Source organism: Pleurodeles waltl, chromosome 8, assembly GCF_031143425.1.
Source record: "Pleurodeles waltl isolate 20211129_DDA chromosome 8, aPleWal1.hap1.20221129, whole genome shotgun sequence".
In the NCBI taxonomy this organism is placed as follows: domain Eukaryota; kingdom Metazoa; phylum Chordata; class Amphibia; order Caudata; family Salamandridae; genus Pleurodeles; species Pleurodeles waltl.
This window is the reverse complement of record NC_090447.1, coordinates 5,754,720-6,043,077: the sequence shown is the minus strand read 5'-3', so window position 1 is coordinate 6,043,077 and position 288,358 is coordinate 5,754,720. Positions and strand designations below refer to the sequence as shown.

General features: G+C 45.9%; 1 protein-coding gene across 1 annotated transcript; it reads left to right on the top strand.

Moving 5' to 3' along the window:
• Window positions 1-138,248: 138,248 nt before the first annotated feature.
• On the top strand, window positions 138,249-266,072 carry LOC138249658 (TRPM8 channel-associated factor homolog). The gene is made up of 8 exons (XM_069203618.1): window positions 138,249-138,414; window positions 163,971-164,606; window positions 181,558-182,534; window positions 207,830-207,924; window positions 209,048-209,261; window positions 212,805-213,044; window positions 221,222-221,556; window positions 263,228-266,072. The coding sequence occupies exons 2-8, from the start codon at window positions 163,990-163,992 to the stop codon at window positions 263,477-263,479; spliced, it is 2,730 nt and encodes a 909-aa protein (XP_069059719.1). The 5' UTR covers window positions 138,249-138,414; window positions 163,971-163,989; the 3' UTR covers window positions 263,480-266,072.
• The last annotated feature ends 22,286 nt before the right edge of the window (window positions 266,073-288,358 follow it).

Here is a 288,358-nt window from a genome sequence, read left to right as displayed (position 1 = left end):
ACATGTCTTCCAGTTCAGCCTAAGCTGCTTTGCCATAGCTACCTTCTATCAGCCCAAGCTACTAGAAACACCTCTTCTACACTAATAAGGGATAACTGGACCTGGCACAAGGTGTAAGTACCTCTGGTACCCACTACAAGCCAGGCCCGCCTCCTACAGAGTGGACAAGGTGACAGGGTGGGGCACAAGGGGACAATCAGGAGAGTCTCATTTCCTGGTGGTGGTCTTTGACTTGGCAAGTGTCTCCGGCTTCTGTCTGGGTCGCAGGGAACGTTTGCAGGGTGGTTCACCTTCTGCAGGGGGAGGGGTGCTGGTGGCCTGTGGGTCTTGTGGCGGGCCTCCTACCCGCTAACAGCAGGGTAAGTGGAAGGCTTATCAATAGACTGGCTAGTAGTAGGGGACCACTGGTGTGCTATCGATTCCCTCATGATGTTGGCCATGTCTTCCAGCATCCCTGCTATGGGATTAAGGTGTTGCAGAGGGCCTGCAAGTCCTCCCTGATCTCCTGATGGTGTTCCTCCTGCAGCCGCTTGTTCTCCTGCATGTTGATAAGGATCTGGCCCATCATGTCCTGGGATTGTTGGTAGGCCCCCAGGATGTTGGTGAATGCCTCCTGGAGAGTGAGTTCCCTGGCCTGTCCTCCCCGACACACAGTGGTCCTCCCAGTGTCCCTGTTGCCCTGATTCTGTGTCCCCTGAACAGTGTGCCCATTGCCACTGCGCCCAGGTCCCTGATTGTCTTGGGGGTGAGGTGTGGACTGGGGTCCCCATACAGGTAGGCAAACTGCTGATTGACGTGTCCAGGGGACAGAGGTGTGGGGACACTGTGTGGGTGCTGTGGTGTTGGATATTGATGTGGGAGGCTCTGTGGTTGACTGGGAGTGGGCTGGGGTGACCGACTGACCAGTGGTCCCTGATTGGCCGGGTAGTTCAACCAGATGCAGAAGTCCAGAGTTACTGTCATCACTGGGGGCATCTTCTGTTGGGGGACTGGTTTGTCGTGGCACCTCCTCTCCGCTGAGATTGGCTGGGGCACCTGTGGGATGTAAGTGATGTATTATGCTTCATGTCTGTGACATATTGTACATCCCTAGCTTCCCCTCTATCATTGATTTTGCCCTGCCACCTTTGTTTGTGTATGGTGATATATTGTGGGATTGTTAGTTCCCCTGTGCTGTGCATGCTTTTGTGATGGGTGTCCATGCAGGCCTGGGAGGGCTGTACATGCATTGGTATAGCCTGCAGGGCTTGGCATTGGGGTTAGTCATATGTGTACGTGCAGCATGTGGGATGGAGTGGAGTGACAGGAGTGAGGGTGAAATGGGATGGAGGTATGGGGGGTGATAAGTTGTAAATGTTGACTCACCAGTGTCCTTTCCTCTGGCTACTCCAGAGAGTGCCTCAAGATGCAGTATTGCCAAGATTTGCCCCTCCTATGCTGTGAGCTGTGGGTGAGGAGGTGGGGGTTCACCACCAGTCCTCTGGATGGTGAGCTGGTGCCTTGCTGTCACGGAACATACCTTTCACCATAGGTCATACTACCTCTTCCTGATGTCATTCCTTGTTCTTGGATGCTGTCCATGGCGTTAACCCTGTCTACGATTCTCTGTTATAGCTCCATCTTCCTGGCAATGGATATTTGCTGTACCTATGCTCCATATAGCTGTGGCTCTACCCTGATTATTTCCTCCACCATGACCCACAACTCCTCATTTGTGTAATGGGGGTGCCTTTGTGGGGATATGGATGTTGTGTGGTGTGTGTGTAGGTGTGTGGGTGTTGGGTACTGTTGTCGGGTGTGTGAAGTGGGATGCATGAGGGATGTATGGGTGTGTGTGTCTAGTTGTTGCAGTGGTCTTGGTGTCAGTCTCGTGGCAATAATTTGTATTCGTCAAGGGATGTGGGTAATGTGGGTGTGTGTTTTATAGTGCTGTTGGTGTGTGGGTGTGGTGTGTGTATTAGTGTCAGGTGTGCGTTTCTGGTGTTGGCCAATGTTGTGTAGTTTAGTATTTGGGTGTCCACTCTGAGCGTGCCGGTGTGTACGCCAATGGTTTACTGCCATTAAATGTCCGCCATGGTGATTCCTGGGTCATGATGTGGTGGGTGTTGTTTTGTTGGCTTAACGGTATGGGTGTTCATACTGCCACTTTAGCACTGACCTTTGGGCTGGTGGATTTGTGTGTGTGGCAGTGTTCTGTCGGATTGGGGTGTATGTGTGTGTCATAATTTGGCAAACAGATGTTCGCCTCTGCGGCGGTATGTTGGAGGCCGTAACCGCGGCAGTAAGCGGGATTTACTGCCAATGTCATGATGAGGGCCTAAGTCTCTTAACACATTTTTGCTGTTGCCGATATTCACAACTACGTCGTAACATTACACAGAGAAACTCTGCGTGCTGCGACGTATTCGCAATTATCACTAGCTGTAGTGAAAGACATTGTGAGTTGATATTATGACTTACAAACACTGTTACATGACACCCCTGGGGTCCTGGTAACTCCACCCTGGCCCCTAATGTCACTTCTCCTCAGAATGTTCAGCCCCGGGGACATATATATAGCATTTCTATAGCATGCCTGGTGGGATAACCCAAGAACCATTCAAGACCCATGATGACAGTGAATCCACCTCTCCCCACTTGGACGACACATATCTCTGGGTTTGCTTTTCCTCTGAGTGGCATTAGGGCAGGTGGGTGCATAGATCTGTCCAACAAGAAGCTTGAGAGAGAAGAATGATAAATGGGTCACGGACAGGCAAGTGATGGGAGAAATAAGTGGAGGGAGAGGGTGCATGACATTTTTCTGTAGTTTTTTTTTTTCATTTCTTCTCCTCTTTAGTAAATGTGAAGTTTTCTATCAACTAAGAGATTACTAAGATACCCACAAGGCAATTCATTTTTGGAGAAATGATTAGGTAATAACAATTCGGGCAAGGCCATACTAAACTCACTAATAAAACAAGTGAGCATTTGGTTGGATGACCCTAACTTACTGTCCAATCACATAAGTATTGTTATTGTAGATCTGAGAATACTAGATCCTGGTTTGTGTTATGGTTATTCCTGGATTGTGCTCCTCACACACAGCATGTCTAGTATCTGGTCACTGCTCCACGACTTATCACTTATAACATTGCGCTCCAGCAGTGTCCTGCTCACACACAGGATGTCCACTCCGTGGTCTCTGCTCAGTGATAAATCATTCAAAGTACTGCACCCCAGCGTCGTCCTCCTCCCACACAGAATGTCCACTCCTTCGTCTCTGCTCTGTGACACATTACTCATAGCACTGCACCCCAGTAGCCTCCTCCTCACACACAGGATGCCTACTGCCTGGTTTCTGCTCCATGTTGCATCACTCATAGCAATGCACCCCATCAGCCTCGCCGTCACACACAAGATGTCAACTGTTTGCTCTCTGTTCTATGAAGCATTGCTCATAGTACTGCACCTCAGTAGCCTCCTACTCACACACAGGATGTCCTCTGCCTTGTCTCTGCCCCATGAGTCATTATTCATAGTACCCCACCCCAGCAGTATCCTCCTCACACACAGGATGTCCTCTGCCTGGTCTCTGCCCCATGAGTCATTATTCATAGTACCCCACCCCAGCAGTATCCTCCTCACACACAGGATGTCCACTGCCTGGTCTCTGCTCCATGACTCATTATTCATAGTACCTCACCCCAGCAGTGTCCTCCTCACACACAGGATATATAGTGCCTGGTCTCTGCTCCATTGCTCATTATTCATAGTACCTCACCCCAGCAGTATCCTCCTCACACACAGGATATATATAGTGCCTGGTCTCTGCTCCATGACTTATTATTCATAGAACCACGCCCCAGCAGTGTCCTCCTCACACACAGAATGTCCACTGCCTGGTCTCTGCCCCATGACTCATTATTCATAGTACCTCACCCCAGCAGTATTCTCCTCACACACAAGATGTCTACTGCCTGGTCTCTGCTCCATGACTCATTATTCATAGTACCTCACCCCAGCAGTGTCCTCCTCACACACAGGATATATAGTGCCTGGTCTCTGCTCCATTGCTCATTATTCATAGTACCTCACCCCAGCAGTATCCTCCTCACACACAGGATATATAGTGCCTGGTCTCTGCTCCATTGCTCATTATTCATAGTACCTCACCCCAGAAGTATCCTCCTCACACACAAGATGTCTACTGCCTGGTCTCTGCTCGGTGTTACATCACTCACAGCACCACACCCCAGCGGCATCCTCCTCACACACAAGATGTCATCTTGGCAACGAGCCTCTAAACTGACATTTCAGTGTTTGTAGTGTACTTATCAGACATAGCTTTCACAAGTAAATATGTATATATGTAACATATCTATAGCGCAAACCTAGCCGAAAAGCACCAGAGTGCTGTACAGGATCAAGGATAAACATGAAGTTAAGTGATAAGAGTCGTAGCTGGTTTGTGGACAGTTAACACATTGTAATGTTGTGTTCTTTAAAGAGGTGTGTTGTCATCTCTTTCCGAATTTGGAGCCGTGTGGGGCAGTCCTGATGAATTGGGGGATGGTGTTCCAGATCCTGGGAGCTAGATGAAAAGGCCTGCTGCCTTGGTCTTTCTTTTCTACACTTCACTGCCTCATCTCCTGTCCGATGGTGTCCCGTAGGCGATGAGAACCAGTGCAATGGCACCAGGGCCTAGATGTTTGTAGACCCATTGCAACCTACATATGATTTGCTTACTACCTAACCAGGTGACAAGAGGTTCATTTTCCTTGCTTGCTTTAAATCCCATCTCACCACAGCCACGTCACTGATACTTATGTGTGACATCTCATGTACTTGCATGGCATACTTGCACAGGTTACTCAAGGAGAGTAAAAAAACAGCCATATTCTTGTAATGACAAACAACAGAAACAAACCATTTTTGTTAATACCACGATGACGTCTAATACTGTCTGGAAGAACTGTGTATAACAAGGGACTATGGCCAAGTAATCATACTATGTATTACCCACATTACCATGACTGTAGTAGCATATATATATATATAAAAAATATTTTCTTTTTTTATACATTAAGGAAGATTTTGATCTTAGTTAGAATTTTAATAATTTATGGCTAAATAATTACAAGTACCAGGGTTTAGGGAGATGTGGCTCCTTTGAATACATTATTTGTCTTAGGAGAAATGTTTACCCTTGTTAGTGCAGGAGTATTAATAAAAATATAATGAGTAATCATGTATTATGAGCAATGGATTTGTGAAGAAAAAGTAATAGCATAGAGAAAATAATGCACACATTTGAAAATGTGATCACGATGAGTGGCCGCCTATGTTCATGAAGTATACTTATTAATGGCTTATTAATATGAAATGTTGAGCATATGTTTGATTAATGTGGTAATATGTATTGAGGGTTATGCATTATGTAATAGCTTTTTTAATTGTAGGCCTTAACTTAGACAAGGTCTTTGCCCAATTGCATGGCCTCATGCCAAGCTGTATTTCTAAACCGATTAATAAAAAGACTGTTCAGAGAACTAAACTGTGATTTTCCATTGTGCTGACTAAATGTGCTCATAGCTAAAAGTCTTTCTCTTGAGAACCAATTGCTAGAAGGTGCTGTTCTTGCTAAATGCAACAATATGAGTGTAATGTGTGTAAGACTGACTTTCTCAGGAGGAGAACAATTGAGATACTGACTGGAGTAGAAACTGCAACCATATTGTTACCTGATGAGGCAGACGATTAGGACATTACAAGAGAAGACAATCAGCGACATTTGAACAGAGTAGCAGTAGAAATTACAGATTTGATGTGTTAGTTTCATTGGACAAAGTGTGAACATGCAATCCCTTGACCAAGAGGGACTTGGGAATTAGTTTTAGGAAATTTAACTTAACAGGACTGCACCAAGAGAAGAAAAGCCATTCTCTCCATTCTTCTTGAGGGTTTACCTCCATTCTTTCGAGTTGCTTAAAGACTTTGCCTTTTCTGAACTTTGATGCTGAGTCCTGATGCCTTACTGACTGAACTGTTGTCCTGATGACGAAGACTATCTTAGCTTGCTGATCTAGTCCATCATGCTGATGCTAATCTGGTGTTAGATAAGGATCCTCACTAATAAAAGTCTGCTATAGGGAATAACGTTTGATGTGTTTCTTTGCTGAATCTAAATGTATGTGATATCGTTTGCGCAATTGTTATTATTATTAACTTGCACTGTAACCTTAGAATGTGTAGTAGTTCAAGCTCTGATTGGATTGCGTTTCTTTCGCAGATTTGGACAGCCAGTAGTGTTTCTGTATGTTTATCATTTGATTTTGAGATTATTTTACTTGACATTAGCATTGTTAATATAGGGGAATAAATATTCTAACTTTACTAGAAGGTGCGGTTATTCATGACTGGAAAGTCATGTTGTGAGACAATTACTGACTCCATTGATTACTAATGTTATTGATTGTCATTGATTATTGGTGTTGATGCTTGATTACTGATCTCCACGTACTGAAGTTATGGTGGAAACATCTTAATTGCGAGTCAAAAGGTTCATTGACCTAATCGCGCCTCCTTGTGAGTTTACTTATCAAGGTCAGACGTGCTAACACCCTGAACTGTATTTGTGGTCCATTGGTCACCACCCTGCTCGGCTCCTCACTCCTAAACCAAGGTATCATCAGAGGAAAGAGGGTGCAGGCACCAGCAGTCCACAAGGTCCTTGGAGTGATGTCTCCCAGAATTTGCAAAGGTAAACATAGGCCAACAGTCTAGGGGCCTGACTAACAAAGGTAAACTTAGACCAAAAGTTTAGGTTCAGACCTAAAGTCTATGTCTAGACCTGAAGTATAAGTTTAGACCTAACGTCTTACTTTACTAGTAGCAAAGTTAGACTTCTGGACTAAGTTAGACTTCTGGTCAAAGTTTACCTTACTGAATCCAACCCTGTAAGTTCATTTTTCTATTTTTTAAAGGCTGGTTCACATATCCACAGGAAAATTCATTTATATTAGTCAGTGAGTCCATGAGTAGTGTCAGGTCAGTGCCTTAGCTTTCATATATAGATATACCATATTTCAGCACCTAAAAAACATATGCTTAAATGCAGCTTCCAGTCCACCACACCATTAATGGAGTATGTTCCTGATCTCTCACCACATGAGACACTTCAGATATGGATGGACCATAGTTCAGCCCTACACCCTTGCAGCCCTGCACTTCAGAAGGTCCTCCAAGGATGAAATCAGGAACTAAATTTACACACAGGGGAGTCTGAAACCCACCGCAAAATATTATGGCTGCTTTGTGAGGCAGTGATAAGGAAGACCTTAAATAGTGTATAGACAGGAAAAGGAAATGGAAATGACTTCCAAATCACGTGACAGGAGCCACAGGAAAGTGCGAACAAGAATTGCAAAAGAATAATGCGCCTCCATCTTGAACCTACAAGATGGGGAACGGAAAATCAGGACTGGTGTCACTTCCTTAAAATCATTGAGCAGGCCTTTAAACAAGTGATGGCACCTCATAATCCAAGAAGGCCAAAAAATAATTTGTGAGTGATGGCCTGCCCATTGCTTCACTCAGAGAGGCTGGAATACCAAATCGCACAGGCTGGAGGTTAAAAAGCAGAACAGAAGACCCACCCCCAAGGACTGCAGTTAAGTTGTACTCAGGGTTTAAGAAGCAGCCAATCAACAGACAGAACAGAGTAGGCCCACCCCGGAGCACCTGGTTTGCCGGGAAATGTCCGAACAAAATTGACAGGCAAAAACTGGAGCCTTGTCTGAGCAATATGGACCGCATGGTCTCCTTCCAGCTGGGTCACCTTTCCGATGGACCAGAAACTGCAGCTGATTTCTAAACCAGTGAGAGTCGCAGATTTCTCTGATCTCATAATCTCAGTGTCCATCTACAAGGTTTGGGGAGGCTGAAAAGAGCTCTGAAGGACAGCTGTACCTGGTCTTCTATGTGAGAAGATACAGCAGGGCTTCTGAGGGCTTCAAACTTGGATATCATCCACACCATGGCACCGAGAAGGCTCTGAATGATGCTTTAATGCTCGTCTATGTCCAGCCTTTCAAGAAATCCCTCACAGCGGGCACCACAGGAGCAGCTGCCGGAGCACAAGTTCATGAATGAAGGGGAAACCCCTGAACTAAGAAAAAGGGGGCTCTTTGGAAGCAGAATGGGTGGGCTCAGACCATTTGTTTTGTGTGGCATTACGAAAACATCATAAGTACTGCACCCGGCACTGACTGACTCCCTCAGTCTGGCCGTTGCTTGCTGAGTGAAAATCAGAGTCGACAGCTTGTTGAACAACACGAGGGTAAAGACAGCTTGCCGCAGTTGGGAGACATGTTGAGAGCCCAGATGGGCACTACCCTTTCAGGTAGTCGATGTAACTGGAAGTTAAGAGTAAACAGATGCTTTGCTGTGCTGGTGGCAGAAGGCAAAATATGAAATATTGAAACAAGCACAATGTTAGAAAAATGATTGTCATTATATTCGCATGACATCCTTCAGAAAGAGGAAGGTCACCTTGAGGCATGTTGAAACATCTTTCAAGTGATATTGAAAATCCTAACTACTAGACCTGAAAACCTGAGGGTGGTCATCCCCCAACATTTTGCCTGCCTCACTCAACTTTTCTGACACTGTTTTTGCTGGTTTTAGGACTCTGCACACTTTACCACTGCTAACCAGTGCTAAAGTGCTTATGCCCTCTCCCTTAAACATGGTAAAATTGGTTCATTCCCAATTGGCATATTTGATTTACTTGTAAGTCCCTAGTAAAGTGCACTATATCCCCAGGGCCTGTAAATTAAATGCTACTAGTGGTCCTGCAGCAGTGATTGTTCCACCCACATAAGTACCCCCTTAACCATATCTCAGGCCTGCCAGTGCAAGGCCTGTGTGTGCAGCTTCACTGCCACTTCGACTTGCCATTTAAAAGTACTTGCCAAACCTTAAACTCTCCTTTTCCTACATATGTCACCCCTAAGGTGGGCCCTAGGTAACCCACAGGTCAGAGTGCAGTGTAGGTAAAAGGCATGGCATTTACTTATGTGTTTTATATGTCCTGGTAGTGAAACACTCATACATTTGTTTTCTAGTACTGCAAGACCTTTCATAGCCTAGCATTGGGACTGCCCTCATATACTTTTGAGTGGCAGATTCTGATCTGAAAGGAGTAACTAAGTCATATTTAGAATGGCCAGAATGGTAATAGAAAATCCTGCTTATGGTGAGGTTGGATTTAATATTATTGTTTTAGAAATGTCACTTTTAGGAAGTGGGCATTTCTCTGCACTTTATACCATCTGTGCCTTACAGCCTGTCTCCAATTCACATCTGGTCTGTGCTAGTTGACAGCTCCCATGTGCATTTTACCCAGACAACCACAAACACAGTTTATCTTAACACAAACAGAGAGTCAGGGAGAAGAGGAAGACCACCCCATACTGTCTCCCAAAACCTGAACCATAAACACAAGTATGGGGTTCACTTATAAGATGGAACCGCTAGTAAAAGATTTACCTAGGGCTCTTCAGTCTCACACTATAAGTACCCTATTGAGTGCTGTTTAAAGTTATGTGGTAAGGGGAGTTTCCTTTACGGACTCAGTGGTCTCACACACTATATAGGCCCTCATTACAACCTTGGCGGGCGTCCCAGGCCTTGAAGAATGCCCCCAGACCTCCTTTGGCTCTTAGCAGTGGGCAGAAACATGTTGGCCAGTAACCATTAGATAGGTGACCCCGCAAGTCTTTACTCTAATATAGGTGTCCCATCTTCTGTTCTTAACCTCACCAGCGGTCACCACGAATAAAGGTGTACTATTACACAGGTGACTGACTAGGTGCTTTTATATTTTCCCTAGCATAGCTGGATCCCACATACTTCCAGATAATTTGAATTTCCGCACTCCCTCCTGTTCTTTTAAAGGCGAGGTTGAGTCCGTCCAGGTGGCATTGTCCTACATGGGTGGGGCTAGGTGGTCATATGATGAAGCAAGACACTATATAGTGTGTGAGACCACCTAGTCCGTAAAGGAAACTCCCCTTACCACATAACTTTAAACAGCACTCAATACGGTACTCATAGTGTGAGACTGAGGAGCCCTAGGTAAATCTTTTACCAGCAGTTCCATCTTATAACCCCATACTTATTGTGTTTATGAACCACAAACACAGGACACTCAGTCACATCTGCATTCATGTGTATACTGAATGGGTCTTCCTTGGGAGGAAGGGTGGAGGGCCTCACACCTACATTTCAAAGGCCAATGGCCTGCCCTCACACAAAGGACTGGTAACTCCCCACAGGGAGCCTGGCAGAGAGGACTGGGCTGAAAGGGGAACATCTGCACTTTAAAACCACTCTTTGAAGTCTCTCCCACTTCAAAGGCATTTTTGGGTGTATAAACTTGGTCTCTGACCCCCACCAACTCAGGCACTTCTGGATCTACACCTGAACTCTGTCAGAGGAGCTGCCTGGCTGACCAAGGGACTCTTCTGGACTGCTTTGCTGAGAAGGACTGCTGCCCTGCTGTTGCCCTGCTGCCCTGCTGGCCTGTGACTTTGCTGGAAGGACTCTGCCTTCCCCAAAAGTGCTCTCAAAGGGTTTGGATTGAGCTCGCCCCCCGTTTTGAAGTCTCAGGGACAGCAAAGACTTCACCCACTAGCTTTAAGCTAGTTTTCCGACTTTAGCGACACCAGGAACAAATTTAGCAACACCAGGAATGACTTCAGCGACGCCAGCATCGATCCCGCAGCCTGCTTCCGCTCCGTGGACATTGCTGCATGCAACGACCATGGCCTGCAACGCAAGTCCGATGTTGCTGCAATAGCGCTGACGTCATGCAGGGTCATTGCAGTGCTGCAGAGTCGACACATCACATCTTGGCCGACTGGAGCCATCAACTCCGCAGGGTCACAAGGGACCAACATATCGCCACCGATTCTGCACCTGTCCCAGCGACACCTCATCTCCCCAACTCTGTGCAACGTCTTTGTTTCTTCATTTTCAAAAGGTACTGTACCTGGGAGTCCATGCGACACCATGACCAGCACCTGTGGTGTCAGATTATTGGAAACGGCTCCGTCAACGACACCGTGATAGCCCCAGTTGGAGCTATTGTGTTTCTAAGCGCTTTAGTAGGATTTAATCTTTAAACATTCATAACTCTGCTTGTGTACAGCAGATTTTCATTGTTGTGACCTTATTTTATTCAGATAAATATAATCTATTTTTCTAAACCTGTGTGGTGTATTTTTGTTGTGTTTTCACTGTGTTACTGTATGATTTATTACACAAATACTTTACAGATTGCCTTCTAAGTTAAGCCTGACTACTCAGTGCCAAGCTACCAGAGGGTGGGCACTGGATATTTTGGATTGTGTGTGACTTACCCTGACTAGGATTGTGGTCCCTCTTTGCACAAAGGGTGTATACCTCTCCCAACTAGAGACCCAATTTCTAATACTAACTATAATTAATAAATTACTGATAGAGAGGATTACAGAAGCCTAAACTTTAGAGTGCATTGGATAGCATTCTACATAGGAGACATTCCTTACTGTGTGCTGACACTGTGGGTAAATATTCTGTTGCTGTCATAGGCACTGTATAGGTTGTGCCCACACCTGTAGACAGCACTGAGCTCCTTTGCTGCTCCACAGTGTCTGCCTGATATAGGAGTCAGTGCCCACTGCCGTTTGTCCTGACTGCAGTGATCACAGGTACTGAGTGTCAAACTAGTGCTCTAAAGCTTAAAGTTCAGAGCTTCGAGCCACAGGTGATCCTTCTAGGATGATGCATCCTGTTTGTTCGCATTAAATCACAAATATATTTGTTAATGTCCCAGTCTATGCCCATAGCTGCTTACCTCGTGACATTTATTTGTGCTGCGTGTAGCGCGTGGGTGGCCCACTGATGCTGGTCCTGACAGTGATCACAAGCCCTGATTGTGAAACTAGTGCTCTCAAGGTTAAAGTTCAGGGCTTTGAGCAACAGGTGACCCTTATAGGATATTGAAGGCTGTTTCTCTGCATTAAAACACACATATATTATATTTCTTAATGTTCCAGTCTAGGCACATAGCTGCTTACCTCCTGGCACTGGAGTCCTGTACACACACTGGTTGCTGGTAGCACCTCTCTCATGGATGGGTGCCCAGTGTGTCTTTATCTTTGCACTAAATATAGACTTGTTTTGATACATTAACACATTTTCCCATTTAATGCATTTAATGTCCTAGATATCCTGCCACAGACATCTGTGGGTTTCAGTTGTACAGTCATCAAAGATAATGCAGTTACTGAAAGCAAGTAATAAACAATAAAAACATATGTCTGAAGACACCAGTACACTAATCCCAGAGCAATTTAGTTGTAGAAACCATTGGTAGAGGAAGGAAGACATGGGCTGTAGTTCAGGCAATGCGCATGGGCCTTCTGATTACTGATTTGGTAAGTGATACAGCAATCTTCAGGGGTCAATAGACCCCATGCCTGCTGCACCATTTATAGCCACAGTCCTAGTTTAAATTGATTTTCTCCATACTGAGAGGCAGTTTCAATGCTTCCCCTAAGGTAGTTACACATATCTGGGCAACACTTTATGTCCCACCATCACGTGGGACTTGAAGGGGTGCACATCTAGTCCTTACTTAGGAAGGGACATTCTGTTCTGGGAGACAACATGCTTTTCCTTCCAAATCTAATGAACAACACAAATATAGGGCCTCATTAGGAGTCTAGCGGTCTCCAGACAGCCAGAATGATGGTGGTGGTCGTACCCTCGCACTCCTGGCAGTCAGACCGCCAGATTAGGACCCTGGAAGTCAGACTGGCAGAGGACAGCAGCCTCTGTCAGGAACATGGTTTCTGACGGGGGCGGCGGTCAGAGTCATGGTCAGCCATTGTAGCACTGAGTTCAGCACCACTCTACTCATCACAAGTCTCCTTTTCCCCAGCCTTCTCATGGCAAGAATATCATTTGCAAGAATATTGTTTTTTTGTAGCTCCTATCATTTTATGGAATATTACTTTTAAAACTTTTAATGTAGTGTAAATAATATTTTTTAAATTAATTTAGTATATATTAGTTATTATTTTAATGTCAGTTGTTAGTATATTAGTTTATTTGCTATAATTCTGTTTATTATTAGTTTGCAATTTTAAATGTGTAATTTCTTTTTTTTAAATGAGTTACTAATTTATAATATATTGACAGGTTGTTGAATTTGCAGAGGAGTACAGTGGGAAATTCATATTTTTTTGTTTATTTTTTAAATGTACTTGTTATGTTAATTTACATTTTTAAGAGAGAGTGGTAAGAGGGATTTTAAATCCACAAAGCATATGAACTTGCAGAGAAGACCTTATTACAGCAATCGACTCCTAGCACAGGCAACTAAACGTGTCATTTGTCAAATTCATAGCAAGCTTCAGTTCAAAAGTAAAAACCATTTGGAAGACTGCACATTCACCTTGATGACAGCCCGCCTGAAATGATGTAACACAAATAAGCATTGTTCCTTTAGCCCCTAAAAGTTGTATAGCAATGAGACTTTATCAATATGCTCACCCCCTCATACAACTATCCTTTTGTAGTCCGATCGTTTGTCAGATAAAACTTTTTTCAAGCACGTAACCTCACTTTAGTATCACTAGCACTTTATGTTCATTGCTTGGAATGCGAAATTATTAGATTGGTATGTTCAGCCATTTTAAGAATCATAAATTGTGTCTGATCACTGGAGGGGCAGAGTGTGCTTGATCCCATTGGCTGCACCAGTACTCACTAACTGCTGGCAAAGAGAATATAGGCACGCCCGCTATCTTTAGTTCTACAAGTGCGTACAATTGATTGTCCTTTCATTGTGGAAAATGAGTCTTTGGGCCTGATTACGAGTTTGGCAGTCCCGTGATGCCGTGTAGGTGGTCCTCCCACCCACAGGCTGGCGGAGCGGACCAACGGATTAGGAGTTTGGGAGCTGAGGAAATAGAAGAGCTCCAGCGCACTGCCACCACCACCACCAAGCAGCACAGACCGCCGCAGTCTTCTGGAAGTATAAACAGGCCGGCGGAGACCATGTTTCTGCCGGGCCTATTACAAGGTTGCACACTGCCAATGTGACTGCCGCAGTCCAATGACCGTGTACCTGAAGACGGAAATGAGCAGTTTATAAGAAGACACTCACCTGCAGACAGCAATACACGTCCAGAGCCACCTTGGAGCCATTCCTAAACATCATCGCCGAAAGACAAGGGATACAGTGCCGACGTGGACGACACTAACCGTAAGTATACACACCTACCTGTATTATTAACATCTATAACATTTTTTTACCCCTACCAAACACATTGTGGGGGTGGGCAAGGCCAGCAGAAACACCTATGTTTCCAGAAACACACACTTGCATAATGCAACTCAAACATACACACATTCCCAACACCCACACTTCAGCCAGAACACACACACACTGCACGGCAATACCACACATATATGCAGGGATACACAACACAGGCTCAGGGACATAGAAGGCCACAAACATACCCACGCACAGCAACAACAACACAATCAATGCATAAATACAAAATGATTCCACAAACTCACACCCAACTCTGGCCAGGGACTGCCCACACATACAATACACAAATACATCCATTTGCCATCGCACACACACACACCACATTTAAACAACCCTGCTATCGACACACACATCACACACACATACAACAATGTGCACAATTTAATATCAGGGACAAGCAATACCAATATCAATTGACCTGGACAGAGACACAATGGGGGAAGGGCATGGCAACAAAGCACACACATCTTACACTCCATGGGACATATCCCTACACCAACAATTTGCAAGGGACACACACCTGCATGGACACATGTGCACTCAAATGCAAAGCAACTACAACAACTCAACACACTCCAGGTCCGCACTGACAAAACTCAAGAACACACACAATACATGTAGACATTAGCAATATCAGGGGACAAGTCATTCAACATACATGCCCACACCGCACAACACAAAAAGATACACATACCACTACACACACAACACAATGCCATGACATCAACATTGCAGCAACATACACAAACCCATCACACAACACACACCCTTCCCTTGGGGGACACCAGCACTGCACACACACTCACATACTGCAAAAAATACCACATGAGCACAAAGAATCCCAGACACACACAACTACAGGCACGTAACCGATGTCAGCCAGGAAGAACAGACACCTAGAGAAGGAAAAGCAGTAAAAAGGTGTATCCAAAACACCTTCTTTTTCTTCTGCTACCTTCCCCGAATGCTGGAAACACGCTGAAGTCAACGCCCTACTAAAGAAACCTACGGCTGACCCGAGCGACCTGAAAAACTTCCGCCCCATCTCTCTTCTACCTTTCCCAGCCAAGGTAATAGAAAAGACCGTCAACAAACAGCTGACCACCTTCCTGGAAGACAACAACCTGCTCGACCCTTCACAAACCGGATTCCGAACCAACCACAGCACAGAAACCGCCCTCATCTCAGTCACAGACGACAACGGTGAAACAGTCGCCCTCATTCTCCTCGACCTCTCGGCTGCCTTTGACACCGTCTGTCACCGCACCCTAATCACCCGCCTACGCTCCACCGGGATCCAAGGCCAGGCCCTGGACTGGATCGCCTCCTTCCTCGCAAACCGCTCCCAAAGAGTTTACCTCCCTCCGTTTCGCTCAGAACCCACCAAGATCATCTGCGGCGTACCTCAAGGCTCATCGCTCAGCCCGACACTCTTCAATGTCTACATGAGCCCCCTCGCCGACATCGTACGCAAGCACGACATCATCATCACCTCCTACGCCGACGACACCCAACTTGTACTCTCCCTCACCAAGGACCCCGCCAGCGCCAAGACCAACCTACAAGAGGGTATGAAGGACGTCGCAGATTGGATGAGGCTCAGCCGCCTAAAGCTGAACTCTGAAAAAAAGGAAGTCCTCATCCTCGGCAACACCCCGTCCGCCTGGGACGACTCCTGGTGGCCCACGGCCCTCGGCACTGCACCGACCCCCGCAGACCACGCCCGCAACCTCGGCTTCATCTTGGACCCTCTTCTCACCATGACCAAGCAAGTCAACGCTGTGTCCTCCGCCTGCTTCCTCACCCTCCGCATGCTCCGCAAGATCTTCCGCTGGATCCCCGCCGACACCAGAAAAACCGTGACCCATGCCCTCGTCACGAGCCGCCTGGACTACGGCAACACCCTCTACGCCGGGACCACCGCCAAACTCCAAAACCGCCTGCAACGCATCCAAAACGCCTCGGCCCGCCTCATCCTCGACGTACCCCGCAACAGCCACATCTCCGCACACCTGAGACACCTGCATTGGCTCCCAGTCAGCAAAAGGATCACCTTCCGTCTTCTCACCCACGCACACAAAGCCCTCCACAACAAGGGACCGGAATACCTCAACAGACGCCTCAGCTTCTACGTCCCCACCCGCCTCCTCCGCTCCGCTGGCCTCGCACTTGCTGCCGTCCCTCGCATCCGCCGCTCCACGGCGGGTGGGAGATCTTTCTCCTTCCTGGCGGCCAAGACCTGGAACTCCCTCCCCACCAGCCTCAGGACCACCCAGGACCACTCCGCTTTCCGGAGACTCCTAAAGACTTGGCTGTTCGAGCAGCGTTAACCCCCCCTTTCCCCCCTAGCGCCTTGAGACCCGCACGGGTGAGTAGCGCGCTTTATAAATGTTAATGATTTGATTTGATTTTATTAAAGCACTTTTCATGTAGTCCAAGGCCATAGGGCAGTCCAAAAATGTTTGCCCAAAAAGCACAGCGTTGGGCCCCTACTTGACTCCTGACTGCCATGTAGCCTCTACAGGTAGGGGCATCAAGGGGGCAAGCAGGAACCTCAGAGATGATAGGGGCAGGGAAGGGGGTGTTTGGGTGTGGGTTTGGGAGTGGGGGGTTTGCGTTTGGGCTTGGAAGGGGGGCTTGGCTTTGAGCTTGGGAGAGTAACCTTCTCCGTATGGGTTGACTTCTTCTTGGTGGGGATAGGGGTATGGTGCTTGCAGGGCGGGCAGGGTAGGCCATGGAGGTTGAAGAGATGGCCTTTGGGATGGAAAATTACATTTTTGGGGTGGGAAGAACAGGAGCAAGGTCAAACTCACAGAGGATTTTTTGGACACACTGGGACAGCCATCAGAAAGGGGTTGGGATTTGGAGATTGAGGGAGTGGTTGTCTGGTGTGTAGGTGTGGCTGTTTTGGGGGCGTGTTTGCGTAAGTTGTGCTTATGTGTGGTGGGTGTCTGTTGGGTGGGTGAATGAGGGTGTTTATGTGTTTGGGGCTGAGGTGGGTTGGAAGTGCGGGGGTTGCTGTGGTGTGTGTGTGTGGGTGTCTGTTGGGGTGGTGACTGTGGGCATGGTGGATGTGATGCATGTAGGTGTGTCTGTGGTTGTGATGTCTGCAGGTGTAGTGACTGAGGTAGATGTCCGAGGGTCTGCTGGGGTGGTATTTATGAGTATGATAGGTGTGGTGGCGGGATCATCGGCTGGTGATGTGGTATCTGTAGGTGTGCCAGATGTTGTGTGCCAGATGTTGGGGGTGGGGGAGAGTCAGGAGAAATCGTGACTGTTGATGTGTCTGCAGGTGGATGTTGTTTGTGTGCGTACCGGTGGTGTGTCTTGTGGTGCTTATGTTTGTGTGCGCTAGCCTTGTCTGATGAAGTGGATGCATGGGAGTCTGTCTGTGAGCTTTGGTTGGGTCTGGGAAAGGGGAATTTGGACTGTGAACAGGAAGGTGGAGGGGGCATGGAGGACAAGGGATTACTGGCTGCCATCATCTCTGTAGGCCAGAAATTGCACAGTGAATGTCCTATAGGAACGCATTGCCTTGCTGATCTGGCATGTAAGTCCCTGTATGGCATTCACGATGGCTGCCTGATACACCAGAGATCAACCTCAGGAGGTCAATAGCTTCCTCACAGAGGGCAGCAGGGCTAAAAGGGGCTTGGGCAGAGGTGCCTGTGGCAAAGGAGACTCCCACCCTCTTGGGTGAGCGGGCACGGCCAACTTGGTGGGGAGCAACAGGGAGGGTGGTGATAAAATGGGGGGTGGACAAAGATGGTATTGGGGTGGTCCCCAATGGGCCTGCCACCATTAGGGAGTGGCCACTGGAGGAGGAATCAGATGATGACGATCCAGATCTGGTCTCCCCCGTGGCACTCCCCTCGCTCTCCTGGCCACTGGGTCCCTCGTTGTTGACGGTCTCGTGACCCGAGGTCCCATGGCCGGATGCTTCCCCATTTGGCTTCACCCCATCTCCTTTACCTGCTGGTGCTGATCTTGCCAAAGGAAGGTGATGTAAGCTCATAACATGTACATTATGACACAGCAATCACAACTGTGGGAGTCAAAACATACCATCATGTCAAGTGGCCCACTGCATAAAGTGACAGCAATACGACACCATCATGGTTCCAATACAAGACCATGCATCACATCTGGAGCTAGTCTTGGTCACAGATAACTACAATAGCATGAATGAGGTGTAACTAGCACACTAACCATTAACAAATACGTGCCCACTCCACATCAAACTTGTGCCTCATGCAGCCCTCCGCATGGAAAGAGTAGCCAGCAATTGGATACCATTGTTAGGTAAGCTACCAATTACATTCACACAAGCCTATACACGCATCCAACTTCCACTAATATGATGTCTCAACAATAAGTCATGTTGGTAAGCAAAGGCAAACAACAGTGGTGCTAACATGCCATGCCTGGATTAGGTGACATTGAATGAGCCATGTCACAATGGACACTTCACAACAATGTAAAGCTCCAAAACCCATGCCATTTAAAAAGTAGTCAAGGAGGTAGTAGCAAGGTCATCCAGATGTGCACCACATGTGGAAATGCATGGAACAACAATGAAGTCAGGTCCCAAAACTCATGGAGAGATGTCTCCAGATTACACACAAGAATGGCCCTGTTAGGCCAGGCAGATCTCCCACCATTATCTTAATCCCACGTCCATGTTTACTTCTGAGTGTGTTTGTAGTAGATAACAGGAGGAAACTAAATCATTGTATAATGGCAATCTACATCGCTACCCACATATGAGACATTCCGAGCATGGCATCTGTATGCGGATGATTCCCTGATCCCTAACACATGTCATGCAAACATCACTGCAAGCCAATCCATGATGCATCCATAGACTTGTCACAATTCCCAAACAACACACAGATGCTGTGAACCGACAACCATCCTACCACATGTACAAATCATCATCATGTGGATCAACAGCTTGCCCCTACCTGTCATGTCCATCCTAGCTACTGCAGTTTCACTTGACTTAAGACATACTATGATGCATTAATGTTCCTGCCCGACTACATATCATATTGACACAGTCCTGCCTGGGGCATCACAATAACTGGACAGTCTTTGCAGATGTGTCATAGCAACAACAAGGCCCCATGAACCTACATGTAAGAGTTTCACAACATCATCTCATATGCATGGATAGCCCATGTCATACATCTACTGGACATATATGTATCCTAGTGGGAATGAAGCACATGTAGACAGGTTGGCACAAAGTATGTATACTATACTACACTGATGACACATCAACCATGACAATGCACATTCCCCACTTACCAAGGGAAAGTAGCCGGCTACAGCTGTCAAAATTTAACCTATGCATGACAGATTGCCATGAGGCACCAGCACCCAATATACAATGGAGAAAATGTGTGGCTTGTTTGAAGATGTCAACCTACACATTTCCCCAGACACATGATATGGGACAATGATCCATATCCTATTTACCTTTGGACTTTAACATTTGTCAGAACTGATCAGTTGGTGGAAAGTAACAACCACCAGGGCAGTCAAACCAAGACATCTGAACAATAAACACAGTCATATCTACTCCATGCTGGGCATTTTGACTGAGGGTTCACCATAGTTTATTCCGAGGTCCCAGCTACAAAATGGATGAGCACATCAGTGTGAAACACATGGCACGTTCACACCAAATTAATCCCAGAAGACATGTGACACATGACACATGCTACATTTTAATGGAGAGCAGTCTGTTCCTCACTCAATCATCTGCAAAAGATACAATAATGATCATTCTATGTAATCACCCCCTTGTGACTGCTGTGCTGGCCCCACACCCATCCAAAGCTGGATAGGTCACAGCCAAAATGTGGGCCATGTGGGGTAGTCATGGTCCAACGGGCACCCTGTTCTCGTTGGGAGGATATTCCCAGCTGGGCCTCAGCGGTCTTCCCGGCCCAGAGTCTCAGGTCCTCCCACCTCTTTCAACAGTGGGCTCTCCGTCAGCGGTGGCCCCCAGGGTCCACACCTTTTTGGCATTGGATCTCCAAACCTCCTTCTTCTAATGGGCATTGACCTGCATGGATGCAAATGAAAAGACAGAATATTATGTCCACAAGTCCTGTAGAAATGGTTTAGTCACATACATGTCAGTGCACCTACTTAATTACACCCTGTCCACCTGTGGCACACATCATGCATTCGACTCAGTAACATGACTGCAAACACTTTAAATTATGGAGCAGTATACACACTCTCCAGCTCAGGGCCTACATTGACCAGGTAGAAAATCAGTGACTTAGATGGGACATGAGCTAATCACATGATATTAACCAATAACATGATGGGCCACATCTCACACTGTGGCAGTTGACAGGTAAAGCACACTGCAAACAATGCGCAAATACACCCACTACCACTAAATGTCACCCGCTCTATAAAGTCCTGAAATGTCACAGCAAGCCTACTTACAGACCCATTGTGCTTGGACCACATTTAATGGTGTGACATGCTGAGCACACAAAGAGGCAAGCCTGTCCATGTGTGGGCATGTGCAGATACAGATGCAGGCACCTGCTAGTTCTGGCGGTGGTGGTGTGTGTGTCACATCAACATTTAGGGAGACACACATCCACACGTGTGTTCACAAAACCTACAGTACTGAAAGTGAAACATGGCCCTCCATTGTACATGGTCAGCCTCATAACCATAACAGCAGAGTCCCATATCATGGCCCATCACTCTACTGCACACTGAATGCAGATGTGCAATGTCCAAAATATTATGTGCATGCACTGGACACATGAGAGCTGGATGAAAGAGATGACAGGGCAGTGGCATCAAGGGATCGGTCAAGGCTATGTGACACACATTGTCAGATGTGATATGAGCACATCAGTCACAGATTATGACCCTGCCCCAATTCAAATCACATAGTAATCAGTGGGCATGGCCTCAATAAGCTGCATATTGGCTGTAAGGCATGATTTGGCCCCATCACGTGCTGTCCAGGGATACAGGGAGTGGGCACTGTGCCACACTTGTTGTGGAAAAGGGAATCGATTCCAGCCCAGATGTCCATTTATGGAGTGACTGACAATACACAGGCCCCCTTCTTTGCAGGCTGTGCAGACATACCTACATAATACACAATGTCCAAAAACATCACATGTATCACAGTATCATGTAGCACACAGACAATTAACACTGGATGCCCATGTGCAGAGCTGAGGGGCAGAGAGAGTCATTACTTGACTTCAGAACAACAGTCCAATAAGGCAATTTGTGGCCAGCGATCACTGTGCAAACACAGAAGGAGCACAAATGGTAGCCAACCAACCCATACAACATGCATTTAATCCTACAGCTGTCATGCAACCACATGTGACTACACATTAGTCCAATTAGGTTGGGCATGGCTCTCAGAACACCTCACCTAGACATGTGCATCAAACGCAAGTTGATTCAGGGAACACTCAATGCACACTCACCACATTGTCTCAGGAATACAAACCTGTCAATTGACATAGCCCAATGACTCAACCATTTATGTACATTGACAGCACCTACAGGGTTTTGGAGACACAATCATGCAAATTGGGCTTAAGCCTGGGAGGATGAAAAGTGATATAAGTAGGGGTACAGAAAAAAGTGTGCACATGGTGCACTTACCTGCTGCTCTGGTGCACCATATAGCTGTCCATACGGGGGTAGGTGTAGGAAAGTACCCTCTTTTTGCCATGGTTACCCCCCTTTTCTGCCTGATGATAGTGTGCTTGACTGTGTTCACTGGGACCCTGCTAACCAGGACCCCAGTGATTATGCTCTCTCTCCTCTAAATTTGGTTGTGGCGTACTGGTAACACAGTATTTCACCCACAATTGGCATACTGGTGCCCCCTTACAAGTCACTAGCTTATGGTACTTAGGTATCCAAGTTGTTGGGGTTCCAGGGGATCTCTATGGGCTGCAGCATATCTTTTGCCACCCATAGGGAGCCAATGCAAAGGCTTCTGCAGGACTGCCACTATGTCATTTGTGTATGTATGCTATGTCTGCTGTTACTGAGACGTTGCTCTGAACTGATGGTTGCACCCATGTCTCATTTTCATACAGGGGATTCTGCCTACCCAAACAGTCCCTGACTGTTGACACCAGTGAGGAACCCAACTACACCAGGGGAAGTCCTTTTCAACGAGGCACATGGAAGAACACGCTGTGTTGTGAAGCAGGCTTTTGGGATCCTCAAGGCAATATTTCACAGCGTAAACACATCCTGTGGAGCCCTCTTCTACTCGCCCGAAAAAGTTTGTAAGATCATTGTGGCCTGCTTTATGATGCACAACATTGCCCTGATCCCATACATCCCTGATGAAGGGAGCTGGCAAAGACAGTGACGAGGATGAAGGTGGAGACATGCAGGCAAATCTCATCAATCCGTACTTCACATGAGTGCAAGTATGTGATGTTCTGTGATTACTGTGACTGCACGGGGTACCGTAGGCATCACAATTTCTAGAGAAGGGTATCTCTGTCACCCCAAGACAGGGCATCTCATTATATGCATCATACAGGCCAGATTTGCTGACTACCCCAGACTTGATGATGTTCCTCTCTTGATGACCTCCTGTGGTTGGGGCAGTCACTCTGCACTGTCAGAGGAAAAACAGCAGTTTAAAATGACTTGTGACTCATGTATGTCTTTGCCTGCCTAAACACCTTGTATGTCACGTTTTCTTTCCAGGTCTCTTCACCATGTCATCCTCATGTGGGCATTTCAGAGTTGTGTCATTGGCAGGGGACAGTAACTGTTCTGACATGTGATGGGGACATGTTATTGATCCAGGTATTGTTTGTTGCATATTTGGGTTGTGTGAGTTACATGTCCAGGCTGCCAGGACAGTGGGAGGGCAGTTATCTGAGCTGCAGAATAGACCAGTTTGCCCTGGTATGTTGGCCCATTGCTTTCATGTGTGTGATCATGTGGCCTTGTAACGTGTCATCCTGTGCAATCCATCTGTTCTCCCTCCACATTGTGTTGATAATGATCCTGTATGCCCTGTACGTAGATGTCAATGTGTTTCCTCATTGCAGGTCATAGGGCCTGTGCCACAACACTGTCATAAGTGTGTAACATGCCACTAGATGCTTAACCATTGTCATTGAATGGGCCTCTGACTAGGGACTGTTGTGCTGTCCTCTGTCTGTGTCATGGGGTATGTTAAGTTGGATAGACCTGGTTTTGGTATGTTATAAGGTTCAAGCTAGTGACAACACCCCCCAACCTGTTTGTTTATATTACGGGACAGGGTCTGACAAAGCCCTTTCTTCTGTGGACAGGGGGATGGTAATTTGAGATATGTAGCCAGAGGGAACAATATTGAATCATTTTTGGCAATGACAGTGCAGACATATTAGCAGCCTATGGGCTTTACAGTGTAAATACAAAATTTGGAGTGAGTGACCACCTGTGTTGGTGTGTTGCTAGTAATGCTTAGCCTGACGCTGCCCATGTCATATCACTCCTCACATTACCATCTTAGGAGTTCCTCATTTGCATCACATGAATTTCACACTGTACATCCCACAATGATGATAAATCACTATTAGGTATTGATTGTGTGCAAGCTCAGTTTATTCACATGTGCTCTGAAGATAGAGGTGGATTTTGATTAAACCAAAAATGCAGATAGTGAATGAATCAGTCATAGTGCTTCTATCACTGGAGTAGCTGCAACAACATTTGAAGTCCAAAATTCAGTGCCCTACTACCTTGGAAAATGGATAGTGTGTGAAGAACAGTCAACACTGTGATTCTATGGCACACAAAGGGGCTCCATCAGAAAAGAGTCACTTACAGGCACTGGTTGAGGTCTTGACATCTGCACCTCCTGGTTGTTTGGTTGGACAACCCCGCTTGCAGGGGTGGGGGGAGTGTTCTTCAGTTACAGAAGCAGGGGGGTCTTCGGCAGGTCCTTCCAGTGGCAGGGCCTCCCTTCCACTGGCTACAACCGAGGGGCAGATGTTCCTTGACCAATGTGAGTGGTCTGGTGTTGTCTTCGATCCCTGCTCATGGTGGTGGCCATGTCCCTCGGCACCTCTGTTAAGGAGGCCAAGGTGGCATTGTAGGCCTCCCACTGTTGCAATGTTTCATGGTGGTAATTCCTCTGCAGCTGCTTGATCACCCTGAGTTCGGTGAGTACCTGGCCCATCATGCCTTGGTATTGTTGGTAGGCTACCAAAACTTGGGTGATGGTGTCCTGGCCAGACCCATCCCCGGTAGCCTCATTCTGCTGGCCCACATCATCCCTCCCACGCACCTTACACCAACATGCCTGCCCCTTTGCACAGTTTGGCCCCCACCACCGGGTTCAGGTCCATCACTGTCAGAGCTGTCTAATTGTAATACAGGTACCTAGACTGGAGGGCACAAGATTGCTGAATCTGTCCTCTGGACGCTGGTTTAGGTGCGACTAGTTGCCTGAGATGTTGATTCAACAGGGTTTGGAGGAGTCGATGTGGTCAGGGTGAGGCTGAAGGGTATCATTTGACCAAGTTCCCCAGATGAACCAGCGCTGTCCTCAACGTCCACACGTCCAGTAGTGGTATACTCACTGATGGCTTTATCCATAGGCGAGCAGCATGGGGGGATAGGTGACTGTGTACCCAGTGGCAGGTAGACCTGTTGAAGTGAGAGACAGTATATTTCACTTTGCATTGTGACATGTAGCACCAACAGTTTACAGTGACATTTGACTAAGGCCATGTACACATTGGCTTTGCAATTTCCTTTATGTGAGAGGCACACCTGCTATCAACTGTATTTACCTGACATTTGGGGAACAGTCCAATTTCATTTCAAGTAACCTTACTAGAGGATGTATGGGTATCTTGGCACTTGGATGTCTGTTGATGGACTCCTACCTTTCCTGCAGTGCAGTCAAAACAGTGGATGTGCACAATGTGGCTTAGATCATCCCAAGACCTAGTAGAATGTCATGCTGTCAGACCTGGATCCTCGTTGTTGCACATCTTAGTTGTCATTATCTGGTCAGTGCACTGTAAATATATGTCCTGCAACAAACATTTAGATGATGCTTCTTGGTACCTTAGAGTTGTCCTTCAATCACTGGGCACATAGATTGAGCTGCCCTTCCTGTCCACATTATTTTCATCTTGGCTTATCTGCTCAAGATGTATGTAGTAGATTAGGCAGATCACAGAGGATACTATGATCTGTATGCTGGTCCCTCCCAGGTACGTAACCTGCATGTGTGATTTAACAGACAACAGCACAATGTCATTGTGGACAGTGTCCTGGTTATTGGAGTTAGAGGTGGATGATTTACTGTCATGTCCTACCCACACCCAATCCAGTTAATATCCCCATGGGTGAGTACCTGGCAAAGGCTGAGTAGAGGGGGAATGGTCCTAGTAGCAGTGAACACAGTATTGGCTGAGTTGAGTGACATTTCCAGTGCCTGTTGACCTTGGCATTGATGTCTAGGCCTGTCCTACCCACACCCAATCCAGTTAATATCACCCTGGGTGAGTACCTGGCAAAGGCTGAGAAGAGGGGAGTAGTCCTAGTAGTAGTGAACACAGTATTGCCTGGGGAGAGTGACATGCTGACCTTGGCATTGCTGTCTTGGCCTGTCCTCCCACCCGCTATCCAGTTAATATCTACATGGGTGAGTACGGGGCAGAGGCTCAGTAGAGGGGGAATGATCCAAGCAGCAGTGAACACAGTATTGGCAGAGTAGAGTGACATTACCAGTGCCTGCTTGCAGGAAAGTGGCCTCTTTCTAGCATGGGTATCCCCACTTTTAGCCTGTTTGTCAGTGTGTTTGACTGTGTCTACTAGGATCCTGCTAATCAGGACCCCAGTAGTTATGGTCTCTCCCTTAAATTATGGTTGTAAAATACTGGTAATCCAGTATTTCACTCACAATCGTTATACTGGTGCCCCCTTATAAGTCCCTAGTATATGGTACCAGGTACCCAGGGCATTGGGGTTTCAGGGGATCCCTATGGGCTGCAGCATATATTTTTCCACCCATAGGGAGCCCATTTAAAGGCTTCTACAGGACTGCAATTGCAGCCTGTGTGAAAAGGTGCATGCACCCTTTCACTGCCATTTACACTGCACCAGATCACTTATAAGTCATGCCTATAGGAAGCCCTCCAGCCCTGAGGGTAGGGTGCAGAGTACCTGTGTGTGACGGCACCCCTGCACTAGCAGAGGTGCCCCCATGACCACCAGGACCATTTTCCCAGACTTCGTGAGTGTGGGAATGCCATTTTACACGTGCACTGGACATAGGTCACCACCTATGTCCAGCTACATAATGGTAACTGCGAACATAGGCATGTTTGGTATCAAACATGTTGGAATCATACCCCAAGGTTTTTGCAAGCATTGGCTGTATGATTCCATGCACTCTGGGAGCTCCTTAGAGGACCCCAAGTATTGCCATTCCAGCCTTCTGAGGATTTCCAGGCAGCCCCAGCTGCTATCACCTCTCAGACGGGTTTCTGCCCTCCTGTTGCTTGAGCAGCTCAAGCCCAGGAGGGCAGAACAAAGAATTTCCTTCGGAAGAGGGTTGTAACACCCCCTCCCTTTGGAAACAGGTGTTACAGGCTTGGGAGGGGTAGCCTCCCCAAGACACTGGCAATGCTTTGAAGGGCACATTTGGTGCCCTCCTTGCATAATCCAGTCTACACCAGTTCAGTGGCCCTCAGTCCCTGCTGTGGCACAAAACTGGACAAAGGAAAGTGGATTGACCACTCCCCTGTCCATCACCACACCAGGGGTGGTGCACAGAGCTACTCCAGAAGGTCCCTGGGTTTTGCCATCTTCGATTCCAAGTTGGCAGGGAACTCTGGAGCATCTGAGTGGCTAGTGCCAGCAGGTGACGTCAGAGCCCTCCCCAGATAGGTGCTTACATGTGTAGCTGACAAATCCCCCTTTCAGGGCTATTTAGGGTCTTTCTCTTGGGTGCTTCTTCAGATTCAGATTGCAAGACTCCAGCAGAAATCCTTTGCATCCTTTACTTCACCTTCTCACCAAAGAAACTGCAACTGGACCCTCCGGGAACTCTATAAACTTCAACAAAGACAACTTCTACAACATTGTATCTTCAGCTCCTGCCAGAAACTGCAACTGTTTCCTGGTTGTGCATCCTCAGAGGACAGCCTAGCTTCAGCCTGCACCAGAAGAAAGAAGGAATCTCCCTTGGAGTGAAGGAGTCACTCCCCTGCTTCAGCAGGCACGTCTCTGCACAACAACCAGTGGTGTAGGTCCCCCCTCCTGGTGAAGTGCATGGACCCAGCATCACATGGTGGTGGACTGAAGTGGTCCAGATGATCCTGACATCTTACTGTCCAACTTTGTTGGAGGTAAAAGCTTGCCTCACCACGCAAGACAGAATCCCCATGCACCATGTGTTTTGCAGTTGCCAAGGCTTGTTGCCATCCTTCCAGAAAGTTCTTCATGCACCACGGAGCTTTGGCCCTCAGCACTCTATCCTGTGACGCACATCTTCCTGAGTGGTTCTCCGGGGGTGTGGGACCCATTGTTGAAGTGCTGCATGGGCCTTCTTTTACACCTTCTTTGTCCCCATGCTGTGAGACTCCTGTGCACACTGTCTAGTCTTCTTAGAGTTCTCCGAGTTGCTGAGAGCCCCCTCTGACTTTCCCTTCTGGGTAGAGTCCACCAGGACCCCGGCAGCGCCATTTTCTGCAAACCGTGAGCTTTGTGTGTGCCAAGTATTGTTGGCAGAATAAAGCAAACCAGACTGCATTCTTCCATCCGGCGTGGGATATCACTTGCACAAACCAGGAACCCGCATCCGTCTTCTTGGGTGCAGTACTGACTGTTGTTCTTCACCGGTGGTTCTTCTTTTGTACCTTCATCCGGGTAAGCAGGGGCTCCAGTTGTCCCCGGACTCATCTGTACTTCTTGGACTTGGCCCCCTTCTTCCACAGGTCTTCAGGTCCAGGAATCCATCGTTGGGGTCAAGCAGTCTCTGCTGGTTCTTGCATAATCTTCTTTCTCGTGTTCTTGTGTGTTCTAGGAAAGTTACTGTGATTTACTCCTGTTTTCCTGGGCTCTGGGGTGGGGTCTATTACTTACCTTTGGTGTGTTCTAATACTCCCAGTGCCCCTCTACACAATACACTTAGCTAGGTGGGAAACCGATATTCGCATTCCACTTTCTTAGTATATGGTTTGTGTTCCCACAGGCCCATTTCTAACTACTGTGATTTTCACTATTTGCACCATTTTCTACACCTGTTTATGCATACTAGTTTAAATATTTTGTGTAGTACTTACCTCCTAAGGGAGTACAGTCTCTATGGTATGCACTACAGTGCATGAAATAAATGTTTCTGTCGTAAATGTTTTAAACATTTCAGTTAGGGAAGGGATGGCAGTGGATTAAATTTTAAATTTTGGCTATTGTTTGTATTTCTTTTTTTTTTTAAACTGTATATATTGTGGGGGCAATTGAATTTGATGGCATAGGAGGATTTGGCTGCCAGCCATTTTGTGCATGCAGCCAGTGTCCTTTTGCCATAGGCTTGCATGTGCTCTTTGTTTGCCATGCCTCCTTGCTCCTTGTTGCTGGTGTTTGACCATGTGACTGGCTGGCAGTCATTTTGTCCATCCAGCCAGTGTCCCATGCCACAGGCTTGAATGTGTTCTTTGTTCTTCATGCCTCCTCCTTGATCCTTGTTGTTCTTGTTTGACCATGTGCCTGGCTGGCAGTCATTTTGTGCGTGTAGCCAGTGGTTCTTTGACATAGGCTTACATAGAAACATTGTTAATTATTGATCATTTAGTTAAGTTTCTAATTTAATTTAAATTTTGTCTTTTCTATTTTAATTTTTGTATGCAATTTTTTATTTCATTTTTTAATATCTTTTTCTTTTTCTTTTTGTATTTTAGTTTAATTTTTTATCATTTTTTATGTTTTTTACTTTTACTTAGTATCTAGAAGAATGTCGATGGGAAGTGGAATCAAAAAAGCCCAGTGTAATGTCTAACCAATTAATTCTGTCCGTGGAGGGTATTCAGCCCTATCTGGCAAATGTGGTAAATTATCGGAACCGTTTTGTTCTCACAAGACTAAGGTTAGATACCTTCCATCGTTTAGTAACCTTCCCGACTATGAATGATTGGAGTCCAATTTTAAGGGCATGTCCTTGTGACGCAACATCATTACAGTCTACGATTCATGTGGTTTTGTTCTGCAAATTTTATACAAAACAGAGAAAGACCCTCTTAGTTCCTCTTTTAAGATCGCTTAACTTACGTCAGTCCCGCAGTGCTTATATCAGCATATAGGTTTTATCCTCTATTGAAATGTGTGGAACCTTGGCAAATTTTTTATGCTCGGTACTAGCTGTAAGAAGGTCTATGGGGGCAGTGGTGTAAATTTAAATGAGGCCATATAGCCATATGTGAATGGAAAATTGACTCATATGTATTTTTATTTTGTTATTTATATTTATATTTTTACACTTTTTATTTATTTATTGTGTTATTATATTATATATAGATGTGTTTTAATTGATACTTTTATGACTTGCTGAAAGTTGAATAAAGTTTTTGTACTACTACTACTACTTTTTTTTTTAATTTCTTTCTTATTTGACTTTTCATATTTTACTGTTTTTTTTTATAATTGTGTATTTTATTTTAATTTTTCTTTCATTCTGCATTTTGCCTTGATCCCTCCATCCACATCCATCTGATCCATTCCTCCATCCATCCATCCATCCATCCATCCACCAAAGACACAAAACTGCACTGCAGCATTCAGTTTCTTAGATGTCATTCCATTTCCTCCAGGACACCCAGGCTACAGAGCATGGCAGACAAATCAACTGCATTATTCATTTTGTTAATGATTATTTCATTTCCACTGGACCAACCTGCCACCATACGTTATGTAAAGGATTATTCCATTTACCCATGCACCTCTCTCTGACTACCCCAGATCTCTCCTTTAAACAGGTGGAGATGAAGCAAAGAGCTAGATCTGCCTGTTGTGTTGTCTGATTTGAAATGTAATGATTTTTGTGGTGTGGTGCTGTCGTTTGTCTTTACAATGTTTGATTACATAGGTATATTTCATATGTAACCAACCGCACTGAGACTGTAATTCTCTGTACTATTTCAACCTGCATCAATGCCATGTTTCACTAACTACATGGTTGTTTTTAGCTGTACAACAGAAGAGACCCCACATCACTAGCATTACTGCCATAGAGAAGGCTATACAGTTACTTCGGTCCACAGGCACCAAACTCTTTCACTTAGTGCCACTGCCAACCTAGAGATTAAGATGGCCCCAAAGAAAGTGTCTCCCTAGAAAGTGGCCAGTGAGAAGAAGCAGTTTTCTGCATGTGGCGTGCCAACTGCAATATTTTTTGTGAGACATGTGCATGCCACACCGGCCTCCAGGGAAGTAATCTGGGAGAAGCACTCCTGCGTCAACAGCACCACCCCATCCTAAGCCCAGGACCATGTCTGTCAGTGAGCCAGCCACTGCAATCATGGAGACGCCGATGAGCAGTGATGTTAAATTGGATTTGTCCCTTTCAGAAAGTAGTACCCATTAATTAAAAAAAACATAGCAAAGTGGACCGCAAACGCAGCCAGATCTTCCTGAAGTGGGGGCAGAACAGGAGGTAGACCTTCCTTCTGAGCAATAACCTCCTCTTTTCGAATGAACAGCTCCCAGATCTACAGCATCAAAAAGGAAGGGGACTACTGCACCATCTTCTCCAAGCAACACTTCTGATGATGATGATAGGGTCATGGAGTGGACCCCGGCAGAGTCCAGGAGATGCTAGGAGAAGCAAGGGAAAAGAAATGTTCCAGAAAGCCCTCTAATTATGGAAGGGGATGGTGATGAGGAGAATGATGCTGATGAGCCACTCATTGTGGAAGGTGGCACAGAGGAGTCCATTATTACTATTTAACCTGCTCCAAGGTATGTGGCACAGAGAGCACCGCCAGCTCCCATATTTGTGAGGCCACAGCAGAGACCTGCACCAGCCCATACCTCAGTAAAGGTATGCACTGCAGAGAGGCAATTGACACACTCACCTACATCCAGTTCTTCTTCAGGCATGGAAGTGGCCTAAGAAGAAAGCACTCCTCCCCAGTTAGGGACTTTTTTATGGTTAGCAAAAAAGAGAACATTGCCATATGCTCCGTTTGCTACGCAAGTGTTCGCCGAGGTAAGCCAGGTCCACGACCCATATGAATAAAAGTCACGTAATCCAGTGGTGGAGGAGCACCTTAAAAAAACCTCTCAACTTGGTTGTGGTGGTGAAGGTGAGAAGAGCCAGGAAATATCAGCTACAACTGGTCAAATCACGGTGGAAGATGAGGAAGAAGAGGGTGACATCCTCATGCAAAGCAGCCCTGTCCCCAGCAGTGCATCAGAATCACCTGCCTCAGTGACATCACAATGGCTCAGGAAGACTCCGAATCAGATGGAGACACCAACGCATACGGTCACTGTACCACCACGACGTGCATTGAGTCTACTACCACCTACATCTCAAAAGTCACCTTTTTCAGTGGCCTCACAAAAGAATGAAATCTAGACTTCAATTACGGGCATGTTTATGCAGGAGGAGGCCTACGACCACAACCACCCAATGGCACATTTGTACAATGGGAAGCTGGTAAAAATGTTAGTCCTGGACATCCTCCCTTTTTCTTGTGTGGAAGGAGAAGAATTCTCAGAGTTTGTCCCAGTCCTCTGCCTGAAATGCAAAGTTCCAAGCCGGGCCTATTTTTCCAGATCTGCCATTCCTGCACTGTATCACGATGTCCTGCAATGGGTTACACAAGGTTTTCATCAAAGTGCTGTCCACGCTATCCACCTGATGACAGACATGTGGACCAGTTGTCAGGCGACTGATTACATGTGCATCACTGTACACTGGATCTCTTTTCTGGGTGTAAAACAAAAGCTATCTACTTTTCTTAGCCCTGAAGAATTTCTAAGAGCATTCAGTAGCATGCAACAGTAGCCAAATTCACCATGGAGGAATCACACACAGCTGCAAACATCTTGGAGGAAATTAATAGCAATGTGTCTGAATTGCTGTGACGCACAGGTCAATGGCAGTAACATAGTTAAGGCCACAACAGAAAATGGCTATTTCAGGGTCCTGTGTTTGGCACACTGCATCAACCTGGTTGTGCAAGACTTTCTTAAAAAAGAAGACATAGTCAGCAACATACTGACCACCTGCAGACGCATCTGCACTCATTTCATACACTCTTTTACAGCACATAAACAGTTGCAGATTATTGAGCATGATAGCAGAGTACAATCTAAAGCCCTGATACACAAGGTGCCAACACATTGGAACTCAACCTATTATAAGTTGCAACATCTGTTTGAGCAGTACAAGGGGGTTGCAATTGGGGAAGCTGTGTCCATGGATGTGGACAAATTGGGCTTAGTCAAATTCCTCACATAGATGCTGCTCTCTTTTGAGGTTTTCACCCAGGAATTTAGCAAGGAGGACATAACAATGGCCAAAGCTATGGCATCTGCTGCAGGAATGGCTAAAGAAGGTACATGAAAGGTTTGCATTCTGGGGTGCGAACGAAAACCCAGAAGTGCATGTCTTGGTTAATAGCCTAAGCTATTGCTTGACTTGTAGTGCAAGGTGCCAAAATAACATCATCTCATCCAAAGAGTACATCTGTGCTAGCCTGCTTGATCCACACTACAAACAATTATTTCCGCTATCATTCCTTTTTCTGAAGGGGATGTTTCACAATACAAGAAGTGGATTGTTGGGCAAGCAACAGAACTGGAAGAAGAACGTCTTGAACTTTGCAGTTCAGGGATTCTGCCTTCAATTTCTAGAGAAGGCAGTCTTGTATCACATCCGCCAACTCCACCAACAAGAAAACAGGCAACAAAAGAAACAGAGGAACCCAACCTCTGCATTGGCTTGGTGGTTTCAAGTGGCAGGTGTTAAGTCCAGTGCAGAGGCAAAGGAAAAAGTGGTTGAGAAGGTGGCAGCATCAATGACCATTGAGAGGATGTTCCATGAGCATCTGGATGACCCGAAAGAGGTGTATGTGTATCAAAACCCATGTTTTGGTATTGAAAGGTGAGCAAATGGCCAGAGCTCAGTCGGCTGGCAATAACATTTCTGGCTTGTCCTGAAGCCAGCGTGCCTGCTGAACGTGTGTTCACTGAGAAGGACCAGTCTCTTGCCTCAAAACGTGGAGAGATTGACCATGATCAAAATGAACCAGCATTGTATACCATCTAATTACACCATTCCCGAAACACCACAGGAGGAGGAAAAGGATAATTGATCAGATTCAAGCATGCTAGCTGACCAACTTCTGGAAAAACCACCAGAGTTTGAGGATGAACTCTACTTCCGGGATTGAGTAGGCCAGTGCCACCATATAACTTTTTAATTATTTCTTGTTTAGCTTCTTTTTCTCTTTCTTTCTTTGCAAAAATACTGCTAGTGCAGCATTATGTTTGTGTCTGATTTATGTTGCCACCTTCTTATTTCTGATAATTTGCAAGTTTGGGGGCTGATGGGTGATAATTTTTTGCCTGAAAATAATTGGCCTTTCAAAAGTTGTGAAATTTACCTGCTGAGTCTACTCTTTTTTTTAGTACCTCATAACAAACTAGCCACTTTAGTTACCAAACACATCTACACAAAAAAATACTCTAGTTCTGTTTCTCTATTTGTTCTTCAACAACAGTGTACTTCACAGGTCTACCTTCCTCGGTTTGAGACAGGGAAGGAGTTACTCTGAATCTGGAGGAGGAAGATGGCAGGACTCAGGACGAGACTACCTCAACGACTAGAAAGGAGAAAGTTATTGACTCTGAGGCCTAGTACTCACTGAGCTCTGTGAACTGGAGAGAAGTGCACTGATTTGGGAATGCTGCTGAGTGTATTTGCTGCATTGGTATCTCAAATGTGAAACTCCTCTTATGTTCTTGTTCTGCCTCTGAGGCTTCTTGGTACATTCCTGACTCCTCATGAAGTTACCTTGCTTTCTTTTATACTTTTCCTTTACCCTATAATACAGCTACTGTTTTTTTCAATACACAGGCCTTCTCCTAGTCCTCTCCTGCACAAACAAAACTTGGAAAGCTTAAGACTAAGCTCAAGACTCCAGCTTGCCTACCAGACAGGTTCAGACAGGCACTAAAGTGATGAACATTCCAAGACAAATGGAGGTGCATCACCCAATTTGGCAATACAGTATAATTTTTCTTTTAACAATTAAAAGTTTAGAAATGGGTGGGTTTCATTCAATCTTCCATATTTCAGAACTAGAAGTCATAACATTTAAGATGTACTGTCTGGAGTCTGTCTGGGGCAAGAAGACTGTTTCCAATTAATGTACTGGACTGCATCAGACTTACTTATCCCTTTGATTCCTTCCACAACAGATTGATGATGGTATGCTGTTCAACACCCCAACAAATATTGTTATTATTTCTTTTGTGTGGTGTTTGTGTTTTTCACACATTTCCCCAAATCCCCTTTTTCATCCATTCATTAAACCCCTAACTCTCTTACCGCGGGCTGTGTGATTTATTGAGGTGTGACCTAATTTTACACCATAAATAAATTGATGTAGTGAAAGCAACACCAACTCACTGCATGCCCTTCTACCTTCTATTACCTGAGAAATATTCCACACCTGCACTATCAACATCTTCATTCATGCCTTGTGTGTGTGTGTTCAGTATACGCTTAACCCAGTCCAAACACTCTTAAGCGCGGCTCCATGATTTAATTTCCTACGTTTTGTTTTATTGCTTCCCACCATGCCTCAAAAGAAACTGATATTGCTAGATTTTATTATCATATGGTCTTCTTTTTTGTAAGTCTAATGATGACATTGTGGTAGCTTGGTCTCAGTCTTCCTAAAGTTACAAAATATGACCCACAAACTCACTGTTTCCTTTCAATGAAGTTGGCAGTGATGGATAACCCTTTAATTAATCGTGCAGTTGGAGTTCCCATAGGAGGGAGTAGCACATACTGTCTTCCCTCTTAGTGTGCTAGCCTGCTACTGCTACCCCTACCACACCCTTAAGATGCCACCTTAGGAAAAAATCTACAGTAAGAAGACTCCCTTGCATCATCTATTCAGGTATGAGAAGAAATATGTATTCAAGTGAACCTGTTTAGTTAGTAATTAACTCCTACTGAAGAAGATGTTGTCTGTGTATACTGGGCTTTTGTCAGGCAAAAAAGGGCAATCATCCCCTAGTGGTCAACAATAGTGCAGAGGACAATAGAGGAAGGTTCTAAGTAAATGACATACACTTTTTTAGCAGACTGAAAATAACAAGCTACACTAAAAGACAGCAGTGCAAATTAAAAGTCTAAAACGCCAAAATAAAGATTTGAGACACAAATGAAGTAAAAAAAATAGCCCCTTTATTGTTACAAATAGAGAACCCTCCCTCTCCACCCACAACAGCCCCACCCCTCTCCCCGGACAAATAACTCCACCCCCAAAAAGTCCAATCAAAAGTCCAAAGTCCAGTCCAAATCTCTCCTAACCCTGTCCACCCTCTCCACCTGCAACAAGTCCCTCCTTCCAAAAACAAAACATTTAAATAAGGGTTTAAAAGAGGGCACTGTCAATATGGGTCTGAAGCTGGTCCAGGCTCTGCACAATGCTGGCCAGCCGGCTCTCCATCTGGTCCATCCGCTGCAGGATGCAACTGAGCAATGCCCTGTTGGAGTGGGAGGGTACACCAGGAGGTGCCTTAAGGGACCCTGACTGCTTGCGGCGGTATCAGCGGTATACTGGCTGGGAGGCTGGTGGCGGGCCTGCTGCTGTGCTGGGTCAGAGGCAGCTGTTCTGGCCTCTTCCTCCTCCAGGATCACCAGGTGCTGATATCTGGCCGAATGTTCCCTAGCATCTGCTGCCGCAGACAGGCCGCTACCTCCTGCCTGGTTGGTGGTGGTCATTGGGCAGAAGTAGCTATAGCGAGAAAAATAAATAAAAAGAAATTGTAAACAATGCTCTGAACAAACACTTCTTCAAATGATAGATAGTGGGTGGCACAGTAGCACCACAGTGATTGTCCCCTAGGAATGTTCACATTTGATGTCATAATGATTAGGAGAGTCACCCGGCCAATATTTTATATGTTTACCTACACACTCCTCACATAAAAAGCACTGAATGTCTGGTAGAAAAGAATTAAGGCAGAATAAGACCAGTTTAAAAAAAAAGTGGATTCATTTTTTTTTCCTAAAGGCTTTTGTAGTAATCAAACAGATACATTTAGTGGAAAAATAAAAATGATGTACAAGGCATTTTGCACTGTGGAGTACAAGTTGCTGTGCCAAAAAATTGGAGGCTTGCTAGCTAGTGCTTCAAGTACGTTGCTACTGTCTGCAGCTTGGGCAGCTGTAGCTGACAATTATCTATCTTTAATTCTAATGCCCCTGCTCTTTCCCATATGCCTTTCACTTAGTTTAGTTTCTACCCTGACTCCAAAAAGGTAGATGAATAAATAACATACATCACACGTCATGTATAAAATGCAGATATATTTATCCTGTCTGCCATAAGTAGATGGTGGAATAATGCAAAAACAACAAGTGATGGACGGAATGCTGAACATTGTCAAACATTCACCCCCAGTCACAGATCTGGGTTTAATCCATCGTTTTTTTGCTGCCCATGCCATTCCAGTTTGGACCCAGCCATATGCAAATCAGTCTTGACCCTGTTCCCCATGGGAACAGTCCAGCCCGAACTGCTAAGCCAGGTCTTCCCTGGACTGGAAACAAGCATCCTGGGACCGGTTTCGGGGTTTCACCCCTCATCAGCCAGGCTAGCTTGAATCCAGTGGCATGGGAAGCACGGGACCCACGTCTGGGCATACCCTTCCCACTTAGGGCGACAAATGCAAAATCAACAAGTGTTGGACGGAATGCTGAACATTGTCAAACATTCACCCCCAGTCACAGATCTGGGTTTAATCCATCGTTTTTTTGCTGCCCATGCCATTCCAGTTTGGACCAAGCCATGTGCAAATCAGTCTTGACCCTGTTCCCCATGGGAACAGTCCAGCCCGAACTGCTAGGCCAGGTCTTCCCTGGACTGGAAACAAGCATCCTACAGGGAAAGGTATGGGCTGTATGGATTGTATTTGGTCCATTTGTCACAGAGTGTCCCCTCTGCCCAGCTTGAAATCAAATCGGGCCCTACTAGTCCCAATTTACTCACAGGTCTCGCCCACCATCGCAAATTCTTTTCAACAAATTGATTTGCCGGGAGTAAGGAAAGTAAAGAATCTTGACCTACTCTACTGCAGAGTAAGGAAGATAGATTAGGCAGGTAGGTGGAGCTTTTGCTTAGAAGAATAGCGGGCGTCACTGATCTCTCTACAGAAGAACAGCTCCCTTCTTCATTCTTCCAAGCAATTATTCAATCGCCCTTTCATTCTTTCCCTTCATACACCAATAGCTACCATGAGTTAAGCTTCACTTTCCCTCATCCAGTCTTTCATCCAAATTCACAATCCTTTATCCATTCTTTCAGTACCCACACTAGCCACCCTTTCTTTCAATCATCCTTTCACCATTCATCCATCTGCCCAATACCAATACTCAACAATTCAACCTTTTTCATCCATCCATGCATCCTTTCCTTTCACTCTTTTCGTTTAACCTTATGTTCTTTCATGTTTCCATCAACCCATAATGTTTAGCGTACATTATGTGTGCTTTTGCTGAGTTGCAGATAGAAGAGGCCATGTGTAACCCAACCAGCACTGTAGCTGTAACGGGGGGGATTTTTGAATCCGACCACAACAACGCTCTTGAAGTGAGTTAGTAAGAGTAATTGTCAATAAGTAAGCAATGTGACTTACCATCACCGGTCTCCCCCTGTTCCATCTGCTCCTGCAGCAGTAGAATCTGAGCCACCTCCACTGGTTGGGATGGCTATAAAAAACAGTGTACAGTTTTTCAGATGCCAGGTACACCTACCATTTTTAATTTAAAAAATTAAAAAAAATGCAACTGCAATACATTGTTACAGTTCGGTTAGCACTGCAGTATCTTCTGTCAAATATATTACTCCGGGCACTTTATTGGAATGTTAGAAAAGGCAGGTAGTTAAGACAACCAAAAACTTTGGATAATAGGGGGGCAGAGCTATAGCCTATGTTTGGCGAAGACTCAGAATCATTAAAGAGCAAAATGGTCAATGGAAGACAGAAAAAAAGCTAATGCAGGGATAACAGGAATTAAAAAAACTTGGATAGGGGAGTTGGAAAAAAGGGTGACAGTATAAAAAAGTAAACAAGGCAAAATTAAAAGTAGTATAAAAGTGGGGAAGGTAAAAGTTAGGGAAATAATAATAATATTCAATATTAGGACTTACTGGGATGAGCGGAGCCTGAGCATCAGCGCTGGTGGTCAGTGCCTCCCCAGCTTCTGCCAGGCCCGCTGGTGCAGTGCCCCCCTCTAGCCCTTGGGTGCTGACGTAAGAATAGAAATAAAGAAGATAAAAAATACATTAGTGGCACCGTTAATCTCCACAAAATTATTATATAACAGGCAAATGCATTAACATTGTACTTAAATCAGATCTTCTATGGTACTATATACTAGTATGATCAACTATCGTTCAGTTGGCTATACCTTTAAAATCCCTACTCTAAATTTCCTTAACAAAACTACATTAGGAACTATTTCATTGCAATAAATGATTTTTCATTCTGTTCTCATTTCTTGAGATCCTTGATGGACCACCTCAGTCTCCCTTTTTTTAAATGCATGCATACTCCTATCACTGTTAAATGGTTTGGAACTGTACGAGCTATAAAGTCATAGAGAAAGCTAACTCACTGATATCACTAATACGCTTTGGAGACAGGAGGACAGAGGAGTCTGCTTTGCAATGGCTGCTTAAATGATCAGCCAAAGCAAGTGCCTACCTACGAGTACGATGATGTAGCACTGAGCACCAGCCTAGCTCTAACTGGACGATATAATAAATAAAATTCCTAACGTAAACTAAATGTAACTTACCTTTAAGTGGAAGTCTCCTGCTATTCTGAAAAAAAGTTAGCATTGTAGATCACAAACACAATAAAAACATAATACTCATCAAGCCCCGGGATCTTAATGCCTAGCAGGTCCTACTCATGGTCAATTATATCCGCCCTGTGGTGCATCAGCTGCTGGGTGGACGCTGGACCTCGATGACAGCCCTGACCAACTGGCATACCCTAGCCCAGTGCTGCCGATGCTCCCGCTGGGGGTCACCACTCCCAGGCCTGCTGCATGCTGCCAGCATGGATGGCAGGTGGTGCCGCACATACAAAAATAGTACTGCCACCTGCTCCTTGCTAAAGAACAGCTGAGGCTGCACCCCTCGACACCTGCGCCACCCACAAGGCAGGTGAGTGCTGTTGCCCTGCTCTACCATGGTGCTAGGTGGGGTAGGATGAAGAAGAGAAGAAAAGAAACAGGAGGAAAAGGAAGAAAGGAAAATATAGGGGAAAAAAACAAAAACTCAAAAAGTCACAAAAAACGCCGAAAAATTAAAACAACATAAAAATAATCAGACACAAAAAGACACACTGATAAAATGAATAGAAAATAGGGGTAAATTAAGTGTAAGGGGTTAGGATTACAAAGATTGAGGCTGGATTAAAAACTTGAAAACTTGAAGGCCCAGCACCATAAACAGAGTGAAAAACAAGATGGCTGCGCCCATGTGAACCGCATGGTGCTGTTCGCATTTTATTTTGATACCAAGTATGTACTTCACATTGAGTTTGACGTCAAACATAATGCAAACGGGTACAACCAAGAACACTGCCCACTCGCAGAGCTCTGTGCATCCAGTGGAAATCTTAGCCACTTTGCGGAGTTTTGTGTAGCATGATTCCATGGTCTCCGCCCTAGCCTTGTTAAAATAAATATTTTAAAAATCAGCCAACCAGCAAATCCGTTATGTCTAATTAAATGTTTTATTAAGATTATTGTGAAAGGGATAGCACATCGACTCCTGCCTCTGTTGCCATTGCCAATGTTACCACATCAGGCAGGGATTATCCCTGGGAGGACCACAGCTCGCAATGTATGTACACTATTTGCTGAAATGCACGAAATTGACCCTAAAACGCAGGCTGTAGCAATGTTTTTGGGTTCACCCAAAGCACGTATTCCCTCAAATGGCCATAAAGGTTCCTGATTCTAACTTGTATGAGACTACCTTCCTGAGCTACACACGGTTGCTGTATCAGTCCTTGACTGCTAGGTGCTACAGAAACTGTCAACTCTCAACAGCCATACAGGTGGTCCGCTGCATGTGGTAGGGATGCCCCCTGTCACCCTAGTCATTTGCCATGGCCTTAGAGCCACTGGTGGCTAAACTATGACAACACCACTCTCAAAAGACACTGGCATTCAGCGATAGACCTCTGATGATATCATAGTACGCATATGAAATGATATTATAAGCTAAATATCCTAATTACAGCCTCAATACCATACTTTGAGAGTGTAACAGATTCCAGGGATTGCTATAAAGTGGCGCATATCTGTGGTGTTCCCACTCACCCTCACGCATTCCCAGGTTAGACTTTGACTTCTAGTTGGAATTGTGTGAGACTCCAATAACTGGGATTAAGGATTAGAACATATATAGAAGACATTACTGGGCTTTACAATGGCCTGGCGGTCAGACAACTTGAAGACCTGATTGATTGATGGCACAAACTACCATTTGCAGTGGCGGAAGGATTGGTCTCATCAAAGTATCAGTCCTCTCCAAGTTTCTGTATTATTTTGTTTAAATTCTCATTATTTTCGACAAGAGCATTTTACAAATACTCAAAAGGCTGTGCAGCAAATTTATCTGGGGGGATGGAAACCCAGGCTCTGCTGGGACACTCTGACACAGCCTTATGAATGGTGTGGATATGCAATTCCCCACTTGGAACTTTACTACCTATGCGCTAAGGCACACTTTGCATAACGCACTGGATTTACCCTCAGAAATACCTAGCCCCATTTGGTGGTGGAGCATGATGTAGCACATCCTACTTTGTTGGAGACAATAAAATGGACGATGAGCACATCACGCTACAGCTAGATCAACACTGTACAGTGCACTGGGAGAGAGTCTGTAAAATGCCTGGAGCCCCCTTACTGTACACACCAGATATTCCTCTGATGTTCAAACCACAGTTCCTATACTTCAGGAAGCAAAGGTGACAGTTCAGCTGCATAACTTGGGTCTAGCTCAGTGGGGTGACTTGTACAAAGAAGGACAATACACTGACTATGGGCCTCATTACGAGTGTGGTGGTCCCAGGACTGCCACACTGGTGGTGATGGTTGGATGGCTGTAACTTTGGCAGTCCAGCTGCCACATTACAACCCTGGAATTGGGACTGCTAGGGAACCACCATCCCTGTTTGGAATATGGCAGCCAATGGCATGACGACGGTCTGAGTTGTACTCCACCAGGGTGGCGCTGAAGTTAGTGCCGCCTGGCTGATTACAACTCCCCTTGCCGCCAGCCTTTCCATGACAGTCGCCTTGCCATGGAAAGGCTGGTGGAAAGGGTGTGGTGGGGGCCAATGGGAGACCCCTGCACTGCCCTTGCCCATGGTAGACCACCTCTGTGCTATGGTATAGGACTCAGGTCCCTTAACGGAACCGAGTCCTATGTCGTAGCACTGTTCCCGCCGGACTGACAAGTGGGAATGCTCTATTACAATGTTCCCACCGGTCAGCCCGGCAGGATCATTATAGGTGAACGGGTCAGGCGGGCGATCTGGCACAGATATCTATGGACTGAAGCAGGGGCAGGTGGGTGATCTTGCACAGATATCAATAGGCTGAAGCAGTGCAGGTGGGCGATCTGGCACAGATATCTAGAGGCTGAGGTGGGGGCAGGTGTGCGATCTGGCAGAGATATCTAGAGGCTGAGGTGGGGGCAAGAGGGCGATCTGGCACAAATATCTAGATGCTGAGACAGGGCAGGTGGGCGATCTGGCACAGATATCTAGAGGGTGAGGTGGGACAGGTGGGCGATCTGGCACAGATATATACAGGCTGAGGCAGGGGCAGGTGGGCGATCTGGCACAGAGATCTAGAGGCTGAGATGGGGCAGCGGGCGATCCTGCACAGATATCTAGAGGCTGAGACTGGGGCAGGTGAGCGATCTGGCACAGATATCTAGAGGCTGCGGCGGGGATAAGTGGGCGATCTGGCACAGATATCTAGAGGCTGCAGCGGGGATAAGTGGGCGATCTGGCACAGATATCTAGAGGCCGCAGAGGGGATAAGTGGGAGATCTGGCACAGATATTTAGAGGCTGTGTTGGGGACAGGTGGGCGATCTGGCACAGATATCAAGAGGCTGAGACACGGCGTGTGGGCGATCTGGCATAGATATCTAGAGGCTGAGGCGGGGCAGGTGGGCGATCTGGCACTGATATCTACAGGCTGAGGCAGGGCAGGTGGGCGATCTGGCACAGATATCTACATGCTGAGACGGGGCAGGTGGGCGATCTGGCACAGATATCTAGAGGCTGAGGCGGGGCAGGCATTCAGGCACACAGACCGACCCAATTATCTGAAGTGGGTCGCACAAGATGAACAGAGGGGTGTAGGTGCAGGTTAACTTACACCACAATAACACTGATTTCCTTGCAACACTTCTGACATAAAATGTTGATTATCTGTATGTTTTATAAGGAAAAGCCATGATAAAAAAGTTTTAAAAAACACGCCTAGTGTGTCCAGTATTTCAAAGCTATTTTCACTGCAGCAAGACTGCCTGTTCCTTATGAATAGTCTAACATGCAATCTTAAATACTAACATTGTACATTGGGAATGGAACTAGGTAGAAAATGGATTAAACAAATGTTTTTAATAGTTACTAAAAATACAATTCATTGGTGAAGTTGGATTGGTTCTAAGTATTACAGAAATATACATTTCAGAAAGTTATCTTAGCACTGTCTGGCGTCCCTGGAAACTACATCTGCATTTTGCTCACCCATTTCTACCAGCGGTAATTAGAATTTAAATAGGTGTGTGAATGAGGTGTGACCTTGCCCCAGGAGCCCCCTTTTTGTATCCCCCACCCCAGCCAGTCAAACCCCAATTACAGTGGGCTTCTTGTTGTTATTACAGTGTAACAGCCTGTGCACCATTTGGGGTACACTTCAAAGGGCGAAGGTATGATGCCAAAACAATCATTGTTTACCCCATGTGTAAGAAACTGGGTGATTGGTTAAGAGAGCAGGAAGCCCTACTCAAGCAACAGCCACAGTCCTTCTCAGCGTGAACCACAATAGTCACTAAATTTACTTGTACATAACCATCTGATAGCTTGCCACAAATGCATTCAAGTTTAACTTAGAGGCAACGTGTAAACTATTTTAACAGCAGACAAACAGTAACAAAGTGAAAAGTCCAATCAGTAAACCTGGACATATGTAATTTCAACCTTAATAGTGAAAATGTCTAAAAGCATAGAGAACCATGCACAGTCATCTGGTTGCGCTAGACTGGAGGACAGTCACAAGTTCAGGCCATCCATGATGGAGCATGGGTCAGATATAGGTACCAGGTTAGTCCAGCTGAAAAGTCACCTTTAAAGTCTGGCCTAAAGAATTCCGTTTGCAGTGGAGGAGGATGCGAAGAGCAGGTAGAACATCGTAGATGGTCAGCGCTGTGGAGCGAAAAGCAGGCCAGGAGTAATGGACTGTCATCGTTGTAGCATGAAGAGCCGGTTCGTTGTCACAGGTGGTCAGTGCTGTATTTCTTAGGGCTTCATGACTGTAGCACAAACTGTAGCTCTTGCGTTGCAGATCATCGCTGGGCTTCACTGTAGCGAGAAGAGCATGTCTCATTGGAGCTTAATGTTAGCAGCCATTTTGGGTGGCAGAGTCTTAGGCCCATATTTATACTTTTTTAGCACCACGTTTACTCTGCTTTTTTATGCACAAATGGCGCAAACTTACAAAATACAATTGTATTTTGCAAGTTTGTGCCACTTTTGCATCAAAAAATTACGCAAATGAGGTGCTAAAAAAGAATAAATATGAGTCTTAGTGTGAACACGCCCGTTTCACAGTCATGAGGAGTCCAAACCTCAGGATTTGTAACTTTTATAGAAGAGGAGTACACTCTGATGCCAGCCAAGTGTCTAAGACCTGCAGAGGCACTTCTTCCATTAGCCCGCAATGAGGGTAAAAGTAGTCTTCTTTCTCACACAGCAAGGCAGTCTTCAAGCAGCAGCGTAGTAGAAATAGAGTTATTAATTTCAAGGTTTATGAAGTTTAAGGATTAAATTAGAGGCTTAAAGATTAAAGTGCCAACTCTGGAAATCTAGTCATCCAAGACCGGGTCAGAGTCATAAGTTAAGGCTCACCTCAATGGACCGTGGTTTGGACACAAGAGTTGGATTGGGTTCTATAGGAAGCCGCTGTCTATGTAGCATACCCATTTAGTTGCACACTATGCAGATAGCACAGATGGCCCTTACTGGGTTACAGGGGTTAAAGTAATGATCTCAAAAGCCCTGTTTTGTAGCAGTGTTGGCAAGCAGTTTAGCTTATCAGAGGGTAGTGCTTAGCATTTGTTGAATACAAAAAGCCAATAAATTAGACATACACTCTAGAAGGAACTCAAGACCAGTGTTTAGAAAAATATTGATACTTTTATCTAATGTTTCAACACCAGAAAACTTCACAGAAGATAAGTACAGTTGCAGTTATTTGATTTAGCAAGAAAGTAAAATTTTTAGTCAGATGTACTTTTATGTGATAAGGTCTGGTATGTTCTTTCACTGCATGGGGTCCTTACTGACAGGTAGGGGGTCCCCTGTAGTTTGAAGAGTGCTAGAAGAGCAAGATCACAAGCAAGACCAGCAAAACAGTTTTACCTGTCCTGGGGCATCCCAATGAAGTGGTGGTAATCGAGTTGGTGACAAGGGGGACCAGCTGGAAAAAGACACCAAGGGGGACATAGGGACAAGTACAGGGGTTGCAAATGGGGGCTCGGTTGAGGCATCCTGGGAGGAAGGGAACGCTGCCTGATGTTGTGGACCCAGCTGTGGAGCTCGAGTGCAGCAGGTCTTTGTCATCAATGCTCCTGCATCAAGGAGCCCATTATTCTTTTGTGGACCTTCAAGAAGAGGCGCAAAAGAGGGCAGCTGGACTACTCTTGGCAATGTCATCTACTATGCTGATGTCGCTTAATGGCTGGTTTTCGGATGTGATGTTGGAATCCAGATTGTACTTCAAACAAGATTTGGTTGCTAAAAGGGGTCCGGTACCCCAGGTATTGTTGCAGAACGGCTCTGGTTGCTCATGGTGTCTTTTCACATGGTGGGGAGATGGGTCGTGCCTCTTGGAGCAAGATAACTTCCTCCTGAGCGGTTGCTATTTTGGTGGACCCAGTGGTCGGCAGAATGGTGAGCCGGACATTGCTATTGGTGCCTGCGGGAAGCAGGGAAGTGGCTCCTCCACTTCAAGGGACATCCTCCAGCAATCCACAGTTCTCACTTCTTCGGCTCTTCTTGGTCCTTGTTCTTCTTTTGTCAGATGAATCTGTTCTTCTGGTGTCAGGGCGCCACCTAAATATAGGAGTGTAGAGTAGTAGCCTTGGATTGACTACACCCTCTCTATGATCACTTTCTTTGGGAAGTGGGCATAACCTTAAATCAGAATTCCTAGCTCCACCAAAAACGAAATGGTCAAACCTTTCCTCAAGTGTCCACTTGGGTAGCCCACCTTAGGGGTGTGACTAGCTCAAAGATGGGACATGCCTCCTAAATAACTAATTTCCCCCCTGTCCTTGTGTCATAAGGGTTTCAGGGCAGGGGGTAGCAATTCTGAAGTCTAGGAGAAGCTGGGGTAGCATATTAAAGGTGGCAGGGGCTTTGAAGCCCCTGGCACAGATAAGCTAAATTGCAAGCCATCACCCTAGAGGCAGTGTGATCACCTTCCTCCATGCAGGCATTGTTTCTGTCCCCTGTGAGCATGGGCTCTGTCCTCCAGGGGGTCAGAAACTCGTCTGTGGTGGCAGGCTGTTGAAGACCAGTCAGCTAGCACGCTAGCGGACTAGTAGGTTTTAGGGGACACCTTTAAGGTGCTCTCTGGGTGCATGTCATAATAAATCCAAGACTGGCATCAATCTGGATTTATTAAGACAAGGTGTTTGATCCCAAACACCATAGGTTTCAGCTGAGCCATTATGTAGCTGGGTAACTCGTGTTGACGAGTGCCAAGTACATATCTTAAGATGCCTTCCCTGTTCACTTGTAATGTCTAAGTAATTGAACTAGACACCAGAGGGCTTTTATGTCCTCACATAAAATATAATGCAACCTGCCTTAGGGCTCTAAGGCCTGCTGTAGGGGCGACTTACATGTGCTTAAATGCAGTGACTAGCAGACAACAAGAGGGGAATTCCCTATTACCCCACTGGATCAGGGACAAAAAGAAGGGATAGATATGTACTTAACTATCGCAGTGAAAAACTCAATTATTCACTGAAAAATAATTTATTTTATTTCCAATTAAACCAATTAAACTGTAGTGCCCACAAATTACCTGTGCACCCAAGAAAATCTTATATACAACTAATAAAAGCACTAATTATATATATACATATTACACATAACGCAAATCATCAAAGAACAGTTCCATTAAAGCACCGTGAGATATTGGAATTAAAGTGCGTACCATCCAAAGACCAGCAGTCACGAAAGAAGGAGATGACAGCTGTCCAAGGAACGAATCTCGCCTCAGTGAGAGAGAACCGTCACCGGGAAAAAGTCCGATACAATCCTCAAATTCTTAGATCTCATAGTTCGTAAATTCCGACAGTCACTCCTCGAAAGATACAGTCGACGCGTTTCGGCCTTAACAAATCCGGCCTCCTCAGGACAATAGAGACAGTGCCTGTATGTACAACATACATAAATTACCAAAACCATTATGGTTCATAACAACTATACACACAACCAGGTGGGAAAATACCACACCTGTTCACCATACAAACACCCTAGGTGCACAAAAACTAAATAGCAACAAGTGGAAGATTATCAAATTAATAAAAGTGCTGCCCAACACAGGACACTTAGCTTGTAAAAAAGTGGTTGCAAACAGATCACATGCAGTCCCAGAGATGTAAACAAAGCCAAGCTATTAAGAAATATATATCTTGTAAGAGATGTGTGAAATATACGAAAAAATAAATAAATAAATGAAAGAAAAATAAAAGAATGTATATAAAAACATATATTTGTAAATATGAAGAGCATAGCCAGAGGGACTGACCTGAATGGCAAAGGGAACGCAATAGATCAGTAAATATCGCAGACCAACTAGCAATCTAAAAGGACCGGGGAAACAAAGTTAAAAAGATCCATACACCGGTTATTTAAACTACAGTCCATAAACTCAAGCGCTACATCAAACGAATGCAAAGAGTAGCGCATACCTTTAATTAGGCGTGTGTGACCGGCGAGAGGTTCCAAAGGTCACGGCTGGTAGGTAACACGCGCTCACAAAATGTGAGTTTAAATGAAGCAGCCAAGCCCCGGCGAGGCTCTCTGGCTATGCAAATGAAAAGTAAACAGCGAGGAGGTGACTACAGAATGACACACTTCGTCATAATTGTATGGGCGCCATCTTGAAGCTCACAAATAATCTAACAAACAAACTCAAAACTGGCTGACCCACACAACACATGGGCATTTCATTACAAATGAAACTGTCACAAAATTAATTAATACCAAATCTTAAACAATGAAAAAACTAACGAAAACATAAACATACAAAATACATACAATGACCATAACAAAGAATATAAGAGAATATTTTAAATAACAACAGGCACAACTACAAACTATTACAAGTATGTTTACCATGGAAACCCACTAATATCCCCCTATCTATAGTATAGATAAATACACTATTTACAAAAATTATCATAAATTCAAAGTAATACCAGACAATTGCCTCTATTAATGCCAATGCCTGTATGTAGTATAACAAATATGCTTTTTAAGCTCATCATTACTACATATAAAGTAAAAAAAAAAAAACAACACTTAACATTCAAATTACTACAAGAAAAGAAACATAAACTCATCTCAAGGACTAAGGACACAACACATATGCTACTGAGAAGTACTGACAGAGCAGGCTGGTACTAGCCCAGTCACATTCATATCAGGGCCCACATTTCGGACAAGTCATTGAGGCCCCTCCTGGCCGTCCCAAATCTCTCAATCAGACGAGCTTCCATTCTTTTTTTTCGAAGATAAATGGATCTTGGAGACGGATTATCCCTTTCATACCCATATTAAAATGTGGTTGTGCTATATTGATGACATTTTTATGATTTTGGAAGGAGGTTTGGAGGCTCTTACTGCATTTCACCAATGGATCAATCACTTAACACCTGATCTCAAGTTCACTTTGTCATCTGATAGTAAACGGAACAACTTTTTAGATCTATGGATCCAATCGACTGAAGGGTTTATCTCGGTGAGTCTTTTTAAAAAGCATACCGATAGAAATACCCTCCTGCACTTTTCAAGTAATCATCCCCGGCCTCTCAGAGAGAATCTGCCCTATGGCCAATTTCTCCGCATTCGCTGTAACTGTACTAATAAAGAAGACTACTTCCAAAATGCTGAAGCACTGATATCCAGATTGATTAATAGGGGTTACCCGAAGAAAACTGTCAAAGGGGCAGCTAAATGTGCAGGGTATACTCCACGAGAATATCTGCTTGTACCCAAGCCAAAAAAGCCAGCTTGTCCCCTCACGTGTGTACTGACATACAACCCCAAAGCAAATCGTATCAGAGCCATTATTGAAAAAAATTGGAAGTTACTCCTCCCCGTAGGGATAGATAAACCCTTGTTTGCCTTTAAAAGAGGTCAGAATATCTAGTGCACGCTCCGTTCAGTTCTAATAAAAATAAAAAAATTAAAAAAAGACTGACCTGAGAAGCATGCTAGCTCTTCCCCCAATCATTGGACATTTCCAATGTACGAACTGCCTTGCGTGCCAATACACACAGAAGAGTAGTCAGGTAGAGCTAAATGGTAAAATACACTATCAACGCTGTTTTTCAAATTGTAATACTCGGAACGTGATTTATTGTATCACCTGCCCGTGTCCACTGACCTATATTGGTCAGACGACACGACTCGTGAAAACACGTATTCTTCAGCACATGTCCAGGATTAGATGTGCTGTTCGCGGTGCCCCAATGGTTGACCACTACATCGAACAGGATCATCGCCCAGAAGACATCTGTTGGTCCATTTTGTATGTAGCCAACAAAATAAAGATGGGCAACCTGAATGCTTCCGTTCTGGATAGAATGGAAGCTCGTCTGATTGAGAGATTTGGGACGGCCAGGAGGGGCCTCAATGACTTGTCCGAAATGTGGCCCCTAATATAAATGTGACTGGGCTAGTACCAGCCTGCTCTGTCAGTACTTCTCAGTAGCATATGTGTTGTGTCCTTAGTCCTTGAGATGAGTTTATGTTTCTTTTCTTGTAGTAATTTGAATGTTAAGTGTTGTTTGTTTGTTACTTTATATGTAGTAATCATGAGCTTAAAAGGCATATTTGTTATACTATATACAGGCATTGGCATTAATAGAGGCAATTGTCTGGTATTACTTTGAATTTATGATAAATTTTGTAAATAGTGTATTTATCTATACTATAGATAGGGGGATATTAGTGGGTTTCCATGGTAAACATACTTGTAATAGTTTGTAGTTGTGTCTGTTGTTATTTAAGATATTCTCTTATATTCTTTGTTATGGTCATTGTATGTATTTTGTATGTTTATGTTTTCAGAGAGCCTCACCGGGGCTTGGCTGCTTCATTTACATGCGCATTTTGTGAGCGCGTGTTACCTAACAGCCGTGACCTTTGGAACCTCTTGGCCGGTCACACACGCCTAATTAAAGGTATGCGCTACTCTTTGTATTCGTTTGATGTAGCGCTTGAGTTTATGGACTGTAGTTTAAATAACCGGTGTTTGGATCTTTTTAACTTTGTTTCCCCGGTCCTTTTAGATTGCTAGTTGGTCTGCGATATTTACTGATCTATCGAGTTCCCTTTGCCATTCAGGTCAGTCCCTCTGGCTATGCTCTTTATATTTACAAATATATGTTTTTATATACGTTCTTTTATCTTTCTTTCCTTTATTTATTATTTTTTTCGTATATTTCACACATCTCTTACAAGATATATATTTCTTAATAGCTTGGCTTTGTTTACATCTCTGGGACTGCATGTGATCTGTTTGCAACCACTTTTCTACAAGCTAAGTGTCCTGTGTTGGGCAGCACTTTTATTAATTTGGTAATCTTCCACTTGTTACTATTTTGTTTTTGTGCACCTAGGGTGTTTGTATGGTGAACAGGTGTGGTATTTTCCCACCTGGTTGTGTGTATAGTTGTTATGAACCATAATGGTTTTGGTAATTTATGTATGTTGTACATACAGGCACTGTCTCTATTGTCCTGAGGAGGCCGGATTTGTTAAGGCCGAAACGCGTCGACTGTATCTTTCGAGGAGTGACTGTCGGAATTTACAAACTATGAGATCTAAGAATTTGAGGATTGTATCGGACTTTTTCCCGGTGACGGTTCTCTCTCACTGAGGCGAGATTCGTTCCTTGGACAGCTGTCATCTCCTTCTTTCGTGACTGCTGGTCTTTGGATGGTACGCAGTTTAATTCCAATATCTCACGGCGCTTTAATGGAACTGTTCTTTGATGATTTTCGTTATGTGTAATATGTATATATATAATTAGTGCTTTTATTAGTTGTATATAAGATTTTCTTGGGTGCACAGGTAATTTGTGGGCACTACAGTTTAATTGGTTTAATTGGAAATAAAATAAATTATTTTTCAGTGAATAATTGAGTTTTTCACTGCGATAGTTAAGTACATATCTATCCCTTCTGGATATTTTTGCTTGTAGTAATAAATGCAGTGACTAGGCATGGCACACAATGTCTGTGACATGTCAGGTTTTCACTCATAGCTTGCACCATGACAGGCAGTCTGCGATAGCAGGCTGTATGCAGTTCACAGGAAGGGTCTTTTAGGGTGGCTCAATACATGCTACCAGCCCAGAGGAACCCTCTCTAGTACCCAGGCTGTAAGTACCAGGGGTACGATTTACTAGGGACTTGCAGTGGTACTGGAGTGCATGCCAATTAAATGTAATTCAGACAGACATTTTACCTCGCTTTAGGGAAAGAGCACTGGCACTGGGTACCCACTTAGCAGGGACCTACTGTACCTTAGTAGAAAAACCTCAGTGCCAGAGAGCAAAAAGTAGGGGTGAGCATGTCAGGGTGACCATGTCTAAAAGGGCACTTTCCTACAGGCCCGGTCAGCACTTACCTTCAGATTTAGAAAATTCTTGAAGAAAAATGTCTGATAGGGTAAAGTTCAATGGAACAAGGCTGCATTGGGTGTCTGAGGAGGAAGCATTGTTGTGATATGGCCTTGGGTTGAAGTCGCTGTGAATATTTCTACGTTCTGACTGGCCAAAATGGAAGTCAGAAAACTGCGGGAGGACAGATCCACGAGGCGGAATACCCCTTTGGCGAGTGTAGGAAGTTAGCGCTGTATGTACTATTTCAAAGTAAGAAATAGCATGCACAGAGTCCAAGGGTTCCCCTTAGAGGTAAGATAGTGGCAAAAGGAGATAATTCGAATGCTCTATTTTGTGGTAGTGTGGTCGAGCAGTAGGCTTATCAGAGGGTAGTGTTAAGCATTTGTTGTACACACACAGGCAATAAATGAGGAACACACACTCAAAAGACAATCCCAGGCCAATAGGTTTTTATATAGAAAAATATCTTTTCTTAGTTTATTTTAAGAACCACAGGTTCAAGATTTACAAACAATACTTTAAATGAAAGGTATTTCACTCAGGTATCTTAGGAACCTTGAATCATCACAATAGCATGTACAGTTTTGGCAAAAATGGCAATAAGCTATTTTAAAATTGGACACTGCAAAATTCAACAGTTCCTGGGGGAGGTAAGTAGTTGTTAGTTTCACAGGTAAGTAAAGCACTTACAGGGTTCAAAGTTGGGTCCAAGGTAGCTCACCGTTGGGGGTTCAGGGCAACCCCAAAGTTGCCACACCAGCAGCTCAGGGCCGGTCAGGTGCAGAGGTCAAAGTGGTGCCCAAAACACATAGGCTTCAATGGAAATAGGGGTGCCCCGGTTCCAGTCTGCCAGCAGGTAAGTACCCGCGACTTCGGAGGGCAGACCAGGGGGGTTTTGTAGGACACCGGGGGGGGGACACAAGCAGGCACAGAAAGTACACCCTCAGCGGCACAGGGGCGGCCTGGTGCAGAGTGCAAACAGGCGTAGGTTTCAATAGGAGACCCAGGGGTCTCTTCAGCAATGCAGGCAGGCAAGGGGGGGCTCCTCGGGGTAGCCACCACCTGGGCTAGGAAGAGGGCCACCTGGGGGTCGCTCCTGCACTGGAGGTTGGATCCTTCAGGTCCTGGGGGCTGCGGGTGCAGTGTGTTTACCAGGCATCGGGTTCTTTGAAGCAGGCAGTCGCGGTCAGGTGGAGCCTCTGGATTCCCTCTGCAGGCGTTGCTGTGGGGGCTCAGGGTGGTCAACTCTGGCTACTCACGGGCTCGCAGTCACTGGGGAGTCCTCCCTGTAGTCTTGGTTTTCCGCAGGTCGAGCCGGGGGCGTCAGGTACAGAGTGGAAAGTCAAACCTTCCAGCGGGAAATGTGTGGTCTTTAAAAGTTGCTTCTTTGTTGCAAAGTTGCAGTTTCTTTGGAACAGGGCCGCTGTCCTCGGGAGTTCTTGGTCCTTTTAGATGCAGGGTAGTCCTCTGAGGCTTCAGAGGTCGCTGGACCCTGGGGGTCGCGTTGCTGTAGCAGTTTTTCTTGAAGTGGGGAGACAGGCCGGTAGGGCTGGGGCCAAAGCAGTTGGTGTCTCCGTCTTCTCTGCAGGGCTTCAGGTCAGCAGTCCTTCTTCATCTTCAGGTTGCAGGAATTTATCTTCCTCGGTTCTGGGGGCCCCTAAATACTCATTTATGGGGTGTGTTTTGGTCTGGGAGGATAGTAGCCAATGGCTACTAGCCCTGAGGGTGGCTACACCCTCTTTGTGATTCCTCCCGGTGGGGAGGGGGTCACATCCCTAATCCTATTAGGGGAATCCTCCATCTGCAAGATGGAGGATTTCTAAAAGTCAAAGCCACCTCAGCTCAGGACACTTTAGGGGCTGTCCTGCCTGGCCAGTGACTCCTCCTTGTTTTTCTCATTATCTCCTCCGGCCTTGCCGCCAAAAGTGGGGGCTGTGGCCGGAGGGGCGGGCATCTCCATTAGCTGGGATGCCCTGTGGCGCTGTAACAAAGGGGGTGAGCCTTTGAGGCTCACCGCCAGGTGTTACAGTTCCTGCAGGGGGAGGTGAGAAGCACCTTCACCCAGTACAGGCTTTGTTCCTGGCCACAGAGTGACAAAGGCACTCTCCCCATGTGGCCAGCAACATGTCTGGTGTGTGGCATGCTGGTAAAACTAGTCAGCCCACGCTGGAAGTCAGGTATGTTTTCAGGGGGCATCTCTAAGATGCCCTCTGTGTGTATTTCACAATAAAATGTACACTGGCATCAGTGTGCATTTATTGTGCTGAGAAGTTTGATACCAAACTTCCCAGTTTTCAGTGTAGCCATTATGGTGCTGTGGAGTACGTGTTTGACAGACTCCCATACCATATACTCTTATAGCTACCCTGCACTTACAACGTCTAAGGTTTTGCTTAGACACTGTAGGGGCATAGTGCTCATGCACCTATGCCCTCAGCCGTGGTATAGTGCACCCTGCCTTAGGGCTGTAAGGCCTGCTAGAGGGGTGACTTATCTATGCCATAGGAAGTGTGAGGTTGGCATGGCACTCTGAGGGGAGTGCCATGTCGACTTAGTCATTTTCTCCCCACCAGCACACACAAGCTGGCAAGCAGTGTGTCTGTGCTGAGTGAGGGGTCCCCAGGGTGGCATAAGACATGCTGCAGCCCTTATAGACCTTCCCTGGCATCAGGGCCCTTGGTACCAGGGGTACTGGTTACAAGGGACTTACCTGGATGCAAGGGTGTGCCAATTGTGGAGACAAAGGTACAGGTTAGGGAAAGAACACTGGTGCTGGGGCCTGGTTAGCAGGCCTCAGCACACTTTCAAATCATAACTTGGCATCAGCAAAGGCAAAAATTCAGGGGGTAACCATGCCAAGGAGGCATTTCCTTACAGCGAGGGACCGCTGAAACAGATTTTTGCTGTAGAGAACAATGTAGCAGGAGAAGCCGCAAAGTCAATCCTATCAGTGATGCAACTTGGGCAGATAGGCAGGCAGACTGGTCCTGGTCTCTTTCTGTTTTTTCCCTTCCCTGGCTCCAAGCTGACTACAGCGACAATACAGGGTTGTTAGGCCATTTGTATGAAGGTAGAGCACAGGCTATACAGGTATAAGTGGGGCTGTGCTCCCACCATCCTGCCAGCAGATGGCCCATTTGGGTACCACTAATCCCTCTATTGTGTGACTGTCTGGGCGGAAATCACAAAGCCTTCCTTTCAGTTACACCTACCTATGTGACCCAAGACCGGCTGCAGGCACAAATGGCTTAAAGCATGAAATTGTCAACTTTCAGAAAGTGGTATTTTAAAAATTTAAATGAAAAATCTAACTTAACCACTGAAGATGATTTATCATTACAATTTCATAGATATAAAACATGACACAGTGCCTGCTCTCAATTAGGAATAGCAGCTTATTAAATGTAATAAGGAATCCCCAAGTTATTCATATGGGAGGAGTAGGCATGTTGTGTAAACTGAGTCTTTGGCTCAGCTCTGCAAGGTATGTTTCCACACCCACAGATGACACGAGTGAACTTAGACCAATGCGCCAGCTCTAAAATTGAAAGACAGGTTATGGGTGGAAATATTTTAAATAAAGTGAAAGACGTTTGCTACTTAGGACCATATTTTAACTCTTCCTTGTCATGGAACCCTTATCCAACAAATGGAGAGAAACATGGAAGCGATTTTTCGCTTTGTTCGTAAACTGGGGCATAGACCAGTCCATCAGATCATCATGCTCTATAAGTCTAAATGTGTTGCTGCAGCTACTTATGGGGCGGGTCTTTGGGGCTACACCAAATCAGTCCTTTTACAACGCACGAGAACACATTTTTGCACAGGCTGCTTTTGGTATCTAAGAATGTAGCAAACATCATCTGCCACGAGTAGTTGGGAGTATAGCATATTGAGGATTTGATTGCCGTTGCCCCACTCTTTTTATGGTTAAAAGTCTGGTCAGACCCAGCGGCTATCTTGGTACAAGACTGCCTACCCGACTGTATGCAATCAGCTAACCATAACAAAATTCCAAGGCTTACTTTTGTGCATAATTCTTTTCGGAACTTAGGGCTGGAGAATATGTTTACTAACCCAGGGTCGCTGCCTATCAATGCTAAGGAACTGGTTAAAACACAATGGGGGTCATTACAACCCTGGCGGACGGTGTTAAAGCGGCGGTAATACCGCAAACAGGCCGGCGGAAAAAAAAGGGTATTATGACCGTGGCGGAAACCGCCAACATAGACAGCCACTTTAACACTCCGACCGCCACGGCGGTACAGACAAGCAGCGCGGCGGTCACCGCCAACAGACAGGCGGGAGACAAAGTACCGCCCACAGTATTACAACAAGCCAATCCGCCACCTTTTCCGGGGCGGATTCACCGTGGATAAAAACACGGCGGAAACAGCCATTTCAATGGGAAAACGCTCACCTTAACACACTCCACGAGGAAGGAGGGCACCATGGAGCCGGAACTCCAAATACTCCCTGCAATTGTCTTCCTGCTCCTCTACAAACATCAGCAACGCCGGCGCGGAAGACAGCGGTGAGTACTGCACCTACGACATAGGGGAGGGGGGAGGCAAAAGTCAGAGACACACACATGCAACACCCCCACCCCCACCCGACCCTCGCACACTACAACACACATACCAATGCATATCCAAACATCACAGTAACAACCCCCAACCCCCCCGGAAGAATGCAAAGACAAAAGGAAATGAGTACAACCATTGTAATGTATCAAAATACAGTAAGCTAATATATACAGAAATATATAAACATGCCAAAAATATACATCACGATTAGTAGTGCAGGTATGCACCATTCAATGTCAATGGACCACTGGGCCCAAAATGCATGGGCGAGGCCCACACACGATACCTGTCCAGAAACGGAGAGAACACTGCCGGGGCATCAGATAGAAATACAACAGGCCCCTCAGGGGGAAGGGAGGGGTGGGCACCTCAGCCGGATGACAGCACCACGCCAGATCCACGACGGGGTTCCATGCCCATTGATGTATCCTGGGGAGTGCAAAGCCACAGTCTCTCAAATCTTTGCAGTGGGTGGGTTGCCCACTGTACCATCCTGGGGAGTTCAAAGCCACAGTCTCACAAGTCTTTGCAGTGGGTGGGTTGCCCACTGTACCATCCTGGGGAGTGCAAAGCCACAGTCTCACAAGTCTTTGCAGTGGGTGGGTTGCCCACTGTACCATCCTGGGGAGTGCAAAGCCACAGCCTCACAAGTCTTTGCAGTGGGTGGGTTGCCCACTGTACCATCCTGGGGAGTGCAAAGCCATTGACTCTCAAGTGGATAACAGTCTCCACTGGTTCTGGAGGGGGACTGGTGCCCAGAGTGCTTCATCCTGTTAAGGACTGAGGTAGTGGATGCTGTACTCCACTGTTTCTGGAGGGGGACTGGTGCCCAGAGTGCATCACTCTCCCCGTGACGGCCCCAGTTCCGTCACTGCCCCTGCCGCACATGGACTGGCAATGCTTGAGTTGGCGGTGCTTGCCCTGTTCAGCGGTGCTTGCCATGGCAATCTTTGCCCTGTTCAGCGGTGCTTGACTTTGCAGTTTCTGACCGGTTCAGCGGTGCTTGCCCTGTTCAGCGGTGCTTGCCATGGCGGTCTTTGCCCTGTTCAGCGGTGCTTGACTTTGCAGTTTCTGACCTGTGCAGCGGTGTGTGCCATGGCGGTCCCTCATTGCCCAGCGGGGCTGTGGCTGCCGGGGCCCTCCTGAGCACTGACTCCGGCGGTGGTCTCCTGACCAGTGACAATTGTGCTGCCCTCCTGGGCACTGACTCCGGCGGTGGTCTCCTGACCAGTGACGATTGTGCTGCCCTCTTGGGCACTGACTCCGGTGGTGGTCTCCTGACCAGTGACGATGGGGCTGGCGGTGGCATCCTGGGCAGCGGGGATGATGGTGGCCTTCTCCGCCGTGCTGCTCTTCCCAGACCTTGGCGCTTTCTTCTGCCCCTTCCCCACCTTGGGAGGAGTCACAGCTGACTTGACACTCCCCCCGGGACCCTTGTGAGCGGCTTTGCCGGCAGGAGTCTTCACCCTCTCCCGTCGGGCACTGTCCAACTTCTGGTGCTTCACAGGGGGGGGGACTGGCTGTGCTTTGGCTCCGTGTCACACTGGCTGCCCTGGTGCCCGGTGCACTCCACATACATCTAACAGCCACCACTGGTACTGGAGATTTTTTGGCTGAGGTGCTAGTACGGGACCTATGAATTGGAGGGGGGGGTGGTGGGAAAGAGGTCAACGTTGCTCAGGAAATGTTTCTGGCTGGGGGGTGTCTGGGAGTGGAGGAAGAGGAGGTGGTTGTAGGAGTTGTAACTTTTGATGATTTGGGTGCAGGTGCATGTTCTGGAGGCTGTTGTGAGGTAGATGGATGTTGAGTGTGTGTGTGCCCGCGTTTGTGTACTTTGGCAGGGGGCGTCACAGACACACTGGGAGAGGACACAGGGGACGTGTAAATGGTAGTGGGGGTGGTGAGTGCAGGTGAGCGGGGTGTGGTGCTGGGTGTTCTGGTGAGAGTCCTAGTGGCTGTAGTGGTAGTGCATGCAGGTGAGAGTGTAGACGACACTGGGAGGGAGGAGGGAGACGACGAGGAGGGGGACACAGTGGAAGCAGTGGATGTTGCTGTGTCTGTATGTGGGTGATGCTTGCGTGAGTGCCTGTGGGATGTGTGGTGCTTATGTTTGCCTGAGCTTCCTTTGTGTGTTGAGGTGTGTGCAGGCTGGTCTAATGGTGTGCTTGGGATAGGCAGAGGTACAGGGGATTGGGTCTGGGTGGAGGAAGTTGGAGTGGGGAGGCTAGACACAGGGACAATGGCTGCCATCAGTTCTGAGGCCAGAGATTGCAGGGTTCGATGATGGGCAGCCTGACCAGAATGAATGCCCTCCAGGAATGCATTTGTGTGTTGCAACTCCCTTTCTACACCCTGGATGGCATTCACAATGGTAGACTGCCCAACAGTGAGGGACCTGAGGAGGTCAATGGCCTCCTCACTGAGGGCAGCAGAGGTGACAGGGGCAGGGGCTGAGATGCCTGGGGCGAAGGTGATGCCCATCCTCCTGGGTGAGCGGGCACTGGGCGAAGGCTGAGGGGCTGCTGGGAGGGCGTGCTGGTAGGGGGGGTACCTGTAGAAGTGGGGGGCACAGATGGTGCCGCCACCACAAAGGAGCTCCCATCAGAGGACGAGTCCGTGTCGCTGGTTGCTGATCCAGTGACCGCCGTGAAGCTCCCCTCGCCCTCCGTCCCACTTGTGTATTCGGAGTCTGTGGTGTGGCCCTCCATGTCCTTGTGGGATGCAGCCCCCTCGTGCTCCGGTGCCACTGTACCTCCGCCTGATGATGCTGATGCACGAAAGAACAGGGAGAGCACAAAAAGGGGGGAAACGGAAGAAAGACAGGTTGAGTGCATGGCTTACAGCTACCGTTGGCGAACAATACAGAGACAGCAGCCCCCTGCACTACGCCGCGCTCTTGGAATCTACAGATTAAGTTCTTGGGATATGGCCTACATGGCTATGGTGGACATCAGCACACATAGATGACACAGGGGCATGTATACCTGTACTTGGCACTCTACAGAGGTGGGGTGGTGTGCCACATGGCCTGCATTACGGAGGGGCCTAGCCTACGGAACTCGCCCTGCCCTAGGGGAACCCACAGCCCTCCTCCCCCACCCAGACCCCTCCACTGTGCGCAAAGTCAGCAGAATGAGAGTGTACTCACCCCCTTGTGTCTGCTGTGATGCCCTCATGCGCCCATCCAACTCAGGGTAGGCCACAGCCAGGATCCGGAACATCAGGGGGGGAAATGGTGCGGCGGGCACCCCTTCCACGTTGGGAGGCCATCCCCAGCTGAGCCTCCGCCGTCTTCTTGCTCCAGCGGCGAATGTCCTCCCATCTTTTACGGCAGTGGGTGCTTTGTCTCTGGTGGACCCCCAGGGTCCAGACGTCCTTGGCGATGGCACGCCAAATATCCTTCTTCTGGTGGGCGCTAACCTACATGACATGTACAGGGGAAGAAGAGAAGTCATTACCAATTGCACCGTCGAAGTGAGTGGCCCACATCCCTGCCCTTGCCATGTGGCACATGCATTACACTCCTTAATGCTCGCAGAACTCTGCCCCCTTCCATCTTACATCCAGCCCTCTCCACCAAGGCATAGCCCATACAACTTGCACCCTATGTACTCACCTGTTGGTCTGGAGGACCGTAGAGTAGCGTGTACTGGGGGAGGACCCCGTCCACGAGCTTCTCCAACTCCTGTGCAGTGAAGGCAGGGGCCCTTTCCACAGACGCACGTGCCATTGTCTCTTCCAGACTGAGGTCACAGCAGCACTTGCAGTGTAGGTCCTCTCCTGTCAAAGATCAGGTATCGAGTGATTGAAAAGATAGAAAATGGCGGTCACGTCCGCGGCGGTGATGTCCGCGGCGGTGAGTATCATCACCGCCGGCGCACCTCGTCATTGGCTCCTGGGACCCATAGGGTCCAATGTTAACAAATGCAGCATTGCGCCGCGGACTACGACCGCCTACCGCGACGGTGTACAACGCCAGTGCAGTTACCTCACATCCCATTGTCCCAGTATAGAGGTCAGGCATCCGCCATTTCAGGGGCCCACATGGCTTCATTTTCAACTGCGTCACCCATACCTAGACCTGGACTCAACACACATACAGACAACTTTTTTGAGTTTGTTTCGTGTTCTGTGTAGCTGTGGGTGCATACCTCTGAATTGCTTGACTCTGTGGTCGCTGTTGTCCTTCCTAGGCACCGTCAGCTGGGACATGTGAGGAGATGGCAGAATCCTCCGATGTACCGACCGCTGGTGGACCTGTTGACAATGGAGGAGCGACATTTAATCATCACCTACAGGTTTGACCGTGCCACAATCCAGGGACTGTGTACCCAGTTGGAGCCAGACCTTATGTCACCAATCCGCCATCCCACAGGAATCCCCCCTCAAGTGCAGGCGCTATCAGTTCTCAATTTCCTAGCAAGTGGTTCCTTTCAGACAACAGTGGCCATGGCATCAGGGATGTCCCAGCCTATGTTTTCCAACGTGTTGTCCAGAGTGTTGTCTGCCCTGCAGAAACACATGAAGAGCTACATCGTTTTCCCTCAGGTGGAGGATTTGGCTACAGTTAAAGGTGACTTCTATGCCCTGGGACATATCCCTAACCTCATAGGTGCCATTGATGGGACCCATGTAGCTCTGGTCCCCCGCACAGGAGTGAACAGGTGTACAGGAACCGGAAGAGTTATCATTCAATGAATGTACAGATGGTATGTTTGGCAGACCAGTACATCTCGCAGGTAAATGCAATGTTCCCTGGCTCAGTGCATGACGCCTACATCCTGCGGAATAGCAGCATCCCTTAGGTGATGGGGCAACTCCAGAGGCACCGGGTGTGGCTATTAGGGGACTCTGGTTACCCCAACCTGTCATGGCTATTGACCCCAGTGAGGAATCCCAGCACCAGGGCAGAGGAACACCACAATGAGGCCCATGGGCGGACTTGGAGGGTGATCGAACGCACCTTCGGCCTCCTGAAGGCCAGGTTCAGGTGCCTCCATATGACAGGTGGTTCCCTATTCTACTCACCAAGGAAGGTGTGCCAGATCATCATCGCCTGCTCTATGATTCACAATCTTGCTTTGCGACGCCAGGTGCCTTTTCTGCAGGAGGATGGTCCAGATGACGGTGTTGTGGCAGCTGTGGAGCCTGTGGACAGTGATGAAGAGGAAGCAGAGGAAGAAGACATTGACAACAGGGACTCAGTCATACAGCAATATTTCCAGTGACACACAGGTGAGAACACTTTCTTTACTAATACATTTACTTTCACACTTCTACCTCTATCCTGTCTGTCAATTACAAGCAGTATTTGGTAATTGAGTTGTACATTTCCATTACGGTTTCACAGGTGTGGTTACCAACGTGTGTCATCTGCTTGCATCCTTCATGGACTTGTGATGTGTGACATAGGTATGTTGACATTACATTTTCGAACGGATTTTTGTCATTATCATAGCTAATACACATTTTCAAAATCACAGACTGACTCCAGATTGTTTTGTGCTTCAAGGGTGTTTATTGAAGTGCTATTTATTGGAGGGGTGGCAAAATGGTGATGGGTGATGGTGGAGGAATATCCATGTCAGAGTCCAGTCTATTAGTCTCACAGGTGCACTGCCCATATGGGCATAGGAAGTGGAGCTGGGGCAGTTCCAATATGGACAGGGTTACAAAGTGGGACAGTGGGATGACAATCAGGGTGGTCTCATTTCTTGGCGGGGGTCTTGCCATCGTGCTCTGTCCTGTTCCTGGATCTCAGGGACCGCTTGCGGGGTGGTTCTCCGTCTGCAGGGGGTGGGGTGCTGGTGTGGTGGTCCTGTGGCAGGGCGTCCTGTCCACTAGCGCCGGCAGAGGTGGCAGTTCATCGTCCAGGCTAGTGTCAGGGGCCCCTTTGAGTGCCCGGTGTCCCTCATGGTGTTCTGTATGTCCTTCAGCACCCCTACGATGGTGCCCAAGGCGGAGCTGATGGTTCTGAGTTCCTCCCTGAAGCCCAAATACTGTTCCTCCTGCAGGCGCTGGGTCTCCTGAAACTTGGCCAGGACCGTAGCCATCGTCTCCTGGGAGTGGTGGTATGCTCCCATGATGGAGGAGAGGGCCTCATGGAGAGTGGGTTCCCTTGGCCTGTCCGCCCCCTGTCGCACAGCAGCCCTCCCAGTTCCCCTGTGTTCATGGGCCTCCGTCCCCTGGACCGTGTGCCCACTACCACTGCCCCCAGGTCCCTGTTGTTGTTGGGGTGGTGGGTTATCCTGGATTCCCTGTAGTGGTGGACACACAGCTGATTGACGTGTCCTGGGTACGGAGGTATGGGCCCGCTGGGTGGGTGCTGTACTGGTGTTTCCAGAGGGTGGAAGGTCAGTGTTGGGCTGTGCCTGTGCGAGGGGAACCGATTGTCCCGAGGCCCACGATGGTCCGGGCTGGTCATCTGGATCCAGTTGGCCAGAGCTGCTGTCATCACTGTGGGCCTCTTCTGTGGGTGGGGTAGAGGTGTCTGGACCCTCCTGTCTGGTGATGTTAGGTAGTGGTCCTGCAGGGGTATAAAAGCATGATTATTGCATGTGTGTGTGTCATGGTGTGCAATGGGTGGGTGAGCGCGTACCCCAGTGCCTGTATGGGGGCTTGTGTGATGATGGTTAGGGGTTGTTACGGGTATGTGCAGTGGGCATGCTTTAGTGATGGGTGTCCATGCTTTGTTGTGTCATGCAGGGCTTGGTGTTTGGATGTGTGGTTTGTGTTATTAGTACATTAGTGAGGAGTTGGAGTGATAGGGGAGGGGGTGAGGGTGGGGGTGTGTGATAGCATGCAGGTAGGGTGGGGGATATGATAGTTAAGATTTGACTTACCAGTGTCCATTCCTCCACCGACTCCTCCGAGGCCCCCCGGATGCATAATGGTCAAGACTTGCTCCTCCCATGTTGTTAGTTGTGGGGGAGGAGGTGGGGGTCCGCCGCCAGTCCGCTGAACCGCAATGTTGTGCCTGGAGACCACGGAACGCACCTTCCCCCGTAGGTTGTTCCACCTCTTCCTGATGTCCTCCCGATTTCTTGGGTGCTGTCCCACTGCGTTGACCCTGTCGACTATTCTTCGCCATAGCTCCATCTTCCTAGCTATTGAGGTGTGCTGCACCTGTGATCCAAATAGCTGTGGCTCGACCCGTACGATTTCCTAGGGTGTCTTTGGCGTGCCGTGGGGTGGTGTAGGTGATGTGTGGGGTGGTGTATGTGGTGATGACTGTGGTGATGTGTAGTGGTGTGGGGTGTTTTGTGCGTGGATGTTGTGTGGGTGAAGGTGTCGTGTGCATCTGTGTGGTGGGGTTTGTCTATTGCTGTGCTCTCTCTGTCGCCTTCGTCTCTAAGTTTTGGTCGTAGGGGTTTGTGGGTGATGTGGGTGTGTGTTTTATATTGTGTTGGGTGTGTGGGAGTGGTGTTTGTATGTTTCTCAGGTGTGTGTATTTGGACTTGTCCAATGTGGCGGTGTTTTGGAGATGTGTGTGTATTTTGAGCGCTGCGGTGTGTACCGCCAATGGAATACTGCGGTTGAAAGACCGCCGCGTGGATTCGTGGGTCGTAATAGCATGAGCGTGTTTCTGTTGGCGTGACGGTGGAGGATTTGTTTTCGCCAGTTTATCACTGACCTTTGGTGTGGCGGACTTGTGTGGGTGTCTGAATTTCGGCGGATTCCGAGTTGTGTGTCATAATAGCTGTGGCGGATTTCCGCGTCCGAGGCGGTGTATCAGCGGTCTTCTACACGGCAGTAGGCAGCTTTTACCGCCAATGTTGTAATGACCCCCAATATATAGTATATATATACCTCAGATATCAAGGGGCAGCAAAATTGAGAACATTTGATTCTTACGTTCAGATTTCAACTTCGATTTCGATGGAACCATATCTAGCTTGGTTTCTGAGCTCCTCATCATCTTCTTTTCTTGTTTTATTCAGATTAAATCTGAAATATTTTAGAGTGGCTTTCCCAAAGAAATGTACATGGCAAAAAATGCTCCAGATTTGTCCTTGCAATAACTTTTCTAAGCAAAGTACTTGTCACTTTTTTTTCATTCTGCTCGCTCTACTTTGTTCCCAGACAAGTTTTTATATTGCCAATTTTGCACAAATTGCAAACTACGTCTTATAAGGAAGTGCTGATTAGCATTCAAAGACTCTCATCTATACAAATGTGTCATCCTGTTTTAAGTTTTATCAAATCTGCATGGCCATTAGGAATCAATATGAAATGGTCGAAGCAGTTACATATTAACATAAACCGGTAATATATGATTTTATCTTGATGTTGGGATCTTATTACATGTAAATTATTATATTTTTATATACATCGGTTGCTGGATAGACTGAAAAAGGCAATGTATTTAGCTTTGCAATTCAGTCAATTGAAGATGTTCTGTTAATATTGTCTTAATTTATTTGTATTGCATTTAAATTATTTAATTTTTTTAGCTTGAAATGCACATGTGCTTTTATGACATAGTGCCGAATAAAGATATTTTTTTTTGACTGACTTGACTTGAAAGACAGGATATTGTAGCCTTGTACAACCCCACTCAATACATAAATGCGATGTTGTCAATGCTTTTGGGTTACTAACACGGATCTGTGGTAATCCAGACAATTGTGCATTAATGATTTACACACTCAAGCTCACTAGAAACAAAATATATATTTCAATGTATTTATTTTAAAATAGTTATTTTGAATTCCCTGGATCCAGTGCACATAATATTGGTGACATCACAGAAGATAATATAAAGGAAGATGAGCTTTTTAACAGTGAAGACAGGAAATAATTGTAACATCACAATTTACAGCCCTTACACCCTCACTGTGCTATCGCTAAGCGCTATGCTAGTTCTAGCAGATGAATTACTATATATTAAGGTGTGTCTACCTAGACAACAGGGTTTGCTGTCTGTTTGAAATAGCTTGCCAGATATTATGAGCACAAGGCCAAGAGCTCAGAGATTTGTATCTATGAGAGAACACAATCCTGGCACCAGTTTGTGAATGCAGAATGGAATTCTTTGCAGAGCTTCTGGAAGTCTGCTTGAGGCTTCTTCTGCAGAGAAGGAATCTGGAGCTGTCCTCAGCTAGATCTGAGTCTGTGACCTGGGGAATGTCTGACAGACTACCTGCGTCCCACAGGTTTCTTTATGGACATAGAACCGGGAGGACGTAAATTCAGACTACGCTATTTTGGCTATGAATATTATATGACCTCGAAAAAGGCATCTGTCCCAGACTGATGTTGCACTGGGAGTTTTGTTGATGTCTGTATCTGAACTACTTGATACTTTCACAGTTCTTGGAAAGATAGGCACAGATGGCATTTGTGTCAAAAGCAGACATGTTAATGATCCTATATAATTTGAGGAAAAATGGCAGACTCAGTTGTCAAAGATGGCAGCCTCCATTACCTAGGATGGATTCAGGACCAAAGGTAAACAAACTGGGAAGGCTAACTAAATTGGAAACTATGGCTAAAATGGAATCTATCCTGTTTGTGTTTCAGAACCTAAAACTAAACAAAAGAAGCCTGAAAGCGTGTGAATAAAATAATAGACTTATGGAGGAGAATTGTAATAAGATTAATGACATTGCTGGAATAATTTCTAAGCTAAATAGTTACTACGTTAGCACTGAGTGTGTTTTTGATTGATCTTGCCTATTAGATCAGATATATTCATTATACATTTAAAGAATAAAATGCGCAAGCCAGAAACGTACATTTGACGAGATAGCAATTTATCACTTGTTACTAGGGGTGGGCGGACATTTTAGTACCGCTGACAGGACTGGAGATATTTAGAAATTCCACATTACTCATGTAATGTGGAATTTGTATTAAATTCTACCCCTATGTAAGCAGACATTGGCTCTCATTACGTGTTTGGCGGGTGGCGGAACTCGCCCACCAAACTCGTTTCGCCTGTGCAGTCTGAACCCTGCGGGCCCTATTAAGGGTTCGAAGCAGGGATGGCGGGCAGGATCAGTGTTCTCCCCACCGGCCCTGCGGTAAACAGGGCCTAAACATGGACGCTGGCGACAATGTGGCGGTTCGGTGGGTGTAGCAGCACCCGTCGTGCCTTCTACTGCCATAATTCGGGCACTGGAATGCACGATGGAGCTGTGCATGGGGGCCTGTGCACTGCCCATCCCAAGTGAATGGGCAGTGCACGGGCCCTCAGGGGCCCCTCGACACCCCCATTCCACCAACCTTTCCATAGTAGTGTAAACCGCCATGGAAAGGCTGTGTGATATGGGGACTCGTAATCCCCAGGGTGGCGCTGTTAGTGTTGGTGGTCCGACTGGGCGGCTCTGCCACGGTCACAATGTGGCAGTCCCACCTCCAGCCAGCTAGCGGTGGGACCACTCCCACCAGTCTGGCAGTCATGATACCGCCAGACTCGTAATGAGGGCCTTAATCAGCACTGTATTAGTTTTTTAAACAGTTCTGGAAGAGGGGGCAGTCCTTCTGTTTCAAAATGAGTGCAGATTAAACTTTAATCTGCAGTGATTTAAACATAGAGGGATTTCTCCCTCTTCCAGCCCTGTTTAAAGCACTGCAGTGCAATGTATACTCCTCAAGGCCCTTCTATAAGCATATAAGGGAGCTGAGAGGTATGCACCTGAGTGAATACACTTCAGTGCCCTTACATACATAAGGGCACCAAGAGGTATGCACCCATGTCGTAAAGTGCACAGAGTCCTAAAGCCAAAAAAAACAATTTCTGCAAAGCAGGAGGAGTGAAGGCCAACAATCTGGGGTAATACCACACCAAGAATGTCAGGTCCAAAAGTATGTATGTATGTATTTATGCATATGGCGCTTCGATAGCGTGCCTACTGGGATAACCCCAGAGTCTAATGTTGACATGGGTTTCCACCTCTGCCCATTTTACGGTGCTGGAAAGAATTGGCACAGATACCCAGTTATCATCAGACAAGTACTGCCTTGGCAATGTATACCTAAAACTTTGAATTAATCACAAGAATTGAAGTAATGTGGTCATCGTGTTCACACAGCAGCGCAAGCTGAATGTTTACAAATGCTGATCTTAGACTCTTCAGTTGTGGACATTCTGTGTCTCATGAAAGAGTAATGTCTATAAACATCACAAAAATCTTTAAGGTGTTATCCATTGGAATGTGACATAGGAGGACTCTGTCTTCCTTTGTAATGAACTGAGAATGATACACTGAAATGTATTAACACAGACGAGACCTTCATATTGCATTAAAGGTATCTCATGCTTGTACTGGCTGCATGAGATGACATTTCCTTTTAGTTTCAAGGTCAGGTTCTCTATCTTTCCTCTGAAACCCTCTCTGTTTTATGCCTATCCTCCTGTTTTTTCTCCACAGCTTGTCTTTCTCAAAGCCTTTGCTGCCCATCACTCTCTGTACTTTTATCATTTGAGTTTTCCTGGTGCACATATGGTGGAGTAAACACATCTCTAGGTCTGCATTTCTTCTAAAGGACATTCAGCCAGGTGTGTTTCTGGATCTCTTCAACAAGGAGCATCGGAGAGCTGCTCCTCATACCTTTACATCCATGATCACCCATGGGGATTTATTTATTGGGAAAGGCGGCCACCATATTTATGTTTCAAGCTTAGAGGTCATACTGGATTAAAAGAGGTGATGTGGTTTAACAGCACTTAGGTGCTTATTTGTGGGATACATTGTGTACCAAAACCTTAGATTGGTGAGTACAATCCACAGTTACATGTCATTTTCTAGGTAATACAGTACTTGAGTTGGCTATCGCTCCTATAAAACGTGTCTTTCCGTACTCGTTCTCAAAGTGCATCCAGTGACAGTCCTCACTATTTACTGTCCCTACAGACTGCACCTGTATTTAGATATCTTCCCTCACAGTGCTTTTAGTCACATACCACTTCTCCTCTACCTGCAATTGGATACTGTTCCGTACAGTGCTCATAGTGATATACAAGTTTTCACTAATTACATTATGTCAGACTTCCCCCAAACGTTTTACTTTTTCCTCCCCGTATTGCTTTTTCTTTTTTGTTCACCATGAGACTCTGTGCATTTTACCACTGCTAATCAGTGCTAAAGTGCATATTCTCATTCCTTAAAACATGGTACAATTGGCTTACACCTCATTGGCATATCTAATTTACATTTACCTTCCAGGTAAAGTAGTACATCATATACCTGGAGCTGGTTAATTAAGCACTACTATTGATGCTGCAGCACTAATTGTTTTACAAACTTAAGTATCTTCTTAAAACTCAGGATTGTCACTGAATCCTGCATGAACCTTAAAACTGTGAATTTGATTTGGCAAAATAAATCCTGTCAGATCTAAACCTCCTTTTTTACAACATATAAGGCACCTAAACAGCCCATACAGGAGGGGGTGGATTGTATTTTAAAAGTTGGACATGTAATTTTAAGTTGTCCATGTCCCAGTAGTAAAACACTCCTACATTTGTTGTTCACTGTTGTGAGGCCTACTTCTTCCATAGGATAAAAGTGGTTTGCTATATTATATTTAATAAGTAATAACGTTTGTTTGGGAACAGGTAGAAATGTCACGTTTGGTGTCGAAGAGACTGTAATTCAAAACTCTCTTCAATGGTAAAATTAATTTTAAGTCACAATTTTGAAAATACCACTTTTAGAAAGTTGGCATTTTCTTGCTGGTGTCAGCAGTCTTTCTACTGGGTATATGCCTAGAACAACTTGTCAGATGGGCTCTATGTTTTCTTTGCAGACATCTACACAAGGGAGGTGCTGGGTGTTGGTAGGATGGGCCATCTTAGCAGCATGGGGGGGTGAAACTGTGCACAGCTCCACTTACACTTAAAGGACACTGCCTAAGCATACACACAAAGAGCACACATTAGCTTTTTGTGGCCCCAAATCCCACTGGAGCCAGGACAGGGAGGTAGGAAATTTAAAACACATCTGTGAGGGAAACGTTCTAGACGTTTCTTCCACTTCAAAGGTGGCACCAGTTATGAAAGTAGAACCCTAAGCCCAACTCTTGAGTACACTCCTGGACCTGTGAATACTACAAAAGAAGGACTGCGCTGCCACCAAAAGACTGCCTGGCTGCCTGAGGCCTCCTTTGCTGTCTGAGAAGGAAGACTAGACCTCTCCCTTCATCCTAGGCTACCTCATCGACTCCAAGGCTGAGTTAGCTGGCCTACCGTTCTGAGCTACAGTGACTCAAGAAGCTCCGGAGGCCTCTCTGCAGCTGCCTAGCTGACCTGCTGCACTGGACCTGCCTGGACCTGCAACTGGACCTGCTTGAGCCCTGTTGGCCTCTACAAGAATGCATTCCCTTTTCCCCAGGAGGGGCCTCCTGATGTCCAAATATATACATAGATATATAGATATATAAATAGTCATTCATTAAAAAAGTGATTATTACAGGATTATAGGGACGTTATAGTTAGAGTCACATTTTACATTTTAAATGTACAAAACCATACAAATTCACCAATTATAGTTAGAGATACGTCAAGTAACTATACCTCATGCCCTAGGGTAACTATAACTCGCGCCCCCTCCAATGAACAGTTTTTTCATCAAAATTGTTACTGCAAATATTACTTTGATTTTATCAGTGATATTATAAAATATGTCATGAGTGCTGTAATTTGTAGGGTGTTGGAAGTGTATTATTGGTAAGGGCTGGTAAGTGCCTACACTTAGCAATAGGCCACTAACCTCCACTAGGTCTAGTTAGGTCTCAATCAATTAATCCCAGCTCAACCCTTGGTAGCTTGGCAACAAGCAGTTAGACTTATTTTAGGAAACAGGTGTGTAAAGCATTTAAAATCACTCAACAGTAAATAAGTAAAACACCAAAACACAAAACACAATAAAAATCAAACACCAATTTAAAAAAACATATTATATTTTTATCTTTAAAATTATACTAAAATGACAAAAATCCAATGTAGGGGACCAGAGATATGATTTTTTTAAATTAAAAGTAATTCTAATGCTTAGAAGCAAATAGCGCTCAAGGAGTCAAAAAAGGTCATACTAGACAGGGACAAAGTCCAGAGTTCAGGCCGCACACAACGTAACACTGTTACACTTACTTTCAGAAGTGTGTATTGATACAGGAAAGTGGTCCACAGCACAAGCCAAGGGTTCCGAGGCTCTAATTTGCTTCTTGGGGTCTAGGACTACAGCTCCCACAATGCACCTCTCCAACATATTGAACTGTTTACAACAGTTACAACAAATGTCTCCAAAGTCCTGGATCTTCTTCCAGAGGTCCTTTTTGGGTCCTTGAAGTGTCCACAACTTGATCCAAGGTTCCAGAAGCTCTTAGTTGCTCCTTGGGAGTTGGGACTACAATTCCCAGAATCCACCTGGTCAGAATCTGCAAATGGCTGCTTTACACTGGTCAGCTGGGCTCTTCTTGCAGGACTTGATGCAGGGGACTCTGGGCAGCTCCTTTGTACCTGTAGCTTAAAGGGAGTTATATTTACTTAAGGTATCTCCAACTATAACTGGTGAATTTCTATGATTTTGTACATTGAAAATGTGAGCCTAACTATAATGTCCCTGTCGCGCTGGATGCTTGTTGCTGCTGCCGTTGCCAAGGGGCGGGACCCTAAGGCCCCTTTAAATTTCATTGCGCGCCTGCATCGCGGGACGCGCCCGGGCCAAGGGCTGCGCCCGTCAGAGGCCGACTGAGGCTGGGCTGGGCCACCCCTCTGGGCCCTAAGGTATGATATTGGGCTCTCTTGCTATGTGTTGTCCAAGCGACACCTGAGTGCTGGCTACTTCATTTAATATAACTAAGTCATTTTGTGGTGGTGCTAGGCTCCTTAAGCACCAGAGGCTTAACAAACCTTTCTACTCTTCTTCATAAGAGAAGTACTTTGGGCAATCTCTACCACTTCTGGTGCTGTTACTTGCATATTGCTGGTAACCTGCAATGGGAAAACCCAAAGCCGTGGATGTTCCACCGCGACAAAATAGCATCAAAAAATCAAAAAAGCATACTAAAAACCCAGCGAGTCCTCCTAACAGCAAAGGTTTCAACCCCCTCAATCAAATTGACAAGTTATTTAAGGAAGTTGATGAACTTTTGAAAAGTAATCCCCATCCACCTACAAAAAAGTGTGCTACCTTGGGGACGGGGAAAATACCAGAAATCTTCGTCAGGAAGAAGAGGTCACATCCAACACACTCTTCAGATTTGACCTCTCCAATTGAAGATTTTCCTGCCCCTAGGGGTGAAACAGCCCACATGACATTAGCTACTCTCCCCAGTACTGTGGATGTTCCACTTAGTTACTCGGATTTCCCCTCTATGGGTACTACAGCTATCCCCCCCACTAAGCCCTGAGATTGTAATGATTCCTAATATCCCATGTTCTAACCGATTTGGGCTACTGGAGGAAGAGGGAGATTTGCCTACTAATATAACACACATTCTGCACGGAGACGCTACTGAGGATATTAGTCACCAATACAAAGTGTTCATTTCTGACGGTGCTCAATCCTCGCATGAGAATGGCAAATTAGCCCTCGTTTTACGAAAGGTGGACGAAGTAAAGTCTCTGGTTGTATCTTTATTAGGGCTGATGAGAGAGAACTTAGGGCCAGATGTAGGTAGACAGCAAATTGCGAGTTGCAATTTGCGAGTCCGAGCGACTCGCAAATTGCAACTCGCAATTTGCTATGCGGAACGGTGTCTCAGACACCTTCTGCAACTCGCAATGGGGTCTGGGCACTCACAGGGATGGTGGCCTGCTGGAGACAGCAGACCACCATGTCCGTGACTGATTTTCAATAAAGCAGTTTTTTTTTTTCATCTGCAGCACGTTTCCCTTAAAGGAAAACGAGCTGCACTTGGAAAAAAATACCAAAACTTTTATTTTGTTTTTTTTCAGAGCAGGCAGTGGTCCATAGGACCACTGTCTGCTCTGAAAAACTATTTTTGTGTTCATTCACAAAGGGGAAGGGGTCCCATGGGGACCTCTTCCCGTTTGCGAATGAGTTACCATCCACTTCAAGTGGATGGTAACTGCGAGTTCATTTGCGACCGCGAACTTGCATCGGGTTGCGAGTCGCAAATAGGAAGGGAACACCCCTTCCTATTTGCGAGTCAGAAACGCATTTTGCAAAATGCGTTTCTGCATTGCGTAGAGGCTTTTGCCTTGCTAATTCTGGCACTTAGTGCCTAAAAATGGTTGTAGCTGCCAGATAATAAAAATGAAGGAGGGGCTGGGAATGGGTGGGGGCAAAACTGTACCTAAGCCAGGAACACAACCAGTTATTTCTCCCCCTAGGATGGCGACAGCCCCCCTCCCATTAGATCCAATTCCACCCCATGCGGACAGTGATCGAATCGAACCTCTAAGGTCACACCAGAAGGGTACTGGAGCCTCTAATAACACGGGTGCCCGGGGGGGTGTTTATACTGCAATATGGCCTAAACCTGCGGAAAATGCACTTGAGGGGGCTGTCACATCCAGTGAGTTAGGTGGAGCAGCTGGCCCCATGGGACCCCTATTTGCTCTGGCAGTTCCACGATGGGGATGCCACGGTTGGCAAGACAGGCACAACACCAGGGTCAAATAAGTAGAGCCAGTGTTATTTTCCTGACTAATGTTCACAAACTGCTACCTTGCTCCTTCGAAGACCATGATTCCTTGACCAACAAGGTTACCCATTGGTTGCACTTTAGATGTGATTGTCTTTCGGTTATTCGTTCTGATATCCATAAGGTAGGAAGATACAGTCAACCAGGGTTAAAGCATGATTACATCTCTGTCTGCTTTATCAAAAAATCCACAGTGGACCACCTCATGGAATTTATAACCCGAACACGTGATCTGTGGGTCACGAAAAGGGTTGGCATTAACCACTCTTTAAAACCACCTTGCACCCATACAGGAAGGATTACTAGTGAGCTAGCCCTGGCCCTGGAATGTGAATCCCCTGTGGACCACAAGTCTTCCCATTCTCTGAACGCAATTGATTGACTAAATGGCAATCGGGCTGTGCGGTCAGATGTTATCACTGTGGACACCTGTATGGAAGAGGGTCCTAGCCCTAATAACGACAGCGATTTAGCCAATCCCAAGCTTTTAATTTTAACATGGAATGTAGCTGGTCTCCGTAAGAAGCAGGAGGACTTGGAGTGGGATACCTTTATTAATAATTTTCATATTTGCTTGTTTCAAGAGACCTGGGCTGATGAGCAAATTTTTATTGATGGGTTTTATTCATATAATATTCCTGCCCAGCCAACGGAAAAGGGTCAAGGTCATCTTAAAGGGGGCTTATTAATGCTTATTAACAAGGACTTGCAATGCGAAAATTGTTGGTTAAAAATAGACTCTGTGGATCTAATGGGAGTTCTATTTACCTTGCACCGGGAATTCAAAATTATTGTTATTAATATATATGCAAGATCTGCTCCTAGAGAGCTTGAGTCTCAAACTCTGTTACAGTTGACAGAATTTCTTGACCCCCTAAATCCCCCATTTTATTTGATATTAGCCAGAGATTTTAACTGTGCTTTTGAACCCTTCGATATGATTATTGGCTTAACAGACAAGGAAGACGAGATGTGGGTAATCCCACAGTTAACTAACAACTACCTGTGTACTCGCTCTTGTGTAGCCCTCCAGCTAGCTATGTTATGCTTAAAGTACAGCCTCAGGGCTTGCAATGGACGCACACCCTCAGACCTAAATCTGGCACCTACTTTTAAACGAGGGACATCCACAAGTGTAATAGATTATTTTTTACTTGATATTAGGCTATGGCCTCTATTAAAGGACATGAAAGTGGAACCTCGATGTGAAAGTGATCATAACCCCTTGTTATTATCTATGGATGGGGATGTTTTTAGAAGAACCTTGAATTTACAACGTACAGAGGTTCCCTCTCCATTGCTGAATAATAATTACACTAAGGTCTCATGGCCAAAGGCTTTGTCTAGTTCTCACTCAGTGGCTGGGATTTACAAATTGTTCGTAGATGAGTTGGCAATCTATGAGGAACATGAAACTGATAACATCTCTATCCTAGACATTCACCAAGGAATGCTTAAGGGACTGCAGAGGTTTTTTTTCAAAAAGACTAGAGCCAAAGGGGGTGATGTCTTTCCCAAGGGCGACAGAGGATGGTATAATGAGGACTGCAGTAGGGCCAAATCTGAATTCAACAGTGCCATTCAGTCAGGCTCCCTTGTAGAGATTCAATCAGCCAGACAATCATATAAGAAGGCTCAAACACTGGCAAAAAAGTTATGGGAAGATTCGATTTGGCAGGGTTTGATTTTTGCCTCGGAAAACAATAACAATATGATGTTCTGGGATCTACTGTCAGAGGGCAAGGAGGGGGCAGGAGGCGCATAAGGAATCATATTCAACCTGAGATGTGGGTAGAACATTTTACCCATCTCTATGCTGCCCCCAGTAATCCATTAGTTGGTCATTCCCCAGCACACGATTTAACTACCGCCCAGTTGGGCAATCTGGGTGACTGCTCTGAACCACTCGTCTTCTCCTTAGAGGAAACTAAGATTGCAATCAATTCACTAAAATCAGGAAAAGCACCGGGCCCGATAAAATACCAGGTGATCTATATAAATCTTACATAACTATTTGGTCCTGGTATATTAATTTGATTTCAAATAGAATCGCTGCTGGTGGCTCAATTCCAAGCACTTGGAAGGGTGCTGAGATATTTCCTATTTTTAAAAAGGGTATTGCAAATTCTCCCGCAAATTATAGACCCATTAGTCTGATTGATAACATGCAGAAATTTTTTGCCAAACAACTGCTAGAGAGGTTAACAAGCTGGGTACAAGAACATCAGGCCCTTTCCATGCTGCAAGCGGGCTTCCGTTACAAAACTAGCACGATAGATCAGGTTTTAGACTGACCCTCCTGTATTGGAAATATGTGGTCCTCGCAAAACAACCTCTTTGTGTTGTCTTCGTAGACCTCAGATCTGCCTTTGATTTGGTTTGCAGAGAAAAGCTTTGGGAAGCATTACTCCAGATGGGCATCCCCACCAATCTAGTTTTTCTGTTACAACGTCTACATGATGACACATATGCACAAGTGAGGTGGGACGACCAAGAAGAATTGACTGATAAGATCCCTATCCGGTGGGGAGTTCGCCAGGGTTGTGTCTTGGCTTGGAATGGAACGTTAACAAAACAAAATTGATGGTGTTTTCCCCTGGCAGTAGCCGAAGATGCAGCATCAATTTGGATAGGGCCCTATTAAGTAGAGTAAAGACCATAGACTACTTAGGCGTGAGGCTTTCAAATAACTTGCATTGGGAGGAGCAAATCGGTAAAAGCCTGGGGCTCCTTCAGCATAAAGTGGCTGCTATCCTGCGCTTTTATAAGAATTCTGTCTCCAAAGCCGTATCTCCAGCTATCAAAATCTATCTGGCAAAGGCGCAGGGTGCAGCCACCTATGGTGCCGAACTATGGGGATACTCTGAGAGCAAAAGATTGGCAGTAGGAGAAAACAACTTTGCCAGGGCCCTACTTGCGTGCCCCCAGAGTACTCCTCTGATCCCTGTGTTTTTGGACCTAGGCTTTAATCGTATAACCAATTTGTTAGCCCTAAGACCCTTGTTATATTGGGTAAGGATCTGGACTGTTCCGGAACTTATTGTATACAGAGATTCAGTACTGGATATTCTAAGGAGGCCAGGAGCAGCTACCATACCCTGGGTCATGCATGTGTCTAATTGGTTCTCTGTTCTGGGTCTGTGAAGGTTTTGGGAAGAGCCACACAACTTGGAGAGAGCTGACAAGACCCTCCTAAAGACGGTATATTGGTCCCATATAAAGAGTGACCTGGTCCGTTGCACATCCTATGGTAGATTGACCAATCTGTTCATCAACTTCAAGTGGTACCCCCAGTTTGAACAATATCTTGACCTGATTCCTGACCTGCTGGGGAAGGGTCTTTACGCATGCTTCCATTTTGGAAGCCTCCCGCTGTTATCTCTAACTAAGAATTGGGGCGGGTCTTCATCTGCAGATCTTTGCCCACCTTGTCTTGTTTGCACAGGAACTATTGCACATTTTATGTTCTTTTGCCCTGTTTATACAACTCCCAGAGCAAAATGGATCCATGCAACTTGTCGAAACCTGGGTCTGAGACAATGTTTTACAGCTATCAGGATTTTAAAGAGTGACACTTCCATAAATGTTATCCAAGCTGTGAACAAGTTCCTTGCGACTGCTTGGCGTATACGACATCACTCATTGAAATGAATCTTTTATTCCATGTTAATATTTTTTAGGATTTAGCAGGTATGAAGAAAAGGGATGTCTTTTTATTGTTACATTTTAAACCATGTATATGTACATTGAGATTTTAGGTCAATCTTATCACTTTATTGTTGTTTTTATATGTTGTTATTATTGCATTTCTTTATGTTTTGATGGCCTCAATGACCGAATAAAGCTATTTATTTTAAGTGACTTTCTATGTTTTTTTTTTTATTCTATTGCCTAACTATAATGTCCCTGTAATTTTTTTTTTTTTGGTGAATTTCTATGTTTTTTTTAACATATAGTAATTTTCTTTACTATACTTTAAATCAACCACCGCTGTGCATGACTTCAGTAGGCCACATGGCTGGGCCTGTGGCCAGGCCCTGAGGCTAACCCCCATAATCACCCAATCTTACACCATGCACGACCTTCACCTCTGCGCAGTAGGGGTTTCCCGCAAGGGCTGGCCTGCAGCCAGTCCCTGCAGACAACCCTCCTAACCATCCAACCTCATGCTGGGGGTGAGAGTGCCTGTGACAATGTTTTTCTGGGAGTGACTGTGTGTGTGAATGTCTGAGTGGGTCTGTGAGTGGGTGCATGAAGGTCTGACTGGGGCTGTGATTGGGTTCACAAGGGTCTCAATGGTCTGTGAGTAGGTGCGTACGTGTCTCAGTAGGTGTGTGAGAGGAAGAAAGAAAGAGAGAGGGAGAGGGATAGAGACTTTTTTAGGCTTTGATGTATGATATACTTAGAATAACATATTTCTGTTTATTTTTTTTTAAAAATGTATTTCTTATTTTAAGAAAATAAAATCATCTTTTTTATATTTAAACATTTGTAGTTTAGAAAAAAGAGGAAAACAAGTCTGGCTGGACTCGAATGTCTAGTGCGAAGGTCCTTGACTTTCACTCTGAGCTATTGTGGTGTTTTTTTTGGCCCACTTTTTTTTAGCCCTCTGTGGACCATCTGGGACTATAGGGGAGACCTCAAGGGCTCCCCCACGGTCCCTACAAGAATATTATTTTAACACAAGCCCTTTACGAGCTATCTGGGACAGCAGGGGAAGCCTCAAGGCCTCCCCCATGGTCCCATTGCTTCAGCAACCACAGAGCTGATTTAACTGGACTGTTTTCTGTCAAACCACATCAAATAACTATTTTCCAGGGGTGGGCATCCAGGGACATAGCAGGAGACAATTCTAGCAAGTGGCGGTCCCTAGGTCAATTATTGGCTCCAGGAGTGGAGCTGTCTGGCCCCCCTGTAACATTTTACGTTAGCCCTGGGGAGGTTGTGGTCCCCGGGGGTCCACAACAGACTTACTACATCCTTTTATTTCAGCCACAGGGAGGTGGCGGCCTCTGGGGCTGCAGCAGGTTTGCAGAGTTCCCTTATTTGCAATTAATTGCCCAGGGGAGGTGGTGGGCCCAGGGCTGGGTTTCCTTAACAGACCCATTCACCATTTTCTTTTAGCCCCAGAGAAGTGGCGGTCCCTGGGGCAGAGAGGGGGGTAACACAGCCCCCAGCATATAATTGAAACAGCCCTGTGGAGCTGGCAGTCCCTTGGGTACTATTATAATTTTGCCATGGGGTGGTGGTGGTCCTCGAGGCGCGTGGGCTGCACGGTCCCACGCACACTATTGAATTTAAGCCCCAGGTAGGTGGTGGTGCCAGGGGCTTTGCTAAAACAAGTGCAGGAGACCATACTTGTTCTTTTTTCATATTAGGGACATGGATTTGTCACACTGTTGCGAATTTGTAGCAACATTTTTTTTTAAGTGCTTTTTTGCCCTGGGGCACCAGAGCTAAAGGGTTAGGGTATCCCTACCCTGACCCGTTTTCTTATTTATTTGTCATCTATTTTTCCAAGATGGCTGCCAACATGTCCCTGCTGAAGTGTTAGCAGCCAATCAGATCTCATCATGAGATCAGGAGGATTCGCAGAGCCTTCACGTCCCTATATTTACAAACTTGAATTTTCTTCAATATCTCAAAAACTACTGAACGATTTATACAAAATAACAAAAAGGGTGTTTTCTGGACCAAGAGCTACTTTTCTGCCAAAGGACCACTGCCTCCCTGGGGCCATCTGAATATTGGACGGGGGTTGCGCGGCCCCCCTAATGGAGCCACAGATTGCCCTGGGGACTGCCAGCCCCGAGGGCCTGCTCCTCCTATGCTATTGAAAAAATATGTAAATAAATAAATGTATAGGTACTGCGGGGAAGCCCTTGAGGGCTCCCTTGCTGTCCCATATAGCCCATAAAGTGCTAGAAAAAACCCCATTGCTTAGTGTGAAGGTTGCAGACCTTCACACTGAGCACTGGGGTTCAAGGCCAGTTGGACTCGTTTTTTTTTTAAACTCACTTGTAACCCCATATCGACAAGCACACTCACACACATCCACAAGCACACCCGCACATACATGGTACACACTCTACAGCCACCACACACAAACGTCAAAAACACACACCATCCCCTAGATAAACAGCACCAGCACAGTCACACACAACAACAAGCACCACCACCAAACCACACAACTACACCACAATTGCTATATCATCAAAACATTGTCAAGGACACACAATAGACACAACCCCATGACAAATCATACATACAACACCCAGTACCACCACCAGGGACCGTACACACACAAATACACATACAAAAAAGGCAACACATAACATACCCCGCAAACACATTACACAACGTGCCTGGCATACCATTCTCCACATACACTCACAGTCACCACAGATGAAACAACCAACATCATGAATAGCACCCACTCTGGAGCCCCCTCGGACCCCTGCCAGCACCACATATACATCAGAGCCAGTGCATCCATTATCCCCGAGCTTCGTAACACAATCAACTTCTCCATCAGCACAGGCACTTTCCCGGAGGACTAGAAACATGCCAAAATACGCCCTCTCCTGAAGAAACCTTCGGCCGACCCATCAGAATGAAAGAATTTCCGGCCCATCTTGCTGCTATCCTAACCTGCAAAAGTACTAGTGAAAGCAATCAAAGTACAACTATAGAATTTTATCAAGGCCAACAACTCCCTAGACAGCTCCCAGTCTGTCTTTCGCAGCAATCACAGCACGGAGACAGCACTCCCAGCAGCCGATGACATCCGATTACTCCTAAACCACGGCCACACCGCAGCACTCATACTCCTCGACCTCTCAGCAGCTTTCAACACGGTATCCCACAGCACTCTGCACACCAGACTCCACAAGATAGGAATCCGTGGAAAAGCCCTGGAATGGATCCACTCCGACGTAGAGGGTCAGACTCCCCCCCTACACCTCCGGACCCACAGGAGTCAACTCCGGAGTCCTCCAAGGAACCTCACTGAGTTCTACACTGACCAACATATACATGGCCGCTCTTGATGCCATCATCAGAAGCCACGGTATGACCATTGTGTCATATGCCGGTGACACACAACTCATCATTTCCTTCACCGAAGACCCGGACACGGCCAAAAGGAACTTTCATGCAAGAATGGAAGGCATCCCACCTGGATGACAGAAAGTTGCCTCAAGCTCAACTCCAACAAGACAGAGCTCATCGTCTTCGGAAACGCCATCTCAGCTTGGAATGACTCCTGGTGGCCCACATCCCTCAACAACCCCCCTGCACCGGCCGAGCATGCATGCATGCAACTTAAGAGTCATCTTCGACTCCTGGATTCCAGCAGACTGTCACAGGACAGTCATCCATGCCTTAGTCATGAGCAAGCGCGACTACGGCAATGCCCCCCTTGCCGGCACCTCAACTAGGAACATCAAAAAACTTCAACTCATCCAGAACGCCGTCACCAGACTCATTCTGGACCCCCTCGCTGAGAACACATCTCCCAGCACCTGGGGACTCTCGACTGGCTACAAATCAAGAAGCAAATCAACTTCAAGTTTCTCACCCACACGTACAAGGCCATACACAATGCAGGTCCAGCCTACCTGAACCAATGCGTCTCCTTCCAGATCCCCGCCAGATCCATCCACTCTGCCCAGATGGCTTTGGCCACCGTCCCTCGCATCCGCAAAACCACCGCCGGAGGACGATCTTTCAACAACACGGCAGCAAAGAGCTGGAACAACCTCCCCCTGCACCTCGGACAAAGCCCGTCGCTCACCATCTTCAGGAAGAACCTCAAGACGTGGCTCTTTGGATGCAGGCCCTCCCCTCCCCCAGCACCTTGAGACCCTCACAGGTGATTAGCTGAGCTTTACAAATACTGATTGATTGATAGGGTGGAATTGTGTCAGGGTGGTCATGCTGGTGGTGGGACTGCTTCTTTTCTGTCCTCCAGTGTCCTGGCAGTTTCGAGATTTTCCAGTTTTTTTGGTGGACTTCACATTGTGACTCTTAATCAGATTACCGCCTACATGGTGGTCTTTTGCCAGCCGCCACCACGGCAGTCTTCCCAATAGACCTCCAAAGTCATAATTAGGCCCATAGTAATGAAAATTACTATACGTTAAAAAAACATAGAAATTCACTGAAAAAAACAAAGGTGACAGGGATGTTATAGTTAGGAAAGAAAATTTTAAAAAGGGATAGAAATTCACTGAAAAAACAAAGATTACCGGGACATTATAGTTCGGAAATAGAAGTAAAAAAAACAGAGAAATTCACTGAAAAAAACAAAGGTTACAGGGACATTATAGTTAGGCTCACATTTTAAACTTACAAAACAATGGAAATTCACCAGTTATAGTAAGAGTTACTATAACGCGTGCCCTAAGGTAACGATAACTAGTGCCCTTGCCATGCACTGCTAATTACCCAACAAATTTCACAAAAAAACTGTGCATGGCGGGGGCACAAGTTATAGTCACCTTAGGGCACAAGTTATAGTTACTTGAGGTAACTCTAACTATAACTGTGAATTTCTATGGTTTTGTATATTTAAAATGGGATATAGATTTAGGTACAGATAGATCTATGTATATACACACATGTTTATATATATATATATATATATATATATATATATACATGTGCCTATATATATATATAGACATGTACATATGTATATGTATATATATATATTTATATATATATATATACATATACAACCACACACACACATACACATATATTAACCACTTTTGATTAATGTTAAATAATAGAAAGGAAACTGGAAACTGTACATCATACAATAGTATTTATACTTAATTTGCATTGTTTATTTAATAATACAAATATAATAAAAATGCTTTTATTTATCAATATATAAATGTTCTTATAACTAGAAATATATATTTTAAAATGTGAAAATACACATTAGCTAATTGAAAAAATAAATACGTAATTAAAAATGTGTTACAAACCTTTAGTCTATGAACATATGTAAACAATAATGTTAGCTATTACAAATAAACAACCAGCTTCTGTTTTTGATTATCATTCTAAACACTAATCAAATTTCATAAACTCCTCCAATTACATAGAAACACGTTTTAACTATGGAATTTAACACTAAAGTAGTTGAATTAAAATCTCACACTAAAACTAAACAATTTTGAAAAAAGTGTTGGAAACTAAAGGGGTGACATTCTCTATTCCCACTCCAATCTAACCATTTTGGAGGATGGTGTTGGCTACTAGAGGGGTGACATTTACTGTTCCCACTCCAATCAAAGCCATTTTGGGGAAGGCGTTGGACTCTAAATGGGTGACATTTGCCTTTCTCACTCCAATCTAACCCATTTTGGACAAGGTGTTGGCCACTATGGCGGTTATTTATGAGAGGCTAGCACGGCCTGAGCATTACTTTTTCTGACGCTCTGGCAGAGCAAACCTCTCAACCATTTCCATGAGACCAGGCAGAGCCACGATACGTGACTCTGAATGGCCTCTTAGATATGTAGTAAGACAAAGCAGCACAAGTAGCTGCATTGTCTTGCTCTGTGCCAGCGAGGAGTTCCATGGGCATTGCAGTAGGTTTTCCCATGGAACACCCATGGATTTTGATGCTGCCTTAGATTAACTCAATCACATAAACCTGATGGAGCACCAAAGCCTTACGCCTGTCCAGACAAGGTGTAATGAGGAGATATATTTTTATTTCTCCTTGTTTTTGACTCTTTCTTGGTGTGCTGCATTCTGCAGCACTCATGGAAAGAGGAGAACACCTCTCTGGCTTGTTTTTGTGCAGGACGGTGCCTTTTCCTGCACAAAAACAATCCTGCATGCAACGCACCTACCCTTGCACCATAGTGCAAGGGTACCTGCATTGGCACTAGGCAGCAAATTGTGTGCTAGTGCAGGGGGAAAGGACAGGAATGCACCATATTGCATAAATATGGTGCATTCCTGCCCTTTCACATTGTCGTAGGAATCACAGAAAAAGGACTTGTGGCTCTGCCCTACATCAATTCCCCATAAAGAAGCCCCTAAAACGTTTGTATATACAATCAGCACTCCATATTCACACATAATTTTAGATGTATATAATAAAATAAAAATGACTTGGAAGACACAAAAAGCCAAACTAAAAGTCCATGTATTCAAAATTAAAAAATAGCACATAGAATAATATGTTAATCACTATTTATAAATAATATAGTTGTATTATTATTTATTAATGTTTCTAATATGTAGCATCAAAAAATCACAATCTAAAACTGAGAATCCTTGAAATAACAAAAACACATGAAAGTCATTTTCACAATATACATCAAGAATACTTAATATTAAATTCTAATTAGTATATTTTTAAATATCTATTTCCGAGATCTGGAATTCTTCAAATAATAGAAATATTACAAATGCAATTTTTAACATTTTATTTCATATGTTTTAAATATATAAACCTACAACATTTAAATATAGGAATTAATCATAATTTATACATCATAAATAATACCTATTTATTCTATTTTCATAATTTAAGTATACATCATTACACATATTTTTAAATAAACCTAAAAATAATATTAAACACATTTCCAGACTAGTTATTAACAATTACATTATAATTTTAAACATTAAAACAATTCATGGATTTTAAACCTTCAAAGAAAACTAAATTAAAAAAACATTAAATTAAAAATCTTGAATAAAACAATTTACAAAATGTTTACATTATTAAGTGAAAATTTCATACATTTTAATGTTCTACAAATATCTATAGTTACAATAATTATTTAAATATTTACAATAGAATCTATCAATACATTCAAAATAACTGTGGACTTTTTTCATAAAAATTCATAATGAAACAACATTGATTTATAAATTTTACATTAAGTTGTATAACATTAACATAATCAACATTACAAAATATTCACTTTTTAATTTTCCCTTCACCCTTATTTCCGAAAATCCCTACATCCTGCTACTAAAAAATAATTCTGAATATTTTGGGGCATATTTAGCAAGGTTTTACATAGGATTTGTGCCAGGCAAGGGGACGCAAGTGTGAAGCAAAACCTAAATGAGATTTATCAAGCCTCGCAAGGCCACCTTCTGTGGCCCTGAGTAGCTTGATAAATCTAGAGTAATATAAACACAAATTACTGCTTTGCATTACTCTGTGGTAGGGAGGTGTTCTATGGGTGGAGTGTTGGTGTTTCCATGAATCCATCCATGGTTTGTAGCTCATTTCCAGATTTACTATTAGTGGTAGACCTGTGAATGTGCCAAAATGCTATGCCTCCCAGGTGAGGTCTCACAAGGAGAAATATCTTAGGGCCTGATTATTAGTTTGGCAGTCTGACCACCAGATCGCCATGTTGGCAGTCCTAAAAAGACCACCACAACGATGGTCCCAGACCACCATAGTAGAAGTTATAGGACTGCAACCAGCGGCGCAGCAGCTTGGATATTGCCGGTCTGACCTCCAGTGCCATCAGTGCCACAGCCGACCACTGAGTTAATTACAAACACACTGATGCTGTGGCGGTCCCCTCGTTGTCAGCCAATGGTAGTCAACCTCCGCGGTTCACGGTCAGCAAAGTAGCAGACTAGTGCACATTGGATGAACATAAAAACAACATAGATGACACACACTGACCAAGTGAACACACCTACAAAGGACATTATAAAACACACCCCTTCACAGACCACAATCCTTTGCATTTCTACTGCAGCCCAGTAAGACAGATCACACATTTTGTCATCCATTTTGTTATCATAAGGAACCTTTTTTTCCCATCCCAGTTTATACCCTAACACACACATTGTCTATTTATTTCCCAATATTGACTTGTCTTGTTTAGTTAGTCACCATCACCCCATTTAATTTCCAGTCATGTCACAGACCAAAAACCCATAATTTTCAGAGGATGAGCTGAGATTTATGGTGGATGAAATCATTAAAGTAGAACCACAGTTGTTTGGAGACCAAGCCTAGCACACGCCTCTGAGTAAGAACGTGGAAATGTGGGACAGGATGGTCAATAGAGTGAATGCTGTAGGCAACTGCCTGCGCACAAAGGAAGACATCAGGAAGAGGTGGAATGATTTCAGGTACAAGGTCTGTTCTCTTGTCTCCAAGAACCAGCTGCAAACCAAGAAGACTGGTGGTGGCCCTTCCAGTGCCCCATTACAATGCTTTCCCTGGGAGAAGAAGGTCTTGGACCTCCTGCATCCAGAGGGCTTGACAGGAATACTTGGGGGAGTAGAGTCTAGTAAGTTAAAACAAAAAAACTGTCACAGAAATTTAATATCATGCATGCCCACAGCTCAGCTTTTTCCACTGTTTTGTTCATTTTGTACCTTAACAACATTCAATACACAGAGGGCCTCAGTACGACATCACACTCATGGTGGCGGTCAGGACCGCCGTTGTTGTGGTGTTCCGACCTCCACATTAACTCCCTGGTGGTCAGACCACCAGGGAACCGCCAGCACTGCCAGGACCATGATCCCAGCAGGCTGGTGGTGGAAGAGATCGTAATCCACCAGGGCAGCACTGCATGCTTTGCAGACAGTGAACATTGCGTAGGTGCTGGTGCACTCTGCGGACTACAGCATTACTGACAGCTCGATTACGAGCCGGAGATAATGCTGTTGCCTATTTCTAGCAGGAAACTCTTAATAACTCTAGAGGTGTGGTTGTCACGAAGGCAGCGGCCACCCTGTCAGCTTTCCCATCCACCAAACTCAAAATGAGGCCCGGGTATCTGAGATTTAACATTGTCAATCTGTATAATTGGATCCAGCATTACAACTGCCAAAGCCCATCCCATGCGATATGTCCAAAGGATGCCTGGAAATCTCACAATAACAAAAACACATTCCAGGATTCATTGTATGTCCCAAAATAAACTTATGCTCAAACCTAAATGCAACCTGCATATAGATATGTACTACCAAACATTTGTCAAGTGTGGGGGAGTAGAGGGAGTGACCTGACTACAACTCCCAGCAGGCTCTGTTTCAGCAACTCCAATCACCAGCCCAGTTGTCACTTGTTTAAATGTCCCTGTTTGTAAGCTCATAATTGACGTGCGCTCACATGGGGGGATACCATTGGTCAAGTGTTGTGGAGTAGAGAGTGGACTGACTGCACCTCTCAGCAGGCCCTGTTTCAGTAACCCCAACCACCAGCCCAGTAGCCACTTGTCCAAATACCCCTGTTTGTGAACTATCAATTGAAGTGTACTCACCCCAGGAGTGGTCAATATACTGATCATGCTCAAATCAGAGACATGTCTGTCTACCTAACTTCATCTTGACTTGCTAAGCCAAGATGAAACTATGGAGAATAGGTATGACACCTTACCTAATGTGTAGAACAAATATGTCTAAGGAATCAAGCTGCATCATCAGATTGGTAGCAGCAGCAGGCACATTGACACAGCACTGTGCACATAATGACTCCTGTCACATCTACAACATAGCCGTGGGTCTGCCTGCATCCCACTCAACTAGGCCTTGAAAGGGTCAAAGCCATGTATTGCCTCTCCACTGTGTTGGCTGCATTGGTGGTAAAATGTAATTTTCAGACCATCCTCCAAAGTGCACCTGATCTGCACATCTCATCACCTGCTTGACTCCAATTGGGTTGGCATGCTTCATACATGTCATGTCCAACCCCCCAATAAGAGGGTTACTTGGCACAATTGGATTACCTACACTTTAACTTTGTCCAAGGTCTCTGCTTACTATAATTCAAAATCTTTAGAGTTAGATGTCACAATTCAACAAGTAACAATGTATACGTTTTACATCAACAGATGGATCTGCTACTGGACACACGGAGGCCATGGAACAGGCTACCACTACCCCGCTTAACCCCTCAGTGACGACAACACTGCTGGATGTAGAGGATGGTTCTGGCCAATCTGGGCAACCTGGTCTGATAGCAACTGTGAGACTCACTGTGGCTACATCACCTCCCAGCTCTGTTCTATCCACGTCATAGGAAACAATTCACCCCCCCAACCTGTGTCCCTAGCACAGTGTCTACCATCTTGTGCCCCCCAGTCCTGGACCCTGAGTTGCAGCACAATACTTCAGACAATGAGGGTCCAGAGATTAGCTGGAGAGGGAATCCTGTGGCAAGGGCACAGGCCTGTAAGGGTAGGGTGCGTGGGAGGGATGAGGTGGGCCAGTGGGCTGAGGCCACTAGGGCTGCTCTGGCCAGGACACCATAAGCTACATCTAGGGAGTCTATCAGGAGGCCCCAAGGCATGATGGGCCAGGTGTTGACCGAACTCCAGAAAATCATGCAGGTACTGAGGAATATGCAAAGGGACATGCGTGAACAGATGAAGACCCACAATTTCAGTATGACCTCCCTAACAGAGGTGTTGAGGGACATACACACCACCCTAAGCAGGGCTTTTCAAAACCTTTGGCTCATCAACAGAAGGCCTTTAAACATTGGAGGCAGCCACAGGAAGGAAGTCCCTGCCAGAGGAACAACTAGCCACAGACACTGTGCTTTTGTATAAATTCATCTCACCCGCAAGCGAGGACATCCAACAACGAATACAGGAGGTGCTGATGGCAAGACACCCACCATTGCTTGCAACAATCCTCTTTTTTTTAGGACTTCCTTTGTGTGTTACACAATCACCTTCTGGACTGAACCTGAACAACCTCCCATTTCCAGTGGGAGGAAAACTCTGGACTTTGGATGTCCAGTGTTGTAACGTCTACTCAAATTATTTAATTCACCATGACTAACCCCTTCACATTTTCTTTTGGTTGATTTGTGTTGTGGATTTTCTGTTAGTCGTAGCTTCACAATAAAATCACCCATCACTGATTCATTGTCTGCTGATTTCTCTTTCATAGTTTGCCGTGTGGATATGTCAGACCCTGTGAACCATACAATGATTATCCATGGTACTTGTTCAAGATGGGATATTGCATGTACACAGTCTCCAGCTCAGGAGTACAACCATTCCACACAATCACATGCATACAAGTGTCTGGTCAAAACAAAACATGTATTACAGTGTTCAGCACATAGACTGTCAATATGTTTAAACAATTGGAAATCATAAATGATAGACTCATATTGAGTAAATGAACACATTTAAAGGTACAGACCTCCAGACCACAGAAGGACAGGATTTGTCAGACATTGTCCTGTAGAATAGGCAAACATTGAAGTGGTTGATGGCATCAGCTTCAGCCTTATCACATACCACAGCAAAGTAATTAAACACACATTATCAAAGATTCAAACAGATGGCAGTACATCAGTCCCTGATCACAGGACCATTATAATCCAATGCTCATGCATCAGGTGGTAAGACACAAACAAATGTCAGTGTTGTGGCACAGGCACTGTGGTCTACAATGGTGAAACACACCTACAGCTACATTCAGGCCATCGAAAAAGAGGGTTTAGCCAACGTGAAGGGAAAATTACTTGGTCGCAAGCTAGGACTACATATTTTATGACCGCATGAAGACACACATGATGCATCAGGCTCACCATAGGACACAAACAATTCCAGTGGGCACTTCTGACCTTCCATGCAAACACTGTGCGAAGGTTTCATGCACCCAAACTATGTGACCAACATTTCCTCGAACAACCCATGTCACCTTCATATCTGAAGAGCATCACATTGCTGGCAATGTCACAGCTCTAACAATGCCCACATGAAGATGTCATGGTGAAGGTACCTGTACAAATAACAAAACCTGAAGTATAGCTTGTAAACCATACATATGCCACAAGTCACATAGCAAGCATTTGGAAAACAAAGGGGCGTGTTTATGCTCTGCTTGCGCTGAATTTGCTTAATTTTTTTTAACGCAAATTCAGTGCAAACATAATTTCATATTTATATTTTGATGCTAGACCTGTCTTGCGTCAAAATTCTGGAGTTAGCGCCATTTTTTGGATGCGTGAAACCACCTTTCGTCAGTGTGATGCAAGGTAGGCATTCCCGTCCAAAAAAGGACTCAAAGCCCCTATTGCCTTATTTATCCTCCCGTGCAAAAAAGGTTCACGGGTGGGAAGCGGGCCTAAATAATGGTGCTGAGCCTGGTTACCACCATTATGTAACGCCTGGGTCAGACCAGGTGTTAGAGGACCTGTGGACCCATTTCCATGGTCAAACACCATGGAATGGATCCACAGGTGCCCATCCCAAGCCCCAGGAACACCGACACCAGAGGGACACCATCCCAGGTAAGCAGTGTAAGTATAGGTAAGTATTTAAAAAAAAATGTAAGTGTCATTGGGGGCCCTGAAATGGGCCCCCCTACATGGCACTGGGTGCAATGGCCATGCTCAGGGGTCACTGGTCTCCTGTGCTGGCCATTGGGGTGGTGGGCATGACTCCTGTCTTTTATAAAACAGGAGTTATGTAATATGGATGGTTTTGCATTAGGAAATTACGCTAGGCTGGTTAACGGCATTTTTATTGCCTCTAACCACCATAGTGTCATTTTTTGAAGGAAAAACTCCTTCCCCCCTACCGCTACGTCATTTTATCTGGCGCTAGCCCATCCTGAGCGCCTGCTTGCGGGATTCCATAAATTTGGAGCCTGACTGGCGCTCTGGACTGATGTGAGCCAGAGCTATACTTTTCGACGCAAAACGGAGTTTGTGCAGTTTTGCCTCAAAAGTATAAATATGGGCCAAAGTACACTGCAAGGAAACCAACACAAACAAAGCAACATCATCAAGGTGGAGATGTGTCAAAAGCTATCCTGTCAATCAGCCTTTGGCTGATTTCTGCAGAGCACCAGCTCCCTAGCTGTTTCAAAAAAATAAACTCCACACATTCTCACAACTACAGTTCATTGTACAGTCACACTCATGTCACATGACATACTTACACGCATGAGAAGTATCTGTGGATGAGATCTTATCTCAAGTCAGCTCATTCCCCTTCACCACTATCTTCACCTGCCATTTCAGGATTCTCACCCTGTGGCACTGCAGGCTCCCCCTCCTCTGGGATGTATGGGAATATTCCTCTGCAGGGCGATGTGGAGCATACAGCATGCCACTGTGATCTAAAACACTTTTTCGGGTGAGCAGAGGAGGGCACCTCCAGTCCTGTTCAGACAGCAAAATCTAGCCTTCAGAAGCCCAAAAACTCGCTCCACTGCCCGCCTTGTTTTTCCATGAGACTCAATGAAGCAGACTTCCCCTGATGTAGTTTGATTCCTCAGCAGCGTCAATAACCAAGGACAGTTTGGGTATGCTGAGTCGCCTGTTAAATAATGGGACATAAGTGGAACAATGAGTCACTCACTTCATGATTGTAGCTCCTGACTTTGCTCACACACAATCACACACACAATCAGGACAGATGTGACTTACCAACCATCCTAGACCTCTGGTTGCAGTTGTGATATCAACTGGGGTATGGTGGTGTTCGGCATTACAAAAGAATCATGGGCCGATCCTGGAAAACGATCACACGTATTTGAGATGTAGTGATCTGCCAGACAACTTGCATGTTGATGGAATGGAAGATTTTTCTGTTGCAATAGATTTGTTCAGTGGCCTGTTGTGGCACCAAGCCAACATACCTGCCATCAATGGCTCACACCACATGTGGGAGGTTGGAAAAACCATATATGTCAGCCTTCACAATGGCTAAATTCTCACGTCGGGGGAACCTGCTATAGCTGTCAATGTGTTTCAACAATGCTGATAGGAAACCTTTCAATACCAGACTAAACATAGATTGGGACATACCAGCAGATAGGATCACTGTATGTTGGGAGGACCCTGTGGCCAAGAAGTGCAATACTGACATGACTTGTACAATGGGAGGTATACAGTATGGATTACTGTTAGCTGGCATCAGATCTGGCTCCAACTGATGGCATAAATTCACTATTGTTTGCCTATTTAGACAGTACAGCGGGATGACGTGGCGTTCCTCCATGGTGTGAAGGTCTGGCAGTGGACGGTAGACAGGAGGTTGTCACATCCTCCCTCTCTCAGGGTACCTATGTATGAAAAGACATGATTTGGAACATTAGTCACTGTGTCCACAGCAACATACATGATGTATGCCAACAACATATTGTGACAAAGAATTTCTGACTGGATGGACATGACACCCAGTACACATCACAGCTGGCAACTACACAAGGGTCAAATGTGACACTCATGGTTGTCAACACATTGTCCACAACATGGACAAACAACTATCTTCCACACAATTGCCCCGCGGAATGTGGCTGTATTTTCTCACTGCCAAAAATACGATCAGCAGTGGTCTCCCATGCACTGCCTTCATATACCATCTGTGTCCTGCAACACACTACATCGGTTGTTGTGTAGTCAGACCTACACAGCAAGACATATTGAGGACGTTTGTGATGATATTAAACCTATATTGTTGTTATGATGCATTTTACAGGGCCTTTTACAGTATTTCAGGCTGCCAAAATAGCGGATGCCTGACCTATTTCACTGGATAATGGTTGGAATCATGCGGTAGGTGGTTCCAACCGTAGCAAACACAGCCATAGGCTAAAGTTGTTGCCTGTGACGGTCACAGCCCAATAGCTGTATCAGTCTGTGGTGATGTCTGAGTAAACAGCCGACATATACGCCGCATTGTGCAAAATCATTCATTTGACTCCTGACACCACTGCCAGCAATACCTCCAGCAGTTCAGCTGCTGTGTGCCACATCTGGGAGAAATCATGTCATGTCCAGCAGGTGAAAGGGCCCCTGCCTTGTGAGTAAGGTCTCTTTCCTGTATGGACAGCTCTATGGGTCACCAGAGGCGCAGGTAAGTACCACATTGACACAATTGACTTTGTGCAACACCATCCTTTCCCTCCTCACAGGCTTCAATGTGCCCCTTTGTGCCAATTAGACTTCTTGTGTGCCTGTTGCTGCAGTCTGTGTGGTATCAAGGGGATGTACATGATGCCGGTATTGGTGACCAGTACTATATGTTGTGTTCATTCACATTGTGTTGTTTTTTGGGGTCCTAGACCCTCCTTGTGTTGGATGCACATAATTAGGCAAGAAGACCTTACTGCCATCCAATTACATTTCTTTGTTTTTGACGGTTGTAAATGCTAGACAACATTTACATGACAGCGTGAGCTGTGTATGCATGTTATCTGAGTCATTTGAGGGTCTTGTAAGCAATGTGTATTGTGCCACAGATCTTTCACCCCCACATCTGGCCTTGCCAAACTGTTGTCTGGAAGGCATATCATGACTCGCTGTGTCCTTCAGGTTGTCACACAAGCCACATTGCTGATGGCCACATGATGTAATGCATGGAAGTGATGGTCAGCCTGCAGGGCCTGTCAAACATATCTCCCAGTATGGAACATAGTTTAGGCTGGGGGAGAGTAACTGTGGCCATGCAACTGTGGCACTGTGCCTACTCCCTGCAGACCCGCAGAGCCTGACATGTGGCCAATATGAGGCGCTAGTGGTAACACGTACCCTGAATGCCTCAATCCATTGACTAGATTAGGAATGGGTACTTAGATAAATCCCAGAACAATGCCATATGTGCATTTTGCAACATTGTCAATATGTGGCTTTGACTCATGACAGATCCCTTACTCCCACAGGTCTGTTGTCACCTTCACAGAAGTCATATTTGTCCTGTACAGGCTTAATGCACAAATGGCAGATCCACAATACAAACAGTGTGTAGCTTTCTGGGAGGCCATGACATGGGACTCAGTAGCTTGGTTACATAGCAGAAATAATACAATACATACCTTTGTATGTTGGATGCCATCTCTGTAGGTTAGAAACATATGTCCAAAGTGTTCTATGGTATTGGTACATACCATGGAGACCTACCCTGAAGTGATATGAGTCTGAATTTTGTAGGCCTCATGTCCACACATGCACAGGGAAGACACTTTCTATACCCACCATGCCAGCCCTTTCATTGTCATTCAAGTGTAAGGGTGAGCTCTGCACTATGGTAGTTGCCTGTAGGGACTCTATGCAGTGAGTCACTCTTGCAGAGTGTAAATGTGTTGGTCTAGTCAGGCCTAAGGAGTTTACCGTTCAGAAGCCACATTGGTATGCAGTGTTTCATTATGGCTCCCATCACAGTACATGTTGCTGGAGTATGGGCTACCTGATGTCAGTAGGCTTTCTTAGTTATTGTAGGCCATGAGCAGGGTAGTCGGTTAGTATGCAGATGAATCCAAAAATGTGTAGTCATATCCCCGTACTTATTGGCATGTGTGCTTTACACGTGTGGTATGTTGACAAATTGCCCAATTTGTGCTTGGTGTTTCTGGCATGTGTGTGACACAAACATTTGTGCAAAAACATTTCTTTGTATTAGCTTGGTTTGTCTCTTGCATCCATACAGGTAAATGCCCATCATAAGAAGGAGATTTGGAGAGCCATCACCCAGAAGGTGCGGTCCCTGGGGGTCCATAGCTGGTGGAGCTCCTACTGTCTCAAGAAGTGGGAGGACCTGAGATGCTGGGCCTGGAATATCATGAAGATCAAACTAGGGTTGTACTTCCAATGTGGGTGGGGTGCACATCGGACCATGACCCCCCTAATGGCCTGCAATCCGGTGGTGGTGTATCCGGACCTTGATGGGTGTTTGAGGGGAGCACAGCAGCCACAAGGGGACGAGTACAGGGGATATCCATGCCTATCACATAGCCAAGTCAATGTGTTAGGCTCTGACATCTCCCCCTGATGTTTGGGGATGGGCCATTTGTGACACACTAGATGAGTAACTGTTTGTGTAGATAGGAAATGTGGTGCATACTGATGTGCCTTGCCTATTAGCCCAGGGACATAACTGGGTACAATCCACAAAACAATTTGCTTTTCAGGAGCAACAAATGGCTATGTACATTGATCAATCAAGTAATGTTTGTTGCTGTAAAGGGTATAAATTCTGCGTAATAGACCACTACTCCTCAGTGTTACAGGCCAAAGAAAAAGAAGCAATGCATCACTGTCATCAACCATGTGTCAAGTAAGTAAATTGGCATCTGCCCCCAGAGGCCACTCGTCTTCAGTGTGTGACGACTGCTGGAGCCTCACTACTGTCTGTCATGTGAAGGTGGACATCATACATGTGACAAAGCGTATATTGTTATTTCAATCAATCAATCAATCAATCAATGCTTGTAAAGCACAGCTACTCACCCGTTAGGGTCTCAATGCGCGGGGGTGTAGTGTATACCGATAAGGTGGATTAAAAAAGCCAAATCTTCAGTTCCGTCGTGAAGCTGAGGAGAGAGGTGCTTTGTCTGATGTTGATAGGTAGGGCGTTCAATGCAGTAGCTGCGAAGTAGGAGAAGGTGCATCCTCCTGTTCTGGTTTTCTTGATGCGGGGTACTTCTGCGAGAGAGAGCTGGGCTTCGCTTAGCCCTGTGGAGTACGTGAATGTTGAGTCACTGGTTCAGGTAGGCTGATCCGGTGTTCTGGAGAGCTTTGTGTGCATGGGTACGGATTTTGAAAGTGATTCTTTTCTCTATGGGGAGCCAGTGCAGTGTACGTAGATGTTGTGATATGTGGCAGTGTCGGGGTAGGTAGAGGATCAGTCTGGGGGAGGCACCGAGGATCAGTCTGGCGGTGCAGCCTTGGGGGCAGCTAAAGATCACAACTTTCCCCTGGTAAGTGGAGCATATCCATTGACATGAATTATGTGCTATCACTGTTGCCAACATTCCTTGTGCCTACATGTTAGCATGTGTCCCTTTCTCTTTTCACAAAAAGTGTAAACTGCTGTTTCATGAATGGTATCCCTGTGTTCATGGGATGATTTCTGTATACCCTCACATATATGTGCCTGCTAACCTGTGTTTGGAATTGGACAATGCAATGGTGTTACATTTCATGTGGTGACACAGACAGGAGTGTGTCACCATGGATTGTGGGCTTACACATACCATCAGCCGTCACTGCATGTCATTTGGCATGTACAACTGTAGTAGCAATGAGGAAAATGACAGGTAGGACAGGGTTTTTACACACAATGTGCATGTCCATGCCATTGATGTGGCATCATGTGGAAAAGTTCACTGCACATGTGCAACGGGGAAGGTTCATTACCTGACTACTGGCATGCATCATGGAATGACTTGCAATTATGTTGGAATCACATGTGGTTGGCACATCCACATACATCTGGGTTTGCAGAACCAAAATGGAGACAGTGATTCAGCTTCCCATTGGTCAACATGTTGAGGGCCTTCTACAAGAACTTGCAAATCTCTGGGCCTCTCCAACATACAAATGACTGATGACTTCTACTGATGCAATCAGTGAATGCCTTTGTAAGGGGTGCCAGACAGTAGTGGTGATTTCCCTGGGGCTTGCCGATTAATTATGCTATGTATTTTAGAGACATATCTCCCCTGACATTTTGTCGACGGTGTACATTTCCATGCCAAATGTGTAGTATATCTGAGCACCATTAGTTCTTCCTCCATGACTCCATTAGAACACATTACACATAGTGAAGTGTGCATTGTTGATATGTTTCCAGTGTGACATGAGTATTTCCATGTCACCTTCCTCAGGCTGCTGTAAGCAACATGGCAGGGTTTTGAAGCACAATTTCTTGTTGCTGTATTATTGTGAATGACACAAAGAGATGTCTGCATGACCTTGTGTGGGATCTGTGGGAATGAATTTGACATTGGCCTACAATTGTATGACAACAGGTAACTGAAGTATGCTCCATGATTCAAAGCATTGAAGGTGATGTGGTCTCCTGCTTGTTCAACGGATATTGTGATTGCAAAACTTCACCCATGCAATTGGACTTGTCCGAGATTCTGATTTCCTGTGGGCAACTGTGTACAGTTCAGATGGCATGCCTGCATATGGCATGGTACATGTAGGAACCACTGTGATGTAGTTTGTTGCTGGGGACTACTTGTCATCATGGTAATGTTTGACAATCACAGCTGTTGTTCAAGTGTGATCAGGAACATGTGATTACCCTTTTCTTCTTTGTATTTGCAGCATCATTCCAGGCAAGTGAAGGAGACAGGGCACAACTAAGTGGGGAAGAAACTGGCCCCAGTACCTCCAGTCATGATACTACCGACACGGAGGGACCAAGTAGCCCAGAGGGTGAGGGGAGTGCCACGGAGGACACAGGATCAATGTTGTCATCATCGGATTCTACGTCAAGTGGCCACTCCCTAGCAGTGGCAGACCCATCAGGACCTGCTCCTGTACTATCCCTGTCCACCACCACTAATTCTATTGCCACCCTTCCTTTTGCTCCCCACCGAGTTGGCTGTGCCCACTCACCCAAGAGAGTGGGCATCTCCTTTGCCCCAGGCACCACAGACCCAGCCCCTGTCACCCCTGCTGCCCTGAGTGAGGAGGCTATTGACCTCCTAAGGAGTATCTCTGTGGGGCAGACTGCCATTGTGAATGCCATCCAGGGGTTGGCCAGCCAACTTCAGCAGACCAATGCTTTCCTGGAAGGCATTCATAGTGACATATCTAGCCTACATAGCACTTCTCAGGCTCTGGCTTCCTCCTTGATGGTAGCCAACCATCCTTCACATTCCTTCCTCCTCCACCTCCCTATTCCCAACCTGAATTCTCTATTTTCCTACCTGTCCCAAGCACACCAACACATTTTCATGCAATCACACACAAGCAGCACACATCGACACAAACACCTCAAGACTCACCAGCACGCAGGCGCTCAACATTCACTCACAGACACCACATCAGCCACCACTTCAAAAGACACCCCCACCACCTCCACCGACCCACACACCACATTCAGCATACCCACAAACAACTCCACAACACCCAGTGACACATCCACCACACCCACCATAAACCCAGGCAACAGCTCACAACCCACACACCTCAGGCACCATTCCCCCAGACACCGGCACAAAACTCACAGACACATTCACCACATCAACCAGACTTGCAGATACCATCTGCCACATCCACCATATTCACAAATACCACCCGACACACACAGACACATCCACAACATCCACCATACCCACAGACACTACCCCAACAGGCTCACATGGCCAAAAGTCCCACATCACCCAGCACCTCTGTCGTGTAGGTTCTCATTATCCTAATGAGACTGCTGGATTCGGGCGGCAGAGTCACCTGTACTGTAGGGGACTGAGTTGAATCCCGCACGATGTGACACCTGTCGGCCTAATACGGGTTTTTTTCTGGCTAACTAGCAGTGCCTCATCTCGACCCAAGAGCAGGGATGATTGGGGCAACCGGGCACATGACATACATGACTCCTCAGAGGAATCGTGGTCACTCAGATCGAATCCGTTTCTCAAAGGTACATTTGTCTCACATATGTAAGGACAATCAGAGGCAGAGTAAAGTTCAATAAAGGTTTTTATTTAAGTAACTGAATCTTAGATAATAAAGCATGTATTGCAATAACTAGGACGATGAAGCACAATAAGATTAAAATTGTGACAAGGAGAGTAAAACTCAAGAATAACGCTACCATACTGTCACCAAGGTCTGTAGGGTGAGTTCCTATCAGAGCTATGTTAGAGCACAGCATGTTAAGCGCTTGCCTTTCAGGGTCCCCCTGGGAAGACATCATCCCTCATACTTGGGCAAGAGGCCTGTAGTCTACATAAGCAGCTGTAGTGAACCGTTCAACGATCAGCATACAGTCGTGGTCCTCTGGCTGGAATCCCCCTCTAATGTACACGGGTCAAAGTAGTGTTTTTATAATAAAACACCTGATGTTCCAAGAAAGGATCCCCCCGTAAGAGTGTCTATGTTTCTGTGAACATTGGAGACAAATGTACCAATTTTTTGCCGGCAACCTATCTTACTGCAGGCTTGAGAAAAGAACAGAGTGAGAGAACTGTCTTGATTAAGAATGCAGTGCTGGCTTAGGCAAAGAACAGCTAGATAGGGAAATTAAAACAAGCCCGCAAATGTGGCCAATGTTAAAATAATGTAACAAATCTGAATAAAATATATCTAGGTTAAAGTGTGCAGCGGCAGTTCTAGTTTGCTAAAATAACGTGTATAAAATGATAGCTAAAATAGCTACACAACACCTCCACCTCCCAGTCAACCTTGTGTACTCCCTGCTGGCAGTGAGGCCACAGATCCTTTTAAATCCATGCCATACATCACATCACACATCCTGCTATTCATGCATGACCTTTCCTAACAGACTCTACTGTGCATTTTTAGTGCCTGAGTTGAAAGCCATTATTAATTGACCAGACAATGAGTTCATCAAAGGACCTTATAAACGAGGTTTCTCGCCAGCTTTGCATTCAAAATGTAAGGCTTATGCAGTGATATTATTTGCTAATATTTCAGACTGATATTGCACATATGACTGTCTTTTAAGATATTTCACTAATATGGATTCGTAATTCAAGACTGTCTGAAAGTTGCTATGCATTGCATAGTAATTTGATGTAGTAACAATTTAGAATAACATTGCACAAACAAGTGTCCAAGATGCTATCTATGTTGTCACATGTTCTTAATTTGACTAAGTTTACTAATCTAATGAATGACTCTATGAGAGGTAACTGAAAAAATCTGACTCTATCATTTCATCAGTTTGGTTTCCGGCCACCTTTGAGAGGTCAATAACTAGTATTGATCCCTTAGCCAACAGAGAGCTGTACAGGGTCTAGCATTAGGTGTACATTAGTGAATGTGTAAATCTTACCTCACACCTGCTGTGTATTTAGTAATAGTACTTGCAGTTACACCCCACTAACAACAATACTTGCTGTCACCTTTTCCTACAGTTCTTGTGCTACTTTGACATCATTTCTCACACTCCCCTCAGTTACTAAGTTACTAAGTACACCGTGTCGAGAACCACTCACCTCATCTCTGGGAGGTTGTTCTTGGATCACCGCCTTGCACTGCAGAGGTGAAACAGCTCCATCTGCCCCCTCTTACGTCATGGGACCAGGGCTGATGCTGCAGATGATGCGGAGGGAGAGGGGTTGTGAGTTGAGAAAGAAAGGACAACACAATCTCTTAAAGAATTCAAAACACAACTAAATACATTGTTGACAAATACTTTAAATCTGACTCAGGTTCCAGAACAATGAAGGTCGCCCAGGATCCCAAAGCGCCATGGAACCACACAAATGGTAGAATGGAGCATTAGAAATACATGCAACGTGACATAAACACGTCTATGCTTTTCAGTGTTCATGCTATTGCAACACGCTAGCAAATTCAAAATAGAAAATAAAGCTTATCAGTGCAAACAGATAAACACCAAAAAACAAAGATTAATGACAGAAGTGTGTGCTCCTACTGACATTTACAAAAGGGACCAAGTTTGGAAGCAAAGCAGCATTGTACATGATCCACCAAGGGTCAGTGGCTGAGGCAGGGCACAAGGCTCACTTCCAGGGCCCCTCTGCTGCTTCTGCTGGGACTTAATTATAGCTTTACTGGCAGCTTAAAAAGGGAGCAGGCCTCCAGACCTTCTCCCTAGCTGTGAAGGTAACCTTAGATCAATGGCCAGAGCCAACAACTAAAGAGTGGCATCCTGTATGCTCCTGGAGACATTATGTAGCCACCTTCAAAGCCGTTCACTCCCTGTGGGCTTGTGAACTGCCAAAAATGTTGTCACAAGCTTTGTTACATCCTCTTCACTGGGAGAAGGGTCTCATGAATGAGGAGGTCCATGTCAAATCACTCGTAAAGATCTAGGTAAAGGTGGCCAACCTTTCCTGTAAACTCTGTACCCTAGGCATGGGAACTGACGGATCAGCTCCAGAAGGCAAGTACGCACCCTTGATTTCTGCTATTTGTGCAGTGGATTCACCTAAAATGTTAGCGTGTCTGCATAATGTTTTGAAGTAGCAATCTTCAAAAAGTCTCTGCACTGAATCTCACGGTATGGAGTACCTTTGCTTTGTGCCAAAAGCTGGTTACGCCTCGCCATCCATAGATAATACTGGTATAACCATGTATGGGTAAGATGTGGGTGTAATGGGCCATGACACAGAATGAACAACAGTTTGAATGTGATCCTGCACTTAGGAAATAGAAATGTATGCAGTATAAGCAAATAAGGACACAAAGTGCACACATCTTAAGATAAGCAATCTTAGATTTCTAAAAATGTATCTGTATCCCCATTGAGCCAAAAGAGTCATTGTTCTATCTGAACTTTCTAGGAGCTCTGTTAAGTCGTCATCTGTAATGTGTATGTCATTGATAAATGATTGTTGGACCTGGCCCTTTTTACAAGTTCATCCCCAGACTTTTTGCCTCCAGCCTCCTATTTTTTTCTGACCTCTTGCTGTTGGCTCTAGGACTCTGAGCACTTTATTATTGCTGATCATTGCTAAAGTGCAGGTGCTCTCCCTTCTAAAGTTGATATGATTGGCTTATACCTGATTGGCACATTTAATTTACCTACAAGTCCCTTCTACAGTGGTACACCTATACCCAGGGCCAGTAAATGAAATGCTACTAGTTGGCCTGTAGCGCTGCTTGCACCACTCGTAGAAGTAGCCTTTGAAACCTGTCTCAGGCCTGCTAGTGCAGGGCCTGCGTGCGCAGTTTCTGCCACAGGGACCTGGCATCAAAATTTATTTGCCAGGCCTAGAACTCCCCTTTTACTACATGTAAGTCACCCTAAGATACACCCTAGCTAGCTCTTTCGGTAGGGTACCATGTATGTAGAAAGAAGGACATGTGCCTAGTTGTGTGACCTGTCCTGTTAGTGACAAACAGCCTATATGGTTTCTAACTTCTGTGAGTGCTGCCTTCTTATAGGATTGCATAGGAAATACACTGCCTTATGTCTAGGGGTATTGTATGACTTATCAGGGGTAGCGTAGGCATGTTTGGTATGCTTGTAAGCTGAGAAATGCTGCTTACTATTGTAGGTTGATTTTCTATTACCATTACAGAAATGTCACTTCTAGAAAGTGAGCATTTCTCTGTGCTTATGACTCTGGTGTTTTGATGATTGACCCAATCCATGTCTGGGCAGAGTGACAGTTGGGCTTTGTGCATACTTTTCAGACAGCCTGTACACAGGGAGGGTGGAGGTGTCACAGAGGTGCATCTGCATTATGAATGGTCTCCCTGGGCTAAGAGAAGGGGAGGTGAGACCCACATGCATCTGTAAAGTCTGTGCCTGACCTCACACAAAGGGCTTGTTTACCCCCAACTGATGTCTGGAGCCTGTGCTGGAAGAGAGAGGGGACACTCCCAGAACTAGTTGTAACTGTTTGGAACCTCCTCTCTCCCTCTTTGTTAAACCTTTGCACAACTGAGTATAGGTATAGGCGGGTTTTCCCCATGAAAATGAGACACACTTGACACTGAAACATACTTGGAACTGGACACAGAATGCTGCTGGAGGGACTCATCTGGAACCGCTTTGAACTACTGCTGCTGTGTTGTCCTGTGACCTGCTGGGTCACTAGGAGGAACTGCCAATGTCTGCAACCCTCTGTGCTGGCCTGCTGCTGGGCCCTGCCGCCCTGTGCTCCACTTGTGTCCCCAGGCGGTGGGTGCTGTGGCACCTGAGCCCTTTAATTGTCTGCCTGAAGCACATGAGGAGTGCTTCATTTCTGGTGCATAGAGCCTGGAGAGCGCTCTCTTTAATTGGCTTGAAGCGCCTTCAGAGCGCTTTTGTTTCATCCAATTTAGCACCCTGAGAGCGCTTCTTCCATTGAGAATCAATGCTGCGACGTGTTTTTTGATTGACAAGCGCATTGAAAGCACGCTCCTTGAAGTGCCCCTGGGGCATGAGTGAAGTGAAGACTGGAGCGAACGCGCTCAGAACAGTGCCCCTGGGGTGAAGCAAACTCTGAGGAGTGCCCCCGGGGCACCAACCAGCTCAAACCCGTGCAAGGATCACCGCTGCGGCCTGGGCGGGCTGGATTTGACTTATGCACCAGATCAGGTGCGGGCGAGTTAAGGAGCTGAGAGGACAGGTGGGAAGGAGGCGTCATTGGAGGCTTCCCCACTCCACGGAGGCCCCAGTGAGTGTTGTGAGGATGGGCGGAGAGGAGGCCTCATCAAAGGAGCCCCGCCCCAAAGGTCCCCTTTTTCTCTTGTGGCTCTGTTCCCCCCAGGAGGGCCAGTCGTGGCCCCAGTGGGAGTTGCAGGGACAGTGGCTGCCCAGTTCATGAATGAGCCACAGGAGGGACCCCAAAATAAGAACGAGAGGGGGTGCATGTCACCCCCTCCCTCAACCATAAAATGGACCCCGTTTTAGCGCTGCGGAGCGCCGAGGGCTAATGTTTTCCTTTTTGGCATTTAAGGTGCCTTCATGCTAAAAGCAGGTACATTTGATGTTCCTTTTTATGGACATTATGAGAATGTTGTGCCACCCTGTTTTCTTTGTGTGACGCCATACATTCTTTCTAATGTTACTACTATGGGCATTTATGCTGAGACATTTTTATGACTTGCCACGTAGTTCCCAATTGTTAAAAATGGGGTCTCTAGTTGGCAGCGGTAAACACCTTTGTCTAAATAGTGATCACAATCCTAGTCAGGCTAAGTCACACACAATCCAAATTATCCTGTGCTCACCCTCTGGTAGCGTGGCACTGAGCAGTCAGGCTTAACTTAGAAGGCAATGTGTAAAGTATTTGTGCAATAAATCATGCAATAACACAGTGAGAACACTACAAAAAGACACCACACAGGTTTAGAACAATTTAAGATATTTATCTAATTAAATTAAGGTGAAAATGATTAAGATTTGATAATCACACGTTGAAATATCACTTTTGTAATGATAAGAAGAGTCTTTAGTTATTAAAATCAACAATTGTCTTTTGAAAGCACAAAGTACCTGTTTTGCGTCAAAATTACATGCACGAAGACCGCAGAGGAGGAGTTGCGTGGAAAACAAAGGGTGTGTGTCGGGTTTCCGGGCGCACACAGGTGATGCGTCGATTCCTTTCCACACAGCAAGTGCTTTGCGTCAAATTTTGGCACGCAGACTGGAATCCACTTTGCGATGTGGGGTCTTTTGACGCCCAGGGACGATGCTGGGAAATCCTGTGTTTGCTGGACGAATTCACAGGTTCGCGTCGATCCAGTGGGTGATGCGTGGAAGTTTCTGGCTCATGGCAAATGTTGCATTGATTCCTCTTGGAAGGAAGTCAGGCTGCATCGTTCTGGCTCGGCGATGCATCGATCCGGTGGGCTGTGCATCAATGTTATGGTCACAACGCTGGCGCTGCATCGATCTCCACTCGGGGAGCTGGCTGCGTCATTCCAGTTCAACGATGCAGTGATTCTTTCACCGCTAGGCAGGCTCTGCATCATTTTTGGCAGGCTGTGCGTTGATTTTCACCACACAAGGAGTTTCTTTGAAGAGAGGAAGTCTTTTTGGCCCTGAGACTTCAGGAAACAAGAGGCAAGCTCAATCCAAGCCCTTGGAGAGTACTTCTCAGCAGAGCCAGAAGCCAGCAAGACAGCAGGGCAACAGCAAGGCAGCAGTCCTTTACAGCACAGCAGTCCAGGTGAGTCCTTTGGGCAGCCAGGCAGCTTCTCTTGGCAGGTTGCAAGTTCTGGTGCAGAATGTTTTCCCAAGAAGTGTCTGAGTTGGTAGGGGCAGGGACCCAGTTTATGTTCCCAAAAGTTCCTTTGAAGTGGGGGTGACTTCAAAGAGTGGTTTTGAAGTTTACAAGGTCCCCTTTCAGTACAACCCTGTCTGTCAGGGTCCCAGTAGGGGGTTGGCAGTCCTTCGTGTGAGGGCAGACCACTGTCCTTTGAAATGTAAATGCCAAGCCCTCCTCCCTTCCAACCTAGGAAGACCAATTAAGTATGCAGATGAGTGCAAGTGTGACTGAGTATCCTGTTTTTGTGGTCATCTGGGTAAAATGCACAGGGGAGCTGTCAACCAGCCCTGCCAGATGTGGATTGGAGACAGGCTGTAAGGCACAGAAGGATTTTCGGTGTAGACAAATGCTCACTTTCTAAAAGTGGCATTTCTAGAATAGTAATTTTAAATCCAACTTCACCAATAAGCAGGATATTCTTTTACAATTCTGGCCATACTAAATAAGACCTGGATATCCCTTTCAGATCAGAATCTGCCACTCAAAGAGTATATGATGGCCGACCTAATGCTATCCTATGAAAGGAGCAGACCTCACAACAGTGGAAAATTAATTTAGGAGTTTTACACTAAAAGGACATATAAAACACACATGTACATGTCCTGCCTTTACCTAGGGCATACCTTAGGGGTGACTGATATGTAGAAAAGGGGGAGTTAGAGCTTGGCAAGTACTTTTAAATGCCAAGTCGAAGTGGCAGTGAAAATGCACACATAGGCCTTGCAATGGCAGGCCTGAGACATGGTTAAGAGGCTACTTATGCGGGTGGCACAGTCAGTGCTGCAGGACCACTAGTAGCATTTAATTTACAGGGCCGAGGCACATGTAGTGCATTTTACTAGGGACTTACAAGTAAATTAAATATGCCAATTGGGTATGAGCCAATGTTACCATGTTTGTAGGGAGAAAGCACATGCACGTTAACACTGGTTAACTGTGGTAAACTGCAGAGTCCTAAAGTCAGCAAAACTTAGCTCAGAAAAAGAGGAGGAGGAAAGCAACAAGTTTGGGGGTGATCCTGCAGAAATGCCATTTACAACATATCCCCTTTCCAGCCTAAAGCCAGGGTAGGCTAATTAATACTCTGATGGACGTCCCTGCTTAAGGTGATAAACCTGGACAATGACCCACTACTGCAGGGGCATTTGCCAGTTCTATGGCTTTCTGAACCAAGTGAGGCTTCTCTGTCTATACTCTCTGGCACAATTGAACTGACCCAGGGGGAACCCTTCTCCTCATCTGTGGACCCCATCTGTGAAGCTTCTAACCTTACTTTGCTCACAAATACATCCCAGCAGGCAGACAGTACCACCATGGCCAACAAAGTGATGTGGACTGTTCCCCCCTTGGGTCTGACTTCTGTCCCCAACCCAGGGAAAGCTCTGTCCACAAGGACAGCAACCAAAATAGCTCACTGACAGCTGTCAGTGCCAGGAGCCAGGCCCCAGACCATCCACTGCTAAGTGGAGGTCCTGAGTAGGACTATTGGGTGAGTTTCTCCTGCAGCCTTGGGGCTGGCAGGAAGTTCCCTGTGGGCTCCTGAGGAATCTCAGAATGGGGACAGTTGACCCAGGGGTCTTGTACCCCTTCTCCACACCACCTCCCACCAGTTCAGGGGTTTTATCCTGACACTGGTTAATCAACCCAGGGTCTGTATCCTGAGGTTGAACAGGGAACAGGGGTGAGTCCTCCCTCACCTTGCCCCTACTTCTGGGCTTCTGTACCCTCCTCTGAAGAGTGGTACTGCCAGATAACAGAACTTTCAGGGCACCCTTAGGGGTCACCGCTCTCAGTTCTCCTGCCACCAGGGGTAACTCATTCCCCAGAATGCAGTCAATGGGCATCTGGGGACTAACTATGACCCTTCTCTGGGTCACCTCCCCACCTCACTCCAGAGATACGAGAACCATGGGGTGGAAGAAATCCTCCCCATGGGCTGGAGTCACCCCACACACCTGGCCAGTGTACTCCTCTGGGGAAAACCAGACTCTCCACCATCATGGTATGACTAGCCCCTGTGTCCCTCAGAGCGGTGACTGGGACCCCATTCACTCCCACCTGTGGAAGTGACAACTCTCACCCTCAGGGATCATCAGTTTACCCTCTGAGTCTATCTCCCAACTGAAGGAGATGAAGGCATGGTCTACAACCTGCCCCTGGGGACTACTTTCCCCTAAGGCCACGTTGGCCACCCATGTAGAAGTCCCACAAGTGGGTGGTTTATTTGGACAGACAGAGTCCCCCTTCTTGTGTCCTATCTGGGAGTACTCAAAGCAGCGGGGTTGGGAATGGGGTGCCCGGGGCCACCACCCATCAGAACTACCACCCTGTTTCTCAGATGAGGTATGGGAACCCTTCCCTCCCCCTGACTCTGGGACTTCTCTGGTTCATCTTTAACTTCCCCCTCACCCTGTTGGGGGGAACCGGAACAACCCATCTAGGGGTCACTCCCAAGTACCTTCTAGGACACTCTGGTGCTTGCCCAGTGGTTCGCTTCCTTAGCAAACTTTCTAGGATCAGTCAGCTTACTGCCAACTAGGTGCTGGCGCAACTCTGTAAAGCAAACACTGAGCATATGCTCTCTCACGATTAGATTATGCATCCACACATAGGCGGTCATTCCAACCGCGGCGGTCAATGACCGCCGGGTTGGTGGACCGCGGGAGCACCGCCGACAGGCCGGCGGTGCTCCCAAGGGCATTCCGACCGCGGCGGTAAAGCCGCGGTCGGACCGGCAACACTGGCGGTCTCCCGCCAGTGTACCGCCGCCCATAGGAATCCACCAAGGCGGCGCAGCTAGCTGCGCCGCCGAGGGGATTCCGACCCCCCCTACTGCCATCCAGTTCCCGGCGGTACGCCCGCCGGGAACCGGATGGCGGTAGGGGGGGTCGCGGGGCCCCTGGGGGCCCCTGCAGTGCCGATGCCACTGGCATGGGCACTGCAGGGGCCCCCGTAAGAGGGCCCCTACAAGTATTTCACTGTCTGCTTCGCAGACAGTGAAATACGCGACGGGTGCAACTGCACCCGTCGCACAGCTTCCACTCCGCCGGCTCGATTCCGAGCCGGCTTCATCGTGGAAGCCTCTTTCCCGCTGGGCTGGCGGGCGGCCTGAAGGCGGCCGCCCGCCAGCCGAGCGGGAAAGTCAGAATCACCGCCGCGGTCTTTCGACCGCGGAACGGTATTCTGGCGGCCCCCGACAGGCCGGTAACGATTTTGGGTATTTTGGGTATACGAACCTTCTTGTTACCCGCAGATCCTGCATGTATGCTGCCACCATTGCTGCTGGACTCAGACGGCCTAGCCTTGAAATCCAGCTCTTTGGACACTCAGTTTGTGAGCCAACAGAAGTTTTTTCTCAGCCAAAACTCTCTCAGCTTCTCTCTCAGCCTTCCTCTCTTCAGCCTCCATGTTTAACCTTGCCATTTGCAGTTGAAATTCTCTCTCCTACCTCCTTTCCTCTGCAGTCAGGCCATGGCTGGAGACACTGCTCCCTGGTTTAGCAGGGGGCACAATTCCAGGGGTAACATCCTCCACTGCTGGTGGCAAATCCTCTGAGGGGCCATCCTCTGGCTCTTCCATCTCATTATCATCTTGTGAACGGGCTTCTGCCCAGGCCCTCAGCGCCTTTTGGTGCTCTCCTTTCTGGATGCACCCTGGGTAGGTACTCCCATCCCCTTGCTTAACTCCTTCAGCTGGCTAACAGTATATGTCTCCAGCTTGGCTAGGTCAAACTCTCCAGCTCCTGCTTGAGACCCAGCCAGAGACATGTTGTATGAGGATTTGATCAAACTGGTAAACAGAAAAATGAAATTAGAGAAAAGAGAATAAAAATCAAGTTCACCTTCAACTGTGGGTAGGTAGTGTACACATAGCTATTGTATGTTACTGCACAAATACAAGACCTATCCTCACCGCTGATCACCAATGTTAGAAATGGGGTCTCTAGTTGGCGAAGGTATACACTCATGTCCAAGTAGGGACCACGGTCCTAGTCAGGGTACATCACTCCCAATCCAAATCATCCTGTGCCCACCCTTTGGTAGCTTGGCACTGAGCAGTCAGGCTTAACTTAGAAGACAATGTGTAAAGTATTTGTGCAATAAATAATGCAATAACACAGTGAGAACACTACAAAAAGACACCACACAGGTTTAGAAAAATATATGATATTTATCTGATTAAATTGAGGTCAAAACGATTAAGATTTGATAATCCAACATTGAAATGTCACTTTTGTAATGATAAGAAGAGTCTTTAGTTCTTAAAAGCAACAAGTGTCACTTGCAAGCACGAAGTAGCTGGTTGCGTTAAAATTACACACAAAAAGACTGCAGAGGAAGAAATGCTTGGAAAATGAAGGGTGCGCGTCGAGTTTCCTGGCGCACACAGACGATGTGTCAATTCCTTTCCATGTGGCAATTGCTTTGAGTCAAATTCCGGCACGCAGACTTGAATCCCCTTTGCGATGCAGGGTCTTTTGACACCCAGGGACGATGCTGGGAAATCCTGGGTGTGCTGAACAAAGTCACAGGTGCTGCGTTGATCCGGTGGGCGATGAGGGGACGTTTCTGCTGCGTGGCTGGCGCTGCATCCATTCCTCTCGCAGGATGTCAGGGTGCATTATTCTGGCTTGGTGATGCGTCAAAACAGTGGGCTGTGCGTCAAAGTTCCAGTTGGAACGTTGGCACTGCCTCGATCTCCATTCAGGGAGCCGGGCTGAGTCGTTCTGGTTCAGCAATGTGGTGATTCTTTCACTGCTAGGCAGGCTGTGCGTCATTTCCGGCAGGCTGTGCTTCGATTTTCACCACACAAGGAGTTTCTTTGCAGAGATGAAATCTTTTTGGCCCTCAGACTTCAGGAAATAGGAGGCAAGCTCAATCCAAGCCCTGGGAGACCACTTCTCAGCAGAGCCAAAGGCCAGCAAGGCAGCAGGGCAAAAGCAAGGCAGCAGTCCTTTACAGCAAAGCAGTCCAGGTGAGTCCTTTGGGAAGCTAGGCAGCTTCTCTTGGCAGGTTGCAGGTTCTGGTGCAGAATGTCTTCCCAAGAAGTGTCTGAATTGGTAGGGTCAGGGACCCAGTTTATATACCCAAAAGTGCCTCTGAAGTGGTAGAGACTTCAAAGAGTGGTTTTGAATTGCACAATGTCCCCTTTCAGTACAGCCCTGTCTGCTAGGGTCCCAGTAGGGGGTTTGGCAGTACTTTGTGTGAGGGCAGGCCACTGTCCTTTGAAATGTAAGTGTGAGGCCCTTCTCCCTTCCAGCCCAGGAAGACCCATTCAGTATCCAGATGTGTGCAGGTGTGACTGAGCATTCTGTGTTTGTGGTTGTCTGGGTGAAATGCACAAGGGAGCTGTCAACCAGCCCAGCCAAACGTGGATATGAGACAGGCTGTAAGACACAGAAGGATTTTCAGTGTAGAGAAATGCTCATTTTCTAAAAGTGGCATTTCTAGAATAGTAATATTAAATCCAACTTCACCAATAAGCAGGATTTTCTATTACCATTCTGGCCATACTAAATATGACCTGGTTACCCCTTTCAGATCAGAATCTATCACTCAAACAGTATATGAGGGTAGCCCTAATGCTATCCTATGAAAGGAGTAGCCCTCAGAGCAGAGGAAAACACATTTAGGAGTATTTCACTACCAGGACACATAAAACACACATGTACATGTCCTGACCTTTACATAGTACCCTGCCCTAGGGGTTTCCTAGAGTTTACCTTAGGGGTGACTTATATGTAGAAAAAGGGGAGTTAGAGCTTGGCAAGTACTTTTAAATGCCAAGTCGAAGTGGCAGTGAAACTGGACACACAGGCCTTGCAGTGGCAGGCCTGAGACATGGTTAAGGGGCTACTTATGCGGGTGGCACAGTCAGTGCTGCAGGCCCACTAGTAGCATTTAATTTACAGGCCCTGGGCACCGTAGTGCACTTTACTAGGGACTTACAAGTAAATTAAATATGCCAATTGGGTATGAGCCAATATAACCATGTTTTTAGGGAGAGAGCAAACATGTACTTTAGCTCTGGTTAGCACTGGTTAGCAGTGGTAAAGTGCGCAGAGTCTGAAAGACAGCAAAAATGGGGTCTGAAAAAGAGGAGGAGGAAGGCAACATTTCCTTTGTGGTGGGGATAGTGCGTTGTGTGTGTTGTATGTGTTGTGCAATCGCTTTACACATTCCTTCTGGGATAGGCCTGACTGCTTCTGCCAAGCTACCAAGGGGGTAAGCAGGTGTTATCCGGGGTATGTAACTCCCTCCCCTGACTAGAGTGGGTGGGTTCCGCCTGGCTTAGGTGCATACCTTAGCCAACCAAAAACTAAATTTCTAACAATGTTACCACTTCAGGATCTTCTTATAACATCTCCACAAATCTTGTATCACCAAGCCTATGGATATTCATATACCCCTGGGGCAATCTCATATAGGCACTCTGAAACCTCCTGAATGAGAAACTTGTGAGATGCTGTGATTCATGGGGCAGTGGGGCGAGGGGCACTGTTACTGACTAAAAAAGTCACCTAAGATGTCAACGTCATTTTCTATTTTATCCGAATAAAGTTTGTCCTCAGACCAATAAAGTGAGCAGATGTGCTTCAACTCTAGGAAAAGGATGTTGTTCATGATTGAATTACAAGGCACTATTACTTCTTCATATTCTGGCTGATCTAGCATGAGCCTTATATCAAGCCAACTTCTGGTTTTAATGGATCAATCCCTAAGGGAATCACAAAGTTCCTATCCCACCCTGCTTGATTTCTGTTCATTGTCAGAACCCATTTGAAAACTCAGTCACATGCATATTATTCCTTGAGATCTTCTGGTGCAAAGGAGGAAAATTATTCAATTTTTATAAGGTGTGTCACGGTGGGCCTCTTATGAAACATGTGGGCCTGTCATCCTCTGCAAGGATGTTGCCATAGGCATCTGCTAAATGTGACCAAAATACTGCTTTTATTTTGGTCAATATGTGATCAATATATTCTCTTTAATCTGCATTTCTATACCATAAACCCTATCAGGAGAGTTCACGTGTCCAACCGATGTTTCTACCCGAATGTCTCCTTCAGTTGGAGTCACCACCAGGTGCTCTGTGAGAGTCTGGTGAACCATATCTGCTTCCGCTGTGTCATCCTACTGCCACTGCCCCATTCCGCAGGGGAATTCACTGTTTTGGAGGCATGGTTTTTCTTTATCAGTTCAGCAACTTTTTTCCCTTAAAATGAGCTCCCGAATCTCTTCTTATTTCACCCCAACCCCATCATTGCATGCTTGTCCTCTCTCTCTCGTTGTCTGAGGTGTTTGTCTTTTCTGTGATATTCAGTCTGTCCTGCTCTTCCCAGGGTCTCAAAGAACAGTAACAATGGCCATCTGATCTGTGTTTTATTAATTTCACTGTCCTTTAGAGTGAATGCATTTCTAGCAGACCTTTGCTGCGAGGGAGATCCAGTTCTGGTTTTCTATTTTGCTTTCTTCCTTTTCTTAATTTCCAATGTTGTGTCTTTCACTGAACCCTCAGGCTCAAGTACCTAAGATACCTCACTCTGCAGTGGTATATAATTTCAAGATCATTTTTGGAAGTTGATGATCCTGAAAGACAAGAGCAGGCAAACGCTGGCGTACAGCTACTTCTCCTTGAACGTTACTAAGAGCTTTGCGACACACAGTTTCAATGTTGCCAATCAGCTTCATACCCAAATCAACTTCCAGGACAGCTGCATGCTCAGTTGGTATTCGTTTTAATATCTTGAGTAACACCATAAAAAAGGTTGCAACATGCGAAGTAGTGTAATTGCTCGCAAACATAGTTCCCCATGTAGTACAATCATCTACAGGTGAGACATTAGCTATAAAAGGACACATATTCAATATTCTGTTTGTCATGGGGTGTAGTATCAGGATGGGCCGCTTCCAGATGATTTGTTTTGTAAGCACCCCAAAATGGAATCTCATCTCACTTTGTGGCTACTCATTTTCTGCACTAGAGCATGTAGTTGTACAGTAGCAGGAACTCAAATACCAGTCCCTCCCATCTGTAGTATGTATTGTTGAAATAATCTCTATAAAGTCACTCATTGATTAGTAAATACTTTAATTCTGGACCAGTCAACTGTCCTGTAGCCAGATGAGGAGTGTAACCAGCCAGTACAGCAGGAAGCTCCTGGAGTCCCTAAGTGATCCATTCTAGCATTGTCCACTACATGTGGTAGGTATCCACCAAACCATGTCTGATGTGTTGGAGAACTTTATGCAGTTTCTCATTTTTGATAAGGTTCATATTCAGCAGGAGGGAGGGAAGCTTCGTGTGTATGAAAATCCCTTATATGTGGATTCACAGGTCACCTGCCAAACACTTTGGCAGAGAGGAAGCTTCTATCTGAAGAGAGGGAGGTAAACCAATATTACAAATTATGTCTTTAATTGAACATTTAGTGGTACAATCGTGTGTGTGTCACCCCGGGGTACTCAAAGCTCCTCCTCAAGGTGGGCACCATGATATCTGTTTTGCAACTTTAGCAAAATATGACTTAGTTATCAAAACCATCAACTCACTGGCAAAATACAGCCTGATCCAATTTAACAATCTGAGACAGGAATCTGGTGGACTCTAACCCAGGTATATCTATGTATTACTTGCATTTGGTGAGCTCTGGGCAACTATCAGTCCTGGGAGGCTATAGGATTGTTTGTCGTATTGTGAGTTCTGAAACTCTATTCACCAAGGCTGCACACACATACAAGAAACCAACACTACAGGCCTCATTACGAGACCGCCAGACTTGCAGTGGCAGTCAGGACCACTACTGCTGTGATAGTCCGACCACCACATGAAGACCCTGGCGATCAGACCGCCAGGGTTCCTCCATCCCCCCCGTGATCGGTGATCCCGACGGGTTGACGGCAGGTGGAGATCAAAATCAGCCAGGGCGGAGCTGCATGCATCATCTCCCTGCTGATTACGACCTCATTCTCCACCAGTCTTTTCATGGCTGTTTTACCACCATAAAAAGGCTGGCGGCGAACAGGTGCAAGGGTCTATGGGAGGGCCTAGACTGCCCATGCACTTAGCATGGGCAGTGCGGGGATCCCCCCTGCCCAGCCCCATTGCAATGTTCACTGCCTGCTTTGCAGACAATGAATATTGCGAGGGTGCTGGTGCACCCTGCGGCAGCAGCATTGACGACGGCTCAATTTCGAGCGGAGACAATGCTTCTGCCAGTTAACCGCTGTGATGGCGAGTGGAAACTCGTAACGGAAGTTCAGAACTCCTAATGAGGCCCTATGTATTTTAGAGATTTCGTTAAAATCAATTATCTAATCTAGAGCGGACTATAGGAACAGATGTACCTATAACAATAAATACAGCAGTTGGAATGAAAATGACTAATAAACAACACATTAAAAAGAATTGCAACATTGTGATGGGTTTTCAGTATATCAATGCATCTAATGATGAATCGGTCCTCTGTGACTAACCCCTCCAGCCCCTTGCTAAGATTGTCCTTTCTCAGCTTCTTAGATTGTCTCTAAAATGCATACCTCACTTGAACAACATGAATGTTTTTAATTGGCTTCTTTATCTGTAGAAGGTCATTCTCTGCCTCAGTTATGACATTTCAGAGCTGATAGGAACCTTGTGGCTCTGAGGAGACGGTGCCCTTCACTAGGAATGTTTGTAGCATGGTCTTTGAGAAACTCCCAGGAAGCTGAAGATACCTATATGCCTAGTGTAAGTACTTAACAGGTTTAAATACACTTTTATGACTATTTTGCAAAAGACCATACCTCATGATGAATAATGTAGCTTATGAAGTCTGTTGCACATTTCACATCACATAAAACCATAAATATGCATTATTGATAAGCTGTCAACCTGTAATAATGCAAACAATAAATGTACATGTGCCATCAATACTAAATGCAGCATGCAGCATGCTTTTACAACTGAAAAAATTTGCCCTGAGGTACATGAATATTCAGAAGAGATTAAATGTGGGTACGTAAGCGGAAAACTCAATGATCAAGTCAATAGTGGTACGGGCATGTCTTCAGTATCAAACATGTCTTGATGCCTCACAGAAAGTCCTTAATTATAAATAATAATAAGCTGTACAATGCATGGATCCTTGACCCCCCAAGGGGACAGAACCACCAAATCCAGCAGTTAGTCTACCCTTGAACCATCTACTTGCAGCTTTCAGGTAAGGAATAGAGACTAACACATCGGTCCCAGAATTAACAGGTCCTTTACCAAATGTGCAATTTTGATTCTGTTCCTGTTTCTATACAGAATTTCCCTTTTTGAATGCTGGTGAAATTTCTGCAAGGAAAGACTGGGACAGACATCAGAGACAACTCAATCAGTGTTCTAGCTCATAATCACGACCACATTTATTGTAATATTGCCATATTCTAACAGTCTCATCTGGTTGCTATATACTAATGTCCCTGGGCCTGATTTAGATATTGGGAGATGGGATACTCTGCCACAACGGTGATGGATATCCCGTTCGCCGAAGTCTAAATCCCGTTATACATCCAATTTCTAAATCGGGCCCAATGTCCTTTTAAACAATAGTGCTCATGTCTGATCAAAAAACTGTCTCCACTCGTCATTATCTCCCTTTTCAAAAATCATATATGGATGGGAGCGTGTGTTTCTATGCAGATATGACACCTCTAAAAGATGCTCCCAAAGAGAATAGGATTCATCAACTGCTACCTAGAATTTGGAAAACTAATAACAATGTGGCTGTTCCCAAAAATATGACTCAAAGGAATGGACAGTTATAAATACGAGCTTGTGAAGTATGTTTCTGGGTTTTTAAGGAAGCCCTGATGGCCAGCAAAGCTGGATGCAAGGCATGTATCATGCTTATCACAGAGGTGCTGCACCTACAACAGCTGAAAGCACAGACATGCGTGGGCAGGCCAGGGAGCAGTGATGGAAACACTGACTTTCTCTCTTTCTCTGCCACCACTTTTCAGACCACTCCACCTTTCATCTCTTATTTAGTCTAGCACTAGTCTGCTCAAGACACACTTCTTCTGACTCTTGAGACCCATTGCTGGTATTTAAATATCCTCAGAGAAAGGTAATCATGAGTAGACTATCGGCAAGCAGCACTGTTTGCTGCTGACCATGCATCAGGACACCTAACACTTCAGCCACATCCTGGAGGAACTTCTCCTGGACCACAGCCAACTGCCAGGGATGCCAGAAACAAGAGGGTGCAAAGGGCCTGGTTGGTGGGATCCATCTCCTGGGGACGTCTGAAGGTCACTGTGAAGATGCCAGGCGATGTCTTTGTTGGGCTAGAGGTGGGGGAGAAGAATCCTGCCTGACAGAAGCCCGGGGTCCAAGAGACCCCAGCAGATTTAGAAAGGTTATGTCTGTGGGGGAAGTATGACAACTGAGATGTTTGGACAGCAACATAATATGTTTAACAGTAAGTTCACCTCAGAGTCCCCCATCTAAGTGTGCGCCTCTCCTCCTGACATTGACAGGTCGGTAAGTTTGGCCAATGAAGAGCAATTCAAAACCAGTGTTTAGGAAAAATGTTCACATGAGAGCAATAGAGAACGAATACTCAGGTTTTGTCTTTGTATCCTTACTGTCCACCTTGAGGTTGTCACCCCCAAGAATGAGAGACTCCCAAAGTTGGTCGAAAGATTTAACATGTTATGATCAAGTGCTTTCTGTATAATACCTCAGATTCATTAAGGTTTGTGAAGTCATAGTTGTAGGAGGCTGGCCTGGCTTATAGTGGGTACCTTGGGGTAATTACACCTTGTGCCAGGTCCAGTTATCCCTTATTAGTAGATTAGGAGTGTTCTAGCAGCTTAGGCTGATAGAGGTAGCTATAGCAGAGCACCTTAGGCTGAACTAGGAGACATGCAAAGCTCCTACTATACCACTTATATCATATAGCACTACATCATAAGAATCACAATACTCAGAGTTACTAAAAATAAAGGTACTTTATTTTACTGACAATATGCCAAAAATATCTCAGAGGATATACTACCTTAGGAGGTAAGTAATATACACAAAATATACACACACAAACCAAATCAGATAAGTAAACAGTTAAAAAAGTAGTGCAAACACTGTAAGACACAATAAATTGCAATAGGGAAAAATAGACCTAAGGGTAACACAAACCATATACTGCAAAAGTGGAATGCGAACCACGAATGGACACCAGGCATAGTGTAGTGTGTAGAGGGTAGCTGGGAGTGTAAGAAAACACTAAGGGTGTCCAAGATACCCCACCCCAAGACCCTGAAAAGTAGGAGTAACGTTACCCTACTACCAAAGAAAGACAGTAAAGTCGAGATAGGGGATTCTGCAAAGGCATCAACTGACTGCAAAGCACTGAAGACCGATTCCCAGACCTGAGGACCTGCAAAGGAAGGGGACCAAGTCCAAGAGTCACGCAAGTGTGCAGGGAGGGCAGGAGCCCACTAAACCCCAGATGAAGGTGCAAAAGTGCTGCCTCCGGGTGGAAGAAGCCAAAGATTCTGCAACAACAGAAGGTGCCAGGTTCTTCTCCATTGGTCAGAAAATGCCCCACGGCATGCTGGAGGATGCAGAGTTGTTTCCACGCAGAAAGACCGCAAACAAGCCCTGCTAGCTGCAAGAGTCATGGTTGAAGGTTTTGGGTGCTGCCAGGGCCCAGGAAGGACCAGGAGCTCGCCCCTAGGAGGAGGAGACAAAAGGGGCGCTCAGCAACACGGAGAGTCCACATAGAAGCAGGCAGCACCCGCAGAAGTACCTGAACAGGCGTACAGAAGATCTGAGCATGATGGTCGACTCAGCACAACAAAAGAGGGTCCCACGAAGTCGGAGTCCAACTCAGCAAGCTGGGCAATGCAGGACAGAGTGCTGGGGACCTGGGCTAGGCTATGCATGAAGTAAGTCTTGCAAAAGTGCACAGAAGCCCTAGCAGCTGCAGTTCACGCAGTGCACAGGATTACTGTATGGCGTGGGGAGGCAAGGACTTACCTCCACTAACTTTGGACAGAAAGGCCACTGGACTGTCGGGGACACTTGGATTCAGCTCCTGTGTTCCAGGGACCATGCTCGTCAGGATAAGAGGGGACCCAGAGGACCGGTGATGCAGACGTTTGGTGCCCGCGTTGGCAGGGGGAAGATTCTGTCGACCCACAGGCGATTTCTTCTTGGCTGCCAGTGCAGGGTGAAGGCAGACAGCCCTCAGAGCATGCACCATCAGGAAGCAGTCAAGAAAGCCGGCAGGATGATGCGCTACAATGTTGCTGGTAGGCTTCTTGCTACTTTGTTGCAGTTTTGCAGGCGTCCTGGAGCAGTCAGCAGTCGATCTTTGGCAGAAATCAAAGAGGGAAGTGCAGAGGAACTCTGGTGAGCTCTTGCATTCATTATCTGGTGAGATACCCACAGGAGAGACCCTTAATAGCCCTCAGAGGAGGATTGGCTACAAAGAAAGGTAAGCACCTATCAGGAGGGGTCTCTGACGTCACCTGCTGGCACTGGGCACTCAGAGGTGTCCATTGTGCCCTCACACCTCTGCATACAAGATGGCAGAGGTCTAGGACACACTGGAGGAGCTCTGGGCACCTCCCATTGGGAGGTGCTGGTCAGGGGAGTGGTGACTCCTCTTTCCTTTGTCCAGTTTTGTGCCAGAGCAGGGCTGGGGGGATTGCTTAACCGATGTAGATTGGCTTATGCAAGGAGGGCACCATCTGTGCCCTTCAAAGCATTTCCAGAGGCCAGGAGAGGCTACTCCTCTCAGGCCCGTCACACCTATTTCCAAAGGGAGAGGGTGTAACACCCTCTCTCAGAGGACATCCGTTGTTCTGCCTTCCTGGGACTGGGCTGCCCAGGCCCCAGGGGGGCAGAAACCTGTCTGAGGGTTGGCAGCAGCAGTAGCTGCAGAGAAAACCCCGGAAAGTTAGTTTGGCAGTACCCGGGCTCTATGCTGGAGACCCGGGGATGCATGGAATTGTCTCCCCAATACCAGAATGGTTTTGGGGTGACAATTCCATGATCCTAGACATGTTACATGGCCATGTTCGGAGTTACCATTGTGATGCTACATATAGGTATTGACCTACAAGTAGTGCACACGTGTAATGGTGCCCCAGCACTCACAAAGTCGGGGGAATTTGCCCTGAACAATGTGGGGGCACCTTGGCTAGTGCCAGGGTGCCCACACACTAAGTAACTTTGCACCTAAGCATCACTAAGTGAGGGTTAGACATATAGGTGACTTATAAGTTACTTAAGTGCAGTGTTAAATGGCTGTGAAATAACGTGGCATTTTTTCACTCAAGCTGCAGTGGCAGTCCTCTGTAAGAATTGTCTGAGCTCCCAATGGGTGGCAAAAGAAATGCTGCAGCCCATAGGAATCTCCTGGAACCCCTATACCCTGGGTACCTAGGTGCCATATACTAGGGAATGATAAGGGTGTTCCAGTGTGCCAATCAGAATTGGTAAAATTAGTCACTAGCCTGCAGTGACAATTTTAAAAGCAAAGAAAGCATAAACACTGAGGTTCTGGTTAGCAGAGCCTCAGTGATATAGTTAGGCACCACACAGGGAACACATATAGGCCACAAACTTATGAGCACTGGGGTCCTGGCTAACAGGATCACAGTGACACATATCAAACACACTGACAACATAGGGTTTTCACTATGAGCACTGGGCCTTGGCTAGCAGGATCCCAGTGAGACAGTAAAAACACCCTGACATATACTCACAAATGTGGGGGTAACAATGCTAGAAAGAGTCTACCTTCCTACAATAGTTTTTCACTTTCTACTTTCCAAATAAAGGAGTAGAGTGGATTTTGTTCAGCTAACACACAAATTGCTTAAAACTGAAAGTTGTTTTGGCTAGCCATGTCATTCAAGTAGTTTGCCCATTAAATATATCCACTCATCAGTGGACCTCTCCACCTGCAGGACGTGGCTTCCTTTATAAGCACCTATGTCTGTTGTGTTCAGCCAGCTCAGCTTGTATCATTATTTGAATTAAGCATTTTTCACGTATATCCAGTTCTTGCATTGCTTTTTCATTCCCTAGCTGCCTCCTATCTAACCTGCCAGTTTCAAGTAGCCATTTCTGCTGCTTCAGCCAACAGGACTAAACCTACAGGAAAAAATACACATTGAGGTGGGATGATGTTTATTTAAAGTGCCTTTCTCACCTTACAAACCATTTGCATGAAGTGATGTTTCTCGCAGCAGGAAACACCAGGGTTGGCTCCAATTAGGTGCACCCACAACATGAGCACAAGGAAGTATGAGATCTCTGCACATAGTTGTGTCCATTCTTCCCCAAACAGCCCTCATGGACAGAAAAAGGCCAAGCCTGGCCTACAAACTTCCTCATCTTGAAAAACAGAAACTGCAGTCACACCCCTGACCCCTGCCATTCACTGAATTACATTGTTCTGGAAGACTGACCTGCATCTGCTTCTCAAGGTTCCTCCCTCCAGCTGCAGGAGTGCAGGGGATACATGTCCACTGTTTGGGAAGCTATCCCCACCCCTCTCCTCTGCCATGCTCAAGGAGGGCATCCAAACTGATTCCACTTTGCTTTGGTAATTAATACAGTTAGGCAAACCTAAAGGGTAAACATCAGAAGACAATGCTCCAGCATTTGCAGAATCTCCTTTCCATTGTTTACATTACTTGCATTGCACAGTTTCTCACACTGCTGTGGTCATGTGGTTACTTTTGCTATTCCCATATTGATGTGTGAAGCCATTACTTTACGCTTCCAGCCCCTGAGCTGATCATCTGTCCGCACAGAAGCACTGGTCTATCAGTAGCCCAGCAGCGGGCACACTGTTCACCTGATTCTAGGGCCCACCAAAGGTACCTATCATCGCTTGTCTTACATGGAAATAATGATGTTTCTCATACAGTTTTGCATTCTCGGAGGGCATGCTATCTCTGCCTTCCATGTTAGACTTTTGGTCTAATTTTGCTTTTGTAAATCGGACCATTTGCTCCCAAAGCCCAGCATGAACATTTTGACAATTAATTAAAACATCAGAGTGTCACAGTTCCTTTTGTCTTTGACTGACCCTCTCTTTTCTTTCCAAATGCTGTGTACCTCCTCTCCCCTCGGTCAGGCTACTCTACGTCTTGTGCATGTGTGACTTCATCTTTATCATTGTATTTCTAAAAATTGCCCTCAACTCATCTAAAAGTCCACAACCTGTCCTGCGCTCCGCAGTATCTAATCTCTTCTAGCTCATCTCCTAATCCCACCAGCCATCTGCATGAACTCACACACCCTCCACTAATGTTCACATCTGACTCCTAATAATTTGATCTACCACACAGAGTGGTGTGAATGCAAGGACTGGTCTCCTTGAGAACACAAGACTAATCCCAATAACCAACAATAACCAATAATCACCGGTTTAACCAATAACCACAGATTCAGGAGCAGCGTGTCCCCGGTGTATTTCAACGCCTCATCAGATACGGTAAGCGCTATATAAATTAAATCACAATATAACAGAACACACAGTCCCGTAGGTGCAGGTGTTGGGCCTGTTCCTTTTGAAGCAAGAGATGAAGCCTGCTGCCTGGGAGCAATAAACATTGCTTGGGCCCAATACAACCAGCTTGGAAGGGCTTGTCTTGTCCATCACATTGGATTGAGCAGGTGATGCAGACCATGATTAGAAGAGTCCTCAAGGGTCGGGACAGTGCAAGAGAGCTTATTAGTCAGCTCTTATTACAAATACTTGCCCCGTTTTACCGGTTAGTTGTTCCAGGGTTTCTCTTTAATCCATGATGGAGCTGCACGTCAGTGTGGTTGAAAGGCTTCAGCTCTGCTAGTGACTGTCCTCCTTCACCAGACTGAGGCTACGTTTGCACCCTACTCAAGAAAGAAGAGTGGCTGTGATGCTGAAGAATGCTCCCTTTAGGGAGAGATACAGTGCTGCCCCTTGTGAGAAGAAGTGCTCCTTGCCAGAAAACTAGAACCCAGCTGTAGTGAGGAGACCTGTGGAATATTTCCTGGGATTGACCTAACCCTGGAAGACTAGTCCTGGTCGCTGAACCATTGGAGGATGTCATTGAACTCGAGCTGCCTGGGTCACCCAGGAGCCCAGGGTAAGAGGTGTCATCTTCATGGTCTCTTAGTAAGCCTGCTTTGTCCCTGACCTCATCAGTGCTGCAGGAAGTTCAGCTGTGCTCTTCTTGATTACAGGAACCTCCAATCTCCCTCAATTCGGTCTCTAGGCCTGAGGAAGTCAGAATGGTAGCCAGAGGCTACGCGGATTCAATACAACTCCTCCAGTCAGTTCCCAAAAAGACATCTTGTGAACCCCTTGTCTGTACCTTGGGTATTAGTGAGTTTCCAACTTTCCTTTGGCTTGTTCTTGGTCTGGCCACCAATGGTTGTTCAGATATTAAGAAGGCAAGAAAGAAGGAATGGTGGGGAGCCCCTGTTGTTGCCGTTCTCTGCTGCCGGTGTTAATACTCCCCTAGATGGGTTTTTCAGGGTATTTGCTCAATGGGCTCTCCTTGCAGAAACATGCTACCTTCATCTTTGATTCACTCTGCAGAGTTTCCCCGGATGTTCTTTTCATGGTGGAGACTTGGCTCTGTAGCACATCTACGCCTGTGATTGAAATGTACCCTACACATTATAAGATGCATTGTCTGAATCAGCCCTGTGGGAGGGGTGGAGGCATTGTCACTGGCCATAAACTCATTCATAATTGCTTGTTTTTTTATCTCAATGGACTGGCAAATGCTGAGGCTTGTGTCTTCTGTTTGTCTCTGTCCCCTCAGCAATCTGTTGGCGCTGCCTTAGTTCACGGTCACCCCCCCTCCTCCCGGCCAGATTGGAGCATCTCTTGCTTCTATGGTAGATGCTCTTTGTCATTTAGCAAAAGAATTTTGCACTTTATTGTACTTGGGGATTTTAATATTCATTTAGGTTCCACCACAGACAAGAAGTCGGTATCCCTTTTTGGGACCATGTCTTCACTTAATTTGACACAATTTGTCACCCAACCAGCTCACCATTTGGATATTATGATCAATTAGTTTTTTTCCAGCCATATATTGTAGATGCGCGACCTTCTTACCCTCCCATGGACTGATCACTACCTGATTAGGTTCAGTTGGCTAGCCTCCTCTCAGAAGGCTGCTCAGGCAGGCATGATTCAGGGATGCTCCTCACTCCTTGGACATTCAAGCTTGTGGGCAACATTGAGATAGAGACATCTAGGCTTTATAACTGGATACGGTCAGCAGTCAGTTTGCGTTCCCCCTACTAAGTCCAGAAAATCTGATAGAAGCAGACCTTCTGCCACCTAGTGTACTGAAGATCTCGCTGCAGAGAAAAAACCTTGTAAAAAGGCAGAGAATGAGAGTAAGGGGGTATCAGAGAGAGAGACATATTTGAAAAGTAAGATTGAAGGGGCAGGTAATGTGTCCACTGAGGGTAGTGAACAAATGTATGATCCCTTCTGCTTGCACCAGAGGAATATTACCTTTTTTAGAATGGTGCAATAAATGTTCCCTTTTCTTTCAAAATTGGATTCTTGATATCCGATTCAGCCTGGCGGCTTCCGTCCTGGGGCGCGGTAGCCTTCCCCTTCTCAAACAGAAATGACCAAGGAGGGGCTTGTCCCCTCTCCTCCATTAATTCCATCTCCTTGGAGGAGTCTCTCACAGCCATCCGGAGTCTTAAATCTGGCCCCCCACCTGGCCCCGCCCAGTTAGTCTGTGAATTATAGCGGCAGAGACAATCAGCTGGTAAATAAACTGCTCAATGATTTTCTTGCATCTGCCGTGGTCCCCACAGTCTGCAAACAGGGACAAATTCTTCTACTCCTGAAGAAGCCATCGGCTAACCCAATATACCAAGTCCCTATAGACCTATTGCCTTGCTCCCTCCAGTCTCAAACGATCTGCTGCGTCCCAGTTGTTCAGGTTTTAGGAGGAATCTGAGTACTGGGACAACCCTTCTCGATGTTCATGAACACATCAAGTGCACTTTAGCTGCTGGTAACAAGGCTGTGCTTTTTGTTAGATCTATCAGCAGCCTTTGACACAGTACCTCATCACTGGCTGTTGGACCACCTTCTGAAGCTTGGAGCAAAGGGGTTGACACTTAATGGATGGCCTCCTTTTTGGGCAATAGAGAACAGGAGGTATGGCTAGCTCCTTTTGCATACGTTAATAGGGCATTTTTAGTTGGGGTCCCTCAGGGGTCCACCCGCAGCCCTACTTCGCTCAATTTCTATCTTTCCCGTCTCACCTCGTTGGCCGAGTCATTCAGTGCCAAGACCACATCATATGCAGATGATACCCACATCCTCTTCTCCTTTGAGGATGGCAAGGATCTTGACCCTGACTCAATCAAACCTTGCCTGACTATTGTGTTTGCTTGGATGCTTCAGAAACACAGGATTTGTAACACTGACAAAAGGTAAATACTCATTTTGTGGTACCCCAACTCCTGTCAACTGGCTCCTCATACAAAGGCAGTCCGGAATTTAGGAGTTTATTTTGACAGTCAGGTAACCTTCTAACCGCAGATTGCTTCTGTGACTGGAATGTGTTTAGGGCTCCTAGGGGCACTGACAAAGTTCCTGTATTTCTGTCTTTCCCTGCCAGGAAAACTGTTTTCCAGACTCATTATTTCCCGCTTGGATCACACCAACGCTTTGTATCTTGGACTTCCGGATTATTCCACTTACAAGCCTCGGATGCTACAGAAGGCTGTGGCACAACTTTTATTGACTCTTCCTGGAGAACCAGGACGGCTAAGCATTGTTACTCTTTGCACTGACTCCCTGAATTTTGTTGGAAACATTCCTGCTGACTTCCCATGCTCTACATAATCCTGGCCCAAGCTACCCGGCTCTGAGAGTCCACATCAAGCGAGCCACAGTGAATAAGGTAAAGGCTGCTGGGCACTCTCGGTCCTCTCCAGCTCACTCTGGAAGGAACCAGCCCCCACTGCGGCAGAGCCCAGAGAGTTCTGAGGGACTTTTAAACCAAAGCTTTCCACCCCGTAAGAATCGGCTTCCTGCTGGACCAGCAGTGGGCACTCCTGGGAGCACCCGGCGCTCTATACATCTGGTTCACCATCACTCATCATTGTACTTTGAAGTAACCATGCTCAGTGCGGGATATTCTGGTACCTGGGCCCAGGAACCACCTGCAGTCACCCAACACGGCTGTAGGACTTCTGGGCTCATATAGAGCTGGCCCAAGCATCCCCTCTGAGTGAGTGTTTAGTTTGCCAGGCTTTGGTGGGCTCTTCAGGACAGGTTTTAGAAGCCTGAGCTGTTACATACGAGATACAACATAAAACTTGAAAACAGATAGTGAGTTCCATCAGTAGAATGAGTCTCAGCAAAGTAAAGACAAGAGCCCGTTTCCATCCATCAAGCTGCACGGCCTGGCGGATGGACACATTGCACTGTAGTGGGTGCAGCCGCCGATCTTGCATTGGTGCAGCTGGTGCAGTGACACTGGGGCTTGGAGGCCTGAGGGTCCAGTGACCCCTGCCTATTGCTCTATTTCAGAGTTGTTACTGAAGCCAGGGGCCCATTTCTTGACTTGCACTAGGGTCCGTGACACTCGTGGGGCACCAGTGAACGAGTGTGGTGTTCACGTTGCAACGTGCTCTGTCCACAGTGGAGCAAGCCACGACCCTGCTGTGTGAACGGTTCCACTGTGCACGTGCTCATGATGTCTGAGCTTCTGCACGTGCGAAATCCATCTGGGTCTGGGCTTGGGAAGTCAAGAAAGGATCAAAAAACATCCCCAAAGACTTGCATTTTGCATACAACAATGGATGTTAATGGACATTCTGGAACACACTGCCTAGGCGCTGTAATCACATTTAGGAATCCGTAATTTCAGGTGGCTGGGATCTTCCACCGTAAGATCGCCGACATCTACAACAGCTTCACGACCACCAACATGAACCCGCCCCCGGAAGCCGCAAACGACATCTCCACCATCCTCGCCTGGAACCCTACCACCACCGAGGAAACCACCCACGTCATGAACTCGATCCACTCGGGATCACCCTCCGACCCCTGTCCTCACCACATTTACAGCAAGGACGACAACATCATCGCACCCCACCTCCGAGACGTCATCAACGCCTCCCTCACCACCGCTACCTTCCCTGAAAGCTGGAAACACGCAGAACTCAATGCCCTCTTAAAGAAACCTACAGCAGACCCCACCGAACTCAAAAACTTCCGGCCTATCTCTCTCCTACCGTTCCCCGCCAAAGTGATTGAGAAAATCGTCAACGCTCAACTCACCGCCGCCCTGGAAACCTCCGACTCCCTCGACTCCACTCAGTTCGGATTCAGGGCCAACCACAGCACCGAAACCGCCCTCATCGCAGCCACGGACGACATCCGAGCCCTGACCGACAAGGGTGAAACCGTGGCCCTCATTCTCCTGGATCTCTCTGCAGCCTTCGACACGGTCTGCCACCGCACCCTGATAGACCGCCTCTGCAGCGCCGGCATCAGAGGCAAGGCCCTGGAATGGGTCATCTCCTTCCTCTCCGGAAGGACCCCGAGAGTCCGCCTCCCCCCCTTCAGATCCGCAGCCACGGAGATCATCTGCGGCGTACCCCAAGGATCCTCCCTCAGCCCCACCCTATTCAACGTCTACATGACTCCCCTGGCAAACATCGCACGCAAACACGGACTCGACATCATATCCTACGCCGACGACACCCAGCTCATCTTATCCCTCACCAACAACCCCACATCAGCAAGGACCAGACTGCACGATGGCATGAAGGAAGTAGCGACCTGGATGACAGACAGCCGACTGAAACTGAACACAGATAAAACGGAGGTCCTCATCCTCGGCCCTACCCCCTCCGCATGGGACGACTCCTGGTGGCCCCCCGCCCTAGGCAGCACTCCCCAACCGACCAACCACGCACGCAACCTCGGCTTCATCCTGGACTCCTCCCTCTCGATGACCAGACAGGTCAACTCGGTGACCTCAGCGTGCTTCAACACCCTCCGCATGCTCCGCAAGATCTTCCGCTGGATCCCCATCGACACCAGGAAGACCGTCACCCACGCCCTCGTCACCAGCCGCCTGGACTACGGGAACACTCTGTACGCCGGCATCACCACCAAGCTGCAGAGGAAACTTCAACGGATCCAGAACGCCGCAGCACGACTCATCCTGGACATACCTCGCCACCACCACATCTCCGGACACCTGAGAAAACTCCATTGGCTCCCGGTCAACAAGAGGATCACCTTCAGACTCCTCACCCACGCACACAAAGCCCTCTACAACCTCGGACCCAAACTCATCAACTCCCGCGTCTCCTTCTACACTCCTCCGCGCACTCTGCGCTCCACCGGTCAGGCCTTGGCAGCCGTTCCCCGCATCCGCAAAACCACCGCCGGAGGAAAATCCTTCTCTTTTCTGGCAGCGAAGACCTGGAACTCCCTGCCCAGTCACCTTCGCGCCATACCCGAACACCTCCCCTTCAGAAGGCAGCTCAAGACCTGGCTCTTCGAACACTGACCCCCTCCCCCCCAGCGCCTTGAGACCCTTATGGGTGAGTAGCGCGCTTTATAAATGTGATTGATTGATTGATTGATTGGGACGAGGGCGCGCACACTTTTAGCCACCACTGTAAACACGGGGTGTCATAGAAACTGCTCATGAGTGTCCCTTGCTCAAGAAGGAAAAAGAGCCACTGTACTGGAAAAGTTCAGACGTCAATCAAAAACTCTGAGCCACCTAAACAGGCCCACACTTTGTTCCTGATATCAAGGGATCTTTATTGTCATATTGTTGAATCACAATTTCCCGCGCCAACACGTGTTTCAGCAAATGCTGTGAGGGTAACTGAAGACTTCTTCAGGGCTGAAAGTGGCACATCCTATTAAAACCCTGTGTCTGTATCACGCTCGCTGTTTGTCTAGGCAAAGTCTCCTTCACATATCAGTGTAAGCTGGATAATACGTCCCTCTTCCATATGGTACCTGGCAGAGTGCTCCCGTGTCCCTGCAGCTTCTAGCAAAAGGAAAGTGGCGTGGCAGGTTCAGATCTGATGTGCATGTCGTGTGGTTACACTGATGTGCATGTCTTGTGGGCACACTGATGTGCATGTCTTGTGGGACCGCTGTTATGCATGTCTTGTGGGTACACTGATGTGCATGTCTTATTGGTGAACTGTTATGCATGTCTTGTTGGCACACTCATGTGCATGTCTTGTGGTTACACTGACGTGCATGTCTTGTCGTGTCTTCTGGGTACAGTGATGTGCATATCTTGAGGGTACACTGATGTGCATCTCTTGTGGGCAGACTGATGGGCATGTCTTGTGGGAACACTGCTGGGCATGCCTTGTGGGTACACTGTTATGAATGTCTTGTGAGTACACTGATGTGCATGTCTTGTGAGTATACTATTGTGCATGTCTTGTGTATACACTGATGTGCATGTCTCTTGGATACACTGATGTGAATGTTTTGTGGGTACACTGATGTGCATGTCTAGTGGATACACTGATGTGCATGTCTTGTGGGTACACCAAGTGCATGTCTTGTGTATACACTGATGTGCATGTCGTGTGGTTACACTGATGTGCATGTCTTGTGGGCACACTGATGTGCATGTCTTGTGGGACCGCTGTTATGCATGTCTTGTGGGTACACTGATGTGCATGTCTTATTGGTGAACTGTTATGCATGTCTTGTTGGCACACTCATGTGCATGTCTTGTGGTTACACTGACGTGCATGTCTTGTCGTGTCTTCTGGGTACAGTGATGTGCATATCTTGAGGGTACACTGATGTGCATCTCTTGTGGGCAGACTGATGGGCATGTCTTGTGGGAACACTGCTGGGCATGCCTTGTGGGTACACTGTTATGAATGTCTTGTGAGTACACTGATGTGCATGTCTTGTGAGTATACTATTGTGCATGTCTTGTGTATACACTGATGTGCATGTCTCTTGGATACACTGATGTGAATGTCTTGTGGGTACACTGATGTGCATGTCTAGTGGATACACTGATGTGCATGTCTTGTGTATACACTGATGTGCATGTCTCCTGGATACACTGATGTGAATGTCTTGTGTATACACTGATGTGCATGTCTCCTGGATACACTGATGTGCATCTCATGTGTATACACTGATGTACATGTCTCCTGGATACACTGATGTGCATGTCTTGTGGGAACACTGATGTGCATGTCTCTTGGATACACTGATGTGCATGTCTTGTGGATACACTGATGTGCATGTCTTGTGGGTACACCAAGTGCATGTCTTGTGGGTACACCAAGGGCATGTCTTGTGTATACACTGATGTGCATGTCTCCTGGATACACTGATGTGAATGTCTTGTGTATACACTGATGTGAATGTCTTGTGGGAACACTGATGTGCATGTCTTGTGGGAACACTGATGTGCATCTCTTGTGTATACACTGATGTGCATGTCTCCTGGGTACACTGATGTGCGTGTCTTGTGGAAACACTGATGTGCATGTCTTGTGGGTACACCAAGTGCTTGTCATGTGGAAACACTGATGTGCATTTCTCGTGGAAACACTGATGTGCATGTCTTGTGGGTACACCAAGTGCATGTCTTGTGTATACACTGATGTGCATGTCTCCTGGATACACTGATGTGCATGTCTTGTGGGTACACCAAGTGCATGTCTTGTGTATACACTGATGTGCATGTCTCCTGGATACACTGATGTGAATGTCTTGTGGGTACACTGATGTGCATGTCTTGTGTATACACTGATGTGCATGTCTTGTGGGTACACCAAGTGCATGTCTCGTGTATACACTGATGTGCTTGTCTTGTGGATACACTGATGTCGTTGTCTCCTGGATACACTGATGTGCATGTCTTGTGGGAACACTGATGTGCATGTCTTGTGTATACACTGATGTGCATGTCTTGTGGGAACACTGATGTGCATGTCTTGTGTATACACTGATATGCATGTCTTGTGGGTACACCAAGTGCATGTCTTGTGGGTACACTGATGTGAATGTCTTGTGGGAACACTGATGTGCATGTCTTGTGGGTACACTAATGTGCATGTCTTTTGGGTACACTGATGTGAATGTCTTGTGGGTACACTAATGTGCATGTCTTGTGGGTACACTGATGTGAGTGTCTTGTGGATACACTGATGTGCATGTCTTGTGGGTACACTGATGTGAATGTCTTGTGGATACACTGATGTGCATGTCTTGTGGGTACACTGATGTGCATGTCTTGTGGGTACACTGATGTGAATGTCTTGTGGATACACTGATGTGCATGTCTTGTGGGTACACTGATGTGCATGTCTTGTGGATACACTGGTGTGTATGTCTCCTGGATGCACTGATGTGAATGTCTTGTGGGAACACTGATGTGCATGTCTTGTGGATACACTGATGTGCATGTCTTGTGGGTACACTAATGCACAGGTCGTGCTGCCACATGTAAATAGTAATTCCATTTTACTGTACAATGATAACTTTTATGTTTTAACCAACTCGTGACAATATCTGGGTAGCTCCAATAGCCTCAATGCCCCATCGCCACACACTTACAGCCTCATCTTGTTACTACCTAATAAAGATCTCTATTAATTAAACACACTTACAGGCATGTCTTTTTTCCACTCACTGACTACTGCAGCTTGCATCAACACACTACATACCATTGGTCCTATCTTGTACCACACACTGACAGACATGTCTTGTCATACATTATTTGTCATTGTGTCTTTTTTGTAACACATTGCACTCAATGTTGTGATACCACACAAATGTCAGTGTCTTGTCGGTAGACACCAGCAGCCTGGTGTGGGTACACTTAAGTGCATGTCTTGTGGGTACACTCTTGTGCATGACATTGGATGTGTGATGTGCACTGCAGGACACATGCAACATGTTTTTTCTAAGAAATTAACATATTTTGCCTTGGTTATTTGTTGAGGCATTAGTTGTTGATCTGGATTTGTGTCAAAACCTATGGGTGTTTGTGCTGATATACCCCAGTAATGCCTCCTTGATGCATAGCCGCTCAAAGCATTTTTCTTGCTGTGACAAAGGCACACCTTTCAAGCACAAATCCATTTTTGGATTGTAAATGCCACAAGTCAATTTGGGCCAGTGAAAGCCTTAGTAATTCTGGGCATTGGTGTTGTTACGGCTGGGCACGTTTTATTGGCAGTGATTACATTTTATGTCTCTTCACACACTGATGGTCATGTTTGGTTGGAACACTCTGATGCCCATATCTAGAGTGATACTTATCAGAAGACATTTCTAGCAGGCTTTAACACAGATTTCTTCTTGTCATGGCTGCTATGTCTTTAATTCAGCATGATCACCAGTTTTTATAGAAATCTTATCAATATTCTACATAGTATCAATCAATCAATCAGGTATTTGTTGAGCGTGGCTTGTTCCCGCAAGGGTATCCAGGTACTTGATGTGGGCCTCATTCAAAGAGCCAGGTCTTGAGCCCCTTCCTAAATGCAGTCAGCGAGGGTGTGTGTGGGGGGGAGGGTGTTCCAGGCTTTGGCAGTGAAATGGGAGAAGGAGCGTCCTCTGGCGCAGCAGAGACATGTGCAAGGGATCTTTGCAAGGGCTAGGTGAGCAGAGCGGAGGTTCCTGCAGGGAGGCAGTGGAAGTCTAGGTACTGGTTCAAGTAAGCTGGTCGTAGGTAATGGAGGGCTTTCTAGGCATGGGTCAGGAGCTTGAAGTGGCATCTCTTATGGAGGGGGAGACAGAGGTTTTTAGGTGCTAGGTGATAGGGGCTCTCTTGGGCAGGTAGAGGATCAGTCTGGCAGCTGAGCTCTGGATTGATTGGAGCCTTTGCACGAGTTTGGTGGAGGTGCCATCATAGAGTGCTTTGCCATAGTCTAGCTGGCTGGTTATGAGGGCATGCATTGGTTGGTTGGTTGTGTTGGTAGGGAGCCACTTGAAGAGTTTATGGAACATGTAGAGTGCGTGGAAGCAGGCTTGAGCAGACAACATTGACCTGGTGTTTCATGGAGAGCTCGCTGTTTAGGATGTTGCCGAGGTTGCGGGTGTGGTTTTTCGGAATGGGGGTCAGTCCGAGCTCTGATGGCCACCAGGAGTTGTTCAAGAGGGTAGTGTATTGCTAAAGATGAGAACTTCTCTGTTGTCTGTGTTGAGTTTTAGGCAGTTGTCCTTCATCTATTTTGAAACATTCTTCATGCAGTTGTGGAAGTTTTTTTTAGTTGAGGTGGGGCCAGCGGAGACTGATAGGACGAGCTGTGTATTGTCGGCATGGGAGATGATGTTGATGATGTGCTATCTGAAGATGTCAGCGAGAGGTGTCATGTAGATGTTGAAGAGTGTTGGTGTAGGAGGCTGGCCTGGCATGTAGTGGGTACCAGAGGTACTTACACCTTGTGCCAGGTCCAGTTATCCCTTATTAGTGTAGAAGAGGTGTTTCTAGCAGCTAAGGCTGATAGAAGGTAGCTATGGCAAAGCAGCTTAGGCTGAACTAGGAGACAGGTAAAGCTCCTACTATACCACTTATATCATATGCACAATATCATAAGAAAACACAATACACAGAGTTACTAAAAATAAAGGTACTTTATTTTTATGACAATATGCAAAAAGTATCTCAGTGAGTATCCTCAGTAAGAAGATAAGATATATACACAAGTTATATGTACACAAACTAAAATTAGATAAGTAATAGCAAAAAAAGTAATGCAAACAGTGTAGAATTACAATAGATTGCAATAGGAGCACATAGGTGTAGGGGCAACACACACCATATACTCCAAAAGTGGAATGCGAACCACAAATGGACCCCAGACCTATGTGAGTTTGTAGAAGGTCGCTGGGACTGTAAGAAAACAGTGAGGGTTAGAAAAATACCCCACCCCAAGACCCTGAAAAGTAGGAGTAAAGTACACCTACTACCCCCAGAGAGCACAGAAGTCGTGATAGGGGGATTCTGCAGGAAGAACAAACACCAGCAATGCAACAACAGTGGATTTCTGGACCTGAGTATCTGTAAGACAAGGGGACCAAGTCCAATAGTCGCGACAGTGTCGAGAGTGGGCAGGAGCCCAGGAAATGCCAGCTGAAGATGCCAGGAAGCTGCCACTGGTTGGAAGAAGCTTGGAGTTCTGCAAGAAAGAAGAGAACTAGAGACTTCTCCTTTGGGAGAAGGATGTTGCACGTCGCGATGAAGCTTGCAGAGGTACTCCCATGCAGAAAGACCACAAACAAGCCTTGCTAGCTGCAAGTGTCACGGTAGAGGTTTTTGGGTGCTGCTGTGGCCCCGGAGGGACCAGTATATCGTCACTTGGAGGAGGAGACAGAGGGGGTGCCCAGCAACTCAGGGAGCCCTCACAGAAGCAGGCAACACCCGCAGAAGTACCCCAACAGGCACTTAGAAGAAAAGTGAACCGGAGTCCATGCGAAGTCACAAAAGGGAGTCCCACAACGCCGGAGAACAACTCAGAAGGTTGTGCACTGCAAGATGGAGTGTTGGGGACCCAGGCTTGGCTGTGCATGGAGGAAATCCTGGAAGAGTGCACAGGAGTCGGAGAAGCTGCATATCATGTGGTACACAGCTTTGCAGTCTAGCATGGGGAGGCAAGGACTTACCACCACCAAACTTGGACTGAAGAGTCACTTAACTGTGGGAGTCACTTGGACAGAGTTACTGTGTTCCAGGGACCATGCTCGTCGGCTGAGAGGGGACCCAGAGGACCAGTGTTGCAGTCGTTTGGTGCCTGCGTTAGCAGGGGGAAGATTCCGTCGACCCACGGGAGATTTCTTCGGAGCTTCTGGTGCAGGGTGAAGGCAGGCTACCCCCAGTGCATGCACCACCTGGAAACAGTCGAGAAAGCCGGCAGTATTAGGCGCTACAATGTTGCTGGTAGTCGTCTTGCTACTTTGTTGCGGTTTTGCAGGCGTCCTGGAGCAGTCAGCGGTCAATCCTTTGGTAGAAGGTGAAGAGGGAGATGCAGAGGATCTCTGGTGAGCTCTTGCATTCGTTATCTGAAGAATTCCCCAAAGCAGAGACCCTAAATAGCTAGAAAAGGAGGTTAGGCTACCAGGTTAGGCGGATTGGCTACCAAGAGAGGTAAGAGCCTATGAGAAGGAGCCTCTGAAGTCACCTGCTGGCACTGGCCACTCAAAGCAGTCCAGTGTGCCCCAACACCTCTGTTTCCAAGATGGCAGAGGTCTGGGACACATTGGAGGAGCTCTGGGCACCTCCCCTGGGAGGTACTGGTCAGGGGAGTGGTCACTTCCCTTTCCTTTGTCCAGTTTCGCACCAGAGCAGGGCTGGGGGATCCCTGAACCGGTCTATACTGGCTTATGCAGAGATGGGCACCATCTGTGCCCATCAAAGCATTTCCAGAGGCTGGGGGAGGCTACTCCTCCCCAGCCCTTCACACCTATTCCCAAAGGGAGAGGGTGTAACACCCTGTCTCGGAGAAAATCCTTTGTTCTGCCTTCCTGGGCCAGGACTGCCTGGACCCCAGGAGGGCAGAAACCTGTCTGAGGGGTTGGCAGCAGCAGCAGCTGCAGTGGAGACCCCGGAAAGGCAGTTTGGCAGTACCCGGGTACTGTGCTAGAGACCCGGGGGATCATGGAATTGTCCCCCCAATACCAGAATGATATTGGGGTGACAATTCCATGATCTTAGACATGTTACATGGCCATGTTCGGAGTTACCATTGTGACGCTATACATAGTTAGTGACCTATGTATAGTGCACTCATGTAATGGTGTCCCCGCACTCACAAAGTCCGGGGAATTTGCCCTGAACAATGTGGGAGCACCTTGGCTAGTGCCAGGGTGACCACACACTAAGTACCTTTGCACCCAATCTTCACCAGGTGAAGGTTAGACATATAGGTGACTTATAAGTTACTTAAGCGCAGTGGTAAATGGCTGTGGGAATAACGTGGACGTTATTTCACTCAGGCTGCACTGGCAGGCCTGTGTAAGAATTGTCAGAGCTCCCTATGGGTGGCAAAAGAAATGCTGCAGCCCATAGGGATCTCCTGGGACCCCAATACCCTCGGTACCTCAGTACCATATACTAGGGAATTATATGGGTGTACCAGTATGCCAATGTGAATTGGTAAATTTAGTCAGTAGCCTGTTAGTGACAAATTTGGTAAGCAGAGAGAGCATAACTACTGAGGTTCTGGTTAGCAGAGCCTCAGTGAGACAGTTAGGCATCACACAGGGAACACATACAGGGCACATACTTATGAGCACTGGGGCCCTGCCTGGCAGGGCCCCAGTGACACATAGACCAAAACAACATATATACAGTGAAATATGGGGGTAACATGCCAGGCAAGATGGTACTTCCCTACAGTTGGGCTGAGAATGAGCCCTGGGGAATGCCACAGATGAGATGATTGGCTTGTATTGTGAAAGGAGGGAGGTGGACTTTCTGTGTGCAGCCTGTGAGGAAAGAGGCCATCCATCTGACTGTGTTGTCAGTTATTCCAATCTTGCACAGGAGGTCGACAAGTGTGTGGTGGGAGACCATGTTGATGGTGGCAGAGAGGTCAAGCATGATCAAGGTGGTGGATTCTCCCCTATCGAGTAGTGTGGCAATGTCATTTGTTGAAGCGATCAGGGCTGCCTCGGTGCTGTAGTTGGTCCTGATTCCAGATTGGGAGGATTCTAGTAGGTTTTTCTCCTCTGGGTTTTCGATGAGTTGGAAGTTGATAGCCATCTCCAGGACTTTGGCGGGGAACGGGAGCAGCGAGAAGGGTCAGTAGTTCTGGAGTTTGTGGGGTTTGCTGAGGGTTTCTTGAAGAGGGGTCCATCCTGTGTGTCAGGGAAGGTGGCCGAAGCTAGTGAGTGGTTGAAGATGGTGGTGAGTTGACCACTGATGTCATCTTTTCCAAGGTTGGAGTGGGGGCAGGGCGTGGTGGGTGCTCCAGAGTGGATGGAGTTCATAAAGGGGGGATGTGTTAGATGAGCTGAGTTGTTTCCAGTCGGTGAGTTGGTGGACAGTAGCGGTAGATTGGAGGCTGGGAGTGTTGGAAATTTTGGGAGCGAAGTTCTTATAGATGGTTGCTATATTGTTGTGGAAATTGTTGGCTAGGGCATCACAGTGTTAGTGTGAAGTGGGAATTTAGTTTTTTGTGGCTGTGGAAAAGGTGAACTCTTTGACAATGGGGAGGATTTTCTTTGTTCAGTAGACACTGGTGTCGATTTGGGAGGTCAGGACCTTCCTCTTTGTCGCTCTGATCTGTCGATGTGGGGTGGCTTGGTCGGCTGCACTGGTGATCCAGTCGTTCAAGTTTTGTATTGAGAGGTCTAGGTTGGGAGAGTGTTTGGGTTGTGTGGTGTCAAGGGGGTCAGTCAACTGTTGCTGAGTGACCTTAGACCATCTGCGGAAGGGTGCGCTGTGGTGGTTGGGGACAGTGTGGGCATGTCCAGTAATGGAGAAGTGTAAAGGGGAGTGGTCTGACCTGGTGAGGTGAGAGGTTTGGGAGTATTTGATTCTGTTGCTGGATGTGAAGATGCAGTCCAGCGTCTGTCTAGCTTTGTGCAAGGGGTTGGTGGCTAGCTGCTTGAGGCCGATGTTGTCCAGGCGTTCAAGGGGGACAGTGGAATTGGTGTCGGTAGGGCCATTTAGGTGGAAGTTGAGGTCTCCCAAGAAAACACAGTGATCGGATTCGATGTCGAGTGCGGTGATGAATTCAGTGATGGCTCTGCTGATTCTGTATGTTGCCAATGTCATAGCTTTGCGATTGCTTTGAAAGTCTTTGAGCATAGTCAACAATTTACCTTTATTTAGGATGCATATCTGTTGAAGCACAAACAGTTCTAAACAGTGATGCCCTCAATATTTTGTGCAGGTGGAACACAGAGGAAGGGACACCACCATGCCTGGTGGGCATGCATTCAAACCTTTACAGAGATTGTGTGCCTGTCTAGATCATAGGTACATAGGCTGTGGCTGGAATGCTCCAAATAATAATGACGTGCTAGGTTATGGATACTTCTCAATATGTGGAAATACCAAAGAGTCAACATAAACATTAGGTCTCAGAGTGACAGCATCAGCACTTTCAAGATGCAGAAGTAAAATATCACCAAAGTGACAATGTTTTCAAACGTTGCATATTTACTCACTCACCCAACTATAATTCTTGTCAGTGAGTTATGACTCCACTACAGAGATCTGTCTATAAGCTACAAGTCACTCATGCCTTAACTGTGTATATTCCCTCTTAAATGAAAGCGTGTAATCCGACCTGATAAATGTGATATACAGGGAAGATTGCACTTGCTGTTCACTATGACAGAGGGAAACATTCTTTGCTACTGCCATGCTGTACCTGCTCTGCGGGAAGAGACTGCACTGATGCTATCGATTTACCATTGGTGTGCTGCGAAGGTTGGTATAAGACTTTCCACTCAACAAAATCCAAAATAATTTTCATTGGCACTGCCTGTTTAAACTGAAGATGTAAGTGAAGGACTGAACACTCACAAAGTACATGATCAGAAGTGACTCGTGGTTACACCTGTAAAACGAGCAATAAAGGATAAGAGAACTTAGGGCCATATTTATACTCTGTTTGCGCCGGATTTGCGTCGTTTTTTTTTACGCAAATCCGACGCAAAACGAACTCCATATTTATACTCTGGCGTTAGACGCGTCTAGCGCCAAAGTTCATGGAGTTTGCGTCATTTTTTAGCGTGGACACCTACCTTGCGTTAATGATATGCAAGGTAGGCTTTCCCGTCTAAAAAATGACTCCCAGGCCTGTGCGCCCTATTTACACTCCCGTGCAAAAATGACGCACAGGAGTGGGCGGGTAAAAAAAAATGTAGTCTACTCGCGTTAGCGTCATTTTTTAACGCCTGCTCAGGGCAGGCGTTAAGGGACCTGTGGGCTCGGAAGGAGCCCACAGGTGCCCTCCCATGCCCCCAGGGACATCCCCTGCCACTCTTGCCCACCCCAGGAGGACGCCCAAGGATGGAGGGACCCACCCCTGGGACATTAAGGTAAGTGCTGGTAAGTATTTTTTTTTTCTTTGCTAAGACAGGAGTCATGTTAATGGCATCTGGGCGTAAAAACAAAATGGCGCAAATCGGGTTGAGGCGATAATTTTGCCTCAGCCTGACTTGCCCCATTTTTTGACGCCCAAGCTCCATTTTCCCCTACGCCGGCGCTGCCTGGTGTGTGTCATTTTTTTTGACGCACACCACTCCGCAGCGCCGGCTAACGCCGGCTAACTTCATTGAATAAATACGGCGCCCGCATGGCGCTTCAGAATGGCGTTAGCCGGCGTTACATTTTTTGACGCACAACTGCATTGGCGCAGTTGTGCGTCAAAAAGTATAAATATGGCATTGAAGGGCATTGTTATCACCCTCCTGACAGACTAACCCCACACCACTGTTATTTCTTACAGTCATCATGGTGGTTCCTTTCAGTGTATAAAAAGTTTGGTGGGCGGCTGTTCACCAGATTCATTCCATTTTTTGTTTTTCAGGAACAAAATTCCAAAGAGCTGAAAGCAGAAATCTAATGACAGCCTTACCATGGGAGTTCTCTTCCAGTGTGGGGTTCATTATTATACTTTTCTGTTTTTTCATTTTTTTCTGTGATGGACAGAAAAAGGAAGTTACCCTATCCACTTTAATTATGGTGGTGGCATTCCAACACCCCCTGCACCAGACAACAGGGGCTCTGTAGATTGCATAGTTGGACCCCTTCATTTCTAAATGAAGCAAGTGGACTGAGGGTTTGGGGGGCAGTGTACTTCTTTGTGGTTGTGATAGAGTACCCTGTCCACCAAACTCTGAACTGGGCCCATTGAAATATCTTAAGACTGAGGAGTGATTCCATATCATGTACGACACCTTTAGCCAGTTCTGGCATTTCAGATACAGGACTTTGCTTGCAGGGGCTTTGAGCCCAACTTAATGAGGAGGGCAGGCAAACCAATAACAGCTGATGAAGAACACCAAGGGATAAACAGGAATATGGATGATAGGACAAAGAAGACCTTTCAAATGCAAATACCAGCACCTCGCTGCTACTGACCTAACATTAGCACTCCTTGGATAAAGGAACGAGCATGCTAAAAGACCTCACACACCAGAAAAGTGTCTGAAAAGACACTCAAAAAGGAAAAGACTGAAATACTGTGTCGATACCGTCCTTCATGAGTACATTCTCAGCCTAGATGTTGGTGTGAGCTGGTGGAGCCCAGCACAGCAGTATGCTGCACCATCTGTGAACAGGTGATGCCCCACGAGGGATGCCAGTGCTTTTGCAATTGTTTGTTATCAGAGCTTGTATTAACGTTCTCTCGCACCCCAGGCTGTTGGCAGCCGCTTTGCTGCCACGAGGTTGGATGCCAGCTTGAGTTTGCATCTCGAGATTGAAGCAAACATGGCTTGTCCTTTTACTCCTGCAAACAGACGCCACAGGGAGGGCTGTGGGAGGGTCTGAGAAGCTGCTTAACATTCTTTACTCTGACTATAAATGTTATCTCCTTACTGACCACCTCTGCACACCTGGCAGCTCTACACTGTCCACCATTGCCCACAGCAGCTTCTCCCCACACTGCCCACCACTGCACACAGCAGCTCACAAGAAGCCTCAGTCTCATCTCCTCACTGCAGAGCACTGCACATCAGGCACTTTACTCTCCACATCCCAACAGGTGAGTTTGAAGGGAGCCACTGTGAGCGACGCAAAGAAGGAGTGCAGCCACAGCACTAAGCACATATTTATGAGCCCCTTGCGTAGTTGCAGCGTCACTTTTTGTGATGCTCCGAATGTGTGCAAACCTCTCAACCATATTTATGAAGCCACACAAAGCCACTTTATATGGCTTTGAATGGCCTCATAGGTATGGAGAAAGGCAACACAACGCAAGCCGCTGCGTTGCCTAACCCTGTGCCAGGGAGCGTTTCATGGGTGTTGCGGTAGGTTTTCGTACACAACGCCCTGGATTTTGACACTGCCCCAGATTTACAAAATCACAAAAACCTGAGGAAGCGCCAAAACCTGATGCCTCCCGAGGTGAGGGATAATGAGAAGAAATATTTTTATTTCCACTCGTTATTTTCCTCTTTCCATGTGTTCTGCATACATCAGCACTCATGGAAAGAGGGAAACACCACCCTGGATTGTTTTTGTGCAGGAAGGTGTTCCTTCCTGCACAAAAACAATCCTGTTGATTACACTGGCTCTCCTGCTCCATGATACAAGTGTGGCTGCATTGGCGCTAGGCTCGCTAGGCTGCAGAAATGGCACCAGTGCAGGGGGAAAGGACAGGAATGCACTGCGTTGCATAAACATGTTGCATTGCTGACCTTTCACTTTGGCATAGGGCAGCACAGCAAGAAGTCTAGCTGCGCTGCCCATGCCAGATCCCCATAGGTACAGCCATAGGTGCTAATTCTGCTCAAGTGATCCTATGTCTACCAGGGCCCATCTTATTCCAATGGATTTTCTACAGATCGCCAAACTTTTTACTTTTTGAAAATTTTGGTTGGTGTCATTGTAAGTATTGCTGTTATTCCTACTAACAGTATTAAGCTATTAGCATTCATCGATAAATGGCGGGCATTATTACAATAACAATTTTTTTCAGTGATCACAGTTATTGTAATGAGGATAAGATTTTTTATTGTCTAGTTTTTTGTTGCATTCATTGTACTGTGTTGTATTGTACTGTGTTGCATTGTACTTTGTTGTATTGTACTTTGTTGTATTGTACTGTGTTGCATTGTACTGTGTTGTATTGTACTGTGTTGCATTGTACCTTGTTGTATTGTATTGCGTTGTATTGTACTGTGTTGCATTGTACTGTGTTGCATTGTACTGTGTTGTATTGTACTGTGTTGCATTGTACCTTGTTGTATTGTATTGTGTTGTATTGTACTGTGTTGCATTGTACTGTGTTGTATTGTACTGTGTTGTATTGTACTGTGTTGTGTTGTACTGTGTTGCGTTGTACTGTGTTGCGTTGTACCTTGTTCTATTGTACTGCGCTGCATTGTACTGAGTTACATTGTACTGTGTTGTATTGCACTTTGTTGTATTGTACTGTGTTGCATTGTACCTTCTTGTATTGTACTGTGTGGCATTGTACTGTGTTGCATTGTGCTGTGTTGTATTGTACTGTGTTGGACTGTACTGTGTTGTATTGTACTGTGGTGTATTGTACTGCGTTGCATTGTACTGAGTTACATTGTACTGTGTTGTATTGTACTTTGTTGTATTGTACTGTGTTGTATTGTACCTTCTTGTATTGTACTGTGTGGCATTGTACTGTGTTGCATTGTGCTGTGTTGTATTGTACTGTGTTGGACTGTACTGTGTTGTATTGTACTGTGGTGTATTGTACTGCGTTGCATTGTACTGAGTTACATTGTACTGTGTTGTATTGTACTGTGTTGCATTGTACTGTGTTGTATTGTACTGTGTTGCATTGTGCCTTCTTGGATTGTACTGTGTTGCATTGCACTGTGTTGCATTGTACTGTGTTGTATTGTACTGTGTTGTATTGTACTGTGTTGCATTGTACGGTGTTGCATTATACTGTGTTGTATTGTACTGTGTTGCATTGTACCTTGTTGTATTTTACTGCGTTGTATTTTACTGTGTTGCATTGTACTCTCTTGTATTGTACTGTGTTGTATTGCACTGTGTTGCATTGTAATTTGTTGTATTGTACTGTGTTGCATTGTACTGTGTTGCATTGTACTGTGTGGTATTGTACTGTGGTGTATTGTACTGTGTTGCATTGTACTGTGTTGCATTATACTGTGTTGTATTGTACTGTGGTGTATTGTACTGTGTTGCATTGTACTGTGTTGCTTTGTACTGTGTTGTATTGTACTGAGTTACATTGTACTGTGTTGTATTGTACTTGGTTGTATTGTACTGTGTTGTATTGTACCTTTTTGTATTGTACTGTGTTGCATTGTACTGTGTTGTATTGTACTGTGGTGTATTGTACTGTGGTGCATTGCACCTTGTTGTATTTTACTGCATTGTATTATACAGTGTTGTATTGTACTGTGTTGTATTGTACTGTGTTACATTGTACTGTGTTGCATTGTACTGTGTTGCATTGCACTGTGTTGCATTGTACTGTGTTGTTTTGTACTGTGTTGTATTGTACTGTGTTGCATTGTACTGTGTTGCATTATACTGTGTTGTATTGTACTGTGTTGCATTGTACTGTGTTGCATTGCACTGTGTTGCATTGTACTGTGTTGTATTGTACTGTGATGTATTGTACTGTGTTGCATTGTACTGTGTTGCATTATACTGTGTTGTACTGTACTGTGGTGTATTGTACTGTGTTTTAATGGCAGTGGCTCCTGATGACCTTTGAGAATGAGGAGGTTAGCATGTCAATGAGGGAGTGCAGAAGGTTCCTCAGAGAAGCTGGGTGTAGGGAGGGTTTGAGGGTGAGGGGTCCACCCCATCATAACATATTAAAAATGTGGACTCGGCCTTTGTATTTCTGAGACTTCCCTCAGTTCTTTCACCAACTCTATCACCCTCTTAACACCCGCTGCTCTCCACTCCCTCAGCTCTTGTGCTCTTCTGGTGCTCTCAACCCTCTTCATTGACCAATAAACCTTGGAGCATCTTATTTTACCCACCCTTCACCAAATCTGTAGGGTCCCTTGATTAGGAGAATTACTCTACTGTGTCCCCCACACCCTCAGCCCCAGCACACTCACCTACTCTGTGCTCCATCTCTCACAGTAATGCTCTCTGCTAATTGTCTCTGTCACTTTCACAGCAAACCTCTCTCACTCCATCGCTCTCTCAGTCACTCCCTCTCTCTCCCTATCTCTCAGTCACTCTCAGTGACCATAGGCCTCATTTACACAGCTTTTTTGCGGTCACAAAGGATGCTACTTGGAAAGCTACAGCCTCTGCATCTGTACAATAAGGAGATTCCATGCTTTCTTGTGTGGCTTATGCTTGCAAAAAATATTATAAACGGTAACAATCATTACAGCTTCCAAATGCAGACCCATTGGCTAAGTCATTACAACTGCATTTCTGAAGCCCTTACTTCCCTGGCAAGGGACTGAAGTGCTTCATGCCGGGCAGCGATTCATGGTTTGTCCAGTGGTTATTGCTGGTTATTGCTTTCAGCAAACCATTCCATGCATTTACTCCAGTGTCCTTGTGTTGGATGACTTAACAGAAGTTAGGTTTGATCATAACTGGGGGTGGGCACTGTATGGGAATTCATGCAGGTGATTGGTGGGATTAATAGAGCAGCAGGAAGAGATTGGGTATTGTTAGGTTGCAGAGTATGACTTTCAAAAAGGAGAGATAGTGACTGACCTTTAACACAGGGTGTGCGAAATTTACAAAAAATAGAGATTTCGGCAAACATGAATGTGACTCAGAATAGGCTGGGCTCAGAGAAAGGAGGCATGGGGGATGGAAAGTAAGGCGAGGGTTGTTCCAAAAAAAGGATAGTTTAAAAACAAGGTCAGATTTTCATGCTTCATTTTAGGATGAAAGAGCACATAGTTTGAGATAACATGCTATCTGAAGATGCAAAACTGTAGAAAGAATCACCAATATTTACATGTGAGCTGGTATGAGGTCAGGTGCTTATTATAGGCGCTAGGATCAAACTAGCAGCCTGTCCACTGCCCTGGACACCACTTTTCACAGGAGAGTCGATCAGCTCAGGCTTGGATGAGTAAAGGATACAAGGTAAAAAATGTACAAATCCAAAGAGATTCTCGAAATGTTGGAGCAAAGGTCTTATGATATTCAGCCTTAACGTTTGCCTCATAGTACTTATAATATTAATTGCAAAGTAGGAAGTGTTTGGATGCTGCTGGTTTAGCATGTCACAAGGTGGAGACATTCCTGTGACTGGAGAGAGGGGATCTGCACACTGAAGTAAAGAGGATGGAGACAGGTCTGTCTTAAAACATTTGATGGAGCTCTTTGTTAGCATGGGACTGCTGAGTAGAGCTCCTGAAGCTGTGCTCTTAATAGATGGTAGGGGAAAGGGATGGTACTGCAGCCTCCATTGAGAGAAGTGAGGACGTTTCTATGCGAGGCCAGGACTTTTGTCTTTCCCGTGATCACTCTACAGGTGTCTCGATAAGTACTAGGAACAGAAAGCACACACCTCTTTGTGCCTCTGCAGTAGGTGGCCCAGCTTGGAGACATCCTTGGTGTTCACTGTCGCGACAAACATCAGTTTAAACAAAGGCTGTCCCTGGGAGGCAGCCTGGGGATGTCCCAACACAGCACTATGAACAGCAGCTTCTGGAGCTATTTTATGAGATCTAGGGCCAGATGTAGCAAGGCTTTTGCGCCTCGCAAACGGCAAAAAACGCCGTTTGCGAGGCGCAAAAGCCCTCACCCGACTCGCAAAATGCGTTTCCGACTCGCAAATAGGAAGGGGTGTTCCCTTCCTATTTGCAACTTGCAGTTACCACCCACTTGAAGTGGATGGTAACTCATTCACAAACGGGAAGGGGTACCCATGGGACCCCTTCCCCTTTGTGAATGATCACAAAAATATTTTTTGGACCACTGCCTGCTCTGAAAAAAAACGAAACAAAACGCTTCAATATTTTTTCTAAGTGCAGCTCGTTTTCCTTTAAGGAAAACAGGCTGCAGATAGAAAAAAAAAAAACTGCTTTATTGAAAAGCAGTCACGGACATTGTGGTCTGCTGTCTCCAGCAGGCCACCATCCCCGTGAGTGCCCAGACTCGCAATGGGGTCGCAAACTGCGACCCACCTCATTAATATTAATGAGTTGGGTCTTTGCGACCCCATTGCGAGTCGCAGAAGGTGTCTGAGACACCTTTCTGCATAGCAAATTGTGAGTAGCAATTTGCGAGTCGCTCGGACTCGCAAATTGCAAGTTGCAATTTGCAAAGTACCTACATCTGGCCCCTATTTACAATCCAGGGGCAGATGCACAAAGGCCAAGTTGCCCCTATGATATGTGCATCCTAGAAATGAATATGTCCAAGGTGTCGGTGGCACAGAAGTAGATCATCACCTGCAGAGCAAACTAAGAGCAGAAAGTATGTTTTTTATAACTATGTTTGTAATTTATAAAGTCCAAGCTGCCCAAAGAAGTCAAGTTTTTAGCTCTTACCTTTCAGAAGACACTTTTGATGGTCTGTGAGGGACCATGACTTCGGCAGGTGCAGCAAAGGCAGGCCATTGGCCTCTTTGGATGAAGTCGCGGAGGCTAGAATTGATTCAAAGAGGTCTGATCCAGACACTTCCATTCACAGGTCCACATTTATTCGGCCTGAACTTGATGAAATGGCACAAAAGGCAGCAGAAGGTAAAATAATTCTCAAACAATTCAAGCTGATCTCTGGGAGAAATCTTTCATGATCAAATGGCCTCCCCTAAATGTACAGGATGAGCGTCCATTTCATTGGTGGGCCCGTGGTCATGGGGCAGAGTTTAGAAATAAATTCCAGTGTCCAAGCTCAATCCCAGAAATGACGACTCAGGATTTGGGGCAAGTGTAAGACTTTTCTCTAATTGATGGAGACTTGCATAATTCATCGTTGAGTGCTCATCATAGTAAGGAATGCATAACAGATTCCTTTCTTTCAAACCCCATCTCATCATATGTTAAATGTACCTCATTGCCACAAGAAGTTTTGCTCCTGGTAGTTCAAGCACTTGTAAAAAAGAGAGCAGTTATCCTGGTGCCATAGAACTAGAGAAAAAGGATTCTATTCTATTCTATTCTATTCTATCTTATCCTATTCTATTCTATTCTGTTCTATTTTATTCGAATCCTAATCTGTTCTATTCAATGCTATTCTATTCTATTCTATGCTAGTCTATTTTGTTGTATGCTAATGTATTCTATTTCATGCTAGTCTATGCTATTCTATTGTCTGATAGTCCATTCTATGCTAGTCTATTCTTTTCTATGTTATGCTAGTCTATTCTATTGTATTCTATTGTATTCTATGCTAGCCTATTCTATGCTATTCTATTCTATTCAATTCTATTCCACGCTAGCCTATTCTATGCTATGCTATTCTATTTTATTCTATTCTATGCTATTCTGTTCTATTCTATGCTAGCCTATTCTATTCTATTCTATGCTAGCCTATTCTATTTTCTTTTATTCTATTCTATTAAATGCTAGCCTTTTCTATTCTATTCTATTCTATTTTCTTCTATTCTATTCTATGCTAGTCTTTTCTATTCTATTCTATTCTATTCTATTCTATTCTATTCTATACTATTCTATTCTATTCTAGACTATTTTATTCTATTCTATCTTATCCTATTCTATTCTATTATATTCTATTTTATTCTAATCCTAATCTGTTCTATTCAATGCTATTCTATTCTATTCTATGCTAGTCTATTTTGTTGTATGCTAATGTATTCTATTTCATGCTAGTCTATGCTATTCTATTGTCTGCTAGTCTATTCTATGCTAGTCTATTCTTTTCTATGTTATGCTAGTCTATTCTATTGTATTGTATTCTATTCTATGCTAGCCTATTCTATGCTATTCTATTCTATTCAATTCTATTCCACGCTAGCCTATTCTATGCTATGCTATTCTATTTTATTCTATTCTATGCTATTCTGTTCTATTCTATGCTAGCCTATTCTATTCTATTCTATTCTATTCTATGCTAGCCTATTCTATTTTCTTTTATTCAATTCTATTCTATTAAATGCTAGCCTTTTCTATTCTATTCTATTCTATTCTATTCTATTCTATTCTATTTTCTTCTATTCTGTTCTATGCTAGTCTTTTCTATTCTATTCTATTCTATTCTATTCTATTCTATTCTATACTATTCTATTCTATTCTAGTCTATTTTATTTTATTCTATTCTAACCTATTCTAATCTATTCTATTATATTCTATGCTAGTCTATCCTATTCTATTCTATTCTATTCTATTCCATGTTATTCTATTCTATTCTATTCTAGCCTATTCTAATCTATGCTATTCTAATCTATTCTATTCTATTCCCAAAGCTGGTGGAAGACTGAGACCAGTTCTGAACCTAATAATTATATGTGATAATGCTACATAGAATTACATGAGTTACGCCCACCTCTAGTCTTCACCAAGGTATTATGTGCTGGTTGTTGTATACTTTCTGCTAGGTGGTGTTACTATATTTCCATATCTTGATGACTGCTTGTTGCCTACGTTCTGCCATCTAAAGACTCAAGAGAATGTGGAATTGGTGATCAAAGTCCTTTAAGATCTGTTTCATCATCAATGTCCAGAAATCTAGCCTAGAACCATACAAGAGAAGTTATACATTGGGGCACAATTCAATGCTCACTTGATGCAAATTTTGATCCCTCTACCAAGTATTATGGCAATTCAACAGAAACTCACTCGATTCCTCAGTCAACCAAATACAACTTCAAGAACGTGGCTCAGAGTTCAGAGACTAACAGCAGTCTTGACAGCTATTGTTCCTTGGGGACAATATAATCTAAAGCCTGGGTAAATATTATTCTCAGCTATTGATCTCTGAGTACTCAGAACTATGGAATCCAGATTATAATAATGGGAAACATATCTGAGAAATGGGAGTGGTGGTTAGTGGAAGGAAATTTGTGGAAAGGTGTTCCACCACAATGCCTTCTCCTTCCCAGGTAACAACAGATGCCTGGGGTGGTATATGGTAGGTGGGTGGTGAAACTGGGATATCAGGAAAGGGAAGGCCCATGGTTAAAGGAAGAGAGCCTCAACTCCTCTAACTGGTGGGAGTTGTTGACAATATGGCAAGCATTGCAACTCTTTGCTCCCTCGTTGGAGGGGAGGAGCTTCTTGGTATTGATGGACAACCAGGTCACAAGATGCTACCTCAACTGCCAAGCTCGTGCGAGGAGTAGAGGGTTGAATCAGATAGCAGACCAGATCTTTAACAGGCTGGAAATCCACTTACACTGGGAGCAGTATACACATAGGTACATCTGAGCTTTTGGGCAGACAGCCTTAGCTGGGATAGTCTATCTTCAGTATCTTACCATATGTTAGCCCACAAATTCAAACGGATATGTGCCCACTTCAGGCACCCTGGATAGATCTTTTTGCATCACAATGCAATATTATGCTAAAAAAAAATCTGTTGAGAGGAGTGGTACCTGCAAGCAAAGGCAGTGGATGCTCTATCAGTCCCCTGGTTCCAGGCCGCACTGTATGACTTTCCACCGATTCCCCTTCTCCTGAAGCTGTTTCAGAAGATTTGGGAGAGGAATATGGTGATACTGATTGCAGCTTCTGGATGCAGTGTTTGTGGTTCTCTCGCCTCATGTTCAAAAGGAGGTTTTTGCATCTCTTGTTTCATCCTACTCCTTTCCAGTTCCTTGACTGCCACCTCTTTAACTCAGTTGACTGAAGTCGACAGCTTGGTTCTTAAAAGGGTATGTTTGGAAGGTATATTAGCTTTCCATAGATTCCTAAGCTTTAAGAAAACCAGCAACATTACCTTCTTGTCAGAAGCATTGGTCTTCATTCATAAATAGTGCATTTTGAAGGGACATAACTGCATCTACTATAGATCCATTTTTGATTCTAGAAGTCCTGATGGAGGGTTTCCTAAGAAGACTAGTTCCATGTCTCTTAGCTTCTCAAGGAACAGCTATCAAAGCTCTTAAAGTGAAGGAAGACTGCTCAAAAATCTCCACTTTGGTAGCAAGACTCCTAAAGAGTTTCCATTTGAAAAAGCTACAGGTTCAAAACCCTGTACCTATTTGGGATCATTTGATTGTTTTGAAAGGTTTACAACATTATCCTTTTAAGCAGCTAAAGAAAGCAAGTTTACTTTGACTTTCTTCTAAAGCAGCATTTCTTGTTGCAATTACATCCGCAAAGAGATTGGGAGAGATTGGAGCCCTGGTTAACATATTTTTCTTGATGGGGTTGTTCTGAAATTAGACCCGAAGTTGGACCCAAAGGTTCAATCGTGTTTTCATTTGGCACAACAAATGCCTGTTTTTGCAGACTCTAGATCGGGTATACTATCCCATGTGAATGTCAAGAGAGCTCAGGACACTTATTCATACCACACTAAGAAATTCAGGTCTTCTAATTTGCTCTTAGTCTGTTAATAGTCAGCCAATAAGGAAAAGAAAGCAGCAAAACAGACTATAAGTAGATGGGCCCAACAGGCAATAACTCACGTCCAAAGCCATTCAGGTCGACTGGATTCAGCTTCCTGGACCTTTCTTCAGAAAATATTTAGGGTGTCAACATGGACATCAATCCATTCATTTGTTAAACCCTACACACTTAGGCCCATATTTATACTTTTTGCCGCAAACCTGTGTTAGTGCAGGTTTGCATCAAAAAGTATAGCGCCGGCTTGGCATCATATTTAAGCTATGACGCTAAACGGCACTAAGGCCCAGGAATGCATATTTGATGCTAACCGGGGTTTTTTGTAGGCAAAACTGGAGGTTGTGCGGGAAAGAATGGCGCTAGTCAGGTTAGAGTAAAAAAAATGACTCTAAGATGACTAGCGTAATTTTTTTTACGCACAACCCCATGGACATGACTCCTGTCTTAGTAAAGACAGGAGTCGTGCCCCCCAGCCCAATGGCCATGCCCAGGGGTCTTATGTCCCCTGGGCATGGCCATTGGGCACAGTGCCAAGTAGGGGGGCCCAAGTATGGCACTTTAAAAAAAAAATACTTACCTGATCTTACCAGGGATGGGTCTCCCCATCCTTAGGTGTCCTTCAGGTGTGGGTGCGGGTGGGTGGGGGTGTCCCTGGGGGCAGGGAAGGGCACCCGTGGGCTGTTTCCATGGTCTCTGACCATGGAAATGAGCCCTCAGGTCCCCTAAAGCCCGCCCTGACCCAGGCATTAAATAATGGTGCTAACCAGCCTTAGCACCATTATTTAAGGCCCTCCTCCTCCTGTGCGGGATTTTTGCATGGGAGGATACATAAGGCGCTAAGGCCTTTGAGTCTTTTTTTGCCCAGGAACACCTACCTTATGTCTCATTGACGCAAGGTAGGTTTTCACAGTAAAATAATTACGCTAACTCCATAACTTTGGCACTAGACGGGTCTTGCGCCAAAGTATAAATATGGAGTTAGGTTTGCATCGAATTAGCGTTAACAAAATGATGCTAATTGGACACAAACGGAGTATAAATATGGGCCTTAATTTATCTGATCCACTTGATTATACTTTTTGTTCTATGATCTTAAAAACATAAATTTAGTAATTGTTCATGATATTAAGGGCCATATTTATACTCTGGTTGCGCCGAATTTGCGTCGTTTTTTCCGACGCAAATTTGACGCAAAACTAACGCCAACTAACGCCATATTTATACTATGGCGTTAGACGCTTCGGGCGCCAAAGTGCCCGGAGTGTGCGTCATTTTTTAGCGTGAACCCCTTCCTTGCGTTAATGATATGCAAGGGAGGCGTTCCCGTCTTAAAAAATGACTCCCAGGCCTTTACGTGGTATTTATACTCCCGGGCAAAAATGACGCCCGGGAGTGGGCGTGGCCAAAAACGGCGCATTTGCGCCGCTTTTTAACGCCTGGGTCAGGGATGGCGTTAAGGGACAAGTGGGCTCAAAATGAGCCCAGAGTGCCCTCCCCTGCCCCAAGGGAACCCCCTGCCACCCTTGCCCACCCCAGGAGGACACCCAAGGACGGAGGGACCCATCCCATGGACATTAAGGTAAGTTCAGGTAGGTATTTTTTTTTTTTTTTTTTTGTGGCATAGGGGGGCCTGATTTGTGCCCCCCTACATGCCACTATGCCCAATGACCATGTCCAGGGGACAGAAGTCCCCTGGGCATGGCCATTGGGCAAGGGGGCATGACTCCTATCTTTACAATGATAGGAGTCATGTTGATGGGGGATGGGCGTCGAAAAAAAATGGCGCAAGTCGGGTTACGACGATTTTTTCGACGCAACCTGACTTGCCCCATTTTAAGACGCCCATACGCCATTTTCCCCCTACGCCGGCGCTGTCTGGTGTACGTGGTTTTTTCCACGCACACCAGGCAGCGCCGGTCTGCTAGCGCCGGCTAACGCCATTCAATAAATACGGCGCCCGCATGGCGCTTCAGAATGGCGTTAGCCGGCGCTAATTTTTTTGACGCAAAACTGCGTTAGCGCAGTTTTGCGTCAAAAAGTATAAATACGGCCCTAAATTCTTTCTGCCAGCATGTATTTGTTGATACATTTTTTGTCTTTAGCTTGATAATTCCCCGAATTGTAAGGACTGGGACAAAGAGGATGAAGATGAGGTGGTGATGATTATATTACTTATAGTGGGTACCAATGGTACTTACACTTTGTGCCAGGTCCAGTTATCCCTTATTAGTAGATTAGTAGTGTTCTAGCAGCTTAGGCTGATAGAGGTAGCTATAGCAGAGCATCTTAGGCTGAACTAGGAGACATGCAAAGCTCCTATTATACCACTTATATCATATAGATACTATATCGTAAGACAGACAATACTCAGAGTTACTAAATATAAAGGTACTTTATTTTAGTGACAATATGCCAACAATATCTCAGAGGATATACTCCCTTAGGAGGTAAGTAAAATACACAAAATATACACACAAACCAAAATCAGGTAAGTAAAACAGTCAGAAAGTAGTGCAAACACTGTAGCATACAATAGGATGCAACAGGCCTAGGGGCAACACAACCCATATAATAAGAAAGTGGAATGCGAACCACAAATGGACCCCTAGGCTAGTGTAGTGGGTAGAGGGTCACTGGGAGTGTAAGGAAACACTAAGGGTGTCCAAGATACCCCACCCCAAGACCCTGGAAATTAGGAATAAAGTTCTACTATTTCCCCAGAAACACACTGAAGTCGTGATAGAGGATTTTGCAAAGACCACAGCAGACTGCAAAGCACTGAAGACGGATTTCTGGACCTGAGGACCTGCAAAGGAAGGGGACCAAGTCCAAGAGTCGCAAAAGTGTCCGGGGGGGGCAGGAGCCCACTAAACCCCAGATGAAGGTGCAAAATGGCTGCCTCTGGATGGAAGAAGCTGAAGATTTTGCAACAACGAAAGGTGCTCCCTTCATGCAGAAGATGTCCCATGGAGTGCTGGAGGATGCAGAGTTGTTTCCTTGGCAAAATACCGCAAACAAGCCTTGCTAGCTGCAAGAGCTACAGCTGAAGAAAAAGGGTGCGGCCTTGGCCCAGGAAGGACCAGGATGTCACCACTTGGGAGAGGAGACAGAAGGGTCCCTCAGCAGCGTAGAGAGTCCACGCACAAGAAGGTAGCACCCGCAGAAGTCCTTGAACATGGGTTCAAGATGTCTGAACACAGTGGTCATCGCAACACTGCAAAAGAGGGTCCCACGACACCGGAGATCAACTCAGGGAGCTGAGCATCACAGGACAGAGTGCTGGGGACCTAGGCTTGGCTGTGCATGGAGAATTTTGTGGAAATATGCACAGACACCCTTGTAGCTGCAGTTCATACTGTGCACAAAATTACTGTCTGGAGAGGGGAGGTAAGGACTTACCTCCTCCAAATTTGGACAGTTGGACCACTGGACAGTCTGGGTCACTTGGGTCCATCACCTGTGTTTCAGGGGGCCACACTTGTCAGGATGAGAGGGGTCCCAGAGTACTAGGGCCGCTGACGTTTGGTGCCTGCTGAAGCAGGGGGAAGATTCCGTCGACCCACGGGAGATTTCTTTGTGGCTTCCAGTGCAGGATGAAGGCAGGCAGCCCCGAAAGCATGCACCACCAGGAATCAGTCGAGAAAGCCGGCAGGATTAGGCGCTACAATGTTGCTGGTAGTCTTCTTGCTACTTTCTTGCAGTTTTGATGGCGTTCTAGAGCAGTCAGCGGCTGATCCGTGGTAGAAGTCGAAGAGAGAGGTACAGAGGAACTCTGGTGAATTCTTGCAAGTCGTTATCTGAGGAAAAGCCCACTGGAGAGACCCTCAGAGGAGGATTGGCCACCTAGTCAGGTTAGCACCCATCAGGAGGGGTCTCTGATGTCACCTGCTAGCACTGGCCACTCATAGGTCTCCGAAGTTCCCTCACACCTCTGGAAACAAGATGGCAGAGGTCTGGGACACACTGGAGGAGCTCTGGGCACCACCCCTGGGGTGTTGATAGACAGGGGAAGCATTTCCTGAGGCTAGGAGAGGCTACCCTCCCCAGCCTTTATCACCTATTTACAAAGGGAGAGGGTGTAACACCCTCTCTCAGAGGAAATTCTTTGTTCTGCCTTCCTGGGACTAGGCTGCCCAGACCCCAGGAGGGCAGAACCCTGTCTGTGGGGTGGCAGCACGGTAGCTGCAGAGAAAACCCCAGAGAACTGGTTTGGCAGTACCCAGGGTCCATTGTGGAGCCCCGGGGATGCATGGGATTGGCACCCCAATCCCAGATTTGACATGGGGGGACAATTCCATGATCTTAGACATTGTACATGGCCATATTCGGTATTGACCTATATGTAGTGCACGCGTGTAATGGTGTCCCTGCACTCACAAAGTCCAGGGAAATGGCCCTAAACTTTGTGGGGGCACCTTGGCTAGTGCCAGGGGGCCCTCACACTTAGTAACTTTACACCTAACCTTCAGCAAGTGAAGGTTAGACATATAGGTGACTTATAAGTTACTTAAGTGCAGTGAATATGGCTGTGAAATAACGTCTGCGTTATTTCACTCAGGATGCAGTGGCAGTCCTGTGTAAAGGTTTGTCTGAGCTCCCTATGTGTGGCAAAGGAAATGCTGCAGCCCATAGGGATCTCCTGGAACCCCAATACCCTGGGTTTCTAGATACCATATACTAGGGAATTATAAGGGTGTTCCAGTGTGCCAATTGAAATTGGTAAAAGTGGTCACTAGCCTATAGTGACAGATTTAAAGACAGAGAGAGCATAAGCACAGAGGTTCTGATTAGCAGAGCCTCAGTGGCACAGTTAGTCACTACACAGGTAACACATACAGGGCACAAACTATGAGCACTGGGGTCCTGGCTAGCAGGATCCCAGTGAGAAAGGCAAAAACAAACTGACACACATGTAAAAATGGGGTTACATGCCAGGCAAGATAGTACTTTCCTACACTGACCAATAGCTTTTCTTATTCTGATTCATAGCCGCCCACCCCTTTATCCCAGTCCATATTCCCCCCAACAATCCTTATTGCCACCTTTAATAAATTACTTGAAAGGTACTGTAGGGGGTGAAGGGTATTTGACCTGTTGACCTCCAGTGGAGAATGCTTGCAGGAGATACAAATAAGAATCAAAATGAAACATTCATGAATTCACCCTTAGAGTGAGTGGGGGTCTTAAGCAGTGAGTTGGCAAGTGGAGCCCTCAAGCAACCACTCAGGCCTCCTCCCTTTCATCCACGTTTTCATGACTAGATTTCCACCCTCCCTTTCCCTTAGTTCCTTTTAATCCTTCCCCGCCCACACCATGAAAATCTCCCCTTTCTGACTGCGACTTGCAGCTCACACTTAAGCTGATTTAACAACTGCAGCAAGTCACTAGTCAATGTTAACTGTAATTCCAACCTTTAAGGTGTCATCTCTCTTGCTGCATTGCATTAGTCCCATCTGAACCCATGGTCTGCAAGTTAATTGCTTTTATCTTTAACATGCGCATAATCCTGTTGAGCTTCCTTGCTGACACTAGAACATGTCATGGTAGACCGCAGGTCATACACATTTGGTTAGCTATTGCATATACCTACTGAGTTATCTCACTAGGATTTGTCACTGTGTACTGTGTCACATGTGTGAGCCTTTCAAGGACAGGGCCCAGGTTGCCGGACTCACCTGCCCCAATAACGCACACCACACAGGATGCCTATTTATCTCCTCGGCTGTGTCTGGCCTCAGAGTGCATAGTGTAGGAAAGTGCCCTCTTTCTGGCCACCACTTTTTGACTGTTGTCAGTATGCTTTGACTGTGTTTCATGTGTTCCTGCTAACCAGGACCCCAGTGACTATGCTCTCTCCCTGTAAACATGGTTGCTTGGACCCCCCCCCCCCACATTTGGCATGCTGGTGCCCACATATAAGTCCCTAGTATATGGTTCTTAGATACCCAGGACATTGGGTACCAGGGTCTCCCATGTGCTACAGCATGTATTATGTCACCCATGGGGAGCCCATGCAAAGTGTATCTGAAGGCCTGCCATTGCAGCCCGTGTGAAAGGGCATCTTTTTTCACTGCAGGTCACTGTACCAGGTCAATGTAAATCACCCCTACAGTAGGCCCTCCTAGCCCAAAGGGCAGGGGCTGTGTATGAGGGCACCCCTGCATGAGCATGAACCACAAACTCCAGCTCCATTTTCATGGACTTCGTGAGTGCGGAGACGCCATTTTACACCTGTACTGGACATAGGTCACTATCTATATCCAGCTACATAATGGCAACTCCAAACCTAGCCATGTTTGGTATTAAACATGTCAGAATCATACCCCAAAACTGTTGACAATATTGGAAGTATGATTGCATTAACTCTGGGGGCCCTGAGAGGACCCCCAGCATTGCTCCTACCAGCTTTCTGGGGTTTTCTGGGCAGCCCAAGCTGCTGCCACTCCCAGACAGGTTTCTGCCCTCCTGCTGCTTGATCAGCTCAAGCCCAGGAAGGCGGAACAAATGATTTTCACCTGGGAGGGGGGTAACACCCTGTCCCTTAGGAAATAGGCCTTGGGAGGGGTAGCCTACCAAAGCCACTGGTATGCTTTGAAGGGCACATTTGGTGCCCTCCTTGCATAAACCAGTCTACACTGGTTCATGGACCTCCAGTCCCTGCTCTGGTGCGAAACTAGACAATGGAAAGGGGAGTGACCACTCCCCTTTCTATCACCACCCCAGGGGTGGTGCACTGAGCACCTCCAGATGGTCCCTTGATTCTGCCATGTTGAATCCAGGTGGACAGAGGTCTCTGGGAGCATCTGAGTAGCCAGGTCAGGCAGGTGACATCAAAGCCCCCTCTTGACAGATGGTCACCTGGCTAGGTGGCCGGTCCCCGTTCCAGGGCTATTTAGGGTCTCCCTCTTGGATGGGTCCTCAAATTCAGCTTGCAAGATTCCAACAGAACTCCTTTGCAACCTCTACTTCTACTTCTGGCCACTGGAACTGCAAATGGACCTTCCAGAAACCAACAATCTGCATCCACAACGAAGACTCTGCTTGTAACATTGTTTCCATGGCTTCTTATGGCTTCTGCAACATTTCCCCAGCTGTGCATCCTCTGAGGGCGGAAAGTCTTCAGTCTGCATGAGAGGGAAGAATGAATCTCCCTTGGAGTGAAGGAGTCACAAGGTGCATCTTCAGGCACCAACAGCAATGACCGGCTGCGTGGCTCTCCACTCATCCTGAGCTGCGTGGATCCTGCAACAGGTCTCTTCATGCTTCTGCTGCGGCGTAGGTCCCTTCTTCAATTGTACTGCGTGGTCTCCTCTGTGACTCCTGGGACCTCTTACAGTGGGTCTCCTGTGGGGGCTGCCTTTTTTTCTGCGGACTCTCTGCATTGCTGAGGGTACCCTGAGACTCCCCCCATGGGTTGAGTCCTCCTGGACCTTGCTGGTCCCCAGCAACTCCCCTTCTCTTCTACCACGACTCTTGCCTTTGCCAAGGCTTGTTGGTGGCTTTTTCACGCCACAGACAGACTGCAATCACCCATCTGGCATGGAACGTCAACTGCATCCTACAGGAACTCTTCACTGACTCCAGGGCTTCATTGCTGACAGTCTTCGCCCTACCGTCGACCAACTCCTGCAAACACAGATGGGTGGGTAGTGGCTCCTGCCACCACTGGACACTCCTACGACTTTGGACTTGGTTCCTTTCTTTTGCAGGTCTTCCTCTTCAGGAATCCACCACTGTTTTCTTGCAGTCTTGTCTGGGTTTTGCATTATCTTCTTTTCAGTCCCTTTGGGTTGTTTGGGGAAAATTCAGTAACTTACTCGTTTCTTCCTGGTCACTGGGGGGCACTGTGGTACTTACCTTTGTGGTTTCCTAGTTCCCCCAGCTCCCCTCTACACATCCCACTTACCTTAGGTGGGGGTCCTGCATTTGCATTCCACTTTTTTAGTATATGGTTTGGGCTCCCCCTAGGGTCACTATTGTCTAATGCCATTTGAACTGTTTTCTACAAATTGTTATGCCTATTTCTCTATTTCTGTTTATTAGTGTACATATATATATATATATATATATATATATATATATATATATATAGTGTGTTACTTACGTCCTATTGGAGGCTTGCCTCTTTAGTACTTTTTGGTAATTTGGTAATTGTGTCACTAAAATAAAGTGCTTCGCCAGGTTCCTACACAGTGCATCACAGCATTGACAGTAGAGGGTAGGTGGCACTCAACATCCCTTCTCATGTTGGTTGCCAAACACGCTGGCTCCTGGACGATAGGTGGGCAACCACTAAGGGCAGACACCTGTTGTTTGAGGGCTTGGTTGGGAGCAGGGTTGGGCCACAGATCGTATTACAGTAGGCTTCCTTCTGAACACTCATGGCTCTTACTGTTCAACCCTCTTGGGCTGTTAGTGTCTTTGGCCTGAACGTGAACTAGAGTCAATCAATCGTTCAATCAATCAGTAATTTGTTAAGCGTGCTACTCACCTGGAACGGTCTCAAGGTGCTGGGGGGGTGCTACTGCTTGAAGAGCCAGGTCTTGAGGCGCTTTCTGAAGGTCAGGAGGTCCTGGGTCAGACGTAGGTTGACGGGGAGGGAGTTCCAGGTTATGGCGGCAAGTTGGGAGAAGGATCTGCCGCCAGTTGTGGTCCGGATGATGCGGGGGACGGTAGCGGTGGTGAGGTTGGTGGAGCAGAGCTGGCGTGTAGGGATGTGGAATTTGAGCCGCTCGTTGAAGTAGGCAGGTCCAGAGTCATGGAGAGCTTTGTGAGCGTGGATCAGGAGTTTGAAGACGATCCTTTTGTTGATGGGGAGCCAGTGGAGGTTTCTGAGGTGGGCTGACATGTGTTCGTTGGCGAGGGAGGTTGAGGATGAGACATGCTGAGGCGTTCTGGATGCGCTGGAGTTTCTTCTGGAGCTTGGCCGTTGTTCCCACACAGAGGGCGTTGCCATAGTACAGTCTGTGGCTGAGGAGGGCGTGGGTGACCATTCTTCTGGTTTCCACGGAGATCCATCTGAAGGTCTTGCGGAGCGTGCAAAGGGTGTTAAAGCGTGAGGATGACATGGCGTTGACTTGCTGGGGCGAAGAGTCAAGTATGAAGCCGAGGTTGCGTGCGTGGGTGGTGGGCGTTGGGGCAGACCCTACGGTGGCAGGCTACCAGGAGTCATCCCATGCTGCTTTGTTGGAGCCGAAGATGATGATCTCGGTCTTCTACGAGTTCAGCTTGAGGCGGCTTGCCTATATCCAGTTGGCGATGACGTGAAGTCCGGTGTGGAGGTTGGTTTTAGCGGTTGCGGGGCCCTTCATGAGAGAGAGGATGAGCTGAGTGTCGTCTGTGAAGGAGACAATGTTGAGGCTGTGGGATCGGAACGGTGTTGCCGAGCAGTGCCATGTAGACATTGAAGAGTGTGGAGCTGAGTGAGAATCCCTGGGGGACTCCGCAGATGGTCTTGGTGGCCTTGGACAGGAACGGGGGGAGGCGGACTCTTTGGGTTCTTCCAGAGAGGAAGGATGTGAGCCAATCCAGGGCTCTGTAGCGGATTCCGGTGTCGTAGAGGCGTGTGCGAAGGGTGTGGTGACAGACGGTGTCAAAGGCTGCGGAAAGGTCAAGGAGGATGAGGGCAACGGTTTCACCTTTGTCCAGCCTGCTCCTGATGTCGTCGGTGCAATCGATGAGGATGGTCTCGGTGCTGTGGTTCTTGCAGAAGCCAGACTAGGAAGTGCTCCCTTCCACCCTCTGCTGGGATGTGACAGGGGCTCCCAGTGTGTCCAATCAGGCTTGTGAATCAAAACGTCATGTCGCAACTCTCAGACAATTGTTCTCACACTTGGACGCTTGGTGTTGCTGTCTCAGTTGACCTTTAGTACCAGGACACATTCCTGGTTTCTCTCTCTGCACCTAAAGCAGTAGTCAGCATTGTGTCCTTTATCTCTTGCTCATGCCAGTGTTCCCTTTTGAAAGGCGTTTAGAGTTTTCAGCCTCGGCCCCAGTCTAGAATGACGACATAGTCCCCAGCACCAGAAGCTTGCTTTTTATGTGCATGACCTCACTGTTCTACATCAGCAGCACTCATCGCACTCAAACCAGGACACAATAAAAACTGCAAGCAAGCATCACCAGCTAACACCCACGGTCCCTTCAGCTGCCTCCGCTGCCACCAAACTTACAACACCACCAAGACCTTGGACCCAGCACAACCCACCCACAACAACACTCCAACCCTGAAAACTCTGAAGTGCATTCTCCTCAACATCCATGCCCTCCATAAACACACTACTGAAATCTGGGACCTCCTTGACAGAACCACCCCGGACGTCGCGTTCCTCACCGAGACCTGGACCTACACCACCTCAGGCCCAGACATCGCCATCGCCATCCCCATCCCCTAGGGATACAAGATCACGCAGAAAGACCGCCCCAGCCACCCTGGGGGGTGGGGTGGGAATCGCTATCGTCCACAGGTCCAACCCCTACCTGAACCCGCACTCCGAAGACTCCAAAGAATCCACAAGCCTGATGGAACACCTCCACTTCAAGCTACAAACCAGCCCGATATCCACCATCAGGGGAACCCTAATTTACCGTCCTCCCGGACCACGTACTCCCTTTGCCGACTCTATCACGGACTGCATCTCTGTCAAGGCACCACAGCCACCAACTACACCCTGCTAGGAGACCTCAACTTCCACCTCGAAACACCGCATCCCTCCTAGACAACCTCCACAAAATAGGGCTCCGACAGATCGTGAGGGAGACAACACACTCAGCAGGCCACACCCTCGATCCCACCTTCAGTCACAGCACAGACCTCCCATGGACAGACCACTGATGCATCCATTTCACCTTTAACACACTCACCGTCATCAGACCAAAAGAGCAACCATCACATAGAAACTGGACAAGAATAACCGACGATCAGCTCACCGCCGCCCTCGCCGCCCCCACATTCGCACACATCAGTGACCCAAACACTGCAGTAAGCACCTTCCACAATTGGATCCCCGACTGCGCCAACACCATAGCCCCCCACAAACAGCACCCACACAAAGAAAGCCAGTAGGTTCACTCCAGAACTCTGAGAATCTAGACGCACTTGTCGCTGCCTCGAGAAAATCTGCAGAAACACCAAATCCACAGAAGCCCATCGCAACTACAGAGCCGCCACCACCACACACCACAACTCATCAGAAACACCAGAAAGAAAGCTATACACAATAGAATCTCCTCACGCACACAACAGCAAGGAACTCTTCAGCATCATCAAAGAGTTCGCCCAACCCAAAAGTGAAACAACGGACATCCCACCCTCACAGGACATCTGTGACAGACTTAACACCTACTTCCACCACAAAATTAAGACCATCTACAACAGTTTCAACAAGGACAACCTACGCGCAGAATCCCCTCTACCAAAACTCAACACCCACAAGCTAACAATCACCACCTGGACCCCCCTCACCACCGAAGATACGCTGAGAACAATGAGGTTCATACATTCCGGGGCCCCCCGGACCCATGTCTCCATCACATTTTCAACAGAGCTGCAGACACAATCGCCCCCAAGCTCTGCCTCACCATCAACCGCTCCCTAGCTGCCGCCACCTTCCCCGACGACCAGAAACATGCAGAGACCAACCCCCTCATCAAGAAACCCTCAGCAGACCGCATCGACCTCAAAAACTTCAGGACCATCTCCCTACTCCCATTTCCTGCGAAAGTCATCAAAAAAGCAGCCAACAGCCAACTCGGCACGTTTATAGAAGACCAAAACATCCTCGCCATCTCCCAATCTGGATTCAGGAAAAACCATAGCACCGAAACAGCCCTCCTGGCCCCAAGAGACAACATCTGCTCCCTGGTGGACAAGGGAGAGACGGTGGCACTCATCCTACTAGACCTCTCAGCAGCCTTCGACACAGTCTCCCATCACACCCTGATAAGAAGACTCTACGAAGCCGACATCAGACACAAGGCCCTCGACTGGATCCAATCCTCCAATCTTTCCTCTCCAGCAGAACTCAATGAGTGAGACTCGACCCCTTCCTCGCAGACCCCACACCCACCACCTGCGGAGTGCCCCAGGGATCCTCCTTCAGCCCCACATTGTTTAACGTCTACATGGCCCCGCTAGCCACCCTTGTCAGAAGCTACGGAATCAACATCATCTCCTAAACCGACGACACCCAACTCATCCTCTCCCTCTCCAACAAACCCAACAAAGCCAGACACAACTTCCATGAAGGCATGGTAGCAGTCACCAACTGGATGAGAAACAGCTGCCTTCAACTCCAAGCAAACAAGACAGAAGTACTCATCATGGGCCCTCAACTCAAGGTGTGGAATGACTCCTGGTGGCCACCCACCCTCCGAAACCCGCCCACCCCCACCAGCCAAGCCCACAACCTCGGAATCATCCTGGACTCCAACCTCAGCATAAATCATCAAATCAACTCAGTAACCTCCACCTGCTTCAACACCTTCTGCCTCCTATGCAAGTCCTTCAAGTGGATCCCCCTCGAACATAGAAAGACCGTCACACATGCCCTCATCACCAGCAGACTGGACTATGGCAACGCACTCTACGCCGGAATCAACAAGAAACTCACCCGCAAATTACAAAACATCCAGAACGCCGCCACCAGACTGGTCCACGACCTAACTCGACACTGCCACATCTTGCAACACCTGCGTACACTGCACTGGCTTCCCATAGAGAAAAGAATCACGTTCAAGATCCTCACCCACGCACACAAAGCCCTCCACAACACCGGACCAGCCAATCTGAACCAGCGACTCAACCTCCACGTACCCTGCATCAGGAAAACCAAAACATGAGGACGCTCCTTTTCCTACCTCGCAGCCACCGCCTGGAACACCCTTCCTCTCCACATCGGACAAACCACTTCCCTCCTGAGCTTCGCGAACTAACTGAAGACATGGCTTTTTTAAGAACCACCTCACCGGTAACGCTACACTTCCCCCTCCACCCCAACCCCCCAGCGCCTTGAGACCCTAACGGGTGAGTAGTTGCGCTTTACAAGCACCGATTGATTGATTGATACTTGTCCTACATTCAGTATGGTCGGTTGCTAAGTCAGCCCAGTGGGCAGGCAGTTGTGGACAGGTCACTGAAACATCAAGAAGATGGGTGCACGTAGGGCTGTGCTCTATGGCGTCTGCCGAAAGGCTCTTAGAAAAAGGTGCAATCAAGGTGTTGCTTTGGTTTACACTGATCTGGAGGGCCTTTTAGAATTTCCTTTAATGTTAATGTCTATTTCACTGTTTGCCTCAGGCCATTAGGGTGTGATCTTCTTGTGTTGGATTCCTTGAACTCAGACTGAATAGGAGGCTGATTGTCAGGTTTTATTTCCACAGGGAGGTCGCAGTTGGTTGCCCAGTGGGGTCAATGTGTAGCTTGACAGGTGGTCTCTTGAGGCATCCTAGCCCTTGGAACAGTTGTGGAAGCTCTTTCAGGATTCCTCTGCTTGAGTTTCATGTATTTTCCTGGCAAAGAAGACCATTCCCAGGTGTTCTTACATTTGGCATTTGGAAATGGACTGCTCTCAGAGTGTCCTTGTTCTTGGCAATCACTTCTATTACTCTGGACAATGGAAAGATGTCTGCCCCCCATACTTGTTGATTGTCATAGTTGTGAGCCACAGGGGTTATCCGGGATTGATCACTCGGTATTATCACAGGTCCATGATGTTGGTTGAAGCTCCTGTGTTGATCTTCGCCAGAATGTCCTTTTCCTCCACCGGGATGGTGCACATGGGAGGAGGCCGGTTCCTTCTACCATTCAGGCCAGCGTACAAAATCATGAAGACATCATCATCCTCACTGTTCCCCTCCTCCCTGGCTGTGAATGTCCTGGATGTTATATTGTCACAGTGATCCTCCCCAATGCTTACTTGCCATCATGTAGGAGTGGGGTGTAAACACCCTTTGGTTTCCTCCCTTTTCCAATGTTCGGGCCTACCCTGGCAAAGTGACTGTCCTCCTCACATCAGGAGCACATTTTCCCTTCTACTCAGCAGCAATCGGGCACATGGGCTTCAAGACCACATTTTTTGCACTGACCCTAATGGTATTCCTACACCTGTGTCAGTTAATTTAGAGGTGGATGTCTCTGTACTGCATCAACTGCTTCAACTTTAAAGTTCACTTGCCTGGTTGGGGCTGTGGAAGCTAGCCTCTTTCCTACAGCTTAGTTCATTTTGTCAGCATGGCTGGTAGAGAGTCTGTGTGATCTCACCAGAATGAGAATGTGATCTAGCTTGATGCCTGGCTGTTGTAGGATCAGGTACCCCAACACCAACGAGCAGCACCCTTGAATCAGTTGGGCCTTCATCTCCTTAATCTGATCATTGTCAGCACAGGTGTGCGCCAGAGTCCTGAGGCATCCATGTAATCCATTGATCATCTTGCCGTCACCTTGGTGGGCCTGGCAAAGCTTGAAAAGCTCAAAGTTGGGGTTTAGCAGTGAATAGAAAAGTGCTTTGAGCTCTGTCACGACAACATCATTGTCATCATCTTCACCTTTACCTGCAAGGTTGTCGAACATTGTGCACACTTCCTCCCCTCCAAAATGGAGAGGAGGGACCTCTTGACAAAGTCATAGGTCTCGCCAGTGGTTTGAAAGCAATTTTTGAGTCTCTCCAATTATATCTTACCAACGCAAGGCTGCTATTGCAGGGTCCACCAACTTGCAGAAGGGGGAGAGCGCCATCACTGATGTACGGATGTTAGCTGCTGTAATAGGCCTGGCAAGCAAGAGGACAATGCCACTTATGGGCTTCAAGCAGCCACCCCTATTAGGCATGGTGTCATATCCTGTGTCCCCAGGGTATGCAGGATGATGGCATATCTAGGTAGCCTCCCACATATCACCAGTGCATGCCAGGGGGCTGATGGGAGGCCTGGGAGATATTTGGCTTCTCACACGAGGCATACCTACACACATCACAACAACGTTCACCACACAACAACACTCACCTGAATGTTGCGCATGCCAACACAATATACAACACACATACATACACAAACACATCACCCACTCCAGGTCCCTCCACTTCAACCAGCCAATCCAATTGCACACACACATACATATATGACCTACATACACAGTAGGACTCATAACCTTGCCACTACAGGTCCCCTTGCAATGCACACACATGAACACAGTTGACAAGTGTGATTGAACCATCACTGTGGTGCCACCATTCGTCTGACAATGAATAATGACACCACAATGACAGTTGTGCATGTGTGCGATAAGTGTGTTGTGCCGGTGTGTCCCCATCCATGCCAAGCAGATGCATGCATGTCACAGTGATGTAGACAAATTACTGTCAGATGTAAATGCCTGCAGTGTTCCCAACTTCACATGCAGCGCCCCCCCAACGTACGATGGCAATGCAGCATCCTACCTTCGAGTCCGTCGACGCGGGCTGTGTTTTCTCCAAGGGCCCATGACAGCAGCGAGGGAAGATGTTGTTCAGTCATGTACAGTCAAAAACTGAAGTGGATTGCGAGAAAACTGACATTTTTAACTCACTGTCCCCAACCCAATCGGCCAACTCAAGTATGGAGGGTGAACTGCCTCTTTTTGCCTGTCGGTAGGGCACATCTAAATCTGTATGGTGGGAAAGGTGGCTGGAGTCCCACTGGTAGCCAATATAGCCTATGGCATTGTTGAAGCGGGTGGTGTTTCTTGGTGGAGACTGGGGGGCGAATGCGGGCACTTGCCTATGGGACTGCCAACATCTTAATTCGGTGGGCAGATCACGATTGCGGCGGAGTGGGATTTAGTCAAAAACGTTACTGCAGGAATGTTACCGCCAAGATTTAAATCAGGCCCTGAGTATGGAAGAAACAAACATTCCTATACATCTGTCAGAGCAGAAATTGATGTTATCAAAACTTTTCACTTCACAGTACCCCTAGACACAGAAGTTGTTAATTGTCCCTCAGAAGATACTTATTTGCTTTTATAAAAGGGAGAGTAATGTATTTAAACAAATTATCTCTATATACAGTTTGTTTAGTCAAAAACCAGTACACTTCTGGTGTTGTCAGGATGATTATTGTTAATTCTTTTTTTATGTACTTTCAGGAACAAGAACCACGTTGAAATGAGCCTCACAGAATGTTACAGAGCCTTGACTAAAGGAGTTGACAATTTGGACTTTACAGGGAGATCCATTCCTTGTGAACTACTTCTGATTGGGGATAAAGCCTTCCCTCTGATTGTGAGTACCTCTGGCCAAGTTTTGATTGCAGCTTCTCACTATGGGAAGGGTCGGATTGTGGCAATCCCTCATGAGTCCTACCTCCAAAACAAAACGTTCTCACAGCTCCTCCTCAATGCTGTCCATTGGCTGAATCCTTCAGCAGATGCTCTGGTTGGTGTCCAGTCTAACTTCGGCTCCCTAGTGAAGACCTTCTCTGATCATGACATCAAGGTGAAGTCTACTGGTGAATTTCAGGATTCCTTTGGAGTGTATTGCATGGATGCCTATAAGGCCAATAAAAAGAATGAGCTTATTACATTTGTGAAGAAAGGAGGTGGTCTCCTCATCGCAGGTCAAGCCTTGGATTGGGCCTCCGAACATGGCACAAAGAAGGTCTGCTTTGAATTTCCTGGAAATGAGGTGATTAATGTGTCTGGCATCTATTTCACATCTAACCGCGTTGAGGGAGGAGTTTTCTCAATCTGCAACGAAGTTCCAATTTGTCCATTGCTTGTCGGGTAAGTGAAAACAAAACCTTATACTTAAAATTTGATAATTGGCAATGGATATGCTACTAAATCAATTATGCAATTGCTCTTTTCTATGTAATATGTAGACAGAATTATATATGTTATAAGGATGATGAACTTTAATACAAAGGAAAGAAACAGCGCCACGCTGGGTAGATGGAGAAATCTTCACACATTCGACTTGTGCATTGTTATTATGATGTCGATAATGTAGAAGGTGAGGCGGAGGGTTGCAAGTGATAGATGTGAGGAAGTGGCAGTGGTGCAGGGTCAATTAGTAGTAGTTTAAGGACTGAGAGATGGGTTTGGGGATCGAGAAGTCATCTTGAGATTGTGCAGTCTAACAGAAAGGGGTCCAAGAGGATCACTTTGTTGGCCAAGGTTAGAGGTTGGTCACTTAATCCTGAGGCATCTGATGCTGGTTAAATATTTTAGATGAGTAAATAAAAATGAGTTGCTTGGGGATTAAATGAATCTAATAGCCATCTGTTGTCCACTAGATATCATACAGGGCTAGCCTTCAATGAATTCTTAGAGTAAACCTTCAATATCAGATCTAAAACCTGAGAGATGAGATGAGAGAAAGAGATGATTGGGTAATTGTTCTATTTACCCCTTTTCTGGACAATTCTAGGCAATAATAAAATCATGCTTATGATGCCACCAGTAGAGTATACAGTGCCCTCAACTGTCTTTTTCCTGGAGTGAGGAAGTCAGCAATCCCCTGCCGCCCAGCAAAGCCTCAAATCAGCCTCACCACTGCCTGTCTGAACCCTAGAAACTGGTTTCAGTTGGTGTGTTGGGGGAAGTTTTTCAAGTGGTTTTGTGAGCTGATTGAAGTATCTACAAGGCCTAATGAGAGTGGAGAGAGACAAACATCACCAGTGGAGTTGCAGACTCCTGCATCAGCACCATCAAAGCACTCCAGCTAGGCCTTGTCCCCTGTCTGCACCATAACAGCTTTCTTGAGCAAGCAGAAGGTCACATGCTGTGTCAGGGCTAATCACTGAGGCCAGCTTCCAGCCTTCACTCAAGCCCCTGATGAGGTGCATATGTTTTGGGAGGCATTGCCCTCAATAGCAACATCTTAAGGGAGGGATGCAAAATGCACCTGCCCAAGGTTTTTGCAGGGCATAATAGACAATATTCAGATTTTAAAGTGTATTAAACATTTTACGAGCAATTTTATCTACAGCATATTTTGAAAATTGGCAACAAGAATGCACTTAAAGCAGACTTTCCCAGCAACATTAAATAAAACTGCACATAAGTTAGTTCTTATATAAATCAAAAAGTGATGGATGGAATGCTTGAATTAATCTCAGCCACTTGCAAATTGCTTGGCACCGCATCTCAATCCATCTTTTTCGCCCACCATGCCACCGTAGTTTGGACTCAGCCATATGCAAATCAATCTTGACCTTGTTTCTCATGAGAACAGTCCAGTGTACACTGCGAGACATGATCATCTTGGAACCAGATAACAAGCAACACAGGACTTGTTTTGCCCTTGTTATGGGCTGTTTAGCCGGGTATAGCTTGGTTCCAGTGGCACAGTGAACCCGGTACCACATCTGGGCATACACAGCACACATAGGCTGTCAAATGCAAAACAACAAGGTGATGAATGTAATGCTTGAATGAATCTCAGCCACTGGCAATCACTCGGTTGCATCCCAACCCATCATTTTTCACCAACTATGCCACCTCAGTTTGGACCCAGCCATATGGAAATTAGTCTTGACCCTGTCCCTAATGGGAACAGTTCAGCTAGGACTCTGTTCACTTCACCACTACTAACCAGTGCTAAAGTCCTTGCACTCTCTCCCCTAACTGTGTAAATATTGGCTTATCCCCAACTGGTTTATGTAATTTACTTATAATTCCCCAGTAAATTGGTGCTGTGCATACCCAGGGCCTATAAATCAAATGGTACTAGTGGGCCTGCAATGTTGATTGTGCCACTCATTTAAGTGGTTCCATAACCAGGCCTCCCATTGTAGAGCCTGTGTGTGCACTTCTACACTGCTATGTTAACCAGGCAAAATGCCCCTTTTGCCAATCCCAAACCTTCCAGTTTATGCATATACCTCACCTAAGATAGGCCCTGGACTGCCCAGAGGGCAAGGCGCAACATACTTGAAGGGCAGGCCATGTACCCTTACATGTTGCATGTCCTGGTGTTAAAACTCCCAAAGTTATTTTTCACTACTGCAAGCCCTATCCCTGCCAAAGAATAACATTGAGATTAGCTTATTATATTTTATACATATAATTTCCAATTGTGAAGAGATAGACTTTTCAAGTTTGGTGTCTCTGTGATCACAATTTAAAATCCAAATTTATGGTAAAATTGGATTTTAAATTGCAATTCTAAAAATGCCACATTTAGAAAGTTGACACTTTCTAACTTTAGCCATGTGGTGCCTGCTGCTTCCCTCTGATCGAATGTCTGGGGTGGGTGACAGCTGGGCTCTGTGTATTCCCCTTAGACAGCCACACACAATGGGAGCTTAGGTGTGTCTGGATGAGCCATCCTAGGAAGATGGGAGGGAGGAGCTTGACCCAGCCGCACTTACACCAGAATATGTAGTGTCCTGTCCCGACACAAAGTGCTGTATGCCCCCATGTAGTGAGTCTGCAGCCACGGCAGGAAGGACAGGGCCTCCGTGCACTTCAAAGGTCTGTCTTTGAAGTCTCCCCACTTCAAAGGCACCACTGGGTATAAGAACTGGACCTCAAACACCACCACTTCGGTACAGTTCTGGACCTGTGAACACTCTGCCAGGAAGAAGGACTGCTGTGCTGCTGAAGGACTGACACTCTTCTGGACTGATACTTTGCAAGATTCCTGCCTTGTTGTGCTGCCCTGCTGCCTGCTGTTTCCCTGCCTGGGTGAGAAGGACAGAACCTGCAACACTTGAGCCCAGAGTGACTCCAAGTGCTAGCTGACTGGCCTCCTGATCTAAAATCTCAGGCACATAAAATACTTCCAAACACCCTGCTTCTGCACCTGGACTGCCTACCCTGCCAAGTGGTGCCACTCCAGTTCTGGAACCTTGGAAGTGGGTCTAAGGTGTTTTCCTAGCAGATCTGATGGATCCTCTTTTGAGCAACGCATCCCTGGCCAGAATCGACGCACCTACTCGGCTGAGCGGCAAATCCTCTAGCAGAACTGACATATCACTCCTGTTCTGTGGACTGGACCTATCGCAACAGACTTACTTCATCGCTAATGAGGCATTTCCAGTGCAAGCTTCTCACAGCTTCCATTGACGAGAGCCTCCACAACAATGCCACAAATCTGCATCACAGCTCTACTGCTTATCAGAACCAATGCATGGTCCCTGTCAATAGGATCCTTGACATCATTGCAACAGGACCATGCAGCGCAGCCTTATTGAATGTTGGAACCAACTCATTGCCTCTGCTGCATGAAGCACCCTTGGTGCAGAATCACACAATGGTCTGCATCCACTGTTTAGGTACCTTGGTTCAGCTCACCTCACTGGGTCCCAGTAGCTAGCTGGGCCATGCTCCATCGCAGTCCTCTGGAACTTTTGACTTTGTCCAGGTTTGTCTTGACTAGATATCCCCAATAGCGCTTTGTGCTTCTCGGTGCCCTTTTTATTTAACATTTTGAAATTCAATATCTCCAGTTTTACATATTGGATTTTTGTTGTTTTGGCCTTGTTTTATTTATTAAATTCAGAGAGCACTATTTTCCTAATCTGGTGTGGAATGTTTTTGTGTGGTCTTTTCACTGTTTTACTGTTTGAAGTGTTGCACAAATTCTTTAAACATGGCCTCCAGGTTAAGCTTTACTGCCCTCTGCCAAGCTACAAGAGGGTGCGCACAAGGGAATTTGGGGTTTGCTTTTGCCCTACCCTGACTAGGATTGTGGTTGCTGCTTGTCCAGGGCTCACACCCCAGTAAACCAACATGCCAGTCTCTTACAATTTCTAACATGGGCGCAAAGTTTGTTTTTATTAGGTCACTAATCTTTGCTGTAATATGGCCCTCTGCTCATTTAAAGGAAAGGGTGTCTGCTAGTCTCTCTTTTTCACCTGCCGATAGTGATATTCAGAAATCTGATTTCCCTCTGGTTATTTTATAGCCTTTCATGTCCACAAAACCTCCCAAGTGCAGACATGCAGCTGTGAGTGGATGGTATGGTGCTCCAAGTGCTGGCTGTGCATTACTGCTTGGGGGGGGATCTCCTGCACCCAGGACTGGGACGAGGAAGGCTCATGAGGAGGTAATGACCCAGTTACCTAACATAAGTTAAAATTAAAGGCTTCCTCCTCACAGTCCTGAGTTTCCCTCTCCTCTCCATCTGTTTTTTTTGTAGGCGACCAGCAGGTTTATTCATGATAAATTTGGTTTTCTTACGTATGCTTCATGCCCCAGGAGGTGCTGTAACAGCTTCTTCTTTTTTCACATAAACAAAAGCACATCAGGAGGCACAATGGCTCTCTGTAGACTCATTTAAACATTACTATTGAAAATGATTGTTGTATTATTATATTATTGCTTGTGAGTTGTACATTCACCTGTGGATAGTGCTGACATCCAGAAGAAAAGAAATGATCGTTTTTATGGCCAAGGATAAGTAATCAGTAGTCTGCAGTGGGAAACAATTACTACCAAAATAAAAACTGAGTGGCCCAAGGCTCGAACTCAGAGCAAAGAAGATTACCAACAAGCAGTGGGACACGTTTCTGCTCTGCCTTCCAGTTATCGTAATTACTTAGCATTTTCCATGATAATAAACTTATGTATTCTGAAGCATCCATCCAATGTTGAGAAAGGGTTCCTTCTCTTCCTCTCCCTCTCTCCCATGTGCATGTGTGACATTTACATGTTTTCAGCATGTGTGACATCTGGCACATTATGAGTGACACCCTTTGTGATGTTACCCTGTACCCTTGTATTCTTATAATTCTCACCAGGCAGAACTAAAATCCCAAGGTGCTGGGTTGAACACCAGAATTCTTCAGCTTCTATACCTTTCATACCCAACATGAGCATGAACCTCCAAAGTTAAAAATACACATCTGCTCCCCAGAATCTGCTAGGTGCACATCGGCCGGTGTACACCTCCCCACTCTTTCTCTCCACTTTCTTTCCTCCCATTTTCTTACTTTTCTTGCTCTTTCTGCCTTTCACCTTTCTTGCACTCCTCTTACAATCCACTTTTCACCCTTCTGTTCACTGTCCTCCCCTCCACTCTCCTTTCTTGGTCCCCAATCCTCTTTCCTTGTGATCTCTCTCACTACCCTATCTAACCACTTTTCCTTTTTCCCATTTATTGTCTCCCTTCTATTCTTCTTTCACTTGCAACCTCTCTGTCACTTTCACCCCTGATCTCTTGCACTTGGCAGGGCTGCTCTCGCGCCACTATTGTTCCAGTAGTTGTCCTCCCATCTGGATGATTATGATTGTTAGAAATGGGGTCTCTGGTTGGCAGTCAGTCTACACACTGTCCAAGTTGGGACCCTCACTCTAGTCAGGATAAAGGAGATACACAGCTCAGATAACCCCTAATCACCCCCTTGGTAGCTTGGCGCAAGCAGTCAGGCTTATCTCAGAGGCAATGTGCGAAGTATTTCTACAAACACACACACTAAAGTAGTGAAAGCACCACAAAAGGACTCCACACCAGTTTAGAAAAATAGTCAATATTTATCTTAACCCCAAACACAAACATCCAACATACACAAGCCATGATATGATTTTTTAAAAGATTAAGGGCCTGATTATGACTTCGGTGGAGGGGATTACTCTGTCCCAAATGGGACGGATATCCTGCCCGCCGTATTACGAGTTCCATAGGATATACTGCACTCGTAATTCGGCGGGCGGGATATCCGTCCCATTTGGGACAGAGTAATCCCCTCCGCCGAATTCATAATCAGGCCCTAAATTCCAATAAAACACTTAGAAACACAATAGCTCCAACTGGGGCTATCACAACGTCGTTGGCGGAGTCGTTCCTATGCCACTTGCAGGGAGTGCGGCGCCAGTCACAGAGTCGCACACAACCCGTGGTACAGTACCTTTGGTAACGAGGAAAAGAAGCCAGTGCACACGGGTAGGCAAGGTGTTGCTGGATCTGGTGTTGCATAAGCTCCTTTCTGCAGAACAGGGGAGGTGATGTGGCTTTGGGACGAGGCAATGGTCCCTTACCATCCTAGGGGTGGGGGGGAGGGCCGATGAATCCGACGGGTTAAGACATGGTGGGGTGCCCTCTCGAGGCTGCGGCCAAGCCACGGGCTACAGGCATCGCAGCAGAGTCCGGTGTCATGGACGCTGGTGACACGGCACTCGGGACTCACAATGTCACAGGACTTCAGCTGGGCTGCGGCAGCATTGGATCTGCGGTGTCAGTGAGATCGTCGCACTCCATTGAGGACATTGGCTTCGGGTTGCAGGCAGCGGCGCGGAGTCATGTAGCGGCGCCGGTTCTAGAGTCTTCTGGAGCTGGTGTGCCTGGTTTTTATTGTTTTCAGGCCAGCTTTCACTTCCAGGTGCCCAGGAACTGGACTGGTGGCACCACTTGGCAAGTCTGGGTCCTCAGCAAGAGTACCCAGGTGATGGCAGATGATGTCTTTGCTGTCCCTGAGACTTCTTTACATGAGTCAAGCTCAATCCAAGCCCTTGGAGAAACATCACAAGCAGAGTGCACAGCAAAGTCCAGTCTTTGTCCTCTTAAAGGCAGAAGCAGCAACTGCAGGCCAACCCAGCAAAGTACACTTAGCAAAGGGGCAGTAATCCTCCTCAGTTCTTCAGATCTTCTCCTTGGCAGAAGTTCCTCTTGATCCAGAAGTGTTCTGGGGTTTTGGGTCCACTACTTATACTCATTTCTGCCTTTGAAGTAGGCAAACTGCAAAGGAAAATCTCTGTTGTTCACAAAATCCAGGCCTGGCTCCAGACACTCTCCAGGGGGTTGGAGACTGTATTGTGTGAGGACAATCATGGCTCTTTCAGGTACAGGTGTCAGCTCCTTCCTCCCACTGTAGCCCAGGAAGACCCATCAGGATATGCAGGACACACCTCAGGTCCTCTTGTGTCACTGTCTAGATGGAATTCACAAGCAGCCAACTGCTAGTCTGGCCCAGACATGGATTCCACAGGCAGATAGAGGCACAGAATGGTGAAGTAAGAAAATGCCCACTTTCTAAAAGTGGCATTTTCAAACTAACAATTTAAAATACAACTTTACCAAAAGATGTGTCGAATTGTGAGTTCAGAAACCCCAAACTCCACTATCCCCATCTGCTCAAAATGGGAAATTACACTTCAAAGATATTGAAATGCAATCCCCATGTTAACCTATGGGAGAGATAGGCCTTGCAATAGTGAAAAATTAATTTAGCAGGATTTAACTACCATGACATGTAAAACACACCAGTACATGTCCTACCTTTTAAATACACTGCACCCTGCCCACGGGGCTACCTAGGGCCTACCTTAAGGCCTGGCAAGTTGGTATGCTTGCCAGGACGCATTGGCAGTGCAAAACTGTACACACACACACACACACATTGCAGTGGTAGTACTAAGACATGTTTACAGGGCTACACGTATGGGTGGCACAATCAGTGCTGCAGTCCCAGTACCCCCTAGTAGGATTTGATTTACGGGCCCTGGGCACCTCTAGTACACTTTAGTAGGGACTCACTAGTTAATCAGATATGCCAATGATGGAAAAGCCAATTACCAATACAGCTTAGAAAGGAAGCACTTGCACGTTAGCACTGATGTGCAGTGGTAAAAGGCCCAGAGTACCAAAACCAGCAAAAAAGAACTCCAGCACACAGTCAAAACATGGGAAGCAGAGGCAAAAAAGACAGGGAAGCCCTTGCCAAGGATGCTAGGTCTAACACGTGTCCCCCCCTAGCTGAAAGTGGGGAAAACTACCCAGCTTCAAGAGAGTTCTCATCACTGAGGCAGAAGCATGGCGTGTTCTAAAACAGGATGGTTTTCTAGCATAAAGCCCATTCCCTGTAGTGAGATGGACCACCCCAAACATTTTGGGTTCTCACCCCTCATCTGCAGTATCCATCTCAGGGACCTGAGGTCTTCTGAACCGGGAAGTGAGTCCCAAACAAGTGGGGTCTTGGCTTCTTCAGTGCCCAGACCACAGCAAAAGCTTCTCGCTCACTTGTGCTCCACTATGAATGAAGGCTACAGGGTGGTCTAGGCCATCTTCATTTAGCTGTGCTAGAACTGCCCCCAAACCATGCTCTGAAGTATCAGTCTGCACAACGAATTCGTTGGAGAAGCCGGGTACTTTCAGCACGGGTTTCATGCACATGTTTGCCTTCAGGGCATTAAAAGTGGTCTGACAAGCGTCAGTCCAGATCACTTACTTGGGATGCTTTCTGGAAATCAGCTTTGTCAAGAGGGCAACAATGGTGTGTAGGAAAGTAACCTCTTCTTGGCATGGTTTCTCCCTTTTTTCGCCTGATGTCAGTGTATTTGACTGTGTTCACTGGGATCTTGTTAACCAGGACCCCAGTGATTATGCTCTCTCTCCCAAAAGTCTGTATTTCACCCACAATTGGCACACTGCTGCCCCAGTATAAATCCCTAGTACATGGTACCTCGGTACTCAGGGCATTGGGATTCCAGGGTATCCCTATGGGCTGCAGCATATATTTTGCCACCCATAGGGAGCCCAAGTAAAGGGTTCTGCATGTTTGTCATTGCAACCTGCGTGGAAAGGTGCAAGCACCATTTTACTGCCACTTTTCACTACACCAGGTCACTTATAAGTTACCCCTAAGGCAGGCCTTCCAGCCCAGAGAGCAGGGTGCCAAGTACCTGTGCGTGAGGGAACCCCTGCACTAGCAGAGGTGTCCCCACAAACTCCAGGCCCATTTTCCCAGTGCATTCTGGTCGTACCATTGTTTCATGTCCTCCAGACTTGCTTCTAGGTTCACCTAAGCGAGCTTCCTGAAGCGTGCAGTTTGGACCCTGAATGCCACCATTTAGCTAAGTACATCCTGGGGGGCCTACTAGGAGCTTTCTTCCAGCCTTCTTTCACCAGACTCAGAGATCCTCTCACAGGGTGCCCATATAGCAGTTCAAAGGGGCTCAAACTAAATCCCTTCTTTGGTACCTCCCTGAAAGCAAAGAGAAGGCATGTCAAGAGGACGTCCCACTTAGTCCTCATGGATTCTGACAAACACATAATCATGCACTTCAGGGGGCAGTTGAACCTTTCAACCAACCCATTCCCTTGGAAGTGGTAAGGAGTAGTGAACTTGTAGGTTACCCCACACTCCTTCCACAAAGACTTCATATATGTAGATATGAAGTTGGTACCCATGTCAGACACCACCTCCTTCGGGAACCCCATGTAGGTTAAGATCCCCATCAATGCCTGTCCCCCCACAGGGGCTGTCACAGACCTCAGAGGGATGGCCTCCAGGTACCGGGAGGCATGGTCTACCAAGAACAGGATGAACCTGTTGCCCATGGCTGTCTTTGGGTCCAAAGGCCCCACAATGTTGATTACCACCCGCTCAAAAGGGATGCTCACAACAGAAAATGGTTGGAGGGGAGCCCTGCCTCTCCCCCTACTCTTGCCACTTGCCTGGCAAGTCTGGCAAGACCTACAGTATGCATCAGAGTGGCTGCATGTTTTGGGCCAGTAAAGGTGGGTGACAATACTCTCAAAAGGTTTGTCCTGCCCCATTTGTCCTGCCAAAGGCACATCCTGAGCTGGACCCAGTAGGAAGGTTCTGAAGCACTCGAGTACCACCAGCACTTGTGCTGTCCCAGGCTCAGCAACCTTAGGCTCACTATACAGGAGGTCATCCTTCCAGTAAATCCAGAGTGACTCCTTCTAAGCTGCCTGGTTTGAAGCCTGCCCCCACTGACCCTCAAGAGTAGGGCATCTCGTCTGCACCTTGCAGACTTCCTCCCTAGTGGGACCCCCTTCCTGCTGACAATGGGTCAGCTCAGGCACATCCCCCAGTTAAGCCATTTGTTCACCTATAGGCTTTGAGGCGTCCCACTCAGGTTCAACCTCCTCCCGGACCGTGGGAACTTCTGGGGCACGTTTCCAGCACCACTCACCATTCCTCTTCCTGGCATGCACCTATGCCACTCTTTCAGGCTCTGGGTCCTCCTGATTACCCTGACTGTCTGCCATAGACAGGGTGATCACACATGGCCACTCAGGCAGACCAAACATGTCCAAGTGCACCAGGCATTTCATCTTACTCCATGGGGAATCCTCCAGGTCATTACCTAGCAGACAATCAACAGGCATGGCTGGACTCACAGCTACCCTCAAGGACCTGAGATCCCCCCACTCAAATGGAGCCTGCACCGTCTTACACAGGTTACTCAGAGTTGTCTATAGCAGTGGTTCCCAGCCTGTGGTCCAGGGACCCCTCGGGGTCTGCGTAGCCTCCTATGGGGGTCAGTGACCGCTAAGAATATTAAAAGTGAATATAAATAAAGTGGCTAAAGGTACAATTGAAAATTTCAAGACATACTGTAACTGCCAGGCATTTTGAAATTGGAGGCTAAAAACTAAATTAGTATCCTCAGATTGATTCATGGGAGCAGAGCAGATTCATCAAACAGAATATACTATGGACGACGTGTTGCTTCAGTTGAATTTAGAAAATCTCCAACCTTCCCATTAAATTTAAGTTTTTGTATGTTTTTATTTTATTTGCTTTCAAATTAAATAAAATGTGTTAGCATTTGTGTATGTCTGATGGAATGTTTGTTTCTGTATGTTTGTGTATTGTTTTGCAGTTCAGATTATTGAGAATGTTTAGGCTGGGATCTCCAGCTTCCAGTAATAATTCAGTGTGGGGTCCCCGGATTCTAATAATTATAAAGTGGGGTCCATAGACGTTAAAAGGTTGGGAGCCACTGGTCTACAACAACTACTTGCTGAAGCACATTGAGAACCACTTGCTCTTTAGACACCAGGCGACACCTGACAATAGACATACTGGACTCTGCCCACTGCATCACGGCAAAAGAGAAGAACTCCGTCCCTGAGGCAGCAGACTGGGTACTGTGTGATTGACCCTCATTCTTGGCTGACACTCATCAGTCAGCTGTGGGAGCCAGAAGCACCCTCAGAATCCCCTAGATTTTTGGCACCAGTCCTCTGCAAACTGCAGGTAAAAACTCCCACAGAATCTAAAGTTTCGCTGGCCATCGGGCCGACCGTAGGATTGTCGAAAGCCAGGTTTGGATTTCTTTCATGTCATGTCAATAATTTATCGTCCATGTTTGAACTGTGAAATGCCTAACACATGTTCCACTAGTAAAGCCTGACTGCTCTTTGTCACACTACCAGGACTGGGCTAAGGATGACCATCTTTGGGATATTGTGAGATTATTGCATGGTGAGGACTGTAGGAAAGTAGCCATTGTCTAGCTTGGCTAACCCCCCCTTTTGGCCTGTTTGTCAATGTGTTTGACTGAGTCTACTGGGATCCTGCTAACCAGGACACCAGTATTTATGCTCTCCCCCTTAGATTTAGTTGTTGGTTACTGTTGTCACAGTATTTCACCCATAATTGGCACACTGGTGCCCCCTTATAATTCCCTAGTATATGGTACCTAGGTACCCAGGGCATTGGGATTCCAGGGGATCCCTATGGGCTGCAGCAAATACTTTGTCACCCATAGCGAGCCCATACAAAGGCTTCTGCAGAACTTCCATTGCAGCCTGTGTGAAAAGGTGCAAGCCCCCTTTGACCGCCATTTTTCACTACACCAGGTTACTTATAAGTCACCCTTATGGTAGGCCTTCTAGCCCAGAGGGCAGGGTGCAAAGTACCTGTGTGTGAGGGCACCTCTGCACTAGCAGAGGTACCCCCACAAACTCCAGGCCCATTTTCCTGGACTTTGTAAGTGTGGGGACTAAATGTTACACGTGAACTGGACATAGGCAACTACCTATGTCCAGCTACATAATGGTAACTTCGAACATAGGCATGTTTGGTATCAAACATAATGGAATCATACCCCAAGGCTTTTCAAGCATTGGTTGTTTGATTCCATGCACTCTGGGGACTCCTTATTGGATCACTAGTATTGCCATTTCAGCCTTCTGAGGGTTTCCAGGCATCCCAAGCTACTGCCACCTCCTAGACAGGTTTCTGCCCTCCTGTTGCTTGAAAAGCTTTAGCCCAGGAAGGCAGAACACAGGATTTCCTTTGGGAGAGGGGTGTTACAGCCTCTCCCTTTGGGAATAGGTGTGGGTTATCCTCCCAAGCCACTGGAAATGCTAGTAAGGGCACATTTGGTGCCCTCCTTGCATAAACCAGTCTACACTGGTTCAGGGACACCCAGTCCCTGCTCTGGTGTGAAACTGAACAAAGGAAAGGGAAGTGACCACTACCCTATCCATCACCATCCCAGGGGTGGTGCTCAGCGCTCCTACAGAGGGTCCCTGGGTTTTGCCATCTTGGATTCGAGGTTGGCAGGGAACTCTGGGAGTTTCTGAGTGGCCAGTGCCAGTAGCTGATGTCAGAGCCCTCCCCTGATAGGTGCTTACCTGGTTAGGTAATCAAGCCTCCTTTAAGGGTTATTTAGGGTCTCTCCTTTGGGTGGTTCCTCAGATTCGGATTGCAAGACTCCAGCAGGATTCCTCTGCATCCTCCACTTTGACTTCTGACTGAAGAAACTGCATCTGGACTCTTCAGGACCCTGCAAGCTGCAACAAAGAAGCAAGATGCCTCTTGAAACATTGTATCTCCGGCTTCTTCCAGCAACTGCAACATTTCCGTGGTTGCGCATCCTCTGAGGACAGCCCGTCTTCAGCCTGCATCAGAAGAAAGAAGGAAACTCCCTTGGGGTGAAGGAGTCACTCCCTTGCTTCTGCAGGCACCAACTGCAACGACGACCAGTTGTGTGGGTCCCCTCTCCTGCTGAGCTGTTTGGATCCTGCATCCCGGGTGGTAGACTGAAGTGGTTCCGACGGTCTTCTCTTCCAGCTGTCCAACTTTGGTGGAGGTAAGACCTTGCCTCCCCACGCAAGAAAGTACCCTCATGCACTTCATCTTTTGCAGCTGCCAAGGTCTGTTGGCATCCTTCCTCCAAGATCTTTGTGCATCTTGAAGCTCCGTCCCCCAGCACTCTATCCTGTGATGCACTGCTTCCTTGTGGGAGCCTTTGTCGTAGTGCTGAATGGGCCTCTTCTGCAACATTCTTGTCCCTTTTCTGTGGGACTCCTGTGTGCGCTGCCTGGTGTTCTGCAGGACCCCTTTGACTCCCCCTCTTGGATAGAGTCCAACTGGTCCTTCCTGGTCCCCGGCAGCACCATTTTCCACTAACCACGAGCTTTGCATGTGCCAATGCTTGTTGGCAGACTCCGACGACGCAAACCCAACTGCAATCCTCCAACTGGCGTGGGACAGCACTTGAACCCTCTAGGAACCCGACTTTATCTTCTTGGGTGCAGTGCTGACTTTTCTTCTCCACCTGTGGGTCTCCTTTTTCCCCTTCATCCGGGTTAGCAGGGGCTCCTACTCATCCTTGACTCTTCTGTGCCTCTTGGACTTGGTCCCCTTCTTCCACAGGTCTTGTTTTCCAGGAATCCACTGTCAGTTTCTTGCAGTCTCTTCTGGGTTTTACATAGTTCTTCTTTTCTTCTCTGTGTGTGATCTGGGACACTTACTGTGATTTACTCCTGCTTTCCTGGTTGCTGGGGTGGGTTTTGGAACTTACCTTTGGCCTTTTCTAGTACTCCTAGCTCCCCTCTACACACACTACACTTGCCTAGGTGGGGGACCGACTTTTGCATTCCACTTTCTTATTATATGGTTTATGCTCCCCCTAGGCCCATTTTTAACAATTGTGATTTTCACTAATTACACTGTTTTCTAACTATTTTTATGCCTATTTCTGCATACTAGTGTATATCATTTGTATTTTACTTACCTCCTAAGGAAGTATAGTCTCTATGGTATTTTTGGTATTTGTGTCATCAAAATAAAGTGTGTGAGTACTGTGTGACTACAGTGGTATTGCATGAGCTCTGCATGTTTCCTAGATAAGCCTTGGCTGCTCATCCACAGCTACCTCTAGAGAGCCTGGCTTCTAGACACTGCTTACACTACAATAATAAGGGATAACTTGATCTGGTATAAGGCGTAAGTACCATAGGTACCCACTACACACAAGGCCAGCCTCCGACAAGGACTAACCCCCACACCACATAACACTCCACTTTCCTTCTACAGGTTTATGTTGTGGTGGAAATGCATAATCCATGTTTGCATATGACTACACAAATCAGCATTACATCTCTAGTCAATAGTTCAGATCAGCACTCTTGGAATAGGTGCACATACCTAACGATGCAGATGACTTTTCCATCTCAGCAACAGTCATACACTCTTTTAAACACAAGGAAATCAAACCGCTCATCTAGAAAAACCTTGATCCTGTAGAGCTAGCCACCACTTATAAGGAAAGATGATTGAAGGAGATCCATTTACTTAAATATCTAATTTCCTGGAAGAAACCTACTTATTTTCAGACCATCAACCAGGCTTTGCCCTCCACTCCATCCGAGCCAAATGGCAGACTGTGAGGGCCAGAAACTCAGTTGCTGCACTTTTACCTCATCACTTCTGAGGCAGCCACCATCCTACTGAGGCTTGATGGCGTTCAAGGAACCACCCTGTTATCTCTGTTAGATGTGGTATCTCACTCCCATTTTTATATCCACCTGTTTCAGAACTGACTCTGGCCCACTTCAAGGATCAGTCACCATACCATTCTGCTTCATCACCGTCCTGCGGGACCTTAGAATGTCTTTCAACATCATGTGCATCAGCTATGCTCACACCTCTAAACTAGACCTTTCAACTTGAATCCTAGGAGGCTTTTTCCTCTTTCTGTGTGTGGTGGAGAATGGAGTAGAAATGGAAAGAGAAAGCAACAATTTGAAATAACAATATTTTCCCTTGCTGCGCTCAGTGGCAGCTGCATGTATTTAGAGTTGTGGGGCACTTACCTTTTTGAATTGCCACAACATCCTCCTCCCTTCGGTTTCTTTTCTCCTCGATGCGCTGGACCCAGGAAACTGCACTACCCAATCCTGATTCTGCTCTCATGCAGCTAACAGCAAAAGGAAGGCATCAGGATTGGAGGGGGCGGCCTCTCTCAGCGCTCTTAAGAGCACTGGGGGCTTGTGCTTTCTGTAACACAGCTGTCTTAAGACAGCTGGGGTAGAATAGTTTAAACTTTGCATGTCAGGTTGCCCGTCGCAAGTCAGACGGCCAAAGAGACATGCACAATTTAAACATAGTGCAAAGCCCCCTGCTGTCGCTCAGCAGCAATTACACTGCCCCACCCTGACACTCAGTTGAGGATGGGTTGCTGAAAATAAAATGGTAAATAAGCTTTATTACCATTTTATTTTTCAGCTGTACAATTTTGACATATTCTCAGGTTTACCAGTTTTGGGAAATCTGGGAATGTGCCAAAATCTGTTGGTGGATGTGTGACAAAAGCCACAGTCCACCCATGGAATGCCTTCCCAGGGCAGAGTGACGCAGGGCTGCGACTTGCTCTGCCTTGCATTACTCCAGATTTACTAATCCAAGCAAGGTGGCCTCAGGTGGGTTGGTACATCTGACTTAAGGATTTTGTTACCCCTGTGACACCTTGCATGATGCAAGGGCAATGCAATCCTTTGATAAATCTGGTCCTAATTGTGTAAAACTGGGCAATGGCAAGAAAACAAGCGATCTGAACAACTGAAATACAATAGCTGGACAGTGGAAAGATCAGTGATTCATGTGAACGGATGGTTGCAGGTGGGTCATACCCACATTCATTTTTGGGAACCAGCACTGATTTTTCCTTATTAGATTTGATCCGAACACAAGAGAGACAAAAATACATAAGACGGAAAGAAGGAGGAAGGGAAAGACAGAAAAACCATGACAGAGGAATAAAGTAGCAGCAATCTGCAAGAGTGAGATAAAGGGGAAGGAGGCGTCTGTGCTGCTTAAAAGAAACATAAGATGGATTTACAAATGAAGACCTTTGGTGATTGGCGCATCGGCATTCAATAGTGCTGGCACTTCTCCTATTGTCAGTGCTGGTAGGCCATTGGTAGCCATGCGCTTTGTACGTGCAGTACAGACTACAATAGATTAATCACAGGAAAATATGCAATTCATCCAATCAAGTGCTCCTGGCTGGGACTGAACCAAAGTGCACTCTAAATCTATGCTAACATATTAGAAACAAAGACCTGTAAGAGGTGGCTCAAGGTGTCTCTGGCAAGACCTGAAATGACACCAGACCGTTTGACCTTGGCAGGTGGTCAAGGGAGGTTCCTGTCCTGCAAGCTACAAGTAAGGAGTGCCTCTCTGCTCAGGAGAAGGACTGAAAAACCAGCACTGGCATGACAGAAAGAAAATGATTCTTCTGTTCTGCAAAGTGTCCAGTCTGAAATAATTGTGTTGCTGTTATCTATTAATTCAAAGCTGAGCTGATTTGGTTGTACACTCTGACACAATTAACTTGTTATTTTCCATAGCACAGCCACTGAGACAGCTGTGGCATTACTTTCATTAGTGCACACTCTGGGATGATTGTGTTGTTTTTTACCCTTTAGTGAGCATTCTGAAATGATTTTATTACTATTATTTTTCACAACGTATAGTCTTGTTGTATTCTATAGTGCGTATTCTCAGATGATTTTATTACTATTATTTTTCACAAAGTATAGTCTTGTTGTATTGTATAGTGCTCATTCTCAGATGAGTTGCTGGTCCTTTACACAGGTTTCATTATGCATTGATTGTGTTGGTGCTTTCAGCAGTGCACACTCTGGAATTAATATGTTGTTGTTTCCCAAAGCACACAAGCTGAAATGAGTGGTGTTGTTTCCCACAGTGAACACTGACATGATTGTGCTCTTGCTTTCCAGACATGGGATTGACATCATTGAGGATATAAGGCATCTTCAAACTAATGTCATAGACCTGAACATCAGTAATGGAGGACAACCCTCCCAACTGATGGTCCATGGCCAACTTGCCTTCCCAATTGGACTGGATGATTCTCATCAGTCATTTCTGGCTGCTGCACACTATGGTAAAGGGCGAGTTATCGTGGCGACACATGAGAACCAAATAAACACTCCCGGTCTTAAGACCTTCCTCCTCAATGCAATCTCCTGGCTGGATGCAGGGAGGAAGGGGAAGGTTGGCATGGCGAGCAGCCTGAAGGGACTCCATGATATTCTTAGTCAAAACAATGTGGCAAGTGAATATACTGACCTGACCCCAAATCTCAGCGTCTACTGCTGCCTGGCATACAGTGATAGAGAGGTGCAGAAAATCCAAGAGTTTGTGGCTGAAGGAGGGGGCTTGCTCATTGGAGGCCATGCCTGGTGGTGGGCATCCCAAAATCCAGGCAAAGATGCTGTAGCACAACATCCCGGCAATAAAATACTAAATGCATTTGGAATCTCCATCCTGGGCCAGACCTTGAGTGCTCGTACTTACAGAGCTATGGATCCCGAAGAGGTGCCAAAGGTGTATCACTTCCGTAGAGCTCTTTCCAAGCTCCTGCAAGACAGCAGTGAAAAATTGGATAAAAAGCCATCTCCACCATCTCGTATCAAAAAACTGGCGCAAGACTGTGCTGAAATGTTGAAGCTCTCAGCAGAAGGCTCTGGAGACGTCCACTCTATTCACCAAATGTTGAAGGATCTGCTGCGACGCAATGGGGTTCCCGAAGTGAGCAAAAAAAAGCCAATTAAAAGCACCTCCAACAAGTACCTGCTGATCGGGTTGGCAACACCTCTCTATGAGCGTTACCCCGATGTGTTTGAGGTCTACAAACACCCTAAGACCGACGAAGTATGTGATGTCACCGTGTCCATAAATGCCAACAATAAAGGTATGGCTAAATCTAGATGATTTTTGCACAAAACCTATTCAGTTTTCAAGGGGTTGGTTTTGACTGAAAAACCTTAGGAAAATAGGCAATTACACTCAGCCACTGGACATGATGGTTTTATAATATAATGCAAATATTTATTTTTCATGCAAATAATGCTTTCATTCAGAGCAGTTGGTGCCCTGGCTCTTTGGAGCTTCTCATGCTCCTGACTACCAACTAGACAAATGCTAATTTCGGTATGGTCTCAGAAGTTTAGTAGGGGTGGCAAAGCTACCATGATTCTCTCACGTGTAATTACCTGTATTTGCTACATAATTTCTTGTAAATTTGCATATTTGTCTGAGAAGTGTAATCCAGCATTTATCACATTTATTTTAGTGCAAAATTCACCCTTGAGTTCAAAATGGGCGAAGGATGCATTTTGTGCTAAGAAGGCAGCAATAGATGCTACAGGACACAAACGGAAGTGGCCAGCAGATGCTCACTCGCCTGTGCTCCTGCGATGGCGTTTTTGCCCGAAATTACTCATAATTACTCAAGCTGGCATAATTGCATAATTTCGTTAAATTCTCATGGGAGGAATCCATAATTGTTGAAATTGCTCTGATTACCTTGACCTAATAAAAACTTCTCTGGGGCCTAAAATTTAGTCACAATAGTGAAAGTTCCCCTTGGCCTTGGTTGCCCAGGGAATATTGCACGGGATATCCCAACACATGGCAGGAAGCCCTGATCTTAGAAACTGTGAGCACATGATGCCAGAGAAGAAACTGTCCGGGTGGCAGGGTGGGAAGCAGTGTTTACATCTACCCTTCTAGTAAATACTGGGACCAAGCTGCAATACAGCTCACCTTGTGGTTATGTCCACAAACATGCCCGCCCGGTAGCGAGGCATGACACAGTCACCAGCGGATAGTCACTACTCGTTACAGAAATGAATAGTCTGTGAATGACAGATCACCAGCAAGTAGAACCCACAAGCATCAGTGATGGTGGTAGGCTTCCTGGTCTACATACCCATCTAGGCACAGTTTTAGTATCCATTACAGGATATGTTTACCTCTGGGAGAACAAGCAGGGGCCTGGCTCAGCTCAGAAGAATTAGAAGATGGCCTTCTCGAGTGACAACATGTTAATGAGGGATGTTCAGATATGTTAGGCTAAGCTGGTGTCACAGAAAAACATGCAGTCACAGGTGACAGTCACAAGAGAACAGGTAAATGTGTTTACATTCTTCTACAATACCCTTCTCATGAACTATTCTCTGTTGCAACTAAGGCTGCTCAATGTTCATTAAGGAAAACAATACTTGACATTCCCAATCTTCTCCGCTTCCCAAAGGATCATCATTAAACTTTCCATTGGTCCCATAGTCGTTGTCATCGGTATGGGCTGCTAAGGCCTCAGATGAGGGGTAGCCTGGCCTCGAATGATCCTGGAGATGGAGGTAATACAGACTTGGATGAGAGTTTACATTAAAAAGGCAACAATAATAGGGATTAAAACAACTTCGAGTATTTTCACAGCCCACACTCCAAATATGCTTTTCAACTATCACCAGAGGTCCCAACATGATAAACCTTCATCAGTTGTAAGCATGTAAGCAAGCCTTTACCCCTTCTACGTATACTTTCAGTTTGCCTGTCTAAAGCAACTTCAGGGTTTTACGTAGAACACTCGCCTCCAATAATAAGACATATTAAACCATTAATAACAGTACAAAACCAAGAGTCCTGCTAATCTGAGCCACCTCCTCCTGTACTTTATCAGTTCAAATCTCAAATAATGCCCATGCCATGCCTGTGAAATGTCTTTCTCCTTTCTCCTATGCAAGGTGGAAGGCCACATGTGAAATGTTTCATGGAGGTGCACAATATACATTGCATTGCAGGAGCCGCCCAGTCTTTGGGCCTAGTTTTTGGGTAGCCACACATAAGCCCAGTTGGCACAAACATAGGGGCATATTTATACTCCGTTTGCGCCAAATTTGTGTCGTTTTTTTCGACGCAAATTCGACGCAAAACTAACTCCATATTTATACTTTGCCGTTAGACGCATCTAGCGCCAAAGTTCATGGAGTTTGCGTCATTTTTTGGCGTGAACACCTCCCTTGCGTTAATGATATGCAAGGGAGGCGTTCCCGTCCTAAAAAATGACTCCGAGGCATGTGCATGGTATTTATACTCCCGGGCAAAAATGACGCCCGGGAGTGGGCGGGGCAAAAAACCCCGCATTTGCGCCTCTTTTTAACGCCTGGGTCAGGGCAGGCGTTAAGGGACCTGTGGGCTCAGAAGGAGCCCAGAGGTGCCCTCCCCTGCCCCCAGGGACACCCCCTGCCACCCTTGCCCACCCCAGGAGGACACCCAAGGATGGAGGGACCCATCCCAGGGGAGAAAAGGTAAGTTGGGGTAAGTATTTTTTTTCCATTTGTTTGTGGCATAGGGGGGCCTGATTTGTGCCCCCCTACATGCCACTATGCCCAATGACCATGCCCAGGGGACATAAATCCCCTGGGCATGGCCATTGGGCAAGGGGGCATGACTCCTGTCTTTGCTAAGACAGGAGTCATGTTGATGGGGGATGGGCGTCGTAAAAAAATGGCGCAAATCGGGTTAAGACGATTTTTTTGTCTCAACCTGACTTGCCCCATTTCTAGACGCCCATACGCCATTTTCCCCTACGCCGGCGCTGCCTGGTGTACGTGGTTTTTTTTCACGCACACCAGGCAGCGCCGGTCGGCTAACGCCGGCTAACGCCATTCTATAAATACGGCGCCCTCATGGCGCTTCAGAATGGCGTTAGCCGGCGCTAATTTTTTTGACGCAAAGCTGCGTGGGCGCAGTTTTGCGTCAAAAAGTATAAATATGGGCCATAGTAAGTGTGAGTCTGATCAGAAATGCCCCTGAGGGCGAACAGCATCCTAGGCATAAAAATAGTTCTTGGAATCTCACATTGTGTAAATGCTTGAAAAGAGATTAGTCCAGTTTGTTTAGCTATAATCACATTGTAGATGCTGCCACATCCTTCTCTTCAAGGCTGTTCATTGGTAGTTTAGGCTAAATGGATAGCAGCAGCTGCAGTTCTTGGTTGGTGAAGGGCGCAAGCTAATCATGAAGTATAGCACAGGTGGTGTCATTATCTCATCCAGGTGCCCATTTCAGTCAGTGGGATCAAGGGAGCACAGCCTGAATGGATAGAGATTTAAGTCCTACTTGTACCAGTCCAGGCCCTGCAGAGATGTAGTCTATTTGTAAATAGAATATTTGTTTCAGAAGTGGGTAGTGGTTTTATGTGGGTGACATCTTCCAGCACAAAAGCCGGTCGTCTCCTGGCACAGTCACACAAAGAATTAACCAAGCTGGCTTGAAGTACAAAGTAGTAGGTCTTTCCCTTACTAGGGTCACAGATTGTAGCCCCAAGCAAGAGGGGTGGCTGCGTCCCAGCAGTTCCTCTGCAATGTGCTTAGGGGGGCATGAGCTTTTCTGTTAGTGGGTCAGGTGCCTCTTGGCTTAGTAAGTCAGGTGTCTCTTGGCTTAGTGGCTCAGGCACCTCTTGGCTTAGTGGGTCAGTCGTCTATTGGCTTAGTATGTCAGGTGCCTCTTGGCTTAGTGGGACAGGCGTCTCTTGGCTTAGTAGGTCACGTGTCTCTTGGCTAGCTGGTGTGCTTTCAGTATGACGTGCAAATCCAGGTGGGAAAACCTCAGCACCTGATGACAGCCTTGTTAGCTGATGAGCAATGAGTGAGATGAGTGTAGAGAGCACATGATGAGTTCATAGACTGGGAAACATAGAGGGTCACCTTAGAGTTATGGCATAAAGCAGCAGGAATTTAATTTTGGGTAGATTGATGGGCACCGCACTTAAATGTCTTTTTCCTTTCTCCTGTGCAAGGTGGGAGGCGTCATGTGAAATGTCGGATAGAGGCGCACAATATAAATTGGGTTGTATGTACTTTCATGGCAGTTGGAGGTCACAAAGGAACCCACTGAAGTAAGACCTATTTTTGATTGGGTTTCAGCCAATATGAGGAACCATTGCGGCATCTGGAGGAACTAAAAATGAAATGGCACTAACTCTTCCATACTCTGGAGAGAACAGGCTTTCTGGATCACTTTATTCAATTGGTTAAACTCCTTTACACATCTCCTTGCACCCAGATCAACTGCAAGGGCTTCCTCATGGAACAGTTTCCTGTCTGCAGAGGGACACGGCAGGGTTGCCCTCAGACCTCGGGCGTTCTGACCCAGGTAGGGAGGTTAACCCGCTGCTCCATGCAAAGGATATCCTCATGCGTCAATCTTAAGTGAGCACCTCGTTTCCTTCACTTATGGAGCTGAGAGCAGCCTTTGGCCATTTCTTATGTACAAGGTTAATTGGGGGGAGGGTTACCTTCCCACTGAACCTGCATACACCCCTGTCTCTGCTGGCCGGCCCACAGTGCCAATGAACAGACAACACAAATACCTATTTGGAGATCCAAATTAGCAAAGATCTGTCCAGTGCAGCTCGTAAAAACATGAACCTTCTGCTTGCTGCCGTGGCCCTGGGCTTTTAGAAATGGTCCCATCTGTGCCAAGCTTTATGGGGCCAGGTCCAGATGATTCACATGGTCATAGCACCATGCTCCAACTACTGATTTGGCGATGATACCTAGATGAACCCACATCACATCCTACCTCAACAAGCTACACTGGTTCCCGATTTACAAGAGATGCCAGTTGGAGATGTTGATACACACTTACAAAGCCTTGCCCAACAAAAGGCCACCATAGACCAATGAAAACATGACCTTCCACCAGCCAACCAGACACCTATGATCCCCCTCCCTTTTCCTCGCTGCAACCCCACGGATCCGCCGAAGCAACAGCAGAGGATGCTCTTTCTCACCCGAGACCTTAATATAGGAATACTCTGGATGTGACCAAAGGACCATGATAAGTTCTAATCTGTGTAATCATAAACACTGAAGGACAGGAAACAACCAGTGTATCACTATCCCCCTCAGGGGTAATCACCAGTTATGAAAAAAGTGCCCTCACCCACACATTTGTGACATGCTTCATCATCGGGCTACTGCTAACACACTCCTATATAATCACAAATCGGAGTGGAGCAGAAAGGGTATGGGAAACATAAAAGTACACACAACAAGGGACCAATATTCAACAAAGGGATCAAGAACTAACAACAGACTTGTAAAACTGTCTCAGGACGGTCACTCCCAAACCTTTATTATAGTACCGTGTTATGCCGGATCAGCGTGTGAGGAACCCCATTAGGTGCTTGAAACAACTCCCTTTTTTGGATGAACAATAAGTGGTTTTCTGGATACTTCACTACTCAAACATATCTCTATGAACTTTACTTTATGTGAGCAGCTACTTAGATGTGGATGTTGCTGGTTTCGCTGTCTGCTGCAGCATATTTTTTGCTAATTGTTGCCTTGAAAAACTCACATGTTGTGATGAAACGCGTGTTGGCTGTTGATGAGTTGTTTTATGAAAGATTGGTCTTCCTTGATTGAAACTGACGATACCAATTGAATGTCTAAGGAGAATATGGCATTCATCCATTACAGAGACTGGTTCAGACTGGAACTTCTGTGACGTTTTTGATTGTACTATATTGAAACGACATCGTTCCAGTTTGTTTATTGTTCTGTGTGTACTGGATCAGTACATGGTTATGCCTTGGAGTAGTAAGACATTGGTAACCATTCAGCACCTTTCCTAAAAAAGTTTTGGATATACAATATTGTACACCATATATGTACTGTTTGGCACTATATAGGATGTGCAGTCAAGATACTACCACTACCCTTCTTGTTTTGGTATCAAATTATAAATGTGTTTACATTCAATAATCGGGATTAGTGATGTGTGTTTTCAATATTGTAACACAGCAGCAGCAACTCACTGATATCACTGCAAACGCTCTCTGTGACACCCTCCCATTTCTCATATCTGAGGTCCTGTTCTGATCTAAAAGAAACTTGTTTATGTATGTTTCATGAAACACAAACACAACAGTTCTTCGCAAACTGTCTGTAATATACTCTCTCACATCACCCACATCAAAACTTGATTAAAGGAAAATAGTATTCAAAAAAATCTGTGTAAGAATTATTCAAGGTCATCAAGGCAAGCCTCTTTACAGAGCAGAGCTGGCTCTATCAGGAAGTAACCTGAAAGCCTGGGCCTTGGGACAGAGCCATGGGACTATTTGCATCACTGGTGCGCCTACATTGGAGTGGTCTCAGGTCTAGATTAAACACTCCTCTACTACCACCATTCGAGGCCTATGATTGTTACTGAAGGAGAAGTGATGCAGGAGACCAACTAAAGACTACCAGGATGAGGATGAGAGGAACTCCTAAATACCCATGATCTGGACCTACCAGAGGTGAGTCTAAAGTTGAGTTTTTTCAAACAACTGCAAGCCTGGCATTGGAGCCTCCCAAGCCTTTTCCCATAGATGTAATTTACGGGTTACCAGGGGTTACAATTGCAACCCCTGGCTTGCCTCTGGCAATCCCTGCACTGACTTTGAGACCCCTGGCCTCAGATGTTTCGAAATCAGTGCCAGGAACACATCGGTAGCTCGTCCTCATGGACCTTATTTTTTTTATTGCATTAATAGTGAACAATTTTTTATTATTCACTATTAATGTAATAAAAATTAGGTGGAATATCAAATGAAATCAAATCAAATCAAAAACATTTATAAAGCGCCCTACTCACCCGTGAGGGTCTCAAGGCGCTAGGGGGAGGGGGTTACTGCTGCTCGAAGAGCCAGCTCTTGAGTTGCCTCTGGAATGCGAAGTGGTCCTGGGTGGTCCTGAGGTTGGTGGGGAGGGAATTCCATGTCTTGGCCGCCAGGTAGGAGAAGGATTTCCCACCTGCCGTGGTGCGGCGGATGCGAGGGACGGCGGCGAGTGCGAGGTTGGCGGAGCGAAGTTGATGGGTGGGCGTGTAGAAACTGAGGCGACGGTTGAGGTATTCGGGTCCCTTGTTGTGGAGGGCTTTGTGTGCGTGGGTGAGGAGCCGGAAGGTAATCCTTTTGTTGACGGGAAGCCAGTGCAGGTGTCTCAGGTGGGCGGAGATGTGGCTGTTGCGGGGTATGTCGAGGACGAGGCGGGCTGAGGTGTTTTGTATTCGCTGCAGGCGTTTCGGGAGTTTAGCGGTGGTTCCTGCGTATAGGGTGTTACCATAGTCCAGGCGGCTCGTGACGAGGGCGTGGGTCACAATCTTTCTGGTGTTGGCGGGGATCCAGCAGAAGATCTTTCAGAGCATGCGGAGGGTGAGGAAGCAGGAAGATGATACGGCGTTGACTTGTTTGGTCATGGTGAGAAGTGGGTCCAGGATGAATCCGAGGTTGCGTGCATGGTCTGAGGGGGGTTGGTGCGGTGCCAAGGGCCATGGGCCACCAGGAGTCATCCCAGGCGGACGGGGTGTTTCCGAGGATGAGGACTTCCGTTTTGTCTGAGTTCAGTTTCAGACGGCTGAGTTTCATCCATTCTGCAACGTCTTTCATTCCATCTTGCAGGTTGGTCTTGGCGCTGGTGGGGTCCTTGGTGAGGGAAAGTATCAGCTGAGTGTCTTCGGCGTGGGAGGTGATGTTGATGTTGTGTTTGTGTACGATGTCGGCGAGGGGGCTCATGTAGACATTGAAGAGAGTCGGGCTGAGCGAGGAGCCTTGTGGGACGCCGCAGATGATCTCGGTGGGGTCTGAGCGGAACGGTGGGAGGTAGACTCTTTGGGAGCGGTTGGAGAGGAAGGAGGTGATCCAGTCCAGGGCCTGTCCTTGGATACCGGTGGAGCGGAGGCAGGATATTAGGGTTCAGTGGCAGACGGTGTTGAAGGCAGCCGAGAGGTCGAGGAGGATGAGGGCGACTGTTTCTCCGTTGTCCATCAGAGTTCTCATGTCGTCTGTGACTGAGATGAGGGCGGTTTCTGTGCTGTGATTGGCTCGGAATCCGGACTGAGAGGGGTCGAGTAGGTTGTTGTCTTCAAGGAAGTTGGTAAGTTGCTTGTTGACGGTCTTCTCTATGACTTTGGAAGGGAAGGGGAGGAGCGAGATGGTCTTCCTTGGCAACTGAGGCAACTAAAAAAAATGGTTTTAAGTGCGAGTTGTGTGCATGCTTGTGGGTGAGTGTGTATTCACATGAGAGATAGTATGTGTAAGTGTGAACATGCATTTGTGTACGCTTGCGTGCATGCAGTAAAATTGAAGATCAAAGGGCATGTGATGTCACTTCCGCTGCACATGGCATTTTGGTGAATTGTCCTTCATGACTGTTCTCAGGCAGTCTGGTCCCCGCTGCTGCTTACTGGCGGTGTGCGCATCCCCAGCACTTCCGGTAGCCACCATGGACATCCATCCTCAGACAATGGAAGCAACACCTACCTCCTACGCACATGGATTGAATGTGCGACATGGCAGTCACTGCTTCCAAAAAACAAATCATCCATCGAACGGAAGGCCAGATGGACATCTTCAAAAACATATTGCCCACCTGCACTGACTGCGCCTGCTGCCTGTCATCCTCGCTCTGGGACCGCGCCACCCAGACCCGAGCAGTTGTAGACCGTCTCTTTGGTCAGAATGGGTATACTAGGGACACTACATCCTTCAAATGCTTTCACTGAACCTGCTACTGTCTCAGACTGCAATTGTTGTGGCATATATTCCAAGAATTGTTCTGTGCTTTTCCTGATACAAGGGCGTCATATTATGTGTGCCTTGCCTTGGATGGAGTGTACAGATTGCATGGCAGCAATGCGTACAAAGAAAAGGGTGCATGTACAGTGTTTTCTTAATACACTATCCCATAAGTGTAGAACCATGGAAAAATTCTCCATCAGAAAAAGATGCCAAGCTAAAATGTGCAATTTAAATAGAGACTCAGCATGGGCCCTAACGTGCTTCACTAGAAAAGCATATTGACCTGCTGAGGAGTCTCCAAGCGTTTCTCCAAATAATGTGCCATCTCTATCTGTTGTGATGGATAAATATAAATTGGGGATGGATAATTTGAAGACTAAGGTGCCACAAAAAGAAATAAATTGGGTGAAAATCATGAGAGCCACACAGGAGCCCAAGGAATTAGTGAATGTGCATCATGAGAGATTTATGCAAATATCCAAACAGTACAGTAAAGTTGATGATGTCTCGAAAAAAATGTATTAGCACATTTGTTTCAACTTTTGTGTTAGGTTTGTGTGCATTAATTAGTTCCCATATTCAGCAAACTATCATGTGTTTGCAACTGCCTGGATGAATTTTAAAGTGTGCCAAAAATTACACCAATTGCTGTCGTACAAAGTGAAAGAAAATTATGATGAAACTCATGGTAGGTCAGTCAAAGTATTTAAAAAAAAAGTGGCAGAAAAAGTTCTCATATGTCTGACTCTCTTTTGGCTCTGGTTTGGTGACAGGTGCAATTTTGCCATGCGGGGAATCGGTGTATAAAGAATAATAATTCTCAATTTGAACACAATAGTGTAAGGGTTCCACAGGCTGTTCCTCCAGGTAGAGGTAGGGCGTTTGTTGAGGATTCAAATGTGTTAAATGCAAATATTAAGAAGTTGAGGAAATCCATATCATGCCATTTCTGTGCGAAAGCTGGCCATTGCAAACAAGACTGTAGGTCTCATCCAAATAGAATGCCAAATGATTTACCAATGATTCCTTAGATGCAATGGAACAAGCCTCATATGATGCAGAGTGCAGAGTCAAATGCCTTACTGGCACCCCTGTAGAGCAATCAAAATCAAAGGCAATTTAATGGAAAGCACAGAATTTGTAACAGAATCCTGGTTTTAAACAAAATGTCACATGAACACCGAATGTCACTCCCACTGGACCAAGTCAAATGCAGGCACATTGACAGCGCCTAAGAAGGGAGTAAGACGTCATACTTGGTGCAGTCCAAGAGGTAAGCCAGCGGGGCCCATATATAGACTGTGAGGTGAAGGGCCACCCACTATCATCCTTAATTGATACAGGTACTACTCGCTCCATGGTTCCTCCAATGGAGATTCCCAATCTGTCATAAATTGCCTCCTGGTTTACGGGGCATTGTGAAAGAGGAGGTTTGGGATCGCCCAGGGAAATAAATTGGTTTAATAAAAAGTGCTGAGCCAGAGCAGATCAAAGTGAAGCATAATGCAATATATCTTCATACTACTCAGTGCAAGCTTACTTGTGAAACTGAGGAAGGAACGACCCCTGCTACTGAGAAAATGATGAGCAAGGCATATTAAAAGAGGTGCTAAAAGGTCCTTCCAACTCCCTAATCATGAAAAATAAAAAAAGAAACAAGCAGAAAGTGGAAAATGGTAGAGTATTTAATCAAAATTGATAGTATTGGAGTTCAATGCTGTCTAATGGTACAGAATCCAGCTGCCATATTATTTCATTTCCCTCCTGACGTGGAGTGGTTTGCGATAATTAACTTGTGACATTCATTCTACCCTACTCCACTTCAAGAAAGTCAGTTTCTTTTTGCATTCAGAGTTTTGAATAAAGTAATGATTTGGTGTTGTATCCCACAAGGCTGTACAAGACTCTATTTTCTCCCAAATTCTGTAACTCTGTGCAGGTGTAACATATTGATGACTGGATAGTCGCAACTAAAACAAGAGAGGGCGCAGACTTTGTACAATTGCACTGCTTTATCATCATGCAGAGCACGGCCATAAATTGACCCCCAACAAAACTCAAGTATTGTCAGCAAGAAGTTATTTATTTGGGTCACACTATTAAGAAAGGAGTGAGAAAGATTTCTGCAGAAAGCAGCTCAGTGATTATGAAAATGAATCGCCAAAGACCCAAAGGAAACTGAGGATGTTCCTTGAAATGGTTGGCTACTGTAATCAGTTGATTTTAGTTGCAAAGCCTTTAGAGAGGCTTACTCACAGTGATATGAGTTATCATGTACCCTAGATGAGGATGATATGCTTTTCTAAAGTTCAGACATAGGGCCTGATTTAGATATTGGCGTATGAGTTAGTCCGTCACAATCATGACCAATTCCGTCCACCGAAATCTAAATCCCATTATGTCCTATGCAATTTAGATTTTGGTGGATGGGATATCTATCACCGTTATGATGAAGTAACTTGACGACCAATATATAAGTCACGCCCAGAGTCTCTGTACTGCATCCATTCTTTAAATTTCTAATTATGAAAAAGATTTGTAATTATTTTGCCATGAAAGAGAGTGGTGCTTACTTTCAATATTTACTCAGCAACAAGGAGAATCAAAGTGGCCAGCGCTTACAGCTTCGGCTGTATTAGACCCAGTAGTTGCTGCACCTCTGGGCCACAGCCTGTCTTGCAAAACAACAGTGTGAAGGGAGTGTGATGGATTATAAATTCATTGTGCTGCTCAATCATTCAGCTGAGAGTTTTTTTGACTTGTATCAAACTCAGTATTTAACGATTGGTCGCTTGACGGGGTATTAACAAATTATTCTGTTGGCTGAAAACATTACTATCAGGTCCTGTCATTCTCTTAGGAAAGATTGTAAATTGTGGCCTATTGAGTGATACAATCTACACTGAAAGCCAATATGATTATTGCACAGCCCATGATTCTGGCCAGTTATGGTCACTGGGGCATTTCTTAAGTTCTTCTAGTTCCCCCATAAGAAGTGGGCCAAAACAATTGGAATTACTGAAAGCACATTAATTGGGAACAGAAGTTGTAGTTCTTAAATGTGCATCACATAAGAATGGAAATTACATGGTTAGACTTGGTAACAGATATGCAGAGGTTGTTGGAAAATACTATTATGTCCAGCATATTATGATGAAATTAATGTAATCCTAAAAAGGGAAAGAGATGGTGAGGCACATGCATGTTATAACATATGTTGGGGCATAATGGCATGTCCCGTACCTTCAAGATGTTTTGGTTTAATCCTTGTTTCAGAGCAGCTGAATATTTTTGTCAGCTTTGTGTTACTTGTCAATAAGTGAATGATGGCAAAAAAGACTGCAGTGACTTTAAGTCACATTAGTCTGTCTGAGGGTCCATTCACCAGAATGAAGTTGGACTTTATGGAGATGGCACAGTATAATGGATTGGTGTATGTTCGGTTGATTATTTCTTTCCTAAATGGGTGGTGGCATTTCCTACTCAGAGAAATGACAGCTTGACTGTAGTAAAGCTCTTACTGAGGGAATTGATCCATAGTTTTCTTTTGTCAACTTATTTGCAGTCATAATGAGGCAGTCACATTAAAAGTGAACTGATGAGGAGCATACCTAATGCCTTAAAAATTGCCCAGCGTTTCTATGGTAGTTACCGACCAGAAACATTTGAATTATAAAGAGGGTTAATGGCACTCTAAAATCAAAGTTGCAATTCAACATCTCTAAAGTGACCAAAAACCTTGCCATTGGTGTTAATGTGTACGTGGGGCACACATAACAGAGTGACTGGTCTCTACCCTCCTGTCCTGAAATAATGCAAGGGCTTAGCTGATGAGGAGCACTCTATCTCTCAAGTATCAAAATTCCTGGAGCAAGTTAAACTGTTCCAGTAAAGACTGCACCGAAAAAGTGGCAAGTGAAAGTGAAGATGCAGCAGTCATCATAAGGTGTTGGTGAAAGCTGGCTTCAGGGAGGTTTTTTTGACAGTGTGAACAGGAGGAAGAGAGACCCAAAAAGTACCACGACCATAGGGGCCACCTTCACAATGATGGATGTGCAGGCGATGATGCAGTAGAGTGCCAATATGAACATATCCTGGACAGGGGCCATGATATTGAGTTTCTACTTCAGAAAGTCATGGACCTGGAGGACAGAGAGAGAAGAGACAGATTCTGAGTGGAGTAGGAGAAATCGAATATGATTGCTACCTGCAGCCCCCCTCCCAGAACTCTTTTTTCCTGGAGCTGCTGGAATTTCAGGAAACACATAGATTTTGGTCATACCCCACATCTGAGAGCAATACTCCGTTCCCCATCATTGCAAGCATGTTGTGCCACAAGCACACCAGGACCATTCTGCAGGCAGCCAGTAGTGCAAAGGAACCTCTCCTCATGAATGGAACATAATCTCCTTCTTGGCAGACTACAAACACTAGGGGGGGTCATTTCAACCCTGGCGGTACAGGACCGCCAGGGCTGAAATGACAGAAGCACTGCCAACAGGCTGGCGGTGCTTCCAAGGTCATTACGACCGCGGCGGTTGCGCCGCGGTTGCACCACTGGGGCCGGTGGTTTCCCGCCACATTTGCCCCGGCGGTGATAATCCACCTGGGCAGTGCTTCTAGCAGCGCTGCCCACGAGATTACGAGTCCCCGACCGCCAGCCTTACGGGGAGTTGTGGGGCCCCTGACAGGGCCCCATGTGGCTTTTCACTGTCGCGACGGGTGCAACTGCACCCGTCGCACAGCCGCAACACAGCCGGCTCCATTTGGAGCCGGCTCCCATGTTGCGGCCCACATCCCTGCTGGGCCGTCGGGCGAAAACTCGGTTTCCGCCCGCCGGCCCAGCGGGGATGTCAAAATGGGCACCGCCGGGAGTGCGGCCACATTGGCAGCCGCACGGCGGTTACAACTTGACGGGCGGTGATTGCCGCCCGCCAAAGTTGTAATGAGGCCCTAGATATCAGACGTACTAGCACTCCGCCGTGAATGAAACACAGAGATATTAAATAGGCTTGCTGGACCCTACCAGGATGCCGGTGATGGTGGATGGATGGACCAAGTAATTCTTGAACCCTGGCAATAAGTCCTGGACTTACTTGAAACTCGATCACCTCCCAATGGACATGACTTCTCCAGCTCCCATTGGCCATACCCATCCGGAAGACTCCTTCCCCGTTGGGAATTCTCCTAGGTACCAGCCTAAGTATCAACGTATGGGTGGAGGCCCCTGGAGAGAGTCGGACCCAGCCAGGCTGCACCAGGTGGTGGAGTCACTGCAGTAAGACAGAGACAAGTCAGATCTCTGCTGAAGCAGCTGGTGAGGGAGACTGGAGCGACTGCGGAGGGTCGGTCATCCCATATACTCATGGTTGCTGCTTGTTTTAGGATTGCACTCCTCCTTCATCCCCATGCTCTCAGCCTCATACCTTTGGGGGCAGGATGTGCTTCCAGTGCTACCACCTGTGTTTCATGCTGGGTAGCCACACCTAATCCTCTCTCCTGTAGTCTAAGGGTGAAGGGGGTGTCATCCCTCCCCTTTCCTATCTGCCAGGTGGTTCTCCTACCCCATGTTCTGACTCCAACACTAGGAGGCTACCAAACACTCCTGTCTGATAGGCATGTACTATAGCCTGCCTCCTCTCCAAGCACACATGGATCTATCCCGTAATTCACATCCCCGTGGGTGAGGAGGACACAGCACAGTTTGCTTGGCACAGGAATGAACTTAGGACTAAAAAACTGATAGTTGTTCCCCTTTATGTTTTTCCTTCAGTGCACTAGAGGGCCCACTCTTCCTTTACCTTTCCATTTCTCTATACCCACTGGGGCCATGTTCACTGCCACTTCTTGTCTCTCCTAGCAGAGTCCCCTCCCTTGTGGTATGTGAAGCTCTTCTTTTGCCCTCCATTCTTTTGAGTAATGTCTTTGCCCTTGACGATATCGTTCCTGAATGCCAACAGTTTGGCTCACTATATCAAGTGCAATAATATTCTCTATGCCCCCACAAAAACACACATTCATAGCAATGCTTCAGGGGATGCACCTGTCCTTGCCAGAGCTGCTCAAACTGAGGCTGGAATAGGTGGGTACAGTTGTTAGCAGTAGTAGGTCACTGCTGATAATGATGATCATTCCAGTGGGCTTGGTTGCTCTAAAAGTTGCAGGGCCTCTACAGCTGAGATAGAGAGGATTCTGGACACTGTGAACCCTGACCACTCTTAAGGGGGAGGGCTGTGACACCCTTACGGGGTTTTCACGTTGGAAGAGGTGGCTGGTCCTGACTTGAAAGTTCCATGGAGAGGACAGGTTCCCTGAAAAGTTTTACAAAACAAGAAAGGTTTTCATTGCGCCCCTTGTCACCTAGGCCTTCAACGATGCAGTGGAAAATTTCCCCCTTGGTCTTATATCTAAGAAGGGTGTCATTACTCTCCGTCCTGTGGATAACAAAACAGACCCTGGACTGTGCCAGGTATCATCCAATCTCTCTCCTCAATGGAGATTTCAAAATTATGGCTAAATTACTGGCAACTCACCTGGGGAGGGTGATCTCCCATCTAATTCACTTATCATAGGTGGGCTTTGTCTAGGACGCAGCTCCCATAATCACCTTGGAAATCTTTCCCACCTTCCCCAGAGTAGAAAAGATGACCTGTTGGAGATGCTGGCACTCTCTTTGGATGGCCAAATGGCATTTGACCCTTTTGGGTAGCCTTACTAATTCCGTGTCTTGTCTTGAACAGGACTGGGAGATGGTTTCATTGCAATATTTAGCCTCCTGTAGGATATCCCAGCAGCTGAAGTCTCCTGCAGAGGGTTCCTCCCACACTCTTTTCGGATTGGTCACAGTACCGTTAAGGGATGTCCCCATCCCACTTTGCTTTTTTCCCTCACAATTGAGCCCCTATTAGCAGCAATCCATTGGACTCCAGACATTGAAGGGGACCACACAGATGTCAGAGAGATTAAGATTTTGTTCTACACAGACACAATTTAGCTTTTTAATCCTGTCCACAGTCTTCGATTGCAGCTGTTAAGACCATCATCAATGATTTTGTTCACTCTGTTGTGTTATAAAGTCAACTGGTCGAAGAGCAAAGCAGTGCCAATGACCAGGAACACCACTTGTGCTTGTACCCATGGCTACAACATATTGTGAGTGCCAGAGGAACTATGATACTTAAACAGTACTATTAACTAGGGGCTCTCCATATGGTGAAGGATAACCGTCTTCCTCTAACTGAACATTCCAAACGGGTCTTTATGAAATGGCCACACCTCAACTTATCACTGTGGGGAAAAGTGCAAATTATTTCAGTATGTTTTTATTATGACTGCCAGGCGGAAGCCTGGAGGTCAGTTGGAGGGGCCGGCAGTATGGCCGTGGCTAATGCGCCATGGTCAGAATTCACTGCCGGTACACCACCGGCCTGTTTGCGGGGTTACCGCTAGTGTACCGCCGGCCGCCAGGGCCATAATAAGGCCCATAGTGTGTTATAATTTGTGGAAGGTTTAAATTGTGTTGTTGTTTAGTGTGATGATTTTAAAGTGTGGTTCTTGCATTTTGATTTAAATGGTAGGTACTTGAAATGCTAGGATTCAATGGCTTTCTTTAGGTTATTTAGATAGTTTGGGATGTTTTTGGATTAGGGATTGCTCCATGCTTATCTACTGGAAACATTGCTCTTTTTTAAATATTTCTAAAAAGTGCAAGGGGTTTGGGTGGCTCCTTCCAAGGGGTTCTTGGAAGGAATTGTGCCACTCTTACACTGCATGATTTCTCTTTGCCTCTGGGAACATAGTGCTGTTGTAGACATTCCACCATGTGATGTGATACTAAGGTTGGCGTCTGTGTCCTGACTGGTGCAGATGACAAACCAAAGTATCTTCAAAATATTCCATTAGTCGGGTTAGCTTTATTTCATGCTTTTGGTAATGGTGCATTCAATAAGAATGTTATAATGTTTAGTGACTTTTGTTATAGCGATATAAATTGAAGCTATTCGTTTTTTTTAAATTTCAAGTGTCAGTTCTGGATTAGTGGCATATTCTATACTCAGGGTGGATTTTTGTAAGTACCTCCATGTCCTCTAGTTAAGGTGCTAGTAGTGGCTCTGAGATGCAGGGTGTCAATCAATCAATCAATCAGGATTGATAAAGCATAGCTAATCACCCGATAGTGTGCCACCATCCATCTTCTTGCAAGCTTTAAATCAAGATCTAGCTGTTCTTGTCTTTCCTGAAAGTTCTACAGTGGTCCAGTACGCTCATGATTTGTTACCTCCATCATTGTATGGTCTATTGTACGGTTGGTTCATAGTACCTCCTCACTAAATTGGCTACAACAGTGGAATAAGTGTTCAATAGAAAAATGTATGTTCTGTGTCGCCCCTGTTCAATATCTAGGTCACAACATCTTGCTAGGGGAGTACCATCTGTCCGCCAATTGGATGTGACCCATTTGTAAGTTACCACATGCGGTCACGGTCTCTTATGTATGCTAATTTATGGGTATATCAGCTTACTGTAGCTAGTGAAATATGCAATGTGCTCTACAGAAAGATACACCTATACCCTTACATTGGACCAAATAAGAAGTAGTAGAGTTCGAAGGTGACACAATGAAAATCCACTTTTCCTTTTCCTTTCACCAATTTTAAGACTTTATCATTTACATTGGACTAGGTATTCAAAGCAAGTCTTTCTGGGGAGAAAACAAGCCATCTCAGCTACTAGCAATTACTCGGGCTGCATACTGTCCCATCATTATTTGGCACACCATACCACCTCAGTGTGAACCCAGCTATCTGCAAATCAGTCTTGACCCTGCACCAGTAGGAACTGTTTGCGGTCAGTGGCAGCACCTGACCACCTAGTCAGAGCCTCTGCAAATATTGTCCTTAGTCCCATCTTCCTTGTGTCTTGACCCTCTCTATGGCTGCCCCTTTGCACATCACTAAAATCCACCATCTGTCCCATTGTGATTTGTTTTGTCTACTTCCCACATCACCTTAATCCAAACTCCATTCTGAACCTGGCCTGTTTGTTGGCAACTGCACAAGAAGGGAACCACAATGACTGTCACATGGGGATTGCGCTCAAAGACATGTCTGTTTTACAAGAGACTGAACCGTGAACTGAGAAGCAGATGTGGAAGAAGCAAAACTGAAAAAAGGACGTACACATAGGTCAGGGGCAATTTTGCGTTTCCAAAAGTCTAATACTGCGAAAGTTGTTTCCCAAGCTATTAAAATCTACCTAGCAAAGGCTCAGAGCGCTGCGGTTTATGGCGCAGAGGTTTGGGGCTGCATCAAAACTAGTAAATTATCTGTGGGGGAAAATAACTTCGTAACATCGCTCTTGGCATGCCCTCGTAACACGCCCTTGGTTCCAGTGTTTCTGGACTTAGGGTTCTCCCACATTTCTGATGTAATAGCCCTAAGGCCCCTAACCTTTTGGGTTCGTATCTGGACCACCCCTGAATTAGTAGTATATAAGGAGTCTCTGCAAGATCTATTGGATAGACCGAACGTACTTTCTATCCCTTGGTTTAAGTATATTTCGGATTGGTTTCATACCTAGGGACTTAGTGACTTTTGGAGGCAGCCCCATAATTTAAGGAGGGCTCACAAGGAACATTTGAAATCAGTTTACTGGTCCCATGTTAGGAAAAATTATCTGTTATGCACTTCATATGGTAGGTTGACATCTCAATTTCAAGTGGTATCCTCACTTTGAACCCTTTTTAGATTTGATTACTGATCAACTAAGCAAAAGTCTGTATGTTCTGTTCAGGTATGGATGCCTCCCCCTGAAGTCTTTTACTAGTTCAAGGTGCTCTACTCCGCTAATCGATCAATGTCCAAGTTGTAATGGCCCTGCAGAAACTGTAGTGCACTTTATGTTTATTTGTCCTGCCTATGGCCTCGTTCGGCGGAAATGGCTCCGTCCCGCTTGCAGGAATATGGCGTTGAGAACGTGTAAAGATGCCCTAAGGTTGATGATGAGAGACTGCTTCCCCTTTTTAACTTGTGCGGTCAGCAAGTTCCTTGCGTCCGCATGGTACATACGTACACATTTCTTTAAAAAACATAGTGATTTGTTATTAATTGAACCTCGATCTTAACTTAGTTAATTTAACTATTGTTTATATAATAGTTTTAAGCTCAATTAGTCTTTTATCAAATTATCAATGAGGAAGCTAAAGGAAGCTAAAATTCGACGATTCCTCCTCACATAGAGGATGGGCCCACCTCCTGGCTCAATACCAATTAGAACTTAACCCTTCCTCTTGATGGATTTGCACTCATGTGTCAATTGAAGCCCAGGGAGGTGACCACCATGGTCCATTTCCTTTAATGATGAAGGCTTGCCTTGGTCTGCACTTTCTCAGGCACTACCCTGAGCATTGAAACAACATTATTATACTGGTGTTCCTGGGCAATAGTAGCTTCTGATTCCCTAATCAGACATTTTATCAGCTGCCACACATCTTGCAGATATTGTTGGTGGAATAGTTGTGAATCCTAAAATGGTATAATCTCCATATGACGTACTGACTCTGACATTACTGTTCCAGCTCGTCCGGATCCTGAGATAAATCCTTATCATTTTGAGGTAACCTCTAGAGTTTTGTCCTGTAACATCCAATCTAATGAACAGTACCTACATTGATTGAGGTGATAGGGTACATACGTGGTTGACTACTGAATGGCCAGTATTGTGCTACCCCGCTCACCTTGCCCCAGCTGTTTGTCAAACCCAAATAGACTCCCCCATAGTAAAAGACTACTTAGAGCCGTTTCAGGGACCGCTTATTTCTTTGCTACGCGGTTACCAATGCACTGATAGGACTTATCATTACAAAATATTTTAAGGTTAAAAGTTTTAGAAATTGTTGTATTGTCTCGTTGAACTCACATTGTCATCTGCCAGGGAAGCAAGTGCAGATCTATAACATGTAGAGTAGCCATTGATGTTATATTAATCAGTAGCCCATGTTTCCTGGAAACACTGGACCACACAATCCTTAACAAAAGAGAGCCAATTGGTTATGGATTTTGTTCTTAAAGCCAGCTACATTCCAAACTAAGAGACTCATTTTGTTATCATTATTAGGAATTGATTTAGAGGTGTAAGAAGCTGATTGTTTTAATTTGCTTATACCACACATAATTGGGGACTAACAAAGGTCCTGTAGGATTTAAAATGTCTACATTAGAGCTAAAAGGCTCATAATTATTAGACACAGGCTGCCTCACTATTTCATCTGCAGAAATTGATAAACCAGAGTGACTTTGTTGCTCACTAAGTCAATTGTTTACATCCAAATCCCACAGGGTATCAAAGCGATTCATGGTAGGGACCTTATATAGATAGTTATCATATTTCTCTGACCAAACATATGCTTTTTATCTCGATCTTTTGTCTCAGGAGGCTTCCGGAAACAAGCCTAGAGGTACAGCAGTGATCTTTGTATTTATCAGCCACATCTTGCTAGGACAACAAAAGACATGGGTCACTGAGTCAGGGGAGCTAACATCCATTACAGCACGGTCCCCTGAATCAGTCTTGGCACTCCTGCCCAGCCAGCTAACCCTATAAACCATGGTTAAATCATTAAGAAGCTGGTTAGTGAGGCCGGTTGTCTGACCTAAGAAGTTCATGGATGTGTTACTGAGATCCTCTCAGGAATCTGTTTGATCAGACTCAAGTGGCAGAACATTCCTCAAACTAATTACAAATGCCAAAGCCTCTGGAGGCAGATCCCATGTAACTTGGTTAGTAGTGGAGACCTGAGCAGACTTTGTAGGGTGCACCAAGGTGGGAGTCTCAACTCCCTAAGACATATTGCCCCCCCCAAACTAACACACTGTAAAGTGAAAAACTCACCTTCACCCACCACTTCGATTGTGTCGGGCCAGCCTCACCTGACACATCACAGTAAATCCTGCATCCCCCTGAGACAGGCTCTGGCAGTGCTGTCAGCCACCTGAAGCCTCGCAGAAAATAACTCCAAAGAATGTTTGACCAACCCTTGCAGACCCTCCATTGCCATCATTAATTTAGTTATATTCTCTGTAGAATTACTGTGCCTCTGCTTTGGATTTGTCTTCTTTATACAGCCACCAAAGCTTCCTGCCTGCTTAGTATTAGTAACTTCTTCAGGTATTTCAGACTCCTTTGTGAGTCATTTCGTCCCTTCTTTATTCTTCCTTTTTGGGGAAGGGCCGCATCGGATGCATTTACAGTTGGACTCTCGAATGTCAATGGTTCATGAACTACACGTCGATGCATCAGAACCTTCTCCCTCCAAGCCTCCACACTGCCCAGAACATTGAAAGCAGAGCTCGTGGGAGGTTTCCAGCACTTCTCTTGCTGGGTTTGGCATCACACCTAGGCTCTCTTCAGTGTTGTTGATCTCTCTTCCAGTCCTGCCCATGACATTAGTCAAATAGGAAGTAGTAGAGTTTGAAGCTGAGATACTGAAAATCCACTTTTTCTTTTACCAATTTTAAGACTTAATTATTTAGACACAACAGGTAGATCTAAGTAAAGTGGGCAGGAAAGTACCAACAGACCAGCCTCGTCTGGCCTCTGGCGGGCACAGACGGTCCTACTCTTGGTCCAGTCTTCACCCAGGCACAACACTGGGTGTGCTCCACGCAAGTCCCAAGCTGCAGGAGCACCTGAGCCCTTTAAACACCCACCTGGTGCACTGAGCAATGCTCCTGCACCCCCTGCTGCAGTGAGTTCTGGGCGAGATAATCCGAGCCCCACCAGCACACCAACAGCACCTAACAGACGTCCCACAGGGGTATAGAGGTATACAAAGAGTTGCGTAGATTTACTAAACACTGTTGGAACTCAGCACAGTAACCAATGTGGTTGTGTTACGTGAGAGGGAGAACAGGGCAGGGCCATAGCTACTAAAACTTGTAACACTTTAGATGTGTGCTGCACAGTGCAGTGTGCAGCACAGTTGACAAGTTGGAAAAAGGTTACAAAAACAAAATCACCTTTCACCTTTTTAATGCCTGCCTAGAAAATACTCTATTTTTCACCCAAAGCCATGTCTACCATTGTTAGGAAAGATGGCTTTATGTAAAAAACCATTGGAGTTTGCATGGAAATGCCCATGTACCCCACAGTTCACCCACTTGACTGAAAAGCAGCACATTGAGCAGCTTTGCAGTACTTTCTGGCATCTTCACAGGGTATGTTTTGCTTTGGAAAGAAAATTCAAAATAAACATTTTGCAAGCTTTGCAAAACCTGCAGCAAACTGTTACTAAATCTGACCAAGAGATGCCGTAAATATTCTCCCCAAAGGTGTGGAAGTAAAAAGGCCTGTAATCCATCTGCTATTGATCAGTTGCCACCTACTGGTAGTCAGTTCACAGACTGCTCAAAGAGGCTGTAATCACCCATGACAAAATGTACACATTTTTGGTGTAGTTTTGTTTCTAACACTGTATTGGTGGAAATCATCCAAAAACAAGAGGAGCATCTGTAAGGAGAGTTGTGACACAACTCACTTGCATAAGGTGGGTCCTCCACCAGGGACCTTTGAATCTACCGCCATACTATTCACATAATTTATTTCAGGGCCAGCATCATATCAGAATGGGGCACCTCATTTAATGAATGCCCATATTATGGCAAGAATTACCCCAATTGTGCCAGGGCCAAAATTATGCCAGGGCTGAAAACAGCACATCAACCCACATGTGTGAACACAAAAAAGCATTGTTGTGTTAACACCCACAAATGCACACAAACTCATACACAGACACCTGCTTCCAGAATATCTCTCCGTGCCCCATGCATCACCTAGATTACATTACCCCAGCTTCTAGTTCTCCCCATATCATATGTGTCGGACCTGGCCTTCTCTGCAAGGCCACCCCCAAACATTTTTGTTCCCTTCCTTAATTTTGCTGAACTTATTTTTGTTGGCCTTAGGATTCTGTGCACTATATCACTGCTAACCAGTGCTATAATGCTTGTGCTCACTCCCCTAAACATTGTTTGATTTAGCATATTCCTAATTGGCATATTTAATTTACTTGTAAGTACCTTGTAGAATGCTATACCATGTAGCCACGGCCCTTAAATGTAATGCTACCAGTAGGCCTGCAGCTACCATATCAACTTGGCAATAAAACCTCCTTGTCAAGTCTTAAACTGCCATTTTATTACATACAAGTTACCCCTAAGGTAGGCCCTAGGTAGCCCATAGAGCAGGATGCTGTGTAATTAAAAGGTTAGACATATTTTTTTTAAGTGTTACATGTCCTGGTAGAAAAAAAATCCTAAATTCATGTTTCACTATTGTAGACCTACCCCCCAAAAAAGAAACATTGAAGATTCATTATTATGTTTAATATGCTGTAACTTTCAATTGGGAGCATATAGCTATATCATGCTCGGTCTATTTTGATTTGGAAAGTAAAACCCTTTTAAATGGTAAAGTCAGGTTTTGATTACAATTTTGAAAATGCTACTTTTCGAAAGTTGTCTTTTTTCTGTCCTTAGCCCTTTTATGCCTGTAGCCTGTCTTGGGTCACATGACTGCGTGTAACTGACAGACTTTGTGAATTCCTCCAATACAGTCACATAATAAAGGGATTAGGTGTGCCTTAATTGAGCAACAGCTGGCAGGATGAGGGGACGGAGCTAAGCACAGCCCAACTTGCAGTTGAATAGGGCATGCTCTGCCCTCACACAAAGGACCTACTAACTCCAGATTCTCACTGCAGCCAACTGTTAGCCAAAGCAGGGGAGTCAGGAATGTCCGTGCATCTCAAAACCACTGTCTAGAACCTTCTCCCACCTTCCAGAAGGAGGGAACTATAGCAAAAAAAAGGGGTCCTAAGACACCAACTTTTTAGTACACTACTTGACCTGTGGAGACTCTGCCAGGAAAAAGTATTGCTGTGCTGCTGAAAGTACTGCCACTCTGCTCGACTGGTGGCCTGCTGCTGCCTTGCTGAATTGCTGCCTTCTACACTGCTGCCCTCTTGCCTGGAGAAGAAGGGCTGGACCTGTAACCTGTACCCTGATCCACCAGAGTGTCTCCAAAGGGATAGTTTCTGACCTCCTGATCTAAGCCTTAGGGACACAAAAGGCTCCCTTCACATTGGACCCCCACTGGAACCCATCCTGAATGAGTCCTGGCCCTTCAAGTGCCCCCCACCCAGTCCTGGACCCTCAAATGAACGTGACTATAGGTAGGCAACATCTAAAAGTGGGTTTAGGGTTAAAACTTCTGGACTGGGACCGACCTGCTCACTGATCCGCCCGAGGTGCATCGCTGGCCAAATTGGTTTCACAGCTTCTCCAGCTACTGTCTTCTCCACAGCAGCAAATCCTTTTCAGTGATCCCTTGACAAAGGGGTATCCAGCTTCGTGAAACGGTCTTTGGCCACTGCCCTCTGCCTCGTCCCACTGGAGATTTTTGACTTCCATTTCAGAGACAAAGACTGAATGTATAAATCTTCATAGCAGTTTCAAATCAAGGCTGTCTGACAAAGATGCTTGCTCCTTAGACACCTTTTGCAGACTTGCCCCTCTGAACTTTACGCAGAAATTCTTCTAGGTCCTAAGGTAAATGCTGATTGGGCCCAATCCATTTCCTGTATCCAAACCCACTTCATTGTGGTCAGCCATATTTTTTATTTTTTTTACTTTGACCCAGTCTCGCATTACTAGATGTCCGTGGTTGGCACTTTTATCTTTTAAGTTCTAGTTTTTACTAAAAACTCAAAAGATTCATAACTCTGCTTCTACTGATAAGATGTTTGTCGGTTTGATACCAAATAATTTATTTAAATTTGTACTATTTTTCTAAATTGGTGTTGGGTTTTTTGTGTTGGATGTTTTACTTTATTACAGTTTGTGTGATGCACAAATACTTTACACATTGCCTCTAAGTGAAACCTGACTGATTTTTTGTGCCAAGCTACCCAGGGTTAAGCACAGATTAATTTGGTGACTTTTTGTGGTTCATCCTGCAAGGGATGTGGTTGTTTCTTGACAAGGGCTCACACCCCAGTCAATCAAAAACACAATTTCTCACACTATGCATTAAATTTCCATAAGATTTATAGAGCATGTAATACTTCTTGCTTGTGCATGTTGTGCACTATAAATGATACGCAGAAAGGGTATAAATAATATATCTTCTACATGCATGAATCTAATATTAAAATATGTAATGCCTAGCTATGATGACTCATAAATGTCATGTTTTCCTGCTCATGCTAACTCTGCTCATTGGATGAGCCTTGGCACCCAAAAATTTAATTTGGAAAGCCCAGCTTGTTGAGTGGCTTCAATGTTGTTTCTTATAAAGTCTGCACTATCTTATGATCTCATCAGTACAACTGTTTGTATTCCTGGTGAGAATATATTCATGTGATTGATATTAGAAACATCTGTGATTCCATATAAATGTACATCCTGCCTTACATTAGGGAGCTTTTCTTCAGGTGCAGGGGATCTCCTTGTAGGTCAAATCTGTGACTCATAGATTTTAACAGAATCTTCAGTGTATTTAACACTCAGTTCTAGGGGAGCTATTAGGGACTAATCATGAATTTCCTTTTAACCATGTGTGAACTATTGCAGGACCCCGAGCTTGGAGAAGCACAGGTCTTTTCCTCTACCCAAGGCAGAAAGCATCCATTGTATTCCCATCATCAGCCATCAATGCACAGCTGCAGGTAGGACACTACGTGTTGTGGAAAGAGCTGCTATTGTGTTTTATAGCAACCATGAGGTCTGTTACATACTGTGGTGCTCCCTGGTCAGGGTATGCCCCCTGAATATTGAAGCTAGAAGATAGAGAAACACAAATGTCAAGGACAAAATGTTGAATTCAAAATACTGGAAGGTAAGTATAGATTTTATATCCCTAATTACACATACATATTACTTATATGTAAAATTAAGTATATGAAATCTATAACCATATATATTTTCAAGGTACATAGATATGGAGGTAGGAATATTAAATCTATACTTCCTCTATATAATCTTACCTTAATATATTTTGTCCATGATATTTGTGTATCAATATTATCAGTCTTGAAATTCAGTGGTACAATCCTAGTTTGGATAAATGCAGTGAGAAGTCCATCAAACTGCTATGAGGATACTACTCTGAGAACAGAATCTTGGATTCACATGGCTGGATGAAGCCCATTGGAGCTGCCATTATTTGTGTGTGGTCTGACGGCCCATGCTCATGGCTATTCATGTGAAATAGAAGCTGGCCCCCTTTGCACAATATGACTAATTATCCTCACTATATATGTGCCCCCAATCAATCATTCAATCAATCAATCACTTGTTAAGTGCGCTACTCACCTGTTAGGGTCTCAAGGCGCTGGGGGGGCTCTTACTGCTCGAATAGCCAGGTCTTGAGACGTTTCCTGAAGGTCAGGAGGTCCTGGGTCAGGCGTAGGTTGACAGGGAGGGAGTTCCAGGTTTTGGCGGTGAGGTGGGAAAAGGATCTGCCGCCGGTTGTGGTACGGTGGATGCAGGGGGCGAGGGCGAGGTTGGCAGAGCGGAGCTGGCCGGTGGAACGTGGAAGCTGAGATGCTCGTTGAGGTAGGCAGGGCCCCCACATCCACACTGCCCCAAGATGTCTGTGATCCAATGGTTCCCACTTGCATTGATAAATCTAAATTACAATCATGTGTGACTCCTACACAATGGCAGAACTTCTTCATAGAGTTCATATTAAAGAAATAATGTGGTCACTATTCTTCTCTCCTGATGATTCATAGAAAATATAGCTATGTCTTATTCACCCATGTTAACTGAACTTACCTAACCTCACAGGTACAAATTGGATGCCATACGGATAACCTCAGTGGTAAAGAAGAACTTTTTCGCCCGCCAGTAGTCACTAAGGTCTATGATGTTAAAAGTGAGAAGATGACCATCGGCAGCCTGTGGGGCGGCCTCATCTATATTCTGGTGCCAGAGAAATGCCAGCTTGGACTTTTGCCAGTCACCATATCAGGGGCATTGCGAGCACTCTACTACAAGCATGGTGAGTACTGTGCTCATTACTTGGGTAGAACACAAGGCATAGACACTGTCACTATGAGCAGCTAATGGAGCATTAGCATTATGTGATCTTAGTACTCAATGTTTACTACAAGGAGGGGCTGCTGCATGTAGGTTGGCGTTGAGGGGCAAGATTGTGGGTTTAGGGAGATTTGCCAAAATGCAGTTTTTTCTGTCTATATGTGAGAGCTCACACCGAAGGTCTAAATTCTTCTCAGGGATTGGTGTTTTTCTTTTTCTTAGGATGTGCAGTTGGGATGTGGCTAGTTGTGTTAGATTATTGATATGATCAATGGAATGTATGGAGCTGTCAACTGAAAACACTAAAGATCTGGCTACTGGTACTAGATTCAATGTGGTTACCTAGGAGGCTTATATAGTTTTGTACAGGTGGAAAGGCATTTTAGAAATCAAGGAGTAGGAACTCCCACCGTAGAGTTCAGATTCCTTATGTTTGAGGGATTGAAATCTCTGAGGTAAAGCTGAGTCTTGTCAGCATGCCAGTAGAATATAATATTTGCATTGTGCGCCATTTGTGACAAGGGTTCTGTGTAAGGGTTAAATGGTTGTAGGGAGAAGGATTATCCTGGTGCTACACAAGAGTTTAAGAGGTAAGTTGACAGTAAAAAAAGTCAAGATTAATGAATTGTGTTTAGCAGACTGGAATACTTAGAAGTAATACAGTACTGGTTCTCCTACCCCCAATCTGTTCTAGATGATGGTCAGCAAGTTCATATTGTTTACAGTCTTGAATGATGCCCACAGCTCTTAAAGTGCAAGAAGGCAGGGATCACCTTTGTTAAGGATTTTGAGGATATCCTTTACGGTATAGAGAGTGGATGATTTCTGTCTGTTACGTTCGGAATCCAGAGTGAAGTTTATTTAGCGGTTTGCTCCTGGTTCTATATGGAGTGAGTGCAGGAAGTTACCATTTTCTAAAAGACTTTGCTGTCAAACGGCAGAATTTTTACTGGTCTTCCATTCCGTAAGTGTTGAGGGTCTAAGTTTGCATTTGTTTGCATAAATGTCCTAATCAGTAAGATATCTTTCACTGATGAGATGTTACAATTTTGAGGTGTATCATAGAATATGTCCCCCCAGGGTTTGATCAAGCATTTTGGCAGATGTTTTTCTCTATATTGTGATGGATTTGGATTAATAGAAATCTTCAATTTTAAGAGGTTAAAAAAGATGACCATTAGGGCACTGATGGGGGGGGTTGATATTTACGCTGTAGGGAACTGAAATTTTCAATATAGGTGGGCTGAAAAAAGCTTTCGTATAAATCTTTGAGCATCATATTGATTTACATTATGAAGAATTAGCCTATGCCTGGACTTTTAAGCTTGGAATCTAATGTTGTTTGATAAGCTCTCATCCAGGTGACGACGGCTGCAATTCCTGTGTGGAAGTTCCTCTTGGCTTTGTCCAGGTCTTCAGCGAGGGATATGATGAGTTGTGTGTCATCGGCGTGTGACACGATGTTCATTCCGTGGCCTCTGACGATGGCTGCAAGCGGGGCCATGTAGATGATGAAGAACGTTGGGCTCAGGGAGGATCCCTGAGGGACTCCGCAGCTGACTTCTGTTGGTTTGGATATGAAGGGTGGGAGCCTGACTCTCTGTGTTCTTCCAGAGAGGAAGGAGTGAATCCATTGCAAGGCTTTTCGGCGGATTCCTGCGTCGTGAAGTCTGGTGCATAAGGTGCTGTGGGAGACCATGTCGAAGGCTGCTGAGAGGTGGAGGAGTATGAGTGCTGCGGTGTGGCTGCAGTCAAGGAGTGTGCAGATGTCATGGGTGGCTGCAAGAAAAGCTGTCTCCATGCTGTGGTTGCGAGTTGCTGTCTTCAATGAATTGTTGCAGCTATGAGTTGATAGCTTTTTCCAGTATTTTGGCCGGGTAGGGCTGGAAATTCTTTATCTCTGAAGAGACAGCTGTGGGTTTCTTCAGGAGGGGGCAGACTTCGGCATGTTTCCAGTCTTCAGGGAAGGTGGCTATGTTGATAGAGCATTTCAGCGTCTTGCGGAGCTCAGTGGCGATGGGCGCGTTGGCTCTGTTGTAGATGTGGTGGGAACAGGGGTCTGTGGGAGCTCCGGAGTGATTGCTGTTCATGATGCTTTCGGTCTCTTCTGTGGCGAAAGAGGGTCAGCTGTGGATGGTTTGGGTGAGTTCTGGGGGACTGGGAGGGTTCTCCTGGAGGAAGCTGTCATAAATGTCCTAAATCTTGCAGTGGAAGAAAGTGGCGAATTTGCGCAGAGGTCTTGCGATGGGGGGATATTGGTGGCTTCAGAGAGAAGAATTAGTGAATATGTTGATTACTGTGAAGAGTCCTTTCATGTTCTGCGTGGATCAGTTGATGCATTTGCAGAGTGCGGCTTTTTTTGCTTTCTTGATACGTCGGTGGTGGGAGGCTGTGGCGGCTCTAAAGGAGGAGAGGTCTACGCTGGTTTTACTGCTTCCATTTTCATACACTGTTCCTCCGTGTTGACCGTGATGCGTAGTGAGGACTTGTGTACGATGGCCAGTCCTCCAGCCGGTCCTTCCTTAGTATGTTGTAGCTGTCGGTGGTTTGGGGTGTGGGGTGTTCCGGCTGTTTGTTGTGGCTCAAGCTGAGGTTGCAGTTCCGGCAGGAAAAAGGTCTGTGGGTGTCCTTAGGAGATGCAGTGCACCAGGTGCTGAGACGTCTGGTGTTAAGGCGTTGGAGGGTCTTGGAGTCGTAATGGCGGGTGGCCAGGGAACAGCTTATCGGAGATTCAGGGTTCCTGGCACTGGGCGCAGTCTAGGCGCGGACGGGTGCAGATGGGCTTGCCACCATTAAGAAGGGAAGTAAGGCGGGGTTTCGGTCAGCTGAGAGGTGGGAAAAGCTCTTCGCTGGGGAAGAGGGGTGGGGCTGCAGGGCAGCAGCGGGGCAGGAGGGAGATAGGCAGAAAGAGACGAGGAGACTGAAAATAAAAGATTAGAAAAAATATTAGAATTAAACATTAGAAAATGAGTGAAAAGGCAGGAGTAAGGAAAGAAATAGAAGAGAGACAGGAGATAATTACTGATGGATGGCCAGTAGGCCACCAAGGATGAGGCGCAAGCAGGAACCCGCGAGTGGAGAAGGACCTCGAACTGAGAGTCAGGCAGGCTCTCAGTTCGATCCAGAGGAGGGGCAGAGGCAGCTGCAGCAGCTGGAGGAGCGGTGGAGGGCAACAGATGGTGACCAAACCTTGGTATGCATCAAAACCCAAGGGTGTTGCATGGGAACACCCACTGCAACACCCATGGTATGCCTCTCTGATGCAGTGTATGGCAAAGCAGCGACTTGCAAAGTAGATTTTGCGTGGCCTTGCAGGTTTGGGTCTACACTTTGCACCACTGATGCATCACAAAAAGTGACATATTGGCAGCACATGGGGCTTTTAATAAGTCCCTTACTTTGTAGGGTATGTAGAGAGCACCTCAGATATATGCCTTAGTGCTGGCTAGCGCTGGTGCTCTGATTTGACAAAAAGTACATTACATCATCTTTGATTCTGCTACAGGAGAAACCTCTGAGTCTGCCTGGATGGATGCAATCCAGCACCACGCACCCCCTTGGGCAGAGTTTGCCAATGACAATATCATCCTCACTGTTCCTGTGGAATACGCTCAGGTGGTGGAGAAGCCCAGTGCCTTGATGTCTTTGTGGGACCAAATGATGGCAGCGGTCGCTGAGCTGGCTGCCATCCCTTTCCCCTTCTTGAGGCCAGAGAGAATTGTGACAGATGTCCAAATATCGGCAGGTGAGTACTGGAGCTTGGCATTTTTCACCTGCACACTACCCGCTCAGTTATCACACAAGTGGCACTAGTGGTAGGACAAGTGCATGCCATACAGCAGGGCCAGTTTAGAGTTCACATTGACTATTCAATTGTCTAAATTTTACTTATTACCTGTAATCAAAATGAGAAAGGCAGCATTAAAACATTCATCTAAATTGAAATAATGCATCAGTCCACCTTGCACGAACACCTTCAATTTGAGCTCTACAGGTGTGGGAGGAGTCCCTGTATTGGGAATCGGTTTGATTATTTGTAATTATACAATGTGCATGCACCCACAAATACAGATTGCAGTAATATCTTTGTTTATCCTGACATGGCCTTGAGGGTACATAGGACTAGTATTTAACTAGGAACATTACTCTGGAATCTATTTAGACAGGCTGCATGAAAGGCTGTGTTGTAATGGTATCAGGTGCATGGAGACATTCTGTTGTTTAAGTTGTTTAAATCTCACAAACTGCTTCTTTGCTGTTCCGACACTTTCTGTTCTAATCCAAGCTGGTGGGGGAGAAGTTAATGCAGAGGGAGAGATACAGGTGAGTAGGGGTAAGCAATGGAGTGTTGAGCCTTGAGCTCTGCAAGTTGTGCAGTGCAGTCCCCTAGGGTCTGCATGTAACTATGTTGTGGATGGAACTTGCCATCCTTCATGTATCCACTCAGCTATGCAAGCGGCTGAATATTGACGTTTGGTGCCTATAGTTGGTTGGGCAGAACCATCAGTGTACAAAATTGTCTGATGTTATTCAATAGGCACTGTGTTTGCTGGCATTGGATATTCAAGTTCATATTGCAAAAACTCCTGGGTTTCTAATTTTGAGTCAAAAATATTATCAAAATCATTGGTCATCAGAGGCGTTGCCCATTGGGTCTAATGTGGATGTAATGCTTTAGCGTTAGGAATGCTAGCTTTGGTTACAGCCTCAAGGGCTGGGATGCGGTGTACGACAATGATACGTTTCCCCTGGGCCAGAGGTCTCTCTTTAATGACAGCCATCTGGACAGCAGTGAGAATTTTCTCAGTGGGAGCAAAGCATTGTTCAGCTGTAAAGATGTGATTTGTATGCAATCAGGACGGTCTCACCCTCCTTGATGGTTATGTAGGTGAAACCAATTGCACCAGCGATTACTCTGATGACCAATTGTTTTTTAGTAGTCCCTTGTATGTAGGTGTTTTGCTTGAAGCATGTCTCTTTGTAATGCTATAAGAATGCGTGTGTGTTTGATTGTCCAATTTGTGCTGGTAAAGTTCGGGACGTATTAAGGCATTTAAAAAGCCCAATAAGGACTGAAGCTTCTTTTTTGTATTTGGTGGTTGTAATTGTGTACATTTTCCTAAAAATTGGGATGTAGGACACTAAGGAAGGCTATCTTTGTTTTTTTTTCCAATTTAATTTCTAGCTAAATTTGGCAAATCCTACGACAATGCGGGCTACCCATCTTATATGTTGCATGAGACTGTCATCCATAAGTTAGATGTCATCAAAGTATGACAACGCTTCAGGGTCAATGTCGTGTAAATTTGATATAACACGAGCTGAGAACAGTCCTAGACTGCTCTTGTACCCTTGTTGGAGTCAGCAGAATTTTTTCTGAGAGCCTAAAGCACTGAAAGTTGTTAAGTCCCTAATTTCAGGCACTAAGTTTTGGCAGAAGAACCCACTGGAAATAGCCAGGGTTGTTTTTTTTTTGTTTTTTTTGCTCACTATATTGTTCATAAGTGCTATGTACATTTTGTATCGCATATGTGCATGTATGACTGTTTAAATGTCTGTAGTCTAAGGCTATTCTATATGAACAGTGGGCTTTAGCGTCAGGGAACAATGGATTGTTCATTGGTAAGACACAGGGTTCAATTACGCCCCGATACTCTAATTGTTGAGGATTTCCCTCACGGGTGCTTTAGCTTCATGTTTCATTGGGTATTAGGGTTAAGGTTGAGGTTGGAATTTAATTGGAATTACATGATAGGAGGAATCTTTAACCCACCCTATGTGGTTACGATATGATGCAGGTGCCTGCGCCACAGCCCAATCAATGGCGTGTATTTCCATGAGCTTTCTGGGAACCACAAGAGAGAAGGATTTTTCCATATGGGAGATCACGACAAATTCCAGTACTATATCATAAATGGTGACGACGCGGTCCCAAAAGATAGCGTCTATTGTGCATTCAATGTTTCCCTCGAACTGTTTAGTCACTTTATACACCCTGTCGTGTGTGGAGACACGCATGTCCGCAATCTCAACTTGTAAGGAGTCATCAGTTGCTTTCACCTCCAGATGCTCTTGAAGATCCCGGAAAACTATTGTGACCTCTGCTGCACTGTCAGTGCCAGTGCCCACTTCCTGTTCTTCAGTAAAGCCCCTTTCCTGAGTGGCATGTCGTATTGCAACTGCTGGCACCTTTTCTTTTTAAACTGAGGTTTTTGTTGGGGAAGTTTCTCTTCTTTCTTAACAGAAACTTCAGAAGAGTGTTGTGAGTCCTTTCTCTGTTTCGTGTACTCTGTTTGCTGCTCTGACTACCCACCTCTCTCACTGCATTTTTCCACTGAGACCAGAAAGGAACGAGATTGGCGTGTATCAGTATATTAATATCTTTCAGGTGTTTTTATATTATCTCTATTTCTAAGATTATGGGGGTCATTTTGACCTCAGCGGTCTTTTGTCAAGACTGCCGAGGGACCGCTGTGCGGAAGACCGCCAGTGGTGGCGGTTTCCCACTCAGCGTATTATGAGCTGTTGGCAGCTCTCCGTCCTTTTTCGGATGGAGAACCACCAACAGCCATACTGGCGGGCTGCGGGAAAGTGGAGGTTGCTCCACCTCCACCGCCACGTCAACAGAACACCGCCCACCGAATCACGTCCTGTGATTCGGCGTGGCGGTGTTCTGTTGATGGTGTGGTGTCTGCGGAGCAGCCCCCATAGCTCCTGTCCCCTCCCGGCGGATCGTTGGACCAGGTAAGTCGATCGTCCGTGAGGGGAGGGGGGTGGGGGGGTGTTGTGTGTTGTGTGCATGCATGGGGGTGTGCATGTGTGTATGTAGTGGGGATGTCTGAGTGCCTGTATGCTTGCGGGGGTGTTGTGAGTATGGGAATGAGTGCGTGTATGTCTGTAGATATGTCTGCATGGTTGTGTGCGTTTATGTTTGAATGTGGATGTGCGTGTCTGATTGTGTGTGTGGATGTTTGCATGTATGTCGGTGTGTGTGCGTGTATGTGTGTTGGTGCCTGCGTGCGTGTCGTGTGTGCATGAGTGATGTGATGTTGGGGTCGGGGTGGGAAGGGGGGTCCTGCCACCTTTGGGGGTGGCAGGGGTGGTGGGGGTGTAGGGGAGGGAGTTGGGGTGGGGGGTGGGGGAGACCCCTATCAGTGCCAGGGAAGGAATTCCCTGGCACTGATAGTGCTTACCGCCATGGATTTCATGGCGGTTCCAACAGCAGGAAATCCATGGCAGTAAGCCGGGTCCAAATACCGCTGGCGGTATAGTGACGACCGCCGGGCTGGAGACCCAGCAGTCGTCTCCACCCTGGCGGGCAGAACGGAGAAGCGGCGGATGACCATGGCGGTAACCGCCATGGTCATAAATCCCAAATAAAGACCGCCAGTCTGTCGTAATGACCCCCTATATCTTTTTTGAGGGGTCTCCGAATGCGGAGATTCTCCCCTTTCTTTTTAGGTATTTGTTGTTTTTATCCCCATGCTTTTTTAAACCTTCAGGTGCTTGCTTAATAGGGTCTTTTTTAGATCTACGTTGTAATTGTGGTGCAACAGTGATAATATTTGGCAGCTAGCGTTCTTGATCCTGTGCAGGAACATCACAGAGCTGCATGCGCACTTTTAATACAACTGCTTCCCCTTTAAGGTTACTTAATTTGATTGAGGACACCTGGTAAAATTGCCCATTAATTGCATCCCCAATTCTAGGGCCGGGGCAGCCCCGTATTCATCTTGAATTTGTTTCAACACCTCCGGAAGATTGGCAAGTGTTGTTGTACCATGTGTGATAGTATAGAGCGTGGCAAATTCAGTGCCCCATATGTAGCAGTTATCTACAGTGGGAACCATCCCAAATGGCAGGCACAAAGTGATGATTCTATGTTTATCCTGAGGACCCGTATGGGGAAAAACTGCTTTCAGCGCGTTTATTTTTTGAGCTAACCAAAACTGAATTTCCTCCTGCTTGGCGGGTACCTTACCAAATGTCCGAATGGACAGTTGCAGGGTTAATGCCTGCAATAACTGCATGTGGTTGCGCTGGGGAAGCATGTGCTGGGTTTGTATTTAATGTTTGTATTACAAACTGTACTCACAGTCTGTATATTCCAGTGAGCTCTGTATATAAGCTAAGGTTGCTGCTCAGGGTGTGGTGAATATGTGGCCAATAAAAGCCAGGTCGGGCTGTCGTTGCGCAGAGGACCCAACCTAACGTGTAATATGCCATGTGGTAGGGTGCCATTAAGCCAATAATTATGGTCTTGATAAGATAAAGGCATTTCTAAATATGCATAAGCTCTGTATTGTGCAGGTATGTTTGCAGGTGTATAGTAATGAAATGTGTTTGTGTTCCCGTCCACTGCTGGAAATGTAACTTGACCCCACCCCCGGGCCATTAGGCGATTTGCCAGTAAGTGTGCAGTAAGGGGCGGTCAAATATTTACTGCACTTGCTACCCGTTGCGTGTTCGCCATGTTAATGGTAAAGTTTTTGTTCAGAGATAAGGACACCATGTGTGGATTGGTCCTTTCAAGCTTGAACAACCTACATCATTAGATAGGAACTACCTACTTTAGCGGAGGAGGAAATCCTCAATACCGCAGACGTCTCCGTATGTAGTATCACGGTGTCTTTTAGCCTTTAGTGAGACTGAGATATTTAGGAGGATTCGAAAATTTGTACCTGACCAAACGTTGGCAAGCGCCATGTCACGTAGGTTCTCATTATCCTAATGAGGCTACTGGATTTGGGCAGCAGGGTTGCATAGATTGTGGGGTACTAAGTACGATTTCACACCATGTGACACCTGTTGGCCTAATCCGGGTGTTCCGGCTAACTAGCAGTGCCTCATCTCTATCAAGAGCAGGGATGATTGCGACAATCGGGAGCATGACAAGAAATACTCCTCAGGGGAATTGTGGTCCAATGAGATCTTATCCCTTTCTCTCAGTTACATTAGACTCAGACAGGCAAAGACATACAGAGGCAGAATATGGTTCATAAGGGTTTATTGAAGTAAATGCATCTTAGGTTAAATGGCATGTATTTTAATAACTAAGATGATAAAACACAATGAAAGCAAAATTGTGACAAAGAAAGCGAAACACAAAAACGGTTGCATCATACTGTCACTAGGAATGATATATAGTCCTCGTATCCAAGCTATGTTAGAGCACAGCACAATAAGCCTAATCCACCCTTTAGGTTCCCCCCCCCTTGTGAAACATCATCCCTCATACCTGAGTAAGGAAGCCTCTAGTCTAGAGAGACACCATCCCCATGTAAGCCAGGGGTTCGGCAGTCTAAGCAAGCAGCTGTAGCGAGGCAATCAGCAATCAGCAATCAGCATGCAGTCATGGTCATCTGGCTGGAATCTCCCCCCAAACATGTATGGGGCAAAACAGTGTTTCTATAATAAAACAGTAGACATTTTAAGAAAGGGTCCCCATTTAGGAATATGTGCGTTTCTATGAATGTTTGAGACACAGCGTACCTCTTTTGCCAGCAACCCTATCTGACTGCATCCTTGAAGAAAGCACAAAGTGAAATGAATGTCCTACTGAGAACGTAAGGCTTTCCTAGGCAAAATAACATTAGATAGAGAACAATAAAACAACACCGCAAATGTGGCTATTCTTAGAAAAATGAAGCAATGCTGAATGAAATGTAACTGGGCTAAAGTGCAGAATGCCAGGCCTAGTTCGCTGAAATACTGTGATAAAAATATGGCTGAAATATCTATACAACAAGAGGAGCAGGGAGGGAGTTAATGCAGGGACAGATGGACGTGAGCAGGAGAAAGCAAAAGATTAGCAGGTGGGGGGACGTTAGTGCAGAGGGAGCAATCGAAGTGGGGATGGGGGCAACACAACAGATTGAACCTGGACCCCCATGTAGTGCTTAAAGAAAAATACATATTAGTTCCTGAATGTGAGCAGTGAAATGATGCAAGCATACAATCAAAAGAATAGAAAAGAAGCTGTGCTCCAGGGAATGGAGCAACACAAGAAGACAAAGAAAAATGTTAAATATGAAGTAAGCCAAAGAGAGTAACAAGAAAGCAAACCAATGGCTGGCAATTGGTTGGCCAAAATCCCACAGTAAGTATTTACATTGTCCACAGTAGGTCTTCTGTAAACGACTATGAAATATTATAGGCAAGACCTAAAAAGAAAGCGTCTGCCATTAGTAAACTGAGCACACAGTACACCGTGAGACAATAACGTTTGCACAAGACAGCTGGTCTACTCGCACAGAATGTCAGTGGCCTTAGCAGCCCATGTTACTGTGTAAGTACTTACAATTTTATTTTGAGGTCTTATGTCACTGTTAAATGGTGAAATGGACTGCCTGGTTTTCTGTCTGATTGCCAAATGTACCTTAAATACTTTCCAACAAATAAATTAAAATACTTAGGGGGTCACTTAGAAGTAACAAAGTAACAGTTCCTTATTAAATTGTCAGCTCCATCTAACCACTAACTCATGGTACCCTACATCATTTTGAGTTGAGATGAATCTTGATTGACTACCTGTTGTCAATCATGAACTTCAGACCCCACCCCCCCCCCCCCCACCGCAGGGTTGCTGCTTCTGGTGTATCAGTAGCCCCTCCCCAACCCGTGGTGTAAGGCAGGCCTCCTAATGTGGATTTTTCCCACACAGGTCATCAGTGCCAGGTGCAGCAAACACCCTGCATCTGAAGGTCATTGTTTATTGCATTGGAGTATGTTTTTGAAATTTACAACTTTTATCACAGTCTTTCTAACTAGGCAAGCGAGGATCTTTCATTGCAAATGGTGGTCTACTGCTGGGGGGGGTGAAGGCAATTGGTCTTCGACAGCTGCTAAAAGCTATACCACCAACTACTTATTGAATTTATTGAACACAATTCCTTGCATCAGACACTTTTGGAATGTAATTCCTTACAAAACCTGTTTTGATGGGAGCTGAACAATAATTAGGAAGGTCCGTGAAGACTGATATTCATTAGATTATACAGGAAGTACTCAAGCACCTTCTTTAAGTAGCCTGGCCAAAGACAAGACTGGCTAGGGGCAGGAGGTACCATGATCCCGCTTCTTCATACCTCATACTTGTCTCAGCCTTTTGTGTTAGGTAAGTGAAATCATATGGGTTTCACTTTACAAGTATGAGACCCTTGACTGCTGTACAAAAGGTCTCAGGGGGCCTCACACCTACTAACTGTACTTTGTGTTATTTAACAGATATGATACCACCCACTTCCAATACTCCTAAAATACCAGGTGGGGTACCTTGGCTGGTCTATCTGTATTTGGGGGCATCTTACACTAGACATACCCTTATCAAGGACTCTCTGCAGTCTCTTATTAGTAAAGATCATGATGTGCCAACAGGGTAGAGTACTTCATCGTACCCTGTGGTGGTCGCTCATTCAGAGGAACCAGGAGTTATCAGGGGCTAGCTATACCTGCTTTATCCAAGACTCAGACCTGCCTTTTCCATGCTAAGCTAGTCAGGTGAGGGATTCACCCCGGTATCTCCATGCAGATCCCTCCACTAGTTGTTACTACATTTGTCTTTGCCTTTTATTCTGATTACAAAAGAAAGCTCAAAAGATTAGTTAGTTTTAATGCATACAGCTTCCAGGTGAGTGTTCCTCTAGAGTACCATCAAACCAGTTTAAGGAGATCACACTTACAAAACATGCAGGACCAAACATGATTTTCATTGTTGAAGCCGGAGAAAGTGATGGGTGGTTGGTACCACGGATATCATCTGTTACTTCTGACAGCAAATGGGTCTGCCCCTCCACAGACTCTCACAAAGAGACACATCAATGTATTCTATTGCATGAGTATAAAAAGCTGTTGTTCATGCATAGTGTTTACGTGTTTCTCTGCGGGATGCAGTAGCTGTCAGCTTTTGTCTTTTTTTTGCAGGCTGGATGCATGCTGGCTATCCCATTATGGCCCACACAGATGCAGCTAGAGGCCTCCTTAATGTAGACTTAATTAAGGCAGGCAGCTGGGGTCCTCTCCATGAGTTGGGGCACAATCAGCAAGGCTGGAAATGGAACATCAGTCCTAACACCACAGAGGCCACCTGCAACCTTTGGTCAGTATATGTGAGTGAGAAGGTGTTGGGAATCACAAGGAACAAAGCTCATGGTGGCATTCTCCCAGAATCCAGAGAGCAGCGCATCAAGAATTACATCAAGAATGGGGCCAATCTGGAGGAATGGAGTGTCTGGACGGCTCTGGAGACATATCTGCAGGTGAGCCTTCAGAGGAAATGATTGAAATCATATGCTTTCTGCAGTCTGTTGATGTAGGAAGGTAGCCTCTTTCTAGCATGGGTAAGCCCACTTTTGGCCTGTTTGTCAGTGTGTTTGACTGTGTCTACTGGAATCCTGCTAATCAGGACCCCTATAGTTATAATTTCTCTCTTAAATTATGGTTATAACATACTGGTAATCCAGTATTTCACCCACAATTGGCATACTGGTGCCCCCATATAAGTCCCTAGTATATGGTACCTAGATTACCAGGGCATTGGGGTTCCAGAGGATCCCAATGGGCTACAGCTTTTCTTTTGCCACCCATAGGGAGCTCATGCAAAGGGGTCTACAGGACTGCCATTGCAGCCTGTGTGAAAAGGTGCATGCACCCTTTCACTGCCATTTACAATGCACCAGGTCAAGTATGAGTCACCCCTATAGCAGGCCCTCCAGCCCTGATGGCAGGGTGCAGAGTACCTTTGTGTGAGGGCACCCCTGCACTAGCAGAAGTGCCCCCACGACCTCTAGGACCATTTTCCCGGACTTCATGAGTGTGGGAACGCCATTTTACGCATGTATTGGACAGAGGTCACTACCTATGTCCAGCTACATAATGGTAACTCTGAACATAGGCATGTTTGGTATCAAACATGTGGGAATCATACCTCCAATGCTTTTGCATGCATTGGTTGTATTATTCCACACACTCTGGGGGCTCCTTAGAGAACCCCCAGTATTGCCATTGCAGCCTTCTGAGGTTTTCCAGGCAGGCCCAGCTGCTGCCACCTCCCGGACAGGTTTCTGCCCTCCTGTTGCTTGAGCAGCTCAAGCCCAGGAAGGCAGAACAAAGGATTTCCTTTGGGAGAGGAGTATTACACCCTCTCCCTTTGGAAATAGGTGTTACAGGCTTGGCAGGGGCAGCCTCCCCAAACCTCCGAAAATGCTTTGAAGGCCTCAGATGGTGCCCTCCTTTCATAATCCAGTCCACACCGTTTCAGGGACCCTCAGTCCCTACTCTGACGCAAAACTGGACAAAGGAAAGGGGAGTGACCACTCCCCTGTTCATCACCACCCCAGAGGTGGTGCTCAGAGCTTTTCTGGAGGGTTCCTGGGTTTTGCCATCTTGGATTCCAAGTTGGCAGGGCACTCTGGGAGCATCTGAGGGGCCAGTGCCAGCAGGTGACGTCTTACCTGTTTTGCTGACCAATCCCCTTTCAGTGCTATTTAGGGTCTCTCTCTTGGGTGGTTCTTCAGATTCGGATTGCAAGAATCTAGCAGGAATCCTCTGCATCCTTTACTTCACCTTCTTACCGAAGAAACTGCATCTGGACCCTCCAGGAACTCTACAAACTGCAACAAAGAAGCAAAGACGACGTCTGCAACATTGTATCTTCAGCTCCTGCCAGCAACTGCAACTGTTTCCAGGTCATGCATCCTCTGAGGACTGCCTGTGATCATCCTGCACCAGAAAAACGAAGGAGTCCCTTGGATTGAAGGAGTCACTTTCCTGCTTCAGCAGGCACCCCTCTGCAGCGACGACTGGTGGTGTGGGTCCCCTCTCCAGGCGAAGTGCATGGATCCAGCAACACGGCTGGTGAACTGAAGTGGTCCCAACGGTCCTGATGTCCAACTTTGGTAGAGGTAAGAGCTTGCCTCCCCATGCAAGACAGTACCCCGTGCACCTCATGTTTTGCAGTTGCCAAGGCTTGTTGGCATCCTTCCATTAAGTTCTTTGTGCACCGTGCAGCTCCAGCCCCCAGCTCTCGTTCCTGAAATGAACAGCTTTCTGCATAGTTCCCCAGCGGTGTGGAACCCTTTGTTGTAGTGCTGCATGGGCCTCCTTTTGCACCTTCTTTTCTTCCTGTGCTTTGGGACTCCTGTGCATGCTGCCTGGTATCCTGACAGCTCTCTGAGTTGCTGAGAGCCCCCTCTGACTCCCCACTCCTGGGTAGAGTCCACCAGGTCCCTCCTAGTCCCAGGCAGCACCATTTTCCACTAACTGCAAGCTTTGCATGTGCCAAGGCTTGTTGGCGGAATCCAGCGACGCAAACCAGACTATAATCATCCTTCCAGCATGGGACATCTTCTGCACCAACCAGGAACCTGTATCTTCCTACTTGGGTTCAGTACTGACTGTTGTTCTTCACCGGTGGTTCTTCTTTTGCACCTTCATCCGGGTTAGCAGGGGCTGCTGTCCTCCCTGGACTCATCAGTGCTTCTTAGACTTGGTCCCCTTCTTCCACAGGTCTTCAGGTCCAGGAATCCATTGTTGGTGTCTTGCAGTCTCTCCTGGTTCTTGCAATATCTTCTTTCTAGTGTTCCTGTGTGTTCTAGGAACGTTACTGTGATTTAGATCTGCTATCCTGGGCTCCGGGGTGGGTTCAATTACTTACCTTTGGTGTTTTCTAATATTCCCAGCACCCTTCTCCACACTACACTTACCTAGGTGGGAAACCGACTTTCATATTCCACTTTCTTACTATATGGTTTGTGTTCCCCCAGGCCCATTTCTAACTATTGTGATTTTCACTATTTGTAGTTTTCTGTTTTTACAGGTATTTCTGCATACTAGTGTATATAATTTGTGTATTACTTACCTCCTAAGGGAGAATAGACTCTATGGTATTTTTGGCATTTGTGTCACCAAAATAAAGTACCTTTATTTTTTTAATACTGAGTATTTTCTTTCATGTGTGTGAGTACTGTGTGACTACAATGGTACTGCATGAGCCTTGCATGTCTCCTAGTTAGGCCTTGGCTGCTCATCCGCACTACCCCTAGAGAGCCTGGCTTCTAGATACCGACTACATTTCACTAAAAAGGGATAACTGGACCTGGTATAAGGTGTAAGTATGTTAGGTACCCACTACAAACCAGGCCAGCCTCCTACAGTTGAGGTCTAGAAATAACAGTGTAATCTCCAGAATAACCCTTTGGCTATCCTTCTACAGAGAGACATTGTAAAGATTGTGGGGGCCCTTGGCCAAATGTATTTTGGAGGCACACTCACTTGTTCAAACTCTAAATATGTTTACATCTAATATTCAGGGATTGTGAGGTGTGTTTTCAATATTGTAATACAGCAGCAGCTCACAAATAATCTCGGTGACACCATCCCATTTCTGCTATTTGAGATCTTGTTTTGATCTAAAACAAGTTTTTTTGTGGATGCTACAGAGCTCACTTTACCCATACCTTAAAATGTCTTTGCTTCTATATCCATGACATTCTACTCCTGAGAACTCCACAAGTCACTTTATCACCAATACAGCTTAGACATGATCAGTGCACACATAAGACCTTCCGTCCATAGCAATATCCTTCCTCTAACACATTTCACAGATCAATCAGGCATCAAACACAAATAGGAAATGATTCAAGATTTTCAGAAAAGTCATGAAGCCTGAGATGGCAAAGGATATGCAAGTTGTCTCAGGTCAGTGGTGTGAAAACCTGATGTCCTTCTTTAAGAACAGGATCCTGGAGACCTAGCAGAGTTTTTAAAGAGTGCGGTGTTATCATCTTAAACTTGAATAGAGCCTTCAAAAATCCTGCTTTTTTTCTGTTCTCTTGCAGTATTCAGTTCTGGACAACTGAATAAAGTAGTCAACAAACTGAAATCCTAGCGTTCCTTCTATGACTTTCAGGGTGAACACAATGAAGGATAGGTTCCCTAAACCCAGCCTGAGGTAGGGATTATCATACATGCTTCACTACTGCATTGGATGGTACCCATGGTACCTCTTCTCTACAAACATGCTATGATAACTGAAGAAACTATTAGCCAACCGGCAGAACCGAGGAATTTATAGAGCAATCCTTAGCTTCCCCTTTAACAGCAAGACCATGAAGAAGAGTTTGCAAGATAACCACTAGAAATCATAGGCTCCAACTCAAATCTACAAGACAGAAACTCTGGGTTGAGACCAAGAACAGGGATTAAAAACAACAATTGCTGAAATGAGCAAAGACCTACTACTCTCCCTAGTTGAGGGTCATCTTCAGTAGGGCAAGGATCTCAGCCGCTTGAACAAGCCTCCAATTGTGTAATTTTTGTCTGGTCAAAGGTAGCCTTCTCATCATCGGCTGTAAAAGCCAACACATGTGGGGTTTCACAGGGTTCCTTATGTCTCCACTAATGTCCAATATAATCATATGATTGCTGGACCAATTGACTTTGTAATATCAGCGACAGAGTCCATGCTAATTTTCAAATCCCTCTAGTAGTGGGGAGACACTATGAAAATAATACAAACTGACTGAAACACATTTACTTATGTGAGCAGGAGAAATATTAATGCTTGAGGACCAGACATGGACATCTTCCTGCCTTGAAAATCTGTTTCATTGCATCCTTACCTTCGAGTGGATGTGGGAATTATGGCCCACTCTGGTCCTTTTCAAAATAATAAAACCACAGCAGTGTATCTAAAACACCAAGTTCGGCTGTGGCATTTTGTCACTGCATTGAACTTATCAGAGCCTTGATGCATCAATTAATTATTACATGTATAAGCCAGAGAACTGAAGAAAGATATTAAAAAGCAAACATTGTTTCAACATAAGGATATTATTTCATGTCTGAACTTCATCGGCTTATGCTGCATGGAGGGCCAAGTCCTAAATCCTCTTTGCCATTTTTGAAGCTTGATCAAGACATGGTCCAAAATACCATCAGTCATTGATTGTGACAGAAACATTGAATCCCAAAGTAAGATCCAGAATTGAAAATCCATTTGTTCAGGCCGGATTTTATTGCAAAGCACATGTGAACAGTCAATTTCGGCTGTGGGAGTCTAACTTTGGAAGACACTGAACCCAATCCTATAGAACAGACCTTAAACTTATCGAGTTCTGGACATTGGCTCATTCAAGAAAAAGGGTTTGCAAATGACAGGAACTGCTCTGGGTACTGCTGGCAATCCATGAGAAAACGGCCAACAAATTACAATAATACAAACAGATAACTAGAGTCATTATTAAACAGGAATGCTCAGTCTCTCGTGCCTAATTCTGATGGGTCCACCATCGGTCAAACTCTGGTTATTGCCAGACTGGATGTGGTCAATGTTGTCCTGTCAAGCCTCGCTTCTTTCTCCTTTAAATATGTAGCTTCAGTCAGCAATTGAGAACGTAATGTTTGGCTGGTAAATGGCTGACGCTTCTACAGATATTGTTTTCTGTACCAATTTAGATAGTTACCTGTGCACCCTGTATGATCTTCCTGGTATTCTAAATATTTGTGTCTATCACCTTATAATGTGTGGTGCACCATCCGCAGCTCCAAACAATGTTGATACTAGCATTGAATTTGAAATATACACTTGATGAGATTTTCTTTTCTTCTGCCCATAGTCCAGTCTATTTTTCATTGATCTTCTTGTTGTTTGGTTGCTGACAACCAAGGAACTCTTGTTGCAGTAAATGGGATACCTTGGGCTGGTTGTCTGACAGAATATCAACGAAACAGATATTGTGTGAACAGAATATTGTGTCAAAAATATTGAGGATCTAAATATTGAGAAGGGAAGTGCAATGAAGTAAGTATAGATTTACTAGTCTTTACTTCATGTCAAGGTACCCAAAAACAAAAAAAACAACAACAAAAAAGTATATATATATATATATATACATATATATATATATATATATATTACATAGTGACACTTGTCACTAGGTAGTTATAGTTAGGACCATGTTTACATAGGAAGATCATTTTTTTAATTGCCTATATCTTTGGCACTGTTTGACAAAGCTTCACAACATTTTTTAAACAAAAGTGCACTGGTGATTCTTGTTTTACATGGAAAGTTTCGGGGTGATCTGTTAATCAGAGGCAGAGAAAAAGGGGGGAGGATCAAAAAAGTTGTGTTTCCCATATTAATTCACATAGGACCTTTAGACATGACTACAGCTCAAACCGCTGGACGGAATGACACACATTTCTGCAGAAAGCTAGCTTTCAGTACAGATTACGCTTCTACTTATTTTGTGTAAATCCGTTCAGTAGTTTAGGAGATATTGAAGGGAGAACATAATTGAATATCTAGGGAGCGGATCCTTCACGATGAATTCACAAATAATGACAAGCTGGTTCAGGAAAATGCACAGCTCTGATTGTCTGATTGTCTGCCAACACTTCAACCAGAAAGGATTGGCACTCTTCTTGGGACCCATGCACAGCACAGGGCTGGGTTGATATAAGGGTTGGCCACAGGACTGTGCGGGGTGGTGGGTGGATTAACGTATAGTAATGAAAATTACTTAACGTTACAAACACCATAGAAATTCGATGAAAAAAACAAAGGTTACAGGGATGTTATAGTTAGGAAATAGACTTTAAAAAAAACTGAAATTCACATAAAAAACCAAAGGGGCGTTATAGATAGGCTCATATTTTACACACACAAAACCCCAGAAATTCACATGTTATAGTTAGAGTTATTTCAAGTAACTATAACTCGCGCCCTAAGGTAAATACAACTCACATTGTCACCATGCACTGCTAATTACCCCACAAATTACAGCACTCATGACATCTTGGACAACATCATTGATAATGTCACTGTGACATCTGCAGTAAAGTTAGTGATCAGATAACTGCGCATGGTCTCACAGCATCATCATGTAGTAATTAGTTCATATGTTGTATACCTTTCCTGTACCAAGACGCCCAGTAGAATGGTTTGTATTTTTATATTATACCAAAGTGGTGCCCTGAGGTGGAGGAGAAAGGGGTGAGAGTGTGTACATCAGTGTTTTAGTGGGTGTGTCAGTGTGTGTGTGGGTCTGTGAGTGGGTGCATCAGGTTGTCAGTAGGTCTGTGACGGGGTGTGTGAGAGTCTGAGTGGGTCTGTGAGTGGATGCGAAAGTGTCTGAGTGGGTCTGTGAGTGGGTGCGTGAGTGTCTGAATGGATTTCTGAGTGGGTGCATAGTGTCTGAGTGGGTGTGTGAGTGCGAGAAAGAGATTGAAAGAGAGAGAGAGAGAAAGAGAGTGAAAGGACGAGAGATAGAAATGTTTTAAGGCTTTAATGGATTATATATTTAGAATGAGATACTTCTGCACAAATTGAAAAAAAAATGTATTTGTCAATTAAAAAGAGTAAGATCACCTTTCAGTATGAGCTTTAAACAGTTTAATTTAAAAAGCAAAATAAAGGAGTGAAATGACCAGGGATACACCTAGACTCAAACCCTCAATGCTCAATGTGAAGGTTTGTGACCCGGGCCTGCAGGGGATCCGAAACGAACCCTCTTTATATTTTTTCAGGTTTCCCTGGGGAGGTGGTGGTCCCTGGGGCTGGTGGGGGGGCGCAGCCTTCCTGCACCCAAGAATGACCTCGGACCTGGCACACCTGGGGGCTCAAAAAAGACAAAGCTCAGGAGCCTGCGCTTTATTTTAAAAAAAAATCACCTGATCCGCTGTGACTCGTGGTGAAAATAAAAAAAAATGCTTTTTTTTGCCCTGGAGGGGTCCCTCTGGGATCTCAGCATTAGAGCTAAGGGGTCTGGACTCGCTCTTTCTATAGAAACGTGGTCTTAACTATAACTGCCTAGTGGCAACTGCCACTAGGTAGTATGTATATGTTGGGAAATGGGTTATTGGTAAGGGCAAGTAAGTACCTACACTTAGGAATAGGCCACTAACCTCCACATAGGTCCAGTTAGGTCTCAATAAATGTAACCCAGCTCAACCCTTAGTAGCTTGGCAATGAGCCACAAGGCTTAACTTAGGAGACAAAGCGTAAAGAATTCAAATATCACAAAACAGTAATGAAATAAAACACAGGAAACAGTTTAAAATTCCGAAATCAATTTATAAAATTAGGAAATATATTTTGCTTTAAAATGACACCAAAAGGAATAAAATCGGATAAGGGGAACTGGAGATATTAATTTTTTAAGAATGAATGCTTTCTAGCGCATAGAAACAAAAACCGCCAATCTGGTCATCTGGTCACACCTCGACAGGGGCAAAGTCAAAGTTTAAGGCCGACCGTGATGGAGCCCGGCTCGGCTACAGCCCGCGGGAGGCCTCGTCAAAAGTTTACCTTAGGGCTTAGTCATTTTTCTGGAGATTTTCTTCAGCAGGACAAACCTGCCAATCCAGTCCGACCTTCTGGAACTCTTTCTCGGATATGAGTCGCTGGAGCCCTCGGAGATTTTTACCTTCGGGCTTAGTCGTTTTTTCGAGTTGAAAATCCTTCGACCGGGGTAAACCTGAATCTTGATCCGACGTCCTTGGAGCCCTCTTCGGACTCACTGCCTGGGAGGTCCCAGTCAACTTCCTACGCTTGGACTTAGTCACTTTCTTTGAGATTTTCTTCACTGGGACGAACCTGCAAGTCAGGCCTGGTCGTGGTTGAGGCAAGCCGGCTAGAGTTGCTGCGGCTGGTCAGTCCCTCTACGGAGCTTTTTTCCAAAATTTCTCCAAACTTCTGGACCTTCTTCCAGATGTTCCTTTAAGGTTCTTTTGAGGTCCACAGTTCACCCCAAGGTTCCAGAATTTCTGAGATGCTACTTGAGGGGTGCGGACTACCACTCCCAGAATGCACCTGGCGCAAACTCCTTTTTGGTCACTGGACAGTGGTCAGCTGGTTGGTTTCTTCAGGAGTTGGTGCAGGGGACTCTGGTTAGCAAGTTTTCACCTCTAGCAAACAGGGAGTCCCTCCTTGAACCTGTTGAAGCCATGCAAAGTCCTTCTTGTGGTGAAGCCCAAGTGTGCAGCTGGTGCAGTCCTCCAGAGTTCAGTGTCCAGGTGCAGGCCCGGGGTCCAGCACGGCAGTCCTTCTTCTGTAGTTCTTCCTTCTTGGAATCTGATAGGGATCTGAGGTGTGGGTGCAGGTCTGCCAGTTTTATCCTTGCTCCTGGGTGAAAAACAGGGGGGTCCTGGTTCTCCAATCAGGGGCAGGGTCCTTCCCCCTGTGATGACCACTTCCTGGGAAGTGTGGCAAAAATCAATCCCAGGGAGCAACATTCCTCAAAAATCCATCATGGCTGAAAGTGATTTTTGGAGGTTACATCTGGCTGAGCCCACCCACTGGTGTGGATAAAAATCCTAAACACACCCCTCTCCTGCCCTCTCCTAATCTAATCAAGGGGGCACCTAATTGTCTGGGTTTGCAGGATGTGAGTGTGTTGCTGGGTTGCTCCAAATGTCCTTCCCTGCCTTTGAAGACCAGTTTGGCAGCGCTCCCCCCTTCCTGCTTCCCCATCTGCTGAGGGGAGATCTCCTCCCCCAGGCACATCTCTTTGTGTTGAGCCAGGCCACTTCACACCTCATCAAGGCAGCCTGGCCAGGCTGCCAGAGGCTGGGCAATCAGAGCAAAGCAGCAACATCACTGCAGGGCTGAAGTTGGCAACTTTTCAGGTAAAGTTTAAAACTCTTTACCTGAACAAGTTATATTAAATCCAACAACTGGAACTTGTGGGATTTATTATAAGAATTAATTTGATACCAAACTTGTGTCATCTGTTACTTAAGGGGAATTTTAAAATTAAAATAAAGTCTCCCCCTTCTAGCCTATGGAGGCCATTCACTACAATGAGTAAATAATTGAGAAAGCCCTTGAGAAAGCCTGGCGCAAGGACCGCACCGCTGACAACATGACCGCCCTCAAGAACGCTACCCGCGAACACCACCACCTGATCCGCGCCGCCAAAAGGAACTTTTTCACCGACAGACTGGACAAAAACAGACACAACAGCAGAGAACTCTTCAGCATCGTCAAGGAGTTCTCCAACCCCAGCGCCAACGCCAACGCTGTCACGCCCTCACAGGATCTGTGCGAATCCCTCGCCACTTTCTTCCATCGCAAGATTAGCGACCTCCACGACAGCTTCGGACACCAGACCCAACCAAACACCACCGAACCGGCATCCACGGCCATCACCCTCAACAACTGGTCCCACATCAACACGGAAGAAACCAAATCCATCATGAACTCTATCCACTCCGGCGCCCCTTCGGACCCCTGCCCGCACTTCATCTTTAACAAAGCCGACGACATCATCGCCCCGCACCTCCATACCGTCATCAACTCTTCTTTTTCTTCTGCTACCTTCCCCGAATGCTGGAAACACGCCGAAGTCAACGCCCTACTAAAGAAACCTACAGCTGACCCGAGCGACCTAAAAAACTTCCGCCCCATCTCTCTTCTGCCTTTCCCAGCCAAAGTAATGGAGAAGACCGTCAACAAACAGCTGACCACCTTCCTGGAAGACAACAACCTGCTCGACCCCTCACAAACCGGATTCCGAACCAACCACAGCACTGAAACCGCCCTCATCTCAGTCACTGACGACATCAGAACCCTGATGGACAACGGTGAAACAGTCGCCCTCATTCTGCTCGACCTCTCGGCTGCCTTTGACACCGTCTGTCACCGCACCCTAATCACCCACCTCCGCTCCACCGGAATCCAAGGCCAGGCCCTGGACTGGATCGCCTCCTTCCTCTCAAACCGTTCCCAAAGAGTTTACCTCCCTCCGTTTCGCTCAGAACCCACCAAGATCATCTGCGGCGTACCCCAAGGCTCATCACTCAGCCCGACACTCTTCAATGTCTACATGAGCCCCCTCGCCAACATCGTACGCAAGCACGACATCATCATCACCTCCTACGCCGACGACACCCAACTTATACTCTCCCTCACCAAGGACCCCGCCAGCGCCAAGACCAACCTACAAGAGGGTATGAAGGACATCGCAGATTGGATGAGGCTCAGCCACCTAAAGCTGAACTCTGAAAAAACTGAAGTCCTCATCCTCGGCAACACCCCGTCCGCCCGGGACGACTCCTGGTGGCCCACGGCCCTCGGCATCGCACCGACCCCCACAGACCACGCCCGCAACCTCGGCTTCATCTTGGACCCTCTTCTCACCATGACCAAGCAAGTCAACGCTGTGTCCTCCGCCTGCTTCCTCACCCTCCGCATGCTCCGCAAGATTTTCCGCTGGATCCCCGCCGACACTAGAAAAACCGTGACCCACGCCCTCGTCACGAGCCGCCTGGACTACGACAACACCCTCTACGCCGGGACCACAGCCAAACTCCAAAATCGCCTGCAACGCATTCAAAATGCCTCGGCCCGCCTCATCCTCGACATACCCCGCAGCAGCCACATCTCCGCACACCTGAGACACCTGCACTGGCTCCCAGTCAGCAAAAGGATCACCTTCCGACTTCTCACCCACGCACACAAAGCCCTCCACTACAAGGGACCGGAATACCTCAACAGACGCCTCAGCTTCTACGTCCCCACCCGCCTCCTCCGCTCCTCTGGCCTCGCACTCGCTGCTGTCCCTCGCATCCGCCGCTCCACGACGGGTGGGAGATCTTTCTCCTTCCGGGCGGCCAAGACCTGGAACTCCCTCCCCACCAGCCTCAGGACCACCCAGGACCACTCCGCTTTCCGGAGACTCCTAAAGACCTGGCTGTTCGAGCAGCGATAACCCCCCCTTTTTCCCCTAGCGCCTTGAGACCCGAACGGGTGAGTAGCGCGCTTTATAAATGTTAATGATTTGATTTGATTTGAATAATGAATTTGGCTGTTTTATCTCACCAGGGCTTATAAAAACTATTTTTATAAGGTCCCTGCTTATAGTTACATGACACCCAGCCCGAGGGGCACATAGGGCCACCTTAGGGATGACTTATATGAAAAAATAAGGTAGTTTAAGGCTTTGGAACTACTTTTAATTCCAAAGTCGAATTTGCATGTAACTTTAAGTTAAAAGCAGCCAGCAAGGCAAACCTGCATTTAAAATTACACTGGGCATCTCAGCAGTGCACCTATGGGTGCACTACCTATGCTAGGGTCCCTAAACCTACATGCCCTACCATATACTAAGGACTTATAGGTAGGTTGACATAGCGAATTATAATTAGCTTAATTTGCAAACTGATTTTACACAGAGCACAGGCCCTGGGACTGGTTAGCAGTACCCAGGGCACCATCAGAGTCAGGAAAACACCAGCAAAAAGTGAAAAATGTAGGTAAAAAGTTAGGGGGCCTCTGCAACAGCCCTGTTCTCTCAACAGCCCTGTTACATACAACATCATACAAGCTGCCATATCACCGAGCCTATGATCAAGTTTGCCCGGTGTGGATGATTTCTCTTTTGAAGTCAGATCAAATGATGTTGAATAGCATGGAGACTATTGTTTTACTGTTCATGCTTCTTTATTGAAGATAATATTAAGAGATATAAAGTAGATAAGTATAGAGCCCCGCAGAGCACTACTGTTCCCGGCAACTATCCAGTGAGATCTTCATCAATACAGCCAGCCTCAGGCAGAAGCCTAGAACTCACGTATGTCAGACCCCCGGTGACATACATAGAAGACAAAAGACTCTCACACAAGACAGCAGAATAGACAACAGACTATAACACATATGTTCCTCTTTACAAAAAGACTACAACACAAGACAGCAGACTAGACCAGCGTATACAACAATTATAATCACCCTGACCCAGCAACTTCAATCAAGAAATCTTTTGTGTGTAATCTCCCAGCATGAAAACTCCTCTTGGATTCTCAACAGAATTTCTGCTTTGAGTGAACTTACTTTTGGACTGTCCATTTTTCTTTAATTCTGTGTAGCAGTCAGCAACTTTTGCAAAATCACCACTCACTTTAGCTATCCGGGATAAATTCCACCATGGGTCATTAGAAATCTGCACAGAATTTCCACACACTCTTTGCACTTGAATAGGGTCTCTTAATTTACAGAAACCTTTTCTGAACAGTAATGGATCTTTGATGCAAAGCCATCACCAACTTGCACCGCTACATCTTCCTTGTGTTTTCTCTTTCCTCCCAACGCCTCCTCAACCTTAAACCTGCCGACCTGATCAACTGCCACTCTAGCTTTTTAAGACAAACTCTGCACATCATCACCCACACCAAGCACCCCACACAACCAATCAGGACACAAACAAGATCTCACGTTCCTCCCTCTCATTAACTCAAAAGGTATATGTCCTATAATTGAGTGTGGAGTGGTGCGATGTGCCCAAATAGTGTCCTTGAAAACTTCAGGACAATCCACCTTTGATTTAAATGCACTCTGTACACATTCCACCAATACCTTGTTAAATATTTCTAGTTTTCCATTGAACTTTGGACAATAAAGAGGAGTATGTACATGTTTAATTCCATGTTTCTTGAAAGATTCTTCTGAAGGGTTAGAAATTAACTGAATATCACTGTCAGATAAAACTTCAGCTGGCATACCTTCTCCATAAAACACTTCTTTGAAAAATGTCAGAACACTTGCGATATTGGGATCAGCTACTCATTTCACCTCCACTCATCTGGAAAATTGGTCTAACGTTACAATAAAATATCTCAGGCCCGATTCACAAAGGTAAACTTAGACCAAAAGTCTAAGTTTAGACCCAAAGTCTAACTTTACTACGAGTAAGTCTAACTTTACTACGAGTACGAGTACAGTTAGACTTTAGGTCTAAGCTTAGACTTTTGGTCTAAGTTTACCTATGTGAATCAGGCCCTAAGTTTAGACCTAATGTCTCACTTTACTCATATGAAAGATAGACTTTTAGTTTAAGTTTAGACTTTTCATCTAAACTTAGACCAAAAGTGAATTGGGCCCCTCATTTGCACTGGTAAAACATGAAGTTGACCCAAAAATCAATAGACACTTTTTGCCACACATTTCCTGGGTTCAGAGCAATTCTAGGTTCCGGAACAGACGCAACCAGATGCTTGTAACTAATGTAACATCGCCCAAACTCCCATACCAATACGTCAACCACTCAGTCCATGGACGGCCACCAATATTTTCTTCGTACTCTTTTCTTAGCGGCTGTCATGCCCAAATGACCAGCATGTGTGGGCTCAATAATCATTTTACTGTAACACACAGGTGAAATAAATTTTTCTCTTCTGGCCAAAACACCCCTTTTAATAGATAATTCATCTGAAAACTTCCAATAATGAAGTAAAGATGATTTCAAACTTCTTTCCTTCTGCCAACCCTGCAACACACATATCATTACTTCCTGTAGAACAACATTCTCACTCATAGCATTACACCATTCATATACACTCTCACACACCACTTAATCTTCAACAACTGCAATCATACATTCTTAACTTTCTTACTCTTTTTTAGAATTCTCTCGATTGATGATAGGTAATGGTGACCATCAGTCCGCTTTACAGTCCTTGCCCCCGGGTATATACATCACTTCAAAATTGAATTCCAGTAGCTTCACATACAATTTAGTCAGCATGGTAGTAAATTTCTTTATCTTAGCTCCTTTGAGAATTTCCACCAAAGGTCAATGATCTGTCAGAAGACAACATGATCTCCCCACAAAAAAACATTTAAATGTCTCCATTCTCTATGTGCAGGTCAACATTTCTTTTTTAATCACAGAATACCCTGTTTCAACCTCAGTTAGACTATGTGAAATAAACCCGATGATTGTCTCTCTGATTCCTCCCTTTTGCAAACGTACAGCTCCAATCCTGTACACACTTGCATCCATCAGTACAAATGTTTTGTGGCCTGACACATGCAGCTGCAATGCAGGAGCAGGTACCATATGCGTTTTGATGTAATCAAAATTTTGTTGGCACAAAGGTGACCAAATAAAGTCTGTTTTGTTCTTGAGCAATTTCCTAAATCATTCTGTCAAATCTGAATAATTCTGTAAAGATTTGGAATAAAACATGCACATCCCAAAGAAAGATCTGAGTTGGCATTTATCTTTTGATTATGGGGCTTTAACAATTGCCTCCATGAAGCCTGGTTTAGGTTTGACAACCTCAGCTGAAAGAATATGTCCAAGAGGTTCTACCTCCTTGACAGACAAAACGTATTTGTTTTTTCTTAAAGTAACACAATTTTCACACAAAGCATTCAGCACTAAGTACAATTGTGCTCCTCTAATGTGTTAGCAAATACCAAAATATCGTCTTGGAATGCCACAACTTTTTTTTTTTCCCCTGTAAAATCTTAGTCATGGCCTTCTAGAAAACTGATGCTGCAGAGGCCTGGCCAAATGGCATTCTGCAAAATTGAAAAGTACCATCAGACATGACAAAAGCAGTTAAATGGCATTATTCAGAATCCAACATCACTAGATGGTATGCTGCTTTCAAATCCACACTTCATGTACCATTTGACCTGACTCACTTCTGTGATTAAATATTCTATTCGGGGACATGGAACATTTTCCACCCATATTGCATTGTTTACACTTCTCAAATCAATACAAAGTCGTAACTCTCCAGAACTTTTCTTAACCAACACCACAGGAGATAACTGTATGGTGGCATTGACTGGTTGAATTATGCCAACTTGCTGAGTTTTCAACAACATTTTTGTTAAATCATCCCTTACACTGAGAGGAATATTGCACAATTTGTGTTTTATAGGAACACTCCCATCTTTAACCTTAATGACATGTTTGAATTTTTTTATTTCACCAACCTCATCACTGAATACTTTAGGAAACTCTGAATTCCAATGAATATATTCATTAGACGCAACTCTTCCAATGTCAAGACAATCCTCTATAGAAAAAGGTGGTTCCTTTCCAGGTCTTAAGACAATTCCAGATCAGACTAGTGCCACCAATCAAGTTTATGTTTACCTTTTTTGTAACAAAGACCTTCCCTTTGATTGTTTTATTAGAAAAAAAAAAGGTTAGCCCCAAACTGTAGGAAAGTACGATCTTGCCTGGCATGTTACCCTCATTTTTACTTGTATGTCAGTTTGTTTTTGCCTGTCTCATTGGGATCCTGCTAGCCAGGACCCCAGTGCTCATAGTTTGTGGCCTGAAGGTGTGTCCCTGTGTAGTGACTAACTGTGTCACTGAGGCTCTGCTAACTCAGAACCTTAGTGCGTATGCTCTCTCTGCCTTTCCAATTGTCACTATAGGCTAGTGACCATTTTCTCCAATTCTAATTGGCACACTGGAACACCCTTATAATTCCCTAATATATGGTACCTAGGTACCCCGGGTATTGGGGTTCCAGGAGATCCATATGGGCTGCAGCATTTCTTTTGCCACCCACAGGGAGCTCAGACAAATATTACATAGGACTGCCACTGCAGCCTGAGTCAAAATAACGTCCATGTTATTTCACAGCCATTTTACACTGCACTTAAGTAACTTATAAGTCACCTATGTGTCTAACCCTCACTTGGTGAAGGTTAGGTGCAAAGTGACTAAGTGTGAGGGCACCCTGGCACTAGCCAAGGTGCCCCCACATATTTCAGGGCAATTTCCCCAGACTTTGTGAGTGCATGGACACCATTACACGTGTGCACTACATATAGGTCAATACCTATATGTAGCTTCACAATGGTAACTCCAAATATGGCCATGTAACATGTCTAAGATCATGGAATTGTCCCCCATGCCAAATCTGGTATTGGGGTGCCAATCCCATGCATCCCCGGGGCTCCAGCATGGACCCCGGGTACTGCCAAGCCAGCTCTCTGGGGTTTTCACTGCAGCTACCGCTGCTGCCAACCCACAGACAGGCTTCTGCCCTCCTGGGGTCTGGGCAGCACAGTTCCAGGAAGGCAGAACAAAGGATTTCCTCTGAGAGAGGGCGTTACACCCTCTCTCTTTGGAAATAGGTGTTAAGGGCCTGAGAGGAGTAGCCTCTCCAGCCAGGCCTCTGGAAATGCTTTGAAGGGCACAGATGGTGCCCTCCTTGCATAAGCCGGTCTACACCGGTTCAGGGAACCCCCAGCCCTGCTCTGGCACGAAACTGGACAAAGGAAAGGGGAGTGACCACTCCCCTGTCCTTCACCACTGCAGGGGTGGTGCCCAGAGCTCCTCCAGTGTGTCCCAGACCTCTTCCATCTTGAATGCAGAGGTGTGAGGGCACAATGGAGGCCTCTGAGTGGCCAGTGCCAGCAGTTGACATCAGAGACCCCTCCGGATAGGTGCTTACCTGACTAGGTGGCCAATCCTCCTCTGAGGGCTATTTAGGGTCTCTCCTGTTGGCTTTTCCTCAGATAATGAATGCAAGAATTCACTAGAGTTCCCGCTGCATCTCCCTCTTCAACTTCTGCCAAGGATCGATCTCTGACGGCTCCAGAACAAAGTAGTAAGAAGACTACCAGTGACATTGTAGCGCCTAATACTGCCGGCTTTCTCGACTGTTTCCTGGTGGTGCATGCTCTGGGGGCTGTCTACCTTCACCCTACACTGGAAGCCAAGAAGAAATCTCCTGTGGGTCGACGGAATCTTCCCCCTGCTAACGCAGGCACCAAACTTCAGCTTCACCGGTCCTCTGGGTCCCCTCTCATCGTGACGAGCATGGTCCCTGGAACACAGGTGGTGGATCCAAGTGACCCCGACAGTCCAGTGGTCCATCTGTCCAAATTAGGCGGAGGTAAGTCCTTGCCTTCCCTCGCCAGACAGTAATCCTGTTTACTGCGTGAACTGCAGCTGCTAGGGCTTCTGTGCACTTTTGCAAGGAATCCTTCATGCACAGCATAGCCCAGGTCCTCAGCACTCCGTCCTGCATTGCTCAACTCGCTGAGTTGACCACCGGCTTCGTGGGACCCTCCTTTGTAGTGTTGAGATGACCACCGTGCTCAGTTTTCTTGAACCCATGTTGAAGTACTTCTGCAGGTTCTGCCTTCTTGTGCATGGGCTCTCTATGTTGGTAAGAGCGCCCTCTGTCTCATTTTAAAAGTGGCGACCTCCTGGTCCTTCCTGGGCCCGGGCAGCACCATTTTTCTTCAACCGCGACCTTTGCAGCTAGCAAGGCTTGTTTGTGGTCTTTCTTCAAAGAAACAACTCTGCGTCCTCCAGCATTCCGTGGGACATCTTCTGTGCAAAGGAGAAGTTCCTGGCTCCTTCAGTTGTTGCAGAATCTTCAGCTTCTTCCACCCAGAGCCAGCCATTTTGCACCTTCATCCAGGGTTTAGTGGGCTCCTGCCCTCCCCCCCCCCGGACACTTTTCTGACTTTTGGACTTGGTCCCCTTCCTTTGCAGGTCCTCAGGTCCAGGAATCCATCTTCAGTGCTTTGCAGTCAGTTGTGGTCTTTGCAGAATCCCCTATCTCGACTTTAGTGTGTTTCTGGGGAAGTAGAGTCACTTTACTCCTACTTTTCAGGGCCTTGGGGTGGGGTATCTTGGGCACCCTTAGTGTTTTCTTACGCTCCCAGCGACCCTCTACACACTACACTAGGCATGGGGTCCCTAAGTGGTTTGCATTCCACTTTCTTAGTATATGGTTTGTGTTGCCCCTAGGCCTAAATAGTAATAATAAATGTACTTAGTAAATTTAAATAGTAAATGCCACCATCTTGTCTTTGTAACATTTTGTGTGACTCTCACCTTTTATCTCAACTACATTCACTGCTAGCATCAGTTTGTCTAATTGATTTTCTGCAACTTGCAAACCATCCTCAGATTCTTGACATTGTACTGTTTATCCCCGTGAGTTCCATCTTAATACTTATACTTAAGTATTATTATTGGAAAGTATACAAAGATTAGAGCAGGTAACCTGCATCTGGCTTCCATTGACCTATCATCAGCATTTGACTGTGTACCACATGATAAGTTATGGGATATCCTAAGCAGCATGGGGGTAGAGCCAGCTATAATTCAATTTATCCGAAAAATGTACACAGGGTGTAGAGCAAGAGTGAGGTATGGGATAAAAGGGGAATGTACTCGCCCTTTTAGCCTACATAGAGGAGTGCGCCAAGGTTGTGTTCTTGCCCCGTTCTTGTTCTCAATGTACATAAATAACCTAGAAAACGTATTGGCTAGTAATTGCAAAGATCTACCCCAAATAGGTAATCGCGCTGTCCCGGTACTACTCTATGCAGACAATGCAGTATTAATGGCTAGGACCCCGTTAGCTCTACAAAAACTCTTAACTACTTGCATCACATTTATGTCACAATTGGGATTCGCCGTCAATCGCTCTAAAACCTTTATTATGAACAGTGGTGGGAAACGCGGCAAGATTTATAACATTACTACCGCGGATGGGAGGGTTGAAACCGCGCAAACCTTCTCTTATCTGGGCATAATGTTTGACAAACAGGGCTCCTGGGCTAACTGTAGGAAAACGAAAAAAGCTCAGCTTATTAAAACAACGGCGGCCATAAGGCTTTTTTCCAAAAGGATCGGGGGATTACCCCGCCGAACATGATAAAAATTTACAAAGCCAAGTGCACTCCGGCTGTTATGTATGGGTCTGGAATTTGGGGATATACCAACTGTAACCCGGTACAGACTGTGGAAAATGATTTTTTAAGATATCTGCTGATGGCACCAAATGGTACATCATCATACATTATCCACTCTGAACTGGGGTCCCCTTTATTTCAGATCTGATAAAGATTCAACCATTATTGTTATGGCACAAAGTTTGGACCTCGGAGCATACTGGATTAAATAAGGCCATCTTGACTGACTGTATGGAGTCAACATACTCAGCAAGGGTGCCCTGGTTAAGATATACTATGACCTTTTTCGAAAATATGGGTAATAAAGTTTACTACACAAACCCAGGTTCGCTGGGAAAAATCTCTAGGAAGGACCTGAGTGCTCTGGCATTAAAGTATCTAGAAGATTTACGATGGGAGGCCGAATTCAAAAAGCCCACCGTCATCCATAACCAAATAATTCTGTCGACGGAGGGCATGCAGCCCTATTTGGCGAATGTGGTAAACCCCCGTCACCATTTTGTTCTCACCAGATTAAGGCTAGACACATTTCATTGTTTAGTAACCTTTCCAACTATGAACGACTGGAGCCCCACGTTAAAGGCATGCCCTTGTGATGCAAAGGCACCTCAAACTACAATTCACGTGGTCTTATTCTGTAAATTCTACGCCAAGCAGAGAAACCGCCTAGTAGTACCTCTTCTAAGGTTAATCAACTTGCCCCAGTGTCGTATCGCGCATGCCAGCCTCCAGGTGTTATCCTCTATTGAGATGTGTGGAACTTTGGCTAATTTTTTATGCTCTGTATTAAATACAAGAAAGTCTATGGGGGTAGTGATGTAATTTTATTTAGTTCATTTAAATGTTTGCGACTGGGAAAATTTAATGACATACTAGATACTTCGTTTTTTTATCCTTTTATTATTTTAACTTATTTAACTTTATTTAATTTTATCTTATTCATTATTCTGAAATATACAATATGTGATACTTTTATGACTTGTTGAAAGCCGAATAAAGTTTGTACTACTACTACATCTTTTAGTACTGCTACCAGAACGCCTACCAGCCCTACACACCTTTACGAAATGCCTTAAGTTGTTGCATTTCCAACATTCTTGTGAAACTGCAGGACAGCTTTTAACTGAGGATGCCTGATATAATGAACCACACCTGAAGAACTGAGGTCTAGTACTTCCTTGGCCTTTCAATGATGATGTGGCCCTTTATTATTTGACTTTTGCAAACATTATAATTCACATTAGCGAACTGTTGAGTGGTAGGTTCGAATTGTTTTGAATCTTCTCTAGAGGAGTCAGTACTTTTAGCAATATCAATGGCCTCATCTAGGATAGGATTCTTACACCATTAACTGAGCCCTAATACCCTGTGGAGTACAATTGTCAAACTCACAATAGGAGGCAACACCTTTAAGACGTTATGTATATGTCAGTAGATTCAGATGATGCCTGTACTCTGGTGACAAAATGGTGCCTACAAATTACTAGTTTAACTCTGCCCTCAAAATAAACTACTGTTTAACTGCAATTTGATATTCATCTAACTCCTGATATCAGGTAATTTATGAAAAGTGTTTTGCCCCTCCATACCAAGATAATAATACAACAAATGTATTTTCCTGTCAGGGAGAAATTTGTGACCATCAATGGCCCCTAAGTAGGTGTTAAGGGGCATATATATACCCTGTTTGTGTCGAATTTGCATCAAATTCGGCACAAACTCAACTCCATATTTATATTTTGACATGAGACATGTCTAACATCAACATATGAGTTTATGCAATTTTGTGGATTCGTGCACCTACCTTGCATTAATGAGATGATCCAAAAAATGATGCTATGTCCATAGCCTTATATTCATCCCCCCTGCAAAAATAATGCACGGGTGAGAGGAGGGGTAGGTAATGGTGCTAAGCTTGCTTAACACCATTATTTAACGCCTGGGTCAGACCAGGCGTTAGGGGACCTGCAGGACCATTTCCAAAATGAGACACCATGAAATAGGTTCACAGGTGCCCAGCCCCACCCACACCAGAGGGACACCAGAGGATTGGGGACCCCATCCCAGGTAAGTAGGGTAAGTATTGGTAAGTATGTATTTGTTTGTCTTTAAAGTGCCATTATGGCCCTAACAGGGTGCTATGGCCATGCCCCTGGGATACCTGTCCCCTGCGGTGCCCATTGAGGTGGTGAGCATGACTCCTGTCTTTCCTAACACAGGAGACATGTTTTTGGTGGTTGTGCGCCAGGAAATGGCGCTAGTCTGGTTAGAGGCATTTTTTTTGCCTCTAACCAGGCTGGCGTCAGTTTTTTGGGGCACACCCTCCTCCTTCCCTACCGTCACCCCGACCCGGCTAGCGTCATTTTAGTTGAGTGTAGCCCAAGCTGAGCGCTGGCTTGCTCCATTCCATTACTTTGCTGCCCAGTTGGCGCTCGGGAACGGCGCAGGCCGGCGCTATACTTTTTGGTGCAAAACTGCGTTACCACAGTTTTGAACAAAAAAGTATAAATTGGGGCCTAAATTACGTGACCCACAGACAGCATCCAGTTCAATGGCGTTCGCCAGGCTGTTGGAGAGATGGTGCAGGTGGAGTTACCGTTCACATCATGTTGCGATTATACACAATAAACCAAAGTCAATTTTAAATTGAAAACATGTTCTACAATACCACAAAACCTGTAATTCAAATTGTTTATGGAGCGTGCTGACCGTGAGCATGAGATGAACGTGATTAGACCAGCACTAAAGGCAAGCTGCCTATCTCAGAGAAAGAACTACAAATGAGTTTGCTTCGACAAATGATGTCAAACTTCCAAATGATGTCGTCGCTGCCGGCACTGACTGCCACCACAGGATGGCGCTGCTGCTCAAGGAATCAGCTACTCGCTGTTAGCGCATTGAAGCCCCGGGTGCGGCGCTGTGCGGGTTAGACAGCGGAAATAGTCCATCCCAGAGGAGGACGGGGAGACCCGCGGGGTACATCTGCAGGGGCGCCCCAAACTGAAACCTGCCAAGTAAAGATGACTGTAACCAGGTGTGTGGCTGATTCCGAGAGTAGACTCAAACCGCTTCAAAGGTAGGTAGCTGAGCGCGAGCACAAAGAAAGAAAGCGCCCAGAGTGCAGGCTTCAAAGCGCTGGGCGAGCACCTCGAGCTCCGCAGCCTGGAATTGAGGCAAATTCTGGACAGGAATATAACTAATTCAGGACAAAGGGTCAAAATTCAGGACACAAAATCAAGAACAAACGTCAGTTTTTCAGACGCACCCCAGAGAGGCCACGCCGCACTATGTTTTCAGTGCATTTATTTACTCTTTTTTTTAACATAGCACTATTTATTCACTGTGGTCTTTTTGTGATTGTCTCCTGTGATACTACATTCAGGTGTCACATTACATCCTTGTTCAGTAGTAAATGAATGCCCTTCAGTACTGTGCCAAGGCCATCACCCCTACCCAAATCTTTCTTGAAGAGAAAAAAACAGAAACATTTTGATTATGTATCTGAACATTTTAAAACCCCTGGCAAACAGTTTAGGAAACATTAAGGTAATCAACTTTATGCTAGTTTAAAAAAAATCTGGCTTACCCCAACCGCCCTTGGACTTTAATCCCAAAATAAAAAATTGAAGAGGCAGGGCAGATGGTGTGGGTGAGTCTCACACCTAATGTCAGGATGCGAGGTACCCACGACTTGTCTGTAGTCGCACTGCACTAGAGTGTATGTCCGGGACTCTACGTTTATCTCGGAACTGGGAGCCGGACTACCAATCAAAGAGAATAAAAGAGGAGGATGAAATCGAGAGCAAATGGGAGATCCACGACAAGTAATTCAAAGGGCTGTTGCTAAGAACTGGATAAATAAGGAAGAGAAGAACAAGGTGGGACAAATCCTAAAATCAGGCAAGATGGGTCCACCAAGACTATAGGAAGGTATTGGGTACCTGGGGAGTTGTCTCTGCACACAGGAGCGAAACAGAAGGGGCACTGTCAAGTGGTGGAACAAGCAGCACCCATCCACCTTGGCAAACTCTTCTGGTGCAATGGTCTGCTGTTCGTGCTTGTGAAGGGGGAGCAGGGGCTGGATTTGCTGTGCATTTAAAGAACAAAATCAAATGTCAGGCTTTGTCTTCGGTGGGAACTTAGTGGTTACTTTTCTTTCTCTGACTTCAAAGTGAGAGGATTTATGTGACAATCTTGCTGGATACAGGGGTTCGGAAAGAGTTTTTTCTATCACATGACAACATTTAAATAAACTTCAGAATATCAGAATTAGGAGATCAAATGAAGCACAACTGTGCTGGAAACAAATACCTTTATACAATTCAAACAAATCATTGCATTAGGTGATGAAATTTCCACACATCATCGTCTGAGCACTGCATAGTTTCATTTAAAAAACTGTACATCTGTGCAAATGTAATGGTCATTTCAATCAAAAATGTGTTGTCTGTAAAGCCAGTGCGTTACCACACCGTGCATACTCCACTACACCCTACTCCGCATCACTCCACTTTACACCATTCCATGCCACTGCACTGTGCAACAATGCACTCTATGCCACTGCACTCTAGGCACTATACTCTACTATGCACTGCACCACTCTACAATACTCCACTCTGCACTGCACCACTCTATGCCACTGCACTGTATGCCACATGAGTCTACTCTACACTCCATGACACACTGCACCACTCTGCATTACTGCACTCTCGGCCACTCTATTGTATGCCACTCTACTCCACTGCACTCTATGCTACCATACCCCATGCCACCCTATGCCACTGCACTCTGCGCCAATGCACTCTAAACAACTGCACTGTGCGCCACTGCCCTCTACTCTGCACCACTGTACTCTACGCCACTGCTCTCTGTGTCACTCCACATCACTGCACTGACACTCTACTCTGCAACATTGCACTCTCTGCCACTGTACACCAATCTACTTTGTACTACTGCATTCTACGCTACTGAACTCTATGCCACTGCACTCTATGGCACTCTACTCTGCATCACTCCCCTCGAAGCAACTGCACTCTAAAGCACTATACTCTACTCTGCACTGTACCACTCTACACTACGCCACTGCACTCTCTGCCCTGCGAGTCTACTCTGCACTCTATGCCACTGCACCACTCTACACTACTGCACTCTCTGCCACTCTATTGTATGCCACTCTACTCCAGAGCACTCTGTCACTCTACTCTGTCCCATGCCACGCCACTCACTGCACTCTACGCCAATGCACTCTACACAACTGCACTGTACCCGACTGCACTGTACTCTGCACACTACGCCACTGCTCCTATTCCACTCTACTCCACTCCACACTACTATGCCACTAACCTTTAGCCATGCTGAACAGCAGCCACTCTGGTGTACAACATGGCTAAAACACATTGGCACAGCTAATAACTCTTTCGTAGACTAGACCTATTGGCGTTGCCAATGTTTGTTAGTACTATAAGGTACTGATGTCCCTGAAAGAACTGTGAATGTGTAAGTCCTTATTTTAAACATGCATTTGATGCCTTGTCAGGGGTAGTAAGCACTATATAAATACAGTTACATTATAATATAGGCTGCTACAAAATGCGCAAATACATTTAGGTTAAATTTTAAAAAGTGCTTCTCAAATACAGATTTGAATAATATGCAGTTTATACATAGTACTAAAAAAAATTATAACACTCCATTAAAACCACACACTCCGCATCTCACCTTGGAACACCTTTAAGGTACCTCTCTAAAAGAAAATGCCTTTGCCATCAGAAAGCTTCCAGTGACTCCTTTGGTGAAAGTCAATGCAGGTTTTCAAGCCCCTTTACATTTGCAGATTGCCCATATTTGCATTTCTTTAGGGAAGGAGACACCCTGGCAAGAAGGCCTTTTCTTATCTGTCAGCCCCTCCCTCCCTCAGAGCACAGGAGACCCCCTGCCTTTCAGTCCAGCTGTGGAAACTAACCTGCCCGTAATTTCGCCCTGCTGTCCGTTGTCCTTTTGGTGAAAGGCTAAAATCACGGACAAATGCCATCCGTTAAGCCTTTCATCACGGACAACGGACGGCAGGGTGAAATTACAGGCAGTCCGTGAAATTTACAGACGGGTGGTCACCCTACTCAGTGCACACACATGGACCAGTCTTCACAAACTCCTCCGACACTAGATGCATCTGCCCCCAGCTGGACCATGGATGAATGAACGATCCTGAAGGCCCTCATCGTCTTCAGTCTGTCTGTGCCACCAAACATGACTGTCCTTGCTTAATAAGAGGTATAGAGGACATTGTCCAGTGTCACCTCCATCATTCCAGCCAGCCTCAGCCAGTGACTGACTGCTTCTGAAAGTAAAAGCTGATAGGCCACTGATCTTCGTGATATCATGTGGTGCGCCTAGGGTCTGAAGTGAAAGGGCAGAATGCAAGATTGGGGTGCTGGGAATGTGATCACCACCAGGGGCTGAAAATGATGGGAGAAAGAGAGCCCCCGGCTCACAGCCCACGACATGCAACTCTGATCTCTATTGCAAAGTCCTGATAGAGTACTAGACCACAGAGAGAGGTCTCAGAACCCCACCAGCTCCACACTTCCCAGGAGTGGCACTGGACCAGCTGGGAGCTCGTGTATTGTCTAAGTTAGTACAAGACTCCTCAGATTCCCCACACTCCAGGGTGTCTGAACTACAGGAGGCAGCAGCCCTAGGAACACCGGGCCAGAAGGGCAGCCACGCTGTTCCCAGGAGGGCAGGTTGTGGACTAAGGGAGTGGTTAGCTAGACATGTGCGGCTGCACTTAAAGTACTCCCTGGTGCGACTGTGAACTGGTGGGTATGAGGGAGACTCACTAGAGGAAGTGTGCGCCGCACTGTGGAGTTGAGGCTTGCATACAAGGGCGCACCTCGGAGGCTCAGCTGTGAAAGACACTTCCCGTGAACATGAGGTCACCATTGCAGCTAACTAGGTTTAGAGTCTAACTAGTAGGAGCCACAGAAGGAACCCCTAAGCGACTTAGCCCCAAAAGGTGCTATGAAATTCACTGCCCCCATTGGTATCCTATCTGTTGGGACCATGCAATTCACCAGTTGGAGATTACCACTCTTCACAGCCCCCAGGGCAACTGCTCATGTCTGGCCCACCGCCGGAGGTGAGGTGGAGAGCATCTGCTGCAGGGGTCACCACATGGATAAAAGAGAAGGGGCGCACCCACCTCTCAGTGCAGTTTAATGGAGGTGCCCCAATTTCAGTGGGGTGCATGTCCCAACTAATCTCAAAGGGAGAGGAGGCAGCAACTCCAGGTACAGCTCCCTGTGGGCTGAGGCGCTCTGGGTCAATATCGGGTAACTGCAGAATCCCACTGAACTGCACCATGTAGACCAGAAAGAGCTCTATAGTAGGCCGTGGTAGAGCCACCCTCATGGTCTCTTGCACCATATCCCAGCATGAAGCAGGTCACCCATGGGGTACACAGCAGGCCAAGAAAACCTCTCCAGACAGGTGGGGGGTACAGGCCCGCAGCGAGTAGACAACCCAGGTGGCCAACGCTGGAAAATGTCACACTGCATTGTGAAGCAGGCACTACTTGAGATGGCAGACAGGCAGCTGCTTAAAAGGGTTGTGGTTGCCACACTACAGTATGCTCCTTCTGATGGGGCGATTTATGTCCCATTAGTCGCTGAACACTGTGGGCCACCACCACCCTCAGAAATGCTGTGGTTGATATCCTCAAGGAGCAGTAGCATGTCAGAGACGTATGCCGCCATGACAGCTTTAGGGCAAGCAACCATTACAGTAATTTCTTAGCTCCTCCCTGGCATCAATGAAATATTGAGGGTGATGGGGCTTGCCCAGCAGCTAAGAAAGCCAGATAACACAAAGCCCTGTGACCCCACCCGGCACACTGGTGAAAATATGGATTTTGGTGGTTAACTAGATGTGTAGAGTAGCACTTAAAATACTTCCTTTTTGTAGCTGTAAACCATGGAGTGTGTGGATAGCTCATTGGCAGAAGTGTGGGCCACACTGTGAAGCTTTTAGGCCTGTACGCAAGGGTGCACCTCGGAGGCTCAGCTGAGAAAGATGCTTCCATTGAACTTGAGGGGACCATAGCAGCCTAACCGCTGGGTTGTGCTGATGCGAGAATTAGTCACAGTAACCCTGAGAGACCCAATTCAGCTTGGAGACATGGTAAGAGGTAGGCCGCATGTGCAAATGCAAGAGTGTGAAGTCACCACCTATTGCAGAGATGCATTGTTTGTGCACTTCGAAGTCCACTGTCTCTGTCTCCTGTGGGCACTGTTGATCTCACAGAGTTAATCCCTCATGGAGTATATGTACTGATTGAGCCAAGGCTTGGGTCCTTCGAGGAGGCCCTCTTATCTCACAGAGCAGTTCTCTCAGAATTTAAGGGCTACATTTAACTACCATAGGAATATGACCACCCCCACAGTGGATCTGCACCATAGTTTAACTGTTTGATGCATGTATGAATGTAACAGGTGGGAGGTCATTATTTTATACTGATTCTACTGACATACCAGGCCAGTCCACAGGAGTCACATATATCAACTCAATTGTAGTTGAGGCCCAGCAGAACGATACACACTGCCCTCGAGCCATTATAGATTGCATGTTAAGGGAGTCCTCTACTCCCAATGTGCACACAGGCCTCTAGGCCTGAAACCAGTGTCTTGTCCTAGTGGCATCAAGGAACAACTATCAAGTACACTCTGAGTCCAACTGCAGCCTGGTTTTCAGGCTTTGGGATTATCACTGACATTAATAGGATGTCTGCTCTCGTATGCAAACCCCATCCTTAGGGGGCATACTGGAATTGCCTCAGCAGACCTGCCCAGATGGATATTTCCTCACAATCAATCATGGGAAAAGGAGATCAGCAACAAAATAAGCTATTATTTAATTTGGCTTAAGTCATGTGCCAAGATAGTGACCTAAGACGGAGAGATGCATGCCAAAGTATTGAGCTCCGAGGACTCAGAGCTAAACTGTTGGATCTTAAGGCCGGTTTTCAATTAAGCATTAAGAATTAATTTGTGAAGTCTTGCCTGGATCGTCAGACTAAGAGGACTTGCTGTAAAATGTCAACTTTGATGGGGCTGAACTAAAAAATTTTGATCTAGAAGATGGCTCTTCAGCAACAACCACAACATTCTCCAAAATGGAGAAGGAGCTTAGCTCTGTATCAGCTAGGACCGATGACTTGGAAGCACACTCCTAAAGAAACAAAGTCCTAATTATTGGTGTTTCTAAATCTACCAACATGGGACAGCTGGACACTTTTGTGGAAACTCTTTTGACCCTAATCATTTGGCAGATCTGCTTTTTCTGAGGTTATCATCATGGAGGAAGCTCATCACATCCTAGTCTCCACATCCCCTACTGTACACCTCTTAGACCTCGTATTACTAGGTTTCTCCGTTACTGAGACTGGGACAACATCTTTCAACTGGCAAGGGAGAAGGGATCACTGCAGGAGCAGATGCAGCCCTCTCTATTTATACTTTAAGCTTGTGGTGCTGAAGTCCAGAAGCATTGAGTTTTAGTTAAAGCACACTCTTTGTTCCAAAAATATAAAATAAGCTCTGTTATTCCCAGCTAGGCTAAGGGTCAAAGACACTTCTTTTCAAGCACAACTTATGCAACTAAGGCATGTAAGAGATATGGTCCTGCCTCATCCTGCCCAGAGCTCTCATTATCTATGGAGGTGCACCATTACGGATGCAAAGACGAGCAATGAAGAATAAATTACACTTGATGGACAGTAAGTTATTACAGGTAATAGAAATATTCACTATTAAAAGCAATGCTTTTTCTGAGAAGTCTGGAGTGGTGCAGCTTTCAGCCCACCTGTCTGGTGGCACTGGATTTAGTGCAGAACAGAACATTTCCCTGACTGCTCGGACAGTTATGCAAATAAATTCACATCCCATTCTTTATTACAGAGGTGGGTTGTGTGCTAGTTCACCCTCCTCTAAGTGTGCATCACTATTTTGTCATTCGCAGGGCAGAGATCTGTGCATGATCAATTATTGGGAACAAGAAAAATGTTTATTCAACTTAAAAATAAATATTAACAATATTTGTATGTTAACTTCATTTTATATAACTATTTTATATTTAATAAATATAATTGTATATATTTGTTCTTTACATATAATAATATAAAACATTTTAGTGCACTATTAACTTAATTTTGTAATAACGATTTAAATAATGTAAAATAGTTTTTTTTTAAATGTTTGCATAAAAAATAATTATTCACATAAAAATATTTTATTATGCATTAAAAAAGGATTAACATTTATAAAATAAATTAAAATGTATGCACTAATATTTTAATAGTCAGTCAGTCAGTCAGTCAGTCAAAAGTTCTTTATTAGGTCTCAAAAGACCATAAAAGCCAAAAGCATAAATTATACATATTTCATAAAACTTCACTAATTAATATAAAATCATCACATGGTCAATTATATTTACACACCCACAATTAGGGTCCCTAGTTGAGTCCTTATTTGATCGGTGAGAATCTATAAAATGCAATTTACACGCCATAATTAATAAGTTACAGATAAAATCCAATACAAACGGAGAAATCTATCTAAAATACGGTAATCTACTAAATAAGAGAATATGGTACTGATGTTGCCACTCAATCTAAATGATATAAAAAAACACTTATTCAAATCGACTCCCTTTCATATATAGATAAACAATACTTAACATAAATATTACTTTAAAAATACTCGCCACCATTTCTACAAGATAATTATCTAACTTGTAAGTGTGCCCAGCAAATAAATTCTACGCTGCGGGCATTTTAATCAATCGCAATGAATTGGGAACCCAGATATTCATACTAATGTCTTATCCAGAAACTTTCTCACAGAGATTATATAACTTAAAAAATTTGCTAAAATACAACATATTTCAATAGAGGGTAGCATCTGAAGATATAGATACACGGGACAACATTGTCCTATGTGGGTAGATCTTAAAAAATGAATTATGAAACCTTTTCTCTGTCTGTCATACAATTTACAAAAAAAGACTACATGTATTGTACTTTGTATTGACATGGAGTCACATGGACAAGCCCCTAGTGTTGAACTCCAGTCATTCATGATAGGAAAGGTTACTAGACGATGAAACTTGTCTATCCTTAACCGAGTAAGAACAAAGCCATGTCTGGGTTTTATTACATGCATTAAGTAAGGCTGCATACCATCCGTTGACAAAATAAATTGATTGTTCATAACACTGTGTTTTTTTGCCTCTATTGTCCACCTCAGGTCTTCTAAATACTTGAGGGACAGAGACCTCAGATCTTTTCTACTTAGTGTTTCCAATAGTTTTGAATTTACATAATATTCTTTATGTCCCATGTCTTCAAAAAAGTTCCTGATATACCTCAACCATGGCACTTTCATGGAAAATCTCGAGACCATCCAATCCCGTAAAACTGCCCTATTCAGGCCTGCATGTTGGGAGGTCCAAATTTTCTGCCACAGCAGTATAGGCTGTATCATTATTGGGTCCACTAAATAAGGGGCCCCTAGTTCTGCATGGCTGATAAATGACAAAGTGCCATTTGGTACCATTAATAGGTGTCTCAGAAAATCATTTCCACAGTTTGAATCGAATTACAATTAATATACCCCCATACACCTGCCCCATAAGTGGCAGTCGGATACATTTGGTTCTGTATACTTTTAACATATTCTGTGGGGTGATCGTCCCTAACCGCTTAGAGAAATTCTTCAGAGCCATGGTTGTCTTAATGGTCTGTAGTTTCCTAATTTTTACGCACCGAGCCCAGGAGCCTTCTTTATCAAACATTATTCCCAAGTAGGAAAATGTTGAAGTAGTATCAATTTTTCCGCCTTGCATGATGAAGTCACGAGTCTTAATTGACTTTCTACCGCACTTCATAATATAAGTTTTAGAGTGATTGACGTTAAGGCCCAAGTCTGACATATATGTTACAACAGTTAAAAGTCGTTAAAGGGCTAGTGGAGTCCGGGCCATGAGGACCGCATCATCTGCGTAAAGGAAGGTCAGGATCAGGTGGTGGCCAATTTGGGGAATATCCTTACATTTTCTTATTAATTCTGATTCCAACTTGTTCATATATATAGAAAATAAAAAAGGTGCTAATACGCAACCTTGACGTACACCTCTGTGTATACCGAAGGCTCTAATACATTCCCCTCCCACCCCAAATCTCACCCTCGCCCTACTTCCTAAGTATAGTTCCCGTATGAACTGAATTATTGTCACATCTACCCCATAATCGCTTAGGATTTTCCATAATTTGTCATGGACTACACAGTCAAACGCTGAGGACAAATCTATGAAAGCCATATACGAGTTGCCTTCCCTTATCTTTGTGTATTTCCCAATTATGATGCTTGAGTTCAGTCCCTGTTCGACCATACCTATCCCTGTGCGAAATCCGTATTGTAATTCGGATAAGATGTTGTTTGGTTCAGCCCATTCTTGTAATCTGTTTAAGATAATTCTCGCAGCTATTTTAGCTAGTGAATCAAGAAGTGAGATGGGTCTGTAACATGCTGGATTAAAACGGTCACCTTTTTTAAATATAGGGATTTTGATAGATTCTAACCATGATGGTATGGGCCCTAAAATGCAAGAAGCCCTCAGCACCTGGGTCAGAAAGGGGCCCTATAGATGTATGTTGGCCTTATATAAATCCACTGGGACGCCATCAGGGCCCGGAGCGTTTCCAGCTTTACTTACATTAATGGCCTCTACTACTTACTCTAAACTAAACGGAGGTGTTATGGTCACATGTGAATTCTTTTGGGTGGGGTCGCTGGTTAAAGAGTCGGATAAGTCTGACTCAGAAGCTGGGCCATATATCCCAGAAAAGTGACAAATCCAATCCCCATCCATTATAGCGATCTCCATTCTGGGGTCTTGTTTGACCCCCTCACATTGGGAAATGTATTATCTTCCAGAAAAGTATATAATTGTTTGTAATACTAGCTTTATGAAGGGATTCCCAAGTTTGGTCTTTCCTTTTCTTGATTGCTGCCTTATATTCCTGCCTCAGAATGCGTACCTCAGTCAGACATCTTATTGGAGTACTTAAAGCCTTCTTTAAATCGTTTATGTGCTTTAGTACAGTCAGAGTCAAACGATCCCATTTTTTCCCGCTGCCCGACTTTCCCCTTTTGTTAGTAAGAGCTCTTTTCACACCTTGAGATATCGAGGAAAAAGCACTGATGCATTTTAGTGGATCTATATCATCACTAAAGACAGTCCAAGAATTCTGACATATGATCACTAATTAACTGCTTCACAAGGCCCTGTGGTTCTATTTGAGAGTATCGCAATGAATACCCATTAACCGGGGCTAATTCAATGCCATTAACCAAATCGGAATTGTCCTTCTGGGGCTGTGTACTAGATGTTAATGGAATCCGCAGGCTCTGCGGAAAATGATCCCTTATTGCTATATCATGAAAGTGGGTAGACATTAATACATAATCTATCACAGTGTCAGCTCCCATGCCATTAAAAGATGGCTTAAATTGCGGGTCATCAAAAAAAATGTCATTTATAAAAGACAGAACAAATTTATGCGCCAGTGCGTTCATGGCGCCACCTTGGTGATTATGTATAAAGTGAACCCGAGGCCCAATGTCTTCCTCATACAATTCAGAAGGTTCCTTACAGAGATGAATGTTAAAATATCCGCCCCATAAAATAAGGCTTTCTCTCCTAGAGTTTGTACAGACTTTCTCCAGATCTTCTCCCAAATGAGCTAAAATAATAGAAACCTCACCCATAGGAACATTGTTGGAAAAATGAATGCCCACTAATTGGATCATCTTCCCTAATTCGCTCACAATCACTTGATAATATACATTGGAAATTCGCATATTTAAGTTTGTTAGGGGGAGCTTATTTGAAATGTATGTACATAGACCCCCTTCAGGCCATCCGTGTCCTGAGGATACAGCCGGAGTATGGCATGTTCCCTACCCGTTTATGTGGACGGGGTTCAAAAGTCAAGTTTTCTGCAAGCATAAAAAGGGGAACTCTTCAATAAAATTCACCCATTCCACATTATTAAGCTTATTACTTAAGCCTGCCACGTTCCAGAAAAGTAAAATTATTTCTAATACTGTTGGTTCTGGTCCTGTGAGTTAATAATAGGAGGGCTTATACCACTGTAAACAATGGGAGTTAATATCCTAAGTGTCTCTTCCTGCCTTATCTGCCCCCCTTCTATGTTTATTGCGGGTGCCATCTTATTAGATATTTCTGTCTTCTCCCTATTCAGTCAATCTAGATCTTCGAGGGTTGACAGAACTTGAAACCTATTGCAGGTGGGGATGGAGTCAGATTTAGTTGTAGCGATTGAATGGCCTAGTCGGACTCTAGAAAAATTTTGCCCAGCGGTACTTTGATAAAAGTAACACAGCAGTAATAATGAAATGCCATGGTGAGTAACTTGCTTTGCCTTAAGTTCGTGAATGGCTGTCTCTACTAATCCTGGGGTATTAAAATAGAGGGCAACACAATCTCCCTCCAATGATTTCCGGCTAGTACCTATCCATTTAATTGTCCTCGTCATTTTTATGTTGTCAAAGAGGGACCCACCATACCGGGATCCATGCGAGATCCTATCCAGTTAAGGGACTTATTCCTTAGAGCTGTCCATGTTTCCCGGTGCTGGTTAACCAGAACAGGGACATTGGCCAGGATCACTACGTGTGGTGTCGCCTCTGGGGGGAGATGTAAAAAGTCACTTGGTAGATAAGGGGACTCCGGTGTTGTCTGTCTTATATACTCCTTTAAGGTGGCTTCAGCTGATTTATTTGGGGTTTTCCTCTGGGTTACTTTTTTTAATGACTGCCTTCCTACCATATTTACTGGCTCATTCTTCTTTAAGTTGTTAGTAGGGGGATTATCCACTCTTCCTATCAAAGGTTGAACACATCTATTTTTGTCGCTCTTATTTTCCTGATTCTCAATGACCCCTACACTAATGCCCGTATCAATATTAATGTGGCCAGCCTGTATTTCAGCAATCCTTGGTGGGGTGAAGTGCAGTCGCCACATGACAGCAATTTTTCTTCGACTCAAGAAATTTGCTTATCAGTCAGTCCCATTGCTCCTGAAATATATTTTAATATGGAAGTGCGGTCTTTTACACTGGGAGAAGGATTTGATGTTGGATGCTTTCTCTTAGCCATAATTGTAGAAGCTAGGGTTAGTCCTTTTTAAGGTTTTTAAGGAGAAAAATGTCATTTATAAATCTATATTCTTTCACGTTTGTACTAATCAGTAAGGTACATGCAAGTTGATTCCCCAGCTAATAAATCCCCCGCTGAAAATACTGTACGAAAGCCCGTCCCCAAGTTACTGCCGGGTTACTCCGATAATTAGCAAGCAATTTTCAGTAAGGTGTAACTTATGCTGTTACTAATATCCTATCACCACTAAGAGTATCACTAGTAATCAGCCTTATTAATAAAGTTAGATTGAGTAAACAACACTCCCACGTTATATTGAATCATGAGCCTCCCTTCAAAGTCCCTTTATCGCAAATATTTGTTGTTAGAGGGGTGGCCTTGCCGCGCTGTGACGGGCGTGGATGGGCCCCCCCCTTGGACTGGACTTTGCCCAGGCACGACCCACGTGTGTCCCACGCTGCGGTAGGATCTTTTGCGCTTTATAGCGCTTTCCAGGAGGCTCCTCCTCCCGCCGACTGCAAGGGCTGATGGTCCTAGTGGTCCTTAGGCGACCACAAACAATGCGCGCATCCTGCACTGCAGTAGAATCTTTTGCGCTTTATAGCGCTTTCCAGGAGACTCCTCCCCTCGCCGACTACAAGGGCTGATGGTCCTATTGGTCCTTAGGTGACCACCAACAATGCGCTCGTCTCGCACTGTAGTAGGATCTTTCGCGCTTTCCAGGAGGCTCCACCCTCCGCCATCTGCAAGGGCTTATAGTCCTAGTGGCCCCTAGACAACCACCAACAATGCACGCATCCTGCGCTGCGGTAGGATCTTTCGTGCTTTATAATACTTTCCAGAAGACTCCTCCCCCTGCCGACTGCAAGGGCTGATGGTCCTAGTGGTCCCTAGGCGACCACCAACAATGCGCACGTCCTGCGCTGCAGTAGGATCTTTCCCACTTTATAGTGCTTTCCAGGAGGCTCCCCCCCCGCAGACTGCAAGGGCTGATGGTCCTAGTGGTCCCTAGACAACCACCAACAATGCACGCATCCTGCGCTGCGGTAGGATCTTTTGCGCTTTATAGTACTTTCCAGGAGGCTCCCCCCCCCCGCAGACTGCAAGGGCTGATGGTCCTAGTGGTCCCTAGGCGACCACCAACAATGCACGCATCCTGCGCTGCGTTAGGATCTTTCCCACTTTATAGTGCTTTCCAGGAGGCTCCCCCCCCCGCAGGCTGCAAGGGCTGATGGTCCTAGTGGTCCTTAGGTGACCACCAACAATGTGCGCGTCAATTACAAATACAAATTGAGACATTTTTATATTTAAAATAGAGTATTAAAATATTTTACAATTAAATAATAACCATGTGTTATGGCTACATATTTTATAGCATCAAATGATATTTACTCACATTCTTAACTATTTCAATTAATTATATTTCATTTTAACATTATTTCCTATGGGGTTTTATTTTGATTCCCGACCACCATTATTTTCTCTGGAAAGGTCTTCGATCCCAGTGATCGGCCATGTCTGGTGCTGGATTTACTACTGTTTTTTTAGTAGTAACTTACACTTTGATTCTGAAAATTTCTCAAAAGTATAAATTACTCACAAGCGTAAGTTACTATGTGACTGAGACCCACAGGTTTCGGTGTTTAACTAGATTGTGAATGCTGGCACTGAGGATTGGTGCTATCAGTGTTGGGATGAAGAGTTTGGAGTTTATTGATTTTCCTTGTTGCTACATACACACAAACTCAACACAATAACATATGATATAAATATACCTTGTACTGATCAAGACAGCCCCAAACAAATATTGGTTAAATTATCTGTCCTGGAACGTTAGGGGAGTGAGGACGGTATTAACATTCATGTATGGGCATGATATAGGCTCCGTAATTCTTCAGGAAACAAACCTGTCCCCATGGCGACCAGCTTCCAAAAGATGGGGGACACGTGGATAATTCTCATACAGTTTCTATTCTTGTGATATCTGTACTCTTCTCCTAATGCAGACACTCGAAGACCACAAATGCAGGTAAATAATATTACCAGGTTTGCTTGATAATACAAGACTTTTATTGGTGAACATATATGCTCCTAATGTAGATGCCCCTGAGACTGGTGGGTGCTTTGATGTTGATATGGCCAGGAAGTGACCTCAATATAGTACTAAATGGAGACAGGGATGGTTCAAGGAGTGGTGGCCCTAAGCATAATCAGTTGGCAGAAGTCCTGGCTGATCTCAACGAGATTCTCAATATGATATATATATATGAAGGCAATGAAAGCCCAATGCAGAGGAGTACACATCCTGTTTCACCAGCTATGGTTCTCTTTCGCCTACAGATGACTTGTTGGTTTCACATGACGTACCTCATGGGTGTTGTGGACATTTTATCTACCTTGTGTGCTGTAAGAACCTTTTCATGTTGCTCAGAGATTTGCAAGGCAGAAACAGCTATATTGGTCCTTTATCTGCTGGTGGTGTATGTGGAGCTCATAAAAGTGATCTGCTGCCACCCCCTTGCATGATGCTACAATCACCATGCTTTGTAAACCGGGGAGGGATTCAATTAAATGCACCTCCTACTTTCAATTGTCCTTGGTGAGCCTTGATAACAAACTACTTACATATGCCTATCAAAGGTCACGGTGTCTCCCCTTCAGTCGAGATTTATCCCAAATAGATCCACCGTTGTTAATGTACACAGTATTTTCAGTTTTCACCACTTAAATGCTGACATAGAAGGGATGTGGTCTTTTTGGATGCTGAAAAAGCTTGCATGACTATTTACAATGAATACTCTGCATAGCCTAGGCATTCCAAGATGCTACGGATGGTACCGTTACTGGACTCACAACCAGTGCCTAGAGTGCCAACGATTGGCTTGACATCAGATCCTGTGGCTAGAGTGCCAACACATGGCTTCACATCCAATCCTGTGGCTAGAGGGCCAATGAGTGGCTTGACATCAGATCCTGTGGCTAGAGTGCCAATTAATGGCTTGACATCAGATCCATTGTCTAGAGTGCCAACAAATGGCTTGACATCAGATCCTGTGGCTAGAGTTCCACAAATGGCTTGACATCAGATCCTGTGGCTATAGTGCCCTAAATGGCTTGACATCAGATCCTGTGTCTGCAGTGCCACAAGTGGCTTGGCATCACATCCTATGTCTAGAACCATGAATGGCTGACATCAGGTCATGTCACTAGAGTGTTGATGAATGGCTTGACATCAGATCCTGTGGCTAGAGTGTCACAAATGACCTGACATCAGATCCTGTGTCTGCAGTGTCACAAATGACCTGACTTCAGATCCGGTGGTTACAGTGCCAATAAATGACTTGACATCAGACCATTTTTCAGTGACTGGGTCACTAGACAATGTTGTCTCTGTCACTATTCATGCTGATGATGGGCCACTGCCACAGCAGCCACAGGAGCAACACGTACACAAAGGGCTCTGGTTTTATACTGGCCACCTCATCCTTCCTGTATATGATCAATATATGCTGATGTTTGTTTAGAGGCCTGATGAGAAGCTCCATGCCTTGATCAGAGGGCAATTCAATGTGTGGGATTCTAAGACATTCCCATCAGTTGAGAGACAATGCAGGTAATCCTACGCTCAGAAAGAATGTGAAAAACAGATATGGAAATCCCAATCACAATAATAGAGGACAATGTTAAAAATGTAGGACTAGTTTAACCCAAGCAGACAGAAGTCTTCCTCAGATTGAAGTACGGATGTGTAGTAGACAAGTTAGTTCATGAAGTGAATGTTTGGATTAAACATTCCTTATCTTTGGCAGGTTGCATGGCACTTTTCAAAATGCGTAGCACTCCAGCAGTTTCTTTATCTATATTTTAATGCCATTATATAAGGCATTCTTTTGTACTCTTGGAACGCTACTTATTAGAATGATACAGGCAAACAAAGAGCTGCTAGTCATCTGGGAAACTGCAAAGCTGCTGTATGAGAGGTGACGACTGGCACAATGTCCCTGTGATTGTCACTGGTATCACCCAGATGCCAGGCTGCTATGCCTTATATTGGAAGGGAATAAACAGATCGGGTCCCACTGGAATCCCTGTTACCACTGGAGTTGAGGTGACCTTGGGTTGAGATACAGACTGTGGCAATGACCTGCTGGGCATGAAAGCCAATGGCCCCATGAGCTGGTGCCACATTTGTATGCTGATCACATTTGTGGTTTATAACAAATCGGCTCCAACATTTAACTAAAGAACATACAGTGATACAAATGTTAGCTATAGGTGGCCTACAAAAACTCAGTCAGTTGTATATCGTGGAGAGATTCCTGACACTAGATCAGTTTATGTCAAGGGGAACCTATCATTGTTGGGTCGTTTAATTTATTTACAGTTGAGACATGCTGCACAAAAGGTGCTCCCAGGGTCCACTGAAGAACTAGTGGAATTTGTCCCATTAACACAGATTAATAAATAAACAGGTTTCACAATATGAGTGTCTACATTATACCCTATATTCTCAGAACTCAGGACAGAGGACATCACACATCAGAGACAGGCATGGGGGGAGGTGATATGAATATTCTGCAGTGTACAAACCAAATTAGTAACCCTGAATCGCAGACATAAAGTGTTCCATGTTAAATTTCTTCACAGAGCCAACATTACTCTAGGCAAATAGTATAGATTAGACCTTAATAGAGATCATCATTGCCCTTGCTGCCTCATCAATCATTTAATCAATCAATCAGTCAGTCATGGAATTATAGCGCACGGCTAAACATCTGCGAGAGTATCCAGGTGCTGAAAACATTGCTGCTTAGGGGGTTCAGTTGAACAGCCAGGTGTTAAGTTCTTTCCTGAATTCCAGAGCATAGGATGAGGTCTGTAGGTGAAGGGAGAGGTTGTTCCAGGATTTCACCATGAGGTAGGCGAAGAAGCGACCTCCATTGTTGCTTTGGTGATTGCAGGAGGTGTGAGCGAGGGAGAGTGATGCAGAGCACAGGTGTCGAGGATAGTGGAAGTTTAAGCTGTATGCTGGTACTTAATTGTGAAGGGTTTTGTTGGTGTGGATCATCATCTTGAAATGACATCTCCTCTCAATGGGGAGCCAGTGAAGCTTCCTGAAGTGGGGCATGGTGTGGGTCCATTTAGGGAAGTCGAGGATGAGTCTAGCTGCTGAATTCTTGTTGGTCTGTAGTCCCTTCAGGAGGTGCATGGTGATCCCTACGTAGAGTGCGTTGCTGTAGTTTAGCCGGCTGGTGACTAGGGCCTTAGGTTCATCTGATTTTGTCGAGGAGCCATTTGAAGATTCTATCGAGCATGCGAAGAGCGAGGAAGCAGGTGGAAGAATAAGCGTTGATCCAATTTTTCATAGTGAGCTTGCTGTCCAGGATGATGCCAAGTTTGTGAGTGTGGTCTGTCAGAGTGGGTGCAGATCCTAGATCAGAATGCCACCAGGAGTCATTCCACAGGAGAGGTTTGTTTCCAAGGATCATCACTTCCGTTTTGTCACATGGACCACACAGGTTTTTCACATAGCTCGGTCAGGCTCTCTTATTCTGAATTACTGGTACAATGTTTTTGCCACTATTTCAAGTACTTCCCATGGAGATAAACATAAGAACGGCCCTATTGGGCTAGGTCTTGTTGGGCCCTAGTGGTGTGAGATGGTTTGCGGAAATGGCACTGTTATCTGCTAACCACAGTATTGTATTAAATTGGTGGATAACACCTGTCCATACAAAGAATGAAAGGATGAAAGATATGATACTATGTAACGACTGTAGAAATTTATTTTACTTGGTGACCCCCCTTATCTTACATACTTGCTCACTGAACGTAGGTTTATTATGTTCATGGTGACCAGATGTTAATGGGCAGTGAGCTAACCCACCTACTTTATGAGTTCAACTGTCCTGGGTCAGAGGGCATGGTATAATGTCATCCGTTTGGATGTATTCCCATATGGCATATACATGTATTGTGCAGGTTTGAAAAATATTTTTAATCCAGTGTAATTGTGGTGTTTAAAAATATTCTTTAAAAAAATCAATAAAATAAGACCTACTGTTTAGGTTCATCTGGTGGAAAGAGGCTCTTAGGGCATCATGTCAGCATTAGAGGCCAGCACATCCATAACATACTCACCCGAGGTAACCTTGCTACTCCAACTGGCCTGGGCCCTTTAATGGACTTGTATTGTTTGGGTTGCACCAATTTTCTGCCTTCCATAATTCACAGTATATGAGCATCAACAGAATTGGTAATTACATTTAATTGGACATGCTCACTACATCATGAGGCAGCTTCAGGTTCTGTGTGGTGGAGTTAGAGTGAATTAATGATCATCTGGAAAGGGACCATATACTCTTTTCACACTGGCCATTGAGGAAAACACAATTTTCTAAAGAATTTCAATCACCACAACCCCGGCCATATTCAGAGCATTAGGAGCAGTGACTCTTTGCATGCCCTTTGCCTCACTTGTGGCATCCAGTACCTATGTGATAAATAAAGCGTGACATCATTAGTCGGGTTGTGAATAGCTCATGATGCCTCTTATAGTGTGTTCTTCCTTCTCAGCCATGTGGTGTCAGCAGTGGACCCTGGCTAGCTCCTGTGAGGTGTTGGAAGGGAGATCACAAATCCTCCTGTTGCATCTTTGAGCTGTGGTTGGGGGAGCTGAGAGTTACAGCCTTTCATTGATGCCTTTTGTCCATGTCAGAGGGTATCTATGACACTGTAAATGTAATATGTAGAAAAAGAAAGGGTAGATGAAAAGGCCTTCCGCTGCTCCTTCCATACGGAAGGTCTGGGGCTTCTTCCCACACAGATACAGCTCCCACCCTCCATCACTTTCAGATGAACTGGAGTCCCTGCTCATCAAGCAGCACCTTAACCTGGATCAGACCTCCCAGCAGTAGGGCCAGTACTGCAAATATCCCCACCTTAACATCCCATATGTCTTTAATATGTTATTTAAAAATGTCCTCTGATTCTCTTCCTCTTTTCTGTCTTCCTAGATATATATCTAGTCATACCTATCAAATCTACAAACCTCCGGTGGGCTCTGTTCCTTTGTAGTTAGGCTTCTTCTCTTTAAATACCTTGAATGCACGCAACCCTGTTGAGTCATGATCTGAGGATTGCTTGATGCTCACTCTCCCATTGCTACAGTAATTGTTCTGCCTTTGTGTGTTTTATTAAAAATATATATCCTTTGTCTCTCAGCTGCAGGAAGCCTTTGGCTGGGCTCCCTTTATCCATCTCTTCTCTGACTACCAGAAAATGACTAACATCAAAAATGAAAACACTCACAAGATGAACCTGTGGGCAGAAAAGTTCTCCAATGAGGTTAAGAAGAATTTGGCACCATTTTTCATAATGTGGGGATGGCCGATCAAAGAAAGCCTCTCCAAGAAGCTGTCTTCACTGCCCGAGTGGAAGGAGAACCCAATGAAGAAGTTTGTTGGAAGTCAATAACTATGGAAACACACAGTACTGCTCCACAGTGGCTTCAAGATATCAACACGGTTTTCAAGCAATGTCTCTAATGTTTGCATCGTAATCTAAGTGATTTTATATATTCCTCTTCTGTGCATATGTACGGTGACCACTTCATGTAAGCCCCCAGTCCTGTGATTTTAACCGAAACATCACTGAATTTAGTTGAGTTTGTCTAATTAGTTTAATGGAAACAAAACAAGCTTACACCACCCAGAATGATTTGGGTGATCACAGGTACGAAAGTCCAGGGCAGGAAACGTTGGGGCATAATTAAGAATTTTGTCTTTCTTGCACCATGCGACCTGGTGCAAGAGCAATGGAACTTTTAAGTTAGATTTTAACAAGCCAGACAAGGCCACCTTGCACCCCCATGCAAATGATGGAAACCCTCTAATGACAGCGCGGTGCTCCAATGCTATCTGCGTTACAGGAAGGGCAGCACAACCAGCTACGGCCCCTTCTGTAATATCAAAGTGCCCCGGGGGCACACATGCCTACTGTGCCCCGGGGGCACTTTGTGTAATACCACCCCAGGCAGTCACAAAGGGATTCCTGACAGATGTAAATGCATTTACTAGTGCACACTTTCCTGAAACTGCAAATGTCTCCATAGTAATAAATCACACTCAAAAAGTAAAAAGTGGCATTTCAAGATGTGGTTTGCCTTGGAAGTTTGGGAACCCTCACAAACGTACCTTTTTGGGTAATCACACTCGCCTCCCAACTCTTCTGACCGTGATAGTGATTGCAGATTTACTCCTGTCCTGGGGTCAACCAACTCCATGTCTAGGATGGGGAGGGGAATTGATCACCCCCAGATTTAATGTTGGGGTGATTGAAAAGGGATTTTTCCTCATTGAATAATGTTTTCTTCATGTAGATAATAAATATGCATTTGGTGCAGCATTTCAGACATAATAGAGGGAATGTTTGTGAATAGAAATAAAGATAATAGGGTGGAAGTGTAAATCTCTCCAATACTTTTACCTGTTTTTTGATAATTGGGACCTATATCACTCTAGAGAAAATCTTGTATGAGACGCCAATCTCAGTAACGCACCGTCGGATTCAATGAAATCCCCTAATCCTAGGATTATTTGAATTAAGGATCTAAGCACTTCCTGACCACCCCCAAAGCTGAGATAGTCTAGCAAAATATGTTTACCTTTGTCAGTTTCCATTTTATGATAATGTCTATGGCATGTACTACCTGCTGAAACTATACATAACATTCAGAGAGCATCCTGGAGGTGAACTGCCACAGTTGATAAGCACTTAACTAAATATGTTCTAGTTCAACAATAGTACATGCCATGGAAACATTTATCTTTGAAAGAGGGAAGAACTTCCATATATTGACACCGGAATATTAAATAGATGTGTGTGTATCACTGTTGATATGCAACGTAGATGCATAATAGATTTGTTAAAATGATATATGATCTCTGCACTCTGAAAGGCTCACATACAACATTAATGCAAGATACATTACATCAAAATAAAGCTTGGAAAAGGCTATTGCCATTGATATATGACTTGGCTTGCGAAGTGTGCAATTCCATGACAAGACATGCTTGAATATCAAAGTCTGGAGTCCCCCTATAAAGAACAGCTTCTAACCACATACTAGCACCCCTTTCTCCCAGGCCCAAACCTGCTGTTCACCCTTTGAAGAGCATGGCACCTTGTATCCACATCCCTAGTCTCCTGCTTACCCGAGCCCTGCCTACACATGTTTCTACCCATAGGAAAATGTGGCTGCCCAACAATGCAACCTTTCTTTGTCCATTTGCAGCATAAGAGGCCTATACAAGTGAATGAATTACCAATAAAGGTAACTGTAGGGCTGATTTAGCTGCAAATCCAACTGTGCACACCTATAAGGCTGCAATATAACATGGGACCTTATTCCTAGTTTTCCAGAATCTAGGTGTTTTTTTTCCCATTTGATAAACAATGATGCCCTTGGGACTTTATTTATCAGATGCCATAAATACATTCTATTACATGTTTTTAGGGAATAACATTCATGGTACGGCAAACATTGTTTATTTTTCAGGAGGATGGAACTGTCACAATTTAAGGGAGAGTGAAATATTTAATGTGCCCATTTAATGTGCCTAGTAATTACAGCATGTAGTAAACACCACCCAACTCTGAATTGCAATAACTATGCAAACAGACAAACTTCTGACTAACTCATAATCAGGGCCATGATGGGTCAAACTTCAATCAATGCACATATCATGGTAAAGATAAAAGCAGTATTAAAAGAGGAACCCCCCTCCTTAAAGGATTCTGTGATAAACAATTTTAGAGTTTAACTTAGGATAATGGCCCCCTTATACCAGGGATAGGGTTGAACACCTCCCCAATGAAGCAGTCATATTAGATTGTATTTGGGCATGCAAACATTAATGCTAGAGTATCAATGCTATTGTAATGATACTGATGGCAGTATATGTCTAAAGCTACAAAGAAATATGCGCAGCAGTGCACTAGCTGTCAACGAATGAAATCTTCTATAGCAGTGAAACACAATAAAATACCTATGATTATATCAGCTAAACTTTTTGTTGTCATTTTCTGTGTCGTTTTTCTTGATGATATTGGTCATTTTCCAGTTGATTGTATAAAGTTAATCTGTGCTCTAGATTCCTGTGGGTTTTGCCACATAAGGCTGCCACCGCTGGCACGATCATAAAAGACTTACACTGCTTAGTAATGGTGGTAGAAGTCCATACCTTTTAATCAGATAATGAACCGTCATTTGCAGCTACGTCACTGTTCGATGATATATCTGCTCTAGGAATACACCTGCTTTAGTTCAGTCACTTCCTGGGAGAAATAGATGTAATCATTGAGTGAGCTTATAGTATGATTGAACAAACCTTGTCTGTGAGGGAGTTGCATGCTGAATTGTTGTAGTACCACAAACCATGCCAAACTCAGAGAGCACTAAACAACTTGCCAAGCCAAACTCGCATGTATTAGATGGTCACAAACGGACACAAATGGCTACTAGTATCTACCTGATGTATTCCTTCTGGAAAAAGCACACATGCAAAATGATTCACCTGACTCATGTGTTGATTAGTTGTTGAATCACCAAGATCGCAGAGGAAATCTTAAACACAAAATCAGTTCTTCCAATTCCAGCATGAAAGGCAAAGCTGATGATGGGTGGATTCCTGAAGAAGTAGATTTTGAGTAACATGGTGACCACCTGTTTAAGTTACTGGGGTAGAATGCACATATGCTGGGATCCTGACACCATTGCAAGTGTTGCATAAAACAGGAAGGTGTCAACGTATCACATCAAGAAAGAAGTATATTGAGGGCGAGTTAGTTTAGCTGGCCCTAAGAATGCAGCAGCGCCGTCTTCTGTTGTGGAATTATGCACAGAAAGCACCAGGTATGTTGAGAGAGTCTCCCCAGCTGGAGGGATTGCTGAGCCGCAAGTTGTAAATGAAACTTCCTGGTAAGGGGCAAGTAGCAACTTCAACACCTGCACCTGCTTCAACATCAACTGCCTCTGGAGCCCCAGAAGAATCTACACCAGCAAAAGATGTTATTCCTCTCCAAGAAGTTTCATTGTCAAAATACAATCTGATCGTGAAGAAACAAGAGTTGTACGTGTTACACCGTTTTATGAAAATGGAAACAATGGTGTCTGTAATCAGACGCAGGTTTAGATGGATGGTCACCTGCTGCTGGAAAATGAATGGGTTTATTTGTCTTCCTTAGTCTTGTATTTGGATTTTCACTGAAAGTTCACCCTTCCTCTAGCGGATCAGAATGCTAATTATCATTTTGATGATGGCACATATGCAATATCATCCAGAATGTTATCTGACATCTTCTGTGATGCAACAATTACAGTCACAGACATTCTCACATCATGTGGCAAGGAGCTTTCATGCTGTCAGTATCACTGCTCATAAATTACCTGTTGACATATTCTTTGAGAGGCCTTCTATGTTAGATATTAGGGCCAACAATCATGCACGTTTGTAGGAGGGGGAATCAGTGCTTATGGCCGGTCGGGCCAATTCTGCATGGGTGGCTGGAATCAAGGCAGGGTGCAGGCGTTCCCTGGAAGCTATTTAATGTACAATCTCAATTTGTAGCAGAGCTGGTTTAGGAGGGGAGGGGCAGCCTTCAAGTGGGAGGGGGAGATACTGCTACCTTTGATTGATGTGGAGCTGGTGTTTTTCACTCTTTTATTGAGGAGGTGACAGGGTGGTTAGGCATGCAAATGTAACCAGAATATGTACACACTGCAGCCAATTGAGAGGAACCTTTAGCAGAAGCTGAGAAAGATTCACCCCCACAAGGTCAGCTGCAGAGGTCAAATAATACACGGCGATGGGATTCTGCACACACCAGCCACTGTGAAGGTGCACATAATGTACACACTGCAGCCATCAAGGTGCAGTCCAGGGTATAGGTCCATATGCACCGCAAAGATGTGTGCACACAATGTAAACATAGAGGTTTCAGCTGCCATTGACTCATAGCAAGCTGTAGATGTGCACCTCCATCCCTAGAATGTGTGCACTATTCAGAGAATGTCATCAATATATGACCCCTCGTAAATGCATCGGCCCTCTGAAGGTACGTCACAGCATGCTACTAAACTGGAGACTACCATAAATACAGAAAGACACTCTACACAAAGGCGATGTTCACAACGGCTACCACTAAACAGCTCATTGTATGAACTTGTTGTGAGCTGACTTCAGCAGCTACCGGCGACTCTGCGGTGCTGGTCCCTGTGCCAACCCGCTCTGGTCTGTCGCTGCCCGACTGCCAGCTCACACTGTGGTGGTTATGGCAGCCCGGGCAGTGAGTGTAGCTGCTGCCGTGGCCCTTGCTGCCGGTGCCTGGTGCAGCTCACAGGGCAGAGGCTGCAGCTGCATGAACATTGCAGCCCTGGCCGCAGTAGTAGTCTGGTTGGACTGTGAGTTGGGCCCACTCTGAGCCTACCTCCCTGGGCCTCAGTGACCGGCCACTGACCCTGCCCTTAACCCTCCATCTGCCAAATCTGTACCAACATGCATGCCACTGCGCTGCTCTCCGGCCACAGCCGAACGTACTTTAGCACTCAAGTGTATGTACTTTTTTAAACTTTAGAATGGTGGTCTCAGAGCTGAGAAGAAAATGAGGTAGGCGATAGTGGGGGAGGAGGAGGAGCCACAGGTCTGAGTTGCTTCTGGCCTGTATATTTCAGGCTGCATCACTCCGACTATAACTAGGGTGGACGGTAAACTCCACCATGCAGCAGTCGGTAGAGTTTTTACTGAACTCCATGCTCCAGTCAGAGCTTAGAGTGGGCACACTCTGCAAACTTCACCGGCGGAGCAGAGTTTACCATCCACTCCTTATATTACACAAGGTCAGATTTTTTAGATTTTTTTTAGGCTCAGGGCGATTAAGCGATTTGCCCAGAATCATATCATGTTGCGCTGATGCCAGGGCTCATCCCTGGTTCCCCAATTCCAAAGTTTGCAGCTGTGGCCATTAGGGCCATTAGGTTCTGGTTAGCAGAGCCTCAGTGACACAGTCAAGCACTACTGACAACACATACATTAGGCCACAAACTATGAGCACTGGGGTCCTGTCTAGCAGGATCCCAGTGACACAGTAAAAACACCCTGACATACACTCACAAACAGGCCAAAAGTGGGAGTAACAAGGCTAGAAAGAGGCTACTTTCTCACACAACCCCCCCCCCCAAATGAAGGACAATAAGGCTAACCTTGGCCAGTTGAGACTTTATTGTCTAAGTGGTGATAAGTGGAGAGTAGATCTGCAATAGAGTGGTTACCCCCTTTGTTATCCACTATATGGTTACTTCGCTGTGGGGATGTAAACCACCCTGTTTGGAGATTTTTGCCTAACCAACAGTGTGAGTGTAAATTCTCAGAGTTCCTATCAGCATGTTTTAAAGTTGGGCAGTGGGATTGGTCCACTGGGACTATGTCAAATGCAGTAAATGCTAGACAGGGATACTGTCTCAATAAAGCCATAGCTGGGCAACAACCTTGTCCATATGGCTGTAAGAGAGTACAGAGTTGCTGTTTCTCTTGAGTTGGAGCAGGGTTGCTGTCCTATAAGCTCCACACTAGGGCAGGGCTGCTATCCTAAGTGCTTAGAGGCAGTGCAAGGCTGCTGCACTAAAGTTTCTCTGGGAGGGCTGGAGGGATGCTCCACATTTACTAAAATGGTGCAATTGTGCACATCTGCTTTAGTGGTTCCACAGAGAGGTACTCTGAGAGTCCAACTGTCTTGGGACTGTCAAACCCAGTGTCTACTATGGTCCCAAAAGTGAACCCAACTACACTTTTAGTTTGACTATTTTCAGTAGTCCCACCACTATTACTACTACTGCTAGGGGCACTAGAGTTTGATGTATTAGTGATGGTAGGCTCAGGGGCTTTACCTGTGCAGGACTTATCCCCTGGCCAATGGCCTTTATTTCCACACATATAGCACCAAGGCTTTTTCTGATTGTGTGAAGAGTTTCAAGAAGATGAAGACTCCCCAGAGGAGTGTTTTGGACCTGAAGAAGGATCTTTGTGTTTACTTTTATCCCCATGCTTGTCCTTAGATTTATCACCAGCTTTCTTTTTGCCACCCTTGTCACCCCCTGTATGAGCTTTTCTGCTCACTCTCGTTCTGACCGATTTGTCTGCCTTCTTTCCCAATTCTTGGGAGAGGTCAGATCTGAGTCCAAAAGATACTGATTCAACAAGTCAGACACACAATTATTCAAGATATGCTCTCTCAGAATCAAGTTAGATAGGCTTTCATAATCAGTCACCTTACTGCCATTTAACCAACCTCCTAGGGCCTTCACAGAACAGTCTACAAAGTCTGTCCAGTCCTGTGATGATTCCTTTCTGGTCTCTCTGAACTTACGTCAATACTGTTCAGTGGTTAAGCCCAGACCATCCAAGAGTGCATTTTTAAGAATTTGGTAATTATCTACATCATCCTCTTTAACAATAAGAAGTCTGTCTCTATCCTTGCCAGAGAAGGATAACCAAAGGATAGCAGCCCACTGTACATGAGGGATCCTCTGAACTTTACAGGCCCTCTCAAGTGCAGCAAACCACTTGTTGATGTCATCACCATCCATGTAAGGATGGACAACTTTGTGCAGATTCCTAGAATCAAATGAAGGTTCCCTAATATTTGTATTCCTAAAACTGCTGCTACCACCATGGGGAACTAAACCTAAACCCTGCCTCTCTTTCTCCACAGCCAGGGATTCCCTGTCTGAGGCCAACTGTTGCTGCATTAGCCTTAGTCTAGCGTGCTCTAGCCTCAGCTTTCTGAGCTCCCTATCTATGGACTGGTCCTCAGGGTTAGAATTATGTGAAGCCTCTGAAACAGAGGTAACATGAGAGTGCGCAGAGGCAGACCTATCTCTAACAGGGGCCACTCAAGTGACCTGGCCTCTAGGGGTGAAGAGAGCCCTACTTGAGTGTGAACCCTTCCCACCACCAGTTATACTAGGGGGCTAGTTGACAGATAGGTCTGTGGAAGGACCCTCCCAAGGATTGTCATCTAACTCCTCTGAGGACTGCTGGTTGGAGTCATCCTCTACCTCTTCCCCTGCCTGATCTGAACCAATGCTGAGTCCCTGGTCATCCTGGAGGAGAAGATTTAAGAGGAACTCCTCATTAGGGTTCTTCCCAATCCCTAAACTTCTTTCAATGCAGAGACCCATCAAACTTTTAAAGTTTAGATTCTCAAAGGTAGTCTTGACAACTCTAGGGGTAGCTTCTACAGAAGACATATTGAAAGAAAAAAGTTTAGGAAAGTGAGTAAAAAGTTAGTAGAATAACAGAGTTAACTTTTTAGAGAAAAGAAAAAAACTTTCCAGAATCTTGTAAAACTTTTGCAAAGTTTAAAGAACTTTTAGAAAGTTAGAAAATGATTTCTAAGTATATATTATATATATGCTCTAAGTATTGGAGCAAGTTTTTTGTGGGAAAAGCACAAGTAACAAAGTGTTAAAGCAATTGAAAGTACTTATTCCACTGCTGCACCACCAATGTAGGAAGCTGGCTTGGTTTGTAGTGGGTACCTTGGGTACTTACACCTTATACCAGGTCCAGTTATCCCTTATTAGTGAAATGTAGTAGTGTTCTAGCAGCTTAGGCTGATAGAGGTAGCTATAGCAGAGCAGCTTAGGCTGAACAAGGAGACATGCAATGTTCATGCAATACCACTTATAGTTACACAGTACTTATACACAAGTAAAGACAACACTCAGTGTTACCAAAAATAAAGGTATTTATTTGGGTGACACAGTACCAAAAATATCTTAGAGACAATACTCCTTCTGGTGGTAAGTATTATACACAATATTACACTAAACACCAAAATTAGACAAGTAAATAGTCATAGAACAATGCAAACAATAGGAAATGCTATAGAATGTAATGGGAGAAAATGGGTCTAGGGGCAACACAAACTATACACTAAGAAAGTGGAATGCGAATCACGAATTTCCCCCTAGACAAGTGTAGTGTGTGCAGAATCACTGGGAGAGTAAGAATACAGTAAAGGTAAGTAAATTTCCCCACCCCAAGCCCAAAAAAGCAGGAGTAAAGTACTGCAAGTATCCTTAGGACACACTACACCTCGTGATTGGAATATTGCAGTAACCAAACAAGTCTGCAAAGAACAACTGCTGGATTCCTGGACCTGAAGACCTGCAAAGGAAGGGGACCAAGTCCAGAAGTCGAAAGAAGTTCCAGGAAGGACAGGAGCCCCTGCCAACCCAGAAGAGGGTGCAAAAGAAGAGTCCACGGTTAGTCGAAGACTGTAGAAAGGCACCCTAGGAAGATGCCAGCGGGTTTCTGCATAATGCAAAGGATGTCCCATGACGTGAGGATCGTTGCAGATGTGATTTTGGTTGGAAGTCACCAACAAGCCTTGGCTACGACAAAAGTGCGTTTTGTGTCAAAATTGCACTGGATGGATCCAGGAGGGACCTGGGGACCTTAACTCTGTATGAGAAGGAAGAGAGGGCTCTCAGCACTTTAGAGAGCCCTCAGGATGCCAGCCAGCACCCCCAGAGGTCCCAGGACACGGGGACAAAGGAGGTGCAAAATGCGGTTGGTGCAGCACAACAAAGGACGGTCCCTCGCTGCCGGAGAACAACTCAGCTAGTTGAGCATCACAGGATAGAGTGCTGGGGACCTGGGCCAGGATGTGCATGAAGGAATTTTGCAAATAGTGCAAAGAGGCCTCAGGAGGTGAAGAAGATGCAGAGCACAGGGGTACTGTCACTCTCTGGGAAGGCAAGGTCTTACCTCCTCCAAATTGCATCAGCAGGACCTCAGGACAGTCTCTGTCGTTGATGTCCACCCTCTGTATCCTTAGGAGCACGCTGGTCATTGTGAGAGGAGTCCAAGGGGACCAGTCGTCATCTTTAAAGGTGCCTGCTGAAGCAGGGGAGTGTCTCTGTCACCCTACGGGAGATTTCTTCGGTCCTTCTGGTGCAGGATGAAGACAGGGAGTCCTCAGAGCGTGCACACCATGGAAACTGTTGCAGTTGCTGACTTGGAGCTGAGGTTGCTGAAGAAAAGTATCTCTGGTGGATACTTTGTTGCAGTTACAATGTTTCTTGGAGCAGGCTGCAGTTGATCCGAGGTCAAAGGAAGCTGAAGTTGTTGCAGAGGATTCCTGAAGGAAACTTGCAAGCAGAATCTGAAGAGAACCTACAGGAGAGACCCTAGATAGCCCTGAGAGGGGGATTGGCTACCTTATCAGGTATGGACCTATCAGGAGTGGTCTCTGATGTCACCTGCTGGCACTGACCACTCAGAGGCCTCCAGAGTGCCCCCACACCTTGCAAAGCAAGATGGCTGAAGTCTGGGACACACTGGAGGAGCTATGGGCACCACCCCTGGGGCACTCCCCTTTCCTTTGTCCAGTTTCATGCCAGAGCAGGGGACAAGGGGTCCCTGAGCCGGTGTAGACTGGTTTATGCAAGGAGGGCACCATCTGTGCCCTTCAAGGCATTTCCAGAGGCTGGGAAAGGCTAACCCTCCCCAGCCCGTAACACCTATTTCCAAAGGGAGAGGGTGTAACACTCTGAACTCAGAGGAAATGCATAGTTCTGCCTTCGTGGGACTGGGCTGCCCTGACCCCAGGAGGGCAGAACCCTGTCTTTGAGGTGGCAACAGCGGTAGCTACAGTGCAAGCCTCAGAGAGTTGGTTTGGCAGTACCGGGGGTCCATGGTGGAGCCCCCAGGATGCATGGAATTGGCTCCCAATACCAGATTTGGAATGGGAGGACAATTCCATGATCTTAGACATGTTACATGGCCATATTCAGAGTTACCATTGTGAAGAAGTGTAATGGCGTCCCACACTCACAAAGTCCCGGGAAATGGTCCTGAACTATGTGGGGGCACCTTTGCTAGTGCAAGGGTGCCCTCACATTTAGGGGCATATTTATACTCTGTTTGCGCCGGAATTGCGTCTTTTTTTTACGCAATTCCCACGCAAAACTAACTCCATATTTATACTTTGGCGTTAGACTCGTCTAGCGCCAAAGTCCATGGAGTTTGCGTCATTTTTTAGCGTGGACACCTACTTTGCGTTAATGATATGCAAGGTAGGCGTTCCCATCTAAAAAATTTACTCTGAGGCATGTGCGCCGTATTTACACTCCCGGGCAAAATTCACGCCCGGGAGTGGGCAGGTAAAAAAAAAATGACGTCCAGCCGCTTTTGCGCCGTTTTTTAGCGCCTGGACAAGGCAGGCGTTAAGGGACCTGTGGGCTCGGAAGGAGCCCAGAGGTGCCCTCCCATGCCCCCAGGGACACCCCCTGCCACCCTTGCCCACCCCAGTAGGACACCCAAGGATGGAGGGACCCATCCCAGGGACATTAAGGTAAGTTCAGGTAAGTATTTTTTTTTTATTTTTTTGTGGCATAGGGGGGCCTGATTTGTGCCCCCCTACATGCCACTATGCCCAATGACTATGCCCAGGGGACAGAAGTCCCCTGGGCATGGCCATTGGGCAAGGGGGCATGACTCCTGTCTTTGCTAAGACAGGAGTCATTTCAATGGGGGTTGGGAGTCGGAAAAAATGGCGCAAATCGGGTTGAGGTGAAAAATTTGCCTCAGCCTGACTTGCCCCATTTTTTGGCGCCCAAGCTCCATATTCCCCTACGCCGGCGCTTCCTGTCGTACGTCATTTTTTTTCACGCACACCAGGTGGCGCTAATTTTTTTGACGCAAAACTGCGTTAGCGCAGTTTTGCATCAAAAAGTATAAATATGGCCCTTAGTAACTTTGCACCTAACCTCCAGCAAGTGAAGGTTAGACATATAGGTGACTTATAAGTTACTTAAGTGCAGTGAAAATGGCTGTGAAATAGTGTGTGCACTATTTCACACAAGCTGCAGTGGCAGTCCTGTGTAAGGGTTTGTCTGAGCTCGCTAACTGTGGCGAAAGAAATGCTGCAGCCCATATGGATCTCCTGGAACCCCAATGCCCTGGCACCTAGATACCATATACTAGGGACTTATAAGGGGGGGGGGTCCAGTGTGCCAATTGAAATTGGTAAATGAAGTCACTAGCCTACAGTGACAAATTTAAAAGCAGAGAAAGCATAAGCACTGAGGTTCGGGTTAGCAGAGCCTCAGTGACACAGTTAGGCACTACACAGGCATACACATCAGGCCACAAACTATGAGCACTGGGGTCCTGGCTAGCAGGATCCCAGTGAGACAGGCAAAACATACAGACATATAGGTTTTTATCTATGAGCACTGGGGTCCTGGCTGGCAGGATCCCAGTGACACAGTAAAAACACACTGACACACACTCACAAACGGGACAAAATTGGGGGTAACCATGCTAGAAAGAGACTACTTTCTCACACTTACCTTTCTTGGTAAGACCTTTTGCAGCCCATCCTGTGGGTGGGAATCACACAGCTGTTCACACGTCTCCCCAGGTGGGCAGGAACCTGTCTCAGTCCCTGTAAGTCTGTACTGGACTAGCTGGGTCAAGGTATGGCAACTTTTGAAAAAAGTGGGCAACATTAAATTAGACATAAATATCGACTGGGCCATTGAGTTGCATTTTATGTCCCCTTTACATTGGATACCTTACATGGCATAGGGTCTGATTTAGAGTTTGGAGAATGGGTTACTCTATCTTAATTATGATGGATAGCCCGTCCACCGTATTACGATCTCCATAGACTATAATGGGATCATAATATGGCGGATGGGATATCCATCCAGGTTTGTGATGGAGTAACCCCCTCTGCAAACTCAAAATCAGGCTCATAGTTATGTAGCCTCTGTCAGAAGGTAAACGCATTGGAGTGTCAACTGTTAACTCTGCTGTTACCTTATAAGGCTCCTTAACTGTCTTCAGCAAACACTGATACTTTTGGGCTTTGCTGCTTAGATGTATCAAGAATATATGTCTAAACAAAGTACAGCTCCTTGCCAAAAGGCTTCCTAGGCCTGCCTTAGAGGAGTTTTATATAAACAATTAAAGTACTTCAACATTACAAGGATATAAAACGTATTGATGTTTCCTATGAGAAACTGAATTTATGTGGAGCAAGTGCTTATGAGATGTCACCGAGAGCAACACCCTGCTTGAAATCTTTTGGGATCTTGCTTCATGGTTGCAGGAGGCATTTTGACTTTGATCCCAGAAGAGAACAACATCCGAAGTTACCAACTCACCTGATTTCTCAAGAAGCTTTCTTCTCATCCCCCAGTGCAATCCGTTCTGTGGCAGTGACCAAGCCTTGACCATGGGCAGTCTGTAAAGGTGGGTGCTGGGACTCCGCATCTGGTAATTCTCCTCCTGGCTGATGCTTTTTTAAAGTTAATTAGTGTTTTGTTAAAAAATAAAAATGCTCACAAATCCTATCTATTGCTGGCTGGAAGCGGCACTCACTCACATGGCGCTTTCACTCTCATGGTCAGGTGAAAAATGTAACTAGACACCTGCCTGAAAGAACATTTGCTGGGTAAATGTCCTCACAGCCCTGACTGTGAGGTCATCAATCCAGCAAATTCACTGCTTTGTGGGCTAATCTCCACCCCCTGGTAATGTGGAAACAAAGTTAATCTCGGGAGCCTCGGGTTCAAGACAATCAGGGATTGGAGAGTGTTGTCTCCCCACCGTATCCCACGAGTCCCAGAGGCCTATATTTATGTAACTTTATTGTCGCCTTAGTGCCATTTATTTTTGGGCTAAAGTGGAGCTAGCCTAACTCCATATTTATATTTTGACCTTAGACCCGTCTAGCAGCAAAATATTGGAGGTAGAGCCATTTCTAGAATGTGAAAAACCACCTTGCGTCAATGAGATGCAAGGTAGGCTTTAACATCCTAAAAATGACGCTAGTCACCCAGCACCATATTTAACTCCCAGTGCAGAAACAACACACGGGTTGGAGGCGGGCCTAAATAATGGTGCTAAGCCCGCTTAGCGCCATTATTTATTGCCTGGGTCAGACCATGCATTAGTGTGTGGGTAGGCCCATTTCCATGGCTAACCACCATGTAATGCGTTCAAAGAGGCCCACCCCAAGCCCCAGGAACACCACCACCCACACCACAGGGACACTACAGCAGGAGGAATCCCATCCCAGGTAAGTCTTTGTGTATGTGTGTGGTGTGCCACTGGGGGCCCCTTACATGGGGCCCTCCTGCCTGACACTGGATATGCAGGGCTTACTAAGGGGACACTGGTCCCCTGTGGTGGGCATTGGGGTGGTGGACATGACTCCTGTCTCCTAGATAGGAGTCATGTTTGTGGCTGCTTGTGTGTCAAATAATTACGCTAGGCTGATTAGCGGCAGAATTTTTGCCACTAACCAGCCTAATGTCATTACCGACCCACCAGCGCCATTCCCCCTAATGCCACCCCCCATAAAAGTTACAATGAGGTCAGTGCAAGGCAGATGCTGTTTGTTTCTCAATTCTTTCCAACAGAAAATGTACTGCCAGCAGAGTGGACTGTGCCATTCTCATCAAAGTTATAAAACGCTTCCACTAGGTGCAATCTAACTCAATTGTATTCAGTTAAGAATATAGATTTTGAAAGCAAATCAAATCAAATCAAATCAAATCATTAACATTTATAAAGCGCGCTACTCACCCGTGCGGGTCTCAAGGCACTAGGGGAAAGAGGGGGTTACTTCTGCTCGAAAAGCCAGGTCTTTAGGAGTCTCCGGAAAGCGGAGTTGTCCTGGGTGGTCCTGAGGCTGGAGGGGAGGGAGTTCCAGGTCCTGGCCGCCAGGAAGGAGAAAGATCTCCCACCCGCGTGGAGCGGCGGATGCGAGGGACGGAAGCGAGTGCGAGGCCAGAGGAACGGAGGTGGCGGGTGGGGACGTAGAAGCTGAGGCGTCGGTTGAGGTATTCCGGTCCCTTGTCGTGGAGGGCTTTGTGTGCGTGGGTGAGAAGTCGAAAGGTGATCCTTTTGCTGACTGGGAGCCAATGCAGGTGTCTCAGGTGTGCGGAGATGTGGCTGTTGCGGGGTACGTCGAGGATGAGGCGGGCCGAGGCGTTTTGAATGCGTTGCAGGCGATTTTGGAGTTTGGCTGTGGTCCCAGCGTAGAGGGTGTTGCCGTAGTCCAGGCGGCTCGTGACGAGGGCATAGGTCACGGTTTTTCTAGTGTCAGCGGGGATCCAGCGGAAGATCTTGCGGAGCATGCGGAGGGTGAGGAAGCAGGCGGAGGACACGGCGTTGACTTGCTTGGTCGTGGTGAGAAGAGGGTCCAAGATGAAGCCGAGGTTGCGGGTGTGGTCTGCGGGGGCCGGTGCGGTGCCGAGGGCCGTAGGCCACCAGGAGTCGTCCCAGGCGGACGGGTTGTTGCAGAGGATGAGGACTTCCGTTTTTTCAGAGTTCAGCTTTAGGCGGCTGAGCCTCATCCAATCTGCGACGTCCTTCATACCCTCTTGTAGGTTGGTCTTGGCACTGGCGGGGTCCTTAGTGAGGGAGAGTATAAGTTGGGTGTCGTCGGCGTAGGAGGTGATGATGATGTCGTGCTTGCGTACGATGTTGGCGAGGGGGCTCATGTAGACATTGAAGAGTGTCGGGCTGAGTGATGAGCCTTGGGGTACACCGCAGATGATCTCGGTGGGTACTGAGCGAAACGGAGGGAGGTAAACTCTTTGGGAACGGTTTGAGAGGAAGGAGGCGATCCAGTCCAGGGCCTGGCCTTGGATCCCGGTGGAGCGGAGGCGGGTGATTAGGGTGCGGTGACAGACGGTGTCGAAGGCAGCCGAAAGGTCGAGGAGAATGAGGGCGACTGTTTCACCGTTGTCCATCAGGGTTCTGATGTCGTCTGTGACTGAGATGAGGGCGGTTTCCCTGCTGTGGTTGGTTCGGAATCCGGTTTGTGAAGGGTCGAGCAGGTTGTTGTTTTCCAGGAAGGTGGTCAGCTGTTTGTTGATGGTCTTCTCTATTACCTTGGCTGGGAAAGGCAGGAGAGAGATGGGGCGGAAGTTTTTCAGGTCGCTCGGGTCAGCCGTAGGTTTCTTTAGTAGGGCGTTGACTTCGGCGTGTTTCCAGCATTCGGGGAAGGTAGCAGAAGAAAAAGAAGAGTTGATGACGGCCTGGAGGTGTGGGGCGATGATGTCGTCGGCTTTGTTAAAGATGAAGTGAGGGCAGGGGTCCGAAGGGGCGCCGGAGTGGATAGAGTTCATGGTGGATTTGGTAAGCACTTGTGTTTACCTCAAAATTTCAATCATTTCGCACATTTAACAGCGCCCTATCATTGCCATGCATTTTTTAAATAATGACTTTCACAATCAGGGGCCTATTTATGAGGCCAGTTGCATTGTGCGTGCAGCACGCAATGTGGCACACGCTTGACCCAACTTTAAAATGAGATTTATGAAGACACAAGGCTACCTTCCCTGGCCCTGAGTGGCTCCATAAATCTGGAGTAGAGTAACGCGTGAATCGCTGTGTTACTTTACTCTGTGCAACGAAGGAGTACCCTGGGCTTCGCGAGAGTATTCTCACCCAGCTCCTATGGTTTTTAACACATTCCCATATTTACCAGACGTGGTGAACCTGGGAATGCGCCACAAAGAAAGCACTCCCCAAGAGAGGCACTTCTGTTCGTTTCCGCTTTCTCAGTGTGCTGCATTCTGCAGCACACAAAGAAAGAGGCAGGTCCCTCTCAGGATCGCTTTCATGCAAGAAGGTGTGCCATTCAGAACACAAACAATACTGCATGCAGCACAAGTACCCTTGCTCCATAGTGCACTATAGTGTAAGAGTACTTGCGTTGCAGGAGAAAAAGCCCGAATGCACCATATTGGATAAATGCGACACATTTTTGCTCTTTCCCTGTCATGCAGTGCATAGGCTCCTCAGTGCTTTTAGTTGCAGGCTGGGGACTCGTGGCACTAGAAATACAGGCCCAAGCAGGTCTAAAATCCTCTGATTAGACCCAGTCATCTCCAGTGATTGCATTAGCCAACTGAGTGCAAAAGACTGCATTTCCAACTGATTACTTTAACTTGCATTTTTCTTCACTCGAGATGTGACTAATTTGAATGCATTTTACCCTTAAGGTGAAAGGCTCAAAATATAGTGTCAGAATAATAAATATTAATAATAAAAAGTCTGCCCCTGTATCTGCATTCAGGATTGCTGTCCCCATCCTGTTTTCAATGCACTTAAACCGCTGCTGAACCCTCGACGTGCCAGGACCTGTGTTAAGCCTCTCACCTGTGGCATAGTCATTCATTTGCACCTTTTATACCTTTAGTGACATGGCTGTCAGCCTGGGGTTTCTATAAGGTCTGTAGCATGGAGAGTGCAAGGGAGACCAGTAGCATAAAACTGGAGGGTGCTTCCCTGCAAACTACATGGAGGGCCCCCCTCCGTACTCAGACAGGAGCTCTCGGAGCAAGGTACAGTGCTGAATGTGCCCCATGGAGCTCAGGACCCCCCTCCGAACTCAGACAGGAGCTCTCGGAGCAAGGTACAGTGCTGAATGTGCCCCCTGGAGCTCAGGACCCCCCTCCGAACTCAGACAGGAGCTCTGGGACAAAGGTACTGTGCTGAATGTGCCCCCTGGAGCTTAGAAACCCTCGCCGAACTCAGTCAGGAGCTCTGGGACCAAGGTACTGTGCTGAATGTGCCCCACGGAGCTCAGGACCCCCCTCCGAACTCAGACAGGAGCTCTAGGACCACGGTACTGTGCTGAATGGGCCCCCTCGAGCTCAGGACCCCCCTCCGAACTCAGGCAGGAGCTCTGGGACCAAGGTACTGTGCTGAATGTGCCACATGGAGCTCAGAACCCTCTTCGTACTCAGATAGGAGCTCTCGGAGCAAGGTACTGTGCTGAATGTGCCCCCTGGAGCTCAGGACCCCCCTCCGTACTCAGACAGGAGCTCTAGGACCAAGGTACTGTGCTGAATGTGCCACATGGAGCTCAGAACCCTCTTCGTACTCAGGCAGGAGCTCTGGGACCAAGGTACTGTGCTGAATGTGCCACATGGATCTCAGAACCCTCTTCGTACTCAGATAGGAGCTCTAGGACCAAGGTACTGTGCTGAATGTGCCCCACGGAGCTCAGGACCCCCCTCCGAACTCAGACAGGAGCTCTAGGACCACGGTACTGTGCTGAATGGGCCCCCTCGAGCTCAGGACCCCCCTCCGAACTCAGACAGGAGCTCTGGGACCAAGGTACTGTGCTGAATGTGCCCCCTGGAGCTCAGGACCCCCCTCCGAACTCAGACAGGAGCTCTAGGACCAAGGTACTGTACTGAATGTGCCCCCTGGAGCTCAGGGCCCCACTTCACACTGCAAAGGCTCCAGGGGCCACTGTTACACCACTGAGGGGAACATAATTCCTTATCAGCCTCATGACTGAGGGCCTGATTTAGAGTTTGGCAGATAAGGTTACTCCATTACAAACGTGACTGATATCCCGTCCGCCGTATTACAATTTTCATAGGATATTATGGGATTGTAATACTGCAGAGGGGATATCCATCACATTTGTGACAGAGTAACCTCATCAGCTAAACTCTAAATCAGGCCCTGAGTCTTCTCCAAAGAGCAGCACTCATCCTTCAGATTTGTTTCCGACTTGCAGTGCACACTTTATGTTTTATAACATGGACTTGTCTGCACAGATGTTACATCTCCTAGAATTTTCTGCCATCCTGGATAAGGATCTTTATTAAAAGAGATGTTGCTTTTAATCCAGGCTGTGGATGGTAGTGTCCACTCACCCCTATTCTTTGGTACTTGCGATGCTGTATTCCATCAAATATCAGGGACTTTGGAAATGTACAGCCAAAAATAATATTTAAAAACTTAATCTGTGACAAGTACAGAGTCCTCTGAGCATTAGTGCACCAGACAGCAACAGAAAACTTGTAAAAATTGATGTATTTTAGATGTTTCTTATCACTTTGTACTTCTGCAGCTCTGTGTTATTTCAGAAATTCCAAAACCGAAAAGTCCAGATGAAATTACTTGGGCTGAATCTTCAGTATGAATGTCAGTCGGGCTAAGCCTAATTCACCCCCATCTTTTACGGCCCACCACTTTGAAAAGTCAGCAGCTGCCACTGGTGGAAATGAAGGAAATCCTGCATCTTAAGAGAAACATAAAGCATCTGCTGCGTTATTATACACCAGAGGCACATGTTTTGCACTGAAGTGTTTAAGGCAAACCAGCACCACCCACTTCGACGGCCTCAGCATCATCTTACACTATGGGCAGATTTAAGAGCCCCTAGCGCCACCGGAGCGTCACTTTTCATGATACTCCGGTGGCGCTAACCACTGCTCCATATTTTCAAGGCGGTGTAACACCACTTTTTATGGTGTTCTGCTTCCTTGGAAATGTGGGCCCCTCCAATGCAGTTTTCTGCGTCAGAGGGGCATGCAATGGGTGTTGCACTGGGCATTCCACAGCAACACCCATTGCTTTTGACGCTGCTCCCCTCGATGCAGACACTATTGCAAGGATGCCTGCATTGGCACAGGCAGCTTAATTCAGCGCCGGCGCAGGGGGAAACGCAGGGGTGTGACATATTCCTGTAAATATGGCACATCCCTGCGTTTCAAAAGTGGTGCAACGCGGTTTTGCTGTTTTGGGCCCAGCACCTCACTGAGCCAATTTGGCATAATCAGGGCCTTAGTGTGCTGCTGATTAATTGATTTAACCATTAACATAGTGTAGATCAGAAGACAACTGACTGACCCTGGAATTGATCAGTCCAGACTTGCAGATTCTGGGGCTCAGGAACAGCTGAAAACAGTTTACATTTCTCACCAATCCAATATCAACATATTCATTAGGTCTCTTCTGAATGCACCTCTCTCACTGTAGGATGGCTCTAAAATAAACAGGTCATTGATCAGTGAAGAAGCCCATGTCTAACCATACAACACAGACATTGAAATCATCGAAATGTCCAGGTCTTGCCCTACCTCAGCGCACAGCTTTGTTCTATAATAGATGGCCTTCAAGCCCATCCCAGCTACCACAATTGACCAAGAAAAGAGACTTCTCAGATGGATAGTACACAAAACAAACTACCCTTGTCACCTGGTGTAGGAAAGTCCTTTTTTTTTGCCTGATCACCCCCACTCTTTCTGGATAGGTACTGGTGGTTACTGACTCTTGGCTGTGCCCTGGGTACTGCTTACCAGTCCCAGGGCCAGTGCTCTGTGTAAAATGGATATGCAAATTAGGCTAATTATAATTGGCTAAGTTAACCTACCTATAAGTCCCTAGTATATGGTAGGGCATGTAGGTTTAGGGACCACAGCATAGGTGGTGCACACCTAGGTGCATTGCTGAGGTGCCCAGTGTCATTTTAAAAGCAAGCCTGCCTTGCTGGCTGCTTTTAAATTAAAGTTATATGCAAATTCGACTTTGGAATTAAAGGTACTTCCAAAGTCTTAAACTACCTTATTTTTACATATAAGTCACCCCTAAGGTGTGCCCTATGTGCCCCTAGGGCTGGGTGCCATGTAACTATAAGCAGGGACTTTATAAAAATAGATTTATAAGCCCTGGTGAGGTAAAAACAGCCAAATTCGTTTTTCCCTCATTGAAGTAAATGGCCTTCATAGGCTAAAATGGGCAGACTTTATTTAAAATTTTAAAGTCTCCTTAAATGTTACATACCAAGAATTTGGTATCAAATTGATTGTTATAATAAATCCCACAACTTCCAGTTGTTGGATTTAATATAACTAGTGCAGGTAAAAAGTTTAGACTTTACCTAAAAAGTTGCCAATTTCAGCTCTGCATTGTTTTTGCTGCTGTGCTCTGATTGGCCAGCCTGCAGCAGCTTCTGCCAGGCCACTTTAATGAGGTGTGAAGTGGCCTGGCTTCACACAAAGGAATGTGCTTGGGGGAGAGAATCTCCCCTCAGCAGATGGTGAGGCAGGAAGGGGGAGGGCTGCCAAACTGGTCTTCAAAGGCAAAGAAGGACATCTGGAGCACCCAGCAACACCCCCACATCCTGCAACCCCAGACAGCTAGGTGCCCCCTTGATTAGATTAGGAGAGGGCAGGAGAGGGGTGTGTTTATGATTTTTAGCCACACCAGTGGGTGGGCTCAGCCAGATCTCTCCTCCAAAAATCAGATTCATCCATTTTGGATTTTTAGAGACTATTGCCTTCTGGGATGGATTTTTGCCACACTTCCCAGGAAGTGGTCATCACAGGGGGACGACCCTGTCCCTGATTGGAGGGCCAGGGCCCCCCTGCTTTTCACCCAGGAGCAAGGATAAAACTGGCAGACCTGCACCCACGCCTCAGATCCCCACCAAATTTCAAGTAGAAGGAACTACAAGGAGAAGAAGGACTGCCCTGCTGGACCCCTGGCCTGCACCTGGACCCTGCACTCAGAAAGACTGCACCAGCTGCACACTTGGGCTTCACCACAAGAAGGACTTTGCCTGGCTTCCACTGGTTCAAGGAGGGACTCCCTGTTTGCTACAGGTGAAAAATTGCTAACCAGAGTCCCCTGCACCAACTCCTGAAAAAGTGACCAGCTGACCACTGTCCAGTGGCCAAAAAGGAGTTTGCGCCAGGTGCATTCTGGGAGTTGAAGTCCGCACCCCCAAGGACCATCACAGAACTTCTGGACCCTTGGGGTGAGCTGTGGACCCCAAAAGAACCTTAAAAGAACATCTGGGTGAAGCCCCAGAAGTTTGGAAAAGATTGGAGAATTTTTGAAAAAAAGCTCCATAAAGTGACCGACCCGACGCGGAAATTCTAGCCGGCTTGCCTCAACCGCAACCCGGCCTGACTTCGTGGTTCGTCCCGGTAAAGAAAAACATCCAAAAAAGAGACTAAGTCCGAACGTAAAAAGTTGACCGGGACCTTCCAGCCATCGTATCCGAGAAGGGCTCCACGGACGTCGGATCAAGATCCAGGTTTACCCCGGTCGAAGGATTTTCATCTCGAAAAAACGACTAAGTCCGAAGGTAAAAATCACCACCGAGGAAACCGACTTCGCGTATCCGGACAAGGGCTCCAGGAGGTCGGATCCAACTGGCAGGTTCGTCCCGGTGAAGAAAAACTTCAAAATAAAGACTAAGTCAGAAGGTAACTTTTTAACCGAGGCTTCCCGCGACCTGTAGCCGAGCAGGGCTCCATCGCGGTCGGCCTGAAAGTTTGACTTTGCCCCGGTCCTGGTGCAACCAGATGACCCGATTGGCGCTTTTTGTTTCTAAGCGCTAGAAAATAATAATACTTTAAAAATTCATATCTCCGGTTCCCCTGAACCGATTTTAATCGTTTTTGTGTCATTTTAAAGATAAAAATATAAGCTATTTTTATAAATTGGTTTTGGATTTTTAAACTGTTTCCTGTGTTTTATTTAATTACTGTTTTGTGATATTTGAATGCTTTACACTTTGTCTCCTAAATTAAGCCTTGACGCTCGATGCCAAGCTACCAAGGGTAGAGCTGGGATTAATTTACTGAGACCTAACTGTACTTTTGTGGAGGTTTGTGGCTTGTTGCTAGGTGTAGGTACCTACCTGCCCTACCAATAACCCATTTTCCAACATAATTGGAAGCAGCGACGGGATCCTGTACTTGTGTTCAATATCACGTTACAGTTTTAGATAAAACAAATTAAAAATCCTTTAAATTGTCCTAGTGCAAAAATTGTTTTTAATTTTTAATTTTAATTTGTTTTTTTATTTAAACTAATTTGGATTATTTTCAATTATTGAATTTTTGTAATTTTTTCTAAATTCTTGTTTCCAATTTTTGCAAAAAGTTTTTATTGACACAAAACTAGGGAACCATGGAGCTTGATCTGGCTAGCCTACCCACACTGACAGTAGTCCAGCTTAGGGGGTTGTGTATTGAGAGGGGGTTGCCTGCAACCCCTGATCTCAGGAAGCAAATCCTGATTAAATCCCTGACAGCATGGGCTGAGGCCCAAGAGGTAGAGACAGAGGAAGCTCCAGAGGAGGAAGAAAAAGAGGAAGATGCTAACTCTAACCACTCAGGGGAGGGAAGGCATCAGACCCCAAGTGAGGAAGAGGAGGAACGGTCCTCACTGGATACAGTCACTAGGGGCAGACCCAAAGCTAGTGGTAGGAAGAGGGTCCTTTCAGGAGGAGAGAACCCATCCATCAGGGAAAGAGAGCTGGAAGCCCAGCTAGCCTACATAGCTTTGGAGGCAGATAAGCTTGCCCTAGAAAAGAAAAAGTGGGCAAGCAAAGAAAAAAAAGATGGAGGCAGCGAGAAAGAAACTGAGGTGTCCCTGGGTGGGGGTTTTGCCCCCAGATTACCCAAAGGGGTGGTTCCTGCCTATGTAGAGGGGGATGACATAGATAAGTGGCTGGGGGCCTTTGAGAGGGCCCTCCAGATGAGGAAAGTCAAGCCTCAGTACTGGGGTTCACTCCTTTGGGAGTTAGTTCCCAACTCTGGGAGGGATAGGCACCTAACCATGAGTGGGGAGGATGCAGACTCATACCCCAGTATGAAGAGTTGCTTGACTAAAAAGTTTGGTCCAACCCCAGAGCAGTATAGGCTTAAGTTTAGGGACACCCAAAAGACAAGCACCCAGTCCTGGGTGGACTTTGTGGACATTTCAGTAAAAGCACTGGAGGGCTGGATACAGGGCAACAGGGTAAGTACCTTTGAGGGGCTGTACAATTTGATTATGAGGGAGCACCTTCTAACTAATTGTGTCCAAGAGAGGCTCCGCCAGTATCTAGTAGACTCTAGGTTGAGCAACCCCAGAGAGCTGGGGGAGGCAGCAGATGACTGGTTAAGAACTAGGGTTAACCAGAGACCCCCAGGGGGTGATCAGAAAAAGGGAGGACATGGTTCTTCTCAGGGGAAGAACCAGGGGAAAGATGACAAAAAACCCAAAGAGTCCTCACAAGAGTCCCCAAAAACTTCTCAGGGAGGGGGAACCCCGAGCCAATTCACTTTTAAAGGGAAAGGGTATCAGGGAAAGAATTTTGATCCTGCTAAAGCAGGAAAGTTTCAGGAGCTTGCTAAGGCCGGCAAGTGTTTTGACTGTTATCAGCCAGGACATAAAAGAGGAGATGCTATCTGCACCAAGAAGCCCCCCACTGGTGGGCAATCCCAGGGGATTGCTAGTGTAGGGATGGGGGTGGAAGTTGGCCCAGGGGTGGAATCAGGGTACACTGAAGTCACCTTAGTATCCGTGGGTGGGGTGGACATTGCAACTATGGCCACCTTACCTCCCATCATGCAGAGGTATAGGCAGAGGCCTAAAGTCAATGGGACTGAAGTGGAAGCTCTGAGAGATACAGGAGCCAGTGTGACAATGGTCACAGAAAAGCTGGTTTCTCCAGAGCAGGTCTTACCTGGTGTCTTCCACCAGGTGACTTATGCAGATAGCAGAACCAAACTCCATCCCATGGCTATGGTGAGTCTGGAATGGGGAGGTGTGACTGGCCCTAAAAAAGTAGCTGTAGCTCCTGCCCTCCCAGTAGAGTGTCTACTGGGAAATGATCTTGAAGCATCTGAATGGTCAGAAGTGGAGAGAAGGGTCCATGCACAGATGCTGGACCTCCCTGAATGGGTGTGTGCTGTGACCAGGTCACAGGCGGCACAACAGGGGAATGCTGGACACTTGGACCCTGGAACAATGGGCCAAGCCTCCAAGAAAAAGAGAAAAGGCACTGGGTCTGGCTTGCCAGCCCCAACAAGTACAGAGGGTCAGGAAGAATCCAACCCTGAGGGGGAGGATCTGAACTCTGAGGGAGGGACACCTTCCCTGCAAACTCTGCCTGACTTGGCAGAACTGCAAGGGGCAGGTGGGCCCACCAGAGAAGATTTGTGCCAGGGACAAAGAGAGTGTCCCACTCTTGGGGGCCTGAGGCAGACTGCTGCCAGGCAAGAACAAGGGGATACCAGTGGTACCCACAAGGTTTACTGGGAGGATGGAGTTCTCTACACTGAGGCTAGGACCCTTAAAGAAGGGGCTACTAGGAGAGTAGTGGTCCCCCAAAAGTATAGAGAATTCCTCCTTACCTTAAGCCATGATATCCCCTTAGCTGGTCATTTGGGACAGACCAAGACCTGGAGCAGGCTGGTCAACCATTTTTTTTGGCCCGAAATGTCAGAAAAAGTCAGGGAGTTTTGCAGCTCCTGTGTCACCTGTCAAGCCAGTGGCAAGACAGGGGGCAAGCCAAAGGCTCCCTTAATTCCACTGCCAGTGGTTGGGACTCCCTTTGAGAGGGTGGGGATTGACATTGTTGGTCCCCTAGACCCACCAACTGCTTCAGGTAACAGGTACATTGTGGTGGTAGTGGACCATGCCACCAGGTACCCTGAGGCAATACCCCTCCGGACAGTCA

Excerpts from the sequence above, each read along its gene's own strand:
- LOC138249658 (XM_069203618.1), top strand. The coding sequence starts at position 163,990 with ATGAGCCTCACAGAATGTTACAGAGCCTTGACTAAAGGAGTTGACAAT. Across the intron at positions 164,607-181,557 it reads ATTTGTCCATTGCTTGTCGG|ACATGGGATTGACATCATTG; the intron begins GTAAGTGAAAAC and ends CTTGCTTTCCAG. Across the intron at positions 209,262-212,804 it reads AGCACTCTACTACAAGCATG|GAGAAACCTCTGAGTCTGCC; the intron begins GTGAGTACTGTG and ends ATTCTGCTACAG.